Source organism: Panthera leo, chromosome A3 (assembly GCF_018350215.1).
Source record: "Panthera leo isolate Ple1 chromosome A3, P.leo_Ple1_pat1.1, whole genome shotgun sequence".
Taxonomy (NCBI): domain Eukaryota; kingdom Metazoa; phylum Chordata; class Mammalia; order Carnivora; family Felidae; genus Panthera; species Panthera leo.
The window spans coordinates 86249450-86537747 of NC_056681.1; the positions used below are offsets into that span (position 1 = coordinate 86249450).

The window sequence follows — 288298 nt, forward strand, 5'->3', positions numbered from 1 at the left end:
AAGATTTTCTACATTTGGGGGGATTAATTTTTGTGTTCACCAAACACAACTAATGGTGATTATTACTTCCTTTCTTTGGGACTATTTAGGAGAATATTAAGTGTAACTTAAACATCCAAAATAAAAGCTTTTACCTGATAAAACCATACCTTCTACATTAATCTTTGATTAAAAACATGGCTCAATTTAAAAATAATTTTTCTTTTTTTAATGTTTATTTTTGAGAGGGGGGAGTATGTGCATGTGTGCACAAGTGGGGGAGGGGCAGAGAAAGAAGGAGACACAGAATCTGAAGCAGGCTCTAGGCTCCGATGCGGGGCTCAAACCCAAGAACCCCGGTACCATGACCTCAGCCGAAGTTGGACACTTAGCCGACTGAACCACCCAGGTGCCCCAATTTGTTTTAAGATTGGTATTTGGCACTATCTGCCAAAAAATAAAGCAGTAAAATTACGTACCAAGTCCTCCATGTTTTATCAAGGTTCTTTGTTAGAAGGCAGTCAGCCTCAAGTGACAGAATACCTGACAACAGTAGTTGTTAATAACAAGAAACCTCTTATCTCACATGATACTCTGAAAATGGGTGGTTCCCAGGCTAGCTCAAAGGTCAATAATGTCCTCAAGGATCCAGGCCTCTTTTCCTTCCTCTTTGCCATTCTCAGTGGACCGGCTTTTCATGATGCCAAGTTGACTGTCAAAGCTTTAGACATCCAGTCTTCATTCTACAGTATATCAAGCAGGAAAGGAAGTAATTGATGGGGAAACAGCCTTCTTTACGCAAATTAACTATCTCTTTAATCAGGGAAGAAAATCTTTTAAAAACACGCCATTAGGGGCGCCTGGGCGGCTCAGTCGGTGAAGCATCCGACTTCAGCTCAGGTCATGATCTCACGGTTTGTGCGTTTGAGCCCCACCTCAGACTCTGTGCTGACAGCTGGGAGCTTGGAGCCTGCTTCAGATTCTGTGTCTCCCTCTCTCTCTTCCCCTCCCCCACTCACACTCTGACTCTCTCTCTAAAAAATAAACATTAAAAAAAAATTTTTAAACATGTCATTAGACCCTCTCTTCCAGCTCCTTGGTGAGAGCTGTGTCATATGTCCACACCTAGACTAATGACTGGCAAAGAGAAAAGGAGTTAAAATGGCCGGTTTAGATTACTTATAATTTATCCCCTGAGGTGGGACCTACCTTCCCCGGTCACATCACAATTTAATGATCATTGGGAGGGTCTCTCTCAGTAAGGAGCAGGGGTATATGCCGGGTAGGAAACCAAGTTTCGGCAGCACTCTCCTCCACCCACTGCCTGCTTCTGTACCATTTCCAGGTAAGCACTCAGGCCATACTTAGCTTCTTGCAGTTCCCAAAAACATCTCACAGCTGCCAGATTCTGTTTACACTGCTCTGTATGCCTAGAATATTCTTCCCCCCACTTTTCCTCCTTGTTCCCCATGGCTGCTCCCTTTTGCAGAAAATCTTCCCAGTATCTTGGCCTCTCAGTTCCATGATTTCTTCTCCTCCAGTAATCTAACTCACCACCCCCCACCTCTGCCACCTATTTCATGGCCATACCCAAGACTCGTCATTAGCTGCATCTTCTCCAGTCTCCATTTCCTGTAGCTTCTAAAGGGCATGTTAACGTGTCTAGTCTACAGAGCAATCACCAGAGTCTGACCTAAATTCATCTATACTAGCTCAGGGAACAAATTCTCCAACCCCACTGTCTGGTTCTACGAACCAAAGGACAAAAATACAACCCTTATTCCAGCATTCACAAACGCTGGAGTTCTTCCTGTTTCCATCCCTAGCTTCCTATCCATACTTTTGGAGACCAGAATTCCAGAAATATAAGGTACCACTGTTATTTCCCTCTTTCCTATCCTGATAATGTCTGTGAACTATTGTCTCTGAATTGTTACAAAAAATGAGAGAGAAGGGTAATTTACTACTTTGGCTACCTCTATGGTAAAAAGATAACTGTCTAAATTTCTTGCATGGCACAGTCAGGAGTCAGGAGAAGCCAGTGGAAGAAGGACCAAAGCAGTTTCTCACCTTTTTTTCCACAGACTGTGCTTCATAAAATAAAGGCTGAACATAAGGCAGTTTTTCCTCAATTCAGCCTTATGTCAATGGAAATTCTGTGTATATTCTAGAACTGGGTTATCAGTTTTCAGCATTATGTTTGTTTGTTTGTTTTGGTCTTTTAGTGAGAAGTCATGTCCTATGTACATTGGGAGCTACTAGCCACATACCATTTTTTTTTTTAATTCAGTAAAGATAGTTTCAAGCATTACACAAAAAGCTAACCCATTTTAGAATATTTTTAAAAGCATTCTCCTTATTTACTTCTGTATAAAAAAAAGTAAATGAATTAAATGGGGGCAAATGAACTACTTCACACATTATGCAAAGAAGGAGCCATGAGAAATGAAGAACAAACATTAAAATATCCCTGGATAAAATCCACGTGTACAGAAGATGATTCAGGATGTTATAAATAACTCATATGAGGTAAAGCAAACATGCAATATTTATACATCAGTCTCTGAAAAAAGGGCATATTTTATTAATCCTCAAGTTCCTTAGCAGATTAATAATAAAAGCTTGGTATATATTATCAAGAAGTCCAACTGCTGGGCCCAAAGAAAACTCTAATTATTTCAAGGTGAGTTTGCTTCTTTTTCATCAGATTCATCATCCATAACCTAAAACAAAAAAACAAAAACAAACAAACAAAACAAAGAGAATTTAAGAATTAAGAAAAGGATTAGAAATTGCTATTTTCCTGATTTTTACTCTTACTTGCTTACCTGAAATACTCTATAATAACACATGTCAATCCATTAACCACAAATCTATCAATAGTCCCCAAAGCAAAAGGTCTGTCTTATAACCTGGAATCATAACAACACAAAAGCCAATTTAATATTAACAAATTAGTTAAGTAGTGGTCTCTTTTGCTTGTCCCCCCAAAAATCTTTCAGTAGCAGAGCCTGAGCTGGACACTGACTATAGTGATTAACTAAAGGGGGTTTCCTAGCCACAAGACTAATGTAATGGACTGTATGTTTGTGTGTTCGTTTGTTCTTCCCAACAGTATTCTATTTACTTAAATATATTCTGGGGAGCCACACCAAACTGTTATTATAAAAATATATATTAGAAAAATGAATCTCTAAAAAAGTAAAGAAATAAAAGATCATACTAGCAACTAATTACTTTGGTCTTACTCAGATAAAAATTCATTTTAAACCTTAGAAAAATATGAAGACATTTATTTCTATGAAGTTAAAATATTAGAAGAATACTAACAAACGCCTGATTTAAAAAATGAAAAGATTAACATCTTTTCATGGGTTAACATATTACTCAGAAAATAAAGACCAGCTCCTTTGAAGAAGAAAAGAGTTATATAAACCTAAGGAACATTTTTTTGTCTTCAACACACCTACTATAATTAAACACCAATTCAAGTTTATAATGTAACTACCAATTCATTACCCCATCCTGGACAAGTGAACAAAAATGTTCCTTTGTCAATCCACCAAAGTGTCAAATAATCCAATTCTTTAAAAAGACACGTAAGGCACAGAGAAGATAATGGAACAAAAATAAGTTTTTCTCTTTCTTTTTTTTAATGTTTATTTTTGAGAGAGGGAGAGCGAGCGCATGCACACAGGAGGGGCAGAGAGAAGGGAGTAGACAGGATCTGAAGTGGGCTCTGCACTGACAGCAGAGAGCCCGATGTGGGGCTCAAACTCACGAACTGTGAGATCATGATGAGCTGAAGTTGGACACTTAACCAACTGGGCCAGCCAGGTGCCCCAGTTTTTTGTTTTTTTAAATCTTGGGGCGCCTGGGTGGCTTGGTCGGTTAAGCGTCCGACTTCGGCTCAGGTCATGATCTCGCGGCCCGTGAGTTCAAGCCCCGCGTCGGGCTCTGTGCTGACTGCTCAGAGCCTGGAGCCTGTTTCAGATTCTGTGTCTCCCTCTCTCTCTGCCCCTCCCCTGTTCATGCTCTGTCTCTGTCTCAAAAATAAATAAACGTTTAAAAAAAAAAAAAAAAAATTATTAAATCTAGAAGAATCTGGTTCTGATCCGACACTATCATGGAAAAATAATTCTCTTATAGTTTTTCTTTTGGGTTGAGTAAAAATTACATCCAAGGAACTGATATTTTATAATCAATCTCAGCAATACTCAATTCAGAGAAATTTGTCAATCACTTCCTATTTTAGGCAGAACATTCCTAAATGTGGAAAAATATTTCCAAATACTTATTTAATACAAACAAAATATACAACGTGCATAACACCCAGGGCTAGGTGTTGCAGAGGAATACAAAGACCTGGATACGATTACAAGTCTCTCAAGGAACTTACCCATAAACAAAACTCTGAAACAGACACACTGAAAGAGGCTTTGGACCAAAGCAGAGCTTAATTTCAAGCAGAGGACTGATAAGGCCTTCAAAGAGGAAATGGCAGGCATTGAATCTCAACTGTCATATAATATTGGCATACCTGTTCTACACCCTCTACTTCTGGAATATAAAACTGCAGCATGTTCTGAATTCCATTTTTCAGAGTAATCATTGAACTGGGGCAGCTGGTACAAGAACCTTGGAGTTTGAGCTGTACAATGCCATCTTCAAAGCCTTTATAGATAACATCTCCTCCATCTTCCTGCACAGTTGGCCTGCGGTCATGGAATATTTGTGATGTATGTAAAAGAACTGATGTATCCATCAAAAAAATTTAAAACAACTCAGGGCTTAGGTGGTATACTGGTAAAATTCACAAAGTTAGAGCTACCTATACAATAGAGAATGAGAACTGTAGTTAGTCTCATTGGTGACTCTCTTTTTACTCTTGGATAAAATGCCAAAATTCATTCAAACATTTTCCACTTATTATATTTTAATCTTGCTTGTTAATAATCTTTTCAGGCATTTAAGATCTCAAATTTCCAAAAAATTACAGGATTACTTAAAATATACTCATTCATTTCTTTTGAATGAACAGCAGCAGACTGACATGACACATGCTGGCTTTTTTTTTTCCAGGTAAACTAAGTATCAAAATATAACATTAATGCAGAAAAATGCATAAACCATGTATGAACAATTAAATGAATTTTCACAGTGTGAACACACATTTGTCCCAGGCCAACACACAATTTTAGCACCCCAGAAGTCCCCTTTGTACGTCCTCGCAACCAAAGGTAACCATTTCCTAATTGTTATTACCATTGTTTAATTCTGCCTGTTTTTTAACTTTATAATTTATAAATATAAATTCTATTTAAAAAACACACAGTATTTACTTTTTCGTATTTGGCTTATTTTACTCTTTATGAGATTCTTCCACATCATCACATAGTATTCCATTAAGTGAAAATGCCAGAATTTATCCCTGCTATTGCTGACGGACTTCTGGGCTAAATCAGGTTTTGGCTTTTACAGATTCTTGCAGATGTGTTTTGCTATACATATATATGATTGCTGGGCATATACCTGAGCATGGAATTGCTGGGTCAGGAATGCACATACATTCAGATGTAGTAGAAATGGCCATATAGTTGCCCTCTGCCCAGCTTCTCATGCTCTAGCCTCACACCAAAAATCAGCAAAATGTCCCACGGGAAGCCTTAATGAGCTTCCCTTCTCTCTAGGATCTTGTGTGCTTCAGCAGCTCTCTACTGTTTTCAAACGAAAGAAATTTATTGCATTTTATCTAGCTTTTCTGGGAGTTCTCACCGGGACCACTGCTCTGCTACAAGCAAAAGGGTAAGCCTGCGGTTCTCCACTCATTGAAATTTACTCTTTATGGGCAACAGCTTGAAAAAAGTACTTCCCTTTTCACAATCTTCCCGAACACTGTTTAACTCATTTTTTCATTTTAAGAAATTTGGTATTACAACAAATCAAACCTAGATGGTGACTGTGAACAATAAAGTCCTTTGTTATGTTTAGACAGACTGTTTTAACATTTTGAGTGAACAGATACAATGTACAGACTTTAAATTCAACTGCCAGGGTTATCGATTGTGGTTTACATTTACTTGTACTTATTAGAGTTTTGTTTTTTTTCCCTCATGGACAACTAAAAGTAAACTGCTATTATGAACATTGCCTCTGCAGTATATTTGATTTCGGGCAGAAAGATGAGCACATACCGTATTCTGGTATCTAACAGTTCCTTAATCATTGCCACAACTTCATCATCTTCTTCAGATCCTAGAAACGATTACAAATAAAATATATTAACAGTAGAAATTTTATATCCATGCAAATACAAGTATTAAAACAGGATGATTTTAACTTAATGTCTCATTAAAAAATAAAAGCACAGAACATGTAACTTGGTGTGGTGATACAAGACAAATGGAAATGATGGCTGGGGAGATGAAAAGATCATTCATTTGATTCTCTGAAGAAAAATTAAGGAGCACGTCAACTTGACACATGGCAATACAGGTGAGTAACGGACATAACTTGACCTACTAATGATGTTTAGGGTTTGAATTTTTTTTAGTTAATACATTTGTAAACTTTCATCATCTTCAAGGATTGAAAAATGGCAGAGAAAAAAAGACTGACTGGATTCTGATGGAAACTTTGAGACACAAAAGCACACCTACTTCATTAGTTAAGTTACATTTTTAATTTTTAAATTCAGTGGTTTTCAAGATGACAATGACACTAAATATAGATGTAAGCTTTGTGGAAATTTCCAAAATGTGCTACAAATGTGAATAAAAAAAATCAGTTTTTTCATTTTGGGTCATTTTTGTTTTTCTTTTACTTCATAAGGTTATATACCGATCTTAGCCAATGCCTTTTTAAGGGTTAAAAAACATTTTTTTGAAAATAATAAATAAATAAAATAAAATTTTTCTGAGAAATTTACCTTTAGGAAAACTAAAAATACAGGTAATTCAAATTATACTATAATATACACTGGAATTCTGACACCAATGTAAGTAATAATTATCAATATTAAATTATATTAACTTTGCATCTTTTTTTAAAGTTTATTTACTTATCTTGAGAGAGACAGTGTATGCACACGCCTGCACACATGGGAAACGGGCAGAGAGAGGGGAAGAGAGAGAATCCCAAGCAGGCTGTCAGCACAGAGCCTGACTTGGAGCTCAATCTCATGAACCATGAGATCATGACCTGAGCAGAGATCAAGAGTTGGACGCTTAACCAAGTGAGCCCCAACTTTAAATCTCTTTTTTTTTTATGTTCTTTGCTTTTTAAGTCTATTTATTTATTTTTGAGAGAGGGAGCGAGTAGAGAAAGGGTAGAGAGAGAAAGGAAGAGAGAATCCGAAGCAGGCTCTGCTGTCAGCGCAGAGCCCTATGAGGGCTCAAACTCATGAACCATGAGATCAAGACCTGAGCCGAAATCAAAAGTCACATACTGAACTGACTAGGCCACCCAGGTGCCCCTTAAATCTTTTTTTAGTAAAAGAAATGAAATATAATAAAGTTAAAATTCTCTTTTGTCAAAACCTAAATTCCATTCCCCACTGTCACTTCCATAAACAACCACTACCATAATTTAGTGTGTATCTTTCTAGAATATTTACATTAAATTTACATGTACAAATTTATACAGATGAGATCCCACTACACATACCATTCTATACCTTCTTTCTATCTAATATAGCCTACAGTTCCTTATCAGCATATATACATATGCCTTAAATTTAAAATTTATTTTTATGTTATTTTTAGAGAGACAGAGTGTGAGTGGGGGAGGGGCATAGAGAGAGGGAAACACAGGATCCAAAGCAGGCTCCAGGCTCTGAGCTGTTGGCACAGAGCCTGACGAGGGGCTTGAACTCATGGACCATGAGATCATGATCTGAGGTGAAGTCAGACACTTAACCGGCTGAGCCACCCAGGCACCCTGATATATCTCAATTTTTAAAATAGCTATACAGTAATTGTATAGATTTCTTTTCATTTAGCTAATTTCTCAGTTATTTCAGTTGTTTCCAGTTTGCTACTATTTCTAACAATCTGCAGCATATACACTCTGGTGTAAAGAATGATCAGTGTACTTTTGCAAATGTATCTATGAGATAAATTCCTAGTGGTGGGATATTTGAGTCAACACTTGTGTATTTTTCAATTTGGGGAGCTGTAATCAAGCGGCTCTACAAACACTCTATCAATTTTACATATATATCCACCAAGAACACCTATAGCTGTTTCATGCATTATTTGAAGTTTGCATAAATGGTATATATGTAAGAACCTGTAAATAAGCATATCCTTTGATTTTCCTTTTTCAATTAATATTTTCTTTTATATCTTTTCACATTGTATCTCCCAATCTAGTTCATTCCTTTTAATTGCTGATGTATTTTTTAAATATTTCAATGAACATGCTTCATGTACTGTTTTATGTACATTTATAAGATTCATTTCGGGTATGTATCTAGAAGTGGAAGTGTTCATCTAAAAGTGACTATACAAATATTTGTGTGTGTACATATACATGTATGTAAACACACACATGACAGTATCTTTGTGATACTAGAGAAAGGACAAATTTCATCAACAAACTGCAATAACCACAGCTAATACTTATTAAGCTCCATGTGCACTTACTCTTCCAAGTGCTTTCCACAAAATTAACTTATTCAAAAGGTACAAAAAGCACAAACCACAAAGAAAAAGATGAATATATGTGACTATATTAAAAAGAAAAACTTCTGTGCTTGCTTCAACAGCACAAATACTAACACCGGAATGAAACAGAGAAGATTAACATGGACTCTGAGCAAAGATTATGTGCAAATTCATGAAATGTTCTGTCTTTCAAAAAAAAAGGAAAAAGAAAAATTTCTAAATGACAAAATCCTAAACACAGTGAGAAGGTGAGGAATGGTTAGGGAGGTTATTTGCAATGAATATACCTAACAAAGGACAAACACCCAGAATATTTTTCAAAAACTTGCTAAAATCAACACAAAAGAGACAACTCAATTTTTAAACAATGGGAAAAGATTACGAACAGGAAATTTACTGACAAGAAAAATAATGGCCAGTAAACATATGAAAACCTTCAGGCTCAGTGTTGATCAAGAAACTGCAACTAAAACAGGATATCATTTACACTTAACATACTGATTTAAAAAAAAAAAAAAAGACAGTAGGTGATGATAAAGATGTAAGTTCAAATTCTTATATATTGCTAATTAGCATATAAATTAAAATAATTTATAATACAGCAATTCTGGTTTGAGGAACATATTATAACAAAACTTTTCACATATGCACAGACTTGTACAAGGTTGCCCACTACAGCAATGTTTGTAATAGAAATTAGCATAAATAATTCATTTGACCATAAGGAACAAATTAAGTGTAGTTTATTCATATAATAGAATACTATCTAGTACTTAAATAAACTAGAACTACATTTTTTCAAAATGGATGTATTTCAAAATATGCTCAGTGAAAAAAGGCTAATTGCATATAATATACATTAAAGTTTAAGAACAAAAACCAATACTATATATTCCCTGCAGAGACTTTTATGTGTGTAAAAGTTTGAAAAACAAACCAAGTTTCCACAAATCTCTGGAAGTAGAAAGGGGAAGGGATGCGGGTTGTGGAATTTTGGTTGTGTCTTTAATGTTTTACTTAAAAATGGGTATACAGCAATTGTGGCAAAAAACTAACATCTATGAAATCCGAAAAGAGAGAAAATTGATATACATTGTATTATTTTCTGTATGTTTGAAAATTTTTTTTTTTCTTTTTTCTTTTTTTTCAACGTTTTTTTTTAATTTATTTTTGGGACAGAGAGAGACAGAGCATGAATGGGGGAGGGGCAGAGAGAGAGGGAGACACAGAATCGGAAACAGGCTCCAGGCTCCGAGCCATCAGCCCAGAGCCTGACGCGGGGCTCGAACTCACTGACCGCGAGATCGTGACCTGGCTGAAGTCGGACGCTTAACCGACTGCGCCACCCAGGCGCCCCTGAAAATTTTTATAATTGAAAAATTTAGTTTTAGATAATCAATTTATACACAAGTTTTCAAAAATAATGGATGAAACTAGTATATGTGAAGTTCTGTTCCGCCTGGAATTGGTTCCAGAGTTAAATATGGTACAATGATAAAAATCTGCATTCTCGTGACTACTTTTTTTTTTAATGTTTATTTATTTTTGAGAGAAAGAGAGAGAGACAGAGTGTGAGCAAGCGAGAGGCAGAGAGACAGAAACACAGAATCCAAAGCAGGCTCCAGGCTCTGAGCTGTGAGCACAGAGCCCGATGTGGGGCTCAAACTCACGAACCATCAGATCATGACCCAAGCTGAAGTCGGACGTTTAACCAACTAAGCCACCCAGGCGTCCTAGTATTCTCATGACTTTTGAAATCAAGACAAATGTGAGGAAAGTAGAAACTTTTTTTAGAAAATGAAAATAAATATTAATTATCCAACATATTACCTGCTTCTCCCGAAGATGTTTCCTCAGTAACTAAGGGTAAGCCAGAAGCAAAGAAATCCATGATTGTTGCATAAATATCTGGTTTCAGTAAATTCCAGTCTAACTCTTCACTTTCCTGTAAATATTTAAAGGAAAATGCTATATTTCTAATCAAAAGCAAAGACTAATACCAAATAACACCCTGACTCTTTTAAGAATCGTTTCCTATATATATCCTATACTATGTAATAGCACTCATTTCTGGAGAACACATGTTAATTCCAGTTCTTAATAGATCTGGTCTATACTGACTTTTAGAAGATATAATCTTAGAACATTCCTCATGCATTTATTCATTCATTCATCAAACTTGTGTTAAGTGTGCTGGATATACCATGTCTTGTATAGGGGATAAAGATATTTTTTCAGTGGTGAAGAGAGTTAAAATACTGCATGAATTCTGTGTTTAGAGAGAATGATAAAGAGATTTCCCATTCTTTTAAAGAAAATAGGATACAGTTACTTGACCAAATATACAAGATAACCCCCAAGTATTCAAAGAATTCAACTTACTATCTTACTCAAGAGTAGAAGAAATCCAATGACACAACTGTAGAAGCAAAACATATAATATGGTGTCTTATCTATGGCCGTTGTGCTAGAGGGCTTGTGGACCTCCAACAAGCCTGGCATCCTTAGGAAAGAATACTTAATTATGTGACCTCTGTGTCGGGTCAACTACTTGATTCCATTAAAAAAAGGCAGGATTGGGGCACCTGGGTGGCTCAGTCGGTTGAGTGTCCGACTTCGGCTCAGGTCATGATCTCACAGTTCATGAGTTCAAGCCCCACAACAGGCTCGGTGCTGACAGCTCAGAGCCTGGAGCCTGTTTCGGATTATGTCTCCTCTCTCTCTGCCCCTCTCCGACTTGCACTCTGCCTTTCTCTCTCAAAAATAAACAAACATTTAAAAAAAAAAAAAGGATTATGGGGCACCTGGATGACTCAGTTAGTTAAGTGTCCAACTCTTGATTTTGGTTCAGGTCATGATCTCACGGTTCATGAGATGGAGCCCCGAGCCCTATGCTGGGCTCTGCTCTGACAGCATGGAGGCTGGTTGGGATTCTCTTTCTCCTCTCTCTCTCTGTCCCTACTCCATTTGCACCTGCATTCTTTCTTTCTCTCTCTCTCTCAAAAATGAATAAACTTAAAAAAAAGAAAAAAAGGATGGGATTATTAAATATCTAAATAGTACGAACATCTGAAAAGAGAAAGGGAGCATGTTTTGTTTTAGTTTTTTAAAGGGGAGCTCTTTAGGAGGAAAAAGTATTAGATGCAATCCATTTAGATTCTCAGGAGATTAACAGCTAGTGCCTATCCTTAAATACTATTAAAAATGAGTCTACATGCATAAAAGGGGCTATTTTTGTCATGGACTAAGAACCAACTTAGAGACAGTACACAGAAGACAAGATAAATGCGCACTGCTGTGGATATAAGAACAAAACTAGTGAGTTGCCTTAGTGATTGGGAATGGGAAATAGTTCTAGGTAACATTTTAATAAATTATTTGGAAGATGGATCAGAGGGCTACCTCAAAATCTTCATCAAATAGTGGGTTCTAGGGGCATCTAGGTGGCTCAGTCAGATAAGCGTCCATTTCAGCTAAGGTCACAATCTCGCAGTTCATGAGTTCAAGCCCCACATCAGGCTGTCTGCTATCAGCACAGAGCCTGCTTCAGATCCTCTGTCCCCCTTTCTCTCTGCCCCTCCTCTGCTTACACATGCTCCCTTTCTCTTTCTCACTCTCTCCCAAAAATAAATAAACATTTAAAAAATTTTTTAAATAAAAATAAATAACAGGCTCTACTGAATAGGGAAATATTGATAATAAAAAAAAAGAAAACTATTCTGAAGTTGTCTACATGGGGGAAAAAAAAGCAGTTTATTTATTTAGAAAAAAATAAGAGGCACCTAGCTGGCTCAGTTAGTAGAGTATGTGATTCTTGATCCTGGGGTCATGAGTTCAAGCCCCATGTTGGGCATAGAGCTTACTTAAAAAAAAAAAAAAAAAATACTGAAAGTATCAAAGTTATTTCAAAGGATGGAAGAATAGAAAACTATTTTTACTCTGCTAAAGAAATGAATGATTCAGGGGAGCCTGGGTGGCTTAGTCGGTTAAGCATCCAACTTCAGCTCAGATCATGATCTCATGGTTCACGGGTTTGAGCCCCAAGTCAGGCTCTGTGCTGACAGCTCAGAGCCTGGAGCCTGCTTCGGATTCCATGTCTCCCTACTAAGCATTTTTTAATAAGCATTAAAAAAAAATTTTTTTAAAGGAATGAATGATTCACTTTAAATAAAGGGAAATGGGCAATAGCCAAAGTTATCAAGTAGATGAGATAGTCTATAATGAGGAAGGTAACTGAAAGAAAACAAATCTACTACTCTACCTATTAAATATCAATATATGCCCTAACTTAGATTATTTATTAGTTATATCATGTCACTTAAGGAAAAATAGTGGAGCTAGAGAAATTCCAAAAAGAGTAACTAAATTATAAACAAAAAAGGAAATAAAAGATGACTTATCAAAATCAAATCAAAGAAAAAAAACAACTCTGAAAGACATAATCACATGTTTTCATCTAAAAAAATTTTTATATGCCATGGCCTGTATATAAAAGGACTAAAAAAAACTTGTTAAAATAAATACATAATTTGCCATTTATAAAATGAAGACAAGAATACCTAGTTCTAAGGATTAAATTAGATAATATATATAAAGTACTTCTGCTATGTAAATGCCATATCAGACACGTTGGAAATATTAAACAAAAGCTGGTCCTCCCCCGACCCTTAAAAAATACCAAAGAAAGCAAATTAAAGAATAGTAAAGATAGGCCAGATGTCTCTAAACTGGTAAAGACATGGGATCAGTCAACACAGATTTACACACCACAATCCTTTTGACAGAAACCTGAAAATTTAATCTACGAAATCTTACATCATTGTTTCGTTCTACAAAAATTTCTCAAAGTGCATAGTATGTGCCAGGCATTGTTCCAGGTGAATTTAACAAGATGGACAATCTCTATCTTTAAGGAGTTTACATTCCAGTATAGGAAAGACAGGTAATAAAATTAACCGAAAAAGAAAGTGACTAAGTGACAAGTACAACGAAGACAATAAACAGGGTAATGAGCTCCTGGACAGATGGCCACTTCAACTAATATGGTCAAGAAAGGACTTTCTGAGAATGTAGGGCCACTAACACTTTCAACAACAGGGAAAAACATTTTACAATCAGGATATCCGCAAGAACTATGGCCATTGGGATTGCCACCACGGAGGAAAACCCTCATTCTCCTCCACACATAAAGAGCTACAAGAGAATGCTGGACTATTTGTACCATGTCACTAAACCAGTCCACTGTTATCAGTCCGATCCGTGCATCAAGAACTCAGAGCAATCCTTTCAAATTGCTTAAGAAGAGTTAAATGGAAACTTTCAATTTTGACAAGATACTGAAAAGTGATTAAGTTCAGTGCATACATATCAACGGACAGATCTAAAAGTATACATAGTTCAAATTTAAACAATTCATTTCTCACTAATCTAGTAGACTTAAAAATGAAACCACCTCTTCTAGCAGATACCACTTCAGCTGTTGGATCGGGTAGCATATTTACATAGATTTTTTTTTTGACACTTAGAGGTTAACCAAGTGCTACAGAACTACACAGTGCACTGCTCATATTACAGCAGGATGTATAATGTGGGAGATGCCATGATGAAAAGAGCCCATTTCGAATGGAGACACATATTCATGCTGTTGGTCAAATATAGAAACATATAGTTTGATTATTTGTTTCTTTTTACTCTCTCATTTTAAATTAAGAACTAGTAAAAATATCAAAGCCACCAATAAAATTTCAATTATGAAATAAAAAAGGATTAGTAAAAAAATAATAATTGGAGCCTAAATTCTAGTTCTGCCCAGGTTGAGTCCTGGCCCTGCTGTAGGGTAGATATATAATCCTGGATGCTGCATTTAACCATCTGAAGCTAAAGTTTTTCTCTTTTGAAAAACAAGGGATTTGGATAATTTCAACTTGAAAATTCTACTTAATAATTAACTTGAGAAATGCGAGAAGTAAATTTAACTTGAGATTTTTAGTACCAATATGCATAAAACACATTAAGAAAGGAAATTCGGAAAGGAATGTTGGACTCGGAAAAAACTAAAAGAACTTCACATCTTATTTTATATAATCCTATGTTTACCTTTGTAACAGTGATGAAATCTGGTCCAAAAAAGACACTTTTTACTCCTTCAATCCTAAATAACTGCCTGTGAATAATAAAAAATAAGAGATAATAAAATGCTTTATTATAGAAAAGTTTAAACATAAAGGTGGAGAGAAAAGTAAAAGAGCATTTACATACCCATCACCAGCATGAACAATTCACAGCCAACAATTATCAATTCATGGCTAATCTTGTTTCATCCTCTTACCCTCTGATCTAGCAATTACTCTTAGGTAGTTACCTAAGAGGAATGAAAACATGTTCCACAAAGATGTGTACATGGACCTTTATAACAGCTTTATTTATAAAAGCCAAAAAAATATCTGGACACGTCCATCAATTAGTGAATAACTAAACAGACTGTGTGTACCTGTACAATGCAGTACTACCCAGCAATAAAAAAGAATAGACTACTGGCACATGCAAAAACAAAGAGGACTCTCAAAAGCATTGTGCTAAATGAAAAGAAGCCAGGGCTGCCTGGGTGGCTCAATTGGTTAAGCATCTGACGTTGGCTCATGGTCTCATGGTTCGTGAGTTTGAGCCCGACATCGGGCTCCACGCTAATGGTATGGAGCCTGCTTGGGATTCTCTCTCTCCCTCTCTCTCTCCCCCTCCCTTTCTCCACTCTGTCCCCACTTGTACTCTTTGTCTCTCAAAATAAATAAATAAACTTAAAAAGATATGTAAATAAAATAAATGGGGAAGGAAGGAAGGAAGGAAGGGAAGAAGTCAAACACAAAAGACTATATGGTGCCATTTATACGAAACTCTAGAAAAGGTAAAACTGTGGTGGCAGAAAGAAGATCAACAGTTACCAGGGTGACAGATGTGTGAACTAACTTTACTGCGGAAAGCATTCTGCAATACACATGTATATCAAGTCAGCACACTGTATACCTTAAATTTACACAATGTTTTACATCAATTATATCTCAGCAAAGCTGCAATGCATTGCCATGAAACAAAATAGTTACCAGGGTATGAAAATGAAACAAGAAGAATGAGTGCAAATAGAAATGAGGGATTTCTGCAGTGATAAAAATGTCCCTATGTTTTTATTTTAGTGGTAGTTATACAATTATATATATTTAACAAAACTCTGGACTGTACACTTAAAATTGGTGAATTTCATTTCATATAAATTATACCTCAATAGGGACGCCTGGGTGGCTCAGTCGGTTGAGCGGCTGCCTTCGGCTCAGGTCACGATCTCGCGGTGTGTGAGTTCGAGCCCCGCGTCAGGCTCTGGGCTGATGGCTCAGAGCCTGGAGCCTGCTTCCGATTCTGTGTCTCCCTCTCTCTCTGCCCCTCCCCTGCTTGCTCTCTGTCTCTGTCTCTCTCTCAAAAATAATAAACATTAAAAAAAAAAAATTTAAATTATACCTCAATAAAACTAATTTTTAAAATCCTCTAAGATAGGAGGAAGGGAGGATTATAATTTGAAAAGCCCCTACGGGATTTTGAAATGCACCTTCCTTCCCGCATCACTGATACATGTGCCATACATATCTAGTATACACTCCAGAGCAATTTCCTTTTTCCCTTATCCCCTTTTAGGAATAAAAGCTGATATACTTCAAAAAAGGTTACAGTTTACCTTTTCTTTGTCTATCATTGAAAGAGTGTTACTGGAATTACTATTTTTTTTTTGACGTTTATTTATTTTCAAGAGAGAGAACAAGCAAGCACATATGCACACAGAAGAAAGGGAGATAGAGAATCCCAAGTAGGTTCCCGCTGTCAGCACAGAACCTGATGCAGGGGTAGATCTCTCGAACTGTGAGATTATGACCTGAGCCAAAATCAAGAGCTGGACACTTGACCGACTGAGCCATCCAGGCGCTCCCTGGAATTACTATTTTTAAATTATTTAGGAATTTGTCTGAAATGATGTCACCCAGGTCCTCTACACAACCATTCAACATTAAATTTATAAGAAGTTACAAGATACTTGGTTGCATAGTATGATCCAATAATCCCAAGCACAGACCTACAAGTAGGTCCTCTGATTGGCTCTGTATATCTGCACTGTTAGCAAAGCTTTTTTTTTTTCCAAATGAAAGGATGGTGAGAAAAATCAACCCAATCTTTGGGCCATGTCAGTCAGGGGAACTGCTGTAGGCAAGAGTTCATAGGTTCTGTCCCTAAAGAAAGAAAAAGCTGGAAAAGTGTTTCAAATAGAGTAAACATGCTTTGCCATTTAGGTTACTTTCCTTAGGACAATTCCAACTCCTACAATGTCCAAGATATGACACCCAGAACTGAACACATATCCCAAACGTAGTCTGACTTACTCAGAGTACAAAGACTGTTACCTCTCTTGAGCTGGACACTAGGACTCTGTTAATGTTTGACTTTTTTGAGTACTGCATCATATCCAACAGAAATAACTGAAAGGTCAGATTCTTCCATCCTGTAATTGTGCTATTCATTTAAAAAATTTAAATAACAAGGCTTAACATTTGTTCCTGTTAGATTTTACCTTACTTGCTTTACCCTATCATTTTAGCTTAGTGAAACTTAAAAATTCCTCTGAATTTTGCCATGTAACATACAAACAATTCCTCCCACCTGAAAATTGATAATTTTATCATTATTAATGCTGCTGACAAAGAGAATTATTGAATAAACATGGCAACCACAGAAATACTACAGATACTACGGATCCTCTTACATGTCTCTAGAGACAGATTTACACTCGACTTACATTTCGTTGTCGGTGTCCATAAGGATAGTGAGAAACAATTCAGATGCCTCTCTGAAGTAAGATACACTATCATTTACTCATTCATTCAGTTACTCATTCAACAAATATTTGAAAACTTGCTAAATATCTGACACTGTGCTAAATAAACACCAGAGATACAATGATGAGCAAGACAAACTGGTCTCGGTTTTTCAGGAAGCTTACATTCTAGCCTACAGCAAAAACATTCTCTGTTAAAACAACAAAAACGAGATTAGTTTTGCTTGACTGAAGATAATAAATTCTGTGAATCCAGGAAATGAGCTACTAATTTGAAAAGGGCTTTTGCCAACTGAACATCTGACAGAAATAATCTCCAACTTATCTGTAAGTGAACAGAGTCTTCTTACTTTTATATTCTTCCTAAATACAAAAATACATGAATTCATTCTTGATGCAAACATTTCAAACTATTTATATAAAGTGAAAATGACTCTTGACCATCCCTGCCCCCAAGTTCACTGTTACCAGTTGCGGGTACATTCTTCTAGACCTTTATGTTACTGTATTTTTGTTTTGTGTTTTTTAGCTTTATATACATAATAATCATATCGTACTCACTGTTTTTTTTTTAATGTTTATTTATTTTTGAGAGAGAGAGAGAGAGAGAGAGAGAGAGACAGTGTGAGTGGAGGAAAAGAGAGAGGAAGACACAGAATCTGAAGCAGGCTCCAGGCTCTGAGTATCAGCACAGAGCCCGACGCAGGGCTTGAACTCACAAACTGTGAGATCGTGACCTGAGCCGAAGTAGGACACTTAACCAACTGAGCCACCCAGGTGCCCTGTACTCACTGTTCTGCAACATGCCTTCTTCACTTAACTGTATGTCTTAGAGGCCAGTCTGTGATAGTAAATGAGGGTTCTCCTCATCTTTTTTAATTATCTGCAGACTATGGATGAACAAAGTTTACTGAACTCTTCCTATTGATGAATATTTAGGTTGTTTCCAACAGGTTACCATTACCAACAAGGCTGTAAGGAAAGGAACATCCTTGTATCACCTTGTGTACCTATGTGGATGTTGTCTAAAGTGGTTTTCAACCCCACTAGTAACTTGTGAAATCAATTAGGTATTGAACAGGACTTTAATACAATACAACAGAATAGAATAAAGAGAACAAGAAAAGAAATAAGAATGTATTACACACTGTCAGGATGAAAATTGTCCCACTGAATACCTGTGTGTAATCTATCTAAATACATGTGTATATATGTACTGGGTTGTAATATAAAATGTTTCTTAGTGTCACCTGCATCAAAAAGTATGAAAAACAAATGCTCTAAGATATATTGTAATAAGTGGCATCTGTAGGTCAAAGGAAATGTGCATTTTTATTAATGAGAAATTAAAAAAAACACACCTGAGATAAGCATATTTCTGGTTCCCATAAATAAGACATACAAAACAGCTGTGTGTACAGAAGTAATCTAAGCTTTACTTTCCAAATATCCCTGGCAATCAGTATCAGACTTACATTACCAAAAATTTTAATTGATGTGGACTCGAATATTTTTTTAGGTTTATTTATTTATTTTGAGAGAGAGAAAGAGAGAGAATGCACACACACAATTGGGAGAAGAGCAGACAGAGAGAGGGAGAGAGAGAATCCCAAGCAGGCTCTGTGCTATCAGTGCAGAGCCTGACACAGGGCTGGATCCCAGGAATCGTGAGATCATGACCTGAGCTGAAATCAATCAGATGCTTAACTGACTGAGCCACCCAGGCGCCTCAGGACTATAATATTTCTTATTATAATGTCTCTAACTATTATTAAAAAGAGGTTCATTCTAATAATTTTATCATTTGTCCTTCATCTGACATACATTTAACATGTCTTAATCTAGTGAATTTTATTTTTTTTAATGCTTATTTTTTTATTTTGAGAGAGAGAGAGACAGACAGACAGACTGTGGGGGAGGCCAGAGAGAGAGGGGGACAGAGCATCTGAAGTGAGCTCTGTGCTGACAGCAGACAGCTTGATGCAGGACTCAAACTCACAAACCGTGAAATCATGACCTGAGCCGAAGTCAGCCACTTAACCAAATGAGCCACCCAGGCGCCCCTCTAGTGAATTTTAAAACGGTCTCCCAATGACTGGTCTTTAAAAAATCATGGCAAACCTGATAACTATTATTATTTATAGTTCTGAATGGAATATTTTAGAAACTATTTCATTTTGAAATATCTAAAAATTTAGCTATCCTTAGGGAAAAAAATTAACAAGTTTTCACTGTTTTTTTATAAACAGTTTTAAATATTTGGAATGAAAATTTATATTATCATTTTAATAAATTTTTTTAAGTAAAAATACAAATTCTTATTTAGCTATGATATAGATCTCTCAAATACATCACTTTTCAAGGGTTCCCTAATATCAACTATTATTTTCCTTTATCTCTTACCTGAAAAGAAAATAAAGCATTCTTTACGTTGAAAACAGTGCAGTACACATAAAAATGCGATTACTAAATGAGGCTGCCTCACCCCCAAAGTCAGTTATGTTTCTTGGTAAAAGCAAATAAGAAATAGCAATATACCTAGCCAGAGGGGAGCGAAATGCTGCAGCTGGTGTGGGAAAATCCATGGTCCTTGTCTCAAGAACTGGTTTTCCTGGAATAAATTTTAAACTGTTGGGATTTGGGGTATCTTGTGTTTGAATAAACATGTATCTCACTAAAAGAGAAAAAAGAAGAAAGAATGTTACTCCAGAAAAAAAACGGTAGTTAAGTTTATGGACTATGAAGTGCTCATTTTCAAAGAATCAAAAGAAGTAAAAAAAAGAAAATAAAGCTTTATTGTCCAAGCTGATGAAATAATTTTTAAAGACAACAATGAACTTTATCAATATAGGATAAATGCATTGAATTTTATATTAATACTGATTATTTGGGGCTCCTCGGTGGCTCAATTGGTTAAGCGTCCGACTTTGGCTCAGGTCATGATCTCACGGTTCATGGGTTCCAGCCCTGTGTCAGGCTCTGCACGGACAGCTCAGAATCTGGAACCTGCTTCAGATTCTGTGTCTCCCTTTCTCTCTGCCCCCTCCCCCACCTGTACCCTGTCTTTCTCTCTCAAAAATAAACATTAAAAAAAATTTTTTTAAAGAAAAGAAAATAAGGCTTTATTGCCCAAGAAGCCAAAATAATTTTTAAAGACAACAATGAACTTTATCAATATAGGATAATTGCACTGAATTTTATATTAATACTGATTATTTAGTTTTGTTACTCAACACTTTCTACCAATATCCTACTTTAAAAAAAATTTTTTTAATGCTTATTCATTTTTTGAGACAGAGAGAGAGAGAGAGAGAGCGAGCATGAGCAGGGGAGGGGCAGAGAGAGAGAGACACAGAATCGGAAGCAGGCTCCAAGCTCTGAGCTGTCAGCACACAGCCCAACGCAGGGCTTGAACCCACAAACAGTGAGATCATGACCTGAACCGAAGTTGGCCAGTTAACCAACTGAGCCACCCAGGCATCCCAGCAGTATCCTACTTTTAACGAGGAAGGCATATCATCATTCCAGAGTCTTAAATATATTTTATTTGTTGACTTAGTACTAATGGCTATCGTAATCATAAATCATTATAACCATGATAGTAAAGACAATAAAATGTTAATTCTTTTCTTTCCAAAGTGCTTCCATTCTTTTATTATTATTTTTTTAAATGTTTATTTATTTTTGAGAGAGACAGAATGAGAGTGGGTTGGGGCAGGGAGAGAGGGAGGCGCAGAATCCGAAGCAGGCTCCAGGCTCTGAGCTGTCAGCACAGAGCCCGATGTGGGGCTCGAACTCACGAGCTGTGAGATTGTGACCTGAGCCGAAGTCGGACACTCAACCAACTGAGCCACCCAGGCACCCCTCCATTCTTTTATTTCTTTAAAAAATGTTTACGTATTTATTTTGAGAGAGAGCACACGCATGTGCATGTGTGTGCACAAGGTGGGGAAGGGCAGAGAGAGAGGGAGAGGAATCTCTAGCTGGACTGTGGACCCAATGTGGAGCTCAACTCCAGAAACCATGAGATCATGACCTGAGCTGAAATCAAAAGTCAGATGCTCAACTGACTGAGCCACCCCAGAAGTTACTGGTTACCATTCTTTTAAAGACAAATTTATAATAGTAACTAATATTTATTGTGTATGTACTTACTACATGCCAGAGACAGGGCTGAGTGCTTTATATATATTTAAGCCTTTAATAATACTATGAAGAACCCCTATTACAGTAAAACCTTGGTTTGCAAGCATAATTCATCCTGGAAGCATGCTTTTACATCAAAGCAAATTTCCCCATAAGAAATAATGGAAACTCAGATGATTCATTCCACAACCAAAAAAATATTCATATAAAAATGATTATAATACTGTAATATAATATAAAATAATACAGAAAATACAAAATATAAGGAAAAAATAAACAAATTAACCTGCACTTACCTTTGAAAACCTTCGTGGCTGGTGTGAGGGAGGAAGGTTATTGTGTAGAATGACTTTTCACTATCACTAACAGAATCACTGAGCTGTCTACGGGCTGAATGGACTCTTTTTCTGCCTGGGGGCCAATGTATATGCTCACACGGATGTTGACTACAGTACAGTATTAATAAATTTTTGTCATATACTGTATTTAATGTAACTGGCAATAAAGCAGCTGAGGAAAGGTCTATATCTGCAGGCAGCCTGACCTAGAATGAAGCGAAGCATTCCTAAGCTTACTCTTGTATGAAAAAGCAAAGGACTGTCCCTAGGTGCTTTGAAGTGGCAAAAAATACACTAGTGCCAGCTGTGGGCCCCTCCCAACGTTCTGAAAAATCACTGATTTCTGCCAAACACCACGGTCTGAGACTCAGCATGTGAGCATGGGAGACGATCACTCACAACCCCGCAGTGAGAGAGAGAGAGAGAACTACTGGCTCAGTTGTGATCATGTGACGTCTGGTGTCATGTACTACTCATATTGCAAGACATCGCTCGTTTATCAAGTTAAAATTTATTAGAAATGTTTGCTTGCCTTGCAGAACACTCGCAGAACAAGTTACCCACAATCCAAGGTTCTACTGTATTCCCATATTACAAATGAAGAAACTGAAGCTTACAGTTAAGTAATTTGCCCAATGGTATAGTCAGTGACATTATAAATTATCATGAAAGTGGAAATCTATGTGAATTACTTTCTGGAATATTTTTAACTTATCTTTACAGGTTCTTCTTTGCCTCTTCTAGGGCCAAGAAGGAATTAAGAATGAATTCATTAAAGGAGTAAAAAATGAACAGAATCTTCACTCTCCTACCTTGCTATTATGATAATAGCTTGTAGGACAGAAGATAGTACTGGGGTTTTAATAGTCTTAAAACTACTAAACAGGTCCTGATTATTTATTATGAAAATAAACCTTCCAACCAAAACAAGACAATTCTCATCTTAGAGCAGTACACTGAAATAGATTAATTTATTTAATAGTTATCATGTGCTGGGCCACGATGCTAAGCACTCTCTGTGAATTATATAATTTAATCCTTCCATTCTCTCAAGGAAACACCGTTTTTATCCTACTTTATAAATAAGGAAACCAAAGCTCAAAGTCACTCAGCTAATCAAGAGACAGAGACAGGATTCAAGCCCCACCAATCTCCTACCATGGACTTGCTTGACCACTATACATACTGCCACTCCACACTTAGTGTCAAGCATTCAGAGGAAAATACATTTAAGATCAGTCTTCCTATCCTGTCATAATCCTCGTATCATACGTCTAAGGAAAAGCAGTAAAATATCAAAAAGCAACAGTTTTATTTTTTTTTAAGTTTATTTACTTATTTTGAGAGAGAGAGAAAGCGTGAGTCTGCTTCAGATCCTGTGTGTGTGTCTCTCTCTCTGTCTCTCCCCCACTCATGCTCTGTCTCTCTCTCTCTCAAAAGTAAATAGACATTAAAAAAGAAAGAAAGAAAGGACAATCACCAATTTCTATAAATATAAAGACAACAAGCTTCTTTTAACCTTGGTTATGACCAATCACTTGGTAAGGCCTTTCTTAATAATTTATTGGTAACCAAAATCTCTGCACACATTAAACACTCTACCACAATATTTGAAGAATTAAATCTGGTATCTTTCTTTCTTTCTTTTAAAAGCTTTTATTTGAGAGCGAGAAAGAAAGAGTACACAAGTGGGGGAGAGGGGCAGAAGAAAAGAGAGAGAGAGAGAGAGAGAGAGAGAGAGAGAGAGAGAATCTCAAGCAGGCTCTACGCTCAGCTCAGAGTCTGACGTGGGGCTCGATCCCACAACCCTGGGATCATGATCTGAGCTGAAATCAAGAGTTGAATGCTCAACCAACTGAGCCACCCAGGCACCCCATGGCATTTTTCTACTCAGTCCATCTGTGTACAACTATACACGCAGTAAGAAAGGTTTTTAGAAATACTTGAAGGTAATAACTGTAAACATGGGGCGCCTGGCTGGCTCAATCAGAAGGGCATGCCACTCTCGATCTGAGGGTCATTCAACCCCCATGTTGGGTGTAAAGATTACTAAAAACATAAAAACTTTAAAAAAAACTATAAATGTAAAAAAAAATTTAGGACAGCATAATCTATATATACTTTTTGAAGTAGAAAATATATGATAACACAACATAAACTTTCTCTCTTAACAACGAGCAAAGCTATTTCAAAATAGTAATTTGACTAGGGATTAACAAAATCATTCCAATTATAGTCTAAACTGGATTTAATTTGATATTTCAGAAATGACACCCAGGTCCATCACCCAGAAAGATACCCCTGAATGTGTCATAAGGGTTCCAACAAAATAGACTGATCTAAAATAATTTTCCTATTATGCTTGGTCTAATAGGTAATAGGTAGGCAGAAGCTCTTCCAAAACTATAGATGTATGGTGCTTAAAGTTAGTATCAAAGACTATAATCAGTGGGTTTCCCATTTGAAAAGCATGAGGACCACGTAATTCCACCCTACAAAATTTAATGCTATTTTTTTTTTAAAGTTTATTTATTTTTGAGACAGAGAGAGACAGAGCATGAACAGGGGAGGGTCAGAGAGAGAGGAAGACACAGAATCCAAAGCAGGCTCCAGGCTCCGAGCTGTCAGCACAGAGCCCGACGCGGGGCTCGAACTCACAGACCGCGAGATCATGACCTGAGCCGAAGTCGGACGCTTAACCGACTGAGCCACCCAGGCGCCCCTCCACCCTACAAAATTTAAAAGTCCAATTAAAGTAGCTTAACATGCTGAGTTACTATTTATGCCTAAATTTTCATTCTGTGATTCAAGGAGACATGCAAGGTTCTCCTCTTCTTGCCCCAATATACAGGGGACGTAAGGTCTCTTATCTACCCAGATCTAGATCATGTGGTTAGCCAGAGTCAGCCACCTGCCAGAGTACAGCCACAAGGTGTTCAAGGCAGTGATAGAAATGGGAGAGGGCCCAAGAGCTAAATCCAAACTCTTATAGCTCCATAAGTACACAAAGGCACAGATTTACACACAGACACACAGAGACAGCTCCCAAGGTTCCCTAACCACATGACACTGGTCACAGTTCAATAATTTTCAAATCCTGTCTTCATTATTTTCAATATTAACAAAAATAAAAGAAAAAAAAAGCATGTAACATCAACAAAATTATCAAGAAAGCCATAGTTAATTGATTTGGATGAAAAAAAAGAAAAATTACATCAAAAGTACTATTTCCTGAAGCCTTGATGAAAGCTAGAAATTTACTGATTTTAGGTGCATTCTTGTCAAAATAAGAAGGGCAGGAGCTTAAAATACATACAAGTTTTTTAAACAAACCCATTTGTAACTTCTTTTTATATTTTCATTTCAGAAATCATTTCCTGAACAATGCTCCAGAAGATGTGTTATACAAGATACCGAGATTTAATAGATCTATTGGACACTGTGCTCAGGATTCTTGAAATCTAATGCCAATCATACCTGTAACAGTCAAGCATGAAGTTATGATACAAAAAAACGCCATGTTCTTTTATGCATCTGAATAGGAAATTTACAAACTCTCGTCTTTTATGATCCACAAAATTTTGAGCATAGTTTCATTAGTTTCTGAAACATAATTTGTTTTAAAGAGATGAAATTTTACCTGTGTTACATAAGGTTGCAGGCAGTGGGAAAAGTGGTCTTTGTACAAACTGATGCAGAGGCTGTTTTGTCATGGTATACAGATTCATCATAGGACAGAATCTACATTTAAAAACAAACAAAAATGACATTTCAAGAGATAATCTTCTAAGCTCAGTTTCTACTTCTTATACACACACACACACACACACACACACACACACACATATATAATGAAAATAACAACAAAGCTGAATTTTCATTCTCCATCCACATTATTTCCCCTTCTTTAGGCAAGCAATATCTGCAAACAATTTAAAAACATGAGCTCAAATGGAAATTTATAGTCTTGATAACTGAGTGTACACAGGATTGTGCAATATCCAGTGTAAGAAACAGAAATGCAACTACATTTGTGATTTATAACCTGGATTCCCAGACTCTTATGCATGAAGGATGCAAAGAACTACCAATTGCTTTTTTTCCTTCTTTTCAAACTTTAAAAAAACTAGGTGATAGAGTCACATGGTTCAAAATTCAAAGGGAACAAAAGTAAATACTTTGAAGTCTCCCTCCCTTTTCTGTCTCTACCATCATGCTTTCCTGGAGAGAACCAATACTACCTGTTCTGAAAGGTATCTCAATACTTCAAAAAGTCTAACAGAAAGTGTACTGTTCTCCTCCAAACTGCTAAAGAAGGTAATAATCCATATATGCTTTTATTTTTTTTTTAAGTTTATCTATTTATTTTGAAAGAGAGAGAGAGAGAGAGAGAGAGAGAGAATCCAAAGCAGGCTCCAGCTTTCATCACGGAGCCCGATGTGGGGCTCGATCCCACAAACTGTGAGATCATGACCTGAGCCAAAATCAAGAGTCGGACGCTTAACACACTGAGCCACCCAGGCTCCCCTATATATATGCTTTTAGACTGGAAACCTCTTAAGCCAGTGTTTGTAACTTTGGTTATTTCTCTGTGATAGAGAAGTACCAATTGGTTATTTTTTCATGGTTTTAACAAATTAAAAATGAAGGGAGAAGGGAAAACAAATATTACCAAAAAAGGAAAAAAAACTTCAGTAAAAATTTTTAGAAATCTGATGCAAGTTACTTCAAAATCCAGTTTACTTTAGAATACTATTGCTATCAGGATGCCTGGGTGGCTCAGTTGGTTAAGCATCCGACTTGGGCTCAGGTCATGATCTTGCAATCTGTGGGTCTGAGCCCCACATCAGGCTCTGTGCTGACAGCTCAGAGCCTGGAGCCTGCTTCAGATTCTGTGTCTCCCTCTGTCTCTGCTCCTCCCCCACTTGTACTCTGTCTCTCAAAAATGAATAAACATTAAAAAAAAAATTTTTTTAAGAATACTATTGCTTTCTTCAGTTTTCATTTCACAGCAGTTGCTAAAGAATTTTAAATATATATATGATCACTTAAAAATATTTTCTCTGATTATTTTTATCTGCAAACTCATTAAGGGAAGGGGTGTCTCCATTTCTGTGCCCCACAGCAGCAAGCATGACGGATGGCCTCAGTTCTTCATTTCTAAAATGAAATATTCACAGCTACCTCAAAGACTGAGCCATAAAAGGATCCAGATAATCCATGTAAAGTGCATACATCAGTGCCTAGCCTTGTAGTTAGAGTTCAGTAAATGTTGGCTACCACTATTATTATGTGATAGGTGCCCAATTAATTACTGAATGAGGTTTAAGGCTTGGGGTGAAAACATTTTTATCCATAGCTCACTGCCTAAATCTTGACTATGCTGGAATATGGGAATACACACTGAAGACCGGTATTCTTATCCCTTAGGCCCACAGAAAAGGCAACAGAATGGATGGATACTGTGACACAGATGAGTTTAAAGTGACAAATAGTAAAGGAGGGGGGGGCCTCGGTGGCTCAGTCGGTGGAGCCACCAACTACTCTTGATTTGGGCTCAGGTCATGATCTCAAGGTTCAGGAGATAGAGCCCAGTGCCAGCCTCTGCACTGGCAGCATGAAGCCTGCCTGGGATTCTCTCTCCCTCTCTCTGTCCCTCCCCTGCTCATATATTCACTCTCTCAATCTCTCTCTCTCTAAATAAATAAACTTAAAAAAAAAAAAAATAGTAACGGTAAGTTAAATTCTTCCAGTAAGACATCTACCAAAACAGCACAGGGGGATAGTAGGTGGCTAACAAATCTTTCAGCAAACTTAATGCTTTTAAATTTCAAGGACATCGTTAGCACTAAAATCCCTAACATTGACTAGGTGAAACCCTGTAGGCCCTTTTGTCCTTTTGTTCCAGTGGCAAAATCAGGGTGACACCTACTTAAGTTATCAATCCTTTTCATCTAACCAACGTTGACAGATGTCACTGGGAGGCCAAACTCAAAGGCGGGTTGCACAAAAGGGGAAAAAACAAGGCAACAGGGTGGCTCTAGGTGATACGGGGGAAATCTAGGGGTCTAGATTCTCATCAGAATTCCATCACTTAGAAGCTATATGACCTCGTACAGGTCACGTCCCCTTTTCTGGGCCTACTGAGAAAATGAGGAATTGAGGTATTTTCTCCCATTCTGTAGATATTTTGATTTGTGTTTAAAAAGCAGAGGGACTGCACATGATGGAAAGGCTGGAGGGGACCACACTGATTTTTAAAATATCTCCTCCGTGGGGTCTCTGCAGCCAGTCTCTGCGGGCCTCCCCACCGCAGGGATTCAGGCGCCGGATTTCAGCGCCTGGGACCGGGCGCCGCAGATCCCGCCCGAATTGCGGGCGCAGCGCCGCCTCACCGATAGGCGCCCACCTCGGGGCGAGACCCCCCAACTGAAGCGATGGGGGCGCACCCGAAAGCTCGGTCAGGGGCATTTCTGCCCACCCCGCTGCGGGGGCAGCGGCCACTCCGCTGGTTAACTAAGCCCAGCGGCACGCCTGTGCGGAGCTCCTGGCTCGTCACCTACCGCCTACACAGCCTTGCAGCTGCAGCCGCAGCTCCCCAACCCAGCCGGGCCGCCGCTGCCATCTTAGTCCGAGTGCGCAGCAAGTGGGGCAGCTCTCGCCGCTTCGCCGACGGGCGGAAGCACCGCGCAGGCGCAGGCCGGCCAGAAGCGGGACAGGCTCCGTGGAGAGCGTACCCTGCCGGCGGGGGGCGGTGCTGCTGCGGGTGGGACGGGAACCTCGCTCCCGGCTCCCGGCAACCATTGCCCACCTACACAGTAAGCCTGGACCAGGGCTGGGAGAAGCCCCGGAGACGCTTGCGCAGGCGCCCTAGGTAAGGCACGACTCAGCACACATGCGCGCAGCAGTGCTTCGCTTTTCCTTCTTGATGGGAGCTTCTGCGGAATGATGTGTGCACCGCAATGCTGCTCTCCAACCGTAAACCTGCCCATTGCCATTAGTAGGATCCTGCTCACCCTTGAGCTGGGGCTCAATGACTGCGTCAAAAGACTCCCTGGAGCATCCCCTCGAAAGAGTTGTCACCTTCAGCGAGATGCCTGCTCTTCTCCCTTGGGGCTGCGGTTGGTTCTCTTATCCTTCTGTTAGGCTGGGCTTATAGACCCACTCATCTTGGACCAGTCCCCACAGGACTCACCTCCTGCAGTGCTGCCCTTTGCTTTATAAACATGAGTATTTGACTAGCTTCCAGAGCCAAGTGCAAAAGCCTATTAACTACCCTCCCAGAACTTTTCTTGAGTATTTCGCTTTCTCCAGGACAATGGTTCTCAAGATGTAGACGGTGGGCAACAACAGATGGGAACACATTGGAAATGCAAATTAGCAGGCCACGCCATAAACCCACTGAATCACAGTCTCTGGAGGTGGGGTCCAGTCTCTGTTTTAATAGGACCTTCCGCTAAAATTTGAGAGCCACTGCTCTAGAAGGTAAGCACAGTACTGGTTTCTGGACCAGAAACAACACACCTATTGTTGGACAGATTGAAGCCACAGGCACAATAACCTTTGTGGTTTCTATGGCCCAGAGAAGTGTCCAAGAGGGTGGGTGGGGCTGCAGGCCTGCGTTAGGTGTGGGTTTGGACACCGAGCAGGCTGTGCTTCCTTAGTGCAGTTTACATTCTGGAGGCCACAGGTTGGCTTCCAACTGCTGGTTCTTCGCGGAACATTCATTCTAGACCTCAGTGCAGTCCAAGGCTTGCCCCCTTAATCTCTTTTAGATCCTGACTGAAGTGTGACTTTTCCACTCAGGAACAGGCCCTGGGTAGGGGCCAGTCTTTCTTCCCTATCTTTAATTTCCTTCCCAAAAAGAAAACTCCTGCCTTGCTCCAAATCTGCCTCCAGCCACCACTCTCTCTTTTCTTCCCTTCAGAGCCAAATGGCATAAAAGAGTTGTCTACACTTTTAATCTCTAGTTTTTCACCTCTCACTACTCAAACCACTGAAACCAGTTTCTGTGTCCCAGTATTCCCCCACTCCCACCCTGGCTGCTCTAGTCAAGACTGCTCACAACATCCATGTTGCTATACCTGAAGAATCCTTCTCAGTTATTACCTTTCTTGACCCCTGGAACATCGAATGCTGAAGATTTCTCCCGCCTTTTAATAATCTCTTTCCTTGGCAACACAACTGCCAATTTTTCCTACAACTTTAATGGTTACTCCTCTGTCTCCCCCTGCAAGGTTCCATCTGCCAGCCTCTTAAATATTGGTGCTTTTTGGGACCTCCTTCCAGGCACTTTTCTTTCCCCATTCTTTTGTGATTGAAAAACTTCAGGAAGTTTATACCAGTTAGCATTTCTTCTTTTTTTTTTATGTTTTTTTAAATTAATTTATTTTTTAATTTACACCAAGTTAGTTAGCATATAGTGCAACAATGATTTCAGGAGTAGATTCCTCTTTACCCATGTAGCCCATCCCTGCTCCCACAACCTCTCCGGTAACCCTCTGTTCGTTCTCCATATATAAGAGTGTCTTATGTTTTGTCTCCCTCCCTGTTTTTATATTCTTTTGCTTCCCTTCCCTTATGTTTATCTGTTTGTATCTTAAATTCCTCATATGAGTGAAGTCATATGATATTTGTCTTTCTCTGACTCATTTCATTTAGCATAATACCCTCTAGTCAGTTAGCATTTCAATCAGCCATCAGAATATGTGTTTCTTGCCCTTAGAAAAACTGGATTAAAAAAAAAAAAAAAACCTTTGCCGAGTATTGGTTATTTACATTAATGATGTGGTGAAAAATAAAAAATAAAAGTTTAGAAACTGCATACAGTATGATCCCATTTATGTAAAATTATTTGTGTACATATTTGCATAGAGGTGCCAGCTTCCTCTCTTTTTCCCTTTCCCTGGCTGTTTTCAGTTCCTTAATATGTCAAATTATTTCCCACCTCAGTGCCTTTGCACAAATTGCTCCCTCTGTGGGGAATGCCTCCCTCCTCCCACCTCTCTCTTTCTTTTCTTTTCCTTTTCCCCTCCTTTTTTTTTTTTTTTTTTTTTTGAATACCTTGTATTAATTCCCCCCAGTCTGAATATAAGGTAGGGATATTTTCCTTAAATATCCTACCTTAGGTGGCCTTTCCTGACGCTTCTTTTCATCCCCATTGAAATAGTCTCCTCTGTTATTCTCTCTGAACACACAGTCTCCTTTTCCTTCATAGCGCATTATCACAACTTAAAATCATGAATTTGGGTATTGATTTTTCTAATGATACTTTTCCCTGCTACACCCTCAACTTTAAGAATGGCATGTCTGTCTCTTTACTCTTGTACCCCAGCTCCTAGTATAATACTTGGCACATAGTAGGTGGTCAAAAAAAGAACTAGTTGAGTGAATGAATGTCATCACCTGAACCCTTTGTCAAATCCAGTACACACATTCAATCCGTGTGATGACTGTGCAGACAGCAGAAAGAGAGGGCCTGGCCTCATTCACCCCCTACCTGGTACTGTGCCAAAGCAGGGTGTAGCATCTATGGAGAGGATTCTAACCACTGGCACATGAAACTGGGGACAGCAGCCAGGTGGACAACTCAGGAACAGATGTGAAACAGCCTTCATTTTTTTCCCCAAATATCCTAGAGGGAGGGTGACTCTTTTAGGAAAAAGTAAAACTACTACTTGAGATATCTGTATCTATTTATGCTACCCTTTTTCCTCTCCCACTGTCTCTATACCACACATGTACACACACACGCACACGCACACACATTCACCATGATAATCAATAAACAACTGATATTTTCCCTAATACCATTTCAATAAGATGTCAATTCTGTTTTAATTATTCCCTGGGATGATTCCCAGACCATGTGACATGGGCCAAAAAGTCATTTATTTACTCATTCACCATTTATTCAATAACTATTTTTTAAGGACGAAACTTTCCATTTCGATGACATGAATGGAGCTAAGGAGTATAATGCTAAGTGAGATAAGTCAGTCAGAGAAAGACAAATACCATATGATTTCATTCATATGTGGAATTTAAGAAACAAAAACAAAGGGAAGAAAAAGACAAATGAGACAGACTGTTAATTATAGAGAACAAACTGATGGTTACCACAGATAGGAGGGAAGGATGACTTAAATAAGTGATGGGGATTAAGGAGTACACTTGTCATGATGAGCACAGGGTTATGTATGGAGTGTTGAATCATTATATTGTATACCTGAAACTAATATAACACTTTGTTAGCTGGAATTAAAATAAAAACTTCTGAAAATGATTAAAAAATAACTTTTTAAAATGTTTATTTTTTGAGAGAGACAGAGCATGAGTGGGGGAGGGGCAGAGAGAGAGAGAGAGAGAGAGAGGGACAGAATCTGAAACAGGCTCTAGGTTCTGAGCTGTCAGCACAGAGACTGACACGGGGCCCAAACTCAAGGACCTGATCATGACCTGAGCTGAAGCTGGACGCTTAACCACTGAACCACCCAGGTGACCCCAAAATAACTATTTTTTAAATAATTAATTTATTTTTAAAATTCAAGTACATTTAACATATATTAGTTTCAGTGTACAATGTAGTGATTCAACAGTTTTATACATCAGTCAGTGTTCATTATGATAGACATACTCTTCATCCCCTTCACCTATTTCACCCATCCCCTCACCCACCTGTCCTCTGGCAACCAACAGTTTGTTCTCCATATTTAAGAGCCTATTTTTTGTTTTTCTCTTTTTCCCTTGTTCATTTGTTTTCTTTCAATAACTATTGAATGCTTTCTCAATAACGGTCCCAGGCTCTATGCTTTGTACTAGGGATTGAGGCAGACGATGCTAGATACCTTCCAATAATCACTTTCCCCTTCTTCTTTACTAGCCAACACTGACTTTACTCAGGTGGCAATGTGTCCAATCTAATAATGATAATGATGATAACAATAATAATAATTCTAACCTCTCTTGCAACTAGGGCTTGTCATGTGGCCCAGTTCCATCCAATGAGACAAGTGTGGAAGACTGTCAGAAATGTCTGAAGAGGTTTTGCTTTCCTGCTGTAGGTGCTGGCCCTTCCTCCTGCTTGCACGGGGTGGGAATACTGGAGTCAAGGCAGCCACGCTTCAGCCATGACATCCCTGAGGAAGTGAACCAACAACTACCGGCAACCACCATCTTCCAGACTTCTTGTCGCATGAGAAAAAAATCGGCCACAATTTTGCCAATGCCACTGGTTAGTCAGGTTTCCTGTTACTTACAAATGATCAAAATCCTTGGTTCGAGGATACAAAGATGAGCAAAACAATTCCTGGTCTCAGGGAACTCCTAGAGGGGAGACGCTGTAAATTAATGAAGGCAGCCCTGGGGAACAAGGGCTACCCAAGGGCTATGTCGAGGGCCCACTGGTGGCAGGTAAGAGAAGTGAATGATGATTTCTGGGTGAGACGACGGCAGGAGGAAGGCCTCACATAAGAGGAACTCATTGTGTTGGGTGTTTAAAGAGAAATAAGACTAAGGTGCTCCTGCCATGGATGGCAGTGCCAGTGCAGACCTGGACCACCAGCACTGAGTCCCGGTTCTGCTGCTCACACTGGTCTCACTAGACTGTGAACCGCACACAGGCGCTCTAAGTTTATCTTCTTCTTGATTCTGTTCCCAGTGCCTGGCATTTAAGAGAGGCTCAAAATATACTTGCTGAATTGAAACCTCTCTGAAGTCCCATATCCCTTCTACCATATTTTATTTCATTAGTCTGCTAATGATTTAAAGTCATTTACTCCCCCTAGAAAGGATACCACACAAGGGTGCCTACCTTGGTAACTGAGATATCTCATCTGCCTAGAACAACGCCTGGCGCACAGTACGTACTCAACAAATACCTGTTGAGTGAATGAGCCCTAACTTTACTGATGTGCAAAATGTGGATAACAATATCTATCAAAAATGGTCAAGTGGAATAGAGAAAAATGCATTTCGAGTGTCTTGCACCGAGCTTGTCATATGGGTAGGTCTAACAACGCTGTTGTCTTCTCCTGTAAAACTTTGAGACCCACTCCTGACACGTCTATAAGCAACAACACCTGAGGTCAGCAGCCTAGTCTGTTCTTCCTAGAACAGGTTTGAGCATTTCTGGGGGCCAATGTGGCAAGTTCCAGCAGATAAATGTTTACCTGAGGCATTGGAAAACCTGCCAGGAAAGAATTTGTCCTGGGAAAGAATTCCTCTCTGGGAAAAAGTCAGTATTCAAAAGTTTGATTCATGGGGCACCTGGGTGGCTCAGTTCGTTAAGCATTCGACTCTTAATTTCGGCTCAGGTCATGGTCTCATGCTTCGTGAGATCGAGCCCTGCATTCTTTCTCTCCCTCTCTCTCTCTCTCTCTCTCTCTCTCTCTCTCTCTCTGCCCATCCCCACTAGTGCTCTCTCTCTCTCTGTCTCTTTCTCTCTTAAAATAAATAAACTTTTTTTTTTAAAGTGTGATTTAAGATCAGTGAACTTTGCTGTGCAGACGGTCTTTGGTCTAACACCCATGGACACTGCCTGAGGCCCAGGAAGGGGGCTTGAAACCAAGGTGACACACAAAATAAGAGAGCTGCTTTGTTAAAACATCCAAGACTGTGTCCAAGACTGTGTGAGCCTTGAGCCCTGGGTCATGCGGCTTTATTAGCAGGCTGCAGCAGCCCATCTGGACAGGAGTAGTGGGAGGATTCTACATGGTGGGTGCCTTGGCCTTCTGGGGCTGATTTGGCAGCAAGTTGCAGAGCAGTTGAAGTAAATATGTAAATGATAGCAGAACAGAATCTGTTCCAAGCACATGTGATCCCAGGAATAGCTGGAAAGAGATGCAGGTCATTAGAGTTTCTACAGAGATGGTAGGGACAGAGAAATATTGTAATGTGGCCCTATTTTTACCCAGAGATTGATTAAAGTTTCAAGAAATGTTGAAGAGGTAACAACAGAGATGATGCCATCTCCCCCTCCTCTTCCTCACACCCCTCCTCCTCCTTCTTCTTTTTGGAGATAATACCTTCTAATTATCACTCTAATTACATATAGCTCTCTCTACTCTCTGGTTTGTTGCTTAAGAGAAAAAAAAATCTGTTCCTTTTTCTTAAAAATTCTAGAATACACATGTTATTTTTTTATCTTGAGAGAGTGGGGAAGGAGCAAAGAGAGAAAGAGAGAATCACAAGCAGGCTTCTCTCACAAACCGTGAGATCGTGACCTGAACCACTGGTATAAACATTTTAAAAACAAAAGTCGTACTACTTTCGAATTTCCCCGTATCACTATACAAGCCTTGGAATTCCTTTGCTATTTTATGCTCAAAGGCTTATACCAACAGCCACCAAAACCTGGGCTTCCTTTATCATACTGTACCTGTCTGCTTTCATCTCCAAAGCCAGGAAAGTGTCCTTAGATTTGAGATCTGTGAGGAAGAGAAGACATGTGGGTCATTTGGGTTTGTTGCTGTGTATATGTAGCCATAGGAGCTTGGCTTCTGGCCATGCAGGGTGTGCCCTGTATAATAACCCTAGGGGCCACAGTAACATAGGCCTCAATGTGAATCACACCCCCTGAAGTTGTACACCATAATACCCTGTGTCACAGGGTATGGTCTGGGACTTTTCCTGTTGTTTTAGAGTTTTGGCTAAAGCCTCAAAGTCAAGGACGTTGGATAATAAGGGCTCCAACATTTTAAAGTGATTAGAGACAACCCTGTGGACTTCCTAAAAGATGTAGAAAAATGGTGACCACCCCCTCAACTCATCCTGGCAGGCCAACTGAAAATCATATTTTATTTATTTATTTATTTATTTATTTATTTATTTATTTATTTATTTAAAGCATATTTTTTGTAACGTTTTATTTATTTTTGAGAGAGAGTGGGGTGGGGAGGGGCAGAGAGAAAGGGAGACACAGAATCTGAAGCAGGCTTCAGGCTCTGAGTGGTCAGCACAGAGCCCAATGTGGGGCTCAAACTCACAAACCATGAGATCATGACCTGAGCCGAAGTCAGATGCTTAACTGACTGAGCCACCCAGATGCCCCTGAAAATCATATTTTAAGGCCCCAGGGTGCCCACAAGGAGTGTGGTGTCTCATCTACTGGCCGCAGGCTTCCTGAGCTATAGGAACTCTGGGTCTGCCTCTCCAGTTACTTGGGTAAAACATGGTGAGGGAGTCTTTGGAGTATCCCCAGGAGTTTGGGGGGTGAAGCCTAAAGATAGGAGGCTATCTGGAGCTTCCCACAATGGCACAGCAAAGAGGGAAGGAATAGGGGACCAGCTTGCACTCCTGACATTTGGAGGGACAAGGATGCAGGACTTTCCATGGAACAAGGAGATGCTGCAGAAGTGAGCCAGGTTGAACTCCTGCTCACGAGGGTCCCCGGGAGGGCAAGGGGCTCCAGCTTGCTGCGTGGGTTATACCACCAGTGGCAGAAGGTGAGGGGAGTGGGTTGCAAGAGTGAGTGAAAGCAGGGCTCAGCAAACTCATCTGTAAAGGGCCAGAGAGGATATATTTTAGTCTTCCTAACCATATAGTGTCTACCACAACCACCCAACCCTGCCATTATAGAGCAAAAGCAGGCATGAGCAATACATAAATATATAGGTATAACTGTGTCCCAATACAACTTTATTTACGGACACTGCCATTTTCGTTTTATCTAATTTCATGTCATGAAATATTACTGATTTTTTTCCAGACATCAAAAAATGGAAAAAACCATGCTTCTCTGCTGCTCAGATTTGCCCCGTAGGCCATTGTCTGCCAACCCCCTGAGCTAGAGGGTGTGTCACCCTGGACAGGAACAGGGCAGAGAGCCACGGGCAGCCCCAGCCAAGGAAAGGGATGCTGCACCTTGATCCCAAAGCCCCTCCTCCTGCCCCAGCCATAGGAGGCAGGTGTAGAAAGAGGAGGCTGGCTTCTGAGCCCAACCTAGGGAAAGGAGGGAAGCTCTCTGGTAGACGGAAAATGGAAGGTGTAAAGACTTAGCTAGATTTCTTACCACTGGAGAGGACTGTGGGAAATACGATCATGTTTAAAGCTGAAGGAGACCAGAAAGTGATGGGACCTGCAGGCATTTCATCAAGGAGGTGGGAAGATCACAAGGACCATAGTTAAGCCCTTTCCTGAACTCTTACCTTATCTTACTGAACTGAGTCTATTCAAAACAATGGTTGCAGATATTTTAACAATTCCCTTTACTAGCTACTCCGAACTTAACCTCTTGTGTCGTCGTTCTTAGCAGATTTAAATAAATTTAAAAAATTTTATTTTTGAGAGAGAGAAACAGAGAGTAAGTGGGGGAGGGGCAGAGAGAGAGGGAGACAGAATCCGAAGCAGGCTCCAGGCTCTGAGCTGTCAGCAGAGCCTGACCCGGGGCTTCAACCCATGAACTATGAGGATCATGACCTGAGCTGAAGTCAGACACTTAACCAGCTGAGCCACCCAGGTTCCCCACCCAATTTATTATTTTTTAAGTAAACTTTTTATTCTTTTTTTTTTTTTTTTTTACTGTCCTAAATTGTTTTTTAGGTACGAATTTTACAAACATTACTTATATTAGAGGTAATGGCAGACCTGGAGAGTACTGTGTCTTCTCCATGCCACACAGTGAGAACCACCAAGAACGTGGTGGAACTTGTGGCCCTTTTCAAGGCCACATTCTTTTTTTTTTTTTTTTTTTTAACATTTATTCATTTTTGAGAAACAGAGAGAGGTAGAATGTGAGCAGGGGAGGGGCAGAGAGAGAGGGAGACACAGAATCCGAAGGAGGCTCCAGGCTCCGAGCTGTCAGCACAGAGCCCGACGCAGGGCTCGGACCCACGAACTGCAAGATCACGACCTGAGCCGAAGTCGGACGCTCAACCAACTGAGCCACTCAGGCGCCCCTCCAAGGCCACATTCTTATGGCCAGCACATGGCAGCCCTCACAGCTCCCTGTGCTTGTGGACTGGTTTGGTGATTCACTGGGCGTCAGGGCTTTTTCTGATAGCTTTACGGAATGGATCGATGAGAATGACCTCAAAGAATCTCTACGTGGACTCTTCACCAACCCGGGACAAATTCAAGGCTCTCAGAGCCCCACAGTGGCATCTAGCTCACTCCTCTGTGACAGATTGAAGGCTTCAGGCAAACTTCAGCTGGTCAACACCGTGATGGACAGGCTTGCCATGGGTGGCGCCCTGAGGAACTGGGCATCTGCGGCCACCGCGTCGCACACAAATATGATATGTGACATAACCTTGCTTGGCCTTGTACCCCAGTCTGTGAGCTTTATTGAGCTGGGCTGGGTGGGCGGCCCTGTGGAGCACAGAGAGCTGGCATTACTGCCAGCAGCACACTCTGAGAAGAAAACGCATCACATGGGACTGCTTCTTCCTCCATAGCTCCTGGATGTCATAGTAAGCGCCCATCTTGGCTTGCCTTTGAGCTGATTGCTGCCAGCAGAGAGAAAGCTGTAAACTTTTTATTCCAAAGTCCTATTAGGTTTACAGAAAAGTTGCAAAGACAGTACAAATTGTTTCTATCTGTCCCTTAATCGGCTCCCCCTGTTGATAGCGTCTTACGTTACAATTATACATTTGCCAAAAGTAAGGAACCAGTATTACTAATTATTATAACTAAGGAACCAACATTAACAAAACTCCTCCATGGTTTATTTGGATTTCACTACTTTTTCTTTAATTCTTTTTCTGTTCCAGGATCCTACCCAGATATATTACATTTTTCTCGTCATAGCTCCTAACACCTTCTGGCCTGTGACAGTTTGTCAGACTTCCCTTGTTTTGGTGACTTGGTGACTTTTACCAGCTTTGAAGAGTGCTGGTCAAATATTTTGTAGAATGTCCCTCAGTGGGAATTTGTATGATATTATTCTCTTGGTTAGACTGGGGTTATGGGTTTTGGAGAGGAAGAACACAGAGGTCAAATACTCTTCTCATCACATCATGTCACGGTTGTCACAACAGTGTCACAACATACCACTGTTGATGTTAACTTTGATCCTCTGGCTGAGGTGGTGTTTGTCAGGTTTTTCCACTGCAAAGTTACTCTTTCCATCTTCCCTTTCCATACACTACTTTTTGGAAGTATAGACAACATTCAAAGTCTGTGGAATTAAGCTCTACTTTGGAGGCAGGAGAGTCTACACAAATTAGTTGAAATTCTTCTATGTGCGATATGTCTTTTCTTCCCCCATTTATTTTTTCAATGACTTTTATATCAGTATGGGCTGATATCAGGTTGGTGCCTGTGTCTCTGTGGCTTTTTTTTTTTAGCACTTCTTTACTTTCTGGCAATACCAGGTGCTCCGAGTTCACCTTGTATATTTCCTGCCCCCAGCCCTAGAATCAGCCATTCTCTGTGGAGTCTCGGTTCCTTTCATTTAGAAACCAAGATCTGGGTGTAGTGCTGAGTGTGCTTGTCCATTTACTTTTCAGTCTCTTGTTCCTTCATGTTCATCTGTTCCTTCTCTACGGGTGGTTTCTCCTTAGCTGATAAGGAACAACCATATTCAAGCACTTCCCCCATTAATCCTCCTTCATCCATGTCCCCCACTGGCAAGCTCCCTAGCTCTCTTTTCATTTCCATTCAAGCTCATAGCATGGTCACATCTTATATGAATTTGAAAGGGCTACATAAAAAGAGTAATAAAGTGTCACCTCATATGCAAAATATGAAATAAATGCAAATATTAAAAATTGTCAGATAAAGCACAGCTTCAGAGCTGGTAGGCTCAAGGGAATTGTGCCATTACCACATGGTGGTGCCACCAAAGCTGGTGAGTCAAACAGCAATCAGTAATACTGAATGAGCACTTAAAATGGGCCGCTCTTCTAAGTACAACTCGTAACAATCTGTGATGTGGGCATTAAATGTTATCCCTGGTTTACGGATGAAGAAACAGACTCAGAAGTTCAGTGGTTTGTTCAAGTTTACACAGCTGGGAAGTGATGGACGAGGAATGTAACCCTAAGCAGTTTCAACTTGTGTTCACCTCCACTCCTCAACACAAGGTATCCGTTGCCCTTTGTCAGTAAGAACGGTGCTGTTGTTAACTTGTCTTAGAACTTTGGGAGTAGCTTTAGTGACTAGATTAGTTTCCTACTGCTGCTATAACAAATCATCACCACTGGAATGGCTTAAAACAGCAAATTTATTCTCTTATAGTCTGGAGGTCAGATACAGTCTGATACAGGTACAGGTACAGCCTGAAGCCCATTTTCACTGGACTAAAAGTCAAGTTGTTAGCAAGGCTGGTTCCATCTAGAAGCTCTGAGGGGAGAATCTGTTTCCTTGTGTTTTTCACCTCTGGTGGCTACCTGAATTCTTTGGCTTCCTACATCTTCAAAGTATCACTCCAGACTTTGTTTCTGTCACCACGTTGCTGTCTTCTCTTTTCCTGCATCTTTTTTTTTTTTAATGCCTCTTACCCATTGAGCCCATTCCCCTCCCACAACCCCTCAAGCAACCTTCTGTTTTTTCTCCATATTTAAGAGCCTCTTATGTTTTGTCCCCCTCCCTATATTTATGTTATTTTTGCTTCCCTTTCCTTATGTTCATCTGTTTTGTATCTTAAATTCCTCATATGAGTGAAGTCATATGATATTTGTCTTTCTCAGACTAATTTCACTTAGTATAGTACCCTCTAGTTCCATCCACGTAGTTGCAAATGGCAACTCTTTTGATTGCCGAGTAATACTCCATTGTATGTATATACATTTTCTTTATCCATTCATCCGTCGATGGACATTTGGGCTCTTTCCATACCTTGGCTATTGTCAATAGCGCTGCTATAAACATTGGGGTGCATGTGCCCCTTTGAAACAGCACACCTGTATCCCTTGGATAATTACCTAGTAGTGCAATTGCTAGGTCATAGGGTAGTTCTATTTTTAATTTTTTGAGGGACCTCCATACTGTTTTTCCAGAATGGCTACACCAGTCTGCATTCCCATTTCCTGCATCTCTCTTGAAGCTGTGATTATGTTGGGCCCACCTGACTAATTTAGAACTAATTAAGGGTCCCATTTTAAGACCGTTAATCATCACATGTGCTAAATCCCTTTGGCTATATAAGTTATCCTTCACCGGTTCTAGGGGTTATGACATGGATGTAGGAGGCATTATTCAGCCTACCATAGTGAATACAGTGTTTTGTTTTTAATGTTTTTTTACTTTGTGAGTGCACGTGCATGCTTACACACGGAAGGGACAGAGAGAAGAAGAGAAAGAATCCCAAGCAGGCTCTGTGCCATCAGCACAGAGCCCAACACATGGCTCAATCCTGTGAACCATGAGAGCATGACCTGAGCCAAAATTAAGAGCTGGACGCTCAACCAACTGAGCTACCCAGGTGCCCCCATTTTTTTTTAAAATTCACTGATATTATAGTGTAATTTTCCTTTTCTATCCTACAAACATTTATTCTGTGATGTTATTAGTATGAGAACTGGAGGGAAAAAACATCCAAATCAATGATATTGGAATGCAAGTTAGATATAATAAGATATGGAGAAGGCTGTTAATTTAAGAAGGATAAATCTTTTAAGAAAAAAAAAAAACATATAATAAAAAAAAATTGGGGACCAGGTTGCTCTCCTGGGGAAAAGAACAGTGCAGCTGTGGTGCCCTTAAATTGTGGGTTATTATTTATACAAGGTCCTTGTATAAAATAGAACCACCTTGTTCTTTAAAATATATCCTTCCTTCTTTACACCCCACTCAGTCCTCAATGCACTGCAGTCTGCCCTGACTATTTTACTGAAATTGCTCTTGCTTGAGTTCACCTCTGGCCTCCAAATGACAAATCCAATTAACATTTTCCTATCTCTTTTGATCTCTCTGTGGCATTTAAAAACTACTGACCACTTCTCAGTCTGGAAAAGGTTTCCTCTCTTAGCTTTGGTATCCCCCTTCTGTTCGTCTACGTTTGTGACTGTTTCCTTCATGGCTTTGTTTCTCCACCCGTCCTTGAAGTGTTGTCATTCCCAAAGGGTGTTGTAAATGTTCCTCTCATTCTACATTCTCCTCATCCAAGACTCACTGATAGACTCACTGATGACTTTCCTCTACCAGCAGTCAAGACTTCTCTCCTGATTCATACTACTACTGGCCATCTGGACAACTTTACTTCAACAGCCCATGTGCAGGCACAAGAAAGACATACTGAACTACTGTGGCTGTTTCACCTTGTGTTTTTGAACACATATTTTAACTGGGCTAGCATTGATGAATTTTCATCAAGAAATTCTTCTAAGAAATCCTACTAACTCTATTAGGCTAATTTAATTTTTTTTTTTTTTATTTTTTTTTCAACATCTTTTATTTATTTTTGGGACAGAGAGAGACAAAGCATGAACGGGGGAGGGGCAGAGAGAGAGGGAGACACAGAATCAGAACCAGGCTCCGAGCCATCAGCCCAGAGCCTGACGCGGGGCTCGAACTCACGGACCGCGAGATCGTGACCTGGCTGAAGTCGGACGCTTAACCGACTGCGCCACCCAGGCGCCCCCTAGGCTAATTTAATTTTTGATCAATTTCCTAGGCAATGTATTTCCAGGGACCCAGTCTTTTCTTTCTTTTTATTTTTAATGTTTATTTATTTTTGAGAAAGAGAGACAGAGCATGAGCAGGGGAGGGGCACAGAGAGAGGAAGACAACGAATCTGAAGCAGGCTCCAGGCTCTGAGCGCAGAGCCCGACACAGGGCTTGAAACCACAAACCACAAGATCATGACCTGAGCCAAAGTTAGATGCTTAACCGACTGAGCCACCCAGAAGCCCCGGGATCCAGTCTTTTCTGTATACATTTTATAATGGAGACTTATTAGTCAATTTTTGGTTCATTTCAAATTTTACCAATGTACCTTCTGCTACTAAGTTCTCTTGTGGCTACTAAACCTACTAAATTCAAATTTCCTGAGTCAAGATTTTGATTCAGATTTTGTCAAAATTTCATTCTTCCATCAATTTTCACTGATGCGTGGTTTTAACTGATTTGAATTTTACTTGAACTGAATATTTCTACTAGTAATAGTCATTAGAAACTGAACAAAGTCTGACAGTTTATATTTAATTTTTGGTTACTCCATTAGAAAACTGTGATCAATTCCCTTCCAATAACCTAGGGTTCTCTAAAGAGTAAAAACAGAGTCTGTCCTTGGGTTAAAGGTCCTGCTCAGAAACAGGATGAGGCTGGGGAGATCAGGTAGCAATACTAATTTCACCATATGTGACTTCACCATATTCTCTGTGCTAGAGAACTGAGCTGCCTCTGAAGAGTATACTTGGATTCTTTTGGGCCCTCTAGACTTAACTTGCATAAAAGGTTGAGGAATTATTTGTCTTCTTCCATGTAAGCTGAGATGCTAACTGAGGCCCTCTAGACCTTACTACCCCAATATAAGGATAGATAAACTCAAGGAAAAATTCTTATGATGGAAGGAAAAAGATCTCTGTCTCCAAATCCAGAGAGATGGGTCTAAATTATCTGCTCGCGGCTTTTCTCTGGGCCTCACTCGGGTTTTTCCCACTTGGTTTTCGATTAGGGGGTAATACTTCCCTGGCTGGTCTCTTATTAACCAGTCTCAAAGCTAGCAAAAGTAAGCCACAAAAGGGTGAATGCAAACGATAGCGTCCTGTGGGAGCCAGAGTGTCTAACTCTGGCTCTCCCTACAAGGAAGGCAGAGCTAAGTCACTGCAGGTGAGTCGGTCCACATGTGCAGAAGGCTCTGATTCCTGCATCTATCTTAGTGGGAACAATGCATCTATCTGAAATGGCTTTCCCCAGAGCAGTCCAAGTCACAGACAAGGAAGATTGTACTCTTGGTTAATGATACCTTGAAATAGAAAAAGCAAAGGAACTTCACACTGTAGAACTAGGCAGGGCATATATTTAAAGACAGGTGAATCAGATGTTAAATGAATCTTCAGAAAAAGTAGGCACCTTTGGTTTTACTTATATATATTATACCATAACTCTCTGGATCCCTGGATCTTCTTTGAACCATTATCAGTTTGAACTCAGAACTGAACTCAGCCCTTTGCCAATTCTCCCTGAATGATGGATGTCAAACTCGTTAAAGCTCAAATGTTACTATTATTTTCTCAAATTTGGAGAGGAAACAGGCAGGCAGTTTCTCTCCCACAGTATAGATTTAGAAATTGTTAGGAATAACTCATTTCCCCCCAAGACTTCTCTTTGTGTGTGTGTGTGTGTACTTTTTAATGTTATTTTAATTCCAGTATAATTAATGTACAGTGTTCTATTCGTTGCAGGTGTACAGTATAGCAATTTTACAATTCTCTACATTACTCAGTGTTCATCATGGTAAGTGTACTCTTAATCCTCTTCACCTATTTCACTCAGCCCCCCACCAACCTCCCTCTGGTAATCACCAGTTACTTTTCCATAGTTAAGACTCTGGCTTTTTTGTTTGTTGTTTCCGAGACTTCTTTCTTTGTTATGTTAATGCTGGTCTCTCTTAAGGGATTTTTGTGTGTGTTTTTAAAGACTGAATATTGATGCCGGTCATATTCAAATAACATATTTTAGGAGCTCACAATAAAGTTTACAATAGCAGGGAGCTCTGTGTTTTTTCTAGCTCAATCCATATGGCCCCATTGTCTTGTATTATTTCATTTACGTCTCCATGGAACATCTAGAATGGAAAGAAGTTGTCAGGAAATAACAATGTTGGCATTGGAAACCTAGCAACCAACCAACCAAAAGTTGTCCTTTGAAACTTAAAAACATAAAACGAGGCTTGCTACTATAAAAGGTGCTTATGGAGCCCTTCAATCCTAGGAAGATCTGGCTTAAGAAATAATACAAAATATAAATCATTTATTTTTATTAGGTCCATTTTAATAAAGTGTATAAGAGTTTACAACTCAAAAAATTATTCATAAAAACTATCAGATACATAAGATAGATCACACGAAGAGTGCAATAACATAAATCCAATAGTCTGCAAATAAGAGGTATTGCAAAAACTGTTAAGATTGACTTTATAAATGTCTTTTTCCCTTCCTTTCCCATGTTCACAGCCCTTGAGATTGCATGCACATATTGTCTTCTGAGGTCTGAGAACTTCAGTATTCCTTATAGCTGGGTTGACTTCCTCATTCAGTCAACTCAGAATGTTTTGTCAGCAAGGGGTTTGCCTCTTCTCCATGGAATGAGCATGGTCCTTGGCCTTTATTTGGTTTCTGTCCCCTAATAAATGGCATCAAACACTTTCTCTTTCAAAGGAACATCTTGCAGGCCTTGTGCTGTCTGGTCACTGTTGCCAGTCCAACACCACACATGAGCCAAGGGTTCAGGTCAAACCCTACTGAGTTTCATCTTTGTGGATGAGACGAGCATGCTTACTGTGGAAACAGGCTGAGGCAATGGCTGATTTTCCCACCTTTATCTACAACAACTCCAGTTCTAACTCAAGAGTTGTTGGCCAATGGGACTAAATTCACTCAAGCCAGCTACCTACTGTCACCACTTGGTATTCTTTGGATGCCTTCATAAGGAGGTCTTCACACCATGGCAAAAAGCATGAGGACACCACACACACACACACACACACACACACACACAGACATCGACACAGACACACACACCTTTCTCCATTCACAATCCTCAAATAGGAGTCTTTGGTAGACTCAGAGAATACAACTGGATTTGCCATTTCAGAGTGAAAAGGCTACATTGTTTTCTCTCACTCCCAAAGTCTCACTTTAACTGACATGGTTAAAAAGCACTTCTGCAATTCCTTGCCAAAAGGAATCAGACAGATCCCTTTAACACATATATGCAGTTCTATTACAACGTAATGCAGATAATATTGACTTGATTTCAAGAACAGAATACTGTTACTATAAACTCAAAACAGTGCCACCCATACTGAGACTGCTGGAAAATAGCTCAGACTACATTTCTTACAGAATTATAAATTACCGGAATCCTGGACTAAGCCACCCGTGTGCTGGTTAGCATTTAGCCATTTTTTACAAGCTATTCCAGAGTCCCTTCACACCTAAACTTGCCCCTGCATTCTGGAGCGCATTGGGCCTGTGTTAGATCATGGTGGAGAGATGCCTTTGGGTTGTCTCCAGAGTAAGGCTGGACTTCTGCCAGCCTTCCTTCATCTGTTCTTCTAGTCCATAAGAAATGGGGAAGGTGAGCCATTTCATTCTTATTTGGAATTATTCCAGTGTGGTGAGATTATCATAGGTTAGGCTGAAACTTAAGAAACTGTTTACAGTAACAAAGGCACATAAAAATTAACATGATCACTCGGTCCCACCTCTCTTTCATCCACTTATTGGTATGGTCATAATAGGGTAATGTTAAGTGAGGAAATGAAGGGGTGGGAACAGGTACAAGGAAGGTGAGCCAAGATTTGCAGGAATAAAGAAGCAGGAAAGAGCTGTGTCTGGCTGTGTCTTAGTGATAGGATCTTGGATACCACACGTGGGAGGCCTGTTTCCTAATAAAGGTCAAGGTACAAAGGAGGCAGTAGAACAGGAAGTCGGAGAGGAAGGTGGCACCTGGGGAATCAAGACACCGCCAGTGTGGATTTTCACATCTAAGCTGAGGCAGCTAGTTGTTTGCAGCAACCTAGAAAATTTATTTTTGTAGGAAAAGAACACAAAAACAATTCCCAACCAGATACTACTTTTATTTTCAAGCATCTTGAAACCCTTAAGTGAACTTCACAAGTTTGCAAATATTCTGATGGTTTAAAAAAACAAAAAACCCAAAAACCACAAGTAGTAGTTCACAAAGGGACTGAAAAATGAAGAATTTAAATGACATGATTCCATTTAAACTCTTCATGTTTACTCCATCAGGCAGGATGGGAGGACTGGAACCCAGGAGTGACTGCAGGCATTTACAAAGCGCTTCCACCTCCTCAAAAGCTGCGGTCTTTCCAGCGGCTCTCCTATGTTTCTTTTATCAAAATAACCCGGGTTCTAAATTTCTCAGCTAAAACTGCACCTGTGTGACCAGCAGCCATTCCACAGTTGACTGGCATGTGTTTTCCAATTTCAGTTCCAAAGACACAGCAGAGAATGACATCTTCCTTTATGAAAGGCACCCAATGACTCCATTCTCATGCTGGAGAATGAGTTGGCTCTCACCCTTCTCCCATTTCCTATAAAATTTCCTATTTGATAAAATGCATACAAATTATATGATCTATGTTCTGATGACGTTTCCTTATGGTATCAAATACAGCATGGTTCAATTTCTATTGTCAGATCACTCTGGCGATTATATTTATTTTAAATAAAACTAAGATCTGCGACTTTATGAGTCAGTGAAATATCCACCAAATAGCTGAAAACACTGATGTACATGTACTCTAAAACTTACTAAATCAACAACGGGCAAATAAGATGCCGATATTTTTCTTGAAAGTTTAGAAAGAAACGCTGGTCACCAGATTAAACTCAGACCTAAAGTGGCCACGTGAACATGTACACACCAGTCCACACATAGGAAGTTTTCAACTCATTAATAATGAGTGAGCCCAAAATGAAATTGAGTTTAAGATCCAGGTTCCCTTAGGCTCTGCCCAGCATCTGCTTCCACATCAAATTTTGTTCATTCCACTTCCCAATCTAACAAGGACTGGGAGCCTAAAGGGTCATATGTAGCTCAAGAAACAGCTATGTTAAATATTTTCCACCACACATAGTAAAACTTCATTAATTTAATAGTGACTGTTAGTCAATTAACATAGATTCTTTAAAAGTTCATCAGTGCATGTTGTGGTTCAATGCTTTACATCTAAATATATTCTGGCTCATCGCGCTCCACTGAAATGAAAGATCACAAGTTCCCGCATTCCCTAACAAATGTGTAAAAGCAAATAACACATAAAAGTAGGAAGTACAGTATTTTGTTGACTATATATCTTCTTTTTCTCTTTAATGTTAACCTGTTGCAGTATAGTTTTTGGAAACATGCATTTGGTACTAACTCAAAGCACCCTGAGCACTCCTAATTCCCTTAATGCTAAATTTTCTAGAATTCCAGATTCAGAATGGCCTCTGGCAAGAATATTTTATCTTTATTTTTTTAAATGTTTATTTATTTATTTTGAGAGAGAGAGAGAGAGAGAGAGAGAATGAGCAGGGGAGGGGCATAGAGGGGAGAGAGAATTCCAAGCAGGCTCTGCACTGTTAGCATGGAGCCCGATGCAGGGCTCAATCCCACGAACCTTGAGGTCATGACCTGAGCAGAAACCGAGAGTCAGACACTTAACCGACTGAGCCACCCAGGTGCCCCAGCAAGAATGTTTAACCTTTAAATGATGCATTTACCCTATATGATCCTAAGATCAGTGCAGAATTTACTAGTTATTAGCTAATAATTAATGTAATTTAGTCAAACAATTTTCATGCATCACTCAATAAAAACACAAAAGTAATTTGCATGTTTTTACATTCATTTCCTATTCAAAGACTGTATTTAGAGTCTCCACCCACAATAGGTCTCCAGTGAGAATAAAAAACGTTGCAAGCCCATGCTTGACAAATGATTCAACTATGTGATAAAATCACCATGATTTTATCGATTTTACCTCGAGAGCTAACATGGCTACTTGATTAGGAAGAAGTGATCAAATAACCAAAGGAAAGACATTTTGCAGGGCTATTACGGAGGTAATCCCGAATATCTGGAAGAGTGAGTGAGAGCGACCTTCTCCTTTAAGAGTTTCTGACAGGGGGTGAGTACCTCCCTGAATATTCCTATCCTCTTAGCTCCTGCTTTTGAGGCCTTTAATTGATAATGGCCAAGGGAAGAGTTTGGGGCGCAAAGTTCCATATGCATTAGCTCAAACTACTTATTCAACTGGAAAAATGATTTTGCATCAATTGTTACACAGAAAAATCAGAAATAATCACTGGGAGAAAAGCAAACTTTTAGAGGGAACATTTCGCATTCCCCAAAGTGAAAAAGACTGGTGTGGCTGAAAACTCGGTGGAAAACCACTGCTGATAGCCCTGATCCAGTGCCAATGATCAAAGTTTATCTTTTAACATGGACATTTGAAATAAGTGGAGACTACACTAGAAAAAGTCTTGAAAAGTTGCCATTCATATCCTACCACCAAGACCCCTGAGCTTCAAATTTAAACAGTGTGATACCTAATCAACTTCAGTATGAGTCTAGCATTCTGGCTTGAACCTTGGATGAATTTCCAACTCTTTTACACCATTAATTTGGTTTGGTAAGTAACCCTCCCAACTTCTCCAGCTAACAGAGACATCACTAACATCTATTATTACAAGTAACAGGAAGCTTTTGGGTTGAAACATGGCCCAGCAGCTCTTTCCATTAAATTGAACTTCCTCAGCAGAAATCTTCCCATGGAGACACGAATTTCACCTTAAGGCACTATAATAAAGGGTATGAAAACAGCCAGGAATGAGTCAGATCTTTCCAGAAATAGAAGACATTTCAAAACCACAAGTCAGTCACCTACCTGGCCTACTTCAACATCTAAAGAGGACAGAGAATTGAAAGGTTTTCATGGCTAGCTGATTCAGCTCTTTTCTTCCAAACTGACTTACATGTCTCAGATTTCTATTTCCTCAAGAGGCAGTGGAGAAAGAAAGCAAGGAATTAGAAAAAACAAATAAGGAAGCAAATCTAGTTTGTAGCCTAGTCTCATGATGAATTCCATAGTGACAGCATGGAGTGCTCACAGGTTTTTAAGTAGTTAATAAAATATTACTAACACCATATACCCAATGGTTAGAGCTGTAACAAGGTGCTCTTTTCTATCTGGGGGCGGGGAGAATTATAAAGATAATTAATTTTTCAAGACCATGTACAGGAAATTTGTTAATAGCAAATAGCACATTTTGGAGAAAGAAAAATCTATTCTAAAGCCTCAGTTGCAGCAGGATTTTCCTACACATTCCAATGAATTCAATTTTGCCACAAGAAAAGAACTAAATAAAAACAGGGCTCAGATCAATTAGGTCAGGAGACAAATGCCAGTAAATGAGTGATTGTGGAGGTAGGTATAGTGTGACAGGATTTACCTAAAGGAAAAATGCTCCCTGTGCACACACACATGGCACACACATACCTGTGCACTCCTGGTGATTTAAAAAGCGTGGGCATGGGAAGGCTCAACACTGTTAGACATGAGCACAGATATCTCATCTGTTTGCATTTCTATGTAGGAAAGGATCTGACACACGTTACACACCCACACTCATGTGTGAGAGGCCAGCCTGGCTCGCACAGACTCAGAAACAGATCCAGAGAATCCTTGTAGAGTTGCTGGTTTCACAGGAATGATTAGTATCTGCAGGATCACACTTCCTTTTGATTTGCAGGATTTTTATCTTGCATTTCCTTCCAGAAATATGCCCTTTGCAAGAGCATTAAGTCAAGTCCTGAAGGGACTAATCTTGTGTCCTCCAATGAACATGACTCAGAACGGAAACTGCAGGAATAAACCTTGCAGTAACATGGCCCCTTTTGGTTTGGGGTGAAGTATTTCTGGATTCAAGCAGTTTTGGGGCAAACAAAGAAAGCAGAGTTCTGGGTGGAGGTGGAGATGGAAATGCCTGGAAGTCCAGAAATCAATATAAACAAAAGAAATGAGCATAACTTAAAGGGGTTTCAGTTAAGTATCACTGCAACGGAGTTTGTTGAGCACACAAGTTCTGCTGATACGTGGAACTGAAAGATAATAATTGGTGTATTTCTTGAGATAGGCTCAGCTGGGAGTGACGTGGTAGGTACTGAGGGTGGGGTAAAGACAGACGCCTAAGGCTCAGGTTATCGCTCCTAAGGTTTCTGCTTGCCTGATTTTGAAGGAAAGGGTGCTAAAGCAAAAGGATCTGCAGGTGGCAGCTCCATAGTCCTGGAGGAAAGGGATGTGATGGAAACAGAGCCAGCTATCGACTGTTTGTTGGTCTGTGAAACAATTTTGTAGGCAGCAATGGGCTGGGCTTCTGGATTTGGCTCATCTTCTGGGCTATAGTGACGAGAATATTTGGATAAAGACTGGGGGCGGAATGGTTTGCCAGCCATGGGGCCTGAGACAGCTTCTTTCTGGGGCTGAGGTCCTTTGTTTCTGTCGTTAGGATGACCCCCAGGTTCCAGGGAGGATCCCCTGGGAGAGATGCTGTCTAGATGGTCTGCTGCTTGTACAGAATGGGAGGGGTGGTTAGACTGTTGGACAAAAGCAGCCATGGAATACTGAGCTCGGACGGGGGCATACGATGCCCTCTCTAGGCCTGGGAGCAAAGGAACATCGTCAGTCTGGTTGAGGAGACTGGCCTGCACGGGCAACTCCTGGGAGGCGCTCTGGGCAACTGCTAATTCCTCCATGCTCTTCTTCTTGGTAAAAGGAGCTCTCAAGAACACGTCCGCCTCCTCCGGCTGGGAAGGAGCCACACTGCCCTTGGAGACAAATGGAGCTTTGGAGAAAATATCCATGTCATCAGTTGGAACCCTTGAGCTCCTGAAGGGAGCTGTGGCAAAAACATCTGGCTCCCCGAGACCATCAGTGGTCGGCTGTGTGAGGGCTTGGAACTGGTTCTTTCTTCCACCTTGGCCTGCTTTTGCTTGCTCAGTAGAGACTTCTGGCTGAGTGAATGGAATGGCTCCTCCCAGTTTCCCTTGCGGAGGCCTGCAGCTCTCATCCTCTTCTTCAGACTCCATGAGGAGAGGTCGGGACCCACTGCAGTCTAGCATGTCCCCCTCGAGATCAGTCCCTTCCTCTTCGCTGCTGTGGAATGAACTGTTGCTTGAAGGGCCATCTCGGGCCAAGTAGTCAGATTCTAAATTGTTCTGAGTTTTCATGCCAGGTACTCTGGAGGGGTCTGGATACAAGGGAAGGCCTTTAACACCCGCTGAGTCTTTAAAGTGCTCTACAGTTATTACAGGACAGGGATTGGGCTCTCTCTGGAGACCTAGAAAAGCACAAAATGCAGAATTAATGCACAGATCAGTCCAACTCTCCTTGGAACATTTAACGGTCAACCCGCGGCAGAAACATTGTGGGACCAAATAATAAAGGTTGAAAATGGAAAAGGAAAAACAGAAAAATAAAAGTCAGGCAAGGAAACTGCACACAAACTGGAACACAAGCAATCACTGTATCACATTTTGGAACATGATCGGCACAATGTACAGGAAAGGAGATGAAGATGTTAGGCACACAGACATTCAGCATAACTATGAGCTGCTCCTACTCGCGGGGCCAGACACGGACACCTGCTCTACCTGGCACTGGCTCACGATGGAATGAAAACAAACCCAGTCACTCATGTCCATATACACCATGGCAGTTCTGCATTATGTAGAAGTACTGTCTGGGGACAAATGCAATTCAGTATCTGACATGTGGTCATCTGCTCCATGCTGCCTGTATCTGAGGACAGATTCCTCCCAAACCACCCCCCTCCCCGCCCCCACCACCACCCTGGAAAAGCAGCAGAACACGGCTGCTTGATAAATACAAGATTTACATCATAAGCACTACTCAAAGAGCACAAGAGTGCCCCAAATACCAATACTGAAGGCACTTTCTAAGGGGAGGAGACATAGTCAAAATCATATTAAATAAATCACCTTCAGCTGGAATTGCTCTGGAATTTTGTTTTCAGTCTTCTAAGTTACCAAAGATCTCCTCTGCTTAAATGAATCTATGATAAAGTCCTTTAAGCAGAAGGAGTAAAATACAAGGACAATTACAGAAATATTTGCAAACTCTAATCTACCAGTCTACTTCTATCTAGATAGAGGTGCCTCAGGGTGCTCTGGCTTTTAAAATCAAATAGACAATTATCAGAATGCAAGACAGCTTACCTTCCAAGAAATATTAGCAGGTTAGGAGTATGTCATTGGGCACATGTTAGCAAGAGGGCAGGAAAAAGGCATATGTAACTAAGCAAGAAGAATCCAGAGAAAGGGTGGTTGGGGGTAAAGATATCATTTCATCATGGGTTTCCCAACCCACCAGGCATTTGGTACAATGGTTTGGATTCTGTAGACGACTTGGAACCTCTGTACAGAGGTAATTCCATCATCCCCTCCCCACATTACCCTCTCCCCTTCCAGGCAAATCATTAGCTAGTAGAAACTTCTGCTAACAATTATCCCCTGCTAAGGTTTCTGCTTGAATTAAGCACACAGAACACAGCAGAAGCGGCATCAAAATCAGTTTATTGGGAAACCAGTCACTTAGAGGCATTACATTGTATGCAAAGAGATGTAGAGAGAGATCGGAACATTTTAGAAGATACGGTACAAAAATACTCGTTTCTCGGAATTCTATTAACTTTTTAGCAGTGCTTCTTTTTAAACAGCTCTCACCTTAAATATCATTTTCAGAAAGAAAAAAAAAGGTGGGTGCCCCCCTCATTTTCTAAGAGTTCAAATGCATTCAGTGAATTCCTGATTAGAATCTTTAAGTAAAATTCTGTATGATTTTGAAGAGGATAAGTTTTTTCTTTGAGCGACAGCTTTAGTATGTGTACCTACACGGTGACTTGAAAGCATTAGTCGGCTGACAGGAAGTAAACGGAACACCTTCTTTCTTGCATGGTCAAGCTAATAATGGCATCATAGCCATCAATAATGAAAACTGAACAGTTTGACAGGAGTTGGTGTTTTGGGGAAATTTAAATTGAATTCCGTCAGATCAGTTTGTGTGTAGAGAATGCCAAAAAGCAGCTACCTATAGAACCAGGGGCACTTCGGATGCCTGCGGTCTTACATTACATTTCAAGAACTATCAGATACCAAGTAGAGATGCCCACATCCAGAGCTAGACAGGATGGAAGAACATGCTTAACCTTTCTAGATTACTTAAAAAGTGGGTTCTTGGTCGGCTGGAAACCTGGCACACTAGCATATTCTAGGATTTTGATGGCAATAGGAAAACTACACCTAAAACTTCAAGAACTTTTAAAAATTCACAAGCACAGTCACAAAACCCCTATAACATTGAGTTTGCAGGGAAAACTTACTTCCTGTTCTTCAAAACAAGGCCAGATCCATTTCTGTTTTTCAGCATTCTTCTGCCTTCTAGGGTTGGAAAACTAATTTAAAGGATTTTCCTGAGAAGGCCAAGTCTCTGAACCTCTTCATTCTTTTTAGAGAAGGTGTGGTGTGACTACAGCAGAGAGCAACTACCCTTTGCAGCTCTCCAAGCCAGGCATTCTGGAGACCAAAGAATGCCAGTGAGTTTGGGGATGCACAGATATCCACACTCTCTCAGCGCAAGAAACAAAATGGTCACGAGAAGGAGAGGTTCTAAATAACTGTGAGCAGAAGATGGACATTAAGTCTTGTTGGCAGTTACAGGTTCTTTCTGGAATGAGTGTGTTCTAGTAAGGTAGGGAAAGCACATGTTTTCAAGGTGAACAGTCCTTGTAGATGAGGATGGCCTTGCACTATTAGGAAAACATGTTTGCAGAGGTCTGGCTACTAGCAATGAAGGAATTGCACTAATTTAACCTCATGTCTTGGCCCTGTTCCTCTGGTAACCAACCACGCATAGCAGATGCCCCATGACCACAGAGCTCAATGAAGTTAGCCCGTTGTCCCTGAGGGGCGGAGGGCTTAAATCCAGGACATGGTCCTACAGTCTGCCCAAGGGTCTTTCATATCATAAAGCCTAAAGTAGGGCATTTTGTTCTCATTCCCTCAAACTGTGTTACGTCCCTTTTCATTGTGGTTTTGTGCGTTAAATTAAGCAAGAAGGCAAGACACGCTTCTTTTTCTTGCTCTCATGTAGGGCTGCGTGCAAAGTTAAGGTTAAGCACACTTTTTGAAACTTCTGTCAGGGATAATGCCATTTTAGTCTATTTTGAGGCTCCAAATTGTATAGATTTCCCTAAGAGTTCATAGGCTTGACAGAGTAGGAAAGAAGTCCCCAAAAGTATCTGATGACTTAGCAACTCTCCTAACTGCCTATTAACTTCCAAAGCAACCATCAGTGTTGAGTGATTGGGGGTATGTTTACCCTCGGAATTTTATGTGATGGACATAGTGAGAGGGTCATCAGAGTGCTTTCAAAAAAATCAAAATCTGAAGACTTAAATTTTAGGCTGGATACTCTTTAGTGCAATATATCATGCACAATCCAGAATTTTTCTTTCCTCCATACTACAAACTGAAATAACAGGTACAGGGAGTATCAAAGACATAATTCTTGCTAAAAACGGAAAAATGAAGACTTGGGGAGTACTGAGAAACCTCCTCATACATTTAGCAAATAGCAAAATATCCCTTCATAAGAACGCCAGAAATGCAGCACCAATTGAAAGTCACACTCTTGGAGCCAAATCAGGGAATCAAGAGGTGTACATCAAATTAATAATTTCCACGACCTTTTAGCTTCGATAATAAAATTAAGGGTTCTACCATATGTTGTGCAGTGGCATTAAGACCCATGACTGGGGAATAGGGATTTGACGGGAGCCAGCATGGGCCAGTGATGCCGTGCCTCTCAAGCCAGTGGAGCAATTAAATGAGATTTCTCCCTGGGCATAAAACTGCTGTGGCCAACATAAAATGTTTAATTAAACTGGCCTGGGTATATTAAAGATTAAATTAGAGGAGGATAGCTGCAAATCTGTGCTCCGTTTTCAAACCTGCATCTCGTCATATCAAATGCAGGCTCACGAGGGTTTTATTCTCCCTGACTCCATGGTAGCCATGACTCATTAAAATGTCCTCAGCAGGTGTCCGCACTTCCCTTGTGCACAGCTACTTACTGCCACTCAACAATGGGTTTAAATCCTTCGTGCAAAAGTAGGCTTTCAGATTAGGAAAACAGCAGCTATTTTAAGTTATTTACATCTGTGAACATCAGGCTCCTGGTTGAACAGATAAGTCTTTATTCCCCTGTATGTTTACATAATAAATTGTTTACAGACTTTTTTTTATACAATATTTGCGTAGCAGTGTTTAAATTTCATATTTTTACTGTACAAGGTAGCTTCGTGTACCTGTTTGCTTTGTCTTCTTAGGGAGGACATGATAAAGACCTGTGGTAAATATACAACCATGTGATAAGGGGGGGGGAGGTGCAATAGGGTAGAGCAGAATACTCACAGGAAGAAGACTAAGGTCAGGATACTACCATCAAAGTGGGAACCAAGGAAGTGTCTTCCATTCAAGCAACTACCACCATTTGGCAACTCTGCATAAGTTAGCATTACCCAAAGAAACTCCTTCCTCCACCTTGGTGAAAGGAAACCCGGGATAAACAAAGTAGTATCTTGTTACAGATTATTTGAAATGGAGGCCATCTGGGATTCATTTTGACTCAAGAAACCCAAGTACATCCAACTTCAGGAACATGACTAGGGTGGAAAATGAAAAGACTAACTTTGTGTTGGTAAAATTATAGTCTCTAGAGAGGAATAAAAGACAGTTTTATATTATCTGGAGTGTTTCAGTAAAGATTTCATTTTAAATATCCCTCTGCTAGTATCTCTGTTCTGCCTGGCAGCCTCTAATTCACTTAATTCAGTACTTTGGCCAATCCTATCATTTTTGTCCCCAAACTAAGTTAGTGGCTACACGAGCCTGGTAATCTTACAGTCACAGAAAGTTAAAGACTCCTGGAAATTTAGACAAACATCATCATGGGAGACTTTACTTTGGCCCAAGATACCTATAGTGTGCATTTATTCAGGTGAACTCAGATCCCTCCATACTTCTGGGCTAAGGTCAACCCAGAAGGTCCTCCCCTTCCCATACAATTGCTGAAGGCAGACTGTTCCTGACTTGGGGAAAACTGTGTTAGTTCAAATCAAAATGATCAATTACCTGTCAGCAGAGCAGGAAAAGAGTATTATAAACAAAACTAATTATTTCATCTTGAGAAAATTTTTCTTGAGTTTGTTTCCCTGTAATTATTAGCAATCCAAGTTCTATAATTCTACTTCAGAAAGAGCCAAGTCCAGTATCAAATGACACTGAACAAAGTGACAACCTCTTTCGGAGGTATTTTAAAATCCACATCTTTCCATTTTCTAAACTACTAAAGACAGGTGAAATTATGGAAGTTCCCTTATTCAGAGGATCAAGGAAATTAAGAATGATAGTTGTCGCTTTCCATTATAAGCTGCTCTCTGGGAATTTTCTGTGGATTATTCCTTTTACTGTCTTTAATAGTAACCACATTTCATCTGAGGTGGGTGGGTGATTTTGTTAAATGTTACCCTAAACCAGGAGTCATGGAAAAAGATCAAGAAAGAGATGCTTCCAGATGCTGAAAGCAATACTAATTAGATAATAATTCAACTGATTTTCCTATACCTTATTACCTTCCTTGATGGTATTTCTAAAGAGAGGAGTTTCAAAATAACTTAAATGATGGCAGCATCATTAGAGTAAGTATTAGCTTCCCAAGTAAAACCAGATGCCTTTGAATGGAACAACACTCAATTAGCTGTCAAAATTCTGGTATGTCTGCTAAAGAAGTCATTAATTATGATCAGAGTTAGAAGTGTCTATTTAAACCTTATCTCCTCCGAGTCCCGTGTTTTTAGAAACACTGGGGCCTGAATTTGGTGATCTAGTTATTTGAATGCTTTAAAGAAAAAAAAAAAAAACAAAAAACGCCAACAATTTGTTATGTGTTCTGGTATAGTTACTACTCTTACACAGTTGGATTAAAGCAAATCAGAAACATATGCTTATAGTATCTGCCCATTTTTAAGTGTCAGATCACTGATTTTATGTTTTAAAAGAATTGAAATCTTCTGACACTGTTTTGTTGGAATAGGTAGGGGTGTGTGAGTAATATTAAAAAAAAGAATCTATGTCCCAAACTGTCCAGTAATGCAGGCTTCTATTCAGTTAACCAAGAAAGAGCAACCCAAGTTAGTAAAAAGTCCATTATAATTCTCTAAAATGTAAATACTGCTACAGTAACAGTAAGAACTACAGAAGGTAACTGAAGAACATCCGGATTATACAAATCCTTCATAGTCCTTCCAAAGCATAATAGTATGTACGTAGAAGTCTAGAATTCCATACGCTTAAAGACCATCTAGTCCAAACTCATCATTGTATAAAAAAGGAACAATAGCTCTTAGAAGTGAAGAGCCTGCTGAAGGCTGCTTGGCCAGTGACCGGAAAAGGTCAGGGAGAGATCCCAAGTGACCTGGCCTGTCCTGCCCAGGCCTCTTCAGCTGGCCCGGCCTCAGGTTCCATGTGAAATGAAGTGGATGGACTAGAGACTGGTCTCTCCGATCCCTCTTGTGGAGTTTGTATGTCTACCAGTTATCAGCATACCTCACTCATATCAAATAAACCCTTTTAGCTTAGGGATGAAGCTATAAACTAAGGGAGGTCCCATTTGCTGAGTCACTCACATGGATACCTTAGCAGAAAAATAGTTCTTCTCTTTGAGGCCCCATTCCTAAAGAACAAACCCAAGATGATTTCATGTCATTATCTCCCTCAGACTTCCTCCATCCAGTCTCTGGCTGCTAGTCTGTTCATTTTCATTAACAGTCTCCATTAAGCTTTATTGAGCCAGATGACTAGATAATATATCTCAATGTGATTACGGGTAATACATGAAAGGAACAATTTACAGATACCTAATTTCTAAACTGTACTCTTCATGGTTTCAATTAAATTGAGAAACTAGATATTTCATTATATTTCTAACATGTATATGTATGAAAAAAATCAAATTGGAAAACATAGGCATAAAACATTGTTCTTATTTAAAAATAAACATTTCCTTCATTAGATTATACATTCTTTCTATGTCCAGGAAAAAGAATCCAGTTTTGATCTTCAGTAATATTCCTGTCCACAAAGGTGCAAACCGAGTCCCATTTTCACTACTATCCAATCATGGAGAGCTCTTCAAGGATATCTTTTTTTTTTTTTTTTTATCTTCAGCAGGAAGGTGGTGCCTCCCTCAATTTTGGAAATGATCCATTATACTAATAGAGGGCTTTACTTAGCTCATCTAGTTTCAGCTGGCACAGGAAGTATTTAAAGTCAGGAGGAAGACTGAAAGATTCAGACTTTTCCTCCGCTGCCTTTCAAAGGCTGCTCTCACATTTCTGGGGTCAAAGCTTGACCTCCAAAGTGCAGTGTTTTGCAGGCTGTTGTTGCTGCTCAACTCCCTCCCCCCCCCCCCCCCCAACTAAAGTGCAAACGTGAGGAAGGAGAAACAAAAGTACTAGATAGAGAAACAGGCAAGTGGGCTTGGAATTTTATTTGTACAAATCTGATCAACTAAGAGTTTCCCTTCTGATCATGGAAAACGGCACTCGAGGAAGAGAACCACAGTGGGTTGCTCTGTGCCCACCTCTTTTTCAAAAGGGTAATTTTATAAAATTGCTTTCTATGTAAGGAAAAAAAGATACACTTCAATGAGTAAGTACATATACAGAGGGTGACCATGAGGCATGTTGTCATGTCAGTGCAGGGTCCTTTATTTATTTTATGAACAATATTCTAAGGTTAGTGAGGAACTACGCTTTGTTTTGTTTTTTAATCTAGGAAGCCAAGGAAAACCAACTGAACATATTTCATTGGCTGCATCCTTCAGTTCCAACATCAGAGAGAAAGAAAGGTAAGTAGCCAGAGTCAAATTGTGCCCAGCTTGTAGGCACACTTATTTCTGATTATCTGAAAATAAACAACATGCTTATTCTACAAAGACAGAGGACCTGCTGAAAGCTTAAAGCAACACACAAGTCTACTCAAAATGATTCCATATGTTACACTGTAGGATTGCTGTGTAGTTATACAAGGGAAAGAGGTCAAAACCCTGTACAGACACCTGATATCAGACTTGAAACGCCAAGTGGAAACAGAACTATTCAGCGTCTTCATTTATACACAATTTACAATATTTGATTCAAAATAAAAATCACAAGAAAAATACATCTGTTTCTGCTACAATTCCTTCCCCTCCCCCATCCACCCCCCAGTGAAAAGTCTTCTAATAAAAGGTATCATATTACCACCATTGTCTTGTTTTGGTCTAATTCTGAGATCCCGGCTTGGGACAGTTAACATGAAAAGGAATGGCAATACTTGGGTTTTATATAATGTACACATTTTATCCAAGGATCTCAAGTACTTGCAGTCACATCTCCAGATCTGAGAAATCACGGTTCAATGGAAGCCAGAATGCTGGATGAATGCTGGGCAGGTTGCATGGGGTGTAAAATCCCTTGGCTAAGTCTATGATCAAACAAGGTCAAAGCTGGTTGGCTAGAGCTGGGCTCAATTTCTCTTTTCAAACATATCCCATCCGTCAGTCAGTTTTACCCTCTCTTAAATCACACACTCATCTCCAGGCTACTGCCTAGAGTTAAGACCAACTGAAGAAGCCATGTCCTCATGATAATGCAGCAGCGTAAAAAGCAAAAACAGAGAAACACATTCATCAGCATCTGGCCAAAGGAGACAGGGGTTGGGAGGACTGGCGTGGGAGGCCATTCCTAGCAAGAATGAGACAAAGGTGTCAATTCACTAGTTTCAGTTACAGTTAAGCTTTTGGTGGAGTTGATTCCAGCAGAGGTGAAGCTCATGGCATCTAGCACTTGATTTAAGATAATGCTATTGAAGAGGGGTAATGAGAAAACACAGCAAACTAACAGGGAGGAACTGGCCAAGGAATATCTGGAGGGCCAAAGTGATTTTCTTTCCTTATCATTTCTACAGGAGAAGGCAAGGGGTAGGAGATAAGGGCTGGAGGGCCCCTGATTAGCAGATTTTTTAAAAAATCATTTTTCTTATAACTCCGTAATGAAAATGTATATTACGGTATGAAGGTTACAGAACTGCATCTGCTACTGGGTCACGGCTACAGGTCTATGAGCTGATCCACCAGCAGTAAAGACCTGGCTAGGTTGGGAAGACTGGACTCAGAGCTCCCACTGCTGTTTCTAGAGTGCCCACCTGGAAGCGGAGAAATAGGAGTTCAGTACAAAACACAGAGGGTTAAGGTTTAGATGTGCAGAGCAAGCAAAGGAGAAACAAAAAAAAAACCCTAGAGAAGCAACAATTTACATCTGCAAACTCTTACGTGTTGATTTTTAAACATATGAGTCAGATATGCACCACCTCCCACCAGAACTTCAGGCACTGTGTGCACACCATACCACAGGCAGAACACCTTGCAGAGAGGATCCTGTTTTCAAATGCCTATACATTTTGCCTGAGAACTGCTGGCTGTACACTAACTTCCTCATGATATCGACTCATCTCCCTGATAAAGTAAAAATCAACAGCTGTTGCTTTGGGGAAAAATCTGTTATTAAGACCACTGTGATAGAAACATGCTTTAAGAAATATAGAGATGGTCCCATGGTAATTCAGTGTCTCATGGCACATTCAAATGGTTATAATCCATCAAAGAGGAAAAAAGATGCTCCACAAATGTCCAAAAGATACAAATGATATCAAAGCACCATGCTTAATCTCTTTGGGAAGAATATTTATCATAGGTTATTCAAATCGTGCTAAAAAATGTTCAGTGCTTTTTTTTTTTTTTTAATATATGTATATATGACTTCAGGTTTCTACTGACTAAAGGTCACTTTATTTTTGGCTTGATACTTTGTAAAACCGGGTTTTAGTCAAAGAGTTAAATACTTTTCTTCTCTCTGAATAAACACCACAGTGACGTTTTAAGATAACTACATCTCCATCTGTATCTGTGTCTCTATCTTATACTGGTCCAGCCCCAAGGCCTGTCATTACCCCAGTTCCCTTCACTAAGTGTTGATGCTTTCTTCCCTCTTGCAGATTAGGCACATTACTATTTTGTAAACAGCTGTGATGCCAAGTTCTTCTCTTTTCCCCATCCTCTCTTTCTTACCTTGTGGGTTTTTGGTTATCAATACAGGAATAGGGTCAAACTCATCTTCTGCCACCTTGTCCGAGCCCTCAGGGACATCAAAACCTGAGATGAGATTACTATCTTCTGCAGCTTAATACAGAATGCAAGTACACAAGCAGAAACAACAGAGGCAGAGATTAGCAAATGAGAGAACATGTCAGAGGCATAAAGTTCCACCTATACAATCACTGTTGTTTTTGAAGATGAAAATGCTTATTTTCATGAGTGGAAACAAAGGTAGCAAAACTGAAAAATAGGGAAACAGAAAAAAAATGGTTTCAGGCTGGCCATGTTAAGACTTTCATAAATGATTAGGGAGAAGGGTTATAGAATGATCTCTACTACCATTTTAAGACCTTTAATTGTAGTTATTGTGAAATCTCTCTTCAACGTCAGTAATTCACAAAGGCACAGGAGTTAGTCATTTATCTTCCTTATTGAGCAAACAGGGGCCTGACTAACAAACAATATTCAAGAAACTCAAAGTTAGGGGCAGGGGGGAGGTAATTAGTAGTAACTGCTGTATACAAGGCAAACAAAATCTTTCTGAAAAGACTTGCTGTCCTATGATTGGGAAGAAAGACTTTCCAACAACTCTGATGCCTCAGGGAATGTTGGGGCCCAAGATCACATGCACTGAGATTTCAAGCAGAAGTCTGTTAGATATCCTTCTCCATTCTGATAAAGACTATCCTACCAGCACAAGCGCTAGCTGAGCACCTATTCTGCAAATGATGCTTCTCTGTAATTACACATTACTGCTGACACACTCCTGCCAGACATAATTGGTTAAAAACACATCCTCTATAAAAACATAATCATTTTAATGTTATCAAGGGTAAAAACAAAACCTCAGCTCTTACCACTGCAAACCATAAACTAATTTTGTTTTGTTTTGTTTTGTTTTTTAAGCAGGCTATATGCCCAGCGTGAAGCCCAATAAGGGGCTTGAACCACAGCTCTGCGATCAACACCTGAGCTGTTATCAAGAGTTGGACACTTAACTGACTAAGCCACCTGAGAGCCCCAAACGAACTGTTTTTTAGTCATCTCAGGGAGGCTTACTTCTTGAATTTCCTTCAGAAGAAACTTACATTGTTCCTCTTCTATATATGTGCTCCTTCCAGAAAACCAATTTCACTACCCAAGTACAGAAAGAAGGTTAGTGAATGCCTGCATAGAGTAAGCCAGGCTCTGTGCCTCTCACTTCTATGAACAACTAACTCACTGAAGAGAGCCCAATTCAAGCTACTTCTGTCCAGGAGCATTTCACCCCAGTATTAACCCAAGAGTAAGAAGTGAAAATGGTAGATCAGAAAGAGAAATCTAGTAACCAATCATGACTCAAAATTCGAAACTTTTATAAGTTCAATCTTTGAAGACTGACTTTGAGGACTTGGCCTGCTTCTTTAAACATAGCAATCCCTACTCAAAAACTTTAAATCGGATTTGATGAAACAATTTTAAGGTCTCAGGCTAACAAGTATCGTATTAATTAATAATAAAAGGGAGTCAGTGGATAGTCAACACAACCATCTACATGCGCGGACCACAAAGGTACGTAGCTCTGCCTTTAATGGAGACCATGGACTATGTGCATTCCAGGAGACTGCCAGAAAGCAATGCCTACACCAACCTGTTGTCTAAGCCTTATTAGGTACTCTTCCTGAGAGGGATTCTAACACAGAGGCTAAGAGTACAAACTCAAGTTTTCCATATAGAGGAGGGGGCTAAAAAACTTCACTGCCAAAGACTTTTGGTAAGAAAAATTCTCAGAAATCATTCAGATCTCCTTTAAGGATACACGTGCCCCAGAGGACAGGAAAGCATTTACCTTTATGGGCTGGAGCGGATATCGCTATGGGGGCAAACTCTTCCAGCAGGTCAGTAGTAGGGTTAGAAAGCAAGGAGCAATCAATCAGGGAATCTTCCCCGGTGAGAGAATCTGAGTCCAGATTAACAGCATCCCAGGTCAGTGATGGCATTAAATGGCACACACAATACCATGAGATTAGATCTTAGCCTTTAAGTTACTGCATTTACATGTTATACATATAAGCCAAGGCGAGAAAAGAAAACCAAAAGTAACATATTAAGCCCGCTGAATTTTCATCTATAGTAAGATATATTTCTAGATTCTCTTAACATTAACATATAAATATGGAATAATTCTTTGCTCAGAGGTTGCTGGGTAAGCAAGTATGTGATTTGGATGCCAATAAAACTTTAGCAACTTAGTTCTCAGCAAATGCTATTTGGGAAAAAGGACTTTGCAACTAAAGAGTTTCATTTAAACTTTCCCTAAACATTTATGGGAAAAGGTACTATAGGATGAAGTATCTAAGCTGACTAGGAGGGGATTGTCCCTGACTTATTATTAGCAGAATATGACACAGTTAAACAATACTTTCTAGAACTCAACTAGATCCCCATTTGAAACAAAACAATCTTGCTTCTTACTAGTATTCTTTAAATTTGAATTGCTCCTCTGGACACATGACTTTCACTTTTAGTTAAGGAACAGAAGGAAGGCAAAATTCAGAGTTCAAGTATTTTCACATACAAATTGTTCTCTGGGAAAGTTTTCTAAGAGAAAACAGTCAAGTACGCACAAGAGAAAGGAACCACATTATCTTTTATGTTCGTTTTTTTTCCACTTAAATGTAAGTTTATTTTCACAGTCCCTAGACTTCCAATGGTTTCTGTTCCAAGTTAGAAAATCAGACTCCTTTACCAAGGTTGACTATGGACTCGATAAAAATGCAGGTTATCAACTCTGTGTTTATGGGCAGTTGAGGAATTCTATTAAGAGCGAATTTTGAAATTCGGGTGAAAGCAATGCTGAATCCAGGGGAAGATTTCAACTCTGCCTACAATTTAACAGCAAACCACCTATCTAGGATTAAAGCACTGTGCTGAGGACAGAATGTCAACACACAGAGCAGTAGCTCCATGAAGTCACTGACACGGTTGTATAGAAAGACTGAACAGACACCTTAGCGGAGGCCATCCTTGTAGCTCAACGGAATTCTTTGGGGAAGGAGGTGGAGGGAACCTGCCACCAGTGAAAAGAATCTTGAATAAATAAACACTGTAACCAGAGAAAGCCCAAGGACCACTCTATAGAGAACATGGCTCCAAAAAGCACTCTGCTCTTTAGCAAGGAAACACGTCACTAAACAGTGAGAAGCTGGGGCTGTAACCATACAGAGCATCCATTCTAGGAGGAACTAACCAGGCTGCAAACTAAGCCCAGGATCGTCTGCTACAGGTGGAAAGGCTGGCTCCGAGGGCCACAACAATGACCAGTCCCTGCAGCTGCAGGACACCTGACTGACCTGTGCGGTTCGAGGTCACAGATTCCGTCTGGGATGGAAGGCGCTGGGGTACTGGGGGCTCCAGTCCCGGTATGAGACTCTCAACAGCAACATCGGCTTTTTCTTTTGTGACAGAGCATTAAGAAAGGAGAACAGATGGTAAGGGAAAAGGAGTCAAAACGTTCTTCAGACAATTCTGTGAAGGCTTCCTTCTACAGGTGTCTAAAATGCCAGTCTCGGGCAAGATGGACAGCACAGTAAGTTACTTTATTTCTGCTGCTTTGAGTGTCTGGGCTTCACTGATTGAGCAGGCATGTGCAAGGTTAACCACTATAACTAATCTTGGTGAGTTTCAGTTTTTATAGATAAGTGTAGAACACGAGTCACCCAGCAGATTTCTTCCATGTCAGAAGACATAGGCTGAAAGGCACCATAGTATCTTCTGGTAATTTTGCTTTTCTTAAGGGATAAACTTGGGGGCAGACATCCTCTGTGCCTGGCGAAGGTAACTAGTCCATTTGAAATCCCACCCCATGATGTGGCCGGGAGGTATTCTGCACTGTGTCACATCGCGCAGCTGAAGGCCCATCTCTACAGGGTCATGGCTTTCCTGGGTTCAAGGACTATGTGCCCTGGAGTACAGGGGCCCTGCACATCTTGTAGTTCATGCCTGCCTTGCTGTAGAAGCACAGGGAAATACCAAACTGAGCAGACTAAGCCCCTGTCCCGGACTCTACTCATGGGGCTTCACCACTGGGCAAGTGTTTTCTGTTTCTGATACGGGGCACATACAGAGGCCTTCTAAAGAATCTGCTAAAGGTAAGGTCCCAGCTTGAAAGCAACTTCTTTCATGAAGCTTTTGTAATTAAATGTGAATTTTTCCATTCCTCCTCATTCATAAGAAATTCCTTTTGGAAATCTCAGGCTATCAAGCAAAGCAAAAATAACAGTGTGGTGCCCCTGGAAAGGCAGGGGAAAACACTTCATTTGGGGTGATAACAAATGAGATTAAAGGAGGCTTTGTGGCATTTCCACTTCCCAGCAGGGCCATTCAATAGGGATCTGTTAACCAGGTAGTTATCATTCTCGAAACAGACACATAGATCATGCAGGGCTGAAGAAACAGAGATGATGACTTTACCAATTACAGCATCGGAAGTGCTACCAAAAGGGTCTGTCATAGGCAAGAGGTCAGGGAGCAGGAGAGAAGTGTCAGGAGATTTGAGTCCCTCAATTAGTTTTTCTAGGTTGGGCAGAGAGGTAAAGAGAAAGCAAAAATGCAGTGAGATATTAAAGCAAGCTGAACATTTATCATTTTCTATGCAAACACATTTTGGGGTCAAAATTTTGTATAGATTCATCATAAAAATAAATACTGTTAGTATCTTTTACTGTTAATCACAAATAAGCTTTCAAAGTTCAAAGTTTAAAAATGATTATTTCCCCAACTGAGGTTCATTTTGTAAGTCATTCAAGATACTTCCCTAGGTTTGTTTGTTTTAAAATTTGAGATATAGGGGCGCCTGGGTGGCTCAGTCAGTTAACCGTCTGACTTCGGCTCAGGTCATGATCTCATGGTTCGTGGTTTTGGGTCCTGCAGCAGGCTCTGCGCTGGCAGCTCAGAGCCTGGAAACTGTTTCAGATTCTGTGCCTCCCTCTCTCTGCCCCTCCCCGTTTGTGCTCTGTCTCTCTTTCTCTCTTTCAAAAATAAACAGTTTCAAAAAATTAAAAAAATAAAATAAAATTTGAAGTATAAAAATTTACCCAAAGGATACAAAGATACATATTCGAAGGGGCACATGTACCCTGACGTTTATAGCAGCACTATCAACAACAGCTAAATTATGGAAGGAGTCCAAATGTCCATTGACTGATGAATGGATAAAGTAGATGTGATTTGTGTGTGTACACATATATACACATACACATGTATATACGCATGTGTATGTATATATGTATATGCATATGTATATATGCGTATATATGTGTGTGTGTATATATATATATATATATATATATAAACAAACAATGGAATATTACTCAGCCATAAAAAGAATGAAATCTTGTCATCTGTAACAACGAGGATGGCATTAGAGTGTACTATGCGAAGTGAAATAAGTCAGAGAAAGGTAAATACCATATGATTTCATTCATATGTGGAATTTAAGAAGCAAAACAGATGAACATAGTGGGGAAGAGAGAGAGAGAGAGAGAGAGAGAGAGAGAGAGAGAGAGAGAGAGAGAGAGAGAGAGAGGCAAACCATAAAACAGACTCTTAACCATAGGAACAAACTCAGGGTTGCTGGAGGGGAGGTTGGAGGGGGGATGGGTTAAAAGGGTGATGGGTATTAAGGAGGGCACTTGTTGTGATGAGCACTGGGTGTTGTACATAAGCGATGAGTCCCTAAATTCTACACCTGAAATTAATATTACACTGTATGCTAACTAACTGGAATTTAAAACTTGAACAAGAAAAAAATTTTTTGAGGTATAATTTACACTGAATAAAAGTCAACAATTTCAAGTGCACAATTTGCTGAGTTTTGACAAATGTACACACTCATGTAAGCACCACTGAAATGACGTAAAACATTTCCATCACCCCCCAAAATACCCTTGTGCCTTATTCTGGTCAGTGCCTTCCTTTTTACCCACAGGCCCTGGCAACAACTGATCTGCTTTCTGTCCCTACAGCTTTGCCTTTTCTAGAATTTCCTATAAATGGAACCATGCAGTATGTCGTCTCTTCGGTCTGATGTCCTTGATTTAGCATAATGCTTCTGAGACTTCTCCCCGGTGTGGCATGTATTGGTAATTTGTTCTGTCTTATGTGGTAGGAGTGTTCCACTGTATGAACGTACCACATTTTATTCAATCATTCACCAGTTGATAAGACATTTGGTTGTTTCTAATAGTTTTTAGCTATTAAAAATAAAGCTGCCATAAACATATCCATGTACTTAAGTATACGTTCATACCCCTTCCTTAGTTGTGAACATTTTTTTTGGACTTGCATTTAGAAATGGTTTATAACTCAGCAAGTGAATCAAAATATGCCTAAATTAACTTCAACCATCACTTATTGTCTGCCAACGGAGACTGTGTGACAGGCTGGCACTCTTATCATTCTATGGTCAAATCTCATGAAATTCACATACACCTGAAGATGGATTACTTTTGATGTCATTTGGCTAAGAAACAAAAGGACGTAAGAAGCCATCAGATTTGTCACACCTAATAACTTAATGTGTGATAAGTGCACACATTAAGATTCCTTCATGATTCTTTCAGCCTTGATCCATCAATAAATCTCTATTTACCTTCAACTTATTAATGGTAGAGCATTAACTTGAAACAAAATAATGAGTCGTAGAATCTTACAGAAAGAAGGGAATTAGGTCTCAAACCTCCTTTTACTTGCAAGGAGGTTAAGGCCACATAAATTCTATAACTTGCCCAGTTAAAGCCTGTTGACATTTTTTTTTTCTATCACAGAAATACCATGCCATTAAGATAAAACTAAAATTAAAATGTTTGAGAAAAAGAAGTGACTTAAAGTTCAAGTATGTGTATATAACGTTTTAATGAATCTGCATTCTTCCAGGCTATCAGGAATCAAGTAAAGACGAAATTGATATTCGTTGAGTGACTGAAACTGAAATTTAGGTGATCTGTAATTTAAGGTGATCTATAACTACACAGATGAAACAAAATAATGGATTTTAGTGTCTTGGCAAGGTAATTTGCTTTCGTCCACTTAATATACTGCCGAAAAAGATATTTTTATATGTGAGACCAATTTACCATCTTTGGAGTATATGGCATGTAGGTTATCTTTGAATTAAATGACAATATGCTACATTGCTCATTTACACCTGATTTATATTGAAGAAAGGAAGGAAGGAAAAAAAAACAACTTTTCAACAGCAGGGAAAAAAACCCCAGGGTACTAACCAAGTATACCAGTCCCATCAGCATTAATCTTGCATCGTGCATAACATTCTATTAGCAGACAAGATGTTAAAAATATCTGACAATTTTTAGCATACTGGCAAAAAGAAGATGTTTCCCCAAAAAGTCCAAATTTTGATTATTCTGAACACTGGCTTTTGTTTTAGTCCCAAAAGAGCCTCTTTCACATACAGAAATGTAATTATTTGCTTCTTTCACTTTCAGCACTCCTATATTTGCAATCTTATGAAGCAACGGATAAAAAGCAATGACCCCAAATTACTTGCTTATCTTTCATACAGCAGTTTATCCAGGTGCAAAACCTTAGGCTAGCCACATTCAGAGTGTGAATTCTAGCCACTGCAGTGACTGGTTGTGACCGTGAGGCTGTTCCTTTAACTTCTGTCATTACCTCAACTGTAAAATGGGAGATACCTCCCACCATCCTTCTGTATTGGTCACTCAAGTATCATCTCTTCTAAGCCTTTCCCTGTCCTCCCTGCCACATCAGGAAACTTCTGGAGCCCTCTGCACTCTCTTCTCTTGCAGCCCTTACAATGTGACTGAAGGCACAGAAGGTATGTTATTAATCTCTGTATCCCCAGTTCTCAGTTTCCTCTCATACCCTATGTCACATGTCTGTGGCCTCACTGGGGAGATGGGGAGAATGGGCGATCAAGTGGAAAGTCAGGTACCTCAGCAAGAATCGACTATTTTCATTAGCCGTTAGCAAAAAGCTGATGTGAGGGGATAAAAAAGTGTGTGTGTGCATACATGTGTGCATGTGTTGTGTGGTGAGATAGAACAGGGTGGGGATGGGCTAAGCTGCCAAATGTAGAGAGGCTTATCTTCTGACCAAACAGTAACATGCTATTCACATGGATGATCTGTGATGACACTCGAATACTGGAATGTGGGAAGGAGGAGCAGGGACAGAGCAATAGCAGACAGAGGACTAGGAGTGGGAGCACAGAGCCACGGCCTAAGTAAGGTGGACAGCATGTACAAAACCAGCCTGTCCCACCCTCAGCACTACTGAAATGACAGAAGACTCTCAGTTACTTCGTGCGGGTGCCCAGGTGCCACGGGAACTACCGTCATCACTTCCATTTGCAGTTCAAGGTCAAACATTTTCATTCATTATTCACAAAACACCCTGGGTGTGGGAATACTGATAGAGTCGAGAAGAATGGACATAGACACCGTGAGAATGTGTGACTTGCCCAAAGTCATAGATGGGACATGGTAGAGCCCGCACTTGATTTCACGGTTTCCCTCACGTGCTGCCTACAGTGTTTGCCTGTCTCCATTGACACAGGAGAACAGGTCTTCACATAGACATGGTCCCATGCCCAACGGCCAAGTTATCAAAGACATGTTGGCCCTGGAAGGAGCCTCGGATCTTATTCAATTAGCCTTCTCATTTATAGATGAAGAAACTAGCTCCAGAAAGGTGAAGCCACCTGCCTGAGAGCTAACAGCGGGTCAGCCACAGAGCTAGCTAGGACTGTGGCCCAGACCTTCTACACACTAGAGATTCAGTCCTCTGGCTTAACTAAAGCTTTGGTTGCTTCAAAATGTAAAGCCATTAGAAGAAGTCACACCTCAAGCTTTTATGGCTCATTTTTGGTCACTGTAAATGAAGAACTTTCTCATGATACCCTTGAGAACAGGGTATCATGGGAGGCACGAGAAAGGCTACAGGAGGCTGAGAGTTTATAGCCACAGCCTGCAGGCCTCACACGTGAATCAAGGGCCAGCCTTGATATCACTCGTGTTAGGACTTCTGTTTTATGAAGACACTCTGAGACTATGTGGCATGAAGGGGATGGGTGGGGAGGAGCAGTGCAGAGAAGAGAGTGGTAAATTTAGGAACGTGTGCAGGAAGCATTAAGATCCCAAACCTCAAACAAGTTCTCCACAGGCATTTTGCAACCTGTTGATATCTAATGGCGCCACAGATGCCTGGGATAACACTAGTGAGAATGGGTGAGATTCCAGGTTTTACTCAAATGCCTTGGTATGAGACCAGAAAAAGCAGAATTCCTTGAATGAAGTGAAATGTGAGAGGAGGCAGCATGGTCTGCCAGACAGAAAGAAAAGGCACAAAGAGACAGAGACCTGGGCTCTGCACTAAGTTGATGTGACACTTTGGGCAAACCATCATTGTTCTCTGGATCTAAGTTTTTCTTATTGATAATATGATAAAATGAAGATACACTTAAAGGTCCTATCCACCCCAAAAACCAATCGTCCAAGGGAAAAACAGGGAGCAGGAACTAACCAGCTACTTAGAAGACGGACTGCTTAGAGAAGAAACTGGAGATCTGAACTGGCAGCGGCTATGGGGAAGGACCCTTGGAGGGCACCGTGGCAGAATGGGCAGGAAGGAAGATGACTGCCCCAAGACAGCTGTTCAACACACAAACTCAGCCCAGACACCCATGGCCAGGGGAACAGGGTGAGAAGGTGGGGGAATATTTAAGCTAGATCCTCATTTGAAAAAGAATGGATGTCTTAAAAAAAAAAAAAAAAAAAAAAAGCAAAGGGAAAAAAACCCAGAAACCAAGAAACAGAATCTTTAAAAATTTTTTTAATGTTTATTTATTTTTGGCAGAGAGAGACAGAGAGAGAGACAGAGCGTGAGTGGGGAGGGGCAGAGAGAGGGGGACACAGAATCCAAAGCAGGCTCCAGGCTCTGAGCTGTCAGCACAGAGCCCAACACGGGGCTCGAACTCACAGACAGCGAGATCATGACCTGAGCCAAAGTCAGATGCTCAACCGATTAGCCACACAGGTGCCTCACAGACTCTTAACTACAGAGAACAAACTGATAGTTACCAGAGGGGAGGTGGGTGAACTAGGTGATGGGGATTAAGGAGTTCACTCGTGATAAGCACCGGGTGACGGAACTGTGGAATCATGATATTGTACGTGTGAAACTAAGGTAACACTGTATGTTAACTATACTGGAATTTAAAATAAAATTACATTTAGAAAAAAGGAAAAAAAAACATGTTTCTTGTTTGATCCCTTATTACTTTTTACTTTTGTAAAACATGTTTATTGTGGAAACTTGGGAAATACGGAGAAAACAAAGGGTAAAAGTAAAAACGACCCATAACCTCACTTCGAGAGATACCCGCTATTAACAGTTTTTAGAGAATACCCCTCCAATCTTTCCCTCTAAATTCTGATTGTTTGATAAATATTTCAGCATACCCATATTTTCTCAGAATAATATTTTAGGAAAGAAAAGAGAAAGTAAACTATTAGGATCTGAGTGTAGTCCATTTTATTACACGTTCATCAAGCCCGAGGTGGTGGGGTCTTCACTCTTTACCAAGCTAATGGCAGAGGTTATGGCATCCCATTGTTTCATAATTGGCTCTTCTTGGATTCATCATAATGATGAACTTTAAAATATATATATATATTGTTGGTAATTTCTATCTCTTCTTTTATGAAGAATATCTACTCATATTTTTCTGTTGGTGGTATTTCTTATCACATTCCCATTACTATACTCAGTTCTTTCTCAAGTTTCTAGGGTTCCCAAATAAGAATGAGTCAGGTTAAGAGCATGGAGTTGGGCTGAAATCACGGTGAAAGGACCGAGAAGGTGGACCCGTGAAGCAAAGTGGGCACAGAGTGAGTTAGCCCGGCCAGTGGAAGCTGAGAATGCTTTTAAAGGAGAGTGTTGCTAGTACTTTGAAAAATTAAGAGCAGACTTAGAAAGAGGATCTTTTGAGCACCTTCCTCTCTCCTCTCAAGCATAATAAGTCAAGTGGCATTGGGGACTAGGGAAGAGAGGAAAAGGTAAGAATCAATCCACTCCAGAGTCTTCTCTTAGGTTTCTCTCAAGACTTACTTACTGAAAGTATCAACCACAAAGCAAGAAGGTAATAAATCCTTCATAAAAGCATCTAAGGTTAGATAATCAAAACTGCTTCCTGATGGGAGACTGGAATATAGTACAAGTTGTGAGCTTTCTCTCTTTCCGAACATCAAAAGAGAGGATAGGTATCTATTTAGAGGCTAAAAAGGTTAAGGGTTTGCTCAAGAGCCATTCCAGGCCTAATGAGGAATTTGACCACGAACAGTAAAGCAGGTTGACCTAATGAACAGGAAAAGCCTGATGCCAGCCCCCATCAGAAAAGATGATTTGGCTGCTACAGCTTTGTGGCTTTGGAAATTTACATCTTGTCTGAAGTCTTGTGATGAGAGATGCTGTTTTTAAAATGCAGTCACTCTAAATAGTTCCTATCATTGAGAAACTAGACACTAAACTGTCTGTAACATCTGCAAGATGGAAGCAAAAGTCAGCCACCATGCCCCATTCCAGGTTCATTTTAGGGAACTGAATCTGCGGAAAGAGAAACTTTCCAGAGCAAAGACACATAGGTGATCAACCTTGGACTTTTCAGTATCATGAAATAGCAGTTGGAAGTGAGGGATATGCCAGGCAGATAGCTCTGAGAGGAATGCTTATCTTCACAACAAACCACTAAGAAAACACAGCTTCTCCTGTGGACTTTTTGAGAGATGATGAACTACCATAAACCAGGAGGTACATTTTTAAAAAGCTGTTGATTCTAGGAAGTGGCACTTATGGGGCAACCAATGCCTGCTTGCTGAGTCTTGTGGAACACTGATGTTGAGAAGTCAGCATTAAGGAGCTGCTATGAAAATCTTTTCCTCAAACTCTAGTGCTCTGCCTGTGGGGATGTAAAAAGATGTGGTCGCTATGGAAAATAATATGGTGGTTCCTCAAAAAATAAAAACTAGAATTACCATAGGACCTGGCGATTCCATATCCAGATATATACCCAAAAGAATCTCGGGTCTTGAAGAGACATTTGCATACCCATGCTCATGGGAGCATTTTCACAATAACCCAAGTGGCTGTGGAAGCAACCCAAGTGGCCAACAAAAGAGGAATGGATAAACAGAATGTGGTACATATACATATACAATGGAATGTTATTCAGCCTTCAAAAGGAAGGAAATTCTGACATATTCTTCAACATGGATGAACCTTGAGGACATTATGTTAAGTGAAATAAGCCAGTCACAAAAAGACAAATACTGTATGATTCTACCTATATGAGGTATCTAGAGTAGTCAAATTCAAAGAGGAAGAAAGCAGAATGTGGTTGCCAGGGGCTGCAGGAAAGGAGGAAGGAGTTACAGGTGGAGAGTTTCAGTTTTGTGAGATTAAAACAGTTCCGTGGATGGATGGCAATGGTTGCAAAACAATGTGAAAACTAAATGCCATTGAACTGTCCACTTTAAAATGGTAAATTTTGTGTTATGTGTATTTTACCAGTTTAAAAAAAACAAAAAATTAAACCCTTCAGCCAATTTTCAGAGAAAATTCCCCATTCTCTTCTACTGTATTTTAAATTTGGTACCACCTATAGCTCATCTAACACAAAGAGAAGGAAAAATAAACACACAGCATATGAGCATCAATGAAATACTTTGAGACTCACCAGAGCTAGGCTTCATTTGGCAGCTCTGTGAGCACACAAATGCTCATGGCTGTGATTTTTTTTAATGCCAGATTTTCTAAGAAAATGTGTTTTATGATGCTTTGGAAAATAGAAATGGTCCTAAAAAAAATAAAACCCAAACAAATCCAATTACCCAATGCCCCTTTACCCACAGTTTAATAATCATTATATCAAGGAAGTCTATTTCAATGGCTCTCAGTTGTGCAAAAGTCAAAGGTTATAAAGCAAGTTTAATTTCTGTAAGAGAAAAACATTATTGTCTAAGACTTTTCATAACTAGGACTGCCCCATGGGGAATAAGGGCTCAGAACCAAAGTCTACAACATTTCCTATCTTTATACTAATTTAAAGTTTACAGAGCAATTCCAAATACATGCTTCCATCTGGCCCTCACAAGCCACTCCATGAGGTAGGTTTTAAAATAGTTTTAATTTTGAGGAGAAGAACACAGAGTTTAAATGATTTGATCAAAATCACCAAGCCACTATGTGGGTAGAGCCCAGGTCTGAAAAGTTCAAGCCCACTTTCGTATTTCCCTAAACCTTAATTTTAGCTTTGCAGTCGAAGGCTTTATTGACCCCCAGACAGGGAGGTTTCACTGGCTGGGGCCTGGGGCCATTAAAAGAAATGTGTGCAGCAGCACAGTCCCAACAGCACCAGTGTCTCACCTTCTCACCCGGAACATGAGATTATTACTTGACAAACTTACCAGTCAGTCTTCTTTGTAGAATCAGAGGAAATTACATGGGAGGGCATTTTATTTTATTTTTTTAATTTTTTTTTTTAACGTTTATTTATTTTTGAGACAGAGAGAGACAGAGCATGAACAGGGGAGGGGCACAGAGAGAGGGAGACACAGAATCTGAAACAGGCTCCAGGCTCTGAGCGGTCAGTTCAGAGCCCGACTCGGGGCTCAAACTCACGGACCGTGAGATCATGACCTGAGCCGAAGTCGGATGCTTAACCGACCAAGCCACCCAGGTGCCCCAGGAGGGCATTTTAAAAGCATCAAATAAAATGTTAAGTCATTAAAAGGCATAGAGTGGTCAGGAGACAAAGATTTCATGACTCTTTTATCATCAGGAAGGTAGAGTGTGGAGGGAAGCATGTATGCAAAACAAACAGCCCTAAAAGTGTGACTGGTACCCACGGTGGTCTGGAAGCAGTGACAAACTGGGTGTTTTAGGGGGGCAGGAAGAGGGGAGAAAAACTTGCAGTTTGTTGAGGTCCCAGAGCCCTACACTCTCAGGCCTCGCCTCAGACGTTTCAAGATGCTAAGGAAGGAGGTAGGGTAATCCCATCCATATCCTATCGATATCCTTGGATTAAAAGGCTACAGAATTGAATGGTGTTACAGGCAGAACATTACAGTACATACATTAATCAGACACAGCTGCAAGACACCATGCTCAGCCCAGATTCTGGAGGGCTCGACAAAGGGCTGGAGGTGAAGAATCTTCTAAACCTAGCTACTGCTTTCACTCCAGGGTTTGTGGGCTGTACCTTCATTTATTCACCCTCCGAGAGTGGGTGAGAGGCCTGGGTGGGAGTTGGCAGAGGCCCAGGTAGAAAACTATGAAGCCAGTAGTCTGGTGTTTGGGAGTTGGGGACACAAATGGAGAGCAATGGGGCTGCCATAAGCCTTTCAGCCTCAGGTTTTACTTTGTTCATTCATCCAATCTGCAAATATTCATAGAGTACCAATCTACCCGCCAGTGTTCTTAGCACTGGCAAAGCAGTGCTGGATCAGACAGCAAGGTCGCTCCCTCAGGACACTGACATCCTGGTGGGGAAAGACAGATAATGGACCAGTGGAAACAATGTCATGACAAATGCTATGAAGAAAAAAGCCAGGAAGTGTGACTGCGAGTGCTGTGGGATCACGACAGGCCTGAGAAGATAGCATTTAAGCTGATACCCAAATGTCAGATGATAAGAAGGAACAGATATAGAGAAAAAGCTTTCCAGGCAGAGTATCAGCACGTGCAAAGGCCCTGAAGTGGGAACAAGCTGAGACTGTTGGAAGAAAGACTAAAGAAAAGAATATTATGAGCTCAGGTTAGAGGGGTGGCCAGAGAGCTAATCAGATTAGTTAGGGCCTTTTAGGTCTTGGTAAAAAGTCTGGATTTTACTCTCAGTGATATGGAAATTCATGGGAGCACAAAGGAGTGACATATCTAATTTATGTTTTCAGATGAGTTTGGTCTGACAGATCATAAAACAAATAAGATACCCCTGTAATTCTCAATTAGAATATTCCATTAATAGATCTCTTATTAAAATCCAAGAGGAGTCATGGCTTAATTGGCACAAAAGTGTACACCAGTATCACTTTAGCAGGAATCTACCAGAAAAAGAGAAATATGGAGGATCAGGAGACAGGAAAGATAACAATGTAGAAGGCAGGATGGCGGCCGGCTACCTATGGTGCCTCCCAGGCTTATCTTTACAACTCATCTCTACAACTGGGAGTTGATATCCTGAGCCACCTCACGTCTGTGCCTGGCTCGTCACCCCGATCCAGAGGGTACCTGTGACAGTTGTGGGGGACAGCTACCTGCCTGTGGGCCCTCATCTTCTGGCCTGTGCCAAGAGGTGTCCCTTCCAGCGTCTGCAGCCCATGGGCCATCTGGGAAAGAGCAAGGCAAGAGCCTGAGGGGTATCAAAGGGAAAATGCCTCGATAACCCCTTTTCTTTGTCTGGTCCCATGATTGCCACGACAGGGAGGAAAAAGAGGCCAGTGGGCTCCAGCCTGAGTTCGCAGCCCATACCTTTCTAGCTTGAAAATGGCTTGTCTAGGTACTGCCCAGCATGCCTGAATGATACAACAGAGAAAAGGACCTCTACTTGATTCCTTCTTCCCTTTCCTTTAACTATCCTATACTGAATCATTTCTCAGCGACCTTAGGTATTTTTGACCTACATCCAGCTCGAGCAAGCTATGAAGTTACACAATACTACTTGATCAAGGCAAGTTTTTGCTTCCCCTAAGGAGGGTCAACAGATTGCCTAAAGAAATAAAAACTGTCATGGTACCCTTGCTGCAGTCTGTCTTAGTACATAGATGATACAAATGTCACAATCATTTCCAATCTTGAATCAATCAAATACCTTTAACATTCTGGGAGAGAAGAAGAACCAAGCAGATCCTATTAGTTTAAAACCAAGAGAATAGGCAAAGGTAAGAATAAGAAGCAAAACTACCAGAAACAAAATGACTGCTAGATGCTTCTAAAGAGTTGGATCTATTCAAAAAGACTGGTAGAGAAAAGAAAGGGTGGCTTCTGTGTCTCACATCATGCTCCCCACCCCCACCCCTAAAAGGATGGGGAAGAGCGTAGGCAGAGAAATCACTGGCAGTCATGAAATGCTAGTATCCAATTGGCAAGTATCCAATTATTGTTTCAAAAGCTATCTCAATCAGAACACACTAACAATTTCTTCCTTTTTTATTTTTTTTATTATTTTTTATTTTTGAGACAGAGAGACACAGAGCATGAATGGGGGAGGGTCAGAGAGAGAGGGAGACACAGAATCGGAAGCAGGCTCCAGGCTCTGAGCTGTCAGCACAGAGCCCGACGCGGGGCTCGAACTCACGGACCGTGAGATCATGACCTGAGCCGAAGTCGGACGCTCAACCGACCAAGCCACCCAGGCGCCCCAATTTCTTCCTTTTTTAGACTGCTCACTTAAAAATCAGATATGGTAGACCTAAAGCGATATTCGAACTCATGCAGTCCAAATTACTTCACTGATGAAGAGTCAAGTCCAGAGGGTTTTCAGATAGGTGAAGTGCCAGGAAGGGAACCTGGGTCTCCTGACTCATATTCCCTTTAACTTTTATTATGTATTTTTATTTAGAAAGTAAAAGCCCATTATAGGAAAATCAGTACTGGCCAGGAAATTATCATATAACCACTATTGGCATTTTGTTCCTTCTATCACATGCTTACAGGTCCCCCTCAACATGTTATAATCATATTAGACTAATGTTCTTTCCAATACACAGGCCCTCCCATTACCAAAAAATATACAATAGAACCTATTAATAGGCCTTGGAATTCACATCCTTTTCATGGAGTGTTTAAACAACTCTCAAGAAACCCTGGAACACAAGAATCAACCTGCTTAGGCTCAGAGCAGCTCTGTTTACCTACCTGGTGCATCAGGTACTTGAAGAGGGATAAAAGGATCAGATACACTTAGAAGTGGGAGGCTAGAGTCCACAGTCTGCCCACCCTTCCTTTTTTCAGCTGGAGTGGGTTGGAGGGGAAGAAAGGGTCAAGGTGAGAAAAAAAAAAAGAGAAAAGCAGAAAACATCAAGTAAATCTAGATGAATTTAGCATCTATTAACCCAACAGCTCAAATTGCAGAGTAAATCTAAACTTAGAGGCAGAATAAAGATGGATGAGCGGATATAATCCAGGGGAAAGGCAAAATATGTATGAGATATATAATCCAGTCCTTGCAACATACTCAAAGATGTAATTAATGATAAAACTAGTACTATATTCATACCCCTTAAATTCTACTTCTTCTTTGTGTGGAAGCCTATGGTGGTCTCTTCCAGAATTCCTGTAGCGATTATTATCCATATCACACATTTTGGCATATAAACAAACACTGCCTGTTTTGTAATCTAGCACATATGTATACATACTTCCAACGTGCCCTTTACCCTCTTGAGGTCATGGTATCACCAAATGTCTAGGCATGCTAGGCAGAAAGATAGAAAGAAACAGAAATAGACTTCCTGCCTGTTGCAAGCCCTAACCTCTGGACTACATCTAACATTTATTGACATTTATTCTGTATCTGGCAAACTCACAGATTTATAGAAATCTATACACCGTATGGGATATGAGGGCTTAAAGGGATCTTAGGATTTTCTAGCACAATTTTCTTCCTTTACAGAAAAGAAAATGAAGCCCAGAAGTTAAAAGACTAGCCAGAGGTCTATCAGCAAACCCAGGGTCAGAACACAGGTTTGCTGGTTTCTACTTTACTATTCTTTACGCTGCATTTTAATATTCAGGTTGCTCAGTAATTAAAATCTCTATAGAGTGGATTTTTTAAAACTTTTTATTTTCAAATAATTATGAAATCATAGGAAATTGCTGTACATAGAGTCCTGGGAACCTTCTTCAACCAGTTTCCTTCCATGGTGAGATCTTTTACAACTGTAGGACAAAATCGCTGACATTGTTAAAATATTGTTAACTAATTTTATTCAGTTTTCACATACACTCGTCTGGGTGTGTATAGTTCTTTGCAATTAGACCGTATGTATAGATTAGCATAGGCACCACCACAACGATATAGAATTGTTCCATCAAACAAAAGGACCTCCTTGTTGTTCTCCTTTATAGTCACACACTCCTTATTCCAGTCCCTACCTCTTGGAATTCACTAATCTGTTCTCAATCTCTATAATTTTGTCATTTTGAGAAGGTTATTAAAGTGGGTTTTTAAGTTGCTTTAAAGGTAGATGGAGGAAGACAGGGATAAAATCACTGCTCTTAAAATCTCTAAAAAATTTTTTAAACGAGACACAATGAAATATATTAAAAGAAAAAAAAACAAATTATATAACTGGATACATTCATCTTCAAAAAAAGTATATATGTGTAGAAATAAAATTATAGACACAAATATTGTAAAATGTCAGCAATGTTCTCCTCTTGGAGTGGGATTGTGAGTTCTTTTATCTTGCTTCTTTGGGCTTTTGTCATTTTTCCAAAATTACACTAACGAATGTATATAACTTAACAGAAAAATATGTTAAATAAAGAGGCACAATGTCAAGTTCCAGATGTCTGTTGCAACATATGGACACAGTTCATCAACATTTTTGCAGCTTTTACCATAAAAAATGTTTAAAATAACCCTTCTGCCATCCTCCCTGACTTATGAAATTTCCTGTTTATTTCCTTCCTTGTTGATCAGATGGTTTAAAATCAGTGAACAGTCTGAGCTTGGTTAGAAAACTTGTAGAAAATGGTGCTATCCTATATTTCATACAAATGAGGACATATTAATTTCTGGGGTTTAGATATAATTTTCTTTCTTTAAAAATTTTCTTTTAACGTTTATTTATTTTTGAGAGAGAGACAGAGAATGAGCAGGGGAGGGGCAGAGAGAGAGGGAGACACAGAATCCGAAGCAGGCTCCAGGCTCTGAGCTGTCAGCACAGAGCCCGACGTGGGGCTCGAACTCACAAACCATGAGATCATGACCTGAGTTGAAGTTGTATGCTTAACTGACTGAGCCACCCAGGAGCCCCTATAATTTTCCTTCTTGTGCAAAGAATGAAAAGTGTCACAAACACAAAAAGTTTATACCACAGACAAGAAAGAAGGAAAAATACCACATGTTCATTTAAAAAGACTGGATAAGATGAAAAAAATATGAAGATGTTTTATAATGTTTGTAAAAAGCTTAGTGTCACTGATTTACAAAGGTTCTTGAGATATGGTTATGACTACAGCTGCTGGACTGGGCTGTTCGGGTTCAAATCTCTATCCTGTCATTCTCCAGTTGTGACCTTGGGCAGGTCACTTTAATTTCCCATGGGCTGTTTTAAGGGTCACCTGAGATAATGCATAAAAAAGCACTTAACCAGTGGGCTTATTAGCACGTAGCAAGTGCTCAGTACATTTTTGCTGCTGTTACTGTCATAACTCTACTCAAATGTGTTTAAGGTGTTTAAGTCCCTCAAGAAAAATATGGCCATTTATAGACTACAAAGTAAGCATAAAGGGGAAGAAGACGCTAAAACAAAAATAAAAACTGTTTTAAAAACAGTTCATACAGGGGCACCTGAGTGGCTCAGTCGGTTGAGCGACCACTTCGGCTCAGGCCATGATCTTGAGGTTTGTGAGTTCGAGCCCCACGTCAGGCTCTGTGCTGACAGCTCAGAGCCTGGAGCCTGCTTCAGATTCTGTGTCTCCCTCTCTCTCTGCCCCTCCCCCACTCATGCTCTGTCTCAGAAATAAATAAACATTAAAAAAAATTTAAAAAACCAGTTCATACAGACAAATGAACAACAAAACAAACAACAAAACGTGATAAGTAGGAATCAAAGGCACTGAAACTGGGAGCAGATGGGAAATGTGTAGGGGCCTCTGCCATTAACAGTGGTAAATCCAAGCTCCTATCCTTTGGCAAAAAGTAGCTTTTCATTCATTCAACAATCTGTACGGAACCAAACACTATACTAAATGCTAGGATTCAACAGCAAAGAAGACTTTCCTAGAGCTTACTTATTCCATGACCCCCTTTCTGGGGAAACTATATTCTACCCAGTACCATAGCTGGACATTATTGTGATACTTTATCCCAAGGACAACAGTCAATGCTTCATACATTTGGTACATTTAGGCAACTATGTGGCATATCAAACTTTAAGCACTTTAAACCAGATCGAATTATCAGTGCATTTAAAAATCACACAGGCAAGGGGCGCCTGGGTGGCTCAGTCAGTTAAGTGTCCGACTTCAGCTAAGGTCATGGTCTCATGGTCCGTGGGTTCGAGCCCCACATCGGGCTCTGTGCTGACAGCTCAGAGCCTGGAGCCTGCTTCAGATTCTGTGTCTCCCTTTCTCTTTGCCCTCTCCCTCTCATTCTCTCTCTCTCTCTCAAAAATAAATAAACATTAAAAAAAAAAATCATACAGGCAAGAGAACAAAGCTGAAAATGGAAAATAACACAAAGAGCTTTAACTATTTAATATTAAAAAAGCACATCCCCCAAAGAAGTCCAATGTGCATTCCAAAATAATAACATGAGAATATCATCTGAAGGCTTACAGGATACGGTTAAAACTCCAGTTTTTTTCTGACGAGGGAAACACACACCTATTAGAAAGCACTCTCAATAATCAGTTTAATCTTCAAAGGTCAGGGTGGGGTAGGCAATTAAAGAGAGGAGAAAAGAGAATATTGAAATATCTGTGGAGAAGTCTTCCTGCAGATTATAATTAGTCTCTCTCCCCACTCTCACGCTGGTTGAAAATCACTGCTATAGTGGGAGAAAAACTCTAAACACTTTTATTATATTTTTAAAAATTTTACTAGATGTTCCTTTTAATACTGGCAAAGCAAACCTAAGAAAAACAGGGATCTGTAATCAAAAAAAATAAAAGTTAAAGAATTAGAAGACAGAAAAACGGTAGATTTTATAAATCTAAGAGCTGTCTCTGAAAGATACTAAAACAGCAAAATCTCTACTAAAGTTACTAAGAAAAAGAGAAACACAAATACATACAATTAAAATTGATGTATACAAATATTATAAAAGGTTTAAATGCACTATCTTATTTTACTTAAAAAAATTTAGGGGCGCCTGGGTGGCTCAGTCGGTTAAGTGTCTGACTTCGGCTCAGGTCATGATCTCGCGGTCTGTGAGTTCGAGCCCCGCGTCAGGCTCTGTGCTGACAGCTCAGAGCCTGGAGCCTGTTTCGGATTCTCTGTCTCCCTCTCTCTCTGCCCCTCCCCTGTTCATGCTCTGTCTCTCTCTGTCTCAAAAATAAATAAATGTTAAAAAAAAATTAAAAAAAAAAATTTTAAACTGCAGATGATTTTTAAAAAAGATATTAGTAAATTTGCCTCATTCTGTGGCAGGAAACTTGAGAGAGGAACTTCTGGAGCCAGAGGGTTGGTGTCCCAGCTCTGTCACGTCCTAGCTCTGTGACCCTGGAAAAGAGACTAGACTGTGCTCAGTTACCTCAACTGTGACTAATGTAGAGATGGTGTTGAGGGTCAGAAGAGATAATAGGGTTGTTGAGAGGGTCAGATGAGATGATACTTGTGTAGGACAAATGACAGGCTGGGGAAAATGTTTACAATATAGGACATACGAAGAGCTCTTACAAATTAATAAGAACTAAATGAACACAGGACCAAAAAAAAAAAAAAAAGAAAAGCAAAAAAGGCAAAGGACATGAACAATACATATCCCAGAAGAAATAAAAACGGCCAGTAGACACTGTCCTCTGTTTACAGCCTCTGAACTGGGCTGGGTGAGGAAATGGCAGAAAAATTACTCTCATTCACTATTGATCAAAATAAAATTTGTATGGCATTCCCAGAGGCCAATTTAAAAGCAGGTACCAAAGCCTTAAAAGACACATATCTTCTGATTGAATAAATAATCTCCTACAAGTTATCTTAAAGAAACTGTAAAGGATATTATGTAATGACAGCCAAAGTTCCAATAAGAAATGTATACATGAAGTTAGAAAAACTATCACACACCTAAAGAAAGCAGGAAGAAAGAAAGAATATATAAGGTTAAAATCAGAAATTAATCCATATAACTAAAATGATCAATTTCAGAAGTGTATCACATTCCATATGTACACAGAATATATATATACACACATATACATATATACATACATATAGACGTACATACATATATATATACATACATATACATATATATACACACACACATACACTCAAAACCTCACACCTGCCGCTGAGGGAAATACAATAGTAAAACACTGAAAGCAAATTAATGTTTAAAAAAGAGGTTACTTGGTTAAATACATTAGGACAAATGCCTATGAAGCAATTTAATGCAGATCTTTTTAAAATTTAAGAGCTTCTTTAATGATGTGGGAAATGTGCCAGATTTAGTAAGTGAGAAAATTTGGTTTTAAAATAGGACTATAAAGATGTACATTAGAGTCTTAAGCTGAGGTTAAAAACTGTGTACAAAACTGTGGTCATGTATTTTCAGGAAGGAGAAGATCTATAACTTTCATTAGATTCACAAGATATCTGTGACCCTAAAAATGTCAAATGCCACTAACAGGAACCAAAATGGTATCCCTGAGCTGTTTCTCAGTGGTGAGATTATGGGCATTTTAACTTTCTTCCCTATGCTTTTCTATAAATATTACTTTTATATAATAAATATGTATCATTTTTTTAACTTTTAAGAAATGTTAATCGAAGTACGGTTTACTATGTATAATTTCTGTTAATAAAGGAGAGAATTAATTTTTTACTATTGCTTCTTTAATTTAAAAAAGGCCTAATTTTTTAAAAAAGATATCTCCCTTTCCCCATAAACACACACACATGCACAAAAACACAGCTCAGTAGAGTCTTGGATACAGGATAGAACATCTAATTCTTAGAATTCTTCAAGTCATTCCACAGAACCTAAATAACTAACCTAAAAGAGAGTAACAGAATGATGTTCTTAAATTTAGAAATATTTGCTTAAAGTATGTATGTGAACCAAAGAGAACAAATCCTGTATATTACTGACATATCATCCTGTCATTTGAATTCAAGTGATTCCAGATTTTTTTTTTCCCCGATCTTTAATATTGGAAATCTTCTGAATAAAAGAAAACATAAGTTAACACCAAGATTTGGGGCTCACTGGTGTGCCAGAGTTATCTGCGGAGGTTAACAACGGTAAGCCCTGTGTTTCACACGTTTGCTATACTAACCTGTTCCAGCAGAAAATGAGGGGGTGGCAAAGGCATCACCTTGAGTTGGTTGAAAGCCTGGGATCAAACTCTCAGCTGAGCCTCCAAGCTTCTCAGGATGTTTGCCTGGAGAGACAAAATACCACTCAGTTCATTCCAGCAAAATCCCATGATGTGCACATACATGCAGGAGATGGAAGGGCACCTTCTGAAATGACTTCTAGACATTTTTTTACTGCATTATGGCAGCACCTCAGCTATTCAGAGGTCTCTGTCTAGTCACTGCAATAACGGAGACAACAGTGAGAATAGGAAGGAAGTTTTAAGAATCAAAGATCGCACATTGGTTTTGCAAGGCAAAAAAGAGTTCTGGAGGTTGGATGCACGACAGTGAGTATGTAACTAACACTACTGAACTGTACACTTAACAATGGTTAAGAAGCTAATGTTTATGTTATGTATATTTATCATCACTAAAAATTTTTTCAAATAAATAAGTAAAAAGCAACAAAAGAGATGGCTGGAGCGAAAGCCCGAAGGTTCAAGCACCTTACTCAGAGCAGGATGCCTCCAGTCCTTATTCCAAATCCATTTATTTTTATATAATTCTAATGAGTTTGCCAATATGTTTTCTGTGGTGGAAACAGTTCAGGAGTGGACATGAGAAGGGGGCGTGGGGGAAACGGCGGGACTGAGACGTCACAAGGGACAGGAACAATGGTAGCAGTTCAATGTGACAGAAGAGAGACAGGAAATTATTAAAAATAGACACAAGAATTTTAAAACCTAGGAGTCTGTTTTTTTTAATGTTTACTTATTTTGAGAGAGAGAGAGAAAGAGAGAGAGCATGAGTGGGGGAAGGTCAGAGAGAGAGGGAAACACAGAATCTGAAGGTTCCAGGCTCTGAGCTGTCAGCACAGAGCCTGACATGGGGCTCGAACCCACAAACCACGAGATCATCACCTGAGCCGAGGTCGGATGGTTAACCAACTGAGCCACCCAGGCAGCCCTAAGCTTGGCAGTCTTTTAATCAAGCGCAAAAATACTAGAGTTTTCAACAGCCCATGAAGGTATTTCTGTTATTCTAGAACAATAACTGGCATACATAACAATGAAATAATTTGACAATGAGTTAGTTGTCTGTCAGAGTTAAATCCTATACCCTATCTTTGGCTTAAAAGGATAAGAAGGCGCACGTGGATGGCTCAGTTGGTTAAGCATCCAACTTTGGCTCAGGCCATGATCTCACCGTTCATGAGTCTGAGCCCCACATCGGACCGTCTGGTGTCAGCTCAGAGCACACATCAGATCCCCCCTCTCTGCCCCTCTCCTACTTGTGCATGCATTTGTGTGTGTGCTCTCAACCCAAAAATAAATAAATAAACTGCAAAAAAAATAAATAAATAAAAGGATAAGAAAGTAATACAAATTTTTTAAAGAGATCTATAAAATAATAGCTAAAGTTAAAATGTCCGGTCAAAGTCCGTATCATTCACTCGGTTCTGATCATTCCTTTACCCTGTGCTCTTGTCTAATGCTGAGGTACTCTTCTCAAAAGATTTTCCCAACGTGCTGTTGTTTTCCCAAAGTGCGTGTTGCATGCCTGTGTGTGTATCTGTGTCCTGCCTTCCAAAACAGACTGTGGGTTTTTGAGAGTAGAAATGGTGCCTGCTATTCATTTGATTGCCTTTTCGCAGTCAGAATTCTAATCATGGTGAGAAATTCAATGTTCACGTGAGGGCAGCACACTCTCCTGGGTGAGCAGTAACAACTTTCTGTGACAATAAACACATGTAGGACAAGAAACCCATCACACTTGTCTGACGAGTGACCGTGCTTGACATTACTATCCTGAGCCCTGCTACCAAATCCTTCCTAAAAGAGTCCCACTCTCCGTGCCCCTGCCTGCAACCGGCCAGGAGTTCCTGAGGACGGAAAGACGTCAGCGCCCTGGTAAACATACCAGTTTGCACACGTACTTCGAAATCAAGCCTTTGAGGGAAAGAAAGAGCCAACCCTCCGTTTTCACAGGCATGCCCCTCTGGAGCTAGGGTTTTAAGAATCACAGAAAGACACCAATCGCTCACCTTCCCCCAGCTTGGCAAAGTCCTTGTTCAGTAGTTCTTCAGCGGTGAGTTTGGAGAAATTGTCGTCATCGAAGGGATTCCACGTAGAACCTTCTGAAGCATTATAAACATTTTGCTGGGAGGTCCGAGGAGAGCCTGATGGAGTGGTGGTTGCAGACCTAGGTAGGTTCCCACCCCCACGAAATGAAAAAGTTGAAAAAGGGTCAATCTGCTTTCTCTGTTTGAGATCAGTTTGTTTTCTAGGTCCAACCATTATTAGCAAGCGCTTTCTCCAGCCATCGGACACTTTCCACAGATACTTTTCTCACTGTGTGAAATGAGTGTCTCCCGTTCCTTCATGATCATTTATCTCCCACTACTTCTTTCATCTCTTGCTCAGATTTTTGGTCTCATCTGCAAGTCCTTTCAATCCAGAATCCCAAAGCAACCTGTTCTTAGGCTTGTGCCTCCTATGGCACCCACTGTAACATCCACAATAACTGACCCCAGAGGGGCCAGGGCTGGTGTCTTTTCAGGTGGCTCCCATCTGTCAGGATCTAGCCCGCAGAGAATGAAGGGCCACCGTGAGTGGTCATCATCACAGTTAAAGGGAAACAAAGACGGTTATCACTATCTTGTGGTATCATTACCTAATTTTCTTCTAAAGTCTCTCTTGAGACTTTGCATTTAATTAATGACTTAAAGATTTTTCACATTAGAGTACATGATTCCAAGAAAGCTGAGGGTCTGAAATTGCATTTACCTAGCGAGCACTCACTGCTATCTACTTTATTTCAGGCACAAAGCCAGTCACTGGATTTACAAAGGTTAAGACACGGTCCTTGTCTTGGAGGAATTTACAGGCTAGATCAGCTGGATATACAAACAAATAATGATGATACGATGTGATGCATGCTCAAAAAAGGTTGAGACAAACTTATATATGATACCAAGGGGTCAAAGAAAAGGTCATCTCTGCATGGATCTTGATGAAAAAATAAGCATTTCCTAGGTGGACAAGGAGGGTAGTGGCAGTCTGGGGAGAGGGCACAGGATGAACGAAGTGCTCGCGATGATGGAGAGTGACAAGTCCACCAATGTGATACAACAGCCTTTGGTCTGTTAACCAATGAGTTCAGATATAACCCACAGGCAATGGGGAGCCAAATGAGAGATTTTCAGCATGGGGATTTGGTCAGACTACAAGTTTAAAAAATACTCTGTGGAACATGAAATGGGTGAGAGAATAGAAACAGTCAAGCAAATGTGAAATTATTCCTTAAGATCAGTATGGTCTACGTACTACAGGCAAATTCAGTTTCTTAACAAACACAGACACCTACCATTATATGTCCATCTACACACATCGACACGCAGATGCCAAGAATTACACAGCCCTGGCACACAGCAGCCCTGGCCCACAGCAGTAAGAAAGATAAAGAGGAAGCACCACATACTTGGACTTATTGAGGCTGGCCTCAGCTGCAGCTGCCTGGAGCAGCTGGGTTGATTTGCTGGCAGGGACCCCGAAGACCGCACTATGGGTTACGTCACTGAGAATCCGCCTGTGCCCAGCACGCTGGGTCTTGGGGGATGATGGAGGAGTGAGAGATCCGAGTTTCTGTCCCTGGACGGCAGGAGGTGGGGTTGTTTGAACCTTTGGCTGTTGTCTTACCGGGGCTTGAATCTGCTAGGAAGAAAAATGATAAGTGTTCCCCACCCCCCACCCCCAAAAAGTGGGGGGGGGGGGGGAGGAAAAACAAATAAACAGACAAGCATAATAAAAAATGCCACATGAGAGCTACTATGGGATTCAAATGGCTGAATTTACCAATAACAACCAGAAAGAAAGAAACCCAGTTTTTGACAATCTGAGCTTTAACTCTGGGACTGATACCAACATGCTATTTATCTGATGCTTCTATGTAAATTTCAGTGTTCATCAGCAATGTTATCCAGACTAATCATGCATACAGTCCAGAGCATAAGACTGCAGAAGCTATTTCTAACTCCAAAAATCGAGAATGTATCCTACAGGACCACTTTCAGCTTCCACGGTCACAAAGGAACTCATTCAGAATGGCTCCAAAGAGCGTGCATGTTTTAAACAATCTACCACCACGGTCAGAAGCCAATGACGGCACACCTCCCGCTAAAACACATTTGAGCTGAATAATTCCTGCTAAGAGACCCCTGACTCTGATACAGCTCAGACTACTGGTTAGGAATAAGTTAGGATTCCACTGTGATTCATAAATGGTAGTGCTTTTTTTGTTCATTTTGTTCTTAAGCCTCTTTATTTCATTGATAAGGTGGGTCTACACGATTCTATTTCTGTGCCTCCCCTGAGAAAATGTGTACAGCATCGGGGTAGTGGGGTTAACCTGTTCCACCCTTCAGTTTGGAAAAGGCACTGAAGAACCAGGTAGATAATATTAGTAAGAAATAAAAAATTTGAAAAGCGCTTGATGATAATTGATCTAATAACACAAGGAGTCTTGAGATTTGGGCCATTTTCAGGAGGCAGAACAAACCATCACCACAGAAAAGCCAATAGGAACATCTTTGTGGCCACTTGGTTACACTTGAAGCCTAAGTCACAATCTACAAAGTGCTATTATCAATAAGAGGAACAAAAAATAGTATTAACAAGGCCACCTAACCCTTTAATTTTGTCAGTCCAGAGACAGAATTATTTAGAATCTTGAAAGCCCCAGGTATTTCACTATCACTTCCCTCTGGTCCCTCATCTCAGATTAAGATGCCCCGTCCATGCTATAGCTCAGTTTTCACATTCTGTGTCTTCGAAGGTAGGTCCTGAGAGAGAAAGAGAACCAGAGGGTCCAGCTACTTGGGTCAGGATGCTGAGCAGCCTGGGACTTTCTGTCCTTATATTGATTCAGAGTCTGAATTTTACTGAGGTAGGTGATGTGCACGTTTGAGTACACAATCACCCACCAATTGAATGGATGACAATATAAAGCTCAAACATCAGTCAAACGAAGGTCAGAGGGTAAAGCAGCTGAGGCACCTCTGAGGGAGAAGCAGAATGCCCTGTAAAGACCAGAGCTCTGGCTCCAAAACTTCCTTTAGGGGTTCAGGATGTGCCTGCAACAGCCAACCTTAAGCCAGTACCCACGGAGACCAGAATGACTTTACAAACAGAACTGGATTAGCTTATTTTTTGGAGGTTAAGATAATTCATTGCTTTGAGAAAGGTATACTTAACTGTTGAGTCTCTTTATTTTGAAGAGTCCAGACTCCCTGGAGAACACTGTCCCTTCCTCTTACCTATCCCTGTAAGCAGCACACTGAAGAACAGAGCTTCTATCGTCAGGACACCTTACCTATCACAGCAATCTATGAATATAAAATGACTCCAACCCATTCAGCTACTTCTCCTAACAACCATGTCAGGCAGACAGGTTTTTTTTTTTGTCTTATTTTGTTTTTTAATTTTAGAGAGTGCACAAGTGAGCAGGGGGAGAGAGAGAGAGACAGAGAGAGAGAGAGAGAGAGAGAGAGACAGAATCCTAAGCAGGCTCCACGCTCAGCACAGAGCCCAACACGGGGCTCAATCCCAGCTGCTCAGGAGCAACTGACTGAGCCACCCAAGCATCCCAGGCAGACAGTTTTATTGCCATTTCAAATCTAAGAATGTGAGAGTCAAAGGGACCTTGGAGAGCACAGATTCCAACTCCCACACTTCAAAGGAACCAAGACCAAGGCACCCTAAGGCTATGTGCTTGCTTGTTCAAGGTCCAAGGGTCAACTGGGGACAGAATCCTTGTCTCCTTACTAGGCTCAGGACTTTTTTCTTCACCATCATGTCTCCACCAAAGATTAGGAAGCGGGAGGAGGAACACACAAACCACGGTGGAAGGGGAAGTAAAGCAGACTCAGACTCAGATGTCGGTCTTGCTAAATTAAAGATTTTTTTAAAGAACAAAATATGTAATTATACAAGGAGTACAGTCAGATCTAGGAACGCAAGAATACATACAAAAGGGGGAAAAACACTCCAACTTCCATTCCACAATTAGTACTGTATTCTAATACAACTCTTCTTATCTTCTTGGTATCTTATATTTAAGTCTCTTGTCAAGTACATACTTTCCCCACAATCTCAACATTACCTCATGAGTGCGTTCATACTGTTGTACAGACTTTATAACCATGATTTTTAATGGCTGCACAGTTGGGTTCTTGAACAGTTAGGTGACTTTCATTCTTTTGGCTATTACTAATAAGACTGCAATAAAGTATCTACGTTAGGCTGCCATTTTCCCTTTGCAGATTATTGCTTTAAGGCAATAATCTTTTACATGCACTCACTTGCTTCTCCAGGGAAGTCCTGCCAAGGGTCACTGGAGAAAGGCAAATTTGGAAAGCTCTCTGGCTCCTGGCTAGAAGCATGCTCTGCTCCCGTTCCTTCTTCGTCCCCTCAACAGAATACTCTCAAGCCAAGTGCTCAAAGTATGCTTTCAGCCAAGGAACATGGAGAAGGTTCATAATTTCATTCCCAAAAGAGGGACAGCAAGGGGGAACCTTATAAGAAGTGTAGTCAATGGCTGTTGATCATTTCATCCCCCTGGATGAGCATCTTTGTTATTATCCTTGAACGCAGATCAGGATTCTTTGGTTCCTTCCCTTGCTCTGCTGTTGTCAGTCTGTGTGTCTTGAGTAATCCCTTGCTGGCCTGGGCCTAGTTTCCAATTCCATTAAACAAGGGGATTAGACTAGACAATTAATATCTCAACTACCTACATCATATAATAATTTTTTAAAAACCCTTTTTCCATTAACAAAAGGAACTTTAGGTCTTGTTAAAAACACAGAGAGTGGCTGTCTACCACACGCCTGCAGGAAGACTGTGCTGTTTTAGAAACGAAGGTGTAAAGACACTCAACACACACTTAGCTGAGGCTCAAAGAAGACAATCTATTTACGGTACTGCTTCCTTTTGAAGGAATAAAGTTTTTTTTTTGGTTTGAGATGGGCGACAAGACTCTATTAGAAACCAATCCTCAGAAAGATGACTTCTTACTTTTCTTTCATTTGTCTAGTAGCTGGACTTCCCTGGGAATAAGAGAGTAGCCGTGATACTCTATTGGCTGGATACATAAAGTGCCTTTTTTCTATCACCGTGGTATTTTCTTCACTATCACTCAGAAATATGTGGGTACAGAATTAAGAGCACTTAGTAGAGGCCAAACACCATGTGCCTGAGAATGCCGAAGCTGTACAGATCAATCAGGAGAGGAGGCAGGGGTTCTGATGCTGTAGTCAGGCAGGATCTAGAAGTGGACATGCCCAGTTTCTAGCTTGACAAGGCGGCTCAAACAGTACTCAGATGCCTAGAGACCCAGAGGGTTAGGCCGCGGTCAACAGTCCCAGCAAGGAGGCCCCCGAAGGTGGCTGCACAGTAGACTTCAATGAGGTGGCTGGTAATGTCATCCAAGACAAAGACTAAATAAAGCACCCTCAGGACTCAGGGTAAAGCTGGGAGCCCACACCAACCTCCAGAGATTGAAAAGGTCACGATGGCCAAACTGGCCCTTGAAGGGAAAGGGGTTAGCTCTAATCCTACCCAGGCCCTTGACTGCTCATCAGTGGCACTGATAGAGACAACAAGCAACTCTTTCTGCCAGTCTAATTTCAGAATTACAAATAAAAATGTTCACTTCATCAGTGGCCTAGGATCATCTTTTTTAGAACCTCTATCTTCTACAGAATACTTCATCATGACCTTGGAAAATATCAAGAAAAAAAAATCAAATATTTAAACTATAAGAATGGGGAAGAGGCCCAGCCTAAACAGAGGCCCCGCCCCAGCCCCCCGCCGGGTTTCCACCTTCTCGCCCGCCCTCACTGTGTGCTCTTCTGCTCTGAGCCCTGGCTGGCTCTTACCGCTGGCTCCTGGGCTGGTGGTGGCTGTGGGGCTGCGGCCGGCTGTGTCTGGGGCTGCTGTGCTGCTGCCACAGCACTCTTCTGCTGCAAGGCGGCCTGCTGAGTCAGCAGCTGCTGCTGATGCAGGGTCGTGGCCAGCTGCTGCTGCTGCTGCTGCTGCTGCTGCTGTTGTTGCTGGTAGAAGTTCTGTATCAGCTGCTGTTGAGAGCCTCCTTGGGACACCACAGGGAACTGGGCAATTGCTGGTTGCTGGGCTGCGGGGTGTACTGCCTGAAACTAAGCAGGGGGAGCGGCAAGAAAGCGGGAGGTGAAGAAAGCCTGTCTCTGAACAATGTTCCACAAGACACAAATGTCTCAGTCACAACTAAGCCCAGTCCGAGGCCAAAGGCAAGGTGGGCAGAAGTCTTTTAGCTTGGCCTGACAACTCACGAGGGGAACCTTGGGGCATCACAATGGACCCGGCGGCACCTTCCACTGCCAGGCTGCATCCACTGCACGGTGCTGCCTCCTGCACTACACACTGGCTTCCGGGTGGGTTTCTACGGCGAGCCTGAGGGCTTCCATTTGACTGTGCAGCTTGTGACTCCCTATGCTGGAGTGTAACAGAAGCTAATAAATCATCTCCCAATCACAGAGGTAATCCAGCTTATAAAGGGATTTGGGAGCAGCCACGATCAAAATGCTTCGTGAACAGGATGAAGCAGTGATGACACCGAAAAGAATGACCTAAATCCTAGCCCAGCTAATAGAGTCCTTCCAAGCCCTTCTGAAAATTATGTCCCGACAGCTCTATCTTACTAACTCTTCCACCTTGAAACATTCAAAATGTTCAGTACACTCTACCGCACTTACGGATAATTGATCTTACACTGGTAACTAATTGTTTCAAGTTATATTCTCCCTGCCTCAGGATACAGATACTTCTTATCCATCCCTCTACTCTGCACTGCTAAGCACTGTGTGCTACACACACACACACACACACACACACACACACACACACACGCACAGAGTAAGCATACACGCACAGAGGTCAAACAAGGGCCTACTGGTTAACAAAAGTCAAGATCTTGTCTTTGAACTTCCCAAACACTGTTACTTAGTCGTAGAGTTAACTGAGAGGACACTGTTTGCCTCCTGGGGCAAAGGTAAAGGGTTAGCAAAGAAGCTCAGATGTCAATAAATAGCTGCCTGTTTATAACTGCAAAATGCTGGAAACAACCAAATGCTTATCAACAGGGGACTGGTTGAATAAACCATGCTATGTGTCTTTAAAAGGGAATACTCTCAAGTTGTAAACAGGAATGAGGGCTCTCTCTCTCTATTACAGGATGGAGGGGACAGAATTCTGTAGATTTAACTTTGAAATTCTGTTACTGTTTCATATTTTAATGAAACAAAATTAAACCAAAATTCAGCAATAACTATAAATCAAAAGCAAAATGAAACAAATAAACCTGTGTATCAAATTTATAGCCAAACTCTGCAGAAAATAATGAGCTAAACATCCTAAGAATGAAAAAGGCAAAGAAATCTTAATACCATGGATTCATGGTGTATATTCTATTAACAGAACAAAACGAACAAAATACATTTCCCAAGTATCCACTGAAAAGGCTTAAAAACAATAACCAACCTATTAGCAAATGAATATCTTTAGTAACAAGATTGTGGTCTCTAAATACGATTTCCATTAAAAGGAAATGGAGCTCCTTCAGAGAAATCCAGGTCGAGGTCAAGGGCAGAGTGACCCTGGAAGGGCTTGTTACACTAAATAGCAAGGAAACCGTTAAAGACAGCTGGGTCACCACCAAAGGACCCAGGAGTCAATCTGAAGAGACTTCCACTGGCCAAAGCTGGGGCAATTCAAGCATCAAAATAAAATGTTTAAAATGGCAATGCATGGAAATGTATCAAATATGTTAAAATCCCCGAGTTCATGATGATGCTAAAACAGAACAGAAACCTCTTGGTTCACCATCAGATGACACTAGGAACAAACCCATTCTGAAAACTGGTAAACACAGGGGAAAAGAATCAAGCATTTTTTCTACCTTTTCCGTATAAACAGTACTTCAGCGTCATCAAGTAGTTGAGAAAAATTCTTCCCAGAAAAATTCCAGCCCCTCAGGGAAGAGGGGGAAGGTTAGCATACCACCATGTTGCCGTCCCTAAGGAGTTAATGGACTTCGGAAATGATCAGCAGTGGCTGCTAAACTGATCAGGGGCATTAAATGAATGGATCAGACAGACACCAAACTCACTGACTGATCTTAATCTTAATAAAAGAGAAGACAACCAGACTTTATACGCCTCCTGATGTGATACAACCAGAAGAACAAAGAATGAGTCAACTGAATCAAATATGGAGCAAGCCTCAAAAAATTACCAGTTTACACAGAGGATGGAGGAACATATTAAGTGACCACACAGATGCATCAGCCAAATCCAGAGATGGAAAATACTACAGGACAAATGACCCAGTTTCTTCAAAAAACTGAATGGCAGAGGGGGGAAAAAAAGAGGGAGGGAGATGGCATATGTGAATAAAAGGAGACTTAAAAGATACGTCAATCATTATAAAATGAATATGTTCATAGTAAAAAAATGTAGAAAAGATATATGAAAAGATAATGATAGAAAAAAGATATATCACAACTGAATATAACATGTGGTGGACCTTGTTTGGATCCTGAGTCTAACAAGCCAACTTAAATCATGAGACATCAGGAAGGGTTAAATGTTACTGGATATTTTATAATAATAAGAAATTATTTTAGTATGGTAATGATGCAGTTGTATTAGAAAAAGAAGAGAGAAGAGTCCTTAAAAATATATTTCCCTTAAATACAAATCAAAACCACACTCAGATATCACCTCACGCCAGTCAGAGTGGCCAAAATGAACAAATCAGGAGACTATAGATGCTGGAGAGGATGTGGAGAAATGGGAACCCTCTTGCACTGTTGGTGGGAATGCAAATTGGTGCAGCCGCTCTGGAAAGCAGTGTGGAGGTTCCTCAGAAAGTTAAAAATAGACCTACCCTATGACCCAGCAGTAGCACTGCTAGGAATTTACCCAAGGGATACAGGAGTACTGATGCATAGGGGCACTTGTACCCCAATGTTTATAGCAGCACTCTCAACAATAGCCAAATTATGGAAAGAGCCTAAATGTCCATCAACTGATGAATGGATAAAGAAATTGTGGTTTATATACACAATGGAGTACTACGTGGCAATGAGAAAGAATGAAATATGGCCTTTTGTAGCAACGTGGATGGAACTGGAGAGTGTGATGCTAAGTGAAATAAGCCATACAGAGAAAGACAGATACCATATGGTTTCACTCTTACGTGGAACCTGAGAAACTTAACAGAAACCCATGGGGGAGGGGAAGGAGAAAAAAAAAAAAAAAAAAAAGAGGTTAGAGTGGGAGAGAGCCAAAGCATAAGAGACTGTTAAAAACTGAAAACAAACTGAGGGTTGATGGGGGGTGGGTGGGAGGGAGGGGAGGGTGGGTGATGGGTATTGAGGAGGGCACCTTTTGGGATGAACACTGGGTGTTGTATGGAAACCAATTTAACAATAAATTTCATATATTGGAAAAAAAAAAAAAATATATATATATATATATTTCCCTTGAGGGGCACCTGGGTGGCTCAGTCAGTTAAGTGTCGGACTTCAGCTCAGGTCATGGTCTCGAGGTTTGTGAGTTCGAGCCCCACATCAGGCTCTGTGCTGACAGTGCAGAGCCTGCTTTGGATCCTCTGTCTCCCTCTCTCTCTGCCCCTTCCCTGCTCATGCTCTTTTGCTTGTGCACTCTCTCACACTCACTCTCTCTCTCTCTCTCTCTCTCTCTCTCTCTCTCAAGAAATATCTCCCTTGCTGAGGTTCCTCCATCCAGGTGAAGAGAAAGGGGTGTGAGTGTCCCAGTGACGCCTCCACTACTCAGTGTTTTCTAGTATTTACCTCTGGGAGAAGCAATGATGTCATGTCTAGTGGCTCTCTGCCTTCCCAGGGCTTCTCAAGGAAGATGCCTGTACCTACTGGGCCTTTTCGCAGCACTGTCTCAGAATGCCAAGCAAAAGAAGACTGTGAACAGCTTACCTGTTGAGCCTGCTGAGTCTGCTGCTGCTGCTGCTGCTGGTAAAACGTGCCTGCAGGCTGCTGGGAAGATGGCGGTGGCTGCTGCTGCTGTGGCTGTGGCTGCTGTTGCTGCTTGAGGAAGAGTTGCTGCTGGTGCTGGGGGGTGGCCTGGGCTGGAGTGGGCAGAGCCTGGGCTGGAGTGGGAGGCGTCTGCTGTGGGGTGGGTGGAGCCTGTGGCTGCTTGGGCTGAGACTGCGGTAGAGGCTGGCTGGGTTGGGGCTGGGTTTTGGGTTGGGGAACACTGGCTAAAAGGCCAGGCTGATTGCTGGATCCTGTAATGAGAATAAACTCCATATAAAGGCCCAAAATTCTTCCAGACGAAAACGGCTTGCTTTCTCTTGCCAAAGCAATAAAGAGGGGGGTGATAAGTGGACCAACAGCCCCAAGATCCACATGCTCCTGTCTTCGCACTTCTTCTTGCTAAACTATGTGCTTCATATTTTTCAAAACAAGGTTCAGTAAGATGCCCCTGCACACAAACATGATCTTTGCACTTACTGGCATGCTTTAGGACAAAAGCATTCTTTGATGTTTTACATGTAAGTTATGCAACCCCAGTCTAGATGCCTGGCTATAAGCAGGTAACTACCAAATTCATCAAAAACAGCTTCCTAATAGGGGAAGTAATGACTAAGTTCAGTTACTTGATAATTTAGATCCTCTAAACTAAGTTATCTTATTAGAACCAGAATACCAAAACAGAGTAGTAACAGATACTTTAAGAGACAGAACATTAAAGAAACAATTCCTCTGTCAAAAAGAGGAGAGTCTTGTTTCTTTAAAAGCAAAGAGAAATATAGGAAATAAAAAGGAAGGCATGGGATGAATGACCAAGCCACAAAATCAGGACCAAGACTAGAAAAAATGAGTTATCAGGCTTCAGTGGTCATGGAGGTCCCCCACAAAATTCAGTGAGAGGATTCTCCTTTGAACAGCCACTTGCCATATAATTTCAATGGGAGCTCACCTCTTGTTCCTGAAGGCAAATCATTATTTCTTTTGTGCCTCTGAATTCCATTCCTGAAGCAAGAGTAGGCTTCCCAAGACTTGTGTAATGTCCAGGATAACAAAGAGGTGTAACAAATTTCAAACCAACCTAGTTACTGACCTGCAACCTGGGGCAGGGGCTGAACTGTGGCCCTCTTTCGAGGTGTCAAAGCTGGCTGGATGGGAAGGATTCCTGGGTTTGGCTGAGTCTGCCCAGCCTTAGGCCTCTGACGTGGTGCAATTGAAGTCTCTGTTGTGGGAATGGGATCTGTCAGTCTAGGAATGGAAAGGGGAGAAAACAGATTCGTGTTAAAGTGTGGGAAAGTGGGGGAGGGGTAGACAGAGTACTTGATAGATTGATTGGCTTTCCCATCCACACCTATCCAAATCTTCCAGATCTGCTTAACCGACATCTGCCAAAGGGTGTTCCACAGGGTATTATGTGTTACAAGATGTTATGAAGAAAGGTTTGGTGGGAAATAAGTTTTAACACACTGTTCAAAATATACCAAGCAGACTTCTTTCCAGAAGAACTTTTCACCTGTGAATGTGTATGCAGAACTTCGAAGACAGCACTATACAGAATACAATGTTTCTCTAGCTAATCTGACCTTGGGACCCTTCTAACACCATGTCAAAACAGTCTCTCTACAATAAAAAGCATGCAAATGAGTGAATCCAATAAGGCAACTAAAAGGAATAAGTAAATAGTTTAAGATAAAGGATTTGGGGAATATGACACATATCTATTTCCTCCAATACACGTGTTCTTCTTCTTTCCAGGGTAATAAAATGCTTAGCTCTTGTACACATTAAATTTATACAATGTTATATGTCAAATATATTTCAATTAAAATTTTTTTTAGCTGGGCACTGGGCCACAGAGTAAAAAGCACATTGCCTAGCCTCTCTTATAATCAGGTGTGGCCAATGCATCTAAGTTTTGGCCTTACATGGGAAACCAGATTGTTACATGGTAATTTCTAGAAACCTTAAGAAATAAGTCGTGTATGCCATTTGTCTCTCTTCTTCTTTGGCTGTTCCTTCATCCTGTTGCTTGGAGCAGGGATGCCATCATCTTGGTCTGTGAGGTCACGGCCACAATCATAGAGGTGGCATGGACTACTTACCTCCAGACTTTGCTTACTTGAAAGAAAAGGTAAATATCTATCTTATATGACCCACTATCATTTTGGACTTTCTTTAACTCACAGCCAAATCTAATCCAAATTAATACAGGGAGGACTGCTGTATGGTCTACTTGCTCCTTATGATGATGCTAAAGTTCAGATGGTAACTTCCATTCATTTAGAGCAGTCCAGGCAGCTGGCTACTACCTAACTCAGATCAGAGTAGTTGACTTTTTTTTTTTTTTTTAACATATTTTAAGTTAAAAACATTTTTATTTTATTTTTTAAAATTTTTTAAAAGTTTATTTATTTTAGAGAGAGAGAGACACAGAGTGAGCAGGGGAGGGGCAGAGAGAGAGGGAGACACAGAATCTGAAGCAGGCTCTAGGCTCTGAGCTATCAGCACAGAGCCTGACATGGGGCTCAAACCCATGAACTATGAGATCATCACCTGAGCCGAAGTCGGATGCTTAACTGACTGAGCCACCCAGGTGCCCCTCCAAGAATATTTTAGAGAGAGAGCATGAGCAGGGGAGAGGGGAAGAGAGAGAGAGAGAGAGAGAGAGAGAAAGAGAGAGAGAAAATCTTAAGCAGGCTCCATGCTCAGCACCCCAATGCAGAGCTTGATCCCACAACCCTGGGATCATGACCTGAGCCAAAATCAAGACTCAGACATTCAATCAACTAGCCACCCGGGTACATCACAGTAGTTGTCTTTTGAAAAAGCACTTTAGAGTATAACTAAAGTTAAGGCCAAAAAAGCTTCATGAATATTTCCAAAATATGTCTGGCACAGCCTCCATGAAATGCAAAGCAGGAAGCAAAGCAGCCAGCCCCATGTCCTTCCCTATGACATATCTCCATTGTGCACCCTGAGGCTTTTCCTCTGAAATCCTGCTAGAAGGATGTTCTTGTGCGGGGTAGAGAACTGATAATATAAAAGCTATTTTATTTAGGGAGGCTGTAACCTGGGGAAGGGTAGGAGGGAAAACAGGACGGATTTGGAGAAGAGGAAAAAGGTGTAAGAAAAATACAGCCAAGGGTGAGAGAGTCAAAGAGATTTCTATAGAAACCAAATACTAAGAACCTCCACACTGGATGGATTTCTCTTAAGGGTAACATCCTAGAGATAAAGGGATTTGGAGTCAAACAAAACTATATTTGAGTTTAGCTCCCCATTAACTATGCAATAATAGGTATGTCATTTTACTTCTTCTTGCCTTGGGTCCCTTATGTGTAAAAACGAGAAAATAATACATCATGAGGCAGATGTGAACATCAAATGCATCAATGACTGTAAACCTGTTCTTAGGAACTGTAGAGTACTCAAAATGTTAGTCTATATGACTTCAATGTGCTGTGAAAAAATACAGACCCTGAGGCCAGGAGCTCTGGCTCTACGTTGTCCTATCTATGTGCTTGTGAACAAATCACTTAACGTACAGAGCAGAGTATGGATGCTGAAGTTCTGGGTTTCTTACTAACCACATTGATTAACTGCCTTGGGCCACTTATAATTCGGAGTCTGTTTCCTCATCTGTAAAATGAGAACAACAACAATAACTCATAGATTCATTTCAAGGAAAATAAAGTCATCTTATTTATATAAAGAACTTCGTATGGTCTGGTACACATGATGCCTCAGTGAAGAGTGGTTACTTCAAAACTAGAGTTAGAAAGAAAAACTCACCTCTCGGGACTGGGGAGTAAATATGAGAACACAAATGAAATCATTGTAAATTATAGATAACCCAAATCTCTTGGCTGTAAGGTCTGTGTATTCTCGCAGCATTACTGAATCCATACAAACCAACAGCTTGGGCACTCTACAGCTTATAGAACAGTTTCACGAGACTGATGCATTTGCTGTTCACATCTGCCATATGATGCAGGTATTATTTTCTCCATTTTACACTCAGAGCACCACTCAAATGGTAGGTTACTGTCACTGCTATAAATGTGTGGGCTTTGCGGGAATGGATCCTTGCTTAGCCTCAGTACCCACCATATTTGGGCCTGGTGAAACATGCCCATAAACCCAAATGCTCAGCTAATCAAATCAGCCCCCAAAGAAATTTCCAGAGGTGAGCATGGCAGAGTTAGGTAAGAAAGACTACAAAATAACAACATGGATATAGTTTGCTAAGTTTGTTAAAAAGAAGTATTTTAGAGCCACATCAGCATTTATATTTATTCTATGAATATTTAAGAATGTTTTAAAATGTAGAAATTATTTTACTCTTCTATGAAAATTCACATATTCCCATGTAAGGTACCCTGTTGATAGTTTGCTGGTAATGTTTCCTTGGCATAGAAACACGGTAGAAAAAAAAAGGCATAAAACATCTCCTCGACTACCCTCAGCATTTGCCATTTGGAAGCATGGCAGCCATGAGGATATGCCCTGCAGACCTTCAACATGTAAGGGGTGCAAAGACCATGTGCCCCAGCTGCTGTGCTCCTGAAATCCACTGCCATGTTCGCTCTGAGGCCATGCTTCCCACAGGCTGCTGTCAGCCTTCGCACCCCAGTCACAGGGATATTAAAGTTGGCCTGTTTCTGGAACACCGGGACTCCTCTGGTAGCTGACCTTGGCTTGAGGATTCGCGGACACCTTTGGTAAACCTTCTTTAAATTGTGTGGCAGTTTCTAGGTCACTTCCACCCAATCTTCCTTCCTCTCTCTGGTCTAGACTTCCATTGCCTTCTGATGATTCTCCCAGCCTTCTGTGGCTCCCTCCCTAATTTCTCTCACAGCCAAATAAAATCCTAGCTTCTTCAATCCTCTCTTGGCATTTGTTTCTTCAAAGACCCCACACCCCATGGTATGTGATTAACTAAGCTCCACAAGCTCTCCTGCTGTTGTTCATGGAGTCAGTGCCTTAACCTGCACTCTCCTGATATGGCCAGGGCCACAGGAAGTAAGAAAGAAGGGGAGGTGAAGGACTAGGGTGGCGAACCAGGCTACACGAGGGTCAGGACACACATCTAGGACCCTCTGGTACTAGCAGTATTTAAAGTCTGCTGTTGCCTCATCTCTAAATGCCCCTGTGCCTCTTCCCAAGCAAAAGAAACAGCTGCGGAGTTCTTGATTCTCTTTCAAATGTATATCACTGTGTTTCACTATGTTCCTCCCTGCACTCCCACAGAACAGTTTCTGCCTAGAAGAGACAGAACTTGCTCTCCTGCTCTGTGTGGCCTCGGGCCGCAGCAGTGTAACAGTCACAAGGCACCTTCCCTTGCCACTGTGGCAGCGGGTGCTGGACATGTGCATGCTCAGGCAGGCACTTCTTACCTGGCCTTTGGCTGGGTCTTTTTTGCAGCTGCCTCACTGGCTTTCACTGGTTCAGGAAGCTTTGCAGGAATGGGAGAGTTCTAGAAAATTGAAAGGAAACCAGAAAAGGACATTGCAGATTTCTTTATAAAAGAATAACCAGTATGACTGGGCCGATGGAAATACATGTCAGGGTGTTCCAGAGGGGCTTCCAGACCCTGATGTCTATTAGAGGGAAGGGAAGTCAACCAAAGGTAGATCGCACCAGACTCAGCCCCACTCAGGGAGGCAGCATATCGGAGAGGAGTACAGAGCAGCCTGTGTGCAGCACACTCCACCCCTGCCTCCTCCCAACCTTCTGGACCCTTCGCTTCCTTGTGCACAGCTTAGAGGTGATGTTACGAAAGGAATGGGAAAGAGATGTCTGTAACCTGTGTTAGCATTTAAGCTATCAGCTAGACCTTAGAGAAGTCAGCGCTAACCATCAGTGCACCCAGCCAGGGTTCACTCTGTCTTCTGCTTGAACGCTGGGAGAAAACCACGGCTACAACCCATCTGGTTGCTGAGCCAGTGCCTCTCACGGTGCGTGAGGCACCCCTCAACCCACAAGGCCAGTAGAACTCCTCCCAGCTGGATTCTGCGCCGGCCACCTAATACTGGCTCTCAAGGGAGTCCTATTGTCCCTGACCACATGACAACTGCGTAGTACTGCTGAGAACCAAATGGCCTGAGACTTGTGAAGTTTTTTCTTTTTTTTTAATGTTTATTTATTTGAGAAAGAGAGAGACAGTGTGAGCAGGGGAGGGGCAGAGAGAGAGGGAGACAGAATCTGAAGCAGGCTCTAGGCTCTGAGCTGTGAGCACAGAGCCCGATGTGGGGCTCGAACTCATGAACCGCAAGTTCATGACCTGAGCTGAAGTCGGACACTTAACCAACTGAGCCACCCAGGTGTCTCATGCAGCTGACTTTTTAAAAACTGGTTACCAGTCTGAATGCTTTCAATTATGTTTCAGGTTATTTAACTTTATGAATGGGGAAGGAGGACAGCAAAAGAAAAACAAGGCCATGTTGGGTTCCTGTACAGGATTCCTCATTTTAATCTGGAAACCCAACAAATGGAATACTAGCAATAGTACATATTTAGGCTTTTAGGAGGGACTGCCCATTTCCTTCATGTTTCCAGGTGGGGAGAATTTCTGCTAGAATATCTCTCCTTGCTTCTCTTCCACTCTCCAAACATTCCTCTCCCAAGAGAGGAGCATAACTTATTTGACTGATAGGACCGGGAGAAAAAAGTGAGCTTGCCTGGCTCACCTGTGCGCTCCCTCCTTTAGGGTAGAGCCTTCTCTCCAGAATCAGGCACTCCCAGCTCAGTCATGTGGATCCAATGTTAGGGAGCCTGACTGGTCAAGCTACGTTCTCTGACTCAATCTTATTAGTAATAAAGCCAATATTCTGAGTTCCGTCTGAATGATTCCCACATCTGATTCCAAATGTGGGAGTGAAAGAGGAGTGTTCTTTATCAGCACCCTCAAGCCCCCACAGTGACATCAAAAGTACACTATTGGGAAAACTGAGAAGATAATTTCAGATTAGAACTTATTTATTACGGCAGCCATTAGTAAGATGTTCAAGGGAGCTGGATTACAATATGACATGAAAAATATGCTAAGACCATAAAAAGGGTGTTTGCAAGCACTGTACTCTGAAAGCTGCTGAGTGTAGAGCTTAGGATTACTAAAGTGTAGAAAACATTCCTATGGCCTGATGTGTGTGGGGAGGGTGGTGGAAAAAGAGTGTGTTATAGGTGGCAGACAGCAGAAGCAGAATCAAGAAAGTTCTGCTGCAATAAAGGAGAAAAGGGACAAGGGACAAGAGGCTTGCGTTCCAGTAGGTATGTGGGCAAGTCCAGAGGCCTGCCTCAGGAAACCAGCCTGCCTTACCACTGCTAGGTAAATACAGTAGGCACTTGGATCTTAGTGAACTGAGGAAGTTGACAAGACAATAAGTTGGTCAATCTTCACCCAAAGTGTTCAACTCAGTCCTGAGGGAGCTTTCTCTCTCTCTCTCTCTCTCTTTTTTTTTTTTTTTTTTTTGGTGTAACTGCCTTAGTTTAAATTGCCATAGTTAAATTCTATGGGAAAATTGGGTTCTCTTTAGAGTAATTGCTTCATGCTTAGCTTTGCTTGAACACCTCCTATCAGATAAAAACAAAGGACATCTATAATTGTTAAGCAGCTGGTTAACACCTCAGGAATTTTAAACAACAATTTGATAATGTTTACTTCCCCTAAAAAGCATCTTTCACATACCTGTACATTAGGAATTGGGCATTCTTTCTTGAGTAGTTTGAATGAGAAGTAGGACACCTGGTAAATATCTGGCCTTTTGTCAGGGTCTGGTTCCAACATATACCCTAAGGCAAACATATGTGAATTTACTTAATAATATTCTAATACTTATTATATTAGCTAGGAAGTATAATTTCTGTTACCAAATGTTATTTTCATTTTTATTTCTCATAAAAGTCAGACAGTATAATTAGCTCTTTTCCTCCCCTCTCAGAAATGAAAGCTATAACTTCCCGAACATTTGTAACATCCACAAGAAAGTAACAAAATTTCTGAACTGTAACAAAGATACCTGAAGTTCACCTTCTGTGACTTGTGCAACAGGGACTCAAGCAAACTCTCAATATGAAAGTTACCACCTTCATATTCTGGTACCTAGGAAGTTATGGAGTCTTGCTTCTGCCTTCCTTAGTTCATGATATCTTGCTAAACAAATGATTATCCTTGATAATTATAATCAAAACTCAGTGGGTTTTTTTTTCACTTTCTTTTCTTCTTCCTCTTCCTCCTCCTCCTCTTCTTCTTCTTCTTTTAGTAATCTCTACTCCTTACGCGGGGCTAGAACTCACAACCCTGAGTTCAAGAATCTCATGTTCCATTGAAGGAGCCAGTCAGGTGCCCTTCAAAACTCAAACTTTAAGAACTGACTATAGACATTGGGGTACAAGTGCCCCTATGCATCAGCACTCCTGTATCCCTTGGGTAAATTCCCAGCAGTGCTATTGCTGGGTCACAGGGTAAATCTATTTTTAATTTTTTGAGGAACCTCCACACTGTTTTCCAGAGTGGAGTTTGCATTCCCACCAACAGTGCAAGAGGGTTCCCGTTTCTCCACATCCTCTCCAGCATCTACAGTCTCCTGATTTGTTCATTTTAGCCACTCTGACTGGCATGAGGTGGTATCTCAGTGTGGTTTTGATTTGTATTTCCCTGATATATACACAATGGAATACTACGTGGCAATGAGAAAGAATGAAATGTGGCCTTTTGTAGCAACGTGGATGGAACTGGAGAGTGTTATGCTAAGTGAAATAAGTCATACAGAGAAAGACAGATACCATATGTTTTCACTCTTATGTGGATCCTGAGAAACTTAACAGAAGACCATGGGGGAGGGGAAGGAAAAAAAAATAGTTAGAGAGGGAGACAGCCAAACCATAAGAGACTCTTAAAAACTGAGAACAAACTGAGGGTTGATGGGGGGTGGGAGGGAGGGGAGGGTGGGTGATGGGCATCGAGGAGGGCACCTGTTGGGATGAGCACTGGGTGTTGTATAGAAACAAATTTGACAATAAATTTCATATTTAAAAAAAAGAGAAAAAAATTTAAGAATTGACTTATTATTCCTTTGTTGGAGATATTAACTGGTTTCCATTCTAAAAGAAATTACAAAATAATAAACACATCTCTACTTTTACATGATCTATAGAACACTTGTTTGTTTCCAGGTCCTTTAAGCTTCTGCCCTGAAGCTGGAAAAATCCCCAGGAAAAAATCTTTCTGAAGACACAGAGACAGACACATGCATACACACCAACAACAATGCAAGGCAATTTACTGTTGAAGGAATCAAATGAATGGTTTGAACACCAAGTGCAGGCAAGACTGATGAGGCTGCAGTCTTGCGGAGGACTTACAGAAGAAGCAGGGTTTGGGCTGGGCTTTGAAGGCACTAAAGCGTTTAGTCAGTCAGGGGAAAGAGGAGAAAAAGATATTCTCGATGAGAGAACAGTCTGTTTGGGCAAAAACAGACTTGAAGAAAGGCAAAAGAGTGCCCTGTTGTGAGGAAATGCAGGTGCCAGAAGGACAGAACAGATTTCCTTGTCAGGGAACACAGGGAAATAAGGCCGGGTGGGTGGGGGTGGGGAACCAGAGTATGAAGGGTCTGAAATGCCACGCTGAGAAGCTGGGCCCTACTGTAGGACCACTGGCAAATCATGACGTTTACTAATAGGGACCTGACAGGGTGGCATTCTGTAAGACTGATCTCATGGTGAAGCGGTGCTCGGACGACTGAGGGAGGAGGGAGACAGCTGGCCAGTCCACCAGTACAGGCATGAGTTGGCCAAGTCTCTATATACCGTGGTGACAGTGATGGGAACAGAGAATGGGATGGGACCAGGAGAAACTCCAAAGAAAGAATGCTGCTTAGAAAATGGCTGACTCTTTACTCTGTCTTATGAGCCAGATCTAAACTTTAAACTTCAGTTATCCAGGCTTGAATGGTGACACCACTGATAGAAACTGAAAACAGAGGGGAACTGTGTATTGGGAGTAAATGGGCAATCACAATAAATTTTAGAACTGTGACGTTAGAGAGACCATGGAATCTTCAAGCAGTTTGTAAACTGAAATAGGTCAGAGCTTGGAAAGATGTCAGTGTCAAAGACTTGCTTTTCCCAGTATGAACGTGCTGTCCAAATGTGAAAAAAAAAAATGTATTACAAAATTATCCTACCATTCTGGCATCAAATTTTGCCATTTTCTTATCTATCTCCTTCCAACCTTCATTTACGAAGCTGCAATTCTAGAACAGTAGTCCCTCCTTATCCATGGGGGACACGGTCCAAGACCCCCAGTGGACGCCTGAAACTGCGGATAGTACTGAGTCCCATATATACTATATTTTCTCTTCTACACACACACCTATGACAAAGCTCAATTTATAAGTTAGGTACAGTCAGAGATTAACTACAATAATAAAGTAGAGCCATTTTAACAATATGCTGCAATAAAAGTTATGTGAATGTGGCCTCTCTCTCTCTCTCTCAAAACATCTCATTATACTGAACTCACCCTTCCTGTGACAATGTGAGAGCACAACATGCCTACGTGGTGAGATGAAATGAGGTGAATGACACAGGCACAGTGACGTAACGTTAGGTTACTACTGACCTTTCTGACTAGATGTCAAAAGAAGGACCATCTGCTTCCTACTGCAGTCAACTGCGGGTAACTAAAACCGTGGAAGGCCAAACCACGGATAAGGAGGGACTACTCTAATGCTTTACCTCTGAAAACAATTCAACAACCATTAAATGCCATAGTCCATTTGTTTAAATACCCTCTCCCTCCTTTTTTTGGTTAATAAACAGAAGAAGTTGATTGATAAAATTGGCACAGTGGAATAGGTAGTCATCTCAAAGCTGTAACTATGTTTTTATTTGGGGGGTTTTTTGTTTGTTCGTTTGTTTTGAGAAAAGCTGTAACTATGTTAACTTGGGTAAGTTACCTATACTGTCTCAGCCTCAGTTTCCTCATTTGTATAACGGGGATAATTATATTTACTACATAAGACTTGAAGAATTAAATAAGGTACAAGTAGGCCCTTAACAAATGTCAGGTGCTCCACCCCACATTTGCTTCTGTTTTCTTCAGTACAGCCCCACCCAGGACCCAAACTGGGTCACTCAAGATTTATAACCCAAAATGCTTAAAATTCAGATGCTGAATCCCTTGACCAATGCAAAAGGATGACAATATATCTCTTTCACATTTGCGCACAAGGGCTTGTGCAAAGATTGCTTGTTCTGCCATCTGGTTAATGAATTAGTACATATGCTTGCTGTGACGATGCAAAAGAGTGGGGAATCTTAAAAAACATTTTAAACAAAGCGTTGAGCTTAAATGCTTGTTATCAAAATCCAGGGATTAACCTAAAGAGAGAAAAAAAACCTAGTCCCACAGAGTTATACAGTCTTAATTATGTATTCACTCCAGCCAACGCACAGCAATCATTTCAATTTGAGTTGCTTCCAGTTTTGCAGAGATGAATTTCTTATCACTTGATAGGAGTCAGCTGGACTCTTTCATACTGACTGCAAGAGAACAGAGCAGTACTGTACTGCTCAAAGCACTGTTAGGATTTCTGCTCAAGCCTTAGAGAGCTTAGATTTCTAGCAAAAAGACCTACCGCTCTAACTAGACACTGTGGTATTATCTTTGAGTGACCCACTATTATCGACTTATCTATCTTTGCATCCAACCCATCACTCCTGGGATCTAATCCCTTTGTCCCCCCAGTTCATTCCTAGAGATTGGAGATAAAAATATGAAACCAGAAACTTGAGATACTTACTAATTAGGCAGTGCATGTCTTGGGAATATCGAGAGTTATCAGGAATTGTGAAGTTTCCGTCACAAATTGCCACCTGACTCTCTCCAAATGGCAAAGTGAAGTAGCATAATTTATACAACAAACATCCAAGAGCCTAAAAAAAATAAAGCAGATTGCTACGAGTGGTTTATTTACCATAACTGCAAATGGGTCTACTGAGACATACTGGCATCATCCACACTTACTGGCAGATATAAAAGCTATGTACTATTAACCTATTAGAAGAAACCTGAATTTAGAACTCGGCACCACTATTTAGCTGCTGAGTTACGATATTTCTACCAGCGTTACCAAATGATGTTCCGAAAAAGAACAAGTATTTCAGTTATTTTGCTCTTAGGAACTAGTAACACATATATGAAAACCACCTAAATAACGGGCAGGTCACCTGAATAATTTTCACAGAGCTCTAAAATAATTTCCTTTGACATGCTTCACGGAGCAGTGGCAGGTCACCCCAAGAATAACTCTGAGAGATAGGGAGACAGTGATATGGTACAGTGGCCACGCTTGCTATGGCACTGCCTGGATTAGACTTGGGAATTTACAGTCAAGACTGCTGGTATCTGAGATGCGGATAGGTTAGTTGACACCTACCCAAATGTCTGCCTTCGTAGTGATGATTTTGCCACTGTACAGGTTGACCATTTCTGGTGCTCGATAGGACAGCGTTGTGTATCTACAATCAAGAGATTTGGTTTTTGTTAAATATGTCAATGCTATCGTTAAAAACCAGGGGTAGCAGAAATACTTTTTAAATACATTCATGTCTATATTAATAAAGTCTAGTTCCCTGGGAGCAATCTGCAGAAGAGAGTAGGAAATAGTAGTGTAGATAAAATGAAAAGCTGTCCTGGGTACACACCCATGGCCCTTTAGAAGCAGCCCTTCTATCTGAGAGCGTGTGGCAACCCAGATGCTAAGGCACTTAAATAAACTCTAAAAGCAACTTTTCTTGGGTCCTCAAATGAAAAAATCTTCTTCTGCAAATCCTTACTGTTCGATATCATGTCTTGCTGATTTGTTTTTAAAAATAGTAATTTCCTTAAGTGTGGCTCAATGCTGATGTGTAATGCTGGCTGAGACACTGCACAACAGCGGAAAGAACAGCTGAGGTGGGAGGTGGACGAATCTCTGCTGCCGGAAGAGGAATGAAGCAAGAGTTTTCCCCTTATCTCTGGCTCAAGGAAAGAGGAGTACAAGCTCCGCTTCAAAGAGCGTCTTGGTGTGGCCAAGCATGTGACTTATGCTGCTTGAGTCTCTAAAGCCCACAGGGCACCGTGCTCTAGGTGTCCACCAGAGCCTTGGACCGGAAGTCTTCCCACCCCAGGCTTGGCTGCCAAGAGTGATGCAGGAAAGGAGACTGAGGGTCAGGATACAGGTGTGCATACTAGACTTCTGGATTATTAGTAGTATTATGGCCTGTGAAAAATCTAACACTCTTGACAATAGGGGAAAATGGGTCAGGTTCTTAACTGGAGCCAGAAATTTAAAGAAGCTTTTTCTCATGGCAGTCAGTGATTCAGTATCTGTAGAGACTTCACATTCCTACTTACCATTAATTCCATTAGATTGGTGACCTCCTTAGGAGCAAGAAGGAATACACAGCAATGCAGGGTTCAGTGAAAAGCACATCCAACTGACTGATAATGTCATAGTTGTGATTCCGCTTAAAAACATCACAGTACCTCTATGGTTTGTGTACCATTCAGCTTTTTAAGGGCTGTGTGACTTAAGTCAAAATATCTATGTACAGTGACCACTGGTCCATTGATAAAGCGCTGTATGATTCCTTCATTTTACGCTATTGACCAACGCTTGCAAACCACTTCCACAGCCTCCTCTTAAAATCAAACAATCCCACTGCCCAACACGATGCTCTGAGACAAGGGGGGCCATGACTAGCACCCTGGTCTTTCCACCCTGACCTTCTCATCCAGAAGCTGAAAGTAATGTTGCTGATCTGCAAATGGACGAAACTCCAAGAGAAGAGGAAAGGCTTACTTCTTAATCTCATCTTCTACTGCATTGACTCCCTCAGTTTGTGGATTCTGAAATTTGTTGGTGGCGCTTCCAAAGTCACACAGGACGTAGTGGCCTCGGTCATGCAAGAGGATATTTTCAACCTGAAAAACATTCCCCAACCACCCGATCCAAGATATTATTTAGTAATGCATATGAAAATCTGGTTCATAGTCACATAAATATTCTATTTCTGATAATCCCACTAATATGCACAGGAAAGTTCTTCCCCACCAAGTATCTCGCCAGGGGTCATCCCAAGTGAACAAAAAGAAAAGCACAGTAACAGGGTAAAATGAGAGTAGAGGGGGTAAATAGAGGAAAGTCCACAATGGGGAAATGAGTCCCACTTACCTAGATTTCCAGCTACATTTCTCACCTTGGCAGAAACAGTCCTAATACTTTTAAGTCTCTGTATCTTTTTTCATGCTTTTCTCTCCATCTAGAATACGCTCTATGACCTCCACCCCCTTAGCCAACTATCAATATCCCATTCATCTTCCGAACTCCAGTTCAGATGCCACCTCTTCTTTGAAGCCTTCCTCAAGCACCCACTCAGACAAATGTCACTCTTTCCCCATGGCCCTTCAGTACTTCATTCTTCCTGACGTCAGTGATTTCACTGGAGTCTTATACGTGCATATATCAATTTCTTTACTACACTAAGTTAGAATTTCCAGAATTAATAAACATTTGCTGTATTTTAGTTACTTCTCAAAGTGATTAAAGGCTTGTGGGCAAATGTCCAGTTTTCCTGTTGAAGTATTACCTTATCTTTCTGTAGATGAATTCTTTGGACAGTGAGTTAGCAGTTCCAGGTAGAAGGGAGCTTACAAAGACCAGAATCTACAGAAATCTCTGGTATCAAAGGAGTATGCCAGTGCAAGAATAACTCCAAAATAGTGCGCACTTCTGTACTCAGGATGTACTGAGTCATTTTTGGTCTAGGTGAATTGCGTTGACCGGTATGTTGAAGGACAGACCTAGCTATGCGTGGGCAGTAAAATGGCGGCCAAAAAATCTTGTTGGGCCAGTAAGTCTATAGTCTCCATTGTCTTTTGTCTTCAGCCTTCCAAAGACTGATCACCTTCGGAAAACAAAGGCCAGAGTCTACTATCGGCTCCTTAAAGACAAACACCATCTCGGGGTGGCTCAGCCACCCATCTGGGTGGCTCAGTCGGGTTGGGCGTCTGACTTCGGCTCAGGTCATGATCTCACAGTTTGTGAGTTCGAGCCCTGTGTCAGGCTCTGTGCTGACAGCTCAGAGCCTGGAGCCTGCTTCGGATTCTGTGTCCGCTTCTCTCTCTGCCCCTCGCCAACTTGTGCTCTGTCTTTCTATGTCTCTCAAAAAATAAATAAATGTAAAAAAAAAAAAAAAAAAAAAGACAAGCACCATCTCTTCATTGCGTTTGTAGTCTTCTCTGCCAGTGCCTACCATTGTGCTTGGTACAGAAATGTTGGTTGAATGGTAAAGTTAAAAAAGAGGAACACATTTAATACTGTGTTTGTGTGTATGTATGTCTGTCAGAAGCAAGATGGGAGCCACCAAATACCCAGACCCTATTACTGCACATATTGGTTTTTTAAAAAAACAAACAAACAAAAATCCAGTCAACTGTGATAGTCTCTTGTTCCAATACTCGTTTCTACCTATACTTGCTTTAATTCTCCTAAAAATTACATTATGTATTATAAAAATGTTTATAGTTTGTATCTCCTAAATCTAATACCTAAAGTCTTTGCTGCAAACTGATTCTTTTATTTGTTGTCTCTTACTCCTACTGAGTCTCACTCCTGGTACTGTTATGAGGGGTTTTGGTACTGTTGCTGTTAACTCATGTTCCTTGGAATTCATCTGGGGGAAGCCTATGAGGCCGGAGTTTAAAGTCTATTGTTCTTCCAGAAAGGATATGCTTTTGCACCTGGGGCACTGTTAACCTAACAATCACTTTAACCTAGAATTTTGACCTTGGGATTTTTAGCCACATAAGGCAGTATGAACTACGGCTATCATCTCTCATGGATATGCTCTTGTTCTCCAGAGACAAGGCTAAGGGAAGCAAATATTTCTACCATCTACAGCTTTTCAAAAACTCATCAGTTTAGGGGTGCCTGGGTGGCTCAGTCGGTTAAGCGTCCGACTTCGGCTCAGGTCACGATCTTGCGGTCTGTGAGTTCAAGCCCCGCGTCGGGCTCTGTGCTGACAGCTCAGAGCCTGGAGCCTGCTTCAGATTCTGTGTCTCCCTCTCTCTCTGACCCTCACCCGTTCATATTCTGTCTCTCTCTGTCTCAAAAATAAATAAACATTAAAAAAAATAAAAAAAAAAAAAACTCATCAGTTTAACCTATTTACACAAAGTAAAACAGTCAAGCTATCCTGAACATATACTCACTTTAGGAATCTAAAATAATTCCGACAAAACAATACTAATATTTCTAATCTACTTTAGAGGTTATAAACAGAACAGCTACGATTTCCTGAGCTTTTACTATTACGAGTACTACTGTACTCATCACTTTACATGGATTATCCTCATAATAATATAATAATATCCCTGTTTTACAGATGTGGAGAGTGAGACTCACAGTGATGAAGCTGGGAAGCAAACCTAGGCAATTTCATTCTAGAGAAAGGCAGGTAATTACCTTTCTGCCAGGGTAGGAAGCAGATGAATTACTCACAGTCCCCACCCATAAGTATCCACCAACTGAGGTGGGTATGATGACTACATTTGCCCAGTGTACTGGATACAAGCTTAAGGACAGGGCTACGTTGGTCCTTTATGTTCACAAATATCCCATAATAGGAATCTAGTCAATGAGGAACCAGGTGTCTAACCACTAGCTAGGCTGCTTTGCTCAGTGTCTCGTAAACATTCCCTGTATCGCCTGGTTTATCATTTTATTCAAGTGCTCATTCTCTACCTGTCAAATCGTAGCCATTCTTCAGGGCTTTGCTCAAGTCACAAGTCCTCAGTAAAACCTTCCATGGCTATCCTACAAAATCTGCAGAACTCACTGTCCATAGGAGGAGCTGCCAAAGTAAGACCTTTGGGCCAAATACAGCCATGCCCATTGGTTACTTATCCTCTAGTCTATGGCTGCTTTTGAGCTCCAGTGGCAGAGGTGAGTAGTTGTGACAGACTATCTGGCTGACAAGCCAAAATATTTACTATCTGGTCCTTTGCAGAAGTTTGCCAACTTCTGGTCTATAATTACACTATGCCTGTGTGTCTTCTGCAATACCCAGTCAAGTATTTTACATACACCAGATACCCTTCCATCCCTTATTCAGTATCCATTAGCAGTGATCTTCCTTCCTGGTCTCACGTGAAACCATGCATCTCCCATTATATGTGTTCAGTCCCTTCCCAAATTAGTTTCTATTCTTCTAATGCTAGATTGTACATTCTAAAACACTGTTAAGTGAGTTCACATCAAAATACAAATGAGGTAGTTCCAGGGACCAAAATCACTGGGTTGGGCCAGAGGCAGTGGGGGTGGGGGTGAGGGGGTCAGCGGGAAGGAAAACTGAGTAGACAAAAGACAGAATAACGATGAGGCACATAAGGGTTTTTGTCTTGTTTTTATCCCCCTCACCTAAAAAACTCAGTTTGTATTTCTGGTTAGCTCCAGAGTGGCAGCACTCAGCAGTTATACCGTTATCAACCTTCCCATAAAGATAACATTGCACAAGACTGTATTTGCAGGAAAAGCAGTTAAAAAGTAAAGGTGTGTACAAAAGTGGACCTAAAGCCAGAAATACCAACGTAGGGGAAAGCCTTATCGATATCAAAGAAATACTAATGCAGGTAAGAACCATAAGCCCTGCTCCAGTGGCTCTGCAGGTTTGCTGGGAGGATCATGAGACTGCAAAGGTGAACTCGCTTAGCAGCAGCCACCTCAGCAGCGGCCACACCCTCTGCACCTTCTCAGTCTGTCCCTGTGACTTGTAACACCCGTGGAAACCTCCAAGATCAAGCTGGCCGCTGCCCTTCGTCACCACCAGCACACTTAACACAGAGCCTGGTGCGCGGCAACCACATTGGACCTGGGGGTCAGAAGAGCTCAGGGACTATTTAGATGTCTGACCTTGGACAAACCTTTAAACCTCTTTGGGCTTGTTTCTCATCTGCAAAGTACAGCTAATACTATTTCTATCATGGTTGTTATGAAGCAAGCAAGAGAATGTATGTGAGAGCAAACTATAAGTCTCCCTATATAAACCTAAGAAGTTATTACCACTCATTTTAGAGAGACACACACACATTTGAACTCCTACTATATGCCAAGTAGCTTCTGGAGATAAGGTTATGAACAAATCCAAGTTCAGCTGCTCGTGTCGTGTAGAGTCTAGTGGAAGAGAGTAAGGGAGTAAGTATAATTGCCAGGTGGTGATAACTGTTATAAAAAAAAAAAAGGCAACAGGTTAAATACATGTAAGGGGTAAATACTGTGCAAATGGCACAGTTGGAAAGGTCACTGGGATGAGGTGAGCAGAGACCCAAATGAAGGGCAGCCACAGACCCCCTGGGGGAGGGGCACTCTCAGAGGAGAGGAGGGAGCAGGCCTGAGGCATCTGAGGCACAGAAGCAGGCCACCTTGGCTGGGACAGGCACCAGTGCCACAAAGAGAACTGAGGACATGGGACTGGGCATAATAAGGGCTAGCGCCCTTGTGAATGGGGAGGCCGGATACTGCTGGGCCTTGGGGAAGTGAAGGACTTAGGTGAGTGAAACTCATAACAGAACCAAAGGCAGAGAAGCAGGAATGATGACAATAACAATAGCAATACAATAGTATCAGCAGCTAGCAGCACTCACTAGGAGGCACTTTTACCTACAGGATTTCATGAAATTCTTACAAATTCTTACAAAGTCTTATTGTCCCCAGTTAAGAGATGAGAAAGTGGAGCCCAGTTACCTAACATGCCTGAGGTCACTAGGCTGGTAGGGCAGGATGGGGCTCAGTCTGCCTGCGTGCTGAAGCTACACCCTCACCGCTGCACTGATACACATTATGCCATCAAGGAATGAGGGCAGTTCACACCGGCAACCATGAAGGGAGAAAGAGAGAGGACCAGAGCAGCTGACAGAGGGCAGACTGAGGAAGGCCACTAGGGAGACACTCAGCAGATGGAAAGAGGTGTTTTAGGAAGGTTAGCATGGTGAGAGAGGAGAAGGGAGAACACGAGGGCGGGTGCAATTGTCTAGAGTGGAGGCGACTCAGGCCAGGTCTAGAACAGGGCCCAGAGGAATTAAGGTGGACAAGGAAGGGAGACAACCAACTGGACATTCGTGTATCATCTTCTGGAAGCTCCAGAGAACTTTCCTAGTGATCTGTTTTTGGCAAAGTCCCTTAGGATGTAAGCCTAATGGTGGTGACCACTGCTTACAATCCTACAGTCTTCCAGCTCTTTGAGGGTTTAATGCTGCTGACCTTATTTCCCAACCCATCGGCTTAAGAGGGTTATTAAAGCTGTCACTCCCAAACTCTGCTTACAGCTGTAGCTAAAAGGTCTGGAAAGCCACCTCCTACTGACCCTTCCTCTTCACATTATTCCAAACAGATATGGCATTCAGGCATTTCAATCACTAGAAATTTTGGAGGATTAGATAAATGTAGGTGTTCAAACTTGTGATTCTAAAAATGGGACAAGAATCTTCATCCTATTGTACTTCACGAAATCAAAATCTCTTTTCTGATGAAAGAGGAGACATTCGTGACTTTCTCAATCTGAATGCACTTATTAAATCTTAACCCCTTCTTAAGTGCCTGGACAGACAGCATGGTGTAACAGAGCAAAAACAAACAAACACCAAAATGGGGAGTAAAAACCCTTGGCCTTTGTTCTAGTTTGACCACAGAATTAGCTGTGCAGGTCACAGCCTTTCTGGGCAGAGGATTCCTCATTGGTAATAGGAGAGGGCTGGCTTAGGTGACCTTCCCAGCTCTATGACCCCATGACCTGCAATGATCTCTTTCTTTCCTCAGAGAGATAAAAATTAAACAAAAACAGGGAAATGATTAATATGCTAAATTATCGTATTTGAAGAAAGACCTCCAATAACGAACAGAACTTTGGTAATGGTTATTTTTATAACATAAGCTGCTTCAGGATAGGGACCGCTTTCAGTTTATTTCCCGCACATAATTTGAAAGAAAGACCACACACGTGGCAGGCAGGGCAAGAGGGGCTTTTCCTCTGTTCTGCGTGCAAACAAGCAGACCCAGGGTGGCACTGACTCCACAAGGGGATCTGCAGCTGGCCTGGCCTATGCTCTTTTCCATGTCGTACTGACTTTTATTCAAGATGGTGCCTCCTCACCAAATGTAAATCTGCTTAGAGAAGCAACTACAGATCAGCAACCAGCACCTCCTCTGGCCAACAGGAGAATTAAGAACTTCTAGGCTCTGGCTACCCCTAGAACTGTAGTGGCTGGACATGAAGCTCAGAGTGTCTGAGACTACGTGATGGCAAACAACAGGTACACAGGGACTTTTTGGTCAGGCCTCAGGAGGCTGGCAGTGCGGGAGGCAAACGGACTGACTGCCCACCGGGCACATATTAGTAGAAATCAATAAAATCTAATTTGCTAACCAAAACAGCTATACGGCACAGAGTATAAGATATGGGGAGTCTGGGAAACCTTCAGTCAAAACAACCAGGAGTCAATAACTGCAATTAACAGCCACAGGACTTTTTGGGAACAATCACAATCGAGGCCTCCTCCCAGGGGCCCCTATTTACATTCCCTATTTCCAAGGTAGAGCAGAAATGGAAACAAAGTCTTCTGAATCACTCCCGGCAGCCCAGCAGCAGGCCTGACGGTCTTCACCATGCATTAAAACACAACTACAGAGCCCCACAGCGTGTTGCCAGTGCTGTGCTGACTTTCAGGAGCACCGAGGAGGGTCAAGGGGTACAGGGCTACGGATGAGCTGGGAACCAGCGTGGCAGCCTCTCCTCCAATTCCACTTTGCTCCACGTTCTTCTGCTAAAATATCTCATGGACCATTCAGGGCAGCGAAGAAAGAGTCCGGGTCTCCTACTCCCATCCTACTTCCTGTCCCCAGGTGGACCCTGAGCTCTGTACTTCAGGCTCCTATCACTGGACGACACTTAACCAACCGCCTCACAGCAGCACTGAGATGCTGGGAATGTGCAAATTAGGTAGGTGTTATTTACAGGTATGCAATGATTCATCATTGAGGCCTCATTTAATCCAGTTAAAATAAAGGAAGATTCTGTTCGAGAACACGGGATCAGCACTCTCTACAAGGGTGCTCAGTGGCCCTCTCTGCCTCCTTCCTTTGCCCTCACCTTCATGCCCTGGCAGGCACTTGCTGTGTCACAGGTGTGCCTGGAGACGGACACGCATGCTCTAAGGCCTCCTTGTCCCCTTCTCTAGGTAGCCCTCAGCATCTGCTCTCTGCCTGACATGTCCTTCGTCCTCTTTGTGACCACTTAAATCCCACAAGCCTGTAAAATCCCACTTTTCCAGAAGATTCCAACTTCCGTTACCTGGTCCCGCGACCCGATCGTACGTTAAGCAGCTTGATAACTCTGCTTGTTCATCACTTTGTTCTACAAAGTTCTGTATTTCACCTGTCTCTGTTTCAAATCTAAATGTTCATTTGTTTCATTTATATCCTGTCACCAATACCAAAGCTTCTGGGAAGTAGGAACCGTATTATACCGTGTTACTGTACCCCGTTCCACAGAATTATGTACTTGTACTCTGCTAGGCTCATAATACTTACTGAAATGTATTCTCCCTTTCCTACTAGAAAAAGGGCTGACTGTGGGTAGAGGGACACTGGAGGAGGCTATCTAAGGCTTTTGAAGTTATGTACCTATGTTCCCTTAAGCTCACTGCTTTACTACAGAAACGCCGGGATGTAAGTACCACTTTTCACTAACCGGGATGGCTAAAATAAAAAAGGACGGTAAGGGTTGGTGAGGATGTGGAGAAAACGGCACCCTCATGTGTTGCTGGTGGCATAGAAACAGCACAGCCACTCCACAAAACAGTTTGGCAGTTCCTCAGGGAGTTAACCGTAGTTACCACACGACCCAACAATTCCACCTCTAGGTAGATGCTCAAGAGAACGGACATGTGCCCACTTGAAACAGGTACACAGGTGTTCACAGTCTCGTTCGGAATATCCAAGGTCAAAACAACTCAAATGTCTATCAGTGACCAGATAAACAAAATGTAGTCTATCTACACTGTGAATATCATGCCATGAGAAGAAATGAAGTGGTGCTACACGCTGCAACACCGATAAGCCTTGACAACATCATTACGTTAGGTGAAAGACGTCAGACACGAGAGGCCTCTTACTGAATGAGCCCGTTTGTATGAAATGCACAGAACAGGCAACAGAAAGCAGATTAGTGTTTGCCTGGGGCTGAGGTGAGGTGGGAGTGAAGAGCGACTGCTGATGGATACACACGGTTTCCTTTGGGGAGACGAAATGTTCTGGAGTCAGATAGTGTGATGGTTGCACAGCCTGGTAAATACAGTAAAAGCCACTGAACTGTATGCTTCGAAAGGGTGAGTTTTATGGTGTATGAATTATATCTCCATTTTTTAAAAAAAGCTAAAAAGAAAAAAAAATCCCTCAAAACAGAAATGCTGGCATGCCCCTTGTGTTCCTCAAACTTTAAAACACACAAAACCCACCCAGGGCGATTATTAAGCTATGAATTCCTGGGCTTCCCTGACACCACCATAAAAATTATAGCCCAACAGATTCAGTGCAGAATCCAGTAGCCTGCACTTAACAAGTACACCAGGGGCTGCTGATATAAGTTATTAGCCATGAAGCGTGTTTCTCAAAACACAGGGATAATGAAAAGAAATTGTAATTTAGAATCAGAAGAGCTAGCTTCACATTCTGGTGCTGCTCCTTCCCGGTTGTATGACCTCAGTCAAGTCATGTGACCTGAGTTTCCTTGATTATACAATGTAAAGAAGAACATCTTCCTCCAAAGAGTGTGCATAAAGCGTCTAGTAGGGTACATGGCACGTGTCAGTGAATCCTACCCGGCTGCCAATGCCATTCAACAAACGCTGTCAAATGACTAGAATACGAAAGGCCGGCTACAAGGAGATGGTAATTAGTAGAACAAAATTTTTAAATAATCACTTAATGGATTTTGCAAAATACGAGAGAGACTTTAAAAACCAAGCATCACTGTTCACAAACCATTTAAACGAGCATATTATTTTCTATAACCCTGGAAAAGTAAAACTAGGACTCTGTCAGGAAAAACAAGAACAGCATGTATTCAGGCAGTGGATGATTATAAAGAATTTCCAAAGGCTACCTAGGTAATAAAAGTGATACCTGTTTTATACTTTCTTTATTTTAATTTCTATTTTCTCTCCCCAGGCAGAATGTAAGACATGTAAGGTTTCCATGCCTTAAGCTTTTCTCTCACATGCCCAAAGCATCTCCTCCATCCCCGGGGCAGATGGAAAATACCCTGAACACACTTCATGAAGCAGTGCGGCCTGTTACCTTCAGGTCACGGTGGATAATAGGAGTTTTGCACTGGTGCAGGCGGGCAACGGCTTCACAGGTGTCACAAAATATCTGGAGCACTTCATTCTCTGTAAAACCTGTCTGCAGGCGCTGATTCATCAAGTTGACCACCTGGCCTCCTGGAGGGGACACAGAGCAAGGGAGAGGTTAGAAACACTCAGACTCACGACTTACCCAAGACAATGAACGGCTGTCCACAGAGAAGCAACCTGGCCCAAGGTAACAGAGCTGATTGCTGGCTGAGGCACCCAAGTGTCTTGGTTCCCGGGCCCATATTTGTCTTCTTGCGATCCAGTGCCTCTTCTAACGCATCAAAAACAGTCTATTTTATAAAGCACTCCAGACGTGAGCTGCCTTCATTACATCTTCAAGATTAGTAGAAGCGACAATATGGTCCTGCTATAACCACTTGGGTCTACTGTCCCCATTTGTACGAGATGAGGCCCCAAGGTTCAACCTGTCATATCTTTTAGTAGGAATCAGACTACACAATAGACTCCAAGAGCAAGAAGAAGACAGCTTTTTATTTATTTTTTTTATTAAAAAAAAAATTTTTTTTTTTAATGTTTATTTATTTTTGAGACAGAGAGAGACAGAGCATGAACAGGGGAGGGGCAGAGAGAGAGGGAGACACAGAATCGGAAACAGGTTCCAGGCTCTGAGCTGTCAGCATGGAGCCCGACGCGGGGCTCGAACTCACGGACCGCGAGATCATGACCTGAGCCGAAATGGGACGCTTAACCGACCGAGCCACCCAGGCGCCCCAGAAGACAGCTTTTTAGCCTGTGCTTTAGGAACGGTGTGGTATCTCTGGCTTCACTAACTACTTGCTGCCAAGAATGTAGAAATGCTACCCCAACATTTATTCTCCAGGACAGTAAGATTGATGACCTCACTTACAAAATTATCCAGATCCCTGGATGCTCCTACTGCCACGTCTCTAAATATTTTAACACCCAAAAGGGAATGGACAGGACGAAACAAACTGTCACGTCTCTAAATATTTTAACACCCAAAAGGGAATGGACAGGACGAAACAAACTGTCAAGTTCAAATTTGGTAGTATTTTATAAAATCAGCTTAAGAGTTCTTACAAGACAGGCTAAAATTATTGGTTAACATCACATTTTGAGGGTTAACAACATATTTAACTTACGGACAGTATCTTTAAAGGCAAGGAAAATGTCAGTGGAAGTAAGGATGATTATAAAACAGGGCACCAAACAGGAGACAGTGACCCAAGCCTATAAGTGGCAGCTGCTTAAGCCAAAAAAAAGTCAAACCTCCAGGCTGGCTGTTTGAAACGCAGTCAAATCTGAATCAATTCATGCTACAGTCTGGATTTCCGGAGATAAATGTGGCTTGAAACTCCAAGCTTTCAACTACTTAACTCTACTGGTAACAGCAGCATCGTTTGAATGGAGCCTTACTGGCAATTACAGCTTGCAAGCAAGGAGAGGAAAGGTCATTTCCATTAGACGTCATTTCCATTAGACGAAAAGGATTATTTCCCACCCACCCCCTCCCCAACACAAGGTGGTGTGGGTGGAGAAGAGAACACAGGAGGGAGGGAGTTGAGAGGCTGAATCGTTTCTTCAGTCCATCTGGAGTTGGGTCTTTATTATGTGCCTTCATCACTTGTTTTAAAGCATCACAAATAACACATTCATTCTCCCCCTCATCCTTTCTCATTCATACACAAGCACCAAACCTTCCCAAATCTAACAAAAAGGGAGTTTTGTATTATCCACCATTTCAAATTGTTTGCCACCATAAGAATAACCAAGACGTGACAGCATGCTCTGTATCTTTTAGCCTCACAGTTTCCACATCTTTAAAACCACAACAACATACATTAGGGCACAGTGCACATTAACTGAAATGACCCCATGCCCTTGACAATCAAAGTTCCAGAGCAATGGGAGCTTAAGGTATGGGACATATACTCACCCCTACAGAAGTCCATCAGAATGAGCACTTCCCATACATCACCACTGCTCACGTTGTTGATACTGGAGTCAATGTAGCCCACAATGTTCTTGTGCCCCGACAGGTCTCTCTGTAAAGAAGAGTAGAGAAATATAGTATTAGTTACAGATACCAATACAGACAAAATGAGCCAGTCAGTTCCATTAGCACAGATAATTTAAATACAAAGAGGGGGAGCCTGGGTGGTTCAGTCGGTTAAGCGTCCAACTTCGGCTCAGGTCATGATCTCACAGTCCGTGAGTTCGAGCCCCGCGTCAGGCTCTGTGCTGACAGCTCAGAGCCTGGAGCCTGCTTCAGATTCTGTGTCTCCCTCTCTCTCTGCCCCTCCCCTGCTCATGCTCTGTCTCTCTGTGTCTTAAAAATAAATAAAAACATTTAAAAAAAAATTCGGGAAGAGGGGAGTGGAAAAAGAAGTGGTTCTATGCGTCACCATACAAACATGGCAGTTTAGACCATAAAAACGGTAACTACCACCACACTAACCAGAGATTTGGCTGCTTAGAGTGATCAATAAAGTCTCTTTTAATGTGAAATTATATACCAAGACAAGAAGAAATCTCATAGTATCAAATGAATATACCTGAACTCTGAGCATCAAAGTTAAAACTCATTAGAACTTTCCACTGAGTGAAGGAGTAAGAATGACTGTTGCCTCAGAAAGGTAAACAAAAACAGAAATGTGACACTGGAACTAACAGTGGAAAGTCACTGGAGCCCTATGAGAGAACAGTTTCAGAGAAGGGATGGGATGGGGGTGGTGAGGAGAGCAGAAATGGACTTGCAAAGAGTTGAGTACATAGAGCTGGTGACTACAAATCAGTCCTCTAGAACATCTCGTGCTTCAGAGAGGAACAGCATGGAGAGAAGAAATTCTTAGGATGGGAGAGAAGTGAGCCTGGGAGAGTGGAAGCAGCCAGGAGCAGAAACCTTTAGCATATAGGAGAGGACAAAGGATAACTGCTGGAACCAAGTCCTGCAGGAAGAAGGGGCAGGGACTGAGAGCACTGTTAAAGGGACTGGTCTTAGAAAGAAGAGCAGGAAGGAAACAAAGATGGATATGCATACTGGTTTACAGCTGGAGACAAGGGAATTTCATTGAGTTCCGATCTATTGTTCTGTTTTTGGTAGAGAGCAAGACCACGTTTGCAGTGTAAGGGAATGAGAAAGAAGCTTGATGAGAGAAATAAAAGGCTTCGAGCAACTACTTTGGATAACAGACAAGGGAGATGATGAAGCAGAAAAGCGGTCTCTCTTCTTCAAGTTCCTCCACAACAGAAAATGACTTCAGGGTTCATGTCACAAGGCCTGTTCTTCCCGCTGCTTTTCAGTCTCATCACCAACTCTTCAAAAACTTGATTTTGTTTACACAGTCTGGGAAGTAGGAAGAACTGGAGAGAAGTTTTTGAAGCCAAAATAGAGCAGAAGATCATGTTCTCCAAATGTTCACAAGACGAATGAAAAACTAATGTTTCCACATTAGTAATTCATCTACATTTAACTGTTTGAAAAAGAATCAGCAGTGTTACCTCTGATTTGTCTCACCCCAAGAGGAATAATAAAAAATCAGGAAGGAAAAAAAGCATTTGGTAGAGCTAAGAGGAGGTCAAGAGCTATTAGAAGACCCAAACTGGATAATTAACATCTGCAGATGGCATCCTAGAACAGTTGCCAAGCTGTCTGCTGATCAGTTCAAGCCCAAATTCCTGTTCATTTGTCTTCTGCAGAGTTCCTGAGATATGCCCAAGCAGAAAAGATCTCCTCTTTGGAGAGAGACGATGGAACTCACTTTTAACGACTTGATGATACAGCAGCATCTCAGATTTTACAGTAAAACCTCACTAGTCTGTAACTGATGGAGAAGATCAATTTGAATGGATGTGAAATGCAGAAAAGGTCAGGAGAAAAATCTTACCGCAAAGTGAGACTGACTCACACAGGGGGTACACTGCTCAGTTCTCCATATTAATAGGCCAGAGGAGGTCCAAGATTCCCCGACTTTCATTACAAGCCCGGTCCTACGCTTGGAGAACAGAAATGGACACAGAGGTATGGGATGGAACCCACATGGTATTGGAGCTCAAGGCCTCAGGAAAAGACAGGGTATAGGGAAGATACCTTGATGCCCTTGGCTACAATTATTATTTGTGGTATTGAGATAAAAGTCTATATGATGAATCTAAGTCAAAACCTGATTTTTAGGGGAGTGGGAAATGTTCAGTTAAATTACAGATCGGATCAGTTTATATTTTACAATTTAATCAGTGATAAGTCTAAGGAGTTTGAGTTGTTATTTTAAACCTTATTTTTAAACTAACGTTATATAGGGAGTTCCTGGGAGGCTCAGTCAGTAAAGCATCTGACTCCTGATTTGGGCTCAAGTCATGATCTCATGGTTTGCATAGTTGAGTCCTGCATCAGGCTCTGCACTGACAGATTCTCGCTGTCCCTCTCTCTCTGCCCCTCCCTGGCTCACTCATGCTCTTTCTCTCTCAAAATAAATAAATAAACTTCATATATATAATGTATGTATATATACATATATACATATATGTGTAATATATACACATATATACATATATGTGTAATATATACATATATGATATACATACATATATATAATACACACATACACACACACACACACACACACACATAAAGAATGGGAAAAGAAATATGTGCAAATCATACACATGATAAGGATCCAGTATCCAGACTATAAAGAAGCCTTAAAGCTCAACAATAAAAAGGCAACACAATGTAAAAACTGGTAAAGGATCTGAATGTAAATTTCTCCAAAGAGCATATACAAATGGCTGACAGGCACATGAAAAGATGCTCAACGCCATTAATCACTTGGAAAACACAAATCAAAACCATAATGAGATATCACTCTACAACCACAAGGATGACTATAATTAAAAACAGAAATAATAAAAAATGTTGGCAAGGATGTGGAGATTGGGACCTTCATACATTGCTGATAGAATATAAAATAGTGCAGCTTCTGTGGAAAATGGTTTGGCATTTTCTCAAAGAGGAGAGTTACCACTTGACCCAACAATTTCACTTCTGTGTATATACCCAAGGGAAATGAAATATCATATTCACACAAAAATTTGAACACAAATGTCCTTAGCAGCATTATTCATAATACCAAAAAGCAGAAACAACCCCAATGTCCATTAGGATATACAAAATGTTATATATACATAGAATGGAATATGACGTAGCCAAAATGGGTTAAATATACCCACTTTCAATGACACGTTTTTTAGTTGCATCACCATTTTGGCTGCTCCCATGTAAATGCTTTGCTTTGTCTATATCCTTTTTATAAGCATGGCCCCAGTTAACACTCCAGGTGTCGTTGGACTCCTGCAGAGTAGACGAGTACTATCACCTACTATTAATTTTATTAATGTAGCTAAAAATGGTATTCTTTTTCTTTTGGCAGCCACATTACACTACATATTCATACTGAGTTAACTGACCACTAAAATACTTGAGTCTTTTTCCACTTATGCTGCTTTAAATCTCCACCTTCCCAGAACTATGCTTGTAAAGTTGTTAAAATAAAATAAAAATCCAAGTGTATGACCTTGCCTTGTTATTTCATCTCATTAGAATCACTCCATTGCTTCAATTGGTAAGGATTGTTTTAGACCCTGATTCTATTACCCAGTGTAGTTGTTATATCTTCCAACTTTGTATTAGGTACATAATTGATAAGTATGTCTTCTATCTCTTTAATTAAGTTCTTTATTAAATGTAAAATAACATAAAGCTAATGGTAAGCTGCAGGGCTTTTTTCTTAGAAAGTTTCTAAGATTAATATCAAATCACTGGTCAGAAATCATTATACACAGTAGCTATTATTCCTGGCATCCAGCCTAAACTCTCCAACTTGTTCACAGATCTCTGGTGAGTGTCCTTACCCAAATGATACGATCCACAGACACGGGACCTAGTGCACAATCCTGAGCTTCCTATCCAGAAACCTTCCCAGAGACACCATGATGTTGATATGACATGGCCTGCTCTTATCCAACCTGAGGGCTCTTTGGATCCCTGCTTATTTACCCAAGTGACTACAAAATAACTTAAAATTTTATTTTATTTTAAAAATAAAATATATTGGGGTGCCTGGGTGGCTCAGTCGGTTGGGCCTCTGACTTCGGCTCAGGTCATGATCTCACGATTCGTGGGTTCGAGCCCTGCATCAGGCTCTGTGCTGACAGCTCAGAGCCTGGAGCCTGCTTTAAATTCTGTGTCTCCCTCTCTGACCCTCCCACCCCCCTCATGCTGTCTTTCTCTCTCTCTCTCTCTCTCTCTCTCAAAAATAAATAAACATTAAAAAATTATTTTAAATAAGTAATACATTAACATTCAAAAAGAAAGAAATATATAGTAGGAAATTATTTTCTACTCCAATACTCATCCCCTATAAGGAACCCTCCCTTCCTCCCTTTTACCTTCCCTCTCTCTCTCTATCTTTCCTTCTCCCTCATCTTTTCAGTGTTTTGTTCAGGCAAATCCAAACAGTATGTATTATGTATGTACACAGACACACACACACACACACAGACACACACACACACACAGACACAGACACACACACACACACACACACACACACACACACACCTTTTCCTACACAAAAAATAGCATCAAAGCATCTTTTATACATTCCAGATTCTTGTCCCCCATCTATCTCAATGTCCCTACTGTACTCATTCTACCTTTCTCCCTTTTAGGAATATGGAAACATTTTCCTGCCTCAAATCTTCTGATATCTCTTTTGTTGAAAGAAGGTCTGCAAACATGACTGGTGGCACCTCAGTGTCCTCACTATCAAGCTCACTGCAGATGTAATCTGTCTGGGCCAGGAGATGTGAACACAGAACAGCACTTGATCCATCTTGAGCTAGAGATCTTATCCCTTTAAGTCTGAAGATAATTAATCTTTTCCTGCCTTTAGGCAAAGGAACCTGAAGCCCAAAACCCAACTTCCAACTGTTCATCAGAAACCAAAATCCTTTTGGTTTCATCAGGGCACATATCCCAGATGTACCCAAAGACTCATACCACACTCTGGTAAATGGCACATAGCATTTGTCAAAATTAAATGTCTCTAGTGAACCACTGATCATTCTTGAGTTTGGGTGAGATGTGGGTATATATCCTTACTCTGGGGTAAGTGCAGAGAGGACTCTGCTTCTTTGATCACTAACACATAAGCTTTAGCATGTTATAAAGCACATTATCCCTTCCACCTCCTTTCACAATCCTGACACCATTTGAGAGAGGAAGGGCTAGGGTATGGCCTACATTGCACAGAAGTCTGAGCCTAGAGGGTTAAAGACATCATGCGGGGCTTTTGATTAAAAATGGTAGAAAAAAAACTGTAAGTAAGTTGAATACTTGCTTTAATCTCTGCTTCCTTCTAAAGCCTTACTAAATGTAATGAATTTGTTTTTTAAAAAGCATAAACTGAAGACTTCCATTTCCAGGAAAATGGAGACGTATTTTCGCCTATTCTTCCTTCTAAGAACAACTAAACACTCTGGACACTAGTATACATTTTAAAAAGCATAACAAAAAGGGTCTGAAATGTGGACAGAAAGCAGACAGACTAGAAACTTTGGAACCCAAGGAATGAGATGATGGTGAGCTCTCTGTGTTATCTTCTTGTCCCATACATCCCAGACTAGAAACTGAAGAAGCCGGCTAACTAAAAACATTAATGGGCGTAGATAAAAAAAAGCCCCAGTAAAAGCCTGCTCTCTCTAGCCAAACCCAGGAAGGGGGCAGCCGGCAAGACAGAAACGTACAGCCACTAACTACTCTATTCCAGCCAAAACCACAGAAAAAACTGCAGCCCCTCCCCACAATGTGCCAGCAAAAGCCAAGTGCAGAGCCTAGACTTCTGTCTTCGCACAAACACACGGTATATGTATAAAACATTAATATATAAAAAACATACATAAGTACATATTACATATAACACATATATCTAATATCTATATTAGATATAACATTGATTAGAATAAATATTTAAAAGTTTTACCAAAAAATGGCTAACAAGTATAGGAAAAGATGCTCAACATCACTAAGCATCAAGAAAATGCAAATCAAAATCACAAGGAGAGAACATTTCATGCCTATTAGGATGCCATCATTAAACAAACAAAAAATAACAAGTGCTGGCAAGAATGTGGAGATATTAGAATCCTTGTGGCACTGTTGGTGGGAATAGCCACTATGAAAAACAGAAAATTAAACACAGAATTACCATATTACCCAGCAATCCCACTTCTTGGTGTAAATCCAAAAGAATTAAAAACAGGATCTCGAAGAGATATTTGCACACCCACGTTCATTACATTATTCATACTAACCAAGGGGCAGAAGCAGCCTAAATGTCCATCGATGGATAAACGGCTAAAGAAAATGTGCCATATACATATAGTGGAATATGACTCAGTCTTAAAAGAGAAAGAAATCTTGTCATTTCTACAATACGGATGAACCTCGAGAATATTACAGTAAGTGAAATAAGCCAGTCATAGAAGGACAAATACTGTATGATTCCACTTACATGAAGTATATAAACAGCTGAACTCATAGAAGCTGAGACTAGAATGGTAGTTGTCAGGAGCTGGGGCGGGAGGAGAAACGGGGAATTGCTATTCAATGGTATAAAGCTTCAGTTATACTAGATAAATAAGTTCTCCAGATCTGCTGCATAACACTGTGCCAACAGTTAAAACTATACACTTAAAAATGGTTAAGTTGCTGGGCACCTGGGGGGCTCAGTCAGGTAAGCGTCCAACTCAGAATTTTGGCTTAGGTCATACAATTTGACAGAGCCCCGCATCAGTGCAGAGCCTGCTTGGGATTCTCTCTCTCCTTTCTCTCTGATCCTCCCCCTGCACTCACGCACCCATGCTCGCTCTCTCGCGCTCTCAAAATACATAAATATTTTAAAAAACGGTTAAGATGGTAAATTTTAAGTTGTATGGTTTTGACCACAATAAAAAAAATATATTTTTAAAAGTCAGAGTAATGGGGCCCCTGGGTGGCTCAGTCGGTTGAGCGTCTGACTTCAGCTCAGGTCACGATCTCGTGGTTCGTGAGTTTGAGCCCCGCGTCAGGCTCTGGGCTGATGGCTCAGAGCCTGGAGCATGCTTCCCATTCTGTGTCTCCCTCTCTCTCTGCCCCTCCCCCATTCATGCTCTGTCTCTCTCTGTCTCAAAAATAAACATTAAAAAAAAAAAAAAGTCAGAGTAAAATTAAAATAAAATAAAATTTAAATATTGGCTTACAAACAGAAAGATCTTCAAAATTGAAATAATAATTCCTTAGTTGATAATCTATGAAATATATCCAAATGAGTTGAAAATTTATACCCACACAAAATCTGCACACAGATGTTTATGACAGCTTTATTCACAATTGCTAACACTTGGAAGCAACCAAGATGTTCTTCAACAGACCAATGGATGAACTGTGAAATATCCATACAATGGAATATCATTCTGCTCTACAAAGAAATGAGCTATCAAACCATGAAAAGACACGGAAGAACCTAAAATGCGTATTAAGTGAAAGAAGCCAATCTGTTAAGGTTACACAATGAATAATTCCAACTATACGATGTTCTGAAAAAGGCAAAACTAATAGGGCAATAAAATAAAAATGGTTATCGGGTGTTGGGAGATTTGGTGGAATAAACAGGCAGAGCACAGGGGATGTCTGGAGCAGTGAAACTGTCCCATATGATACTATAATGGTAGACACATGCTATACATTTGTCAAACCCCTAATACAATTCCAAACTCAATGTACAATACCAAGAGTAAACCTTAATATAAACTATAGACTCTAGGTGATAATGATATGTCAATGTGTCAACTCCCACCTCAAGTATCTAGGAAAAGAAGAACAAAATAAACCTAGGGCACCTGGGTGGCTCAGCTGGTTAAGCATCCGACTTTGGCTCAGGTCATGATCTCGTGGTTCATGAGCTCAAGCCCAGTGTTCAACTCTGCACTGACAGCTCAGAGCCTGGTGCCTGCTTCAGATCTGTGCCTCCCTCTCTCTCTGCCCCACCCTCACTTACGCTCTCTCTCTTTCTCTCTCAAAACTAAATAAACATTAAATAAATAAATAAATAGATAAATCAACCCAGAGCAAAAAGAGAGAAATAATAAATATAAGAATAAAAATCAATGAAGTAAAAAATGAAAAAATAGAGAAATCAATAAAACAAAGAGATGGTCCTTTGAAAACATCAACTGGCAAATCTCTAGCAATACCAATAAAAAAAGAAATACAAGATATAAGTTATCAATAACAGGAATGAATCAGGGGATATTGCCATAGACGTGGCACACATCCACAGATAATACAAGAATATCACTAACAACTAACTCTACATGCATACATTTGACTTAAATGAAATGGACCAATTCCTCAAAAATACAAGCTATCACAATTTACCCAATATAAAATGGATAATCTGAATAGCCCCATAACTGTTTTTTTTTGTTTTTATTTTTGTTTTTATAATTTATTGTCAAGTTAGCTAACATACAGGGTGCTCTTGGCTTCAGGAGTAGATTCCTATGATTCTTCACTTATATACAACACCCAGTGCTTATCCCAACAACTGCCCTCCTCAGTGCCCATCACCCATTTTTCCCCACCCCCCGTAACCCCCAACCCCCATCAACCATCAGTTTATTCTCTGTATTTAAGAGTCACTTATGGTTTGCCTCCCTCTCTGTATATAACTTATTTTTCCTTCCCTTCCCCTATGGCCCTCTGTCAGGTTTCTCAAATTACACATATGAGTGAAAACATATGATATCTGTCTTTCTCTGACTGGTTTATTTCATTTAGCATAGTACCCTCCAGTTCCATCCACATTGTTGCAAATGGCAAAATTTTATTTTTTTTTTTCATCGCTGAGTAGTATTCCATTGCATATATATACCGCATCTTCTTTATCCATTCATTAGTTGATGGACATTTGTGAATAGCCTTATAACTATTAAGGAAACTGAATTCGTAACTTAATAACTCCCAAAAAAGAAATCCCCAGGCCCAGATGGTTTCACTGGAGAATTCCAACAAATGCTTAAGGAAGAATAAACACCAATTCTACAAAATCTCTCTTCCACAAAACAGAAGAGAAGGGTACACTTCCTAACTCATGTTATAAATCCAGAATTACCCTAATACCAAAACCATAAAAAGCTGAATAAAACCAAAAATCTGCATGCCACTATCCCTCATGATTATAGATGTAAAAATCCTAACCAAAATATTCACAAATAGAATTCAAAAACATAATAAAAATAATTATAGGCCATGACCAAGCGGGGATTATTGCAGGGATGTAAGGCTGATTCAATATTTGAAAATCAGTCAATACAATGCCCTATATTAAAGCTAAATAAGAAAAATCATGAGCATATCAATCAATGCAGAAAAAATATTTAACAAATTTCAACTCCCATTCATGGTAAAAAAAAAAAAAAAAAAAAAAAAAAAAACCTCTTAGAAAAATAGGAATAGAGGGAAACTTCCTCAAATTTATTTTTTTTAATGTATTTTTAAAAACTACAGGGGCACCTGAGTGGCTCAGTTGGTTGAGGTCATGATTTCAGGTCAGGCCATGATCTTATGGTTCATGGGTTTGATCCTTGCATCAGGCTCTGTGCTGACAGCTTGGAGCCTGCTTGGGATGCTCTTTTTGTCCCTCTCTCTCTGCCCTTCCCCCAGGCGCTCTCTCTCTCTCTCTCTCTCTCTCTTAAAATAAATAAATATTAAAGAAAAAATTTTAGGCATGTCTGAATGGCTCAGTTGGTTAAGTGTCCGACTCTTAGTTTCAGCTCAGGTCATGATCTTGCAGTTTTGTGAGTTCAAGTCCCCCATCGGGCTCTGTGCTGGCAGTATGGAGCCTGCTTGGGATTCTCCCTCTCTCTCTCTCTGCCTCTCCCCCACTCATGCTGTCTCTAACTCTCTCAAAATAAATAAACTTTAAAAATAAAAAAATAAAATAAAGAAAAAATTTTAAAAACTACAGCTAACCATATGCTTAATGGTGAAAGTCTTCTTTCCTCCTAAGACTTGGGAAGAAGACAAGGATGTCCACTCACCATTGTTACTCAGCATAGTACTGCAAATTCTAGCCAATGCAATTAAGGCTAGAAAAGGAAATTAAAAGGATGCAGATTAGAAAGGAAGAAATAAAACTGCCTCTCTTTGCAGATGACACAATGGTCTATATAGAAAATCCTAAGTAATCTAGAAAAAAATTCAAGAAGGAGTAAACAAGTTCAGCAAGGTTAAAGGATATAAGATAAACACAGAATGATCAATTGGTTTTCTACATACTAGTAACAAACACAGGGACACCAAAATGAAAAATCCAATACCATTTATAATCACTCAAAACAAAACAAAGAAAACCTATGTATAAATCTAAGAACATGTACAAATCCTACATAACACTGATGAAAAAAAAATCAAAGATGCAAATAAGTGGAGAGATGCACCATGTTCATTTATTGGAAAACTACACAGAAAAGATGTCAATTCTCCCCAAGTTCATAAAAAGGTTTAATGGATTTCCTATCAAAAACTTGCCAGATATTCTGTAGATAAAGATTATTCTAAAATTTATATGAAAAGGCAAAAGAACTAGAATAGGTAAAACAATTTTAGGAAGAAAAAAAAGAAGTAGGTGGAATCAGTCTGATTTCAAGACTTATTATAAAGCTACAGTAATGAAGGTTGTGTGGTACTGGTGGAGGGACAGACATATAGATTAATGGAACAGCATAAAGAAGGGTCTGGAGATGGACCCTCACAAATACGCCCAACTGAGTTCTGACAAACATATTCAATGGAGGAAAGATAGCCTTTCTTTTTTAAAAAAACTTTTTTTTAACGTTTATTTATTTTTGAGACAGAGAGAGACACAGCATGAACGGGGGAGGGGCAGAGAGAGAGGGAGACACAGAATCGGAAGCAGGCTCCAGGCTCTGAGCCATCAGCCCAGAGCCCGACGCGAGGCTCGAACTCGCGGACCGCGAGATCGTGACCTGAGCTGAAGTCGGACGCTTAACCGACTGAGCCACCCAGGCGCCCCGTAAAGATAGCCTTTCAACAAAGGGTGCTAGAGCAAATGGAGACCCATAGGCAAAAAAAATGAACCTCAACCTAAGTCTCATACCTGCCATAAAAATTTATTCAAAATGAATCACAGACTTAAATGTAAAATGTAAAACTATAAAACTTTTAGGAAAAAAACAGGACAAAAATCTTCAGAAGCAAGGTGTAGGCAGAGTTCTTAGAAATGACACCAAAAACATGTTCCACAAAAAGGAGAAATGATAAACTGCACTTCATCAAAATTAAACATAAAACAAAACAAAAACAAACACAAAGGTCTTAAACATTTTAAAGCCTGATAAATAAATTCAACGGCATGGCTGTAAAGCTGAGGAAATAACCAGAATGTAGAGGGGGGAAAAAAGAAAACAAAGAAATGAAAAATAAAAGGGAGAAAATAAGAAAATTAGAAAATCAATTCAGCAAGAACCAACATCTGAATAACAGCAATTTCAGGCAAAAGGAAGACAGAAAAGGAAATCACCAAATGAGACAAACTAAAATTCCTCACAGTGCAAGGATGGGAGTCTCTGGATTACATGGGAACACCATTTATTAATAAATAAAAAGTGTATACAGCAAGGTATGTCATCAAGATATTTCAGAACACTGTAAACAAAAGGGAAATTGATAAATTTCTAGGGAAAAATTTCTAGGGTCACACCCAAAGGGCCAAATATTAGAATGACTCAAGACTTCCTATGTACAACAATGAAAGCTAAAATATGGTACAGTAATGCTTCCAAGAAATATCTAAATGAAATGATTTCTAAGCCAGAATTTTTTTTTTTTTTTAAATAAGATTTCACATGGGATGCCTGGGGTGGCTCAGTCAGTTGGGCGTCCGACTTCGGCTCAGGTCATGATCTCGCAGTTTGTGGGTTCGAGCCCCGCGTCGGGCTCTGTGCTGACAGCTCGGAGCCTAGAGCCTGCTTCCAATTCTTTGTCTCCTTCTCTCTCTGCCCCTCCCCCACTTGTGCTCTGTCTCTCTCTATCAAAAATAAATAAACGTAAAAAATATATATTTTTTTTAAATAAGATTTCACATGTGTGAGCATAAAATAAAGACACTTCTAGACCTCGAAGGTCTCAAAACTTTACCTACCATGCATAAGGAAGCTACCACAGGATAAGCTCCACCACAATGAGGAAGTAAAACAAAAAACGAGTCAGGAAATCTAACAAAAAAGTGAGGCAAAGGGAATGACTAAGACATTCCAAGACAAGACTGTAACTCAGGCCTAGAGAGCAACCAATTCAGATTTCATGGAGTTAGAAGACAGATTTCTTCAAGAAGATAAAATGGGCAGAGCACATAAATGCATTTAAAAGTATTAAAAAAAAATGATTTCGACAACCTAGAGAGAGTTTGGAGTTAAACTGCTGAAAAGTACACAGAGAAGACAGACAAAAAAATTGAAAAAGATCGTTAATTCCAATGGAAAGAGAGTTATATAGAAAAGGGATAGTAATCCTAGTCCACAAGAAGATTCTGCAAGAATAGTGTTTTCTTACATGTAAAAACTCATACTACTGTAACTAACACACTGCCAAAATTTAACTGCTGTTGTAGCAGAATGGAAAATGAGAATGACTGCAAGGTATCTGGGGAAAAGGGTATATAGGGGATGAAAAAGCTAAATATTTACATTCCATACCATATAATACCTAAAAGGGAGAAAAAAAAATCAGGAGCTGGCAATATCAGCATGTTATTCAGAAACATATCAAATAAATCAACAAAAAGGGGTTGCCCCTGGAACCTTGAAATGACAGAGGAGGGCCCCTCAGGGAATTGCTTGAAGTTTTTAGTAATAAGCTTAGTTCGTCTATTTGAGTATTTAAGTCTTGAAAAAAATATAAACCAAAAACAACTCAAAACAGAATCTTTCACAACTATTATATGGCTGAGCCAGAATTTGAACATACATATTTGTGAGCTCTAAGGGGCCTGTGTCTTCTTAGTTCCTCTATTCCAAAGCCTGCCTAGCACAAAGCCAGCTCTCAAACATGTTTCTGAATGAGTAGGAGAAAGTTAAAGAATAGGATTACTTTCATAACACTAGAAAATGAATGAGAAGGGCACTCTAGGCAAAGGAAATAGCAGAAGCAAAGACAGGAAACGGAGTGTGTGAGAGCTTAGCAAGGCAGGGACAAGGGGGAGGAGGGGCAAAGAGAAGCAGCCAGAAAACCTAATGCTGCTGAAGGGAGATGCAGTGAAGCTAGTCATTTGGAGTCGTGGGGTAGGGAAGTGGGCGCTCACTGGTGCCTGTGGACAGGTCCATGTGGCCCTGAGTATGTACTTGGGGCCTTGGGGTTTTTTGTTTCGCAATCATGACAGCAACACTTCCATCAGCAAATGGTTTCTTCTCAAATGGTTTCAGCTTTTTGAAATCTAAAATAGTACCAGACTCTGTAAAATCCTGAGGTCTTTTTCAGTAGCCCAACTACAGTACAGCTAGTTACTCTTAAGTAGCCCCTGAAAGGTCAACCCCACAAGGGATGGACAGGGCCAAGGAAAGCCTGATGAAATTCCTACAATGGCACCTCCACCCATTTTTTTGGACCCCTTTCTTCTCTTTATAAAAGCATTAAACTCCAGGGCATAGAGAAATCATCACCTCTAGGTGAATATATGCACCTGATATTACCATTATTCATACATTCATTTCATCCAAAGCCCACTAAGTACAGTTAACACTTGAACAACATGAGTTCAGACTGTGCAAATCCAGACATGGATTTCTTCCCCTTAAATACAGTACAGTGCGTAAATGTATCGTCCTTATGATTTTCTTAATAACATTTTCTTTTCTCTAGCTTACTTTATTGTAAGAATACAGTATATAATACATATAACATACAAAATATGAGTTAATTGACTGTTTATGTTAAGACTTGCAGTCAACAACAGGCTATTAGTTGTTAAGCTTCGGGTGATCAAAAGTTAATATGTGGATTTTCAACGGTTCAGGGGTCAGCACCCCCACCCCCATATTGTTCAAGGATCAACTATATTATGTCACACAGTCTGCTGGAATGTAAAGCTCCTGATTTAAAATGAGTTACTTTCTGATGGCAAAATTACTTATAAGATTACGCATAGGCAATATAAACAAAATTTTGCTTTGGTGAAAACAAAAGTATTTTGTGGAAGCAAAATGGAATAAAAGACTATTTAAATTTTTTATGTATAACGTCAAACAGAAGTGAAAGTGAGAAACTCCCACATACCCAGTGATCTGCTTCGATCAGTAACCCTTTGCCAGTTTTGTTTCTCTTCTATATCCACTCATTAACTTCAAGACATCATCTTATTTCATCCATAAATATTTCAGCACATATCTCTAACAGAAATGTACTTTCTTTAAACATCATATGAATATGAATTGTGAAAATGAAGTTTTTAAGATATGAGGTATAATTAACATATAATAAAATGCACAGATCTTAAGGTGTTCAGCTGAGTTCTGACACTTATATGGTCCTGGGTAACCACTACCCAAAACAAGATATAGAACATTTCCATGGCCCAGAAAATTCCCACATGCCCCTTTCTAGTCCATTTCCCACACTCAGATGACCACTTTCTGATCTGTTATCATAGATCACTTTTGCCTGTTCTTGGACTTTTATATATGGGATCATAGAGTATGTGTGAATAAGAGGTTTCTAGTCCAAAAAAGGAGAAAACCATTCCAGGAGGAAAGAACTACATGTATAAAATATAAAAGTGTAGAAGGATATGTTCAAGGAATGCTGAAAAGCTCAAGATGGACGAAGACCAGGTTTGGGAACTGACAGAAGACAAGACTAGCAGACGAGGCTCACTGGAGAGCTGGGGTTTCTGGATTAAACCCCATACTTAATTCTGGGAATGAATTTATGAAAGAAATGTTTCCCAGTGCCCAAACTTCTTCCTCTGACCTAAAAAATTGGTCAGTTCTCTCAATATGCTCCTTTCTCTTCAACCCTCCAGCTAAGGGTGACCAAGATGGGAGAAGCATGTTGCACCCCATGACTCTTCATTCTCATTTTGTGTGAGGCTCCTCTGCCATCTCAGGGAAGGGAACAAGACCCACTGCCCCGAGACACACACACACACACACACACACACACACACACACACACACACACACGCCTTTCTTATCAGAGGGCACATTTTAAACAAGAAGTCCCAAGTCTGATGGGCAGCCTTACCATTATCTGGATTTCTCTCTTGCACACCTGGAGATCATGCTCATTGTTGACAAACATGCGTTTCAAGGCACATTTCATTCCATTGCTTGTCCTCACCAGAAACACGATAGCAAATCCACCTGTGAAGGAAACACACATACAAGCTCTTTTGAGTGATGTTCAAAAAGTCAAATAACCACAGTGGCTATAGCTTTCTGCTGTTACTGTTAATGGTACTGATGCCATCATCAGCTAGACCTAGGGCTTGCCTGGGCTAGAAGGCACTCTTACATTCAAGGGACTCAGAGATATTACCATGGGATTGGGTGGCAAGAGTCAGAAAAATTGTTCCTGAACACCTATATCAGGAAGAAGGAAGAACAGTAATTATCTTCCAAAGTACCTACAAATAAACAGATAAAAGAAAAAAGAACTACATTCCAATCACTGTCCTAGGCACTTCGAGCTCTTATTTAATTCTTATTTACAATCCTATGAGGCTGGGTATTATTTTTCCCTTGTAGACGATTATTAGCTAGAGAAAACAGAGGCCCAAAGAGATTAGATTCAACCAAAAACTTAAAAAAAAAAATTGTTAAGTCCAGCACTTAACCAGAGAGGCCTGGAAGTTATTTTAATAATTGTTATAATAATAGTTGTCAATTTCAAGAAGCTTTTTCTTCCTTCCTTCTAATCCCTCCTGAGAGCTAACAATCGACCCTGAGGATTCTTCCTGCCTTTCCTACTTCACAGGCTGTTGAGAAGACACAAAATATAGGTATGAAAGGTTCCTCGACACAGCAGACACCAGGAAAGTATAACTCGATTACAGGGCAGATGTTTTAATGTTCACACTAACCTTTCTCTTAAAGACAGTCCAAAATTCATTAAAAAGTTTTATGTAACTCTAACAGAAATTCTTAAATGCTCTGGATTGGTTATATTTTAGCGTTTCACAAATTCTTACAACTCCTTACTTCAATCTCATCCCCCAAATGCTGTATGAGGTGTTCAGTACCATCGTTAACAGGGGTTATAGATAGATAAGGTGCAGGAAAGCTGTCAAAGCTGAAGGCTTCATAAGCAGTATAAGCAGTGAAGGCAGTATAAGCAGCAGTTATACTGGGCACTTTGCCCATCTACTTGCTCATACACCATCATAATTTAGCTTGAACTATCCTGTGCAATGACCCTGGGGAGCAAAAAAAAAAAAAAAAAAAAAAAAAAAAAAAAAAAAATTATTTTGCTAGGCTATTATTTGCATATAGGTGATGACTAATTGGATGAAGGTGAACACAGAGGGAAGTCCCTAGTGTGGGAACTTGAGCTGAGGCTGTGGCATAGTGCTAAGGCTAGCAGCCACATGCAAAATTGATAGAGAGCAAAGTAGTGATTCTAGAGACTTCACGCCCGAGACAGAGACTTCGGCCCTGTTTAATCTCTCTGCAACCTCTGAGGCCCAGTGGCACTTCAGCAACTGTCTGCTGATGTCCATAGCATTGCCTCGTGTCTCTTCACAATGTTTACTCTTTTTCAAGTCTGCTTGGATAGGTTTTTCTGCTCCTTGTAACCAGAGAGCCTTAATCATAGAACACTGTTGTATGTTTTCATACAATACACACAGAATTCTGTTTAAAAAAATGTTAATGGACTCAAATGTTCCAAGTGTGCATTTTGATAATGATTTAGCAGCCATTGCATGTTTGTGTATCTCTTGCCACACTGTCCTTCTTCAGTATTCAGATAAACACTAAAATTTGCCATGAAGTCTTTTTTCCACTGTCATCTTGAATCTTGTATCTCAGTAACATTTTCCATTTTCTTATAATACTTTAAAGTCTACTTGCACTGTTCAACTGTCAATTTTAATTCTAGAAATTTACTTTAAAAATACGTTTAAGGGCGCCTGGGTGGCTCTGTCGGGTGGGCGACCGACTTTGGCTCAGGTCATGATCTCACCATTCGTGAGTTCGAGCCCCGCATCGGTCTCTGTGCTGACAGCTCGGGGCCTGGATCCTGCTTCAGATTCTGTGTCTCCCTCTCTCTCTACCCCTCCCCTGCTCACGCTCTGTGTCTCTCTGTCTCTCAATAATGAATAAACGTTAAAAAAATTTTTTTAAATAAAATAAAATAAAATAAAAATATGTTTAAACCCCTACCACATATTGGCTAGCAGAGGTCTTGTAACACACACACATACACACAAAGTCTCAATGTTAAGATGCATATTTTTTACATTTTAATTTTTAGGATATCAGAATTTTTCTTGTAATAAGTATGTACATTTAGTGCAGTAGTATTTAATCTTCTTTTCCCCAAAAAGCTGTTAAATTCATGATGTGTCTTATTATCAATCAGAAGTGTTAATTATAAAGTTTCTATGTGTATTCATAATTATTTTGTAAACAGTTCAAGTGAGTATTCATTTTATAGGTATTTGAATTTGATTAAAGAATCACAGAACTACAGACTTTGTACCAATATGCTCTTAGAGAGCATTAAATCCAAGCATTTTGCTTTATGAGTAGAGGAATGGAATGAGGCTTAGGAGTCTCATGGCTAATTATGTACAACCTGGAATGGTGTCACTCTGTTGGCTGTCCACAACATGTTCTTCCCACTTTACTTACCTTAGAGAAAACCTGTGTCACACCCCATTTAGATAATAAGGAGACATATGATCGGGCTGCAGAGCACAAGTTGGGAATGACTATTTCCTACAGTGGAATGCACAGAACCACTAAAGGACAGGGCAGCCCTTTCAGCAGGCTGATGATACAGCGACCTAAGATACCTGCCAGCAGATGGGAGCAGTGCAGTTTTCTTTACCAGGTAGTAAGATGACCTTTCCAGCCTGCACTCAAGAAATGAGTCAGATGCCTACCACACAATCCAGGCAGGCACAATGGGTTGAGAAGGGCCAGCCGAGACTCTCAAAGCCTATGACCATCACAGATCTAAAGGCAAAGCAATGAACCTGCGTTATCCCTAACACAGATGGAACCACACTGTTTAGCATCTATGCCCATAAAAGGGCTTATGTGCAGATGGGACGCATTTAAGTCACAGGTCCCTGATCATGAGACAAAATTCAAAGTCTGATAGGATTTGTCAGTTTAAAGATATTGGTCACTATCAATGTGTAACTGACCAACTGGAGATGTAAATAACCCAGTTAGAAAGAAGAGGGCATATAGTACCACTCGAGATACTTCTCTGGCACAGGCTCATGTCCACCAGACAGATCAGGGTATGAAGATTCTCGGCCACACCTAAACAGAGTTCAGGCTGCTAGAGAAGAAGGCAATTATAAGACTGTAAATAGAGAGGCTTATTTCAGATTGAGTTGCATCCCGAGATCTGGATTAAATGGAAAAATCTAAAGCTGAGCTGGGCATAGTTTGGACAGAGGTAGAAAAGCTAATATTCACTAGAGCCTGTGCCAGTCTGCCCACTGGAACCTGGGCCAGTCCTTCTGCCTACCTGCATGTTTTTTTGAGACGCTAAGATAGGGGCATCTGGGTGGCTCAGTGGGGTAAACGTCTGACTTCGGCTCAGGTCATGATCTCGCAGTTCGTGAGTTCCGGCCCCACTTTGGGCACTGTGCTGACAGCTCAGAGCCTGGAGCCTGCCTTGGATTCTGTGTTTCCCTCTCTTTCTCTGTCCCTCCCCCATTTGCATCTGTCTCTGTCTCTCTCTAAAATAAATAAAAGCATTAAATTTTTTTTTTTGAAAAGCTAAGATATTCCCTATGATTTCCCTGGAATCCCTTTTGGGGAAAAATTCATGAATTTACTGAACCACAAAGGGAAAAAGGATTCATTCCATTATGTGAGGTAAGCAAGTAAAAAGCAATGGTTCACGTAAAGGAATAGCCACTCCACAACTCCAGATAGGCATAATAATTTTGACACAGACACACTTTAGCCTCTTAAATATGTGGGAACACTTTTTTATTTCTGCAAAGAAACATGCTTTCTCCCACTTTGCCTCAAATACATAGCACTCTTGGGTCTAACTTTATCCCCCTAATTTTTAATGATATGGATGGGTACTTAACACTCACTATGAAAGTAGAGACTTTGTCTCTTTAGTTCCCCTCTGTACCCTTATGCCCTAGAATAGTGCCTAACACATAGTGGGCACAGTCAAAACTTAATTCATTTTCCTCTCCTTGTTACTACAGAGAATAGAAAAGGTTACAGACAGCAGGCGAGACCACAGGAAATAAAGCAGTGGTTCACGTAAAGGAATAGGCACTCCACAACTCCAGATAATGGGTGCCATGGGAATATGGACCCAGCTTTGTCAGATGTGCTAGTATCTAAAGATAAGCTGGAAACCCAAAATTTTATGTGAAATATCTAGATGTAAACACTGGCAACAATCGCATTTTAAATTAACACTGGACAGGCCAACACTGCAGAGGCTAAAGGAAACACATCTGAAAGGCTGAGTCTCTGAGCCTACAGTTTCTTACTCTGATCTAATCTAACACCTCATCTTACTGAAGGCCAGGGGATGAAGTGCCACAGCCAGTGATACACAAAGTGAAAAAATATATACACATATATAAGCTCATACACTGGTTGTCACAGTTCTTGACCCTCTTCCCTGAAGTGGAGTTTTTGGAATTTGCCTCCACCCAGCATTTGTATTTGACTTTATACTTTTTCAAAGGCATTTCAAAATAGGGGCGCCTGGGTGGCTCAGTCAGTTAAGCGTCTGGCTCTTGATTTTGGCATTTTGGCTCAGGTCATGATCTCATGGTTCATGGGTTTGAATCCTGCATCAGGCTCTGCACTGACAGTGTGGAACCCACTTGGGATTCTCTCTCTCTGACCCTCCCTCTAACTCTCCCTCTCTTTCTCTCAAAATAAATAAGTAAACTTTTTTTTAAAAGGCATTTCAGGTGCCTGGGTGGGTCAGTCAGTTAAGCATCCGACTGGCTCAGGTCATGATCTTGCAGTCCATGAGTTCGAGCCCCGTGTCAAGCTCTGTGCTGACAGCTCAGAGCCTGCAGCCTGCTTGGGATTCTGTGTGAATAAATGCAATCATACAGTATGTATCCTTGTGTCTGGCTTCTTCTGTATAATATTTCTGATATTCATCCTCATTGTTACATGTATCAGTAGCTGGGTTGTTGGCTTTTTTTAATTGCAGACTAGTATTCCATTATATAAATATTCCATAGTTAGTTTATCCATTCACCTGTTGAAGAACATTTGAATTGTTTCCAGTTTGGGACTATTACAAATAAAGTGTTCATATAGACGTCCATTTTTTTGTAGATATGAGTGTTTATTTCTCTTAGGTAAATAAGTAGGAATGGAATTTGCTGGGATATATGGTAAGTGCATATTCAGCTTTATAAGAAACTACTAAATAGTTCTCCACAATAGTTATACCATTTTGCATTCCCAACAGCCACACATGAGAGTTCTGGTTGTTCCACACCCTCATCAACACTTAGTATGGTTAATACAATTGTTAATATTGTTTTCTTTTAGCCATTCTAGTGAGTGTGTAATGATATTTCATCATGGTTTTAATGTGCATATCCCTATAGATCCTTCAACATTTAAACTCCTAGGATTAGCTGCTTTCTAACACTTTCCTGCTAAAAGGCTATTAATAAGGACAGGATCACAGAATTACTGATGAAACTACTGCGGTAACTTGGACTTCTATCTCTCAAGCAAAGATGAGAGAAGTGCCTAATTCTCTTCTGCGAGAGGCAGACAAGTGAGACTTGTATACAGAAGGGGAATTATATAATCTCTAAAAACTCAACTCTGATATCAACAAGAGATCATGGTCCTCAATATCATTACCATGGCTGACCCTTTTTAAGCAGAATGTCGTCAGGAGCCTAAGCATGATATTTGACATCAGCAACGGGGCTTTTGAGGAACTAAGTGCAGTATCTCTCCTGGCTTCGTCTCAAATACTGAATCATGCTAGATAGCACCAGGCCCCAGGGGCTGCTCTGAATGAATCAAGACACCAGTGGCTTCCACTTAGCAAAGAAAAGTAAGGGATGGGGCAGTAAGGTGACAGGGAAGAGAAGAAAAACACCAAAGCGACAATCTCCATAGCGGTGTGCGCACAGATGGGGACCAGCTGGGCAGACAATGAGCATGATTAGACCCAGGACTGAGATGCAAAAGAAGCCCGGAATGGTGCTGAGACAGGGTTTCTGGATTTGCTGCCAAAGAGGTTTGGGTGGATATTTTAATATCGGGCACAGATTCTAGCCACTAAAAATCTGCTACCTGCTTATTTCCTACAGGGGAAGGAAACTTCATTTCGTAACATAAGTCCCATCTACACTTTTAGAAATGCCTTCTACTTGTCTGAGATGAAAGGAGACACAAACCAAAGGAACCAGAGGGTACTGAGAAAAACCTCATCCGGATCCATATTCTGCTCCTGTCTTCCAGTTTTTCGCCCCACAAACTCTTGTTTCTCTTCTAAAATAAGATTTAACCCAATGAATGCTGTTGACTTAATGCAATTTCTCTCCAAATGACATGAGGAAGAGAAAATAAGCATACAACAACCTTCAGAAGCTGGTCTAAAGAATCAGACAGAGAACCCAGTTAAAGTGGAATTTATCCAGGAGCTATAAAAGAAAGGGCAATACTAGACAAGTTGCTGGATCTCTTTGGCCTGTTTTCTCAATGGCAGAAATTAAGACTAAATAAGTGGTTTTTAAACAGTTCCTCAGAGCCTTAGGACACAGGAGGTACTTCCAGTGGCCCCAGGAGGAAAAAAAAATATTCCATTTAAGGGTGGGATGCTCCACACAGCTTCCTTTTATCTGTTTAATTCTGAAAAAGACACTGGGGAAAAAAGCGGGGGGCTCCTGCTTTAAAGGAGAAGGAGAAAAGTAGTTTTTTATAAAAGAATGTTCTATAGTTCTATATAAAAGTATTTTATAAAGAAAAAAGGACCACACCACTACTAGTCCTACAACGGGCCCTTGCCTACATGACTACTGCAGATAGAAATAAGTACAGGCAGTTCTGGGGCGGGGGCTGTGCCACTACATCCCTCCCCCACACCCCCCACACCCCCACCCCCCACCCCCGCTTACATTGAGATCACATAGTATTCCTTTACAGTCCAACGGGTTAGGCTCAAACAGGCCACAATCTCCATGAAGCCCTGTCCTCACATCTGCCGAGGGTAGCTGATATCCACCTTATACTTTAGGGGAGGATTACATGATAAACAGAGCACCAAGCACAGCAAAGATATGTGATGAATATTAAAGGTTCCATCTCCCCCCCCCCCCCGCCCCCAACACCAAATCCTTTGTATTTGTATGATACCTAATTTATCGTAAAGTTCTAAATCTGGAATATCTTCTGGAGATCAAGGGCATAAATCCAAACGCCAATAGGGGCCAGGAGATCATGCAAAGGAGGGAAACAGTCCAGGTATAGCAAAATGTATAGACGGAGTCCAGGCACACAGACTCACTGTCATAAAGATGATGAAGAAGCATGGGGACTGCACAAACCAGAAAGTGCATGCCCCAGCTCACAGGCAGCCACTCCTCAAATCCAGCCGATAATTGCCATGGAGGAATGTGGGCTGAGGGTTGCCAAGTTTTTTTTACTTCCAAGAAAAGCTAGAGTTTTCTCTGAAATCTCCTGATTTTTAAATCCGGGCAACAAACTTTAAAAAGAAATCTCTTAAACCCTGTGCAGTGAAGGAACTCTATTTCTGGGCTAGGACTGAACTAGAGAACCCTGCTTTGATCTTTGGGAGCCTTGTGAAGTAAGCAGGGCATGTATTACAATCTGCACTTGACCGGCTAGAAAATTGAGGCATAGAGAAAAGCCTAGGTGGCTTTAGTTTTGCCACTTAGCGGCAGGGCCAGGGCTAAAATGCTGGTGTGCCAGTTCCTGGCCCTCATCTCAGTCTACACTCTCCTCTGCCACCATCCCCTCCCTGCAACAGTGAACCACGAAGGCACACCTCCACTATCAGGGCAGGGGAGGGAAAAGACACAGGGAAAGGCCAGGGGGCCTCTCCAGTGGACCAGGCAGGAGAGAGTCCTCTGTTCGGGAAGAATTTGGGTGCACAGTCTGCAGTGTATGTGAGCTCCCACAGGGAGTGACAACCAAGAGGCCAACAAACACCCATGTATCGAATATTCACACTGAGGACAACTTTGTCAAAAGTTGCAGGAGGAACAAAAATTTTCACAGCTCTGTAACAGATGGCAAAGAGCACAGCAAAGATTTTATAAGAGAAAAGGGCAGTCTGCATCAGTTGTCAACATTGATTTCAGTGGGGACCCGGGGTTTGTTTTTTAACGTCAATCTCTCCTCACTTGCTGCAGATTAAAAACCACCATGTGCCAGCTCCTTCTGGGGGAACATGTCTAAGCAGTCCTTTCCCCAGGCAGAAAGAACACCCAGATGGGGGAAGACTAGAGACATTCACCTCCCTCTCCCATCAGGAACCATGGGCACAAAGTCAGAGACTGGCAAACTTTGGCAGCGGCACTGAAACAGCAACCGGACCCAGTAAGCCCACAGCCCAGGCTGAATGTGGGGCAGCTCATATTGGCTCTTCCTTTCCAGGACTGGGACTCTTGGAGAGCATCTCCAGTTCAGGCGGTTCTCTTTAGGGGTTTGGCAAGAGTCTTAAAAAAAAAAAAAAAAAAAAAAAAAAGACATTTCTAGGGACGGTACCTGTCTGCCTGGGAACAAAAAGTTAGAGTTCAAGAATCAAGTTGGCTCACACACACCACAGGCGTGTGAAGTACTGCACATAGGACCAGAACCAGAGCACGTGGGGCCTCATCTGTCACCAGCTCCAGCCAACCAAAAGAGAGCCTTCCCAGAGCTGCCCGGCCCCACCTTCGCTGCAGCGTCACCATGGGGTTAGCTCTCGGACAAAGGGTGAGAGACATCAGTAGGGCCACATTCTGTGTTCACTTAAATCCACTGAGCAGCTTTCCTGGGTCAGAATGAGCCATTTCCTCTTCTCTATACCACAGCCAGGGGGATGATCTTTTAAAAACCAGAAAGTGACTATCATTCCTCTGTTTGGAACTCCCCAGGGGCTTACTGCCCCTCTCTGAATAAAATTCCAAACGCTGGCTCCAGCCCGCAAGGCCCTACATGAAGTGACGTGATCTCTCCGCAGCCTCACTCACACACCACAGCCCGCCACTGCTCACTCTGGTCCAGCCCTGGTTGCGTTCTTTCTTCCTCGGTGTTGCTTATACTCCACCCTCCCTAAAGATTTCTGTGCCTACTTCACCCTTTGCCCTGTTCATTCTTGGCCTGACCAGCTCCTACTAAGCATTCTTTAGGTTTTAGGCTGTGACTCCGATGAGGCTCCCTTGATGCCCTGGCCCCACCCCCTTCTTCTGATTTAAATTAAATCCCTTGTTACTCACAGTACCCTCTACTTTTCCTTTGGGACATGTCAGGAGTATAATTAAATATTTAGGTGGTAATTCCCGGTTTGATGTCTTCTTCCCCCCAAATCCTATAAACGGCACAAAGTCAGGGACAATGACGGACTTACTGTGCCCTCTGTCACCCAGTACCATGCCCACCGCATGGAAGATACTCAAGTGCGTGTTACACACTGTGTTTGCCTAGCACCATAAAGGATACGCTCCCCCCCACCACCGCCGCCAAAAAAACCACAACAACAAAAACAAAACAAGAGAAAACATTACATGGTCCTAGGCTTTCAGAAGGTTAAACTCTAGTTTGGAATAGAAGGGACACACTGGAAGAAAAGTGGTAAAGTAGTCTACCCCTAACGGAAAAAGCCCTGAATGCTCAGCCTAGCACAACCGAGAGCTGTGTGAGACTAGAGCTGACTAGACACTTAGGTCCGCAGCATGCTCACAGTGCGGCGTTATGGAGAGTTGTACAGAAATCTCTGTGCTGTTACAGAGTGACACTTAATTCTGTGCGCTGTCCCTTCTTTTGAAAGTAGCACTTGAGCTGGAAACGAAAACCCTCTTCAGTTAAGAAGGAAAAGAAATCAACACCCCCCTGCTCCATCCTGCGTCATCCCTCACCTGAAGAAGTGGAGAGCCTCTTGGACCCGAACCGTCTCACTCCCCCTAAGCCACTGGTGCCAGCAATCTTCTAATAAGTGGTGTGCAACCAGAGCAGCTGAGGTCAGATCCGCCAGCCCCTGCCTGCATACACCCAAGCTCTGGCTCTTAATCATCTCCACCAAGCCGTGATGTGTGTTACTGGTCCACACTCTCCAAAGGAAAACTGGGGTTTTGGGAGAGGCAAATATGGCTGACATTCTGTCAGCTCCCAATTGTTCATTCTAGAGCGTTCCATTTTAACTTCATGCTAAAGCCTTTTCTCTGAGGTTAAAGATTTCTGAATGTACTACCCATCACCGCATAGACCAGCCCCTAGGTCGTGGTCCCTCCCCCAGGACTTGTGCACCAGTTCACAATTTCCTCCTCATCCCAACTCCTGCCATCACCAAGTTGATTTCACTGAGACTTAACAATTCTATGCCCTAAACTTCCTCTACTCCATCCTGGGTGCTCCTTCATACTCTCCTCTTTTCTTACCAAGAGAACTAAAATAGAATCCTCGGCTTCTGTGCCTTGGACCTCTTTCTCTTTTAAAATTCACATATAAGAAATCCCCTTAAAAGTATTCACTAGTTCTCCAAAGCCAGAATAAACACCAAATTCTTCACACAGTAGTATGTAAGAACCTTTATATTTTCCCCCATTTTATGAAAAATGTCAAACATACAGTAAAGTTGAGATCATACTTCAAATAGCCACATATCCACCTCCTAAAGTGTACAAATGTTAACATTTTGGTATACTTATTTTATCACATATATATCATCCATGTATGTAAACATAACTCCTCTTACTTTTGACCCATTTCCAAGTAAAGTGCAGACCTCAGTGCTCTTCACCCTAAATGCTTCAGCATGCACATCTTTAACTTGTGTTCAGAGTTCACAGGTATTTGGGGGGGGGGGGGAGAGTAGAAATAAAAGTCTATTTACAGTGAAATGTACAAATCTTAAGTTTATTATTGGATGGGTTTTGATAAATACATTTATTGTAACCCAGACCCCTACCGAGATATCAAACCTTTCCATCACTCAGAAAGTTGGCTCATTACCCCTTCCAGAGAATCCCATCCTTGTATTCCCCCTAGAGACAACCACTGTTTTGCCTTTATCATCTATTACTAGTTTTGTGAACTTTAGAACTTCATATAAATGGAATCATACAGTATAGGCATTTTTTGCATAAGGATCTTTTACTCACCATAATAGTTTGTTGAGTGTATCAGTATATTACTTTTACTGCTGACCTGCTTATCGTTTTCCTTACAGAAAGACATTGAGTTATTTCAAATTTGGAACTATTATGAAGGAAGCTCTATAACACATTCTTCTGTAAGTCTTTTGTATCATAAAATAAATATTTCTCTTGGGTAAATACCTAATACTCAAGAGTGTAAGTGCTGGACCACCAGGCAGATACATAATTAATAAGAAACTGCCAGAACTTTTCCCAAAGGGGTTATATCATTTTATACTCCCACCAACAACGTATGACAGTTCTAGACTCTTTAGAATCTAAAGACAGCCCTGCCTCACCCAGCTCCATTTCCCAATGCTCTTTCCTCCTCCACCACCACGGTATCAGAACTTGAACCTTTCTATTGCTTTATTCCCAGGAGGTTTACATGTGCTATTCCCTCTGCTTGGAACATCCTGTCCTAATCTTCTGCTTGATAAAAGGAGTTGAAGATTGTCAAAATAACACCTCTTCTATGAAGTCCTCCCTTTCCCTGACAATCATCCCCAAGCTTTCTTATTACCACCCATTTGGCCATTACCTCCACTGTCTTACTTATCACAATGTACTGTGATTATCTGTGAGACGTTAATCTCTTTACTAGATAACCTGAGGTGAAGAGGGAGCCACTCTTTTCTGCCTTGGTAGAATAATGCTTGTTATGTTATCATAATGCTTTGTGACATACTAAATGATACTTTGCAAAGCATTTTTTTTTACATAAAGTGTACTATTTATACTTTATGATACTTTAATATTATCATTAAACACCAGTTTAAGGACTCTGAATACTGTGAAATCCTAAGGACAACATTCTACATTGTTTTCCACAGGTGGGACGCCTGAAAAATGGATCACCAAAGAAAATTAAAATGGCAAAAGAACTTCTTGGAATCCTCAGGACTAGCACAATGCTTGGTACATGATAGATGATTAACAGATGTCTCATAAATAGCAAATCCAATAATGTTGTTTCCGTGCTTATAATTCTCTGCTAGCTCTCAACCAGCTGTGAGATCAAAATCCCAGTCTTCACGTGGCATACAAGGCCCATCATAATCTGCAGCCCACATTGAACTGAGTTGCCTGGATAGCATCCTCTGATGGATGCCTCTATGCTTTTTCCTTATATTCTCTATCTGGAAAACCTACCTTCTGTTTATTAGTAAACTTGTAGCTGTAAGGACAAGCGTCGCTCAAACCAGGACTCCTATGTGAATGTTCACCTCACAGAATGTCCATCTTCGCATTATTTTCTTACCCTGATTATATCCCACTTGCTTGCATACCAGTCTGTCTCACTAGGACTACATTCTCTCAGACGGCAAAGATTTTACTTTATTATTATGCATTGTAAAAAAACAGTGGTCCGGCTTACCATACTCTTCAACCCATGCTGAAATAATGATTAGATATGTTGTATCAAGTGACCCCCTTCTCCTAGCCACACCAAAGTGGACCAGGAGTGGGCAGCTGGTGCACATTCTCCCTTGAGCGCCCAAGGCAAGAAAATGGCTTCCAGTCATGAAATAAATAAGTTACGAGGATAAAAGATATAACACAGGGAATGTAGTCAATGGTGGTGTATGGTGACAGATGGTAGCTACACTTGTGGTCAGCATTACACAATGTACAGACTTGTAAAATCACTATGTCGTACACCTGAAACTAACGTAACATTGTGTATCAGCTATACTTCAATTAAAAAAAAAAATCCTGGGGGCGCCTGGGTGGCTCAGTCGGTTAAGCGTCCGACTTCAGCTCAGGTCACGATCTCACAGTCCGTGAGTCCGTGAGTTCGAGCCCCGCGTCGGACTCTGGGCTGACGGCTCAGAGCCTGGAGCCTGCTTCCGATTCTGTGTCTCCCTCTCTCTCTGCCCCTCCCCTGTTCATGCTCTGTCTCTCTCTGTCTCAAAAATAAATAAACGTTAAAAAAAAAAATTAAAAAAAAAAATTCTGTAAAAAAAAACAAAAAAAAAGCAAGAAAATGGAGCACTTGTAAGAAGTTGCAATCCAAGACTATGTGCCTCCAAGGGGAAAGAGACGGACAAAAGAGCCATCTGATAACTTTCCAACACTCATAAAACCCAGCTTCATTTCCTACTGTTGGATTCTGTATTTATGCAATAAATTCCTTGTTACTTAATCTAATGTGGATTAAATTTCTGTGTCTTGACCCTGATGACCCTAAGAAAACTTGTACCAATATGATTATAAAATACACGCTCTGGTACAATCTAAGGTTTAATCATTTTAACCAATTCAGGCTCCTTTAACAAATAGTATCCAGAAGAGAATGTTAAAACAGAGTACTGAAAACCGCACTTGAAGAGTGAGAATGTTTAAGTTAAGACTACATTTACATTAAAGTAGAACCTGCAATCATACACAAAGATCTATGGCAGAAAGTGGTCAAACCTATTTGGGAAAGGACAGCCACAAGGAATTTGAACAGGGAAACATGGTCTGCATCATAACCTTTGTTGGGCTCACAGATCAGGGTCAGGGAATAGGGGACCCTCAGCTCTCAGAACACTTATTATCTGGGGAAGCCAGGAAGATGGTTTTTACCTGGGTTTATCAGAAAGCAATCATAAAGAAGAGGACTTAGCTCTCCAATGAGAGGAAGAAAACAGGGTGGAACCTTTCGTATCAAGTGAAAAGAAGAGCTCAGGCATGGACAGCCCCGGAGAGGCCTGTCAAAAGATCAGGTGTAACCGGCAGTGACTGACACACTGAATCACACGCAGGGAAAACTTCCTCTGCTTTGCTGTACAACCAGGGTCGGGACCAGGATGAGCAGAGAGAGACACATGCCATAGACACAAAAGACAAAGTCCATATTGATGACTTTTCCTTTCCACTCAGGCTGTGGTATGGCTGGACACAGCAATGTTATTAAACTGATCCTGTATTTTAAACTCTGATACTTGGTTCATCACTGCATTCATTTTTATTTCTTTAATATTGCATAAAATATTACTTAGGCTGATTACTGAGTTTTAGGGTGCCCCTAAATTCTGTACTTGACATAAGCTCCTCACTGTAGTCTCAGCTCTACATGAAACTGCTGTCTGCATGGGAGAGAAATCTGCTCGGGCACCAGTGTCCACACTGTCCTTGCACTCTACTCCACAGCAGATCTCAGAGGTCAACACAGTAGCGGGGGAGGGTAGAGAAACTCAGTGAGTGACTCTAAAGGGAGTGGGGGCTGGGCCACAGGAAGAAACGCAGAATTGTCGAGTCTGTTTCTGGCTCTCTGTGGGAACTACCGTGATGCCGTAGAGCTCCGGGGACAGCCTACTCCCAATCCCTCTTGGACACAGTGGGGATCAGACCTGACTCAGGCACCAAACAAACATAAAGAAACCAAGTCTCACTGAAGCAGAGGTCAAGTACTAACAGCCCAGATACCAAATGTGTATAAGCTCATGGACTAGACTAATAACAAATGAGTACCAATCACAGCACAACAGAGAAACGTAAGTTAGGGAGAAAGGTGGGTCTTCTAATAACAAGCCTCTTTTAGCTCTCAACAAAGGGTTGAAAAAAGAGGCTACAGGGTCGAGTGCAACCAGAAGCTTACAGAAAAAATATCTGAAGCTTAATTAGGGAAGTGTTCACTCTCTCAGGAACCCACACAGGGCACTAGCAAAAACCAAGATGTCACAGGATTCCAAGAGGTTTATGCCAAACAAGGAAGGGAAGTAGATCTAAAGACCAGAGGGTCCTACCCGACCTGGAAGAGGAGGACAAGGATCCAGTACTCCTATAAAGAAAGTTGAGGAAAGAGTTCAGCACTCCCTGAGCTACATCAGCGAGCAGGGCAAGTTAGGCAGTCATACTTTCTAGTAGGAATGGCAGCTGGCATGTGGCTAAAAGCAACATGGAAGTAGCATAAAAAAACCTGACAGATCTTTTGACTCATAAGTTTCATTTCTGGGGACGCCTGGGTGGCTCAGTCGGTTGAGCGCCCAACTCTTGATTTCAGCTCAGGTCAGGATCCCAGGGTCTTGGGATTGAGCCCCATGTCAGGTTCTGCACCGAGCATGGAGCTTGCTTAAGATTCAATCTCTCTCTCTCTCTCTCTCTCTCTCTCTCTCTCTCTCTCCCTATGCCTCTCTCCTCCACTTGTACACATACTCTCTCTCTAAAAAAATTAAAAATTAAAATTCAGAAGATTAAAAAATTTTTCATTTCTGGTAATCTTTTTAAAGAAATAATCTGAAATATATTTTGTACAAAATGTGCAAAATGTGTACAAAAATGCTCAAGACAAAAAAAACATGAGAAAAGAACATTACCTAAATGTCCAATAAAGAAAAATTTGGTTAAAAGATTAGTCTGGTCAGACACAAAAACACTGTATAGCTATTAAAATATTTACCATTAAAAAATTTTTTTTTAGTTGATTTATTTATTTTGAGAGAGAGAGAGCAGGGGGAGGGGCAGATAAGGAGAGAGAATCCCAAGCAGGCTCCGCACTGTCAGTGCAGAGCCTCAGTGGGGCTCCATCTCATGAACCATGAGATCATGGCCTGAGCCGAGATCAAGAGTCAGACGCTTAACCGACTAAGGCACCCGGGCGCCCCTATTTAACATTTTTAATATGCTAGCATGTACACAATACAGCAAATTTAAAAAACAAGATAAAAAGTTCTTTGTTGGGAACACAACTATGTGAAAATGCATATGTGGAAAAAAAAAAGAAAACATATACGTATAGCAAAAACACTAGAAGAAAATAAAACGAAATGTTATGACTAAAACACAACAAGATGTTATGACTAAAACACGCAAAAATTTTCCAAGACTGAGTTGCCTATAGATGATGGGGTTACAGATGATTGCTTTCTTCCTTATCCTTTTCTCTATTTTCCAAATTTTTTTATAATGACCACATATTACCTTTCTTAAGTTATAAAAAAAAAAAAACAAAACAAAACAACTTCTAGTTGTTTGTTTTTAAAGAAAAGCCTGCCCTCCAAACCTGGGGAGGCATGTTGAGAAGCTAAGTCTCCAAAAAGGACCAGAAGCACACCAGCACCAACCAGTGCACTAAATTACCTGTGGAGAAAATTTTCTCTGTCTTTGATGTAAATCTAGGGCTGGGACTAGGGTGTGGGGAGAGAGGCACCTGCCTGGGGCACAAAATCTAAGGGAGTGCCAAAAAGCTCAGTATTCAAAGTAAATAATCCTTCCCTCCAGCTGGCGCTGCTGGTCACATCGCTAGTCACCAGATGAAGTGAGGGGCTCACCCCAAGGCGGCCTTAGCTTCCTTGAAAGGACGGAGCACCTCAGCAGCGGCTGAGAAAAGCTCAAAGTAAATAATATTTTTAACATACTTTGTAAATGAATATTAATGCAAAAAATTCACAAGTTTCAACTTTTTTTTCAAGTTTCAAATTTTTCAATAAAGACAGGGTCAGTGTTTATTTTTTTTCCTTCTGCCTCAGGTTCCAACATGGCTGGGCACAACACTGTTATTGATCCTGTCTTATTTAAAAGTCCGATGTTTTGCCCATCAGGGATACTTTGCATTAATTTGTTTCTATACTTACCGTAGTCCTGACTGGCTAATTTCCTAGGAAATGCTTCCACCCCTCCGTCACGGTAAGGGCAGTGAGGTGGACCAGTGCCTATCTGGTCTGATGGCAGTACTAAGCAGGAACACAAGAGTGGTGATGGCCTTGAGGGGAATAATCTGGTCCAGAGTGCCCCACGCACTCTCCCAGGTTCCCCTGACTCAACTCTAATCCAGTCTCTCTCTCCAGTGATATTCTGGGATCAAAATAGAAAATGCCTTTCTATTAAGAAAATTTACAATACACAATGACTGACACCCCCATTCAATTATAAAAGGAGCATTAGTCCTTAACAGAATGCTAGTTTAAAATTTTGCATGTTAAGGGACTGCCTGGGTGGCTGTCGGTTGAGCATCCGACTTCCGCTCAGGTCATGATCTCGCGGTCCATGAGTTTGAGTTCCATGTTGTGTTCTGTGCTGACACTGCAGAGCCTGCTTGGGATTTTCTGTCTCCTTCTCTCTCTGCCCTCCCCTGCTCACGCCTGCCTCTCTCTCTCAAAAATAAACATTAAAAAAAATTGCACATTAACAATTATGCTTGAGTCCAATGGTGGTATAAAAACATGATGCACAGATAAACATCCAGGACGCAAGGGAATGACGATGAATTATAATAATGAGCTCAACTAACCATGCTTATGAGAAGTTTATCAAGGCCTGGGTCCTCATGGTGACAAGCAGAGGCACATATCTAGATGAAAATGGCCTCCAGAGCTCAAGAGCTCCAGTCAATGATCACAGAAGCACCATCCCTCTGGACAGCAGTCTGAAAAACTGCTCTGTCAAATATAATGTGACTATAAGGGAAAGAAACATACACCCAATATAATGTGACATGGTCTTTTCTCCGTCAGACCTTCACATCTTCCAGCTACTTCATAGCACATCTGTTTAGAACACATCCAGAAATAGCACTACTGAGATTCAGCTCTGTGCCAAGCACTTTCACATGCATCATCTAATTGCATCCTCATGACAATCCTGTGAGGCTAAGTATTATTATATGCATTTATCCGATGGGGAACCACAGGTTCATTCTGTGAGCAGCAGGACCCCAATAACCTGGGCATGTTTGGGCCCAGTGCCCTGGATCTTTGCCTCATAGGCTCATTTCTCAAAGCCGACCTACAAAACGGGCTTCCAAAGCACCCCCCACCCCAGCATATTCTACTCTTCACCCACTCAGGGACTCAAATCTCATTTCACCAATAAAGACATGTGAGACACAGCAAAGCAGAAACAATTCACTAAACATTCTATGACCTGACCCCTGGTACCATGCACCTAAGAGTGGGCCACTGTGCTGTCCTGAGGAACCAGGGGGAGTGGGATTTACTCCCCCACTGTAAGAAATGGTGCCCTACACTCCCATCGGGTTCCATTCTAGGTAAAAAACAAAAAGGAACAACAAAAAACCCCACACCCCATCGCAAGGAGAGCTGAGTGACAGTATGGGAGAGTGCCAAGTCACCCCCGGTGCGCCAGCTTTCAGCACATCATCTTCTACCTACCAGCACGGTGGAAGAGATCATTTTCCTGGACCTGCTGCACAAGCAGACTGTGGGAGGGACTTGAGCTACAAAGCTTCGGTTACATTCCGTCCTTCCAGGCCCTAACCCCTCTCCTCCTGCCCTTTGTATTCACTCTAACAGCAGGAGGCCAGGTACTGGCAAGAGACCTCTTCTCATCTCTACCACACTTGTTTCCACAGGGGACATAAGAGACCCGGACCCAGCAGCAGCAGCACCGTTGGCTGGGGACTAGCACTTTAGGTGGGGAAGGTAGTGAGATGGTGAAGACGCTAATCGCATTCTTAAATTCTACTTCTTTTCACCGGCCTTGAGTATCTCTCTCACCTTCACCTTCACTAAGGCTCCCTGAGGAATTCAGCCTCCCTGGGCAATGTGGTCTCAGTTGAAGGAGAAGGCCTGCATTCTCCTCCTCCTCGCAGTTCTTCCCTCCCGCTCCCAGGGCTATAGAGGGAAACGGGGTGCCTTACCCCTCTGCTTTCAAGCAGTAATTATGCCAAAGTCAAGGGTTTGGGCTGAAGTAAAAAACAGCGTTAGACAAAATCAGAGCACACACCTCCCAATGGGCCTATATTAGTTAAGAGTATGTGGGGCTGTGGGAACTATTTCCACTGAAATTTTGAACAGATAAAGAAGCCTTTAGACTTTTCTCTGAATGCTGAATATTAAGAGATGCTGACTGGTCTGAGCCTGCTTCATTGTAATTAGTGATTCAATCCTAAGGAAACCTGAGAATCCAATGCTGAGCACATCTACAACCTGGCTCAGATAAGAGTTCAAGTGCAAGGAGATCCTACTCCCGGTGTACTACCTTCCCCCCAACTCCCACTGATCTATGCAGCCACTTTCACTTCTAAAATTATTCTCTGGGTCAAAAGCATCATTAAAAAAAAACCTTAACACTAAAAGGGGCCTCAACTCCTCCCTTTCCACCTCCCCAAACTACCAACAGTTCTAGAGTCCCCAAAAGTCCTGAATCCAGCCAGTGTCCTCGACTTTCACAATCCTCCCTCTTCCAAGTTCCTTCCATCAGCCAGCCTGCCTCCATCCCTCCTCCTGTCTCTGGAGCCCTTCGCTGTGTCTTTAAGGATTTCACGCCAGGGGCGCCTGGATGGCTCAGTCAGTTGGGCTTCCGACTTCAGCTCAGGTCACATTTTCACGGTTTGTGGTTCGGTTTGTGGTTCGGGCCCCGCGTCGGGCTCTGTACTGACAGCTCAGAGCCTGGAGCCTGCTTCCGATTCTGTGTCTCCCTCTCTCTGGCCCTCCCTGGCTCATGCTGTGTCTCACTCTCTCTCTCAAAAATAAAATAAAAAAACATTAAAAAAAATTTAAGGATTTCACTCCAGAAACTGTCTCTCCTCTCCTGTATTTACAGTGGCTCCTCTCCACTGCCTCTTTCCCACCAGTATTTAAACATGCTCTAAGTCTCTCTGATCTTAAAAAGAAAAAAGGAAAAAAAAAACCTCTTCGCCCCCCCCTTTTTTTTTATTTTTGAGAGAGACAGAGCACAAGCGGAGAAGGGACAGAGAGAGAGAAGAGAGGGGCAGAAGATCCGAAGCAGGCTCTGTGCTGAGCCCAATGCAGGGCTCAAACTCAAGAGCTGTGACATCATAACCTGGGCCGAAGTCAGACACTCAACCAACTGAGCCACCCAGGTGCCCCCTTCACCCTTTTCTTAATCCAACTAGCTACCACCTCTTTCCTCTTTTACACTCAGACATTTTTAATGGCCTAATACTCTTCTCTCTCTCCACGTTCCACTTCCCACTCATTCAAAAGCCTCTTGTAACCTGGTTTCTGCCCTTTGCAAGGCCCTCTCCATGGCTCAGTCAAGCACACTGCTTTTCAGGCATTGTCTCACATGTCAGCCACACAGCACATTTCAGTGGCGACACTCTTGAATCATGCACTCTTTCCATTGGGCTTCCAAAAAAAAAAGGACATTACATACTCAGCTTTCCTCTTACATCTCTGTCCACTTCTTGATCTGCTTCAGAAGTCCTCATCTTCAGGGTGCCTGGGTGGCTCAGTCTTTTAAGCGTCTGACTTCAGCTCAGGTAATGATCTCATGGTTTGTGAGTTTGGGCCCCGCGTCGGGCTCTGTGCTGACAGCTCAGAACCTGGAGCCTGCTTCGGATTCTGTGTCTCCCTCTCTCTCTGCTCCTCCCCCGCTTGCACTCTGTCTCTCTCTCTCTCAAAAATAAACAAACACTAAAAACAATTAATAAAAAAAAAGAATTCCTCATCTTCCTGCTTCTTAAATACTATAGTGTTTCTTCAGGGTTCAGTCCTGAGCCATCTCTATTCACTCTATAAACGCTCCCTGGGTGAGCTCACCCATTAAGAATCCTTTAATTACATTCTTAATATTGACAACTCTCCCCAGAGGTCCAGACCCATACATTTTTGACTTACTCAATTAACCTGACAGACATTTCCACCTGTAATTTTCATAGGCACTCTCAACTCAACATATTTAAAACTGAAATCAAGCCCCATATGCCCCCCTCACACCTCCCAAGCCCTCCTTCCTGTTTTCCCAGTTACTGTGAATGTGACCACTCCGTACCCCATTTCCCATCTTCAACAACTCCCATTCCCCAATATCCAATGCCTTACCTCAGATCATTCTCATTTTTCCCCTAGAATACTACAATTTATTAGTTGTACTCTCAGAAAAAATGCGGGGTATCTGTCCAACTCAGTGACTCACCTTCCTCTGAACATTCCTTCTCCTCCATCAGTCATGTCTGACTAAATAATACCCTCACCTCCACCTCATTACAGTTGATGGGACCAACTGACCCAAGCTTGGATCAATCAGATTCTTTCTCCCACAGAAGTGGAATTATTGGTATAAGTCTAGGCAGGCAACTTAAAGTGTAAGTGCGAGGTATACAGTAACCATAGTGAGCCACATGAATGAATGAACAGAGAAAGTCCACCTGCAAGAAAGAAAAGACCAACACAGAGGCACAAAAAGGCAGAGATATGAGAGAGAGAGAGAGAGAGAGAGAGAGCCAGACAGCCAGACAGAAACCCCTGAGAGCTTTCTTGTTCCTAATCTCTTCCTAAGGGTCAGCGACACCCCTGCTCCTAGGTTCCAGAACAGACCCCTCCCTACCTTATCTTTTTATCATTTTCCTTTTTAAATGTCAGCTAGTTTAAGTAGGTGACTACTATGTGCCTATAGAAACTCTTGACTAGGGGCGCCCGTGTGGCTCAGTCGGTTGAGCGTCAGACTTCTGCTCGGGTCATGATCTCACAGTTCATGAGTTCAGGCCCCGTGTCAGGCTCTGTGCTGACAGCTCAGAGCCTGGAGCCTGCTTCGGATTCTGTGTCTCCCTCTCTCTCTCTGCCCTTCCCCTGCTCATGCTCTATCTCTCTCTCTCTCTCTCTCTCTCTCTCAAAAATAAATTTTAAAAAAATTTTAGAAAGTCTTAATACTTTTGGATTAACTTACTCTTCCTTCCTGGGTCTTAGCTCCCCATCCATAAAAGTAGAAGATTGAATTAGATAAACTTTATGAAGACAGTAAACATTAACATGCTACAATTTTCATATTCAGTCTATGTACAAAATCATGGACGACCAAATGAATATTTTAGAACTCTGCTTTCTTTAAATGTTTATTTATTTTTCAGAGAGAGAGAGAGAGAGAAGACAGTAGAGGAAGGGCAGAGAGAGAGGGAGACACAGAATCCAAAGCAGGCTCCACTCTCTGAGCTGTCAGCACAGAGCCTGATGTGGGGCTCGAACTCATGAACTGTGAGATTGTAAACTGAGCCAAAGTCAGACGCTTAACCAACTGAGCCACCCAGGAGCCCCAGGATTATGCTTTTTAATAATCAAGTTTTTAAAAGATGTGCTATTTAAAAGCAAATAAAATATCTAATTTAACTCAAAGGAAGTGTTTTATTTGTGTCAATTTTCTACCTATTTATCATAAGTGTATTTTAAAATTACTTCCTTTTTTTTTTTAAAGCCCTACATTAAAACATTTCTCTGTACTTTGGTGGATAACATTTAGCACATTGCAGGTAGCCCAGTCCATTTTCAAATGGCCCAATTCAAAAGATATTTAGAGAATGCTTTCACTATTCATTCTTACATTATTGCAGAAAAAAATAGATTCACTTTACAATGCCACATTGAAGTGCACTAAGTGTTCTAAAAAAACAAAACCTTTTGTCCTCCCAACAGACTCTAGATAAATTCGTAAGCCACGTATTAAGTACCCAATATACAAAGTACACCTTACATCACTGATAACATACTTGGTAAATAGCTAAATGCTGATAAAGAGTCTGATTCAGTAGGCCTGAGTAAGGCCCTGAGATCTATTCTTTTTCTTAAAGCCTCCCAGGCAATACAGATCATCTGCCATTCTGGGGAACCACTGCCCAGGATCAGAGGCATTTCAGATCTTTTTGAAATAAGTAAAAACTGCAGTATACTATGAACACTTAGGATATAATCAGAGTAACTCTTTATTTGAAAAACGTGTGTGTGTGACCAAATTAAGTAAAGCCTATCAGTGGTTTAAGGGTAAGAGAAGTGGCAAGGAAGTCTGACCATGCTGCCTGTCTTTGTGGAGGAAAGGAAGCTAATGACTGCAAATTTCTATTCTCCTGAAGAGATCTGCCACTGGAGAAAACAAAATATACCATAATCTACATTTTACATAGCTATTCAAGATCCTACAGAGAAACCTCTTTGCTGGATGTTTGCTCAAGCTCAAGTTTGAATGCTAGGAAAGTCAAGCAAAAGAGAAAGGCCATCCCAAAGTTGTTCCAGAAACAGGGTCTGACAAGAAGTGGTGGTCAAAGGGAAGATGAGAGGCAGGCTTAGTTGTGGAAATAAAACTTTCTGTTCCAAAGTCTTGGCAAACTCATGGAAAAAGAATGCTGATGTTCTAGCGCCTTAAAAGTCTTTCCCGCTGGGGCGCCTGGGTGGCTCAGTCGGTTAAGCGTCTGACTTCAACTCAGGTCATGATCTCACAGCTCATGGGTTCAGGCCCCATGTCGGGCTCTGTGCTGACAGCTCAGAGCCTGGAGCCTGCTCCAGATTCTGTGTCACCCTGTCTCTCTGCCTCACACCCCCTCTGTCTCTCTTTCTCAAAAATAAATAAACATTTTTTTTAAAATTAAAAAAAAAAGTCTTTCCTGCTGCTCTGAGAACTGTGCTGGAAGTTGAACCAGTGAGAGCCCTCATAATGTCCAAAGGGTTATGTCCACAAACTGTGTGTGATTACATACTCACTGTGATCAGGTGTGACTGCCACCGCCACAGAAATCCTGGCAACATTTCAAATAAATCTCCACGTGAGAGATACCAACAGGCAACAGAAAGAACAGGCTAGGAGTCAGGAGACCTAGTTGTGGTCCAAGTTCCACAAATGACAAGCTATGACCTTGAGCAAGTCACTACACTTTTCTGGGCCTCCACTTTCTCATCTGTAAAATAAAAATGTGGCACTGGTTTAAAGGGACATGAAAACCTCTGACCCTGGGAGGTGGGTATCTGCCATATTTTGGTGATTCTTTAGGGATATAAAACACATCAAACAACCTCCTCAATTCTGTGCAGGACTTTGAATTATTATTCTTTAGAAGACAGCATTGCTTTCATATTGGAGGGTAGTGGGTGGAGCAGAAGAAAATAAATTTTAAAGAACTCTCTGATAGGTGGAAGTAGGGGTAGGGATTGGCAAAACATTACTCCCTCTGGGATGTTCGCTACAATCACTTGCTAATTGTCCTGACATACGCACATTTCTTAAACCTGAAGGCAAAGAGATTTTCTGTTAAAGATTGTCCTAAAGAGTGTTCGGAAAGTTTGATATTTAAGACAAAAAAAAAGTCTGAAATTTTCCCTATATGTCTAGTATACCAGCAGTGTGTGGATACCCTCCTGGGTCTCAGCCTCATGGCTCATAGTCCAAAGACTCCTTTCCAGCTGAGCACAATACCCACAGCAGGCCCAAAGGCACACTCCCTTCACCTGACACCTTCCTGCTACCTGCATGATTTTTTCATTGATTCTTGGACCTAAGTCCCTTCAGAAGCAACTGACTCATCAGGTGCCCTGAGCACAGTGGTTTACATTTCAGTTCTATATTGAATATTTTTCCTATTTTTCCAGGATCCTGGATTTAATGTTTTTACCCCTAGTAGGAAACCACCCACTGAAAAAACAGCGCATTTCTCATTCTTTCTCCTTCATAGAGAAAAATGTCTCGGTTGGCTCTCCAGGTAGACTTGAGGTCTCTGGCCACATCCTGACAGCCACCTTCACCTGACTGCCCCTCCCCTAATATGTGGAGCCCCTTCTACAAAATAATTAACCTTCCACTAGTGTTCTCTATGCTTACGGGTAACATCTGCTTAGAAGCCCTCCAAGGCTGTTTCGACTCCCTCCCCCCAACAACCTACCAACCTCCTTCAAGAAAAGCATTAATATTTCTAGTGCCATTTACCTACACCACACACACACACACACGTATACACACACAGCTCCCTAAACAATCTAGCATCCTCCTTGAAAAACACAATCAGGGAACCCTAAGCAGACAGGCGTGACTCCTAAGCAGATGGCAGGCCTCATAATTAGGTCATTACATAATACCTCTTCTCTAACCAGCTTCTCTACTCCACTTGGAGACCCTGGGTTGATGAGCTTTACACTGTGGATACTTTAATTATAATTCGCTCTTGAAAACACAGTAATACCATGTTTTGATAAAAGAAAAGAAACAGGGTGAGAGAGTGTGGGAGACGGTAGAGTCAAATATTGCTTTTAGCTTCAGCTTTGAGTAGTCCCGACTTATATAGATAACTGTCTTGGTACCTTGGTCTTCCAATTTGTCACAGAGACTCATGCCAATCCCCAGTCACAACTGGTTCCACTACAAGACTCGCATATAAATGTTATAGTACATGATTCAATTTCTATAGGATACTCCAACACGTTTAGGTATAATGTCAGGCTCTCAACAACTCATCACTGAGCTAAAGACTGCACAAGATGGTGTCCACAAGCACATGGCAACAGCTACTTGGAGTAAGACCCCAGGTCAGCATCAAATCAGGTTAAGTCTTTGATCTCCCAAGACCTCCAACTCCGGGCACTCAGAGATCTTATTTACAGCCCCTCCCCCCAGGAAATCTAAAGCTTTCCACCCCACCCCCAGTGCAGCTTCCCACTCTGGTTTTGCTTCTCCTGAAGTATTCACACTCTAAAAATTACTTCTCCCTTCACCCAATATCAAAACCGCTGTCCTTACCAGTCTGTTAGTTTTTAGGGAAGCTGGGGTCTCATACCTGGTATCTGTATGGATAGTCTACAGTTTGCAACAATCATTCACATATATGTTCTCATTTCCTCATTACAATAAACTTGAATTATTTTCAATTAAAAAAATTTTGTTGCTGTTTATTTCTTTTGAGAGACAGACAGTGCGAGCAGGGGAAGGGCAGAGAGGGAGACGCAGAATCTGAAGCAGGTTCCAGGCTCTGAGCTATCAGCAGAGAGCCCGACGCGGGGCTCGAACTCACCAATGGTGAGATCATGACCTGAGCTGAGGTCAGACATTTAACTGACTGAGCCACCCAGGTGTCCCTGAATTGTTTTCAAGATTCAAAATTATTTCAGATTCAAAAACTGAGAGCCAGGTAAGTATTACCAAAAAAGGCAGATATGTAAAAAGTCAAGCTATAATTTAAGAATAAAAGAAAAGACTATTCTATTAAAGGAGAGATCAGTGATCTCTGTTTGGCATAAGGTGTAAAAGGAGATACTTCTGAGATGAAGGCCCATCCCTCCATACCACTATCCCAAGGCCCTCAGCTTAGCATTTATGCTTTGGTCACACTGAGTATTCCAAGTTCTGACACTGGCCTGGGAGCATGGCTCTGTTGGCCGCTGGTTCTGATGGACTGGCTTGTGGCCTCAGTGTCTAGCCTCACCGCAATTCTCAGACTATGACACCTAATGCTACCCTGTCTGGAGTCCCGTCCCAATTACTATATCCCTCCTGGACTGTTAAATCAAAGCCTTGATTTCTAAAACTTACTGAGGATATCAGAAATCAAATTTAGAGTCACTTATCCAAAAAGTAGGTTTGGACTAGAGTAAAAGCTTTACATATGATGTGACATGTGGTATAAGGAAAAGAGCATGGCCCTTAGGTCAGAAGCTTCTAAGGCTGGATTTCTAGCAACAAAACTTGTTTACATAACCTTGAAAAAGTTACTTAACTCCTATAAGGCTCAGTTACTGTCCCTATTTTGCAGATACAGAAACTTTCTCTGCCAAGGCTACTGAGAGAAAAAAAGGGCTATGAAAGAAAAAAAAATACACAGAAAAGAGTCTAGCACAGTGCTCGGCACACACATTGCCTTCCTTCCCCCTTCCCTCCCCAGTGACTGGGGGTAATGGCTCTCTGCCCTCTGCTGTGTTCACTGCCCGGAGAGGTCTGGGGAAAACTCTGAAAAACATGCAGCCCACAAAAACACTGTAGGATGAGTCAGATGACTGTGAACTAATTAGAAAGCACAGCAAAGAGATCAGGATGACCACCAGTAGGGCAGGTTTCATCCAAGCATTGCATTTCTAAAATAATCATTCTGCAGCTTTTCAGGCCTTTTCCAGGTGAGACACTTAAAAATGAACCAAGAACAAAGAAGTCAACTAAAAAGCTGTGGGCTTGTGAACCTAAGGCAAAATGGGTGGTTGAATACCAGGCTGGTAATGAGGCAGAAAGGCAGGCAGGAGACTTCTGGAACAGGGAGCCATGGGCTTTGGAGGCCACTTACCACAGTGTTAACGGGAACCATTGACACAGCTTGGAGGGATCTCAAAGAGGACCTGGCAATGATAATATTCAAAAGGCTCTGTAACACCAATGAAGTCAGGAAACCTGGATTCCAAATGTGGCACTCCATTCATCAACTATGTGGCCGTTAGCTAAAAATTCTTCAAAGGCAGAGAAAGCATTTTTTCCTTGTTTTCTGAATCACCTAAAATAACAAACAGTTAATGCTGGGTAAGTGCTATACTGAATAAAGAAATATCTGGCTTCTGAACTCTCTGGGCCTCAGTTTTCTCTCACAAGATTGTTGGAGATATATCTCCAGGATCACTCCAGGGCTCATAACCATTTCATCGTTCTCCATATATAAACATTTCTCAATCCTAAAAGCACAACAGAATCACCTTGGCAGTCAGCCCCACATCCAGAAACCACTGAGATTCAGAATCCTCAGGGTGGTGGGGTTCTGTTTTTGTTTTTTGAAATCTCCATAGGTGATCCTAACAGCTGGTGTTGGAAACTAACGTACCCTGCTTTCAAATGCAGCAATCTTTACGAAATGAGGGAATTCAGACTGAGTCCTTCCTATCGCCCGCCTTTCTGCCAAAATCAGCAGCTTTCATTTTCAAAAGCAATCCTGCCTCATTCTAAGGAGCAAGGGTTTGTCGTTAGATCTAGAGTCAAAGCCCAGTGCAAACACTCCACAGTAATGTGACCTCAGCCTATTTATACAATGAGGAACCACCAGCTACTCCACTGAGGTGTTATAAAGATTATATAAGATAGCATCATAAAGCACGTAGCACATGTCTAACCACAGAAAACAGCCAACAAATGTTCACCCCCATCTCCCCTAACCCCTTCCTTCCTAAGTAATGTCCATTAGGTGCGTGTCTCACCCTGCCTGCAGCCTTCAGTAAAACTCTGGTTACAGGAGTTTTGCTGATATAAACTTTGCTCCAATTTCAATATTTGTCATGAGCATCAGTTTCTCTATTCCTTGTATTAAGAGGGAAGTCTAAATGACTCTCGATATATTATACTGGTTTGTTGTCAGTAAAAGATGGCTTCGAATGATGCAAGCAGTCAGAAATCCAACTCTCTGAATGGTCAAGATGAGTCCTCGTACTGGGTGGCTGCGGCATCTGAGCATCTGGGAAACGTCCTTGGTGCTGAGCTGTGCAGTTTTGTGACTCCTCAGTTTTGACACCCGTTTTATACTTGCTACCACGGCTATATGCTTTTTTTGTTTTTTCCACACAAGTTTTTATGATGCTTCCATTAAACAGGTTAGTTTTATTGAGTTCATATACATTATTTATTTTTATCAAATGGCACACCTGATCTGTGGATCAAGGTTTACTATTGTTAGTACATTATATGGAAGAAAATCTTACAAAGAGCTCAACCTGGATCTCCAACAGAATAAATGAAAGAACTGCTACCAAAAAAGGCACCTTCTGATTTTCTGTTGCTTTTTAGATGTCTTTTAGAAAAGGCAGACTCAGTCTTGAGAAACATATAAGCAATATGCTCATATGGTATACAATACGGGTCAGTCTCATAACCCAATCACAAAGCCATCACTAGTGTCATCTGGGGTCGGAGTACAGACAAGAAACCAGAATTTTCACTGAATGCCTTGGTCAAGATTGAGGCGCAGAGATGTATCAGGTTGTTAAAGAGTTAAACAGTTCTTAGACTAGTTAACACTAGTTGGGAGACCCGTCAAGGTCAGGAATAAATCAAATAGAGCCCAGACAATTAGCTAATTGTGTGCTGGACAGGGCAGATGATCCAATTACTGGACTCCGAAGCTGGCTAATGGTTAAGCACTGAGGTACTGATCCTAGACCTAGAAAGAAAATCAGCAGGAAAAGGAAGCCTACGGGGTGTGAACAGAATAGATATACAATATTCAAAATTAAAGCAGGCAAAGGAGTATCAGGTCAGGGAAGCTAAGGGTCCTTGAAAGCAGAAACAATCTCTAGGCATGACCCGCCTCAGGCATTCAAGTACAGATAGCAGAGCACCTACACTGGGTAGTTCAGGCACAGGGAAGTTAGCAGCTCCTAGTTTGTTTCAAGGTAGCTTCCATTTTAGCTCACAGAAGGAAGCCAAGCAATATGATTTAAAAACAAAACAAACAAACAAAAAAAGCACTGTCCAACTGGTTTGGATAAAATAATCTATACAAACTAGCTCTGCCAGGCCACAGGAATAAGTCAAAACCTCTACATGACTCTGTTCAATGCATGGGACAACCAACAACAGAGGTCAGACATGTAGACAAGCTGGGAGCTTCATTCTCCACTCTGTGAGCTGAGCTAAAAACAAGGCTTCATCCCCTTACACCGGCAGAGCTATTCTCTGCGGTTTCCATGCTGGTTGAGGCATACTAACTTCCTGGTCAGGGCACACTGGAGCCTGTCCCTAAAACACTCGGTTTTAGCTGGTATCATCACAAAGCTATATCAGTAGCAGCAGAAATGCTGAGGATTAAAGCAAAGGACATTGGGGACTTTGGTCAGCAAAGGTGCCTGAAAACAGGAAAGAGCACACCTTCCAAGAAGGCTTTATAGAGCAACTGTGGTATGATCAGAGTCTGCGTACCCACCCCCAGATTGCTATTCCGCAGTGCCTGTCCTTCCTGGAGGACACAGCCAGGGCAGGAGTGATTCAGCATAAGCCATCCCCACTAACCTTGTACACAGCCTACTTAATATAGCAGGCTTAGATGTCTCAATACTTTAACAGGCAACACTAAGATTCTGTACTTTGCAAACACAATGGCAAATCAAAAACAGTTTTTAGGTTTGAACAATTTTTCTAGTTAGGAATTCTAATACCTAATGGGTACTATCCTTGGTTTAACCAGCTATTAACTGGATAACATTGGATAAGTCTTGACATCTCTAAAACTCCATTTTCACAGTTGTAAAATGGGAATAATTATATCAGTTCTAACAATCTTAAAGTTAGTAGGAAGCTCAAATGATATAAAGTATTAAAGGGATTTAATATTGCATAAAAATGTGATGTCCCTTCCAATTCCCACTCCTACCTCCCTAAAACAAAAACAAAAACAAAAACAAAAACTTGCAGTTTTGTTGGAGAGATAAGACACAAAACATTGAGCAAAAAATGTAAGCCTATGGAAAGACCCATATTAGCTAGAACTGTTAGGGAAAGTTTCTTGAGACAAATGGAACTTTGGATGAATTCTGAAGGACTGGTAAGATTTGGAAAGGCAAATCCATTTTGTATGTCCAGATTTTACAGAGCATTTACTCACACTGCAGTTCGACTATTTATAGTTAAGAGGGTAACATTATAAATATCACTGCAATTTTATTATTCTCAATGACTTTGAGAAATAGGTAGATTTAAGGCATAAAGTAGATAAAGGACTCAATTCAAAAGGTCACAGTCGCAAAGCAAAAAATGAAGTCCGGTTCAGCAACTTATGTTACCTGGCTCAGTTAGAGCATGAAATAACTGGAAATCATCCAAAACTAGTAAGGTCTACCGATCATCCACACCACCACTCTGATCCTACGTGAGAGATTCTACTGTGCGCCACCAGAGTATATAAGTACCATTCCTCATAGTGAACCAAGGCAGGAGAAATAAGACTATGTTTGAGGAAGTCTGTGTAAATGACTTATAAATCACTTTAATCTGGAACCAAAAGAGTTAGAGTTGGTTCTATATTTCAAACCACAACAACCACAGACAGTTTAATGGAGCTTAAATAGGAAAGTTGGGGCAAGATGTCATCAAGGGATCTTCTGATAACTTTCCTAACATTTTATCAATAGCTCCCAGTTACCCTCTCCTGGTTCTCCTATTCCACAGAGGGGTCAATAAAAGAAGATGAGGAAGTGACTCGGGGAATCCACAAACTGGGACAAAAGGAAGACTATTCCTCCAAATTCCCAGTTCCTCCAATCTCTAGACTAGAACACAATTCTCAATAAATGGTCCATTTGGGTATTCAACGAGCCACTGAACTAATCATGTGTCCTGCCAGTATTTCTAGTTCGGTAGTGCCTAAACCCACTTCAAGATCAGTCACACCACTGTTTCTCAAGAGAGGGCTACTTTGCCCGCAAGAGGAGATATTTGCTAAAGTCTGGAGACATTTCTGATTTGGGGGGCATGGGGTGGGTGGGAGGGTAGTAGGGACCTACTGGCATCAAGTGGGTAGAGGCCAGGAATGCTGCTAGCATCCTACAATGCACAGGACAGCACAACACAACAAAAAATTATCCAGCCCTATATGTCAGTAGTCTCAAGGTTGAAAAATCCTGCTCTAGGGGCACCTGGATGGCTCAGTCAGTTAAGCATCTGACTCTTGATTTCAGTTCAGGTCATGATCTCAGGGTTCATATGATCAAGCCCCTTGTCAGGCTCTGGGCTAATAGTGTGGAGCCTGTTTGGGATTCTTTCTCCCTCTCTGTGCCCCTCCCCCATTTGCATGCATGCATATTCTCTCTCTCTCTCTCAAAATAAACATAAAAAAAATTTTAAATAAAGAAAAGAAAAATCCTGCTCTAGGCAATGTTCTATCACATATATATCCCAGAATCACAAAGCCATTACCTGTTAACTCATAAATGTTGGCAATGACTAGGACAAGCAGGTAATAACTATTTATAAAAACTGAACATATACCTTAAAAAAAAATCCATCAGAGAATTTCTACAACATGTAACAAATAGGTACGTTAAAATGCTTTAAGGGGTTGTACACACTTCTGAACTTGTCATGGGGATAAACTTAGAGAATTCATTTATCCTTCAAAAGTTTGTATTTAATTGATAATGAGCTTACAGATACATAATAACTTAGAAAGAGCTCATTCACACTACATCACTAAAGAATGAGTTGTTTTGAGTTTTTCAACTGACTCTTTCAAAGAATGCCAACATATTTGTATTTTAATTATTTTGATGAAATTCTTTTTCAAATTTATTAAACCTATTTTGGAAGTTTAAGTCAATGAGGTTCAGCTGGAAGAAAAACTAAAGAGAGAAATACTGAAAATGTTCAGATCAAATTTCTATTACTTACAGATGATATGGTTGTCTACTTGGAAAACTCAAGACAATGAGATCAGAAACAACTAATAAAAGTTCAGTAAGAAAACTAGTATAGAGGCACATGGGGTGACTCAGTTGGTTGAGCATCCAACTTCAGCTCAGGTCATGATCTCACAGTTGGTGAGTTCGAGCCCCACATTGGGCTTGCTGCTGTCAGCCTGTCAGTGCAGAGCCCCCTTCATATCCTCTATCCCCACCTTCCCATCCCTCCCTGCCTGTGCTCTCTCAAAATATATATATATATATTTAAAAAATAAAGAAACAAAAGTAGTTATAAAACCAACACAAACACAAAAAAAAAAATACATAGCTTTCCAAAAGTAAAAGGCTGACAATCCAAGAACTTGGTGAGAATGGACAGCAATAAAAACGTTCATACATTGCTAGCATTAATGTAAAACCGTACAACTTTATAAAAGACTATTTTTCCAAAGTTAAATGTACACTTACCCTATGAACCAGCAATCCCACTCCCAGAGAAGGGAAACAAATAGTCACACACAGACTTGCGTGAGAATGTTAACAGCCAAAACTGGAAGAATTCAACTGTCTTTCAAAAGTTGAATGGATAAATAAATTGGGGAATATCAATATAATGAAATACCACACAGAAATAAGATATCATATTGATACTGAGTCCATGGGTGAACCTCAAAATGTGTAAAAGTAGCCAGGGAGAAAAAAAAAAAAGTACATGCTAAACACCTCAATTAAAATGTAGAGATTGTCAGACTGGATAAAAAATAAAGATCCAACTATATTATGCCTATAAGGAACCCACTTTAAATATAAAGATACAGATAAGTTAAAGTAAAAGGATAAAAAAGACATGCGATGCTAACACTAATCAAAAGAAAGTTGAAGAGACTATATTAATATCAAAGTCGATTTCAGAGCAAAGCTATTACAGGGCTATTTCATAATCATAAAGAGGTCAATTCACCAACAAATGTCTACCTAATAACAGAAATTCAAAGTACATGAAGCAAAAATTAATAGAACTACAAGGAGAAATGAACAAATCTATAATAATAGTCAAAGATTCTAATACCCTGCCCTCAATAATTGAGAGAACAAATCAACAGAAAATTAATATGGATATAAAAGACTTGAACAACACTACCAACCAACTTGACCTAATAACCATCGTGACCTAATTGACATTTATAGAACACTCCATTTAACAACAGAATACATTGTTTTCAAGTGCCCACAGAAGATCAAGATATGCCATATTCTATGGCTATAAAAGAATTCTCAATAAACTTAAAAGGATTTAAATCAAAGTATGTTCTGTGACTAATATGATCTTAAATGGAACTAAATTAGAAATCAGTAACAGAAAGATCTCTGGGGAAAGCCACAAATATTTGGAAACTATTTAGTTTCCAAATACTCCTATAACTTATGGGTCAAACATGAAATCAAAAGGGAAATTAGAAAGTATTTTGAACTGAATGAAAATTAAAACTAAAATTTCAGTAGGTTACTTTTGTTTTTGGGTGAAATTATTCAAAATTTCACCTAGGAAAAAAAATGCACTGGAATACTGACATAGTCAAATGAGAGCAGGGGTGGGGTCCCACCAGACATTAAAATTTAGAAACATATAATTTAGATATAAAATTATAAAATGTGATTGCTGCAACAACAAACAGAAAAGTGAAAAGACCTCAAGAACATGTAAGAATTTAATATGTATGGGAATTATCCAATAAAAACTGTTGGTACCATTAACTAGTCACTGGGGGGGGGGGGGTGGAAATTTCAAGTCAATTCCCTCTATCACCCAAATACCAAAATAAACTCTGGATTAACTAATTACGGGTCACAAACTCAAATGTCCTTAAGGATCATGTAGGTAAAATAAAATGTTCAAATCTAAATATGTGAAGTATAAGACAAATAAAGCTGTGAGGACTGGGACAAATCAGAGGATAATCCCAACTGAGAAAAACACTATGGGGGCAGGGGGAATCAACAACCCCCACCTCTTCTAACCTGTGAAATTCAACCTATTAGAAAAAAATGTTTGCAATTTCTGACATAAATGTAAAACCTGAAACCAGATCAGTACTAAAAGGAAATTAAGGTAATACTATAACCTCGAGATAGGGAAAGTTTTCTATAAACATACTATGAAAGGAATAACCAAAATTTTATTGATTTCCCCTCATTAAAATTTGAAATTTACTTGTGGTGAACAAAATACACTAAGAAAGGGGCACCTGGGTGGCTCAGTCCATTTAGCATCCCATTCTTGATTTCAGCTCAGGTCATGATCTTGTAGTTCATGAGACTGAGCCCTGCATCAGGCTCTATGCTAACAGTGAGGAACCTGCTTGGGATTCTCTCTCTCCCTCTCTCTCTCAGCCCCTTCCCTGCTTGCTCTCTCTCTCTTTCTCTCTCAAAATAAATAAACATTAAAAAAAAGTTAAAAGCAACAGAAAAAAAGTTTTACCATAAAAAAGTTACACAAAAGTCAATACATCCTGGGGCACCTGGGTGGCTCAATCGGTTAAGCATCCGACTTCAGCTCAGGTCATGATCTCATAGTTCGTGAGTTCAAGCCCCACATCCAGCTCTCTGCTATCAGTGCAAAGCCTGCTTTGGATCCTGTCTGCCTCTCTCTCTGCTCCTCCCCTGCTTGTGCTCTTTCTCCCTGCCTCAAAAATAATCATTAAAAAAAAAATCAATACATCCTATCTTGAGACCCACCCATCTGGGTTATGAGAATTAGACTCACTTAAACCTCTTCTTCAAATTCTGAGGCATTTCTTCTCATTCATGAGGACTGGTTCAGATTTTGTATACTCCAAGAATATATGTCTGAAGAGAAAAGTTACCATGCTTGTGCACTGAGGAGTTAATCTGTTAAATTCTTCTTGTAAAGAACCAATAATTTGCTAGTTTATAAACCATAATAATCTCATGCATCCCAGTCCCTAAAATGCATTTTTTCTAGGGGTGCCTGTGTGGCTCAAAGCGTCCGACTTCAGCTCAGGCCAGGATCTCACAGTTTGTGAGTTAGAGCCCCACATCGGGCTCTGTGCTGACAGCTCAGAGCCTGGAGCCTGTTTCAGATTCTGTGTCTCCCTCTCTCTGCCCCTTCCCCACTCATGCTCTGTCTCTCTCTGTCTCTCAAAAATGAATAAAACGTTTTAAAAAATGCATTTTTTCTAATTGACTTCTTTAGCTTTTACTCCTGTTAGCGTATTTTTTGGCATTAACGATAGTATTTAAACACTGATTTAAAAGAATTCTAACATCAAATACTGGCAGGAATACAACAAAAGGGGCACTTAAACATGGTGATAAAAGTGCAATCTGACAATATACATTGGAAGCCCTGAGAAAGTCCACATCCATTTAGCCAACAAGTCTCCTGGAACTTTATCTTGATGAAAGGTGCAGTTATATATATTTACATATATGTATGTATATGTAATGCTTTATGCAGCGTTAATATCCAAATTGGAAACCTAAATATTTGACAATAGGAAATTAACTCAATTACTGTACATCCACACCCCTTCAAAAATGAACGTCTGTACTCACGTATGGGAAATGTTCACACTATATTGTTTAGCAAAGAAAAGCATACTTCGCAATGTGAATATTGTTAATACTACTAAACTGTACACTTAAAAACAGTTAAGAGGGTATATTTTACATTATGTGTTTTTTACAATTTTAAGAAGAAAAAAGAAAACAAAAGCAGGCCTCAAGTTCTCACAAATTTGGCATAAATATCTATTATATAATATATAGTTCCTATATAATATAAAAATACATAATATATTTTATATTTCATATATTTATACATAGAAAAAGGCTAGAGAGTTAAATACTAATATGCTGTGTAGTAAATCTGCGGATGTAAGATGTGGGCTGGTTTTTGTATTTTTTCTTTTTTTAAAAAAATTTTTAGGGGCGCCTGGGTGGCTCAATCGGTTGAGCAGCTGACTTCAGCTCAGGTCATGATCTCTCAGTCCGTGAGTTCGAGCCCCGCGTCGGGCTCTGTGCTGACAGCTCAGAGCCTGGAGCCTGTTTCAGATTCTGTGTCTCCCTCTCTCTGACCCTCCCTGTTCATGCTCTGTCTCTCCCTGTCTCAAAAATAAATAAATTAAAAAAAAAAAATTTTAATGTTTATTTATTTTTAAGAGAGAGAGCATGAGTGGGAGAAAGGCAGAGAGAGAGGGAGACAGAGGATCTGAAGTGGGTTCTGCACTGACAGCAGAGAGCCGGATGTGGGGCTCAAACCCATGAACCATGAAATCATGACCTGAGCCAAAATCAAGAGTCGGACACTTAAGTGACTGAGCCACCCAGGCACCCCAAGCAGTGATATATTTCTGAAGTCGAATCTATTTTAGCCCACCAACTCAACTGTCTTCTACCATCATACACATGCCCAATAACAGTCACAAATAAGACATACACCCCTGGACATTCACACAAGGGCTAGTTCAAGCAGGAACATCCTGTAGGCTGTGTTTAACTCCTAAGGGGTAAAAGCTGTACCTCCACATCACCCTTTGGTACTCAAGAGAAGTCAAAATGTGAGGGACAGTCAGGTTATGGAAGGGATAACCTTGAATTTATTCAGGTGCCTATACATGACTGTGTTTCAAAATAAACTATAAAATAATTATAAAATAAAATAAAACAAAATTTGGTGTTTTGTATCTAACAACATGACAGAGGTGTGTGGTGACACCATGGCAGAGAGCTGTGTTTTCAAGGTCACATCTATCAGGAATGTGGTTGCTGAATACCATGGAAATTAATCATATCTTACTTCATTGATGTCTCGTGAATAGAAGTCACCAGCTTTCCCCAAAAGGACTCTGGTCCTGGTGAGGTCAGAAACTTACAAATTCTGAGAAACCATGCTCTAAAAAAGGGTGAGGTAGCTTGTTGAGTAAGTGCATGCGTTTGAGGAGGGAGTGCGGCAAAGAAACCAACTTTCTTTGTCTCAATCTGCAATATAACCTCTGGTTCAACTAAAAAGCTGGAAGGCACTACAACCAGAAACCAGAAGCAGTGTGGCTATTACAAACGCCTGCAAACTAGCCCAGAAACAACTAGCATGTGGCTTTCTGAATGTTCCTGGTGCTAGAAGTCCACCAAACGGAAGTACTACCACTCTGCCTCAGCACCCTACTTCTCAGCTTCTGGTTCAGGTGTGCTAGAAAGGATGGATTCCTCTCCTCGTGTAGAGGCTGCACATCCCTACCTTTGTGCCTTTTCTCACATCCCTACCAATCTTATCATTCAAGGCTCACTTTCCCCAAGGAGTCTGCCTTGGTTATTTTTGCTTCACTCACCTCTCTCTTAACTCCTACAGCATCTAATTGTAAGAACTGAAGATTAATTGTATACCACATGTTATCTTTTAAAATTTCTCCATATTACACTTTATATCTTGTGCTGGACTCTAATGTACCAAAAACTGGCTTCTGTGACTCATACAACTGCAGCCTTAGCACAGCATGGCATACGTAACTGGGGCTCAGAACATAGTTGTCTGATTAGAAAGGCCTGGTAGGGGCGCCTGGATGGCTCAGTCGGTTAGGTGTCCAACTCTCAATTTTGGCTCAGGTCATGACCTCAAGGTACCTGGGATCGAGCCCCTGTGTCAGGCTATGTGCTGTTGGCATGGAGCCGCTTGGGAATTTTTCTCTCTCCCTCTCTCCCTGCCCCTCCCATGCTTACACTCCTTCTCTCTCTCAAAAGATATAAACTTAAAAAAAAAAGAAAGAAGAAAAAGAAAAGAGGGGCACCTGGGTGGCTCAGTTGGTTAAGCATCTGACTTCGGCTCAGGTCATGATCTCACGGTTCGTGGGTTCGAGCCCCGCGTCGGGCTCTGTGCTGACAGCTCAGAGCCTGGAGCCTGCTTCAGATTCTGTGTCCCCCTCTCTCTCTGACCCTCCCCTGTTCATGCTCTGTCTCTCTCTGTCTCAAAAATAAATAAACATTAAAAAAATAAAATAAAATAAAATAAAATAAAATAAAATAAAATAAAATAAAATAAAATAAAATAAAATTTCTCCATATTACACTTTATATCTTGTGCTGGACTCTAATGTACCAAAAATTGGCTTCTGTGACTCATACAACTGCAGACTTTAGCACAGCATGGCAAACGTAACTGGGGCTCAGAACATAGTTGTCTGATTAGAAAGGCCTGGTAGGGGTGCCTGGATGGCTCAGTCGGTTAGGTGTCCAACTCTCAATTTTGGCTCAGGTCATGACCTCAAGGTACCTGGGATCGAGCCCCTGTGTCAGGCTATGTGCTGTTGGCATGGAGCCGCTTGGGAATTTTTCTCTCTCCCTCTCTCCCTGCCCCTCCCATGCTTACGCTCCTTCTCTCTCTCAAAAGATATAAACTTAAAAAAAAAAGAAAGAAGAAAAAGAAAAGAGGGGCACCTGGGTGGCTCAGTTGGTTGAGCATCCGGCTCTTGATCTCAGTTCATTTTGTGATCTCACTGTTAGTGACATCAAGCCCTGCGTCAGGCTCTGCATTGACAGTACAGAGCCTCCTTGGGATTCTGTCTCACCCTCTCTCTGCCCCTAACCCACTTGCTCACGCGCTCACTCATTCTCTCTCTCTCTCTCTCTCAAAATAAATAAATGAACTTTCAAAAAAAGAAGGGAAGGGAAGGGGAGAAGAAGGGGGGGGGAGGAAGGGGGAGGGAAGAAAGGTCTGGTAGTCAGAAGCAATGCTTGTTCACAAGTGATTCAACACATAAGCAATTTACTCTGGCCTCCAACTGATGGCATCTTAATCAGATGCAATGATAAGGGGTCAAAGACCGAATAGAACCATAGGCCAAAGACCCAAAGGGCACTTTTGACCAGATTAACTGGTTGGATAGATCTTGGGCCCTGAGTGACCAAACCAGGAGCCCAAAGGGTATAGGTTACAGCCAACCACTTATTCTCAAGAGTACCACTAAAGTTAAATTAACATATGTAAAGACAAAACTCAAACACAGAAGGCAGTGGTTTAAAAACAAAACAAAACAAAACAAAACAAAACATGGCTGATCTGCCTAACTGACTGAATATGTCACTTTCTCCTGGCTTCACTTTAGCTCCAAGGGAAGCAAGTCAATATTCACTTCAATATTCACTTTGAGCATCCTTGCTTGTTGCCTCAAAGATATTTTGCATGCTAAAAATTACTGAGTGAAAGTTTGGTGAGGAACAGGATATTTATAGTCTGTAAAGTACTGTACCACAAAATACTTATTAACTACAAAGTAAAAAATAGTAACCTCACAGTAGAGAAGCCTGGCAGATAGCATTTAACCAGGTGATTAAAGTTAATCACCAGTGACAGGACAAACAGACATCGTGTGTCTCTTGATATGTTGCACTGAGAAGGACACAATGACCCTGTGGTATTCCAGCCAAAAACACGTCATGACCTGTGTCTAATCATAGGAAACATAAGACTTAGCAAATTAAGGGACATCTTACAAAAAAGGAACTTATCTGTACTCTATAAAAATCAAATCATGAAAGCCAAAGCAAGATTAAGAGCTGGCCCAGATTTAAAAAGATTTTAAAAGATTTAAGAGACAGGACAACTAAATACAATGTTTCATCCTGGATTAGATCCTGGACTGGGGGGGGAATGTTTTTCTTTTCCTATGAAGAACATTGGCAGGACAACTGGTAAACTTTGAATAATTACATAACAGTATTATATCAAAGTTAATCCCCTGATTTTGACAACTGTACGGTGGTTCTTTTTTAATTTTTTTCAATGTTTATTTATTTTTGAGAGACAGAGAGAGACAGAGCATGAGTAGGGAAGGGGCAGAGAATCTGAAGCAGGCTGTCAGTTGAGAGCTGTCAGCACAGGGCCCGACGTGGGGCTCAAACCCATGAACTACGAGATCATGACCTGAGCCAAAGTTGGACGTTTAACCAACTGAGCCACCCAAGCGTCCCTGTTTTTTTTGTTTGTTTATTTGTTTCTTTTGCTGTTTTGTTTTTTCTTAATAAAACAAAAAATGAAGTACTTAGGGGAAAGGGATATATCTGTAACTGTCGGATGGTTCAGAAAAAAAATGTATGTATATATAGATAGAATGAAAAGCAAAGGTAGCAAAACGTTAGCCTTTGGTAAATGTGGGTAAAGGGTGTATAGGAATTTCTGCACTATTTTTAAACTGCTTCTGTAACTCTGATTTATTTCAAAATCTGAAGAAGGAAGGGAGGGAAGGAGGGAAGAAGATGGAGGGAGAAAGGGAGGGAGGGAGGAAGGGAAAGACAGACAGACAAGGTGTGTTAGAGACCAGGCCTTCTGAGCACAGAGACCCAGATTCCAAGACTGGCCTTTCTCCTTTGATGTGGGCAGCAATGATGAACTGGAGGAGTACACAGATCTGGGTGCTAATCACTCTGCTTTGCACAAACTAAGCTTACAATAAATGATATTTATTATTTCAAATTTAAAAATAAAGCAAAAAATGTAAAGTGCTGACAGCACTTTTATTTTATGGGAGCAAGTATGTAATTTTACAGAGCAAGAAAGTAAAGCCTTATTACCAAAACTCTGGCTTTCAATACAGGAAAAAAAAAAAAAAACCTACACATTACCCATTTATGAATAAAGATGCAGAGATACTCAATAAAATGCTAGCAAATTGAATCTGACAGTATGTTAAAAGAATAATAGACCATGGCAAAATCAAGTTCGCTCAGAAAGGTAAGGTTGGATGAATGGATGGATGGATGGATGGATGGGTAAATAGATGGATGGATGAAATCAAGAAATTCATAAAAATAATTCATCAGTTATAGAGGTCAAAAAAAAGGAAAGGATTTATAGATTTCATAAAGAGAAATTCTCAATATTTAAACATCTTTTCCCGGTTTTTAAGTGTTTATTTTTCCACTGGGAATATCTGTAACTTTTCTGATTATAAAAGTAATTATGATTATTATGAAATTTTTCAAATAATGCAAAAGCAGGTAGAGTAGAAAGTTTTCTGACTAGTCCATGATAATGTGGAGTAAGTCTTTCCAGTCTGTGGAAGCATACTTATAGGTAGATAGCAAGCCACTGAGCAAGACAGAGAGAAAAAACCCCATTCTGAGAACAAAACATGGACCCTGACCCCACCAATTACTCTGTTAGAACTGGGGGCTCTCAAGAAGCATGCCACTGATAAAGTAGAATCCCATATCCTCCCCCTTCCTGCCTGACCAATCACCATCAATCCAGACAGTAGCAATCTACCCATGAGTCATTTCAGGGAAGCTCTCATGACAAATAGGTCCCCACCACTCAGTTACTAGCCATCCTCAGTTATCAATGAGTTCTGTTGTAAAAAGGTAAGACGATGAAGTTAAAAAAAGAAAAAAAAAAACACTTTTTTTAAAAAGAGAGAACATTTAGGAATAACATTTAAAAGTAAAGATGGAAAAATTAAAAAGAATTAAGGAGATCTTGTATAGTAGAACCCAAGCTAAAATCATCATCTTCATTGTCATCTGCTTTGGGCACTACACAGTGTAAAAAGCATATTATTCTGAGTACACTTGTGTTTCAGGAATAGGAGGTAGTTTCTCAGAACTCAGACAACACACTTTATCATTCAAGTCATGGACAGAAGAGGAAGTGGTCAGGGGAGTAGAAGTCCCAGTCACTGATACTCTTCTCTATCTGTGGCCACAAAATAAGGCAGTTCCCAATAATAAAAGGCACAGCATCCAACAGGAAGCATACTACTCACTCCCAATTCCAAATAACTTGCCCTGCAAAAGGTGAAGAGCCTTCTGGAACCAGGGAAGTTAAAGAGTCTGATCTCATCCCTTCAGAACAACCAGAGCTCAAGGTCACAGTAACTTAACTCCCCAGTATTATTTTGACGAACTTCATAAAAACAAAAGCTGCCATTGATACACTTCAATGCCCAGCCACTGCACCAGAGAAGCAGATATTAAAAATTAATCCAGCTAGCAAAGCACCATTCAATGTCAGGCAGCTCTACATAGGAGATGAAGCTCCAAATAGGCTTGGACTGAATACTGATCGTCCGTTGTCAAGAACTTCTACAATTTAGACCATGGCCTACTTCTTCTCCTTGTGGGTCTACTTCTGGTTGGTCAGCTCTGCTGCAGCTGTGCAAGCAAACTTCCGTTTGGCCTCACTACTTTCCTGGTTCTTCCACTCTCCCACTGCTCATCTTCCCTAGGGCTCATCACCTCCAAACGCAGGCTGCTAACTCACCTTCTCTTCATGCCCTTCTGCAGTATCCGTGGCAAAATTCACACACTAACAGAGTGCCAGCCATCACCCCTATTCTGGAGTAGACATTAATGGGAGTAGGATTTTACTATGTGGGAAAGAAAGACAGGGAAGGACCAGGCCAACAGAGACTTAAAAACCATGCTGAGGGTGGATGATTGAGGAAGTAGCAAGTGGTTCAGCATGAATGCAGCTTAACATCTAATACATCTCCACCTCTAGGGTCTGCTTGTCCTGAGCATCACACCAAACACACACCAGGCTCTCCGCATGGGGGTCTTCAGATACCTCAAACCTAACATATTCTGGCCCAAACTTTTCTCCTTCTCTACTCTAAATCTTGGCTAATAGAGCCACCATGCATTCAATCAAGCTCAAAACCTCAGTCATATCGTATCAGACTCTTCCCTCTCTGTCCAGAGTACCTCAACAACTGGTGTCGATACTATTCCAAAATGGTCGTGAATCTATTCCCTGTCGCTTTCTACTACCACTAATTTTAGCCATATCTTTCACCTGGACTACTGCAGAACCCAGTGTGTGCTACCCAAACTCCCACTCTTCTCTGAATCTACTCTGTCACTGTGTCACTATGAAGCCTTCCTCACCACCAGCAGTTTGTCCCTTTTCCTTGCTTTCATAGTGCTTCGTCCCTATCTTTACCAGTACAAAACCAGAACATTGTATGATCACTATTTAAAACATGTCTGTCTCTCACAGAGAGGAAGGGAGGCAAACCATAAGAGACTCTTAAATACTGAGAACAAACTAAGGGCTGATTGGGGGGGGTGGGGGGGTGGGGAGAGGGGAAAGCAGGTGATGGGCATTGAGGAGGACACCTGTTGGGATGAGCGCTGGGTGTTGTATGGAAACCAATTTGACAATAAATTATATTTAATAAAAAAATAATAATTAAAATAAAATAAAATAAAATAAAATAAAATAAAATAAAAAACATGTCTGTCCCCTTCACTCAATAAATTCCTCAAGGGTAGGCACCATGTTTTATAACTTCTCAAGCATCTTACGTAGTATCTGAACATAGCATTTTACAACAAAATATCATTAAATAAATAAAAATCCTAATCAGTCTCCCTGCTCCAGCTTCTCCTTCATCAAATTTTTCCTTCTTATACATTTTTTTCTAACTTTTTACTTTGAAATAATTATAGATTCATAGGAAGTTGGAAAAATAGTACAGAGAGGACCCATGTACCTTCATCCAGTTTCCCCCAAAGGAACATCTTACATAACTATAGTATGATATCAAAGCCAGGAAATTGACATTGGCATAATCTTCAGACCTTATTCAGACTTTACCAATTTTTACATGTGTTAATAGTTCTGTGTAAACTTACTACGTATATAGATTCACATAACCACCATCACAATCAAGATACAGAATTGTTCCATTGTTCTATCACTACAACGATCCTTGCGCCTCTTTACCGTCAATTCATCCTGCTCCCTACCTTCCTCCCACCCCACCTTTGGCACCAACCCTAATTCCCGACAACCACGAATGTTCTCTACTTCCACAACTGACATTGTTTTTTGTTTATTTATTTGTTTGGGGGGGGGGGGAGAGAGAAAACAGCAGAGGGGCAGAGAGAGAGGGAGAGACAAAATCTCAAGCAGCCTCCACACTGTCAGCACAGAGCCCAACACGGGGCTCGATCTAACAAACCTGAGATTATGACCTGAACCAAAATCAAGAGTCGGATGGTTAACCAACTGAGCCACCCAAGCACACCTCCAAAACTGACATTTTTAAGTGTCCCACTGCCTACAGAATAAAGTTCACAGATCTCAGCATGGCATTCGAGGCCTTCATGATGTGGTCTGGATCTACTGTTCCAGAGTATTCCTCACCTCCACTCCTATGAAATCACTATTCCAGCAAGAGAAGACAGCACACTCCCTAGGAACATGCTTTGCACTTTCCTGCCTTTGTATCTTTGCTTGTGTTGTTCCTATGCCTATTCCGTTCCCTCCCTGGTTTTTCCACTCAGAAAAAAACATTTCCAAAGGCTCAGTTCAAATGTCATATTTACAAAAAACTCTTCCTGACCTCCAACATCCCCAAGCAATTGACTTTTCTCTTCTCTGTAATCCCTCTGTTATAGAACTCAGAGCACAGAATTGTTGTGTGTCCATGTCTTCCCCACTTTACCACAACCCAGCTAAACACAAGGGATATGGATTATTCATTTCTGTCTTCAAGACCCAGTAGTTTGGTTCAACAGACTTTCACAAATCCTTCCTTTGTGCTGTCACTAGCAGCACTTAGTACTGGAAATGCAAAAATAAATATGCTTTATAAGGGGCTAATGAGCTGGTACCTCAGTGTCTGACTTACTGAGGATATACACCAGAAATTTCTGGAATGAATGAATCCTGAAAATCTGCAGATCAACTGAAAACACTTTTAAGACACAGTGACCTAGAGTAGGAATACATCAGCCATGATCCTGATGCTAAATGACACAGAAGCCACTAATCACTGATCATTCAATAAATGCTTACTGAGTGACTATAGGTCAGGTACTTTTCAAGGTACTGGGGACACACAGTCAACAAAACTGACAAAAATACCTGCCCTCATGGAGTTTTCAAGTGCAGGGATACAGGAAATAAAATACATATATAAATTTAAAAGATTAGATTGTGGTATGGAGTGTTTTGGAGAAACACAAAATATGAAGGTTGACAGGGGGTTATGTATGTTGAGGGGAAGGTGGACAACTTTAAATCAATGGTCAGGAAAGGATTCCCTGAGGTGACAGTTGAACAAAATCATGAAGGAGGTGAGGGAGCATGCCATGGGGCTACTTGGGAGGAAGACTATCCCAGGCAGAGGGAAAATCAGGCAGGAGCACATCGATCATATTCAAGGACTAGCAAGAAGGCTCACAAGTGTTAGGAAATGAGCTCAGAAAGGTGGAGGATTGGGGGGTTGGGGGAAAGGGAGAAGGAGGGGATATCATGCAGGACCTTGTAGGACAGAGAAGGACTTTGCCTTGATTACTGATGACACTTTAACTCTTTATTCTTTTCTACCTGTTATGTCTTTGCTATGTAATTTGGCTACTCTTTCCTACTCCCTCAAGCCCCCAAAATACCATTCAGTGGGTATGATAATTTATCAAATACAGGTAACAAATACTACAAGCTACCAGCATGCAAAACCTATTGGACATGGCCATCAAAAGGTGAGAATGCATCATCAAAGCCTCCTAGATTAGACTTACACTAAATCAGCCCATTTCTAAATTCAGTAATTCTTTTCTAAAAAAATCATTATTCCCTGAAATACTGGAGTAATACAGTAGAAGCTCTCTCTTCTACAATTAATCAGTGCTTGAAATCATTGAAGGTGTGGGTATAGCAGAGACTAGACATCATGACCACTCAGTCTGTTGTGAGCAGTCATGCATTTTACAGAAAGAATGAGGGGAGCCTGCTAATCTCATCATGTGGATTAGTTAAAAGAACTTCTATCTAACAGAACGTCTGGGCAAGATGGTAACAGGAGGCAGGTGTCTCCTGCCCCCAGTTTCCTATAAAATAAACTAAAGGAACACAAAAATTAGAGAGAAACCTGTATCTGAGCTAGAAACCAGGAAAAATGCCATCCTGCCTCCCCAGAACATTGAGGAATTTCTGCTAGATATTGTCAAGATGGAGCAGGAGCAAAGAAGGGCTAGCAACCTCTTATGGAGAAACAAGTGTTCTGGCAACAAATGTAGGCAACACCAGCAAAACACACAAGAGGGCAAGAGCAGCACACACAGAACTGCTACGGCATTGGTCAAGGCCCACACTCAAGGGCCTCTCTCAGAGCCTTGGGCCTGAATTATTCCACCCAGGCCAGGAAGTCTGGCAGAGGGGATAGCACAAAAGGGCATGGGCAGCCCCCAAATAAATTCAATCAACCTAAAATGTTCCTTTGTTCCTTTACTTGGATAGACAGGCACTCAGTTGTCTGTGTAAGAATCCGTCCCTCATGAGATTATGGTGATGGTTGCAAAACTCTGTTCATAGTAAGATTTAAAGAATCAATGTAACTATGGTACTAAAGTAAACTGTTACTTTAAAAGGAATTTCTAGGGGCACCTGGGTGGCTCAGTTGGTTGAGCATCTGACTTCGGTTCAGGTCATGATCTCGTGTTCACAGGTTCGAGTCCCACCTCTCAGGCTCTGTGCTGACAGCTCAGAACCTGGAGCCTGCTTCAGATTCTGTGCCTCCCTCTCTCTCTGCCCCTCCCCTGCTTGTGCTGTCTCTGTCTCTCTCTCAAAAAAATAAAAATAAAATGTTAAAAAAAATTTTTTAAGGAATTTCTAAACCAGGAAAGAATGAATGGTACTAAAAAATTTTTTAAGGAATTTCTAAACCAGGAAAGAATGAATGGTACTTAAAACTTTGAATGCCAATTTAAACAGTCATAGAGGAAAGGAACACCAAATTGAGATCTATAGAAAATCAAATTAGTAAAGTAAAACTTAAATTCCTCAAGAACTCAGAGAAGTTAAAGAAGATAAAGATGAGGTAGAAAAATGTTAAAAGGACAGGATAGGGAAAGAGCACAGCATGTTAAAAGCCTGGGCTAAACAAAAAAAAGGTTAAAACTAATAACTTCATTAAAGTTGCAGGATACAAAACCAACATGCCAACATCAGCTATATTTCTATACGCTAACAATGAACAATCCCAAAGCATATTAAGGAAAGAATCCCATTTATAATACCATCAAAAAGAATAAAATACTTAGGAATGAACTAAACCTAAACAGTCAAGGAGGTTACAGACTTATAAACTGAAAATTATAACACAATTCTGAAGGAAATTAAAGACACAAATAAATGGAAAGACATCCTATGTATGTGGGCTGGAAGACTTAATATTGTCTTCCAATAGATTTTTACATGGGAAAGTCAATATTACCAAAAGCAATCTACAGATTCAATGCAATTCCCATCAAAATCCCAGTGAAACAGAAAAATTTATCCTAAAATTCCTAAATATTCTCAAGAGACTCTGAATAGCCAACACAATCTTCAAAAAGAACAAAGTTAAGGGCACCTGGGTGGCTCAGTTGGTTAAATGTCTGACTTCAGCTAATGTCATAATTTTGCAGTTCATGAGTTGGAGCCCCACATCGGGCTCTGTGCTGACAGCTCAGAGCCTGGAGACTGCTTTGGATTCTGTGTCTCCCTCTCTCTCTGCCCTGCCCCTGCTCACGCTCGGTCTCTCGCAGTCTCTCAAATATAAAAAAAATAAACGTTGAAAAAAATTAAAAAGAACAAAGTTGGAGCTCTCACACCTTCTGATTTCAAAGCTACTATAAAACTATGGTTAATAGAAACAGTGTGGTACTGGCATAAAGACAGATACAGAAACTGGTGAAATAGACTAGAGAGCCCAGAAATAAACTCACATATACAGTCAAAGAATTTTTCAACAAGGGTGTCAAGACAATTCAAGGGGAAAATGACAGACTTTCAACAAATGGTGTTGAGAAACTGGTATCCACAAATCCACAAGAAAAAAAAAAAAGAGTGGTGCCTGGGTGGCCCAGTCAGTTAAGCATCCATCCATTTGAGCTCAGGTCTTAATCTCAGGATCCAGAGTTCAAGCCCTGCGTTGGGCTCTGTGCTAGGCGTGGAGGGGGCGCCTGGGTGGCTCAGTGGATTGAGTATCTGACTTAGGCTCAGGTCATGATCTTGAGGTTTTTGAGTTCAAGCCCCACATCAGGCTCTCTGCTTTCTTCTCTCTGCCCCTTCCCTGCTCTTTCTTTGTCTTTCTCTCTCTCAAAAACAAATAAACAAAAAAAAATTTTCTTGAAAAAGGAAGAAAGAAAGAAAATGGAGACACTTACCTTACAACATATATAAAAATTAACTCAAAATGGAACAAAGATCTAAACATAAGAGCTCAATCATAAAACTTTCAGAAGAAATCATATGGGAAAAGCTTCATGAAAGTGAATTTGGCATCAGGATCTTGGGAATGACACCAAATGCACATAAAGAAATATAGATAAATGGGACTACATCAAAATTAAAGTTTTTTGTATCACATGACCCTATCAACAGAACGAAAAGGCAACCCTCAGAATGTGACAAAATATTTGTAAATCATATATCTGATTGAGTTAATATCCAGAATATATAAAGGAATCTTACAATTCAACAATAAAAAACCAAACAACCCTATTAAAAAATGGAAAAGGGACTTAAAAATACATCTCTCCAAAGAAGATATACAAATGACTAATAAGGCACATGAAAAGATCCTCTACATCATTAGCCTTTTGGGAAATGCAAATCAAAATAACAATGACATACTATTTCACACCCAGTGGCATGGCCATTAAGAAACAGCAACACTAGGGGCGCTCGAGTGGCTCAGTTGGTTAAGCGTCTGACATTGGTTGGGGTCAAGCCCTGCATTGGGCTGTGCTGACAGCTCGGAGCCTGGAGTCTACTTCAGAGCCTGTATCTCCCTCTCTCTCTGCCACTGCCCCGCTCACGCTCTGCCTCTCTCCCTCTCGCAAAAATGAATAAATACTAAAATAATTATTTTTAAATTAAAAAAAAGCAACATAAACACTACACACACACACACACACACACACACACGCACGCACACAGAAAATAACAAGTATTGGCAAGGATGTAAAAAACTGGAACCCTTATGCCTTGTTGGTGGGAATGAAATGGTGTAGCTGTTGTGAAAAATTAAAGAAAAATTAAAGAAAAAAATTGAAGAAAAATGATCATTTGATCCAGCAACCCTACTTCTAGGTATTTACCAAAAAGAAGTGACAGTAAGGACTTGAACAGATATTTGTATATTTGTGTTCATAGCAGCATTATTCACAATAGTCAAAAGAGAAGCAAGCCAACAGATGAATGGACAAACACAATGTTGTATATATGTACAATGGAATATCAGTCAGCCTTAAAGAGGAAACTCTGACACCTGCTACAACAAGGATGAAACTTGAAGACATTATGCTAAGTGAAATAAACCAGATACAGATATCATATGGCTCCACTTACAGGTGGTACATAAAGCAGTCTAAATTCATAGAGACTGAAAGTGGAAAGGTGGCTGCCAGGGGCTAGGGAGGGAAGAGGAAGTTAGTATTTAATGGGTACAGAGTTCAGTTGGAGAAAATGAAAAAGTTGTGGAGATCGATGGTGGTGATGGTTGCACAAAGGGAATGTACTTAATACCACAGAACTGCACACTTAAACATAGTTAAAATGATTAATTTTACAGTATGTGTTTTTTTACAACAGAAAAACAAAAAACAAAAAACAAAAAACAAGCCTTGGGCTTAAGGTCGGCAGTCCCTTTACCCACAATAGATAACTCTGCGGCCTCAGGCAAGTTGCTTAACCTCTCTCAGATGTAAAGTGAGGTAATATCAGTACCTACTTCATAGGGCTGAGATAATTCCAGTAAAGAACTCACCACGTAAGCACGAAAAGTCAGCTCCTAGTATTTTAAGATGACCCTGAGGGTGGCACAGCTGACTCCTGGGAGTCTGACCAGAAAAGGACTGTACGTTTCTGAGTCACTATCTAGGGAAGGATGCTTTCATTCTTGTTTGGTATTTTACTGATTAAGATCCTTTGACCCTTGCCCCCTTCACCATTCAACCCTTCTAGGATTGAACTACATCCTGTATAATTTTTACCCAGCAAGCCTCAATGTTGCCTAAGGAGGCAACACATTCCTCAGAAAAATTAAGAACTGGCACCTTCATACCACAGCGGAAGATATGATCCAGTTTATAAAAAGCAACTCAGTGATGATTTCCAAGCTAAGCAAAGATTTCAGATCCTCTGTGTCCTCCACTCTACCTACAATGTCAACTTTATGGATTTGGCAGTGTTTTGTCAATCTTAAAGTGTTATTTGGAGAAGTGCTGACTAGGTTTTGGACCTTTAGAATAAAAGTAGTATCATCCCTAGGGAAGATTTGCATTTAACCATATGTGATGGCCAAGCTCTGGAAGGGGGTAGGGGGGTTGGAGGGGCAGGAAAATCTAATGGAAGTGGGTAATTCAAGGTCTCTGGAGGCCCATCCCCTCCCCAAATTCAATGGCTCTTTTAAGAAAGGTACTCTTGTCAAGGAAAGTGAGATGCAAACATCTGAAGGCACATGCTTTGTGCAGTCCCAATAGCTCCTAGAATCACATCCCAAATCATGTGGCCAAAGATCAAGACCCTAGGAAGGAAGGCTCTAGCACCATCATCTGCTCAGTCAGCTCAGAAAACAAGAAGCAAAGAGTTACTTAATAAACATTAAAATTGCTAACATGCACACTTCTGTTTCATTTATCAACCATGATGAAGACAGAAAAGTATCAAAGGAAAACAAAATACCAGAGAAAACACCTGGCAAGGAAGGAAAGAGAAAAAAGGAAGGGTTCATAGAAGACAGACATAAGGTCACAAGGAGACAGGTTCAGTAGGTATGAGGCAAGGTCTAATAAACTATCTCTGGTGAAGCCAGGCCTAGTCAGGCTGCCACAGTCCTTTCCCTGTGGAGCTGACATTTCAAGCTAAGAGCTTCCAGGGAGGGTAACAGCAATGTTGCAATAAAATATGCCACTCGCCATCATAACCTGTCTCCTTCTCTACCAATCGGGAAAACAAGGCTTTCCTGTATTCCCACAACCTTGTCTCCTTCACCCTTAGAGTGAGATGAATGAAGATCCATGTCCTAACCCTAAAATCCTATAAATGTGACCTTATTTGGAAGAAGAGTCTTTACACTGTAATTAAGTTAAAGATCTCAAAATCAGATCATCCTGGATGATAGGTAGGCCCTAAGTCCAGTGACAAGTGTCCTGAGACCAAGGCACTTAGAGGAGAGACACAAAAGAGAAGGTCATGTGAAGACAGGAGCAGAGATTGGAGTGATGCAACCAGAAGCAAAGGAGCCACCAGAAGCTGCGAGAGGCAAGGAAGGATCATCCGCTCGAGACTTTAGAGTGAGGAAGTGTGGCCCTGTCGACATCTCGATCTCAGGCCTGGCCTCCAGAACTATGAGAAGGTAAAGCTCTGCTGTGGTCATTTGTCACAGCAGCCCTAAAAAAATAATACGACCCCAAGCATGGGAGAAAGAAAGACAAACACTATGCTGTACTCCTTCATGAGCACTATCAAAAGTCTTCCTTCCGGGCAATCTTCACTTACATGGTCTAGCAAGGAAATTCCATGTTCATTGGTATTGTGCTTTCCAGGTGGACTTGGACCTTGGCTTCGCCTACGTCCCAGGGACCTCCCAGGGGAAAGAAACTCCACACACTAGAACAGTTCAGTCCTGCCAGGCACCTAGCCCACCACATCTCACCTGGACTCTGATCCTTACAGAAGACACAGATGGGGAGAGGGGGGCGGGGTATGCAATTCTGCTTTGAAACCAATTCAAAAGAAAATAAGATTGTCCCGTCTATATTGGCTCAAAAGATAAAAGACATACCACAATGGAGGATGTTCTAAGAACCAGCTTGGGAAGTTTCTAAAGGAATGTGAAACACAGGAATTTCCCAGCGGACTATGGGGCAGGGACAAATGCCACTGCACCAGCCCTCCTTCCTCCTCACTGCTGTGTCTTGTATTTCTCTTCATTTACTCTTTCCCTATGTCTTGTATACTCTGAATATATGAAAGGACCGACACACGCAATGTGGAAACCAAAAAATTGTGACAGTCAAAACTGATGCAGTAGCTACACCTAGACTTTTTGCTGAAACCACTTCCAGGATTTGACAGTTGGTGAGAGTTCACTAAAGTCTTGCCTCTTCATGGCCTATACCTGTTCTGCTCATCGTAATTTAAGCCACATTTGCCCTCATGAATAAGGCCTCAAAATATGTTCGTTGAATGGCCAGTCTGTACCATAAGGTGAAATATCAAAATGGTAAATTTTATGTTATGCATATTTTACCACAATAAAACAATTTATAGCCACAACGAGATACTACTTGACATCTAGGCTATTATCAAAAAGTAAAATCAAAGAACAAGTGTCGGCGAGGATGTAGAATCATAAGAACCACCGTGCCTTACTAGTGGGGAGGTAAAATTGTTCCGCCGCTATGGAAAACAGCTTGGAGGTTTCTCAGAAAGCTAAACATAGAATTACCATCTGACCTAGCAATTCCACTCCTGGGTATGTATTCAAAATAAATGAAAAAGAATTTTGTTTTTCAAACAAAAACATGTACACAAATCTTCACAGCTACATTATTCACAATAGCCAAAGGTGGAAAACAACCTAAATATCCATCAGTGGATGAATGGATTAACAAACTGTGATATAACTATACAATGGAACATTATTCAGGCATAAAAAGGGACAGGCTACTAATACTACTACAACATGAGTGAACCACAAAAATATTATGCTCAGTGAAAGAAGCCAGTCACAAAAGACAATCAGATATTGTATGATTCCATTTACATGAAATATCCAGAAAACGTAAATCCATAGAGACAGAAATCACATTGGTGGCTTCCAGTGGCTGGGGAAGAAGGAATAGGGAGTAACTGCTTAATGGGTACACGTTCCCTTTTACGGTGATGTGAAAATATTTTGGAACTAGACAGAGGTGTAGGTGCACAACACTGGGAGTGTACTAGATGCAAATTATTTAATTAATCATTAATTAAATGATTAAATGTGGGACGCCTGGGTGGCTCAGTCAGTTAAGCATCCAACTCTTAGTTTCAGCTCAGGTCATGATCTCAAAGTTCGTGAGTTCGAGCCCTGCATCAGGCTCTGTGCTGACAGTGTGGAGCCTGCTTGGGATTCTCTCTCTCCCTTTCTCTCTGCCCCTCCCCTGCACATGTGCTCACTCTCTCTCTCAAAATAAATAAACTTTAAAAATTTTTAAATGATTATATGTTATATGAATTTCACTCCAATTAAAAAAGAATAAAAAGAAAAAGGTGAAATAAATCCAACTTTGCCATTTAACCACAGAATTCAAAGTAAAGAATACATACAGGGGCGCCTAGATGGCTCAGTCAGTTGAGCGTCTGACTTTGGCTCAGGTCATGATCTTGTCGTTCCCGAGTTAGGACCGCGTTGGGCTCTGTGCTGACAGCTCAGAGCCTATAGCCTGTTTCAGATTTTGTGTCTCCCTCTTGCTCTCTGCCCCTCCCCTACTCATGCTCTGTCTCACTCTCTCTCAAAAATAATAAACATCTAAAAAATTTAAAGAAAAAAAAAGAATACATATAAAACATCTGTTTTAATGACTGAAGTAATCATCAGGGTTTCTCAACCTGAGCACTCTTGGCTTTGGGCTGGATAAATAATTTGTCATGAGGGGCTGTTCAGTCTACTGCAGGAGGTTCAGAAGCATCCCTGGCCTCTACCCATCTGATGCCAGTAACACACACACACACACACACACACACACACACACACACACCACTTGCCAAATTGTGACAACCTAAAATGTCTCCAGATATTGCCAAATGTCCCTTGGCAGGCAAAATAGCCCCCGCTTAAGAAACACTGGTCTAAATGGAAAAAGGGCTCTCCCAGCAATTACTAAGAATTTGTTCTTTTTCAATCCCCTGTCAACCTGCCAGTGTGACTCACTATTTCCTGCCAACCCTACCAGCCACAAATGACCTATCTATGAACTTCTGGCACCTGATTATAATGTCCTTTCTTCTAATCCCAAGTTCCCCCAAACCACTCACAAGTGCCCCAGCTATGCTGCTTTCTGTCTGCCAGGCCAGAGATTATCCAGTACCCTTGACAGGTTCCCAGTGTATGGCTCTGGCCTCCATGAGCACCCCTGAGACAGAAGGGCACCCTGAAGGTTCAGGTCAGGGAAAAAGCAAACCTACCAGTTTTACAAGTAGGACAGAACATTCCTGCATCCAGGCCCTCATCCTCCAATCTCAGTAATTAATTAAAGAACAATGAAAGTCCCACCCATCATCCCATCCCCCAAACAGGGTGACAGGTGAAATGAGGCTGACAGGTGAAATGAGAAGCTAAAAGCCCCTAACCCTAGGAGATATGATTAAATTTTCAAGAAGTTCAATTATCTCTAGCTTTGGAGAACACAATCAATTTAGGCCTAGTTGTTCTGACACTAATCTTTCAGAAAGCCCCAAACCCTGAGAGGAGAATTGGATTCTAATTCCATCTGAACCTATGTAGCTTTGGACAGGTCACTGAATCCTCTGGGCACAGTTTCTCCTTAGCAAAATGTATGAGTCAGGTTGTTTGAATTCTAAAGGTTTTTGTTTTTTGTTTTTTAATGTTTAGTTATTTTTGAGAGAAAGAGAGACACTGAACCTGAAGCAGGCTCCAGACTCTGAGCTGTCAGCACAGAGCCTGACACGGGGCTCGAATTCATGAACTTCGAGTGGCTCATGACCTGAGCCAAAGTCGGATGCTGAACCGACTGAGCCACCCAGGCACCCTGAATTCTAGGTTTAATGCATTAATTCAATACCTACTTACTAAGTATCTACTTATTAAAAGCACATAAAAGATGGAAAGCTAACCACATCTTTTAGGGGCCCAAGTTGGGTCGGGGTGGGTGGAGAACAGCTTAGATGACAGAGAGATAAATAAATACAGTACTATGGAACAAAAACTAAAGAGATATATGCCAGGCACTCAAGTGTATGAAAGAACAAATACTGGGAACAACTAAACACATGTAATATAAGTCAACAGATATTCCCAGGAGCACCCTTGATCTGTGCAGGAAGTGAAGTGAGGTGCTTGAAGTGTTAGGGGTATGGGGGAGGCAGCATTTAATGGAGATTTGTCAGCTAACTATTTTGGTTCTTGAATAGCTGGAAATATGCAAGATACCATTTCTAACTCACAGACTGAGCATTTTTGCTGACACAGACCTTTTCCTTTATCTAGAGGCTGGCAAAGACTCAGGGAGAAGTGGTCCTTCATCACTCAGCAACCTCTGAGGTAATGGGCTCCCATAAGAGTTAATCATTAATCCAGTGTGACAAAAGAACCAAGTGGCAACCAACCTGACCAGGAGGGCTGAAAAGTTAAAGGTGAGCAGAAAGTCCCAGCAATTTGCAAAATACAAAAGGTAAGTACTGAGGTATCTCTATAGTGACCATAACAAGTCTTTTTTTTTCCCCTCAAAGTCAGGACCCAAAGGAGAATTTTTTTAATCTAAATGTAAGTGCATATGTAAATAAAGAAAATGTAAGTAAAAAACAAGTTTATTCCTTTTAATAATAAGAGGAAACACAAAGCTGTCAAATAAATGCCATAAACAACAACTTAGCTCCATAACCTGGCCAAAAGATACGTCATCCAAACTGCTCTGGCCTGCTTCCGCACCAGCCAACATTGCTTGCATCACCAGCCCTCTCATGCCAGATTTTTCTACACCTCACGAATCTCAGGGCAGGAGGTCAGGATTTTCCTTGCTCTCTTAATTCCAGATCATTAGTGCTTCCACCTTCCACTCTCATGTAAAACTTACTGCCCCTCAGGCTCTTGCCACCGGGCCCCATGGCTTCCACTCTGCCTTGCCTCTGTACCTCCAACCTTCTCCTCATTTCCCCAAATTCACTGAAGATTTGGCATCTTGGCTTCCTCTCTGCCATAACTCTTAACATCATCTTAGATGCTTTCAAAATCTACAAGGATGATTTACTCCTATACTTTAAATTTCTTCACTACAGTGACCTTTGGTCGTTTCAAACACCTACATCCATGGCCACACCTTAGACCTTGTCAACACAAATCTTAAATGTCAGTTGTTTACTTTCTGACACACCTTCCAACCCTTCTGATCTCTCATGCCTTCACTCTGGTCTGATGTGTTCTTCAAACTTATCCATCCTCCAAGCTCTGACTCTTTCCATTTTCTCCCATCAAACAACCTGCTTTTTAGACAGTTTTCTCTCCCCATTCTTGCCCCATGGTTGACAATGTGGACTGCTCCTTTGATTCTTCTGTACCCCTGGCCTCCCATCACATCTCCCCAACCCTGGATAATGTTAAATCCACCTACTCTGCTCCTAACCCCAGTCTCCTGAGTTCTACCAGAGAAAAATCACACAATCTTGCAGAACGATATGACTATCAATTCATGGTCTTCATCGTGGCCTAGGTCCTTTACTTGTCTTTGGATAGCTCCCAGTCCTATTCCTCTCAATGACTAACCCAAACCCTCAGGAGTCTCCTCAGCCCCACACTCATCACTACCCTCTGTGGACAACCTTGCCTCCTTATTCCAGAAAGTGAAGGCATCTGCCATGACTACCTTCAAATTCCTATCTCCCCCACACAACCCCAGCCCTCCCACTACAAACTTAACTACATCCACACTGATTCATTTATGTCCTCCTGTCTCTGAGGGTGAAATTTCCTCCCCCTTTTCCAATGACCAGCCTTGATCCCATTCATTCATTCACCAATTTAATCAACAAATATTTACTAAGCCTATCCTGTGACAGCCTGTGAACAAGGACACACTCATGAAGCTTACCTTCTAAAGAAGGAAGACAATAAACAAATAAATAAATTACAGACCATATAGAAGCAGGGAAAAGGAATAGAGAGCTGAGGGAATGGAGGCTTACGATTTTTAATAGAATAGTCAGGGAATGACTCTCTGAGAAAGTGAAATTTAAACCAACAGGTAAGGGAGAGCAAATTTTGGGGTTACCTAGAAGAAGAGTATTGTAGGCAGAAGGAACAGTGAGTACAAAAACCCTGAGGCAGGGCCATGAATCTACCCTGCTTTAAGGAGCCATGAGGAGGCCAGGGTGAAGACAGTGCAATAACCAAAGAGAAAAGTAATAAAATAGGAGACAGGAGAAGCAATTGTGGGCCAGAGCAGAGCACTTTCTAGGCCCATGTCAGGATTTGCAGTTTTACTTTCAGTGAGATGGGCAGTCACTGGATGGCTCTGAGCAGAGGAGTCACATGAAACGATCTGCATTTTGAAGGATCATTCTGGCTACTTCAGTGGAGTAGACTGAGGAGGCTCAGGGAGAAGTAGAGACCAATAAAGAAACAGCCTATGCAATCCAGGCCAATGACAGCTTGACCCAGGGAGACAGCAGGTGAGGAAGTTAGAAGTGGTTGGGTTCAGGATGTACTGTGAATGACAACCAGGGTTTTCTTAGAAAGCAGATGACAGATAAGAGGTTTGGGGTCTGAGAATATGGAAGGACCCAGTTAGATCACTGGAGGAAATGTTTTTGACCTGAATAACTAATAGAATAGAGTTGCAATTCAAAAAAATGAAGACGTCATCTCCTCCAGTCTCTTCTGGAACCTCATTCCAACAGGCAATTGCCCTTACTTTTGTTTTAATCTCTTTCTCTCTCCCCCTCTGCCTCCTGGTGCCTTCCTATTAGCCTATTAACATGATCAAGGATCTCCCAATCTAGCTACCATACAATCCGCCCTTTTGTCTTCTTATTCACACTTCTTAAAGAAATAGCATAATCTTGGTGCACCCACCCATCAACTCACTATTCTTCTGAAACCACTCTTGTGGAGGTCAAGGCCATCCCACCATCCAATCCGGAGGACACTTGCCAGTCTTTATCCTAGCCGACCACTGTAGGGGCACCTAATCCTCTTATAGACTCCAGTTTTTTACCTCTGTAGGATCCCATGTATGCAAGACACTGCAATCCACTGATTCTCTTCAAACTTCTCTGGATATTCTCAGTTTCCTTCGAGGGCTTTCCTTACCAAGCTATTGCTTAAATCTTGCTAAACCTCAATTCCATTTTTAGCTTATTGGTCTTCTCACTCTCTACTTTTCAAACTTGAGCACAAGTATCTCCACATGGACAACTCCAAACAAATGAATTTCATAATATTCAACTTGCCTAGGTACTCTCTCCTAAAAATGATTTGCCCAAGTTCCCCAAGGCACTTATCCCACTTTACCAGAAATAAATAAACAAGCAAAATTTTTAAAAGGCACGCCTTCACTCAATTCTCACTGTGGTACATCCCACAGAGTGTAAAAAAACACCAGAGCTCTGTGTATAAAATCCATAGGGTTTCCCATGTTCCTCTAACATATATATTTTTGTTAAGGATACAGCAGGGTGTTAGAAATGTGATGTACTAGTCCATGTTGGGATATTCTGAATCCAGGTATAGAGTGGTAGGAGTAAAGACAATTAAAAAAATTTTTTTTATGTTTATTTATTCTTGAGAGTGACAGAGACAGTGCCAGCAGGGGAGGGGGCAGGGAGAGAAAGGGAGACATAGAATCCTGAGCAGGCTCCAGGATCCAAGCTGTCAGCACAGAGCCCGATGCAGAGCTTGAACTCACAAGCCTTGAGATCATGACCTGAGCCGAAGTTGGACGCTTAACCGACTGAGCCACCCAGGTGCCCCAGGAGTAAAGACAATTTCAACAGATCCCAAATTAGATGAGCAGAACCCCCAGCAGAACCTCAGCTGAGCTCCCAGTCAACCTACAGAATCATGAGAAATCATAAATTATTGTTGTTTTAAGTCATTGGATTGTAGGTAGTTTGTCACACATCCCAGAAAACCCAAACACACCCAAACACAATGCAAACTGATCATATTAAACTCATTATCTCCCTCATTAAACCTGTGTCTTCCCTCTTTCCACCATTCCTCTCTTCCTGAATAATACAGCTCAGCTAGTGCCACTTGTGTCTCATGTACCTAGGCACTCAAACTAGAAGCCTAGAATCATTCTTGATTCTATACCTCTCTTTCAACCTCTAATCCAATCAAGTACCAAGTCCTGACAATATGACCTAAATATGTCTGCCTTCTCCTCTGTCCTGTTACCATTCTGCCACTTAGACCCTCACTGCCTTTAACCTGGATCATGGCAACAGCCTCCCAGATGCCCTATACTCAGCTTCTCCATGTCATCCTCCACAAATCCAACTAAACTACAAATCTGATCACGATATCCCCTCTTAAAACACTGACTGGTTGACGCACCTGGGTGGCTCAGTTAGTTAAGCGTCCGACTTTGGCTCAGGTCATGATTTCATCATTTGTGGGTTTGAGCCCCACGTCGGGCTCTGTGTTCAGAGCTTGGAGCCTGCTTCAGAATCTGTGTCTCCTCTCTCTCTCTCTCTCTCTCTCTCTGCCCCTCCCCCACTTGTGCACGCGCGCACGCTCTCTCTCTCTCTCTCTCTCTCAAAAATAAATAGACGTCAAAAAAATTTTTTTCAATTTGACTGGCTTTCCTACTGCTCAAAAATAAACTTCAGACACACAGAGTCCCTGTCATCTAGGCCCTATCTTTCTCCTCAGGCCTTTCCAGGTATGACTTTAGACAAAAATCATAAAGGAAAAGATCAACATACTTGATTCCACAAGAATTAAAAATATTTACAAAGGGGCACCTGGGTGGCTCAGTTAGTTCAGCACCAGACTCCTGATTTTGGCGTGGGTCGTGATCTCACAGTCGTGAGATCAAGCCCCACATCGCACTCTGCACTAAGTTTGGAGCCTGCTTGGGATTCTCTCTGCCTCTCCCTCTGCCTCTCCCCTGCTTGCACATGCATGTGCTCACTCTCTCTCAAAATAAACAAATTAATATATAAATGAATAAATAAATCTACAAAATCCCACTTTAACAGAAAGTAAATTACAAAATGGAAAAAAAGGCTGCGATGTATACATGTATGAAAGGATTAACATCTTAAGTATGTAAAGAACTGTAAATTGTTAAGATGAACACTCTAACAGGAATATGAGCAAAGAAACATAAACAAAAAAATCACCACAGAAAAATATAAAAGACAGATAAAAAGACATACACACAGATGGAAAGAAAGAAAACATGTCCAACCTCATAAAGAAGATACTTCTTATGGGAGTACGTATTGATTTAATCTTTCTGGAGGCTGTTTTATTATATGTATCAAAAGTTAAAATATGCTTATCTTTTAATCCAGCCATTTCACATTTAGAAATTTATCCTAAGGAAGTAATAGAACAAGTGCCCAAAGGCTTGAAAAATACTCATTGTGGTTGTTCTGTAATAGCTATAAATAACTTCTAAATCTCTAATGTAGATTGGCTAAATAAATCACAACACATTCACATGATGAACTAAAATGGATGATGCAGACATTTAACACAAAAAAACAGGTATACTACTAAATGAGAAAGCAGATTATAGGGGATAATGTGAAATATATTCTTAATTTTATAAAAATACACAGGTCTGGAAGGCACACACCAAAATGTTAACAATGGTGATCTTTAGGGTTACAGGTAGTATTTTCTCTCTTAATCTGACTTTATCTTCTAACTATTCTATTATCTTTATGGATTAACATGTGTTAAAAATATTTTAAGACTTCATGATAGCTTTCTTCCATATCAACCACAGATTATATATGGAACTTGTGTTCATTTCATTGTTTCAAGTCTTCCAGCCCCCAACAACAAATACCAGTTGAGTCTCCAGTAGGACCCTTACTGAGATACAAACATATAGCACTGAACAGTGAATTATAATCCTGGAAACTTTTCTACGGTTTCAAGTACATGGAAACTGAATGACTGGAATAATGTTATAATGGTGCCTAGAACGTTGCCTTACATTGGAAGTGTGGAGAAGGGATTTCTGTGTATGAGGAGGGCAGGTGGGAAAGAGAAGAAGAAAGGATAGAAAGTGAGAAGGAAAACGGAAATAGGTTAAATCCCTATGGCATTGATACTCAACGATACTCATTTTCAGACAAATGCTTATAAGCACATTTAATTAATAAGAAATATCAAGTGGTAACTCGTCATCTCTTCAGAACTCAACCTTTCTGGAACACAAGGCACAAAAAACTAATTTCTGTGCCAACAGGAGACAAAGCCCATGGTCAGCAGCTCATGTTCCTTAATCACAGACAAGACCCTCAAATTCTCACTAACAGCCTCTTCATTGTTGCACACGGTTCTAGAACAGGCTTAGTCATCTAGTTTCCAAGTCCATAGCAGATTAAAAGCAGCAAATTAGAGAAACACTAATTCAGGAAGGCATGCAGATAGCAGTGAGAGGTAACAAGGGACAGTCTCATAAGAAAGAAACCAGAAACATGAAATTCACAAACATGAAATTCAAAAAGCAGTGCAAGTTTATTCAGGAGCAAACTGCCTAACCCCCATCAAGCAAAGATCCTAAGACATCTAGTAACAATGTATTTGAGAAATAAAGGATGGTGAGATGTTACTCTTGGAAAGAAACTTCATCATCATCTCGTTTTACAGAACAAGGAACATGATAGGCAGGGTGGGGAAGCAACTGTCCAGAGTAAGGCGTAGGGGTCACCAGACAGGCTCTGATCAGGCATATTTTCTACCTATATCATGCTGCCTCTGTGACATATAATCTAGAAGACAGGAAATATATAATGTGTTTCAGAAAAAGTCCTATCCAGGGACGCCTGGGTGACTCAGTCAGTTAAGTGTCTGACTTTGGCTCAGGTCATGATTTCATGGTTTAGGAGTTTGAGACCCGCGTTGGGCTCTTTGCTGTCAGCACAAAGCCTGCTTCAGATCCTCTGTCCCCCTCTCTCTCTGTCCCTCCCCCACTCACTCTCTCTCAAAAATAATAAACATTAAAAAAAAGAAAAAAGAAAATGTCCTATACAAAATAGTACATTTCCAAAATCAATAAACCCTCAGGGGTCAGGAAACCGGTCTTCCGATGGTGACTTATCTTGAATGGGCTTTCCAAATGACCAGGCCACTTTCCTATTTTATCCTTTGTTAGTTCCTCTCTTCATAGACTTAAGGAAAATTCTCCCTTCCTTCCTTACTCTCTTTAAAAACCCCAATTCAACTCCCACCCCACAGCATTCGATAGAAAACAAAAGCCATGAGGCAAGAACTCCTTCAACCTGTCAGACCTTACCAATTTCTTATCTTCTGTATCCATTCTTTCTCCAGTTCCTTCCAAGTCAGTGAATGGAATGCCCTTTCTCTTGTTCAAAGTCCTCTCCTGCACCTGAGTTGAGGATTCTATCCATGACCTGTCACCATGTTCTCAGTCCTATTCTATCAATAATCCCCCTATACTATATTTCCAACCTCTTTCTACTAGCTACTTTTCTGCTTAATGTGCTCAAGACTCTGCCACCATTAAAAATAATAAATCCCTCCATGACTCAGCATCCAACTGACTTCCCATTCTCTCATTTCACTGCCTCCTGACTCCACTCCACTCTACCATTCCACTTAAACTGCGCTAACAAAGCTCATGAATAATCTTCATATTTCCAAATCCAATAAATATACTTCCATCCTTATCATGACCTTACTGATTGCTAACACCCCAAAGTATCCACACCCTCCTTCTTTGAAATCTACTTAGTATTCATTGCCATCACTTATTCTCTCCTGGTTCTGTATCTATATCTCCAATCATTCTTCTGCCTCCTTCACCTGCTTACTCTTTCCTTCAACTGGCTTTCACTGAGTTCCTCAGAGGTGTCAGGCACCACACAGGGAACAGGGGATATACAAGGAACAAGTCAGTGAAGGTCTCTGTTTTCATGACAGTGATATTCTTGCGGAGGGAGATACACAACAACCAAGAATCAACTGACACAGGCCAGCTGGCAGAATAAAACATGATGAGTTCCTTATATTGGATGGTGAAAGAAGGTCTCTCTGAGGTGAGTCTTAAGTGAGGTCTGAATGGCAAGAAGCAGCCAGCGATGGAAAGATCGGGAAGAAGAACATTCCAGGCATTAAAGACCTAAAGAGACCTCAAACTATAAAACTCCTAGAAGAAAACATGGGCAGCAATTTCTTTGACATTAGTCGTAGCAATATTTTTTCTAGATAGGTCTCCTAAGGCAAGGGAAACACAAGCAAAAATAAAGTATTGGGACTACACCAAAATAAAAAGCTTTTGCACAGTGAAAAACCTTTGTATTGTTTCGTACAAAACAAAAAGACAGCCTACTAAATGAGAGAAGATATTTGCAAATGATATATCTGATAAGGGGTTAATATCCAAAATATATAAATATCTTACATAACTCAACACCAAAAAAACACAAATAATCCAAGTAAAAAATGGGCAGAAGACCAGAATAGACATTTTTTCCAAAGACAACACACAGATGACCAAGAGACACAGGAAAAGATGGTAAAAAAAAAAAAAAAGCTCAAGAGCAAACATCACTAATCCTAACGCAAATCAAAACCATAATGAGATATCATTACACCTGTCAGAAAGGCTAGAATCAAAAAGACATGAAATAACAAATGTTGGCAAGGATAAGGAGAAAAAGAAACCTTTGTGCACTGTTAGTGGGAATGTAAATTGGTGCGTGCACTGTGGAAAACAGTATGGAGGTTCCTCAAAAAAATTAAAAATAGAAATACCATGTAATGCAGTATTTCCACTATTGGGTACTTACCCAAAGAAAACAAAAATACTAATTCAAAAAGATATAAGCGTCCCATGTTTATTGCAACATTATTTACAATAGCCAAGATATGGAAGCAACCCAACTGTCCATCAACAAATGAATGGATAAAGAAGATGTGATATGTGTGTGTGTATGTGTATATGTACGTATATATATACGTGTGTATGTATATATATGTATACACACACACACACACACACACACACACACACAAAATGGAATATTACTCAGCCATAGAAAAAATGAGATCTTGCCATTTGCAACACGGATGAACCTAGAGGGTATTATGCTAAGTGAAACAAGTCAGACAGAGAAAGGCAAATTTCACTCATATGGGGAATCTAGAAAACAAAACAAATGAACAAAGAAACACAAAAAAACATACTCTTAAATACAGAGAGCAAGCTGGTGGCCGTCAGAAGGAAGGTGGGTGGGGTTGAAACAGATAAAGGGGATCAAAAGGTACAAACTTCCAGTTATAAAATAAACGAACAGCATAGGAAATATAGTCAATAATATTGTTATAACATTGTTGGGTGACAGATGGTGATTACACTCACCACCAGTGAGTGAGCACTGAGAAATGTACAAAATTGTTGAGTCACTATGTTGTACACCTGAAACTGTTAATTATACTTCAATAAAAAATTAATTTTAAAAATAGATTTTAATATATTTTTCTATCCAGGTATCTTTCTTCCTTCTCTCTTTCTCTTTCCTTCCTTATTTCATTCCTTCCTTTTATATTTCCTTTGTTCTTTTTTTTCCCTTCTTCCTTCATTTCTTCCTATCTTAAAAAAAAAGAAAAGAAAAGAAAAGAAAAGATTCCAGGCAAAGGGACCAGCCAAGCCTAAGATGCCAAAGAGGAAACGATGTTAAATGCTCAAAAAAATAAAGGGGAATCACTGTTGCTAAAGAGTCACAGGTTGAGGTGAAGAGAGATACAAGTTCTTGCAGGGGTTTGCAGGTCAGAGTGAGGAGTTTGGATATCCCTCCAGGTGTGCTCCTCTTCCTCCACCTCCCCACAGCCCGCTTCTCTCTTTTTCCACACAGTCTCCTTGTGAGATCTCATTCCATTTCACTTTACATTAATATCATGTGGTTATAGAACAACTCTCACAAAACTTTTCTCTAAAATCCAGGCCAGTCCTATCCACCAGTGTCCTAAACCATATCCACACTTGGATTTTCATTGGTGCTTCACGCTAAAAAGTCCTAAACCAAACTCATCCTCTTTCCCTCATACACTGTTCTTTCTTCATTCTGTTGACACCATTATCCACCAGTCACTTAAGCCAGGATTCATCCCAGCTTCCTCTCACCTCCAACATCTAATTATGAACACTGATTTTTCTAGTTTAAAGGAAAGATATGGAAAAAGGTAAGTAGAAAAAGAATGGGATCTTTTGCCTCACTGATATTGACACATCCCAGTACGGCTCATACATAACCCAAGGTTAACAACCCATCTCAAGAAGGTTGTCTTAGTCCCAGCTACACAAGTCTAACACTTCACCCTAATCAACCCCATGTCACTGTCCCTCTCAAATGGTCTCAACAGAAACTAGAGAACTTAAAAATCATGTCTTCCAGTTAGAAGGTATCTTTGAGGTCATCCAGTGATCTCCATATTTATATAAGGAAAACCATAGTAGCGGAAGGGAACCCACATGTCCCAGATCACTGAGGAGACTACACAATCTACTTTCCTTACTTTATACAGCTCTTTGTTCAGATGAGCTAAACCTAAAACCAGAACTTGAATATGCATAGACCTGGACATTATTCTATCATACCACCTTCAAATCACTTTAAAATTGCTGGCTGAGCCACTTATATGACCCATTTTATGTTATGAACATAACATTAATATTCTAAAACTATTATTTTAAAAGAGAAAGAAACACTTCATTTTCTGGGAAAGTTTATCTTATCCAAAGTAACTTTTTTCAAGTGAATTCTCATCATTGATGAGAGAGCCACCAAGATCTGATCTTTCAACAAGGTCACAGAACTCATAGGGCAAACCACCAGGAAAGGCTTAAGGACGAGTCCCCTTTTCACTACTCCTCTCTGAAAGCAGCAAGAACAGGGAGAAATGAGTTCCTATCTATGTTCTAAGAGCTACATATAGTGACCAGTTTTAGGAACTACCTCTCTAGACTCAATTTATAACTGAGCTGCTAGTGCCATACCTACAAACCTTTTAAAAACAATATGCCCTCTGATAAACATAAAAGTCTCATATCCTCTCCCTCCCCCCAGCGCTTAAGACTACAATGTGCCTCTCTAAAGAGGGTATACCACCATTCCCCATACTATTTGAGGTCCCTCCTTTCCTACCTAGGCCTGGGGTTAGTATGTGCTTTTTCAGATTATGTATTCCTTTCCTATCTGTCCCCTGCTCCCATGCCCACTACCCTAAATGTAAGTTGAGAATCACTGTCCTAATTTACCACAAGCCAACAACCACCACAAGCTAGAAAATTAATGCATGCTTTGCTTAAAGAGAAACTTTAGTAACTTCTGAGTTGTTGATACTTGACCTAATCTTCTCCATCTTCACAATATAGCACTGAAATCGTTTTAGAATTTTTTTATATAGTTAAGATACTTGTACTTTATATCTCTGCTTTTGAGATTGATAGAATTAGTCATCCATAACTGAATTGAATCAGTAAAGAAATTTACACAATTTTCAGGAAGTCTGGAAGGTGTTCTATTTTGCTTTGAATTTTGTTATTTTTCAACTTTACCAAAAACCTAGATTTGAGAGCTCTTATCATTGTATTAAGGTCCCAAACATAGATCTGTTATGTTATTGGAATAGGAACAGGGAGGCCTATATATCTCACATCTGTCTGGTCTGTAGTGCCTGCCCAGTGAATGTGATTTAGTGGTGATTTACTGTATTATTTCTTCAGTTAATTTATTCTCCAGTACCCTCTGTTACAGTGTTCAGATTTAAGAGTCCTTAATTGGATACAAAATAAACCTAAGGTTTACACCTTGCCTCCTAAAAATTATCTAACATTAGAAAGTAGACACAAATGAAATAAATAGCAAAACACAACTTTGGGATTATGGGCCCAAACAGTCCACAAAGGCAGCAAGTATGACCAGCACCCACAGAACAGAAGGAGAGAGGGATCAAATGTGCTGCGGTTAGGTGGGAGTAAGGTAGGTGAGCAGGGCAGAGCAGGGGATCCCAGGTACAGGGAATGCTACGAGGAAAGCACTGGAAAGAACTAAACCCATGATTCATGGGAGAGGAGGAGTGCACAGGCCTGAATGAAGCAGACGACCTATATTAGAGCCTAAGAATGTGAAGCTGGATAGGCAGCTGGGATCAGGTGTTCCTCAGGGGCAGAGAGGCAGAGGCCCTTCATACTAATCGCAACATGACAGGCTGGGGAAATTTTCCAACACACAGGTGGCTTTCAAGCATGAAAAAAAAAAAAAAATCAAACCACAACATTCATCTGAGATTCTCTTTCTTATCTTTATTCCTCATCTGTATCTATCTACACAATATAGCATTTATTTAAATAGTTTGAGTCCCTGTATATAGTTAAGATACTCATACCTTACATTTCTACTTTTTAGATTAATAGTTATATATATATATATATATATATATATATATATTACTAACATTAGTTACATGTATATATATATATATATATACACACACATGCACACGCACATATATATATATATATATCTCTACACATATATATACATCTATATGTATATATATATATATATATCCATGACTAACTTCACCAGCTTATTCACACAGCAAAGCAAATACTGCCTGATTAAAACAAAATTCATGCACTCAAATGTTAAGAGTTACCATTTGCAGACTGCTAACTATATGCTAGGCACTATGCTAAGTGCTTTACGTAATTTCATCTAATCCTTACAACCAACCACAACATTATCCACATTTTATAAATGAGAAGCCTGGATGTTAGTTGCCCAACATCACAGGGACAGGTCCAGGATTCAGTCCAAGGGCTGCCTACCCCCAATTCCCATGCTTTTAAACCACCGCACATGGGTCTAACCTTGGAGGTCTTCTCCTGAGAAGAACATCACAGTGCTCCCGTTATTCTGGGGGACAGGGAAGGAAAGACACTACTGGATAGCAGGTTTTTCCCAATCATTACTGAGTTACTCCTTCTGGTCAAACCAAGATTATTCCATAGCTGAAAAGCCAGTTGGAATTATTTCTCCCAACACTGCCCCCTCTCCACCAAGTGGCCCAGGCTTCTAAAACTAGAGGACACAGGTCTAAGGAGAAGGACTAGGCAAGTGGAAACTAAACAAATCTAACAAACTGGTAAGATAATCAGCACTTCCTGAACAAACAAGATTTCATGAGCAGGGAAAATGATGAGTTGAGGGTCCTAGCAGGAGACCTGCCCCCTCTGTAAATGCTGCTCAACGCTCAGTCCTCCAGGAGGGGACCAGCTGACAAGGCCTGAGTCCTCTCCTTTTTTTTTTTTTTTTTTTTTGTTTCTGAAGGGTAATAAAGTCTCCGTTTTGTTCTCAAATTCATGCTCAGTAGCACAGGGACAACAATCTCTCTCTTACCCTAAAAGTCCCAGTACAATAGCTGTAAGCATCCTCAAAAACAGGCAGCAAGCAAAATTACATGGCATTATATTGCTTTCTCCAAGATTCAAGTCCTAGATGAAAGGCATCATTATTTAAGATCATTATAATTACAAATGATAATCCAACATCAATGCTATGCTATGCTAGGCCTTCTATAATAATAATGTGCCATAAACTCTTGCATCCAATAAATAATCTCTCAGCTCTTCAGAAATCATAAATAACAAAGCTTCAATTGGCATTGCCATCCACTGTCTGCCAAGGTTAACTCAGGACCCAAGGAGAAAACTGACCATGGTGTTCAAGCTGATTCACTCACAGCAGCCCTCGAATGAAGCTCCAGATTTGCACTCTTTCAACTTTGTTCCAACTTGAAGAACTTGCCCTCTGCCAGGGTGGAAGTCTCGTTCATAAGAAGGACTCCTCTTTCCTAACAATTGTTCATAACTCAAAAGAAGAACTGAGATTGTTTGAAGTATATATAATACACTAAAAATAAAGATAGCAAACTGGTAATAATAAAGATACCGGAGGGGGGAAGGAGGCACAAAATACTGCAGCCAGTATTGCTGAGTGATTCAAAATCACATGGAATAAAAAGGCTTTTTTGCTTTGGTTATAAGCACAGAACATATGATTTATTTATGTAGGCAATTTTGTTCCTCAAAAGAAACCAAAAATGTTGCAATACTTACTTCAACTTTACTAAGAATATAACATATGCAAACGTGCAGAACTAGATGTGTTCCCTAAATAAAACAAGGTTACTCGAAGAAGGGGTTCCAGAGAAGACTCACAGTTAAGAACAATCCAGCTTCACAAAATCTTCCTCACCAATTCAGTCCTCACTGATCTCTTTCCCCTCAACACCTCCAGAATTTAGAGACTACGCCACCCACCCTATTGTCTTATAGGGCGTTTTTGTTTCTTGTGTGTTGGTCACATTATGTCAACAAAGAGGGCAGGAGCCAAATCTTCCGTTATTTTTCTATATGTCACAGCATCTTAGAGCTGAAAATACCATAGATGCTCAATAAACCTTGCTACTCCTGGCTGGCAGGGCAAGCTGTCTCATGCACTCTACATTATACCTACATCTTCTCAGAGGAAGAGGATGTTTATTATAAATGAGGAACCAGTGGCTCCTATTGGTTAAATTACTTCCCCAAAGCCATACTGGCAAACAGAAGTCAAACAACTTGAACCCACTATCCCTAATTGCAAGTGCTAGACTCTTCCTGAAAATTCTTCCTGTACAAAGGATTATCTACACCTTCTCTCACAACATTCTGATTTTTAATGACCCTTCCCAACTGAACCTCCCTGTGAGCAATTCAAGTCAGAAAATGCTTCCACAATATTTTGGGGTTGCTCAGATATGAGCAATGAGAACATTGGGAGAATTTTCTAAAACTCATAATCCATATTCAGCCAGTGGTAGAGCCTACAAACCCTTGCCGTTCTACCTCCTTTAGTTTACTGGTTTATTTCTGGAAGTAGCTATTTTACACAGAAAATGACATAAAGATTTTTAACCATATTAGGTTAAGAAAGATAACTGCCTCACTGATCCTAAGAAAATGAATTTAAAAATTAAAGGATTTGCCTAAAGTCAGATTAGACCCTTCCAAGCCATCTCCAACTCCTCTCTCTTTCCCCACATTGGTCAACACAACACGTTGTGCCACCTTGGCACAACTGACATTTTGAGCGAGATAATTACTTGTGGTGGGGAGGGAGAGCTGTTGGGTATGCTGTAGGATATTCAGCAATATCCTTGGCCTATATCCACTAGATGCCAGTATTACCTCCCACCTGTAACAATCAAAAATGTCTCCAGACATTATTAAATGTCACCCGGGATAATCGCTGTTGGGTGAGAACCACTGCTCAAGACCAGTGGTCTCCAAACAGAGGGCCACAGAACAATCCACTGGGGAAGAAAAAAATATATATGAGACTCTCTACTTACATTAATTTCCATCTTAGAAAATAAGATTTTATCTTTATTTACTAGATGGCCCAACACTAGTGCTGCCATCCAGTCTCTATATCAGTCACATGTCTCATATGGATCTGATGGAATAATGAGCAAAGAGTGGAAGCTCCAAAGCACGGGCTGCACAGTTCATGTGCTTGGTTAAGTGGATTTACTGATTACATCTGTTTTAAGTGAATTACTCTTCATAAAGCAAACAAGGGGCAAAGATTCCTGCAAAGATATATTGGATTAAAGATAATAGGGGCACCTGGGTGGCTCAGTCGGTTAAGCGTCCGACTTCGGCTCAGGTCATGATCTCACGGTCCGTGAGTTCGAGCCCCGCGTCGGGCTCTGTGCTGACAGCTCAGAGCCTGGAGCCCGTTTCGGATTCCGTGTCTCCCTCTCTCTCTGCCCCTCCCCTGTTCATGCTCTGTCTCAAAAATAAATAAACGTTAAAAAAAAAAAAAAGATAACAGAAGCATACATGAAGAACAAGATAATGGTAGAGCCTCAATTCTATTTGTGGTATACTTAACTCTCTATCAGTCACATTACGATGTACAAACGGTCACAATCTAATATGACAAGAAGTTTACCAAAACCTATCTAGAGGACTTAAAAGACAGATTTGCATCTATGATCAAAAATGATGAATTTCATTTTAAGTATACACTGTGCCTTCAGATATTAGTTAATGATAGCAGGACATAAATAAATAAGCATGTACATAATGAAGGAATTAAATGTTTAACTGATAGTGCCATTCTATCCAAAGAGTTTAGAGACTATTGCTCTAAAACAACACTGTCTAATAGAACTTTCTGTGATGATGAAATATCTTCTATCTGTGCTGTCCAAAATCATAGGCACTAGCCACATGTGGCTATTAAGCAACTGAAAAGTGGCCAGTGTGCCTGAAGAATTAAAGTTATATTTTAATTTAGATAATTTAAATTTAAACAGCCATATGTAGCCCTGGACCACTAATAGATTATGCTATCTCAACACATAAAGCTCCCAGCAAGCAGTGCACTTCCCTAAACTTTTGTCTTGGGCCATGTTATTCTGCCTAGAAAATTCTCTCAATCTTTTCCATCTAGTAATAAGTTCTTGTTTTTGAAGACATACCTCAAATATCCCCTTTCTTCAGCTTTTCCTGACTATTCCTGACCCCACAAAATTCATGGCTGCCTCTTATCTGTTCCCCTCCCCTTTTTACATCCTTCCATTATTGCACTTGGAGGTATTGGCTCACGTACCTGAAGTGCTCTCACTGTGAATTCCTCAAGGCAGTCTTATTTCTCACTGGCTGATGCCCAGCACATAGTGAGGGCTCAGGAACAGTCACTGGATATGGCAATGAACGAACCAACAAACCTTGACCTCCCCACTTATACTCCAGTGCTCCTTCCACCACACCAAAAAATGGCTCCAGAAAAGCAGACTGAAGGCCACTCTTTGCTACTTCACAGTGCCAGATGCTACTTCAATAGACAATACCATTTCTATTATTGTCATTGTTTGGCTCTTTCAGATGCAGATGTCACAGTTATTTCTTCAGCAGGCTTAGAAAGCATTTATCCTTGCAAGAGTGCAAGATGAAGGTACATGGTGGTGTTAGTCCCCTTTCTGAGATGCCAACTTTCAAACACTGTGACGACTGCTCTGGTGCCGTAATGTTTCGTATGTACTTTATGAATGTTTATCAAGCTGTCCCCATGTACTCTACGTGCAGTTTTAGCTACTGAGGTACAAGTATATGTCTCCCCTCATAATCTCCCACTTAAAACCCACGTGAAACTGTTTCTCTTCATCATCTCTCATTAAAGGAGTGTGACTTTGCTAGACCAAAAGAAAGGCTTTGACCATGCAACTAACTGCTTATTCTGGATTTCATTTCTGAATTCTAGATTTGGCTATATTTAGCAAAGCTATAACCGTCATCATGCCTGAAGCCAGGAAGAAGACACCATTCACAAACCACCCCCTGAAAATCTGCAGTTGCCACTAAAAAACCAGACTTCCCAGCAGGCAAAGACATCTGAAGTGGGAGGGATCAAATTGGTGTCTGCGTCAGAGAAGACCTCAGGTGCTTGTAACTAACTCTCTGCCTGGCACTAAAGCTCTCCATAACCTTATTTCCTCTTTTCTCTCCAACCTACCTTCTGCTCTGGTCAATCATCGTCATTATTTCCCCCCTCCACTCTCTTCTGTAACACTGGTCATCCCTCTCCCCCACCTACTTCTCCTTCAAGCTGCCTGCCTCTCACGGAACCTTCAGGACCATCCTTCTCCCCGACACTATCCCCTCCCTTGCCCCACAAATAGCACAGGGTTGAGGCACACAGGGTAGCAGTGCATAATGGAGAGCTACTCAATGGTTACTCAAAAAACCCAGCAAGTGAAGAAAGTGAACAGCAAGGGAATAGCCAGGGAACAAATGCAGAATTTCCTTCTACCATTCTATGCCCTTCTTTCCTTGATTCTGGAAGGGAAACTTGTGCTAACCCAAATGATAACACTGGACTCGTCAGTGTTCCTGAACTCATCATACTGTTTCACCACTCCACACTTGCATAGGCTCCTCTTTCTGCGGGGAAGGCATTGGGCAACCCTCATCTGGACCATCTGCTGGGCAATTTCCATTCCTGTTCAAACCAGACATCATCTATAAACCCTCACCCTCAGGCCCTCTCTTTATCACCTCATAACATCTTTTTACCGTCTAGTACGTACCAAGAGCCATGCTAAGTGCTGGCCACTGATCTTGGGGTTATTTGTTGGTCTGTGAGCACCTGAAGACCCAGGCCCACATCCTGTTCTTCTCAGTAGCTCTGGAACATAATGCAGTGCCTACCACAGAGGCCTAACGAAAATTCACTAAATGAGTACATGTATGTATCACATCAATACCAACACAATAGAATTATGCTGCATATGCATGTGTATACACATACATACATACACGTATACATATGTTTGTTTTAGGTCGTTTCACACACACACTTTTAAGCCTCACTACCTTGTGATGTTGGGAGGAGAAATCGTCAGCTTACTGGTATGGAAACTCACTTAGTAGTTCTTGTTAACTCTAGACCTGGATTCCTTTAGTATAAGTAAGGAAACTGCTCTGCAGGGGCACGTGACCCACCTTATACAGAACTGATGCAGTTCTGGAATGTGGTCTTAGACACAGTAGGAATTCGACAAACATGTACTGTTTAAAGCTTAGAATGTAAAGCCTCACATAGCTAAGGATGTATGACAAAGGCACTACTCTTCAGTCCTTCTCTGAGCACTGCTCCTATTTTCCCATGGAGCTTATTCTGGAAGCTTAAACCCAGTCTTTCCTTGACATCACATGCCCATTACCTCAGACATGATTAGGAAGTCATCATGGCATCTTTACTAAGGAAGCTAAAGAGAAAATATCTCCCTCTACACCCAGCCTAGAGATAGCCATATCCTTCTGAATTCATGGTGTAGAGCCTTCACTTCTTCCAAACAAGCCCTCGGTGACTAGTTAGTGAAAGCAGATGAACAGTGCTGATGCTGCTGATGGAGATGGCAGCCCAGACGTTCTCCTTTATTACTACAGCAGCTCCTCCTCGGTGTTCCTGCATTCCTCACTATAAAGCAGAGACCAACACCCAAATTAGAGAAACAGGGGTGATAGGTGGGATGTGGTGGGAAAAGAGTCTATGTTTAAAGCCCACCCTCCCCATACTGCCTGGCCACTGTCCTGGGCACTCACACAGTTGTCCTCGGACAACTCTGGCTGGGACTGGTGGTTAGGGCAGCACCTGGAAACTCAAAAAGGAAAGGGTACAGGAAGGAACGTGGCTACCCAAAATATCTATTGACCCTTGAAGGAGCTAGTGAGGCTTCTGCAGAAAAATATCTGACTCTGTCCACCCACAATAGGGAACGGGATGGCTGCAGATCGCTGTAGCCAAACTAGCCTTCACAATGCCCCTTCACTTCCCCTGAACTATATATAGGATGTAATGATGCTGCCAAATAATGGCTGCCGCTCGTTGAACACCTGAAAAATGTTAAATAATTCATATACATTGCTTCATTTAATCTTCACAACCACTCCATAGGACAGGGGTTCTTGATCTTTTGCTTGCATCAGAATCTCTCCAGAAATCTGTTAAAGCCCCACACTCTTGGTTTATGGGGTGAGGCCTAATTCGCATTTCTAATAAGCTTCCAGATGATGCTGATGCTCCTGATCCAGGCTCTACACTTTGAGAACCACTGTCATAGGGAAACAGATTTGAGACAGGCTTGAAAAGTCTTATCCAAGGTTTCACAGCTAGTAAAGAACAGATGCAGAATTCGAACCTAGATCTGCCTGACTACACAGACACTGCTGGTAACCGTGCTGTACTGTATGTGTGAGTATCTGCCTTGTCTTCCCAAATTGTGACAGCTCCTTAAAAGCAGACATCACCCTTTAGAACTCCCCATATCCCTCTCAGAACCTAGCAGTGCCTTTTTACTTAGTGGACGCTACATAAATACTTTGTATACTGACTCCTACATAGCTATATATTTCTAAGAGCCACAAATGCAAAGTCTCAGTTAAAGAACATAAAAAGAACATTATCACCAGACCCAGTTTTACGTGAGACTCTCTCCTGCTGCTCTGAGTCTTTGTCCATGCTGTCTCCACACTTGGATAACTCCTACTCATTTGGTCAGTCACTTCCTGCAGAAAGCAATCCTTGGCTCGCTAAAACTGAGGGCCGCTGCACCCTAAGCTCATCTCCATAGCACATATCACTCTATCCTAACTGGCTGTTTTCCATCTCTCAAAGTAGTTTGTAAACTCTAGCATCTAGTTTTATGTCATACCTCCAGGGTCTAGCACAGTGCCTGGTACGTCATAGACACTCCATAACTGCTTGTTGAATGAACAAATAAATGAATGCAGAGCTGCAAGCCCTAAGTTCCACTTAAAAATATCATAATGCGTGATGTGTAATTCTCAGGGATGAATTCCAGGGAAGAGGAGGACAGCCTAGATGACAAAGACCAATTTTCCTTTTATCTTCCCCATCATTCAGATTCTGAGAACAGGTACTGCTTAGGGTAGCCCCACGTACAAGGAGACAATATCCTAGCTGAACCAGATGCTCCCGGGCTATAAAGTCAGCAGAGGCCACTCAAAGAGAAGGAAAGAGCTCTGTGCCCCTCATTCCTCCTGATTTCTCTCTCACACACTCCTTCTCCATTTCTCCATCCCACTGCAGTCAAGGGCTTTGGCAAGGGAATGAAAGAGACAGATCAGACTCAAGGGTGCGGATCTGGCAGCGGGCACAGAAGCATCTCCCATCCTGCACCAAAGCCCACAAGGAAAGATCCAGAGGGACAGTGACTCAGGCCCCGGATTAAGTCCAGCTAGAGCAGTGCTGAGAATGGAAAAGAGCAACAATTTCACAAGGACATTAATTGTCAGATCTTTTTTTTTCTAAAGTGCTTTTAAAGTAATGGCTTCCACCCTAACCCCAGAAAACTGGGCCCGGTTGAACCCAGTACTCCAGTACTTGCACAAGCTGAGAGTCAAACAGCTTTTTCCTCCTCCTAACCCACCCGCCCACAACACTCACCATGACAGGGATCTCCCAGGCCCAGGTTAGGACCCTTGCTTCAACCTTAGCTTGCAAAAAAGGCTCCACTCCAGCTAATAAACTGTCCCCCCACAACCACCATGCTGCAGTAACAGTGGCATCCCCCTTCCCCAATCCCCTCTCAACCGATAACACAACCTACAGCAGGTTGGCCCCATTCAATTAGCTTGAATAGCTTCATGCCAAGGAAATCGCTGCTTTTATTAAAAATAAAAGCACACAAGGCAGGCAATGGGCTGTGAAAAGTATGAGTCTGGTGTAATTATGAAGGTCGAGGTTAAGGTTACCAAAAGAGACATGCAAAGATTTCCAGAAAGCCTGGAGGATAAAAAAACATATATTTACATATCTATAGATACACAGATGAACACACATGTAGGGAATTTACACAGCAGATCTAAATAACATCTTCTCCAACAGAAGAAAAATAAAAATCAGATGTCACTCTCAAGTAATTCTTTTGGCTAAAAAATAAAAACTAAAACAGGAGGAAGAGGGGCCTAGTGGACTGGTTTCAAAATAACCACATTCATCTCATGTAATTTCTGTTATCTTAGCTACATCCTGGGGACCTGATTACAGTTGGGTCAGGAAACAAAACTAGTCAAATTCACCAAGAGCCTTTGCTATTAGAAAAACATATTCCCATTCTTTGAAAATCCTCTCTTCCTCCAGTGCGTGCTCATGGGAGTGGGAAAGTTGGGTAGAAGGAGAAACCCCTCTCCCTTCTTAAAGGTACTCCATCTCCACCCTTCAGCCCTCACATCAAGATTTCAAGTTTAAGCAGGATGACAAGCCCAGCACCCTACATTTGATGTGAAGCTTTACACTTTCACACATACGTTTTCCCTCTGATCCTTGTAATTCAGTGAGGCAGACAAGAATTGGCTTGCCAATTTTTAAAAAATAATAAAAGGTCACTGAGGTAAACAATTTCCAGCAACGTCCTTCCATCCCATAAGCCCTGTCACTTCCAAACCTCAGTTTTAAATTTTTCAAGGACAATGATTCACTGAGCAAGGGAAGGGGGAAGGGGGAAGGGAGGGTCAACTGGTCAAAACCCATTCATACACTGAACAACTAGAAACCAGTCTTGCTGCATCAGCACAAGATTTTAATTCACGGCGCACTGAAAGAGTCCCACCATACCTTCCGCCAACACCTCGTCCACAGTGACCTGCTGTCGCCCAATGCCAAAGACCCTTCCGATGTAGCCACTGCCCAGGCCCGAGGTGCTGCCCCCACCTCCGCTGGAGCCAGAGCCCAGGCCAGAGCCGCCCTGCTCTCGCCGGGAGTCGAAAAACTTCTTCATCTTGAGAATAGGAAGCAGTAAAGCAAAATACCGAAGGTTTCTGGATTTTTTTTTTTTTTTCTAAGAAAACAAGAGATCCAAGGATTTCTTCTCGGATTTCAGCTCGCAGAGGAGCCACCCGAATCCGGCCGTGGGGGTGGGGGCTGAGGGAGGATGCCAATAGGAATATGCGTGTCAATCGCGCCGCGGTCCCCTCCTCCTCAAGAGAGCGATTCGCGTAAGTTTAAACCTGTGATGACAGAAGAAGAGAGGATGAATCAGTAACACACTTACGAATTCAACCGCTGAGTCCTAGAGGGAGCAAAAGCCATCATCCCGGGGAAACGCTTCATGCATTTTCCTAGCGAGAAAAATTCTGGTGCTGAAATCCCGGCAGAGCGCCGGACCCCGTCCCCGCGGCTCGGAAAAAGGAAGGATCTGGCCGCCTCGGGCAGCGCCGACCCAGCCGATCACTGCCTTCCCCTCCTCCTCGGTCTCCCCGCCGCCCCGCGAGGCAGCATCCCGGCGGCACCCACTTGAGAAGGCTCGGCGGCTGGCGCCCAGCTACCAGCCCTGCAACATTGTCACGGCCGCGGGGCCGGCCTGCGACGCGGAGAGGAGGCGGCGCTGCAGCGAGAGCCGGGGCCGCGTTCGGCGCCCGCCCGCCCGCCAGCTGATCCCCGGAGCGCCCAGCGGAGACTGACCCGCCGCCCCTCCCCCGCGCGCGCTCCCGCCCGGCTCCATCCACCCAACCAGGAAGTGAACCGCCGCCGGAAGTGCCTCTCGGGACGGCGCGGCGAGGGGCCGAGTCCCTCCTATTGCTGCCGCCCGGTCGCGACAGATGAGAAGGAGTCGTGGGAGAGAAGGGGACCCAGGAGGGGGGTGTCTCAGTGTGTACAGAGTTTTGTAAAAGAACTTTTATCGCCCGACCGCAGTGCACCATGGGAAAGGTAGTTCGGCGCAAGCCACCGCCTGGACTACAACTCCCAGGATGCCCCTGACGGAGCGAGCAAAGCGGCTGCGGTGGCCTCCTTGGCCTCGAAGGTGGTTAGTGGGGTGGTGCATTTGTGGGGATTCGGTTATTTAAACATATCCGGTAAAGAAACCGCCAAGGACTAGGAAACTGCTGTATGTTCCACCCTTTTGAAGCCATCTTATTTGCGGTTTGACCTCCCTGCACAAGGGATTCTGGGGGTTGTTGTTTCCAAACGGATCGAGAGGCTGACACCTGAAGGACGCGGCTTAACCGCTTAGCCTCTGGCCGGTCCTGCGGGGCTTACCGACGTCACCTGGGCAGAAGGTGGAAGACGAGGGGTAATCGGGAGAATTTTGCTGGCAATTGGTCCAAAGCCACAGTCGAACGCCAACTCTGAGTAGAACCTGTGCCCTTCCGCCGCCAACCTCAAAAAGCCGTTTTTGCTCCCAGATGTTGAGAGCCGCTCGGCGGTCAGCTCTGAGCTAGGCGCAGTGAGAGCGCTTAATAAGACAGTGTCTCGGCTGGGAATCTACAGGCAGGACTCAAACCGAGAAACTTAAACGTTGTGTTCAGGGCAGATTCTAGGGTACCAGCAGATCCAAGCCGTTGGCTGTGACCCCAAACTGGGGCTGGCTCGTCTGCCGACAGTGACCCTCAGTTCTTCCACGTTTGCTGATGCTGTGGGTGGGCCTTACCTTCACATATCCCCTCACACAAGAACCCAAGACTGATCTGTTGTTACTTCTTTTTCACTCAAGATTCCCTCCTTCCCTGATGCTGATTTTTACCCTGATACCGCCTGAGTGCCAAACTCCACTTGGCGGACAATGTGATTTTCATCTGCCAAATGCAGAAGACTTGGAAGGCCAGTTACTACCCTTCTACATCCCTAGATTTCCTGATGGACGGTGCTTAAGGTAGTTCCAAATCCTTGCTCCCTCCCCATCCATGATTTTTCTAACTACCCGAATATAGGTTCTTTCTCACCTCCACCTGCTCTCCCTAATTCTCCGACCGCGTTCTTGACTTGTACTTCGTCCCAGAACTTTTCAACAAGCATTTAAGGAGAGGAGAAAAGGGTACTCTGGGGGGGAGTGGAGGCCGGGGGCGGGGATGGTTCTTGTTTTCTCTAATCTGAATATTGAACTGAGCTGTGACTGGGTTGGCAGCAGCGTTGCTGTGCTTTCTCTTTTCCTTCTTCCTCTCCTCCTCCTCCTCCCCCCCCCCCTTCCTCCTCTTCCTCCTCCTCCTCCCCTTTTCAAGTAGTGCCTTTGCAGTTAAGCTTCCTGTGTAGAGACAGCATTTCTTCTTCCAGAGGGAGTCAATGTTGTCACCTCAGTTCACAAATTCATGCAGCCACCTCCAGGGTGGAATGCAGCACCTGCTAAAACATTCCCTGAAAGGAAGCCCAGGGAGCATTTCTCTGCACTTGCCTTAAAAGGCTAGATTTTGTCTTAAGGAAGTTTGGAATAGACCTTAAAATAGACGGGGAATCTCATTTGGAATTAGATTCATTGACCTCCAACTTTCTCTACATCTATTGATCTTGACTGACTTTTTAAGTTTATTTATTTATTTTGAGAGAATGAGTGAGTGTGAGGGCTCTGGAGCAGGGGAGGGGCAGAGAGATGAGAGAGAGAGATAATATTCCAAGCAGGCTCCAAGCCCAGTGTGGAGCCCAACGTGGGGCTTTATCTCACTACCGTGAGATCATGACCTGAGCCAAAATCAAGAGTCAGTTGCCCAACTGACTGAGCCACCCAGGTGCCCCTTGACTGACTTTTTTGAAGAACTTCTGTTGGTCCTAGAATCTGTTTCTATCTCACTTTTTACCTTCCTAGACATTCCTGTTACCAGACTAGGCCAGACTTAGGCAAATTCCAACTCTCACTTCTGAGATACAAAAACTTGTTTTTATCTGATAGGATTAAGGTAGCTAACAAGCAGCCATCTGGACGATTTAAGGACGTTTTTAAAGAAGCAAAAGAAAGAAAAAACCATTAGAACACTGGATTTCTTGCTTTCCATTCTCTCAGAGACTACTAGCAATTATAATGATAAAACTACAGTTTTTCATCCTTTACATATAACAAGTTATTTGTTGGTAATGTTGAAATAAGGTAGTATTGTTTTACTCATTTTATTTTATTTTTTAATTTTTTTAATGTTTTTATTTATTTTTGAAGGAGAGAGAGAGACAGAGCATGAGCTGGGGTGGAGCAGAGAGAGAGGGAGACACAGAATTCGAAGCAGGCTCCAGGCTCTGAGCTGTCAGCACAGAGCCTGATGCAGGGCTGAAACTCACGAACTGGGAGATCATGACCTGAGCCAAAGCTGGACACTCAACCGGCTGAGCCACCCAGGCGCCCCTGTTATACTCATTTTATAGATGGGGGAACTGAAGCATAGAGATAAACGACATGCCCAAAGTCACACAGATAGTGACTGGCAAAGCCAGGGCTCAAACCCAAACATTTTGGCTTTAGAGCCCAGTGCTTAACTAGCTACACTGAACTGTCAACTTAGAAAGAACAACTATAAACTGATTAAAATACTTTAAAATATTTAGAAACATATTTAGAAACAGCAACAGACCAGGAAACAGGGAATCTTTGCCCTCCATAGCTGTGCCCCTAGACCACTTACATCTCTGGACCTATTTTCTCAGCCATAATACCAGTGCTGTCCTGCAACTCTTAGTAATTCTCTTGTTCCTGAGTGTAGAATAATCAGATTTTTTAAAAAATCAAAGATCAGCCACGATAATCTCAAACTCCTACCACACTTACTTTCTGTATAATTTGCCCCACCCTTCCTTGTGTTCCTTCCTATTCATCTTTTCATGTATATTGTCACCTCAAGTACTAAAAGTCAGAGAGCAGTCTTCAACTTATCTCCTCAAACACTCAATACAGTAGTTTGTATCCTTACCAGTTCTTAAATAAGCCAAGTAATTGACTTCAAATGAAATGTGACATAGAAGAGAGCAGTCTGATTAAGGTAGAAAAAATTGATTTGAAGTAGTCTGAACTAGGTAAGCTTGAACTCAGTCCAGGAGATACTATGGATAAATAATCAAAAAGAAGAGGGAAAGAGACATTACTGTGTATTTTCCATATGCTAGTTACTGTATTAAGCACTTAAAATATTATCTTGTTTAATCCTCATGTTTGCATCTCTGTGAGGTAGATACTATTACCTATTATTAAAGTAGATACTATTATACTATTATCCCCAGTTTTATAGATGAATGGTGAAGATTTTATTAGTAGCAGAGGGATGTGTATGGTTTGTGAGGTTTGCAGAAAATTATTTGTTCTGTGATGTGGCTAACTCATGTCACAGTAAACCCAGTTTTGGCAAATGTGTGGTGCATCCTTAGAGGAAATCAAAGGGAAGGGGACCAACATGAATTAACTACCTTAACTAAGGCCCCCACTGTGTTGGATATTTAATTATATCATATCATAATACACCTATGAGGTGTTCATTGCTTTTATTTTGTCAATGTGGAAACAGGCTCAGTGGGGTTAATGTATGTCAACTGTTGCTACATAGAGCCTATAAAGGGCAGAGGCAGAATCAAAACCTGACTCACCTCAAAACCCTCGTAATTTTCACTATACTGTGTAGCCATTCTATATTGCCAGCTTTTAGTCCAATGGCATTTATTAGAAATGCAGATTATCAGGCCCTACTCAGATCATTAACTGTTTGATTATTAAATAATGAACTAATCTAATGCATCACTTAAGGGAAGGAAACATATACATTTTTTCTCCACTTTTGGTTTAACATTTTTAAAAACTTTTTTAAATTTAAATGTTTGTCCTGTTCAACTGAAGTATAATTGACGTATTTATCATCATTGTCTTTTCTCCAGCACTAAAAATGATACACAGGGATACAGTTCTCAGAAATTCATTTTCAGCAATTCCTTAATGCTTAATATGAGAGCAGAGGGTTAAAAGTGAATAAAATATAATCCTCACTTTCAAGGGATTTCAAATATCCTGTAAAATTAAGTGTATTAAAATGATAGAGGGAACTAACTCTGGTAAGAAAGGCACAATCAGAGTAAAAACAGCTAGAATATATTTATGTAGGGACAGGGGCAGTAATCCCCTTTCACCAACCATCCAGGTGATTCTGATTCATATTCAAGTTTGAGAACCACTGTTTAGCAGAAGGGAAATTATGACAACCATCTTCCTCCTTTGAAAAGGACATTCATTGTTTTTTGTTTTCTGGTTAGAAGAGTAATTACATAATCATTGAAGAAAGTAAGTCAGCTCAGAATAAAAATCACTCAGAGATAACTGCTATTGACTTTTTTCTTTCTTTTTTTTTTTGCATTGACTGATTTCTCGAAGCTCAAATTTTTCAGGGACTTTTCAGCATATCCAGTCCAACAGCCTATTGGAGGTCTTAATCCCCCTTTCTGTTTTTAGTTGCCCTATAAATCTTTCAGCTATTCCTCCTGCTGTGTTTTGCTACTTACTGTTACTGCAGAACTTTGACTGTGCCTCCATTATAGCCCAAATCAGTTTGTACTGTCATTGTTGGTTAACCTGTTTATCCCTTCAGGATTACATTACACTCATCTTTCTTTTTTTTTTTTAGATTTAAAAAAAATGTTTATTTATTTTTGAGAGAGCGAGAGACAGAGTGAGAGCAGGGGAGGGGCAGAGAGAGGGAGACACAGAATCTGAAGCAGGCACCAGGCTTGAACTGTCAGCACAGAGCCCAATGTGAGACTGGAACTCATGAACCCCAAGATCACGACCTGAGCCAAAGTCAGAAGCTTAACCGACTAAGCCACCCAGGCGCCCCCACACTCATCTTTCTGTCCTAAGCAATGGACTCACACATACATAGCAGATGTTTAATAAATATTTTGAACAAATGACTTAGTAACTCAATGGAAAAAAATCTATCAAAATACTGAAATGTATTTAATGCTTCTTAGCAGCGTCCTAATTAGATTTGAGCTCTAATAGTCTAATTAACCACAGAAATGTTCTTTTAGAAGAATTTTTTCTAAAACTTTCTAGACCTGAAAGTCCACGTTTAAGATCAGTAAATCTCAGAGGATTAATAAAGAAAATGTATGGGTTATTCAATCCTCCCTAACAACATAAAAGGCACCTGAGACATTCTAGGTCACTCATGGTTCTACTTTCTCCAGCAGTTTATTTCGATGTCATTAGTTTAATATCAATTTACCTTGAATTTTCATTCTCCCCCAGCAACTACTGCATTTTTCTGCACCTCTTTCCAACAAAGTACATCAGTGCAACTGTCTATCCTTGCCATCTCTACCAATTCTCATTACTATGTCCAATAAGCAGTTCTCAGTCCCTTTTGAAAGAATTCATTTTATTTAAGGGCGCCTGGATGGCTCAGTCAGTTAAGCGGCCAACTCTTAATCTCAGCTCAGGTGTTGATCTTAGGGTTGTGAGTTCAAGCTTCGTGTTAGGAATCTATGCTGGGTGTGAAGCCTACTTAAAAAAAAAAATAAAAATAATTTTAAAAATAAAAAATAAATAAAAACTCATTTCAATTTATTTAAACAAACAGACAAAAAACCCAGTTCACCCATTTCTCCCACCCGTCACCCCCTGCCTCTGGCAACCATCAATCTGTTATCTGTACCTACGAGCTTAAAATACATGTTTTTTAGATTCTACATGTAAGAAAGATCATATGGTATTTTGTTTTGTCAGACTTATTTCACTTAGCATAATGCCCTCGAGGTCCATCCATGTTGTTGCAAATGGTGAGATCTCATTCTTTTTTATGGATGAATAATATTCCATTGTATATATACCACAATTTCTTTATTCATTTTCCACTGATGGACACTTAGGTTTCCATATCTTGGGTATTGTAAATAATGCCGTAATGAACATGGGAGTGCAGATCTTTTTGAATTAGTGGTTTTGTTACCTTTGGATAAATACGCAGAGGCAAAATTGCTGGGTCATGTGGTATTTCTATTTTTAATATTTTTGAGGAACCTCCACACTATTATCCATAGTGTCTACACCAACTTACATTCCCACCAGCAGTGCATAAGTGTTCCTTTTTCTCTCCTTCCTCACCAACATTTGTTATTTCTTGTCTTTTTGATATTAGTCATTCTAACAGGCGTGAGGTGATACCTCATTGTGGTTTTAATTTGCATTTCTCAGATGATTAATAATATAGATCATCTTGGGGCATCTGGGTGGCTCAGTCAGTTAAGCATCTAACTGAGGCTCAGGTCATGATCTCATAGTTCATGAGTTTGAGTCCTGCATGGGACGAGCTTGAGCCCCACATTGGGTGAGCATGAGCCCCACTTTGGGTGAGCCCTGCTCTCTCTTTCTCCCTCCCCTCTCTTTCTTGCACCTGGAGGATTCTCTCTCTGTCTCTCTCTCTCTCTCTCTCTCCCTCTCCCTCTCCCTCCCTCCCTCCCTCCCTCTCTCCCCCCCCTTCCCCTCTCCCCCTCTCTCTCCCTCTCACTCATTTGCTCCCTCTGTCTCTCTCAGGAAAAATAATAATAATAATATAGAGCATTTTTTTATGTACCTATTGGTTATCTGTATGGTGTGGGTTTTTTTGGAAAAATGTTCAGATCTTCTGCCCATCTTTTAATTGGATTGTTTGAGGGTTTTTTTTCTTTTGGTTGTTGTTGTTTTTTTGATTTTTGTTTGTTTGTTTGTTTTTTGCTACTGAATTGTATGAGTTCTTTATGTTGTGGTTATTAGCCCAGTATCAGATATATGATTTGCAAATATTTTTGCCCATTCAGAAGGTTGCCTTTTCATTTTGTTGATGATTTCCTTTGCTGTGCAGAAGCTTTTTAGTTTGGTGTTTATTTTTGCTCTTGTTACTTTTGGTGTCAGATTTTTTAAAAAATCACCTCCAAGATCTATGTCAAGGAGCTTATTACCTATGTTTTCTTCTAGTTTTATGGTTTCAGGTTCAAGTCTTTAATCCATTTTGAGGTAATTTTTGTGTATGATGTAAGATAGTGTTCCAGTTTCATTCCTGCATTCTTACGCATGTTTTTCCAACACTATTTATTGAAAAGAGTTTTTTCCCCATTGCATATTCTTGGCTTCTTTGTATTAAATTAATTGGCCATATGTGCATGGGTTTATTTCTGGGCTCTCTGTTCTGTTCCAGTGATATGTTTGTTTTAGCTCAATACCATACTGTTTTAATTAGTGTAGTTTTGTAACATAGTTTGAAATTAGGGGGCATGATGCTTTTGTTCTTCTTTCTCAAGATTGCTTTGGCTATTTGGGGTCTTATATGGTTCCATACAAATTTTAGGATTTTTGTTCTATTTCTGTGAAATATACCATTGATATTTTGATAGTGATTGTCCTGAATCTGCAGATTGCTTTGAGTAGTATAAATATTTTAACAATGTTAATTCTTCTAATCCATGAGCATGGAATATCTTTCCATTTATTTCTGCTATGACATTTTGATCAATTTCCTTTTAGAATTTTTTTCTGTATATAAATACAGTTGGGTTTTGTTTGTTTTTTTTGCCATATTGAATCCCATTGCATATTTGACATATTCTGTTTTTTCATTTAATAGTTTCTCACTTCATTATATATTCCCCAGAAACATTATTTTTAATGAATGCTTAATGATCAGTTCTTTACTATTGAATATTTGATTGTTTTATTTTCAAATTTTTACTATTTTATGTATATATTATATATATGTATATTACATTTACATATTATATTATATATATTTGTATATATGTATTTAATTATGTTTCCTCCAGGAAAATTATACTGATTTGCTCTCCACTCTTTGATTCAGTTAATATATATTAAACACCTACCATGGGTTATACCCCAGAAATTTTATTGCAATGAACAAAATTCACTCCTTGACCTCAAGGAACTTTTGGTCTGAAAAGAAGACATTGAATCCTAGGTATTCCCATACCCTTGCAAAACACTGAATTTGTACAGTTAAAAGAGAAATCTATCCCATTTTGATAGGTAGACATGGTGCTCATTGTTTTAATTGCCATTGTTTAAGTTAGTGAGCTTGCCATTGTTTAAGTTAGTGAGCACTTTTTCATTGACAGGGACTCTCTTTTTTTTTTTTTTTTTTTTAATGTTTATTTATTTTGAGGGAGAGAGACAGGGTGTGAGCAGGGGAGGGGCAGAGAGAGAGGGAGACACAGAATCCAAAGAAGGCTCCAGGCTCCGACTGTCAGCACAGAGCCAGATGTGGGGTTCAAACTCGCCAATCGCGAGATCATGACCTGAGCCAAAGTCGGACACTTAACGGACTGAGCCACCCAGGCACCCCAGGGACTCTCTCTTTAACCAAATTTAAGGCAAGTTCCTCTGAGTCCTCTTTTTGACTAGATCTCGACCTTGGGCTCTGTGCTTGGCCCACTTAGTCCAGATTTAGCAAGAACCCTGCTGAGTCAGTTTAGAAAAACTCCCCCACCCTTGATATCTGATCAAATTTCTCATCCCGCACTCTCCATATCTTATCACCTTGGCCTGCCTTCAGTAAGAATCCTATTGAGTCTGTCTAGCAAGAATCCCCCTAACCTTGATGTTTCTCCTCATAGTAATTTTCTATCCACTGACCCCCACCCTTGACTATAAATCTATACCTCTCCTGGTTGAATTTGGACTTGAGCTCCATCTCTCTCCCCTACTACAAAACCCTTATTGCAATAGTCCCTCCTGAATAAAATCTTCCTTACTGTCTTTGACAAGCATCATGAAAGTTTTTTCATGTGATGTGATAGAGTGTCTGAATGACTACTTCAAATTGGATGTTCAACTCTTTATATATTAAAAAAAATTTTTTGTTGTTAATGTTGATTTATTTTTGAGAGAAAGAGGAGACAGAGCATGAGCAGGAGAGGGGCAGAATCCCTCCCCTGAGAGAGAGGGAAACAGAATCCAAAACAGGCTCAAGGCTCTGAGCTGTCAGCATAAAGCCAGATGCAGGGCTCGAACCCACAAACCTTGAGATCATGACCTGACCTGAAGTCAGACATTTAACCAACTGAGCTACCGAGGCGCCCCTCACCTTTTTATATATTAACAACATTAATTAAAACCCACTTCACATAAATGGGAAGCCTTTTTCCCCAATTTGATCATAGGCTTTTTTTTTTTTATAAGTTAAGACTTTTTCTAGTTATAATACATAATCATTTTGTAAAATGATTGGAAATATAGAAAAGCAGAAAGAAGAAAATAAAAATAATTGATCTTATTATTCACAAGTAAACCCTACAACAGTCAGATGGATATCCTCCTGTCGTTTTCAGTATGCATATAAATTACCTATGTACTTGTGTGTTAATAGTTTTGAAAAGAATATACTGCAGTACAGCCTGCTTTTTCCACCATGCCAAGGACCTCTAACAGGCACTGAAAAATTTTTAAGTGATGAAATGATAAGCAAAAATAGACATGAGGTTTACATACTTAAAAAATTATAAAATTTTCAGTTTAGCTTAGATAGAGTAGGCAAGAAGATGGTTGGGCTATAAATGTTAATCAAATAAATAAATGTAAAATTTGAAGGTAAAAATTTTATCTCATTAACCACTCTATCCTCAGCACATAAAATAGTTCTAGGGAATCAGTGGTTTATTTTCATTCATTTGTATTTCTCATTCTCATGAGTATAAAAATATTCTGTCTCTTTTTTATTATATCCATTTCTCTTTCCAATTTTGTATGTTTATGTTTTCTCTCATTTAATAATTTATCAGACCAATTGTGTTTTCAAAGAAACTCGTAGATTTTTAAAAATCAACTGTGGAGAGTTTTCTATTTTCTAATTCATTATTTTCTACTTTTATATATGTTTTTCCTTTAGCTTTACTTAGCTTTATTTTGTTATGTTTCTAATTATTCAGATGGCTATTTGGTTTATTTCCTTTTTTCTTATTTCAAAATAAAACCATTATAAGCTCAAAGTTTCGTTCAATCAATATAGCTTTCATGTGTCACAGAAGTTTTCACTTGTCTCTCATCAAATAAGTTCTAGATACTCTGATGGTGCCTGGACAGTGCCTGAGCCCCACATTAGATGTAGAGATTACTTAAAAAAAAAAAAATGTTAAAAAATAACACACACACACACACACACACACACACACACACACACACACACACAAGAAACCTGTGGATGTGTCTTTGTTGCCCTTACAAGTTAGAGAGAAGATACATTGGTTAACTATAGAATTCCTGAACATATTTTTTTCCTTCAAATCTTTAGAAATTTCCCCATTGTCCTCTAATGTTTATTGTTACAGAAAAGTCTAAAACCTTCCCTTTTTTTGTTCCTTTATAGTAAATTTTACTGTGGGATTCTTTATCCTTAAAATTCAAAACTTACAAGAGTAGGTCTAGGTAGTAGTTTCTTTTAATTAACCATGCCTATAGATTCAGGTGTTTTTTTCTCCTTAAGGAAGTTGTGTTCTATTATATATTAAAATACAATCTTTGATTATTTGCTTTAATTTTTTTAAGTTTTTATTTATATCAAAGTTATATTTGTCATAGTTTAAAGAGTCAAAGAGTTCCCTCTGGTTTGTTGTAAAAAACAGGAGTCCCCCATTCCCTTCCCTCCTATTTCTCCCTTCCAGGAAGTAATTATTCTCACCTCTCTTGGGTGATTGTTTTGGTGTTTGTATTTAAATAATATGCCTTTATTGCCACATTTAGATTTTTTAACTTTTTGTCATAATCTATTAATTTCCCACTATGGTAGAAAATAACTTTGCTTCCTTTTTTCTCCAGCATCCACCACATTCAATTACCGTTCCCATGTCCATCTTGCAATATGGCTATATCATAATTATGGTTAGATTAGTAGTCCGTGTTTACATTATCATTAATAAGTAAACATTATTCACAGCTGAGCCACAGGGTATGATTATTTCTTTTCTTTTGTCATATAATGTTTTGGTTTTCCTGGAGTCAATAACTGTCTTCTTTTTTCATTTTCTTAGTTTTCTATATACTTTTTACTAATTCAACTCCGAACTCTTACCCAGCTGTCAAGATGATCATTCACTTTAGGTGTCCTATCAATTTCATCTTTCTATATATTTCTAGGAGTCTTCTGACTGCTTTAGTTTGGCCTGCTTGCCTTCTGAGCCTGATAGGCCATTGACATCCTATGATTTTCCTTCACCATCATCTTGGGAATTCCCTTTGCCCTCCTCCTATGCTGGAACCTCTGTTTTCTGTATCCCGTGTCTTCTTCCTGCTTCATCCTCTCATTTTGATGGAGCATACCCCCAGTACCTTCTCTAGAATAGTGTACAGAAGGTAAATTTTTGGAAAAATACTATGTTTGACATGTTTTTATTCTACTCTGACTCCTAATTATTTGGTTAATATACAATTCTCAGACAGAAACAATTTTTTGCAGAATTTTTAAGGCATCACTCTGTTATCTTCTAGCTTTCAGGGTTGTTCTTAGGCAGTATAAAGCCATTCTGATAACTGATTCTTTGTATGTGAATCTTCTGCTCTCTCCCTCTCTCTCTTTCTTTCTTTCTCACTGCCTATAGGATTTTCTATTTGTCCCCAGTATTATTCTAGAAATACATATCCTGCAGTTTTGGAAATTTTTCTTAAATTATTTCACTGATGATTTTTACTCATCTCTTTTTTCCTTTTTTCTTTCTTTTTTTTTTTATTTTCTCCTCAATTTTCTATCTTTCTGTTTAAAAAGATTTTTTTTGGTGGGGCACCTGGGTGGCTCAGTCAGTTAAGTGTCCAACTCTTGGTTTCGGCTCAGGTGATGATCTCATGGTTCATGATTTCGAGCCCCACATCAGTCTCTCTACCAAGAGTGAAGATCCTGCTTGGGATTCTCTCCCTCTCTCTGCCCCTCCCACACACACTCTCTCTCTCTCAGAATAAATAAACTTAAAAAATAAAAATATTTTTGTTTGTTTTATTTTACTTGTAGAATAAGTTCTCACCTTTACCTTCCAATTCTTCCATAGAATATTTGAGATATTTATCATATTTTTAATTTTAAGAACTCTTTCTTATTCTTTTCTTTTTTATATGATTCTGTTCTTATTTCATGAATATAATATCTCCTTGAGGATTAATGATTTTTGTTAGTTTATTTTCTTTTCCTTAGGTGGTCCCTTAGAGAAAGATCCTTGCCTTTTTCTATTTATTTAGCTGACTTGGTCTCTTTATTTCATATCAAGATTTTGCCTAACATGATAAACCTTGACTGTGTATTCAGATTTAAGACTGGGGATTTGATAAGCTGACTGGAAACTGAGTGCTTAGATAGGATTTGTTGACTGTAATCAACACTACAGGGTAGCTCTAAAGTTCATTTCTTTAGACCTAAGCTGGTCAGATATCCCCAGAAAAAATGCTTCTAATATACTGCCTGGAGGCAAAGACCAAGTCATCTGTGTTAGAGAACCCCGTCAGGGGAGAGACAGAGGAGCCAGAATGCAGCATACAGTTGCTTAATCTCAGCATCAGCGCTGTGCTTTGGTTTGTCAGAGGAGAGCGCCTCTGTTTTACTCTTCTCAGAGAAAAACTGTTAGTCTTTTACCAGGACTGGAGAGGGCAGTCGCCTGGCCACTCAAATGCAGGGGGAAGATCCAGACTGCTTCTTAAACTTTCAACCAGTTCTTCCACAGGTATCTTTTACAGCCAACTCCAGAGTCTTTTGGAGACTCGGTAGTATACATAAAATTTATTGTCAGCTTTCTCCACTGCTGCCTTTGGAGGTACTCTTCCCTGGTCTGCTAAATATCTGCTACTGTTTTATTCTCTCAAAAGTTTAGTGCTGTTGTCCCCTGTACTTTTTTGTCTTGCTTTTATGGGTTTATGCCCCTAAAATCTCATATTTTCTTTGCAACAACTGTGTACATGTCAGATCTCCATTCTCTGTCCTTTTGAGTCCGTGATCTCATCTCTCATCAGTGTCATGCCTTTGTTCATTTCCTCTACTTTCTCTAGTTTGCCCAACATACCATTCAGCTTGTTATTGCTTCTAATGTAGCTTTAAATTGTACATTTTAGTTTCCTTATAGGTTCCCCTTACCTTACCTGCCTGCCTTTGATTCTTACCTACCTGACTCCCAGCTCCCCCTTTTCATGTCCATTTGTATGTTTGATCTATTATCTCCTTTTTGTGTGTGTGTCCACTTCTTTTGAATTTTTATTACAAATATAAAGTCGATGCTTTTTTAAGAAATTGCTTTTAGTAAATCTTGTTCAAAAGGTAGCCTTCTACATCTTGAGTGCTGAATTTTCCTTTTTTATGTGGTAATGGGCCATTAGCCCAACAACCTTAAGCAACTCAGAAAAAGATTAAGACTCATAATAACATTGCTTATCTAAGGATAACTAAACAGGAAAAAAAACTCTGATAGGTTTATGAAAGGATTCTACCACATAAAAAAGGAAAATTAAAAATAAAAGGAAAAAATAAAAAAGTCCAATGGGACTTTGAAGGTGAATGGTCTATGTCTAGGGAACAATAGGAAGCTACCCCTCATCCACATGGGCATTAAATCTAGGACTCTGGTCTAAATGCTTGAGCACTATTTGCCTGAATACTCATTGAACACCAACACGAAGGATGTACTCCTAGGCATCTTATTCTGACTGCTTAGAATTGTGATACTGAAAGTGTGGTCTGTATACTCGTGCCACTCCTTTAACCCTTCCTGGTGGGTCCACAATGAGATAAGCCCAGGAATTGATAATCAACACTTATAATATATACATTACACATAATTTACAATATCACCAATGTACATCACCAACACTTTGGAGATGAAAGGGGATATGATTCTGCATCCCCAGTTCTAGTATGTGGTTTTTTTCCCCCACACCACTAATTCTCTGACACCAGCTGGGTATCCTACAGTTTTACTCAATTCTGATCCTATTTACCTAGAGATAGCATCGGGTCCCACAGGTTATGGGCTCAGTCCTACAAGACTGCCCACCCCTTCAGATGCCAGTCACAAGCCGGGTTGACCCCTGTGCATATGACTGACTGGTTACAAATGGGAGGTTACAAAGACCCCCCTCCTTGGGTTCCATTAGTATGTTAGATGGGCTCACAGAACTCAGAGAAACATTTTACTTTCAAGATCACCATTTATCATAAAAGGATATAACTCCAGAATAGTGAGATGGAAAAGATGTGTAGGGCAAGGTACATGGGAAGGGGCACAGAGCTTCCATGCTCTCTCAGAGTCGTTCTCATGGCATCTCCACATGTTTACCAATATACAATCTCTCTAAAGCCTGTCCAATTGGGTTTTTATGGAGGCTTTATTACATAGGCATGATTGATTAAATCATTGGCCAATGGCAATTATTCAACCTCTGGCCCTGAGCCTATCCCAGGAGGTAAGGGGAGGAGGGTACTGAAAATCCCAACCTTTCAGTCACATGGTTGGTTCCCCTGGCAACCAGCCCCAGTCTTTAGGTGCTTTCCAAAAGTCACTTTACTGACCTAAACTCAGGTGTGGTTGAAAAGGAGTTGTTAGGAATAAAGACACCTTTATCACTCCTATCACTTTGGAAATTCCAAGGGTTTTAGGAGCTCTGTGGCAGAAGCAGGGATGAAACCCAAATACATATTTCTTATTATAAACCACAGTATCACAGGGGACAATTAATACTTATGCCAGAACAGTAGATATCATTTGTGCTTTCCACGCAAACTGGAATATGGTTTCTTCATCCTTAGATTTTACTAGTGGTGGAGCCCTGTGGACACACCTATCAAATGACCTCCTGAGTCTGTCTTTTCCTGAGTGTAATATACCCTAATTCCGAAATGCCAGACCCCACACACTGATAATATAGCCCCACAATTACACTTAAACCCCTTGTGCCTACCACTTCCTAAACCATTCCTGGAAACTGACTTGATTGGACACTGGGCCTTGCCCACTGGACCCAAGGAGAGATTTTCTCCAGTGACTGTCTTTCCCCAAGAGGTATCTTTGAGGCTCTAGTCCTTAGCCATACCTCAATGAGGAGTCTTAATATATCATTCAAGGTCATGACCTTTGAATAAACCATTGAATGCTGCATTGACCTCAATTCAAGTGCTTCTCAGAAAATATTTTCCAAATAGTTCCTTTTGGACTTGGTATAACAAGAGAGCAGATTAGACCATGTTGAAATCTACAGTCTTTCAGCTGGGCCTCTGCTAGGAATATCTGTGAAATATCATGCAGTACTTGGGAATTATTACAATGTTCTTCAAATGTTTTCACTGACATAATCACTAATTTCATTTATTTATTTTTTTAACATTTATTCATTTTTTAAAAAATTTACATCCAAGTTAGTTAGCATATAGTACAACAGTGATCCCAGGAGTAGATTCCTTAATGCCTCTTACCCATTTAGCCCATCCCCCCTCCTACAACCCCTCCAGTAACCCTCTGTTTTTCTCCATATTTATGAGTCTCTTATGTTTTGTCCCCCTCCCTGTTTTTATATTCTTTTTGTTTCCCTTCCCTTATGTTCATCTGTTTTGTCTCTTAAAGTCCTCATATGAGTGAAGTCATATATTTGTCTTTCTCTGACTAATTTCACTTAGCATAATACCCTCCAGTTCCATCCATGTAGTTGCAAATGGCAAGATTTCACTCTTTCGGATTACCAAGTAATACTCTATTGTATATATATATATATACCACTTCTTTATCCATTCATCCATCGATGGACATTTGGGCTCTTTCCATACTTTGGCTATTGTTGATAACGCTGCTATAAACATTGGGGTGCATGTGTCCCTTCGAAACAGCACACCTGTATCCCTTGGATAAATGCCTAGTAGTACAACTGCTGGGTTGTAGGGTAGTTCCAGTTTTCGTTTTTTGAGGAACCTGCATACTGTTTTTCAGAGTGGCTGCACCAGTTTGCATTCCCACCAGCAGTGCGAAAGAGATCCTCTTCCTCCGCATCCTCACCAACATCTGTTGTTGCCTGCGTTGTTATGTTAGCCATTCTGACAGGTGTGAGGTGGTATCTCCTTGTGGTTTTGATTTGTATTTCCCTGATGATGAGTGATGTTGAGCATTTTTTCACGTGTCGGTTGGCCATCTCGATGTTTTCTTTGGAGAAGTGTCTATTCATGTCTTTGGCCCATTTCTTCACTAGATTATTTGTTCTTCGGGTGTTGAGTTTATAAGTTCTTTATAGATTTTGGATACTAATCCTTTATCTCATATGTCATTGGTAGATATCTTCTCCCATTCCATCGGTTGCCTTTTAGTTTTGCTGATTGTTTCCTTCACTGTGCAGAAGGCTTTTCATTTTGATGAGGTCCCAATAATTCATTTTTGCTTTTGTTTCCCTTGCCTCTGGGGACATGTTGAGTGAGAAGTTGCTGTGGCCGAGGTCAAAGAGATTTTTACCTGCTTTCTCCTCGAGGATTTTGATGGCTTCCTGTCTTACAGTTAGGTCTTTCATCCATTTTGATTTTATTTTTGTGTGTGGTGTAAGAAAGTGGTCCAGGTTCATTTTCTGCATGTCGCTGTCCAGTTTTCCCAGCACCATTTGCTGAAGAGACTGTCTTTGTGCCATTGGGTATTCTTTCCTGCCTTGTCTGTGGGTCCATTTCTGGGTTCTCTGTTCTGTTCCAGTGATCTGAGTGTCTGTTCTTGTGCCAGTACCATACTGTCTTGATGATAACAGCTTTGTAACACAGCTTGAAGTCTGAGATTGTGATGCCTCCAGCCTCAGTTTTCTTTTTCAAGGTTGCTTTGGCTATTAAGGATCTTTTCTGGTTCCATACAAATTTTAGGATTGTTTGTTCTAGCTCTGTGAAGAATGCTGGTGTTATTTTGATAGGGGTTGCATAAAATCACCTTTTTTGCACCAAAGATGTCTTCAAGAATTATTTCTTGGGCTCTGGAAATCCCCCACCACCACTCCAAAACCCCATCAGTTATATTTCACTACAGCAAAATAAACTTAAGTTTTTAATCTCTTATAAGTTGAAATCTCTTAAGTGTTAAAAAATTCTTCTGGGGGCACCTGGGTGGCTCAGTCAGTTGAGCGGCCGGCTTCGGCTCAGGTCATGATCTCACAGTCCGTGAGTTCGAGCCCTGCGTCGGGCTCTGTGCTGACAGCTTAGAGCCTGGAGCCTGTTTCAGATTCTGTGTCTCCCTCTCTCTGACCCTCCCCCGTTCATGCTCTGTCTGTCTCTGTCTCAAAAATAAATAAACGTTAAAAAAATTAAAAAAAAAAAATTCTTCTGGTTGGCTTTTCTGTTTATGATGACAATTATTAGCTTATACAATTGGTTAAAACAACAAATGTAATACAAATTTTAGTAATTTGATAAAAAGCAAAAATGGGAATGCACTTCTTCACAGAGTAAATGGGCTTTTTAAAATTTAGTTCATTAATTCCATCAGTTCTATGCCTGTTCTTTATTTTTAAGATGCAAGCCCTGGGGAAAATTTTTTTTTCTTTTTTTTTTTGAGTGGGCTCCACACTGGGGCTTGGACTCATGACCCTGAGATCAAGACCTGAGCTGAGATCAAGAGCTGGACACTTAACCAACTGAACCACCCAGGTTCCCCAGAAAAATTTTGTAAATACATAAATGGATGAGACTTGAAGAAATTTTCCTTTAGCCCTATCACTTATTTCTTTGCATTCCTGAGATATTCACACACACAAAATTCAAAGGGATCTACTCTCAAAAATTACTTCTAACAATATATCAACTTTAACTTAATTAGTTCTCTTAAAATTTGACCAAAAGCAGAAAAATAGAAATTATCACTTATAGAAATTTGTTATTCAGTCATTGGAGCCACTTTCTTCCTCCACTTGTGGGAAATAAATAAAAAAGATTTTACCAAGATTTAGCACAGTACTGCTATTTCTTTCCCTTAAACATATCTTGTTTAACCTAATATTCTCAAAAAGTGTTAAGAAAATGGAAGTAATGTTAATTTCTTTCTTTTCTCTATCCAGAAGTAATATTAATTTCAAAGTACCTTTGCCAATATAATATTTCTTAATAAAATGCTATTTTCATAAGGTGATTTAAATATATTTTTGTTAAAACCATGGATATAAATTTTACTCATTTAATTTATGAAAATATTTGTCACATAATCTAACTAGTGAACTCAGTCCTCTTTGTCAAACCACCAGGTAAGTCAGACTTACTTTGTGAGTCAAGTCTAGCTTCCTTTTTTCCCCAACTTTATTTTCAATACAAATATGTGTTTAAATGTATCAAAAAAGATTATAAAACATTGAGAAGTAAATTATAGATAGTATCTAACAATATTACTAAAAGTAATCAAGTTTTAAATAATATAGGTCTACTATAGCTGGCTTTCCATTTTAGGTTAAAACAAGGTGAAAAGAATACACTATTTCTTTGTTACTATTTTGAAATAATGAACTAAAATGTGTAGCTAAAGTTATAAGTAAGTCTAGTTAACTAACTAGAATTTAAAGTAAAATTTTAAGGAAAAAAATAGACATTAAAAAAATTTTTAATTAAAAAAATTTTTTTAATGTTTATTTCTGAGAGAGACAGAGCATGAGTGGGGGAGGGGCAGAGAGAGAGAGAGAGAGAGAGAGAGAGAGATACACAGAATCCAATCCAAAGCAGGCTCCAGGCTCCAAGCTATCAGCAGAGAGCCTGACGCAGGGCTCTAAATCCCGAACCGCGAGATGATGACCTGAGCTGAAGTCAGACGTTTGACAGACTGAGCCACCCAGGTGCCCCAAAATTTTTAAATTAAAAAAAAATTTTTTTAAGAATTTAAAAAATAAAAATAAAAAATAAAGTTACAAGTAAGTCATTTATTAAGCAAGGGGTAGGATAAGAGGCACTGCATGCATTTTGTTAAATTTGTGGAATGTATGAAATATAAGTGTTTAGCTTTTCAGAATAAGAATCATGTATCAAAATCAGAAATAGCCCTGTTAACTCTTTAGATATCATGTTCAAACTTTGTGTGTATTTAACAAGAGAGAAAGGTTACAAACTAAAAAATTATAGGCCTGGTAGCTAGCATACACTTTAATTTTCTATTTTAAATAAGAGATAGAAAATACTAAGCATTTAGTTGGATGAAACAGATATTTCATTGTATTATTTATAAAATAGATTTTAATTTATAGAATCACGCTGAATTTTTTTTAAATAAGTTTTTCATCAAAAATCATGTATAGTAGTCCCAGAAAACACTCAACTTATATTTAAAAGAGTTAGTGTCACCAGCTTATCCTGCTTATTCAGTATGAAGATGCCTTTCTTTCCAGCTACTGACGTGTCCTAAGGATGAGTGTTAAGAGTAGCCCAGTGGAAGGGGCACCTGGGTGGCTCAGTCAGTTAAGAGCATCCTAGTGGATGGGGCGCCTGGGTGGCTCAGTCGGTTGAGTGTCTCACTTCGGCTCAGGTCATGATCTCACAGCTTGTGAGTTCGAGCCCCGCGTCAAGCTCTGTGCTAACTGCTAGGAGCCTGCAGCCTCCCTCAGATTCTGTGCCTCCCTCTCTCTCTCTGCCCCAACCCACTCTCATTCTGTCTCTGTCTCTCTCAAAAATAAATAAACATCAAAAGAAAAGAAAAGAAAAGAGTAGACTAGTGGTACCTGGGTGGCTCAGTTGGTTAAGCATCCAACTCTTGATCTCAGCTCAGGTCATGACCTCATGGTTCGTGGGTTTGAGCCCACTTCAGACTCTGCTGGCAGTGCAGAGCCTGCTTAGGATTCTGTCCCTCCCTCCCTCTCTGCCCCTTCCCCACTTGCGCTGTCTCTGTCTCTCCCAAAATAAATAAAAATAAACTAAACTAAAATAAGAGCAGCCTAAAAGAACTGCTTATGTTTAAAAAGTTCCTTATAGCCTTCAGTATTTTTTACCAACACTTTGTTTTTCCTTCATGGGACTCCTCAAAAGTGATGCCTCCTTTGACAGTGGTGGGGGTGTGGGTAGCAGAGGCAAAGTCATTAAATACAAATTGTCATTACTCCTCCAGACTCATACTGAATTAGGTACTTCCCAACATGAACAAAATATTCCTTTTCTAACCTAGCTTCACCCTTAAAAGAAATAAGTATAAAATACAAAGCCTTCAAGTATAGTTTTGGTGATTTGATTAGTAATTAAACGATGCCTCCTGTATACCAGTATTTCCCATCATCCTTTTGTTTGGCTGTCTGGAGGGTTTTGCACAACGAGATAAATGATGACAAGTATGCCTTCCTTTTTGTAAAGTGAGAAAGGGCTATTTTGAAAGGGAAGGTGGGACAGAGTCAACATAAACCTTTATCACAGGTCAGTTTTAGGATACAATTCATATGAAAATGGAAACAAGTTAATTCCCCTAAAATTATATGCTCATGACCCCCTTGGCTTACAATGTATGCATTCGTCCCAACTTTACCACAGTTAATGTGTTCCTAAGACATTTTTCAGAAAACGTAGAAATTAATAGGTGCCGATGGTTCTGGAAATATGGAACATCTCCCATTATAAATACTTAGAACTGCTGGATAAAGTATAAGAAAAAGTCTTTAAATAGACAGCTGAGCTTGCAAGAAAGAAAAGCTGCAGATAACAGAAAGGAAGCAGGTGCTGAAATCTGAGGGAAAAGGCCCTAGCTACCATTGCAATTTCTGGGGGTGTAGAGGGGTGGGGAGTGTTGCCATAAGCTAGGGACTTTAAGGCATATGCAAGAATAAGAAACATGGTCTTGGACCTGCTCTAGATAGGGAATTGAACAGAAGTCTCTGTGAGAAGCTAGAACTTTCAAACAGTGACATCCTCAATGAAAAGGTAGTAAAAAAAATCTCACCAGCATGGGGAGGTGACAAGAAAATATATATTTCTTTGCCCATGCACAGGGTAAGATTTTTCACTGAAACAACAGTGATTTTTTCACTGAAAAACTGATTTTTTCACTGAAACATCAAAAACCCAGGCCTACTTCTCGCATTGGTTTTGGCTTTGACTTAACACTACCCTTGTAGTCAGGAATCCCTAAATTAAGAAATTAACATAATAATTGATCCCAAGACAATGGAAAACCCTGAGGCACTTATAGAAGCAAATGTAAAACCATTCTGGAAGGGTGCTCCTTCACAAGGTCACATGAGAGTCTCAGGTAATAAAACCAATCCAGGCCAAAAAAAAAAGAGTTTTATAATAAAAAAAAAAGCATAAGACAAAAAAAGAAATCAACAGTGAGCTCAGTTAGGAGACATAAAACATAGACATAAAAGGAGAGATCAAAACCCTAAGATTAAAGGAAAGACCTTATGAAGAAACATCAGATGGATGTAGGGAACCACCAAAGAGAAAATTTAGAAATGGACAAAATCCTAGAAATTTAAAACAACTGGTTAAACAGCAGATTACACAAAATTGAAGAGAAGTACTAATTAACTAGAAGCTGACTCTGAGGATCTTAGAAGGCAGCAAAAAAGGATATAAAAAATATGAATGAAAAGTTTAGTCATGGAGAAAAGGTGCATACTTATAATAGAAGACAGTAGGGAAGGGGTGCCTGGGTGATTCAGTCTGTTGAGCAACGGACTTCAGCTCGGGTCATGATCTCACAGTTCATGAGTTCGAGCCCCGCATCACGCTCACTGCTGTCAGTGCAGAGCCTGCTTCAGATCCTCTGTCTGCCTCTCTCTCTGCTCCTCTTTGCTTGTACTCTCTCCCTCAAAAATAAATAAAACCTAAAAAAAAAGAAGAAGACGACAGTAGGGGAGACACTATCTTTAAAATGATAATGGCTGACAGTTTCCAGCACTGATAAAAAGATGTAACTCCTCAGATTCCAGAAGCACAATAGGTCCTATAAAGTAGAAATAAAAGTAAATCCATATGTAGCTACCTTCAGTAACAAAGACCTAAAGATTTAAAAACTCAAAGAGAAGAAATAATTATCCCCCAAGACACAGCAATTAGAAGACCATTCACTTATAAAAATTAATCCAGAATTATGTACCCAGCTAATGCATCTTTCAAGCATAAGCATGAAATGAAGGAAACTTCAGACCAAAAAAAAAAAAAAAAAGTCTGAGAAAATTTGTACTTATAGACCTCCCCCTAAAAGAGCTACTAAAAGTTGTATTCAGAAGAAGCAAAATAGTCTCAGAGAAAGAAAAGGGATGTAAGAAGGTGATTAAAAGAAAGAAGATTAGGACTTTGCCTTTGTAGATAGGCACAAACACCAAAGGAAAAATAAGAAAGATTAATTGTACTTCATCAAAATTGAAAAGTTCTTCGAAAGACACTATTAAGAGAATGAAAAATAGCCCACAGAATGGGAGAAAACATTTGCAAATTATATGTCTGATAAGGGACTTGTATCCAGAACATATAAATAACTCCTACAACTCAACAATAAAAAGACAACCTAATTTTAAAATGTGCATAATATCTGAATTGTTATTTCTTCAAAGAAGATATACAAATGACTAATAGATACATAAAAGATGTTAACGTCATTAGTTATTAGGGAAATGCAAATAAAACCACAGTGAGATACCACTATTAGAATGACTAGTAAATGAGACAAACAGTAACAAGTGTTAGCAAAGAACCCTCATATACTGCTGGTAGAAATGTAAAATGTGCAGCCAGTGAAAAACAGCTGGCGGTTTCTCAAAAGGTTAAGCATAGCATATATATCCTAGCAATTCCACTCCTAGTTACATACTCAAGAGATGTATATACATCTGTATACAAAAATATACGTGAATGTTCAGAGAAGCATTATTCTATATTATACTATATATAGTATATAATAGCATATATAATATACGTTGTAATATGTATTATATATAATATAGTACATAACAATATATAATAAGTATATATACTATAAACTAAATACAGTATATTAGTATATATTGTATATTATGTAAATTAGTATATAACATATTAGTATATTATACCAGCCAAAAAGTGGAAATAACTCAATGTCCATCATCTGATGAATGAATAAGTAAAATATAATCCATACAGTGGAATATTATTCAGCAATAAAAAGGAATGAAGTATTGACATGATATACTGTGGATGAGCCTGTAAAGCATTATGCTAATTGAAAGAAGCCAGTCAGTCACAAAGGACCACATATTCATTCAATGTATATGAAATATCCCCAATAAGCAAATCTATACAGGCAAGAAGTAGATTAGTGGTTTCCTAGGGCTGCAGTTGGAGCGTTCTGTTGGAAGGAAATGGGGAGTGGCTGCTCACAGGTACAGGATTTCTTTTTGGAGTGATGAAATGTTCTAAAACTGATTGTTATAAAGGATACACAACTCTGCAAATATACTAAAAACCACTGAATTGTACATTTCAAATGGGTGAGCTGTGTGGTGCATGAAAATCTCAATAAAGCTATTGAAAAAAAGTCCCGTGAGAGTGTTATAGACTACAGGGCACCTGGGTGGCTAAGTCCGTTAAGCATCTGGCTCTTGATCTCAGCTCTGGTCTTGGATCTCAGGGTCATGAGTTCAAGTCCCATGTTGGGCTCCATGTGTCATAGACTAAGATTTAGTCTAACTTACAAAGTACTCCAGCCTGTCCTTAGAGAAAAGGACAGAATATTCTGTAATGTGATGTCTGGGAATGCTGTGACAAAATTTATATAAACTCTCTCTCCTTTTTTGTCTGTTGGTTTTCTCCTCTCTACACAGCATATTATTTATTCTTTGTTGTATCAGTTATCCCTGGACACAATAATCTGATGATAAACCAACCTGAAGACTTATTCTTGTTTCTCACATGTCTATGGTAGCTGAGCCATTATCTGATCTTGACTCATTCATGCATCTGCAGTCAGCCATTGATCTTGGCTGGGCTCTCCCACATGTTGGAGATTGGCTGGCTGTTTTCTGGACTAGGATGGTCTCTGCTTTTCTTCACCTCTCTCTTACATTCCTCAAATGGACAAGCTGGGGCAGGTTCTCATGCTGAGGCAGAGATGCAAAAGTGAACAAGTTCAGTGCACAAGAGAGCAAGCAAAAATGCACAGGTGCTTTTCAAGCCCCTGCTTGTTTACGTCTGTTAACATTCCATTGGCCTAGATAAGTTACATGGCTTAGTTAGAGGGTAAGGGGACTACAAAGTTACAAGGCAAAGGGTATGGAGACAAGGAGCTCTTAATGTGGACCATTAATATAATACACAGTTTGTGTTTGTATAATTTTTGCTTATCTGTTTAATAAACTCAATATAGTTGGGGCACCTGGGTGGCTCAGTGGGTTAAGGTCAGATCTCATGGTTCATGAGTTCAAGCCCCACGTCAGGCTCTGTGCTGACAGCTCAGAGCCTGGAGCCTGCTTGGGATTCTGTGTCTCCCTCTCTCTCTGTCCCTCCCCTGCTTACACTCTGTCTCTCTCTCTCAAAAATGAATAAACATTAAAGAAAAATTTAAGTAAAAGATAAAAATAAATAAACTCAATATAGTTTATTTCACATTGTGAATTTAGTCTTGAAGTAAAGAATTACCTCTTGAAGTAAAATTTCTTTTGTTGTTACTTGTTATTACAGAAGTATAATGAACAAAGAAAATATAGAAAAGTGAAATAAGCATAAGGAAATGTGATAATTTCCCCTACCTATAGCGACCATCTCTCTTGATGTCTATTCTTCCAGATCTCTCCTTTTCCATCTCTAATAAAAGTTACATGTTCATTATAAATTTTCTTGAGAAATGAAAAATAAGTATTTAATTTTTTATTAAACCTGCACTTGCTTTTTTTTCCCCCTTGAGCTCATTTTTGGCAAAGAGCTTGTTGCACAAAATAAAAGTGTTACCAAATAGTAACCTAAAGAATGGTTTATCATCACCATACAATGAATGACAAAATCACTGTGCCAAGAGTGTCCAGTCTACTTTCTATATACTTTGTTGCAGTGCTGTTCAGCTTCTATTTCTTGTGCATAGTTCACATGATCTCACCTCGAATTTCCCATGTTTCCCACTGACTGGTGGCCCAGCAGGACTGGCACGACTGCACAGTGCACCAAATAGTTGTCAAGGGCAGCAACCTCTAACACTTCTATCCCCACCACCCAAGATCACAAAGAGTTCACTGTCCTTGCCTTTTTAGTCATTTCCCAGCATGTTGTTGAAGGGGAATTAATAGGTATCTTGACTCTGGAAAGGGTTGGAAAAAGACATACAGATTATTGCTGGTTATATTTCTATTTTAACCATGAGTTACAGAGAGAATTCTGTTTGCTGCATATGTCTCCCACACTAGAGATGGCAGAAGCTGAAATATGAAGTGGAGGTTTACCAAGTTCATTCTAGCATATTACAGTGCAACTATTAATGATGGTATGTGGTTTTAAAAAAATGACAAATCTGAGACAAATGCCAAAGCGGATGGCAGCTGGACCTCAGTAAGCCCGAAGTATTGTTGCTCTCATGATAAAGCTGTAGAAATTAAGACAATGCAGTGTGGGCACAGAGACAGACAATCAGGCCATTGGCACAATCGAGAGACCAGAAACTGACCTACAGATAAATGGACACGCAGTATATGATAGATCTGTAGGGAAAGAGCAAATGGTACTGGGAAATTTGGTTATTATATGGGAAAAAAATGAAGGTGGGCCTTTACCTTACACCAATCATAAAAACAATTCAGAATGGACTCAAATGTGAAGGGCAAATGTTTTAAATATTTAGAAAAAAAAATGAATAGAAGAGCTTTATGACTTTGGGGTGAGAAAGAATTCCTTTAAGGAAAACTAAGGGAAAAAAGTGATAAATTTGACTACATTAAAATCAATAACTTCTGTTCATGAAAAGATACCATAAAGAGCAAAAAGACAGACTACAAACTCAAGATATCTGCAACTCACGTAACAGAGGTTTAGGATCCAGAATATGTAAAGAATTCTTATGAGTGAATAAGAAAAAGATAACACAGTAGAAAAATGCACAAAAATACAAGTGTCAGTCAGAACACAAAAAGATGATTGACCTCATTCATAGTTAAGGGCATGGAACACAAAACCATAGTAAGATATTTTATCATGGGGCACCTGGATGGCTCAGTTGGTTAAGTGTCTGACTTTGGCTCAGGTCATGATCTCACGGTTTCTGGGTTCAAGCCCGGAATTGGGTTTTCTGCTGTCAGCACAGAGCCTGCTTCAGATTCTCTGTCCTCCCACTCTCCGTCCCTCCCCAGCTTGCATTCTCTCTCTCAAAAATAAATAAACAGTAAAAAAAAATTTTTTAAGATATTTTATCAGATTGGCACAAAATTAAAATGTCAGAAAATGCCAAGTGTTGATGAAGATGAATGCTCATTCAACTGTTGTTGAGACTGTACAAGTTTGGAAAATAGTTCGAAATTTTCTGCCAAAGATACACAAACATTATGACTAGTGATTCATTTTTATGGTTATATGTCCTAGAGAAACTTTTGTACATGTGTAACAGAAGACATGTGGGAAATGATCTAAGTGGGGTGCCTGGCTGGCTTAGTCAGAAGAGCATGTGACTCTTGATCTCAGGGTTGTGAGTTCGAGCCCCACATTGGGTATAGAGATAACTTAAAAATACAATTTCTTTTTTAAAAAATGATAAAGAAAATGACCTTAAAGTATTGTTTTTAATAACAAACAAAAATTATCGGAAGCAACCTACTTTTTATAGATTGGAGACAAATCGTGGAATATTCTTAAACTGCAGTTACATGAATCAACATGGTTGAATATAAAACATACTACTGAGTAAAAACAAAAAAGTCTCAAAGAAATAAATAATACTTTAATTACACTTTTACAAACATACATTTCAGGGGCACCTGGGTGGCTCCGTCGGTTAAGTGTCTGACTCTTGATTTTGGCTCAGGTCATGATCCCAGGGTCCTGGGATCGAGCCCTGTGCTCCATGCTGAGCATGGAGCCTGCTTAAGAGTCTCTCCCTCCCTCTCTCTCTGCCCCTCTCCACTGCTCATGCACTCTTTCTCTCTAAAATAAAAAATTAAATAATATACATACATTTCAAAGACAGCAAAAACAATATCGTTTTTCTGCATGGACAGAAATGTTTAAAAGCATACTCATGGGGCACCTGGGTGGCTCAGTCAGTTGAGCGTCCAACTTTGGCTCAGGTCATGATCTTGCAGTCTGTGGGTTCGAGCCCCATGTCAGGCTCTGTGCTGAAAGCTCAGAGCCTGGAACCTGCTTTGGATTCTGTGTCTCCCTCTCTCTCTGCCCCTCCGCCGCTCATGCTCCGTCTCTCTCTCTGTCAAAAATAAATAAACATTAAAAAAAAATTTTTTAAAGCACACTCATGAATAACACCACTTTCAAAATCATAGTTACCCATGGGGATAGAAGTAAGGAAATGGATTTAGGAAGAAATTAATACACTTTTTCAACTGTGGTATTACTTTATTTCTTTTTCAAAAATCTGAAGCAATTATGGGAACAATAAAAGATTTGATAAAGCTAGCGGTAGATATCTGATACTCAGTGCATTATTTTTTTTTCTATACAATCAATTGATGTACATAATAAAAACGTTTTCCAAAGAACAAAATGCAAAAGAGAATAGCGCAGACCTGCTGTCTCCTTCATTGGAAGCTGACTTCCGCACCATCTCTCTCCTTGGCCCAGCTGGCCCCCACGCCTAGCACCAAACATGACTGAGCTGGAAGGACCCCTTAGGATTCTTTTTTTTTTTTTTTAAGTTTACTTTTATTTATTTTGAGAGAGAGAGCGAGCAGGGGAGGGGCAGAGAGAGAGGGAGACAGAATCCCAAACAGGCTCTGCACTGTCAGCGCAGAGCCCAACTCAGGGCTCGAACTCACGAAACGTGAGATCACAACCTGAGCCAAAGTCAAGAGCCAAGCACTTAACCGACTGAGCCACCCTCTGTTCTGGGATTCTACCTCCTTGCAGACTAAGGCGCAAGGCTGGACTGAGTCTAGCGTACCTTGATATTCTGAATGTTTCCCAAGGGTAGCCAGCGGGGCTCAGGGGCTTGAAGGAAACTGGCTTTCCACCATGCTTTTTGCACTATGCCTGGCACCAAGGAGGTGTCCAAGATGTGTTTGTTGAGTCAACCCGAGGATTGTCAGCACTTCTGTGAGCAAGTGGTAGGACATGAAAATAGCTATATGATGAAGTGGTGTTTACTAGCGTCTGTCGCGTTTGCCTACCTCTGCCAGCACTCTCGCTAACATTCTCCGGGAAACCTGCCCCATTTGCAGGAGGCTGACAGCAGGTATTCAGAATTTTTAGGATTTGGGCTTAATTTCAGAAAAGCAGGACAATCTGGGCTCTATGCCAATGAGAAGCAGATTCTGCTGTCTTTTCCTGCCTTTTTAATATTTCAAGCCAAGTTCTTACACCCATCCATCCATATAAAACTTTCTTGTTCAGAAAGTCATCTGAGTAACTGGCAAAAGCACCATCTCAGAGGTTTCTATTTTTATCCCTGTGTGTAATCAATGGGAACATAGTGTGACAAAAATGGAGAATTATGAATTGATAAGAACTATTCACACTTGTTTTTGTTCCTGGGCAAGCTAACAAAGGAAAATGTACCTAATGTGTAGAAGTATAATGGATATTATATGGGTCAGCCTTTCTACAAATATACCCGGTGATTTCTGTGTCTATTTTCAGGAAGGAAAAAAATATATATGCTTTCAACATTCAAATTGGTTAGGCTTGGAAAAAGTTTTCACAAGAGCTGATTTTCTAGAAACATTAAGATATAAGTTACTATTAGTACCTCTAAATTATTAACCTGTGATTTCAGTTATCTGATTTCTGCCATCCTCTTATAATCAAAAAATATCTGTTCTCCAGCTTGATAACACTATTGATAATTTTTTTTAATCTCATTTCAAAAATTGTACCACTTTAAAAATAAGCCATTTTTATTTTCCATGGTCTTCCTTTCCATTCTTGCTCCATACAAAGGTATTCCTTTTACACAGTGCAATCACAACATGTAGATTTGTCTGCTATTTCATTTAGGTGGATAATTTGACTTCAGAATAAAATGGCACACAAACCTCATGACTTTATAGTCATGCTGACATATACATTCCCATAATATAGATAAAAATTTGTATATTTTTGGGGCGCCTGGGTGGCTCAGTCGGTTAAGCGGCGGACTTCGGCTCAGGTGGTGATCTCACGGTCCGTGAGTTCAAGCCCCGCGTCGGGCTCTGTGCTGACAGCTCGGAGCCTGGAGCCTGTTTCGGATTCTGTGTCTCCCTCTCTCTGACCCTCCCCCGTTCATGCTCTGTCTCTCTCTGTCTCAAAGTTAAATAAACGTTAAAAAAAAATTAAAAAAAACAAATTTGTATATTTTTAAGTATCTATGAATTTTATTATATGTAAGTATCACCTTTGTTTAAAAATTTTTGGACTTTTTAAGTTGACTCTTTCAAACTAACAATATTCTCAACCAAGATAGAGAAGAGATTTATTTAGGGCTTAAAACTGAATAGGGGCACCTGGATGGCTCAGTCACTGATTTTGGCTCAGATCATGATCTCACAGCTCGTGAGTTCAAGCCCCCAGTCAGGCTCTGTACGGACAGCATGGAGCCTGCTTGGGATTCTGTCTCTCTCAACCTGTGTCTGTGCCCCTCTCCTGCTCATGCACATGTGCACTCTTTTCTCTTTCTCAAAAAAAACAAAAAAAAAAAAAACAAAAAAAAACTGAATAAAGTTGAAGAACCTAGAATAGTGAAATCATAGAGATGGAAAGTACAGTGGGAGTGGTGTGGGTGGCAGGATGGGGAGCTACCATTTAATGGGAGTTTCAGTTTGGGAAGATGAAAAAGTTCTGGAGGTTGATGGTTTTGATGGTTGTATAAACATGTGAATATACTCAATGCCACTGAACTTTAAAATGGTTAAAATGGTAAGTTTTATGTTTGTATATTTTACCACAGTAAAGGATGTTAAAAAAAAAAAAAAAACCTAAACAAAGTTAATTGCCAAATAATAACATCTGCTGCCTCATATTTATTTTGAAATGTGACCATATGTAAATAATACATTAATGTTAAAATGCATTGCATTTCAGAATAATAGGTTCAGAAACAAATGAATAAAGGAATTTAACCTTAAAATTAAAAATTAAACAGATATGGTTTGTAGAGGCAGGAGAATTGAAGAAGATTTTGAAATTGTGGGAGGCCCAGAATGGATAATTAATTCACTTGTTCAAAATCTTAGTCCATTCAGGCTGCTATAACAAAATACCAGAGTCTGGGTGGCTTATAAGCAACATAATTTTTTTTTCTTTTTTGAGAGAGAAAGCGCACACCAGTAAGGGAGAGACAGAGAGAGAAGGAGAGAAACCCAAGCAGCCTCCACACTGTCAGCGCAGAGCCCAATGCAGGGCTTGAACTCACGAACCGTGAGATCATGACCTGAACTTACATCAAAAGTCGGATGCTTAACCGACTGAGCCACTCATTAATTTATATCTCACAGTCCTGGAGGCTGGAAGTCAGAGACCAGGGTGCCAGCATGGTCAAATGAGGGCTCTTTTCTGGGTCACAAACTTCTCGTTGTGTCTTCACTTGGCAGATGTGGGTAGGCAGCTCTGAGGGATCTCTTTTATAAGGGCACTTATTCCCCAGGGCTCTCCCCTCATGACCTAATCACCTCCCAAAGTCCCCACCTCCAAATACCATCACATTGCAAGTTAGGAATTCAATGTAGGAATTCTGGGGGGGACACAAATATTCCATCCGTAGCAAAGTCTAACCCTTTGTGAATGACAGAGAAGTGAAAATCCAGGCAATTTTTACTAAACGGTAAAAAATGATTATGATTTTTAATACTGTCATGGATTCAGATTTTTAAATGTTGTTTTATTGTGTTTAAATTTGTTTTTAAATTCATTAAATATGTATTAGCTTCAATATGTTTTTAAAAAATTATTTTTCTGGTTATAAGAGTATATGTGATCTTTGTGGAAAATTTGGGAAATAAGAAAATTTTTAAAAAAATTTTAAATCATCCATACTCCCCCCCCAATAGGTACTTGTTAATATTTTGGTATATTTTCTTCCAGGCTATTTCATATACATAGCTGAAATTACTGTACATAAAATTTTGTGTTCTCTTTTTTTCACTCAATATTATATCTTTAGCTATTAAAGCATCTTTATAAATATAATTTTAAACATCTTCAACATATTCTAACTTATGGCTGCATCATACTTTGCTTACTCATTCCTTTATTATTGGACATTTAGGCCATTTACAATTTGTGTTATAAATAACATGAAATGCTTCTTTGTGCTGAAAGGTGTTATCTGCATTTCAAATTATTATTTAGGAGAGAGTTCTAGAAGTAGAATTACTAAGTAAAGATTATAAATATTTTTAAGATACTTGGTTTATAGTGAGCTATATTTTATTTTTAAGCCATTTTAAGTGTTATTTATAAATCATTAGTTGCCTATTTTTCTATTGTGAGTTACTGTCCTTTTTGGTTTATATGAGCTCTTTATGTATTCGTACATTAACTTTTGTCATATTTGCTATAGCTAATTTACAAGTTGTTTCTTATTTTTTAATTTTCTTTATGATATTTTACCTTTCTGTGTTATAAAAACTATTGAGTTTTACTTTGTAATTCGTCCTTGCTTTTTAAAATGTTTAATTTTATTAATGGTTCAGTAATAATAAAGCTACATCTTACAGGTCTAACTCACTATTTCCATACACTATTTCAAGCTTTTGCAGTAGGAACAACCAAACCAGATTCTTGTGCAAATGTGTTACTTTACATAACTTTGTATTTTTTACATAACAGTTCTTTTGAAGCTTAAAAAAGTTCCTTCTCAACAACCTATATTTTCATCCATATGGAATTGACTAAGTATATGGAACAAACAAAATAAAATGGAAAACTACAGATCCTTTCAAAGTCATGCAATATAGCTATATTTGGTGACACATAAAGATGTTAATGACACTATAGAGGAAGAAGGAAGAATATAATGCAGGAAATAAGGAACATGCCACTTGTGTAAAATTAAACATATAAATACACAGAAAAATGTCTGGAGAGACTTTACCAGAAATCTGTCAATGTTTATTTCCAGATCATGAGACTTCAGGTGATTATTTAATATTTTCTTTGTGCTTTTCTGATTTGTTTCAGTATTTTAAAATGAGCACGAATAATTTTTACTAAAACAACCAAGTTATTTTTATTTCTTAATTTTTTTATTATTTTTTTAAATGTTTATTTTTGAGAGAGAGAGAGTAAGCAGGGGAGGGGGCAGACTGAGAGGGAGACACAGAATCACAAGCAGGCTCCAGGCTCTGAGCTGTCAGCACAGAGTCTGACATGGGACTCGAGATCATGACCTAAGCTGAAGTTGGATGCTAAACTGACTGAGCCACCCAGGCACCCCTAAAACAACCAAGTTATTTTTAAAAGGGTGTACAAAACTTTTTTACCTACAGAGGGACAATATCTCCCTATTTTTTTCCCAGTCTTAAACTAAATATTTACACACACAAATAACATTTTCCTTAGCATTTGAGCACCTTTCAGAAAGGTATGTACATTTCTACACATGATCAAATATACACACATATCAATAAATACATTTTCTGAGAAACTTGGGACTTCTAAATACTAGATAAAACTTCTGAATAAAAAGAACTCTTAGGTGAACTATTCTTCTAATCTGAGACCTTCATACTGTATAACTCTCTGAATGATGTCATACAAACTTCTTCCTGCATCTGGGAATGTTTCCAGTGGCTACACGTGGGAGCTTCCCGTTTTTGTTCTAAGGAGTGATGTTTACTGGAAATGAAGGTGCACTAACAAGATCTCAGTTGAGATTGCTTTGTGGGTGCAGGAAAGAATGATTGTGAGGTGAATTTGGCCAAAAACTTTTACTTTCTCCCTTGTCATTATCTTGTTTTGATAGGTTGACTTAGTTTTGTTTTGAAATTACCTCTTGTGAAAAACCTAGGAGGAATGGAGCTCCTGGGTGGCTCAGTTGGTTAGGTGTCTGACTCTTGATTTGGGCTTGGGTCATGATCTCACAGTTTGTGAGATCAAGCCCCACCTCCAGCTCTGTGGTGATGGTGTAGAGCCTGCTTGGGATTCTCTGTCTGCCCCTTCCCTACCCGCTCTCTCTCCTTCTCTCTCTCAAAAATAAATAAATAAACATTTTTTTAAATGTTTAAAAATTTAAATGTTTAAAAATTTAGGCATAGGAATATATCCTATGCCTAAACAGAATCATTAAAAAAAAATTAAATGAAACCTAGGAGGAATTATGGGCTATATTCCTCCCCCTCCTCCTCCTTCTCTCCCTACCAAGACTCTCAACTCAAATCTTTCTTCCCCGTTCCTCCATAGAAAACCCGGACGGTCATGTCAAGTACAGAGAGTACATGGTGATGGCCCAGAACCGACAGACAGGATAGCTGGGTATTTTACTGTTCTCTTAGAGATGAAAGGGACTTACAACAATAATTAGATGTGAACAAAAGAGAGGTTTGTCCAGGATTGTACAGTTGAGTGGTAGAACAAAGTGGAAAACCTAGGTTTCACATTTCTTACTTCAGGGCCCATAAACATTGTTAGCATTTTTTTTGGAACTGTGCATAAGGGCAACATAGAGAGTTTCATGTAAAAGAATGCCGTATAACAAGAGTTGATTCTGTTAAGAGGTTTTATGTTAAAGATCAGCTAAGTGAAATTAAAGAAAAAAGCACCTAAATATACTGAGTTCTTCTATATTTGCAGGCCCCCTTGATTGTGATTTTGTGATATCAGAACTATCTATAGTTTTTTTGTCAAAAAACTTCAAGACAAAAAATTCCCCAGACCAAATTAATTAAATTCTAAAGATTAATATATACAATGTTGCACTTTAGGAAATGAGGAGCTTGCTGCAAATTCAAACAAGGATGTGATTTCACAACTTCTGAAAAGGTCATGAATCTCTTATCAAATATCTATCCTACCATCAAATTGCCATGATCTGTGCTGGACTATCCATGGGACACATTTGTAAGTATCAGAGAGGCTAAAGCTACGAATAGCTCAAGTTATTCCCAAAGCACAACTTCATCAACTTCATGTTATGTTATTTGGGTGTTCCACTGCTTTTAGTGAAGTTTGAGGAATAACTTCAAGTAAAGGACAGACCTACACCTTGGGGCCCACAGTCAATGGGAGATAGAGAAAACAGAGCTCTTCCATTTTCTTGTGTTACTGATTTTCAGGGTGAGGACACTTCTCCACATGGAATGAGTAAGGTGAAGACGAATAGAAAACGGAATGAACCCAGACTTTAAGCTGTATTACAAAGCTGTCATCATCAAGACAGTATGGTACTGGCACAAGAACAGACACTCAGATCACTGGAACAGAACAGAGAACCCAGAAATGGACCCACAGACGTATGGCCAACTAATCTTTGACAAGGCAGGAAAGAATACCCAATGGAACAAAGACAGTCTCTTCAGCAAACGGTGCTGGGAAAACTGGACAGAGACATGCAGAAAAATGAACCTGGACCACTTTCTTACACCACACACAAAAATAAAATCAAAATGGATGAAAGACCTAACTATAAGACAGGAAGCCATCAACATCCTCGAGGAGAAAGCAGGTAAAAATCTCTTTGACCTCGGCCACAGCAACTTCTCACTCAACATGTCCCCAGAGACAAGGGAAACAAAAGCAAAAATGAATTATTGGGACCTCATCAAAATGAAAAGCCTTCTGCACAGTGAAGGAAACAATCAGCAAAACTAAAAGGCAACCGATGGAATGGGAGAAGATATCTACCAATGACATATGAGATAAAGGATTAGTATCCAAAATCTATAAAGAACTTATAAACTCAACACCCGAAGAACAAATAATCTAGTGAAGAAATGGGCCAAAGACATGAATAGACACTTCTCCAAAGAAAACATCGAGATGGCCAACCGACACGTGAAAAAATGCTCAACATCACTCATCATCAGGGAAATACAAATCAAAACCACAAGGAGATACCACCTCACACCTGTCAGAATGGCTAACATAACAACGCAGGCAACAACAGATGTTGGTGAGGATGCGGAGGAAGAGGATCTCTTTCGCACTGCTGGTGGGAATGCAAACTGGTGCAGCCACTCTGGAAAACAGTATGCAGGTTCCTCAAAAAACAAAAACTGGAACTACCCTACAACCCAGCAGTTGTACTACTAGGCATTTATCCAAGGGATACAGGTGTGCTGTTTCGAAGGGACACATGCACCCCAATGTTTATAGCAGCGTTATCAACAATAGCCAAAGTATGGAAAGAGCCCAAATGTCCATCGATGGATGAATGGATAAAGAAGTGGTATATATATATACAATAGAGTATTACTTGGTAATCCGAAAGAGTGAAATCTTGCCATTTGCAACTACATGGATGGAACTGGAGGGTATTATGTTAAGTGAAATTAGTCAGAGAAAGACAAATATATGACTTCACTCATATGAGGACTTTAAGAGACAAAACAGATGAACATAAGGGAAGGGAAACAAAAAAGAATATAAAAACAGGGAGGGGGACAAAACATAAGAGACTCATAAATATGGAGAAAAACAGAGGGTTACTGGAGGGGTTGTGGGAGGGGGGAATGGGCTAAATGGGTAAGAGGCACTAAGGAATCTACTCCTGAAATCATTGTTGCACTGTATGCTAACTAACTTGGATGTGAATTAAAAAAATAAAATAAAATAATTTAAAAATAAATAAAAAGCAGGAAAAAAAAGAAAAATTAAATGAACCTTGGTAAGGGAAGATGGAGCCCAAGATGGAGTAATAGAATGTGACAAAGCCCAGAGCTGCTCCAAGTGAGTTCCAGTGCTCAGCTCTGAGGAATAATGTCATAGAGCCCTGAGAAAATGTTATTATGGGATCACCAAACAATTGTCAGTGATCTTTGGGCTCCGTGGAGAATGTGATACATATCAGAAGACTGGAGACAGTGGTATATTCTAATTTTCAGAAAGAGAAGCCAGAGCCAGAAAAATTGCAGTCACTTCAATCTCAGGCAAGACTTTACAACGCATTACTAGAGAAATAGTTTCAGGCGCTACGTGAAGAAGTAATGATTAAGACCCAGAATGAATTCACTAAGAATAAGTCAAGGCTGATTTATCAACTTCCCTCTTTGACAGGGTTATGAGCCTTGTAGCTTTGGGAAAGCCCATACACAGAGAGTATTTTATCATTGGTTAGATATTTAATGAGGTTTTAGGGGTGCCTGGGTGGCTCAGTCGGTTGGGCGTCCGACTTTGGCTTAGGTCATGATCTCCCGTTAGTGGGTTTGAACACCACATCGGGCTCTGTGCTGACAGCTTGGAGCCTGGAGCCTGCTTTGGATCCTGTGTCTCCCTCTCTCTCTGCCCCTCTCCTGCTTGTGCTCTGTCTCTCTGTCTCTTAAAAACTAAAATAAAAAACGTAAAAAAAAAAAAAAAAGGATATTAGTGAACTTTTTATTATATTCTTTAGAAAAAGAAGGAGAAATATGAATTGGACTCTAGCATACTGGATAGATTAGTAACCAGTTGATTATATGCTGACTAATGAATGCTAACTAATGAATTGATACTGACTACAAAGAAGTATATAATGATGAGTGCTAGGGCTGTGCCCTTCCTCTGCCCCTCATAAATGCTTTCGTAATAAATACACAGAAGATATGCTCATCAAATTTATAGGTAACCTGAAATTAGAGGTATAGTGAATACTTGGATGACAGAATGAGAATCAGTGACTTGAATCTACAAGGATGCATTTAAAAGCAATTAATACGAAATCTAAGGATTTAATTGTATCAGTAAGAATGGCTTATACTTGCTTAACAGTAGCTAAGAGCGTTAGCCCAATTTGAGTCGAAAGTGTAATGTGGTTGCCAAAAAAACCCTAAGATTTTAAGCTGTATCCAGTGGTAAATGTTTAACAACTGGCTCTCTGGAGGAAAAAGGCACCTTGATTTATAGCACTTGCCAATTTCTGTCATGTAATTGCTTTCATCATGGCCAATTTCAAGCTACCAACATAATGTCACTGAACACAGTTTGGAAGAGATTCTTAGTAGCACACTATTATATAGTATTTCCACCGCACAAATGCAATAAATGCCAATAAGCTCAAGAGAAGAGATGATAGGAATATGTAGTAAAATAATAAGGAAGTGATGAATTTTAAGGAATATAAGGAAATTTATATTTATTTCCTTTGTTTTTAATAAAATGTATGTAACTGTAAGTTTATGTAATTTAACTTTTAATAATTGACTGCATTTAACAATTGGTTCAAAGAATTCTTGAAAATTTAACACTCAGCTCTTGGAACTTTGTTTATGCATGCTCCAGCCCGTGGTAAGAAGAAATGCCGTAACTGGCACAAGGGAGGCAATAGCCCTGTTGTTCTCTGCAATTGTCAGGCCACACCCAGATCTCTTCATTCCAGAACACATAACTTAGAAGTCAAACTGTTCCAAGATCAGAGCAGCCAGGATGACAGGGGACCAAAGTCATAGGTCTGTGGAACAGGGGACAGAATGAGGGCTGGAGCTCAAAAGCCCTGTGTATGGGATTAGGGGGAGAGGAACAGGTGAATGCCGTTTTCAAATATCTGAGGGACTGTTTTGTGAGGAAGGGCCAGGCCTAAAATCTATGGGTAGAAGAAAGATACAGGGAGACAAATTTCTGCTCAATATAAGAAAGAACTTTCAAAGCTGTCACAGGGGATGGGCTGAGGGCAACCCAGCGGAATGTGGGAAACAAACTTCAGGAACAATGTAGGGGTGGTTCAAGCCTTGGAACTTCAAACTTCAAACTTCAGAGTCTCCCTGAAGTCTATGATTTCCTGATTTTGATCAACTGCCCTTTCTAGGTACATACAAAGAGGCATCCCCCACTCCTGGCTTTCTTGGCTTATATTAGAAGGGTGGCACTGTGCACTTTAAATAAAGACTTCTTATTAAGGAAAATAAAAGAGTAATATAATGAATTCATCACCATGTTTCTACAAGTATCAATTTATGTCTGATCTTTTACTGTCTATACCCACACCCACCTCCTACCCTGGATTGTTGTGAAACAAATCCCTGACATCATGTCATTATTGCCATGAATACTTCAGTATGTTCTCTAAAATATAAAGACTGTTTGGAAATATACCCACAATACTTTTATCACTTTGAAGAAATTAATTTTTGTTTTTTAGAGAGCGAGAGGGCACAAGTGAGTGAGGGACAGAGAGAGAGAGAGGGAGAGAGAAGTGGGACTCGTGCTCACCACAAGCAGGGTGTGAGCTCACCCAGAGCGGGACTTGAACTGACAAACCATGAGATCATGACCTGAGCTGAAGTCAGATGCTTAACCGACTGAGCCACCCAGGCACCCTGAAGAATTTAATATTGATTCCCTAATATCATCTAATATCCAATGTTTAAATTTTACCAATTGTCTCATGAGTTTTTATTTGAATTCGCTCAAATCAGGATCTAAGGCCTACAGATTGCAATTGGTTGTGTTTCTTGAGTTTCTTTTAATCTATAGGTTTTCTTTTCGTTATTTTTTCCCTTTTCAATTTATTGAAGGTGCTGAGTCGTCTATCCTCTAGATCTTCCCTATCTGGATTTTTCTAACTGCATTATCATGGTGTGTTTAACATGTTCCTCTCTCCCCTGTATTTCCTGTGAGCAGATCCATGTTTGATTTGGGGGAGCAGAAACACTTCGTGGGATGGTATTGTTTATTTCTCATTAGGAAACAAATAATGTCTGGCTCTCTTTTTGCTATGTCAACAGCCACTGATAAGTGTCTAGACCCATTAATTAATTAGGAGGTGATATTCTAATTCTATCATTCCTTTGTTTATTAAAGTACTTCTGTAAAGAGAAATACCTGTTCCTCAACTATTTCTACTCTAAAATGCATATTACACAGGAAACATGAGATAAATGCTTATTTACTGATTTTCAAACTGATGTATTGGTTTCCTAGTATCTGCCAAACTTGACCAGTGAGGTATTTGATTTTTTTTCATGTGTCCATGGTGTAGTTATCTCCTGACTTGCTTTATTTTTTTTAATTTTAATTCCAGTATAGTGAACATACAGTGTTACCTTAGTTTCAGGTGTACAATATAGTGATTCAATAATTCTATACATAACTCAGTGCTCATCAGGGTAAGTATATTCTTAATCCCCTTCACCTATCTCACCCATCCCCTCACCCACTTTTCCCTCTTTAGGATCCTCCCTATCTTCCCTGGAAGTTGGTATTTGATTTTGTTTTAAGTATCATTGTGAACTCACGAATTTTTTTTTTTAATTTTTTAACATTTATTTATTTTTGAGAGAGAGAGAGAGCACAAGTTGAGGAGGGGCAGAGAGAGAGGGAGACACAGAATCCAAAGCAGTATCCAGTCTCTGAGCTGTCAACACAGAGCCCGATGCAGGGCTCAAACCCACGAACTGTGAGATCATGACCTGAGCCGAAGTCGGACACTCAACCAAGAGAGCCACCCAGGCGCCCCTTGTGGATTTTTTTTTTTTAATACTTATTTATTTTGAGAGAGAGAGAGAGAAAGAGAGCAAGCATGAGTGGAGGAGGGGCAAAGAGAGATGGAGAGAGAGAATCCCAAGCAGGTTCCACACTGTTAACACAGAGCCCGAAATGGGGCTTGATCCCATGAACTGTGAGATCATGACCTGAGCTGAAATCAAGAGTTGGACACATAACCAACTGAGCCACCCAGGTGCCCTGTGAACTCATGGATTTTTTTAAATGTATTTCAGTCCATTGCTATTTTTATTCTTATTAATATTCAACTTGTGCCATCTTTGACCAGTGGGAGTTTATTCATATTGGCTCCTGAGTATTTTTAACAAGATCCTAGTAATTTTCTTGACTTCTAGTATGAAAGATTCCTTATATTCTAGACTCAGTTTATGTATTTTCTGCCTCAAATCTGAAATCAGCCATTTCTCCAAGGACCCCAATTCTTTTTAATGGGGAATGAGATTTAGAGATAATACTCTGGACTCTAGGGTTGTCAGGCCACTGAGTTTATCATAGTTTCTAAGCCATTTCAGTAGAAAGAGTTGGGAAATACTTTTCTTCTCTACCTCCTCCTTTTTCTTTCCTTTTTTTTTTTTTTATGTTAATTTTTTAGTGAGAGAGACAGGGTACAAGTGGGGGAAGGGCAGAGAGAGAGGGAGACACAGAATCCGAATCAGGCTCCAGTCTCTGAGCTGTCAGCACAGAGCCCGATGTGGGGCTCAAACCCCACGAACCATGAGATCGTGACCTGAGCTGAAGTCAGACACTTAGCTGACTGAGCCACCCAGGTGCCCCTTCCTCCTTCTTTTTCAAGAGAAAATACATAGTGCGTTCACATGACGTTTTCAAACAGGACTGTAAGATGCCTCCTGAACTTCACCAATGTTGCATTTATATTTTCTTTCTCCCTTATCAAAAATCCCAATTCTCAAAGACATTAGCACCGTTACTTACTTGCCTTCTTTCACAATAAACATACAGCAACTGTCTTAGAATAACTGTTCCAACACCATCACTAGTAATATGATTACTGAAATCCATTTAGTATTGTTATGTAGTTATTTTTATTTTTAGGGTTCACAATAATGAAAATCACATTAAAGTCACTTGAGGTAGTTGTTGTGTGGTTATCCCATAGATTCAGAGTATACATTTCAGCTCATTGGTTTCATTTTGATTTTGGTTTTTAGGAATTGCTTTTTATATTTTTTAAGTCTATTATTATTTATTATATTATGATTTTTGAGAGAGAGAGAGAGAGCACGAGTGGGGGAGAGGCATAGAGGGAGACAGAGAAAGGGAGAGAGAGAGAGAGAGAGAGAATTCTAAGCAGGCCCCACACTCAGAGCAGAGCCTGACACAGGGCCAGATCGCATGACCCCAGGACCATGACCTGAGCCGAAACCAAGAGCCAGACATTCAATTGACTGAGCCACTCGGGCACCACTTTGGGAATTGTTTTTTTTTTTTAATTATAAAATTATGTAAAATGTTTACAAGTTTCCAAATCTATGATACCAGGGGTGCCTGAGTGGCTCAGTCGGTTGAGTGTCCAACTTTGGCTCGGGTCATGATCTCGAGGTTTGTGGGTTTGAGCCCCGCATCGGGCTCTGTGCTGACAGCTCAGAGCCTGGAGCCTGCTTCAGAATCTGTGTCTCCTTCTCTCTCTGCCCCTCCCCTGCGCTCTCTCTCTCTCTCTGTCTCAAAAATAAATAAACATTTAAAAATCTTTTTAAAAAATCTATAATACCAGGTGTATTCAGAGGAGTGTGTGTTCTACTCTAATCCTCTCCACCTTGTTCCTCCTCTTCCACATGGATAATCTTTTTTTATTTTATTTATTTATTTTGAGAGAGATAGAGATCAGGGGAGGGGCAGAGAGAGAGGGAGAGAGGGAGTCCAAGCAGGCTCCACACTGTCAGTGCAGAACCCGACACAGGGCTCAAACTTACGAACTGTGAGATCATGACCTGCGCTGAAACCAAGAGTTGGATGCTTAACCGACTGAGCCACCCTGCCCTCCCCCCAGATATTCTTTCTTAAAAACAGTTTTATGGTTTATTCCTTCATTAAAAAAATAAGCAAATATTTTCATATATTGAATATTCCTTCCTTAGATACAGGAGCACGCTATAGATACTTTTATCTACTTTGTTTTCACTAACCATATAGTTTCAGGATTGCTCCCTGTAGTCCTAATTCATTTTACAGTTGTGTGGTACTCTATTGTGTGAATCGAACATAGTGTTATTTGAATGTTAGACACATTTAATCAAACTAGAAATCTAAACCATTTTAGCACGTAGCGTGGTCTGCTGAGATAAAATTTAGGCACCCCTTGAAATATGCCCTCAGTTTCTCACTCCCACGTGTTTAGAGGCCCTGCTTTTTGTCCAGTTCCTGTACCCTTATCCCTGGAACACTCTGTAGCCTGAGCAAATGTCCTATATTTTTCAAATAATTCTTGCAGGCATCTAAGCTAAGCTTTCTTTTTTGTCCATCCCCTTAAAGTCCTGCTCTTTTTCAGGTGACAATGCATGCTGAGGAGTTCATTTAAAAATAACTCCTGCAAAAGCTTTACCCACCTAATGAGTCACCTCCCCAGGGTAACATGAGGCCTTGACTTCAAATGTGTGTATGTCAGGGCATCACTGGTTGCTTTATTAAGCACCATATTTTAATTAATAGTGCTTTATAAACAAAGTAACTCACAGTGAAAATTATCCTACAACCTTATTGGGCACAAACATCCTGAAATAACTGATAAATAACAATAATAGTAAATTACCAAATGGTACATTATGAATGCTGGGGATGGAGGTTGTAGCAGCTATTTTTCTGGCCTTTAAATATGGCAAGTTTTTTTGCCTTATGTAGGTAACAGAAATACAAAGTTTACTAATCCTGTGCCCAGGAGAACCACCACTCAGAACTTCATCTTCCTAGTGTAGTCTTTGCACTGGAAAACAGGTGACCCGGGGTGCCTGGGTGGCTCAGTCGGTTAAGTGTCCGACTCTTGGTTTAGGCCCAGGTCATGATCTCATGGTCCCTGGGACTGGGCTTGTGTTGACCGTGCAGAGCCTGCTTGGGATTCTCTCTCTCTGTCTCTCTCTACCCCACCCCTGCTCTCTCCCTCTGCCTCTCCCTCTCAAAATAAATAAACTTAAAAGAAAAAAGAAAAGAAAAACAGATAACCTACCACAGGATAAAGATGAGAGTTTATTCTGCAGACAGAAGAAAAAAGGGAACTAGAATAAAAATTAGAGGCTCAAAGTTAAAATATGAGAAGCCTCAGTGATTTTGCACACGCACACACACAACCATAAGCTACTTCATCAGAACCAGTCACCAAACCCTGAAAGCTGCCATTGGAAGCCAGAGAGCTGTGGAGTACAATCTGGAGAGGCCTGGGGCATAGGGTCTGGAGTAACCCTCCTGAGACATCCAGACGTCGCACTAGAAGGACAGAAGCTAGCAAATAGGATCAGCTAGCAGGGCAAAGCTGCTTGGCTACCATGGCTGGACTTCTTGGCACATGTAGACCTTAAAGGGAAATGGGATAAGTTATGATCCAGTAACTTGTTTTCCTTAAGAAAAGCCCAGACTGTTACCTCAGATGGAGCCACTGTATGGAGATTTAAAACATATGGAGTTCTATATATTAACATATAGAACTCTGAATTTAAAAATATAAATTTGGGCATGATCATTTGTATTATACAATTTACTACAACATGTATAAAGTTAAGGAATTTAGACCTAGAAATGTCTTAGAAAAATTTTGTGCTTTAGACCTCTAAGCGTTTATACATTCTGTGTACTTAGCTGGGAATTCCCTTTCCCCACATCTTTTCGTCCTAACAAACCCCTGATCATACTTTAAGACCCAACTTAGTGTTACTTCCTCTCTCTTCTCCTATAACACTTAGTATATATCTCTTGTAACAGTATCATATTGTATTACAACTATTTGTCTATTGCTCATTTTCTACTAGACTGTGAGTTCTTTTGGAGGAGGAAACTGTTCTTTACACCTTAGTGCCTGGCTAAGTGCCTGGCTTAAAAAACACTGAGTATTTATTAAGTGGCTTTAGAGACCAACTCAGAACCAACTAATCCTCTAAGTATAAGAAGCTGAGACCCAAAGAGTTTCTTTAAATTCAGTAATGCAGCAAGTATCTGCTGATGAACTACCTCCCTCCTAGTTGTAGAGGCTAAATGTCTTTAGTGTATTTTAAATGTGATTCAAAGTAAGCTTAATTTCTACTTGTCCACAGATCAAAAGGTAAATGCCAGAATCTTACAAGTCCTCAAGGAAAGATTAAATTATATTCAGAATTGGTTTATATCAATTTATTATATTCTAAGCGAGCATGACCCAAGAAGACTATTGCAGAATGCTGTGTGTGTGTAGAGAGAGAGAGAGAGAGAGAGAGAGAGAGAGATGGGGGGGGGGGGAGGGTGAATGCCCAATTTAATTTAGGAAACACTGGGTTAGTTTCTTCCCTGAACTTTCAACATACTTAATAGCAATTTATTAAAACCCCAAGAAAAACATCTAATTTGTGGTGTTTCCCAAATTCATTTGACTAGAGAATCCCCCTCTTTGTTGTTGTGCTTATTAATAAACTCCAGAAATGGTGCTCTGAAAAGCACAGAGCTGTTCTTTGAAAACTGCCCATCCATGGTTAGTGAGGACCTGAGAGGAAAACAGGAGCTGGAGTCAAAGGGCTGATGATAAAGCTCTAGGGTAGAAGGCAGAAGGTGGCTGGAGAAGGGGAGGTTTACACCAGAGGCAGGGGCAGGGAGACTGGGGAGGTAGCTGGTCCTATCTAGGGTCTGAGAGAGGGGAGAGAGGCCACAAGCAGACATTTGAGAAGCTGTTTTCTTGCTGAGCTCTGTGAAGGATGTGAGGCACAAGCAGATGAACTCCAGGACGAGATCTAAAATGCGTCACAAAGAGAGCCCTTCTGCAGGAACATGCAGCATGACTGTAGCCCTCTGAGGACTCCAGAGGACATAGGCACCCTGCTTGTAGCTCCCTACAAGCTGCCACACATCCCAGCCACGGTGTCTGTGGGGGCAGGAGGGGAAGGAAATGCAGTGACACAAAGTAGATGACCAGGTGATTTTCATGAAATCTGTGAAACCCACCCACCAGGGAGCTAGCTGCCGGACAGAATTGGGGTTGGTTTTAACAAGGGGTTGTCACACTCAGATATCACCTCATGCCAGTCAGAGTGGCCAAAATGAACAAATCAGGAGACCATAGATGCTGGAGAGGATGTGGAGAAATGGGAACCCTCTTGCACTGTTGGTGGGAATGCAAACTGGTGCAGCCACTCTGGAAAACAGTGTGGAGGTTCCTCAAAAAATTAAAAATAGATCTACCCTATGACCCAGCAATAGCACTGCTAGGAATTTACCCAAGGGATATAGGAATGCTGATGCATAGGGGCACTTGTACCCCAATGTTTTAGCAGCACTTTCAACAATAGCCAAATTACGGGAAGAGCCTAAATGTCCATCAACTGATGAATGGATAAAGAAATTGTGGACAGGTTCCGGAAGATGGCGGCGTAGGAGGACGCGGGGCTCACAGCGCGTCCTGCCGATCACTTAGATTCCACCTACACCTGCCTAAAGAACCCAGAAAACCGCCAGAGGATTAGCAGAAGGGAGTCTCCGGAGTCAAGCGCAGACTAGAGGCCCACGGAAGAGGGTAGGAAGGGCGGCGAGGCGGTGCGCGCTCCACGGACTGGCGGGAGGGAGCCGGGGCGGAGGGGCGGCTCGCCGGCCAAGCAGAGCCCCCGAGTCTGGCTGGCAAAAGCGGAGGGGCCGGACAGACTGTGTTCCGACAGCAAGCGCGACTTAGCGTCTGGGAGGTCATAAGTGAACAGCTCTGCTCGGAAAGCGGGAAGGCTGGAGGACAAAGGGAGGGAGAGCTGCTGAGCCCCCGGACGGCAGAGCTCAGCTTGGCGGGGAACAAAGGCGCCAGCGCCATCTCCCCCGCCCATCCCCCAGCCAAAATCCCAAAGGGAACCAGTTCCTGCCAGGGAACTTGCTCGCTCCGCGCAAACACCCAACTCTGTGCTTCTGCGGAGCCAAACCTCCGGCAGCGGATCTGACTCCCTCCCGCTGCCACAGGGCCCCTCCTGAAGTGGATCACCTAAGGAGAAGCGAGCTAAGCCTGCCCCTCCAGCCCCCGTGCACCTTGCCTACCCACCCCAGCTAATACGCCAGATCCCCAGCAACACAAGCCTGGCAGTGTGCAAGTAGCCCAGACGGGACACGCCACCCCACAGTGAATCCCGCCCCTAGGAGAGGGGAAGAGAAGGCACACACCAGTCTGACTGTGGCCCCAGCAGTGGGCTGGGGGCAGACATCGGGTCGGACTGCGGCCCCGCCCACTAACTCCAGTTACACACCACAGCATAGGGGAAGTGCCCTGCAGGTCCTCACCACTCCAGGGACTCTCCAAAATGACCAAACGGAAGAATTCCCTCAGAAGAATCTCCAGGAAATAACAACAGCTAATGAACTGATCAAAAAGGATTTAAATAATATAACAGAAAGTGAATTTAGAATAATAGTCATAAAATTAATCGCTGGGCTTGAAAACAGTATACGGGACAGCAGAGAATCTCTTGCCACAAAGATTGAGGGACTAAGGAACAGTCACGAGGAGCTGAAAAACGCTTTAAACGAAATGCAAAACAAAATGGAAACCACGACGGCTCGGCTTGAAGAGGCAGAGGAGAGAATAGGTGAACTAGAAGATAAAGTTATGGAGAAAGAGGAAGCTGAAAGAAAGAGAGATAAAAAAATCCAGGAGTATGAGGGAAAAATTAGAAAACTAAGTGATACACTAAAAAGAAATAATATACGCATAATTGGTATCCCAGAGGAGGAAGAGAGAGGGAAAGGTGCCGAAGGGGTACTTGAAGAAATTATAGCTGAGAACTTCCCTGAACTGGGGAAGGAAAAAAGCATTGAAATCCAAGAGGCACAGAGAACTCCCTTCAGACGTAACTTGAATCAATCTTCTGCACGACATATCATAGTGAAACTGGCAAAATACAAGGATAAAGAGAAAATTCTGAAAGCAGCAAGGGATAAACGTGCCCTCACATATAAAGGGAGACCTATAAGACTCGTGACTGATCTCTCCTTTGAAACTTGGCAGGCCAGAAAGGCTTGGCACGATATCTACAGTGTGCTAAACAGAAAAAATATGCAGCCGAGAATCCTTTATCCAGCAAGTCTGTCATTTAGAATAGAAGGAGAGATAAAGGTCTTCCCAAACAAACAAAAACTGAAGGAATTTGTCACCACGAAACCAGCCCTACAAGAGATCCTAAGGGGGATCCTGTGAGACAAAGTACCAGAGACATCACTACAAGCATAAAACATACAGACATCACAATGACTCTAAACCCATATCTTTCTATAATAACACTGAATGTAAATGGATTAAATGCGCCAACTAAAAGACATAGGGTATCAGAATGGATAAAAAAACAAGACCCATCTATTTGCTGTCTACAAGAGACTCATTTTAGATCTGAGGACACCTTTAGATTGAGAGTGAGGGGATGGAGAACTATTTATCATGCTCCTGGAAGCCAAAAGAAAGCTGGAGTAGCCATACTTATATCAGACAAACTAGACTTTAAATTAAAGGCTGTAACAAGAGATGAAGAAGGGCATTATATAATAATCACAGGGTCTATCCACCAGGAAGAGCTAACTATTATAAATGTCTATGCGCCAAATACCCGAGCCCCCAGATATATAAAACAATTACTCATAAACATAAGCAACCTTATTGATAAGAATGTGGTCATTGCAGGGGACTTTAACACCCCACTTACAGAAATGGATAGATCATCTAGACACACAGTCAATAAAGAAACAAGGGCCCTGAATGATACATTGGATCAGATGGACTTGACAGATATATTTAGAACTCTGCATCCCAAAGCAACAGAATATACTTTCTTCTCGAGTGCACATGGAACATTCTCCAAGATAGATCATATACTGGGTCACAAAACAGCCCTTCATAAGTTTACAGAATTGAAATTATACCATGCATACTTTCAGACCACAATGCTATGAAGCTTGAAATCAACCACAGGAAAAAGTCTGGAAAACCTCCAAAAGCATGGAGGTTAAAGAACACCCTACTAACGAATGAGTGGGTCAACCAGGCAATTAGAGAAGAAATTAAAACATATATGGAAACAAACGAAAATGAAAATACAACAATCCAAACGCTTTGGGACGCAGCGAAGGCAGTCCTGAGAGGAAAATACATTGCAATCCAGGCCTATCTCAAGAAACAAGAAAAATCCCAAATACAAAATCTAACAGCACACCTAAAGGAAATAGAAGCAGAACAGCAAAGGCAGCCTAAACCCAGCAGAAGAAGAGAAATAATAAAGATCAGAGCAGAAATAAACAATATAGAATCTAAAAAAACTGTAGAGCAGATCAACGAAACCAAGAGTTGGTTTTTTGAAAAAATAAACAAAATTGACAAACCTCTAGCCAGGCTTCTCAAAAAGAAAAGGGAGATGACCCAAATAGATAAAATCATGAATGAAAATGGAATGATTACAACCAATCCCTCAGAGATACAAACAATTATCAGGGAATACTATGAAAAATTATATGCCAGCAAATTGGACAACCTGGAAGAAATGGACAAATTTCTAAACACCCACACTCTTCCAAAACTCAATCAGGAGGAAATAGAAAGCTTGAACAGACCCATAACCAGCGAAGAAATTGAATCGGTTATCAAAAATCTCCCAACAAATAAGAGTCCAGGACCAGATGGCTTCCCAGGGGAGTTCTACCAGACATTTAAAGCAGAGATAATACCTATCCTTCTCAAGCTATTCCAAGAAATAGAAAGGGAAGGAAAACTTCCAGACTCATTCTATGAAGCCAGTATTACTTTGATTCCTAAACCAGACAGAGACCCAGTAAAAAAAGAGAACTACAGGCCAATATCCCTGATGAATATGGATGCAAAAATTCTTAATAAGATACTAGCAAATCGAATTCAACAGCATATAAAAAGAATTATTCACCATGATCAAGTGGGATTCATTCCTGGGATGCAGGGCTGGTTCAACATTCGCAAATCGATCAACGTGATACATCACATTAACAAAAAAAAAGAGAAGAACCATATGATCCTGTCAATCGATGCAGAAAAGGCCTTTGACAAAATCCAGCACCCTTTCTTAATAAAAACCCTTGAGAAAGTCGGGATAGAAGGAACATACTTAAAGATCATAAAGGCCATTTATGAAAAGCCCACAGCTAACATCATCCTCAACGGGGAAAAACTGAGAGCTTTTTCCCTGAGATCAGGAACACGACAGGGATGCCCACTGTCACCGCTGCTGTTTAATATAGTGCTGGAAGTTCTAGCATCAGCAATCAGACAACAAAAGGAAATCAAAGGCATCAAAATTGGCAAAGATGAAGTCAAGCTTTCGCTTTTTGCAGATGACATGATATTATACATGGAAAATCCGATAGACTCCACCAAAAGTCTGCTAGAACTGATACATGAATTCAGCAAAGTTGCAGGATACAAAATCAACGTGCAGAAATCAGTTGCATTCTTATACACTAACAATGAAGCAACAGAAAGACAAATGAAGAAACTGATCCCATTCACAATTGCACCAAGAAGCATAAAATACCTAGGAATAAATCTAACCAAAGATGTAAAAGATCTGTATGCTGAAAACTATAGAAAGCTTATGCAGGTAATTGAAGAAGATATAAAGAAATGGAAAGACATTCCGTGCTCATGGATTGGAAGAATAAATATTGTCAAAATGTCAATACTACCCAAAGCTATCTACACATTCAATGCAATCCCAATCAAAATTGCACCAGCATTCTTCTCGAAACTAGAACAAGCAATCCTAAAATTCATATGGAACCACAAAAGGCCCCGAATAGCCAAAGTAATTTTGAAGAAGAAGACCAAAGCAGGAGGCATCACAATCCCAGACTTTAGCCTCTACTACAAAGCTGTCATCATCAAGACAGCATGGTATTGGCATAAAAACAGACACATAGACCAATGGAATAGAATAGAAACCCCAGAACTAGACCCACAAACGTATGGCCAACTCATCTTTGACAAAGCAGGAAAGAACATCCAATGGAAAAAAGACAGTCTCTTTAACAAATGGTGCTGGGAGAACTGGACAGCAACATGCAGAAGGTTGAAACTAGACCACTTTCTCACACCATTCACAAAAATAAACTCAAAATGGATAAAGGACCTGAATGTGAGACAGGAAACCATCAAAACCTTAGAGGAGAAAGCAGGAAAAGACCTCTCTGACCTCAGCCGTAGCAATCTCTTACTCGGCACATCCCCAAAGGCAAGGGAATTAAAAACAAAAGTGAATTACTGGGACCTTATGAAGATAAAAAGCTTCTGCACAGCAAAGGAAACAACCAACAAAACTAAAAGGCAACCAACGGAATGGGAAAAGATATTTGCAAATGACACATCGGACAAAGGGCTAGTATCCAAAATCTATAAAGAGCTCATCAAACTCCACACCCGAAAAACAAATAACCCAGTGAAGAAATGGGCAGAAAACATGAATAGACACTTCTCTAAAGAAGACATCCGGATGGCCAACAGGCACATGAAAAGATGTTCAACGTCGCTCCTTATCAGGGAAATACAAATCAAAACCACACTCAGATACCACCTCACGCCAGTCAGAGTGGCCAAAATGAAGAAATCAGGAGACTATAGATGCTGGAGAGGATGTGGAGAAACAGGAACCCTCTTGCACTGTTGGTGGGAATGCAAATTGGTGCAGCCGCTCTGGAAAGCAGTGTGGAGGTTCCTCAGAAAATTAAAAATAGACCTACCCTATGACCCAGCAATAGCACTGCTAGGAATTTATCCAAGGGATACAGGAGTACTGATGCATAGGGGCACCTGTACCCCAATGTTTATAGCGGCACTCTCAACAATAGCCAAATTATGGAAAGAGCCTAAATGTCCATCAACTGATGAATGGATAAAGAAATTGTGGTTTATATACACAATGGAATACTACGTGGCAATGAGAAAAAATGAAATATGGCCTTTTGTAGCAACATGGATGGAACTGGAGAGTGTGATGCTAAGTGAAATAAGCCATACAGAGAAAGACAGATACCATATGGTTTCACTCTTATGTGGATCCTGAGAAACATAACAGAAACCCATGGGGGAGGGGAAGGAAAGAAAAAAAAAAAAAAAAAAAAAAAAAAAAGAGGTTAGAGTGGGAGAGAGCCAAAGCATTAGAGACTGTTAAAAACTGAGAACAAACTGAGGGTTGATGGGGGGTGGGAGGGAGGGCAGGGTGGGTGATGGGTATTGAGGAGGGCACCTTTTGGGATGAGCACTGGGTGTTGTATGGAAACCAATTTGACAGTAAATTTCATATATTAAAAAATAAAAAAAATAAATAAATAAATAAAAAAAGAAAAAAAATAAAAAAAAAAAGAAATTGTGGTTTATATACACAACGGAGTACTACGTGGCAATGAGAAAGAATGAAATATGGCCTTTTGTAGCAACGTGGATAGAACTAGAGAGTGTTATGCTAAGTGAAATAAGTCATACAGAGAAAGACAGATACCATGTGTTTTCACTCTTATGTGGATCCTGAGAAACTTAACAGAAACCCATGGGGGAGGGGAAGGAAAAGAAAAAAAAGAGGTTAGAGTGGGAGAGAGCCAAAGCATAAGAGACTGTTAAAAACTGAGAACAAACTGAGGGTTGATGGGGGGTGGGAGGGAGGGGAGGGGAGGTGATGGGCATTGAAGAGGGCATCTTTTGGGATGAGCACTGGGTGTTGTATGGAAACTAATTTGACAATAAATTTCATATAATAAAAAATAAAAATAAATAAAATAAAAATAAATATTACAAAAATTAAAAAAAAATCCATCCTAAAAAAAATAAAAATAAAACAAATAACAAGGGGTTGTAACAATGGGCAACAAAAGTAGATGGAACCAGAGCCAGGAAACAGGATTGGCTACAGAATTTGCAGGGCCCAAAGCAAAACTGAAAATGCAGACCTCTTGTTTTTACGTTAAGAATTTCATGACAGCCACAGCGGGGAGTTACAAGCACAGGGCCTGTCTGAGTGTGGAGCCTACGTGACTGCATAGGTTGTTCGACCACAAAGCTGACCCTGCCAGAGAGTTATCGCTGGTCCTGTGACCCCATTCAAATCGTCTGGCTAATGTGGCCTGGAGAAATCAGGTTACACATGTGTTCTGTAGAAGGTAGGTTTCCTTCTCTCAAGATACTCGATTATCATGGAAACCCTATTTACCAGTCATGCTGGGTAGGCTTGACTTTGCTGCAAGATTAATCCATGTACACATTAAATTTCAGGCACATATCTAATGCAAAAATCCATGCACATCGAGGCTGTTCCCATATATACTGCTCACATCACAATATCCTTTCTTCTCATGCCAAGAATAAAGACAGCTTTACAACTGCATAGTAGAAATGTACAACCTTTGACTTTGTCCTGGGGTTAAATACCAGTATTTAGTAGGTGCTGAGGCAGCACTCAGCGCCGTGCTGCGTTCGCTCAAAATGAAAAACAAGCTCAGGTGGAAAATCTGGGCAAGCAATGTCATCTGCTATTTTTGGAGGTGGGGGAGAGAAAGTTGTGGAAAGTGTTATAACAAACAACATAGAGCAGCACATCATGAGTGTGAAATAAAACAACACCCGCATGCTCTTCTTGTTGATTGGATGGAAGCCAATAAGTTAAGGAAAAACCATCCTGGGAGAGCTGGTATCTTCTCGTGAGGGGCCACTGGCCTCTCAAACAGTGGAATGAAAGCATGACTCACCTGACCCTGTAAGATTAATCTCCAACTAACGAGCAACCCTATCTCTGAGATAATTCAGAATGTCCATTGGGGAAATAGCGTGGGGCCTTAGTGGGCATTAGGACCAGCCCCCCAGGGAGCCACTTCACACTGAATGTTTTGGGACTGAAAAGCTGCCTTCACCTCCTCTCATTCATCTCCTTTACACCACCTTCCACCTGCTCCTCCCCATTGTTTCTGCACAGAGAGCTCCAGCTGGCTAAGAGGACAGGCTCTAGTGTAGTAAGCCAGAAGGTGCAGTTACCCGGAGAGGAGAAGGAATGCCTATGAGCCTGGGAGCTGGGGGGTGTCACCTATAGAGAGGACGGATCCTAGGGACAAACTGAGTTGTAAGCTCTGACTAGGTAGGGCAGGGCAGGACTGGGTGATGGGTAAGCCTGACAATTTATTGCCCATAATACAGATGGCCCCAGACTTACGATGGTTGGATGAACAATTTTTTTACTTTTTAACTTTACCATGGTGCAAAAGCAATACATGGTTGGTAGCAACCCTACTGAATTTTGAATCTAGATCTTTTCCTGGGCTAGTAATATGCAGTAGGGTCCTCTCTCGTGATGCTGGGCAGAGGCAGCAAGACACAGCTTCCAGTCAGCCACGTGATCACAGGGTCAACAACCCATACACTTACCCCCATTCTGTACCCATACCACCATCCTGTGTTTCACTTTTCAGTACAGTATTCAATAAATTACACGACGTATGCAACACTTTATTATAAAATAAGCTTTGTGTTAGATGATTTTGCCCAACTGTAAGCTAATGTAAGTGTTGTGAGCATGTTTAAGTTAGGCTAGGTTATGATGCTGAGTAGGTTACTTGAATTTTTTGAAATGTTTATTTATTTATTTTGAGATAGAAAGTGAGAGAGAGCAGGGGAGGGGCAGAGAGAGAGGGAAAGAGGGAGAATCCCAAGCAGGCTTAGCACTGTCAGTGCAGAGCCTGACATGGGGCTTGATCTCAAAAACTATGAGATCATGACCTGAGCCAAAATCAAGAGGTGGATGCCTAACCAACTGAGCCACCCAGGTGCTCCAAGTAGCTTACTTGCATTAAATGCATTTTTGACTTAGGCTATTTTCAATTTATGATGGGTTTGTTGGGACATAACCCCACTATAAGTCAGGAAAGATCTGTACGATGATGGACCGGAGGCCCAGGGACATCAAGAAAATAAATGGTAATATTAGAGTCTGTTTTAGTCCTTGTTCCTCTAGGACTCATGCTCTTTCTGCTGTATCGAGCTTTATCCCTACTTTCCAACACTGTAACGTAAGCTACAAATGATCTGCAAGGGGTGGTTTCGAGTTGTAATTTCAATTAAGAGTGTAAAGAAAAGATAGAAACTAGCTTTGTTTTTATGACTTGAAACATTGAATAAAGGAGTCAGCATCAAAGGAGTCAGAAGGAAATAAGAGGCTAAGAAGAGAAATCAGGAAAAAAATGCTAAACAACAAATTCTGGAAAATAGACTGTTCTGATATCTCAGAGAGCTAATGAATTAAAAGAAAGACTCTGGGGGTGAGGAAGATACCCCAGAATAAGATATGTATAAGATGATGGGTAATAAGTTGGTGACCACGCTGGGACTAAACTCTGGTCTGCTGGTTCAGTGGTCCAGGGGCTCTTTACCTTGCTTATCCTGAGAAGGGAGCTAACCCACCAAAGACGTGGGAAACCATCCATGAAAGGTTAGAGGATGCCCACACACAAAGCGGTGTAGGCTTACCAATTGCAATAAACATGACACTACTGAAAACGGAGGGGGCCCTGAGTGAAAAGAGGTGCAGGGCTAAGGTGCGGGGAACAAAGTTTCAGGACTACCGCTTGGAGGCCTTCAAAGCAAGAGCACCAAGAAAAATTTATTTTTCGAATAGGTATTGAACTTTCAGTACATGCTATGCATGTACTGGCTGTAAGGAGAGCTACAGAAAGTTCGAGGCAGCGTTTCCAAAGACGTCCCAGCACGGCATCTGACAGCCACAGGCAAGGTGGTAGTTAAGTTTAGACAGGGAAGTGAGCACCCAGGAGGAATGGAAGGAGAGAAGGAAAAACAGAAGAAAGGTATTGCCAGTCAAAATAATGTTCAACATTATGATTTTGAAATTTGGCCTTTTTAATAAGGATGGTTAGATAAGACACTCAGATGGAAATACATCTTGCAAACCGTATGCCAAGACTCAGCATCTGAGTACAAAACGTTACGTTTCATTTATACTTAGAACTAAAAACTAATACGTTCAAATGGGGGAGGGGGAATCCACGCACTACAAAAAGGTTTAATGTTCAGTCTTACTGTCACCTGGACCACCATCACTACCCTTCTCCCCCAATATTATTGATAATTGCAGAAAACTATTTTATGGTTGTATAAAAATTATTATGAATAAATCTCACACACACAGAGCACACATGCTTTTAAAAATGTGTACACATGGGCCATACAACACACACTCTGTGGAACTCTATTGCCTTGATTACATAGTCACATATTCCAGAATTCAATCTACCTTTTAGAAATCTCTGCAGAGGTGCTGTAACATTTATTTAACCAGCTTACTATTGTTGGACACTTAGGCGGTTTGAAATTCTTGCTGTTGGAATGGGAATGAAATACTTTGCATATTTCTGCTTTCTAACATAAGGTAAATGTTTGGAAGTGAAACTGCTGAGTCAAGGGGTATTTTTTTTTCCAAATTTTAAAAATTGTGGCAAAATACGCATAATGTAGAATTTACGGTCTTAAAGACTAAGTGTACAATTCAGTGGTAGTAAGTACATTCATACTAATCTGCAACCATCACCATCATCTACTTCCAGAACTCCTTTCCTCTTGCAAAAACGGAAGCTCTAGATCCATGAAACAGTAATTCTCACCCATAAATACAGAGAATGCACTGATGGCTGCCAGAGGGGAGAGGGATGGAAGGATGGACAAAGTGAGTGAAGGGGAATGGGAGATACAGGCTTCCAATTATGCAATGAATAAGTCATGGGGATGAAAGATACAGCATGGGGAATATAGTCAAACTTTTGTAATAGCATTGCATGATGACAGATGGTTAGCTGCACTTGCAGTGAGCACAGCATAAGGTATAAACTTGTTGAATCTCTATGTTGTACACCTGGAACCAATGTAACATTGTGTGTCAACTATACTTCAGTAAAACAAACAAATGTAACAGCAACTCTCTATGACCCCCTGCCTCTAGCCCTAGCTACCACCATTCTGCTATCTGTCTGTATGAATCTGACTATTCTGGGTCCTCATAGAAGTAGAATCATATATCATTTTCCTTTTGTGTCTGGCTTCCTTCACTTAGCATAATGTCTTCAAGGTTCATCCATGTTGTCTTATATGTCAGAACTTCTTCAGTTGTAGGGCTGAATAATATTCCATTATACATATAGTGGTACGTATTTTTAACATGTTGACATATATTGTGAAATTGTCTTTTTAATAGGTGGTGCCAACCTACACTCCCACCATAGTGTGTAGGTCCAACTATCTCCCTCCTATACCAATACTGCTTTTTATCAAAACTCTTCATGTTTGCCAGCTTGCTAGGTGGGAAGTGGCATCTCGTTACTGTTTTCCTTTGCATGTTTGAGTGAGATTGATCATCTTTTCTCAAGTTTATTGGCTATTTTGTTTCCTTTTCATTGTTCTGCCTGTTGATATTTTCACCCACTTTTTTTCTTTTGGGTCATCTTAGTGATTTTATGAGCTCTTTATAAATTAAGGAATTAGCCCTTTTAATAGCTTATGCTGCAAATATTTGTTTCTAGTTCATCTTTTAAATTTGTACATAGATTTTTTTTCTTGCCATTTATTTTTTTACTTTTTATTATGGAAAAAATCAAACGTAAAAAAGCAGGTAGAAGAGTACCTCATGTACTAATTACCAAGCTTCAACCCCAAATTATTCTTTTTTTTTTTTAATATATGAAACTTATTGTCAAATTGGTTTCCATACAACACCCAGTGCTCATCCCAAAAGGTGCCCTCCTCAATACCCATCTCCCACCCCCCATCAACCCTCAGTTTGTTCTCAGTTTTTAACAGTCTCTTATGCTTTGGCTCTCTCCCACTCTAACCTCTTTTTTTTTTTTTTTTTCCTTCCCCTCCCCCATGGGTTTCTGTTACGTTTCTCAGGATCCACATAAGAGTGAAACCATATGGTATCTGTCTTTCTCTGTATGGCTTATTTCACTTAGCATCACACTCTCCAGTTCCATCCACGTTGCTACAAAAGGCCATATTTCATTTTTTCTCATTGCCACGTAGTATTCCATTGTGTATATAAACCACAATTTCTTTATCCATTCATCAGTTGATGGACATTTAGGCTCTTTCCATAATTTGGCTATTGTTGAGAGTGCTGCTATAAACATAACCCCAAATTTTCTGAAGCAGATCTCAGATATCATCTCATTTCATCCACAAGTATTTCAGTATACATCTGTAAAGATAAAACCTTTTGTAAAGCAATTATAGTATTAGCACAAATATGTGTCTTTTTAACATAAAAACTGCTGATTTCTATGCAAACGCATCAGTCATTTTTCATTTGACTTGTGGGTTTTGGCTTAGAAATGTCTTTATGAAAAGATTATAAACGAATTCACCCATTTTGTCTTCTAGCATTTTTTTAAAGTTCATTTATTTATTCTGAGAGAGCGTGCACGCAAGTGGGGGAGGAGCAGAAAGAGGAGAGTCCCAAGCTCTGTGCTAACAGCACAGAGCCCAACATGGGGCTCGATCCCACGAGCTGTGAGATTATGACCTGAGCCGAAATCAAGAGTGGGACACTTAACCGACTGAGCCACTGGTCACCCCTCAACCCAAAAACAATATAGTAAGTTTAAAATGATTATCCAGGACATGCAGAGTCCTCAGTTCTTGGAAAAAGGCAGAGTCATGGAATCATCAGAGCCAAGAGAGGTTAATCCCTTTTCTCCCCGGCTCACCTATAAATTGTAACATCTGCTTCTTGAAAACATAACATTATAACATCTGTTTCCAGACCCAGCTCCAGTGTCCCTGACCTAACACCTGGGGTCAGAGTCCCCTGTGGACTCTCCAGTCTCTGGGTTCTTTCTTCTTCTTCTTTATCTTCTCTAAATGTAAGTTTTATTGAAATAGAATTGACATACTATTAAATTTGCTGTTTAAAAGTGTACAGTGCAGGGGCGCCCCGGTGGCTCCATCAGTTAAGTGTCCGATTTCAGCTCAGGTCATGATCTTGCAGTTCCTGAGTTCCAGCCCTGCTTTAGTCTCTGTGCTGACAGCTCTGAGCCTGGAGCCTGCTTCGGATTCTGTGTCTCCCTCTCTCTCTGCCCCTCCCTTGCTTGCACTCCATATGTCTCTCTCAAAAATAAAGATTAAAAAAAAATTTTTTTTAATAAATAAATAGGGACACCTGGGTGGCTCAGTCGGTTGAGTGTCCGGCTTCAGCTCAGGTCATGATCTCACAGTTTGTGAGTTTGAGCCCCGCATTGGGCTCTGTGCTGACAGCTCAGAGCCTGGAGCCTGTTTCGGATTCTGTGTCTCCCTCTCTCTCTGCTCCTCCCCCGTTCGTGCTCTGTCTCTCTCTCAAAAACAAATAAACATTAACAATTTTTTTAATAAATAAATAAAATAAAAGTGTATGATGCAGTGGTTTTTGGTGTTTCCACAGTTGTGCAAGCATTGCCACTAATTTTACAGCTTTTTCTTTACCCCCAAAGAAACCTCATATACATTAAGCAGTCATTCCCCATTTCCCTGTCCCCCCAGCCCCTGGCAAATCAGTAATCTACTTTCTCTATGGATTTTCAGGACATTGCCTATAAATGGAATCATACAATATGTGGCCTTTTCTATCTGGCTTCTTTATTGCTGGTACCTTTGTTAGTTTCGTTTTAACATTTTATTACTTTCCTTTGGGAATTTGCTTTGATGAAATGAATGGGGTTATACAGCTTAATTTTTTCCCCTAAATAGTCCCAACACTGTTTTAAATAATCCATCTTTTCTCCCGTGATTTGGAAATGTCACCTATCATCTCCTAAAATCTCATGTGTATTTCAGTCTATTTCTGGATTCTCTATGTTATTCCATTGATCTATCTAAATTTTTTCTAGAACCGAATTTTTTAATCTAGTATCTTTAAAATGCATTTAAGTATCTAATCTGACCACCTTCTTGCCAATATCTTTCTGTTCAGATTTTCCTGTTTATTTCTACAGATAAACTCGGTATCTTTTTTTAATGTTTAAATTTTTTTTGATTGAGACCACACTGAGTTTATAGATTAATTTATCAAGAAATAATATCCTATAATAGAGATATTACATTTTCTTTATTTAGGTCCTCCCTATTTCTGGTTAAGTTTATTTTCAGATAAATTGGTGGTAGTATTGCTATTGTAAATGAGATCTTTTCTTCCGTTGTATTTTCTAAGAGTGTATCAATTCTGTGTATTAATTGTACAAAAAGAAACCAACCACTTTAATAAATTCTTAAATCGGGACACATGGGTGTCTCAGTCGGTTAAACGTCTGACTTCGGCTCAGGTCATGATCTCATGGTTTGGGAGTTCAAGTCCTGCATCCAGCTCTGTGCTAACAGCTCAGAGCCTGGATCCTGTTTCAGATTCTGTGTCTCCTTCTCTCTCTGCCCCTGCTCTGCTCACACTCTGTCTCTGTCTCTCAAAAAGTGAATAAACATTAAAAAAAATAATAATAAAAATAAAAAATAAACATTTTAAAAAATTTAAAAATTAAAAAAATAAACATTTATATAATTTCTGTTCCAGTTAGCTTTTGCTGCATAACAAACCACCCCAAAGTTTAGTAGCTTCAGATAACAAGCATCTGTTACTTCTCTCATCTCTGTGAGTCAACTGTTGTTCTTCTGGTCTAGGCCAGCTTGGTTTATCTCTTCAGTCAATTGACACCTTAGCTAATATAGCTAGTCCAGGATGGCCTTACTCATTTATGTGTTTAGTAGTTGGTTCTGTGTCCACTGGGCCTGTGGGGTGACTTAGCCATATGTCTCTCACCACCCAGCAGGCTAGCAGTAGGCTCAATTCACAGAATAGTGGTTTTGAAGTTCCTTAAAATGGTTAAAGAGGGCAAGTTCCATTGCATAATAACTTTGCAAGTTTCTGCTTGCATCATGTTCACCAATGTTCCATTATCGTAAAGAAAGTCAATGGTCCAGCTCGGATTCAATGTGTGGAGAAATAAACTCCACTTCTGAGAAGAGCTGCAAAATAGTGTAGCCATTCTTGCAATTTCCCACAACTTTCTAGTATTTCTTTGGCCTATTCTCTTCAGATTTCTAGTTATTCTTTTGTATCATTTCAAATAATACATCTTTCTTACTTTAAGAAGTACTTTACCTCTTAAATTATTTCCTTACTGAATTATGTTGGTTAGGATCTTCAGAACACTATTAAGGTATGATATCTTCTTCCTTACTTTCATGGGAATTAAAGTATGATGCCAGATTTTTATGATGGAAAAAAAAAATCTGGCTATTCCTAAGATACCAAGACTTTCTGGGTTTTGTTTTGATTTTGGGTTGTTTGTTTAATCAGGAATAGATGTTCCATTCTGCTAAGTGGCTTTTCAGTATTTACTGAGATGATTGTATTGTTTTTCTCCTTTGATCTATTAATTCAGTGGCACATTAAAATAAATACCAGTAATGAGCCAGACTTGCACTTCTGGAATGACACTTGCTTGAGGTGTGTTTTTCTGTTACAACTGGGGTAGAAAACTTTTGTTTCAGTGGATCTGCCTATTCTGGACACTTCATATAAATAGAACCATATAATTTGTGGCTTCGTCTTCTTTCACTTAGCATAATGTTTTCAGGGTTGTTCCATCATTCTTTTTCATGGGTGAATAATATCTCATAAATGGGAATAATAATCCATTTATGTGTGGTATGGATCTGTACTTCTGTGTTGTCTACTGAGTGGTGATCATATCATCTTCTTCTTTTATTTTGCTTTTCCAGTGGATTGCATTCTAGGCATTCTGGTGTTGAAACACCTTTTCATTCCTGGGATAAATCTTTCTATTATTACCATTTTCATATGTTTTTTTTAGAGAGGGAGAGAGGGCATGGGGGAGAGGGGGAGAGGGACAGAGAGAGGATCTGAAGCAGTCTCCATGCTCAGCAGAGAGCCTGATGTAGGGCACAATCAATCCCATGACCCTGGGATCATGACCTAAGCCAAAACCAAGAGTTGGATGCTCAACCGACTAAGCCACCCAGGTGCCCCTCATTCCTAGGATTAATCTTATGTGCTCATAATTATTATTCTTTTAATGAATTGCAAGTTTTGACTTGAACAACAAGAGAATTAGGGGTGCTAACCCCTGTGCAGTTGAAAATCTGTGTATAATTTTTGACTCTCAAAAAACTTACTACTAATAGCCTACTGTTAACTGGAAGCCTCACTGATAACATAAACAGTCTATTGAGACATATTGTGACTGCTATATGTATTACATATTGTATTCCTTCAATAAAGTAAGCCAGAGAAAAGAAAATGTTATTAAGAATATCATAAGGAAGAGAAAATACATTTACAGTACTTTACATATATTTATTGAAAAAAATCCCTGTATTCGTGGACCCACGCAGTTCAAACTGATGTTGTTCAAGGGTCAAGTGTACTTTATTTAGAATGCTGGGATCTTTTTACAAGTGAGCTTAACTTGTATTTTTAATTTCTTCTGATTTTCTTATTTAGTTCTGTTATAAGATGATGCCAGCACAGGAACAGTTGTATAAGATAGGAAACATTTGTTCCTCGAAAGTTTGTTAGAATATAAAATTTTTTTTAACGTGTATTTATTTTTGAGAGAAAGAGACAGAGCGTGAGGGGGAGAGGGACAGAGAGAGAGGGAGACACAGAATTGGAAGCAGGCTCCAGGCTCTGAGCTGTCAGCACAGAGCCCGACGCGGGGCCCAAACTCACAAACTATGAGATCATGACCTGAGCTGAAGTCGGATGCTCAACCGACTGAGCCACCCAGGTGCCCCAAAAGTTTGCTAGAATATAAACGGGGATGTCTGGGTGGCTCAGTTGGTTAAGTGTCTGACTCTTAATCTTGGCTTAGGTCGTGACCTCATGGTTCATGACATTGAGCCCCCATATTGGGCTCTGCTCAATGCTTGGGATTCTCTCTCTCTCTCTCTCTCTCTCTCTCAAAAATAAATAAATAAACATTAAAAAAAAAAGAATCTAAACATAGAGCCACAAGATATGGTTCATTTTAGGAAGTAGATCTTTGGCTACCATCTTCTATGGTTATTGGTTTACTCAAAATTTTCTCTATCTTCTAGAGCCCGTCTGATACACAAACAGTAAAGTCTATGAAACAACTTGCTGACATTTCACAAAGCAATACCCAGATCAAGAGTTCCAAAATTGCCAATACTCCAAAAATCCCCAAAGTCATTGCTCCCAATCAGTATTTCTTTTCTTTTCAAAGATAATTATAACCTTAACTTTTGTGATAGCTATTTTCTTGCTTTTCTGTATAGTTTCATCTTCTAAGTGTGGAACCCTAAACAGTATTTTTTTTTTTTTTTGCCTGTATTTAACTTTATATAAATAGAATGATGCAATATATATTCTTGTTGATCTGGTCTCTTTTATTCAAGAATATATTTTTAAGACTCACACAGGTTATGTATAGCTGTTGTTTTTACTTTGCTTAATAGCATTGTATTATATGAATATACATGCTCTTTGTTTATTCATTCTTCTGTTGATGGACCTTGAGGCAGTTTCCAGTTTGAGATGATTACAAACAGAGATGCTATGATCATTCTTGTATATGTCTTATAGAGAACATGTATGCATATTTTGTTGGGTATATTTCCTATCAATGATATCAGTATTTGTAAGTTATATGTAACTTCAATTTTATTAGATACTATCAAGAATTTTCTAAAGTATCATACTAACTTACACTCCTGTAGCAGCAGATAAAAGTATTCCTTGTTCACAACTTCAGTTGTGGTAGAGCTGGTCTTTTAATTTTAGCCATTCCTGGTGTCTTGTTATATTATTTACATTGCCCTGATTATTAGTGATGTTAAGTATCTTTTCATATGTCTGTTATCAATTAGCTATCCTTTTTTTCTCCTAAAAAAATGTCTGTTCAAGTCTTTTACCCATTTTTCTTTTGGGTTGGCTGTCAGTTTCTTATTGGTTTGTAGAATTTCTTTAAATATTCCATACTTGAGCTCTTTGTAAGTTGTAAGTGTTACAAATATCTTATCCATATTCCATATCTTCTAATGAATAGTTCTTAATATTAATGTTAAATTTATATTGTTTATAATGTTAAATAAATGCCAAATTTATCCACCTTTTTCTTTATTATTAGTTCTTTTGTGTCCTATTTAAAAAGTTTTTTCTTATCTTTAATGAGGTTTAAATTTTTAATGTATTCAAATGTATCAATCTTTTTCTTTATGGCTAGTACTTATTAAGTAATCTTTCTCTACTTTGAAGTCATGAAGCTTTTGTTTTATATAGCCCTCTAGAAGCTCTATTTGCCTTTTGCATTTATGTCTATGATAAGTCTAGAATGAATTTTTATGTATGGTGTAAGGTAGGGGTCAAGATTCCCCTCATAATTATCCAATTGTCACAGCACCTTTTATTGAAAGTTATCTTTTCTTCACTGCTTTGCAGTGCCTTTTTTTTTTTTTTTTTTTTTTTTGCAATGCCTCTTTTGTCATAATTAAAATATCCACATATACATGGATCTCTTTCCAGATTTATATTCTATTCCACTGGTCAGTTTGTCCATCTTTGTGCCAAAATTATTTATAGTACATATAAATATCCAGTAGAGGAAGCCCTCCTATACTTTGTTCTTCACAATCGTGTGGGTTATTCTTGGCCCCTTGCATTTCCATCATATCAAGCTTCAAACAAAAAAAAATCTTGGTTAGATTTTATTGGCTAACAAATTTTAAAAAAATAAAATAAACCTCTACTAGATCTTCTGAATAATCATTTAAATATCATTTCTTGTTTTCATGGGTGACTCATCAGCAAACATATATACTGTGCCTGCCTTAGGTAAAGTAACTGACCAGGTTCAAAAATATCTCTGCTATGAGCTGATTCATTGACCTCAAGACATATTACCTTAGGAAATTGCCTTCTTCTGACATCTGAGTTCCTTCTTCTCAATAAACCCAGTAGTAAATGTACTTTCTTTCCAGGCTTCATAAGATAACAACTTCGGAAGGAGAAATGAAAATGAGTAAAAAGTTACAAATTATTTACAGGCTAAGACTTCACAGGTGTAAAATGTATCTACAAAGCTCTGATTCAGAGTCTGAACTTTCTCAGTGCAGAGACCTCTTTGCTTCCATTCTCCGTTCTTTCCTCCATTTCCTCTTTCCCCTCCTGTCTGTCCTCTTCTTAGCTCCAATATCTTCTTCAACCCAAGCTTTTCTTTTTGCCTATACTGTGTTCCCTACAGCTCTCTGGGTCCGCATCTCTTTGGTCTTGTTCTCTATTGACAAACACAGATTTTCTCTCTTCTAAATATTAAAAAAAAAGTCATGTCTGACTGCTCAAGTTCTTCCCAAGTCACTGAACATAAGCTCAGGAAGTTTTGCATATTTTAGAGCACATACTTGGGAAGCATTTCCTCAGAAAGCTACAAGGCAACCTTGCTAGATACTTCACAGTTCTGAATCCCATTTTAATTTTTTTTTAATGTTTATTTATTTTGAGAGAGGGAGAGAGAGAGACAGAGACAGAGTGCGAGCAAGGGAGGGGCAGAGAGAGAGAGGGAGACACAGAATCCGAAGCGGGCTCCAGGCTCTGAGCTGTCAGCACAGAGCCCGAAACAGCGCTCAAACCCACGAGCCAAAGTCAGAAGCTTAACCGACTGAGCCACCCGGGTGCCCCCTGAATCCCATTTAAAAAAAAAAATTTTTTTTTTTAATTTATTTTTTTTTATTTTTATTTTTTAATATATGAAATTTACTGTCAAATTGGTTTCCATACAACACCCAGTGCTCATCCCAAAAGGTGCCCTCCTCAATACCCATCACCCACCCTGCCCTCCCTCCCACCCCCCATCAACCCTCAGTTTGTTCTCAGTTTTTAACAGTCTCTTATGCTTTGGCTCTCTCCCACTCTAGCCTCTTTTTTTTTTTTTTTTTTTTTTTTTTTTTTTTAATTTTTTTTAAGTTTATTTTTTTTTGAGACAGAGAGAGACAGAGCATGAACAGGGGAGGGTCAGAGAGAGAGGGAGACACAGAATCGGAAGCAGGCTTCAGGCTCTGAGCCATCAGCCCAGAGCCTGACGCGGGGCTCGAACTCACAGACCACGAGATCGTGACCTGAGCCGAAGTCGGACGCTTAACCGACTGAGCCACCCAGGCGCCCCCTGAATCCCATTTTAGATGGGAAAGAGAACTGCCTAGAGTTCAAGGACAGAGCTGGAATTACAGTTCAAAGCTCTTGGGCAGTCTGTGAAGCAATTAACAAACTCACTTGGTACTAATGGTGTCACAAATCATGCCAAAATTCAGATGAGCTTGTAAAGGAAGTGTGAACCACTCCTTTAACCATGTACTTTATGAGATGCTTTTCCTTTTAATTTAATTTAATTTAATTTAATCTTATTTTATTTTATTTTATTTTAGTAGGCTTCATGACTAGTGTAGAGCCCAACACAGGGCTTGAACTCATAATCCTGAGATCAAGACCTGAGCTGAGATCAAGAGTCAGACACTTAACCAACTGAGCCACCCAGGCACCCTGAGATGCTTTTCCTTTTTTAACTAAGGCATGCTTCCTGTATAAATCTTGAAAAATATAGAAAATAAGACTATCATTCTTATTATTTCAGCACATACTTCTAGGCTTTTCAAATGCATGGCTGATATTATATGTAATTTTATTTTCTGCTTAAAATTATATCAAAAGCAAGTTTTCAAATCTTTACAATTTTAATATCATTAAATGACTGTAAAATATTTCTTTGAATCATAAGGAAGCAGACAGGCTTCATTTTATTAGATTGTAACTTGCTTCCAATTTCATCATGATTGTAAATAACATTGATGGGAAAAACTTGTTCATGACTCTGTATTTCAGGTTACTTTCATAGGCAAAATATGTACCTGATAAAGGACTTATATACAGAATATGTAAAGAACTCTTAACAAAATCAATAATAAGAAAACAAACAACCCAATGTTTAAGTGAGCAAAGAATCTGGACAATTTACCAAAGAAGTTATACTTAAGACAAATGAGCACGTGAAAATATGCTCAACAACACGAGTCATCTGGAAAATATAAATTAAAAGGACAATGGGGTAATACTACACCCCACAAAATGGTAAAATTTTAAAAACTGATCATATAAAGTGTTGACAATGATATGGAGCAACTGGAAGTTTCATACATTGCTGGTGGGAATGAAAATAATGGACTCCCTTTGAAAAACACTTTATTCATGTTTTATAAAGTTAAACTACACTTACCATCCAACCCAACAATTCTTTCCTAGAAATGAAACAAAAATTCTACTCCCAAGAGAAGTGAAAATATATGTCCATGAAAGACCTATATGTGAATACTCATTGCTGTTAATTCACAATAACCCCAAACTGAAAACAATGCAAATGTCCATCAACAGGTGAATGGATAAACAAACAACTGTGATGTTTCTAAACAGTGCAATGTTTCTCAGCAATAAAAATGAATGAGTTACCAATACGTGCAACAACATAGACAAAGCTCAAAAGCAACATGCTGAGAAAAGAAGCCAGACACAAAAGACTACCTACCACTTAATTCCATTTATATGACATTCTAGGAAAGGCAAAACTGTGGTGATAGAAAGAAAACTTTCTGGACTGATGGAAATATTTTATGTCTTAATTATACTGATGGTTATATGACTACATACATTTCTGGAAAATGAGTTAAGCTGAACACTTAAAATGGGCGAGGTTTTGTTACAGGTAAATTACATCTTGATAAAGCAGATTTTAAAAATAAGGAATGATTCTGAGTTTTTTGGTTTTTTGTTTTTTTTTTTTTAACTTAGGCAGCTGACCTAAAGTGGAACCTGAGAACAGATGGAATTCAGACAGAGAAGTAGGACTTGAGGGCAGGGGATGGTGTCAGGATAATGACTTCTGGTTTTGGAAGTGTTAATGAGGTTGAGTTAATGAGGGCACAGAGAGAGAAAAGAGACGTATAGAAATGAGAAGAGAAAAAAATCCTGAATTCAGTAAAAAAGGAAAAAAGACAGCATGAAATTGAGAAAAGGAAAAACTTGGGTTTTGTACATAGGCTTTTCCATGTTGCCTATCTTCGTCTCAGTTTATTTTCATTTTTTCCTTCTTTATTCTCTTGGTCTTTCCTTTACCTGGGGTGTGTGTGTCTGAGGTTGGGGGGGGAGGGTGTTACACACCATGTGTTACCATTGTGTGCTTCTAAAGTCTGTCTCCCTCTAAACAGACCACATATAAGCATTCCTGTACACACATACACACATGTGCCCATGCACACACGCACACACACACACACGCACACACAGCAATAATACTACCAAATGAGAACAGTAGGAGGAAAGAGTAAATCGGGCCCCTGGGTGGCTCAGTTAGTTAAGCATCCAACTTCAGCTCAGGTCATGATCTCACAGTTCATGAGTTTGAGCCCTGCGTCAGGCTCTGTGCTGACTGCTCAGAGCCTGGAGCCTGCTTCGATTTCTGTGTCTCCCTCTCTCTCTGCCCCGCCCTGCTTGCTCTCTCTCTCTCTCTTTCTCAAAAATGAATAAACATTTAAAAAAGAGAAAGAGTAAATCAAGAAAACAAAAAGGTAAAGAAGTTTGGCACCTGCCCTAACATGCATTGGTAGGGAGGGTTCACTTTTGGTCCTTCACATTCTGTGGAGAAAAGCAATAGAAAAAAAGTACCAGGTTATTTAAACCAGCTTACCAACTGTTTAAACTCTGAGTAGGAAAATAGCTTTAACAGTTCCATTAGGATCTGGGCCAAGGACTTTTCCTTTGGATTTGTGGTGAATAATTAAAGGTTAATGGTGGTATTTTTCTTTCAGCCAAGGAAAAGCAACCACACCAGTCATGATCCTAATTTAATCCAACTGGGAAACTCTAGAAAACCTCAGTAACAAATTTGCAATGGTTAAAAGGTTCTGGGCCTCTTAATTTGTATCCACAAAAGGCAACGAGGCTGTATTTTTATTTCCATCCTATGGATGAGGAAATTAAAATTCAGAAAAGCCATGGGATCTACCAACTCCCTCATTAAGAAGAACCAAAGACATTAGGGGCAGGATCTCCACTTTGGCATTTTGTTTTTGGATGTGCCTGGAAGAGGCAGACAAGAGAACTTCTTGGGCTTTTGAGGCCTGAGTTCTGCATGAATTGTCAGGCTATCACCTGGATCTATCCACATTTCTGTGGACAACTACCACCATTCAACACAGTGGCTCCGAGAAGGTGTGGGCAGCACGGGCTCCTTGGGACCTGACAAGATTCTCTGAGAGAAGTGATGAACAGAGCATATCATGGTATTTCTCATTCTAACTCTCCTCCACTTTATGCAACATCACATGGAGAGTATGAGATCTAGGTTGCGAACCCAAATTCTGTCTGACTCCAAAGCTGTCCTCTCAACTGCCATACCCTGCTGCCTTCTATTCTTTTCTAACATTTCCAGTATGTGTGAGGTAAAAAGGAAAAAGAAAGGAAGGAAGGACAGTGGTAGGACACCCTCTATCTCCATCTCATTTGTTTCCATGAGGAACCTTCCAGTCTGCTTTTTAGGAGAGAAGCACTGTTAGTGATCTCTCCCACCCCTGTCACTCATTCTCCCCAAGGAAGGAGCCATTTACCTGAAGAAGATTGGGAAAAGGTCACTCTTGCTTTGGTTTGCAGATAAATGTTTAGCCAACAAGCTTTGGGACAAGGGCGGAGCCCTGACTTACAGCCAATTCTCCACTGTTGTCACTTCTTCCCTGAAGGCATGGCCTGTGTCTCCCCTTCCCCTGAGGCATCGAACTCTTTAATGAGTTTAGGACTTTGAGGAGTTTAGCCTTTATACATAACACCCCCACCCCAAATAAATTTAAAAAAAAAATGTGTTTTAGCAGCTTTTGCTTTCTACCTTAACAGCACAACTGCACCTGATGAAAGAACACAAGGGCCTGGCTGCTTGCCTTGAATAGGAGAAAGAGACAAAAGACCCCACTTCAAAAAAACGTTACTTTCCACTGCTCTGTCTTCCACTAAAAAAAGGGGGTATAAACAGCCTTCAGTCCTCATCTCTGCCCCAAATGAAGTCCTAGTGGGACAGCAGTGTCTGGTGGGTGACATCTCTTCAAATTTTTAAAGACACCTGAGCCTGGGACGCCTGGGTGGCTCAGTCAGTTAAGCGTCCAACTTCCACTCAGGTCATGATCTCATGATTTGTGAGTTCGACCCTTGAGTCGGGCTCTGTATTGACAGCTCAGAACCTGGAGCCTGCTTCAGATTCTGTGTCTCCCCCTCTCTCTGCCCCTCCCCTGCTCATGTTGTCTCTATCTCTCATAAATAAAGAAACTTAAAAAAAATTTAAAAACAAATTTAAAGACAACTGAGCCTAGATTCTGAGCATGTTTCTCCCTCTTTTTGAGACTTCTCCTTCAGGTCTGCCTTCCTATAAGCCCTGGCTCTTTCCTGCTTTGAGGCTGGGGTCAGGGTGGATATGTGAGAACATTGTATTGTCAGCCCCACTCGAATCCCATAGATTTTCTCCAAAGGAGGGGACTATTCTGTTTCCAGGAGGAAGGAAGGATGCTGTGGAACCCAAGGCACCCACCCCAGGATTCAGGTATAAACAAGTCTGTACAATATAAGCACATATTCCTGAGAATCAAAGCAGGAGGAAGCATAAAAAGACTGGACACTTTGGGGGTGCCCGAGTGGCTCAGTCAGTTGGGCATCAAACTTTGGCTCAGGTCATGATCTCGCAGTGCATGAGTTCAGGCCCCGCGTCGGGCTCTGTGCTGATAGCTCAGAGCCTGAAGCCTGCTTCAGATTCTGTGTCTCCCTCTCTCTGTCCCTCCCCCGCTCACGATTTGTCTCTCTTTCTCTCCTTCAAAAATAAATAAACATAAAAACAATTTAAGAAGACTGGACACTGGGGCTGAAGTGAGGGCATGTGACTGAGACCTGTCACAACACTCAAGCCTCCTCCAGTGCCAGTCTGCTGTCCATAGCGTGTCCACCCCCCCCCCCCGACCCACTGCCACCCCTGTGGACACAGGCTTTATCAAATATTAGTATTTTATTTCCTGAGACTCAGGCAGGGTTGAAAGGCTGGCTGGGTTCCCACTGAACATCCTGTGTTGTCTGCTCAGCTCATATGCATGGGAGAATGTTTACACTGGGTAAGGTCCCAGGGCTGGGACATAATTTGTGATGAGATGTCCTGAGAGGACAACCATGGTTCAGCTTGAGCCCAACCAATAGTCAGGCCATTGGTATGATGCTGTGCCTGCTCCAGGTCTAAGTTCAAAACTACAGCCCTTGGATTTCCCAGGGCTTGTTCACAGCGCCCCCTGCTTACCATTTTTTGTTAACCCTGTGTCTTTGGATCCCTGGTCAATTCTGTTCAGGAAATATAATTCAGAAAGGAAGAAAGAAACAAAGGAAGGAAGGAAGGAAGGAAGGAAGGAAGGAAGGAAGGAAGGAAAAGAAAGAAAGAAAGAAAGAAAGAAAGAAAGAAAGAAAGAAAGAAAGCCTTCTGGGATAACACAGTAAAATCAAGTAATAGATGTGAAGGTGCTTTGGAGAATCAAAAAAAGAAGACTACATAAAAATGAATCGTTATTATAAAGCCAAGATTGAGAAGGATAGAACTAAATGGTTCCCTTATCCTCAAAACTTGCCTTATCATACATGCCTTTTCAGTAATGTCTTGGGCAGAAGTGAATTCTAATGGGCTGAATTGTGTCCCCGCAAAATTCACATGACCTCCAGTACCTCTGAGTGTGACTGTGTTTGGAGATAGCACATAACACACATGGAGGGAAGACCATGTGAAGACATAGAGAGAAGGCAACCATCTACAAGCCAAAGAGAAAGTCTTCAGATGAAACCAACCCCATCGACGTCTTGATCCCAGACTTCTAGCCTCCAGATTTGTAAAAAATAAATTTCTGGTGCTCAAACCACATAGTCTCTGGTACTTATAGCAGCCCTAGCAAGCTGACACACAAGTCTATGACATATTTGAGCCCTGCTAATATAATTGAGTTTTATTGTACCTAAAACAAGGCCCTGCCTAAAGTAATTCTTGGGCTAGAAGGAGGAGACGGGCAAATACAGACAATTAAGTGTTACAAGTATTAATAATATTGGTACCTGTTGTGTACCAGTCACTTTGCCTTTGCTGTCTTTAATCCCCACAACTATCCTAAAATACTGTATAGATGAGAAAGTAAAGGCACAAAGAGGATTAAAACTTTTCTCAAGGTCACACAGTTACTGTAAAGCTAATAATTGAATCTATGTCTGACTCAGAAATCTGTTTTGTCTCCCATTGATTCCTCTGCCTCTGCACAGAGGACAATGGGAACAAGAAAGGAGAAAGAGGGAAGGGTGAGAAGGTGAGATTATAGGTAGACATCAGTGGTCTATTCTGTTTTCCTGATAACAGTACTCTCTTTTATTGGAGGATGCCTCCACAACAAAAAGAATACACATTCTCCCTCCCCACGTCAAGAGGAACAGTCCAAGTCCTGGCCAATCATAATGTTTTCCCTCCAGCCACAGGTCAATAGCTGGGTACATGTCTACAGCTAAGCTAATCTTAGATTCTCCCATAATTTTTATAAGCTGAAACCAGGGGTAAAAAAGACTTCATTCTCCCCTGGGGTGACCAAAGTGTATGTAAGCCTGGATCTCCCTTGACCACATTTTCCCCTAACAAGAGAGAATGAAGTCAACTCATAACAAGAAGCCAAAATGTGTGTGTGTGTGTGTGTGTGTGTGTGTGTGTGTGTGTGTGTGTAG

The 288298-nt window shown here is 40.5% G+C and overlaps 2 protein-coding genes, 1 long non-coding RNA gene, 1 other non-coding gene and 1 pseudogene across 26 annotated transcripts; 2 read left to right on the forward strand and 3 right to left on the reverse strand.

Moving 5' to 3' along the window:
• Positions 1–2541: 2541 nt before the first annotated feature.
• On the reverse strand, positions 2542–28715 carry NFU1 (NFU1 iron-sulfur cluster scaffold). Of its 4 annotated transcripts, none has more exons than XM_042932565.1 (8): positions 28562–28715; positions 25639–25739; positions 20053–20125; positions 14742–14808; positions 10476–10590; positions 6174–6234; positions 4520–4694; positions 2542–2702 (listed from the first exon to the last, which is right to left on the reverse strand). In XM_042932565.1, the coding sequence occupies exons 1-8, from the start codon at positions 28621–28623 to the stop codon at positions 2658–2660; spliced, it is 699 nt and encodes a 232-aa protein (XP_042788499.1). In that variant the 5' UTR covers positions 28624–28715; the 3' UTR covers positions 2542–2657. The 4 variants fall into 4 exon arrangements, with proteins under 4 accessions (XP_042788499.1, XP_042788497.1, XP_042788500.1 ...); XM_042932563.1 differs by having other exon boundaries at positions 20053–20188; XM_042932566.1 differs by lacking the exon at positions 28562–28715 and adding an exon at positions 27931–28029 and having other exon boundaries at positions 20053–20188.
• LOC122216720 lies at positions 8731–8837 on the forward strand. Its single transcript, XR_006201071.1, has one exon. It is a non-coding gene; the product is annotated as a U6 spliceosomal RNA (small nuclear RNA).
• An 8850-nt stretch (positions 28716–37565) lies between the features above and the next one.
• On the reverse strand, positions 37566–38419 carry LOC122215241 (annotated as a pseudogene).
• Positions 38420–38710: 291 nt separating this feature from the next.
• LOC122216155 lies at positions 38711–59841 on the forward strand. Its single transcript, XR_006200739.1, has 4 exons — positions 38711–38794; positions 44285–44336; positions 59529–59601; positions 59690–59841. It is a non-coding gene; the product is annotated as an uncharacterized LOC122216155 (long non-coding RNA).
• Positions 48439–216332, reverse strand: AAK1 (AP2 associated kinase 1). Of its 20 annotated transcripts, none has more exons than XM_042932545.1 (22): positions 216187–216332; positions 215509–215900; positions 138045–138163; positions 122622–122730; positions 120648–120790; positions 111099–111220; positions 109692–109773; positions 109056–109188; positions 104939–105042; positions 102648–102727; positions 98345–98499; positions 97198–97508; positions 93089–93364; positions 88636–88865; positions 87200–87357; positions 85134–85238; positions 78823–78918; positions 66340–66441; positions 65220–65321; positions 63716–63826; positions 61861–61971; positions 48439–51952 (listed from the first exon to the last, which is right to left on the reverse strand). In XM_042932545.1, exons 2-22 carry the CDS (start codon positions 215669–215671, stop codon positions 50823–50825), a joined length of 3942 nt encoding a protein of 1313 aa, XP_042788479.1. In that variant the 5' UTR covers positions 215672–215900; positions 216187–216332; the 3' UTR covers positions 48439–50822. The 20 variants fall into 20 exon arrangements, with proteins under 20 accessions (XP_042788479.1, XP_042788477.1, XP_042788478.1 ...); XM_042932543.1 differs by having other exon boundaries at positions 87200–87375; XM_042932544.1 differs by having other exon boundaries at positions 88636–88868.
• Positions 216333–288298: the final 71966 nt, after the last annotated feature.

Bases quoted from the DNA above. Each gene is read 5' to 3' on its own strand.
- NFU1 (XM_042932563.1), bottom strand. From the start codon at position 28,623: ATGGCAGCGGCGGCCCGGCTGGGTTGGGGAGCTGCGGCTGCAGCTGCA. The intron at 14,809-20,052 runs GTATATTGCTAT...TATTATTCACAG, and splicing joins TTTCGCTCCCCTCTGGCTAG to GCAGTTATTTAGGATTGAAG. The intron at 2,703-4,519 runs GTATGCCAATAT...TTTTTGTTTTAG, and splicing joins AAGTAGAGGGTGTAGAACAG to GTTATGGATGATGAATCTGA.
- AAK1 (XM_042932542.1), bottom strand. From the start codon at position 215,671: ATGAAGAAGTTTTTCGACTCCCGGCGAGAGCAGGGCGGCTCTGGCCTG. The intron at 87,376-88,635 runs GTATGTGGTGCT...TTCATTTCGTGG, and splicing joins GCCAGCCTCAATAAGTCCAA to GGGTGGGAACCTACCTAGGT. The intron at 61,972-63,715 runs GTAAATGCTTTC...TTCTGTATTAAG, and splicing joins ATCCGCTCCAGCCCATAAAG to CTGCAGAAGATAGTAATCTC.